Source organism: Schistocerca gregaria, chromosome 4, assembly GCF_023897955.1.
Source record: "Schistocerca gregaria isolate iqSchGreg1 chromosome 4, iqSchGreg1.2, whole genome shotgun sequence".
In the NCBI taxonomy this organism is placed as follows: Eukaryota; Metazoa; Arthropoda; class Insecta; order Orthoptera; family Acrididae; genus Schistocerca; species Schistocerca gregaria.
The window spans coordinates 419,616,613-419,857,206 of NC_064923.1; the positions used below are offsets into that span (position 1 = coordinate 419,616,613).

General features: G+C 39.2%; 1 protein-coding gene and 2 non-coding genes across 3 annotated transcripts; 1 reads left to right on the top strand and 2 right to left on the bottom strand.

Annotated features, from left to right (window-relative positions):
• Nucleotides 1-28,139: 28,139 nt before the first annotated feature.
• Nucleotides 28,140-28,214, bottom strand: Trnas-cga (transfer RNA serine (anticodon CGA)). The gene has a single exon. It is a non-coding gene; the product is annotated as a tRNA-Ser (tRNA).
• A 163-nt stretch (nucleotides 28,215-28,377) lies between these two features.
• Trnas-cga (transfer RNA serine (anticodon CGA)) lies at nucleotides 28,378-28,452 on the top strand. Its single transcript has one exon. It is a non-coding gene; the product is annotated as a tRNA-Ser (tRNA).
• Nucleotides 28,453-38,445: 9,993 nt separating this feature from the next.
• LOC126267035 (hexokinase type 2-like) lies at nucleotides 38,446-222,312 on the bottom strand. The gene is made up of 9 exons (XM_049971821.1): nucleotides 222,017-222,312; nucleotides 196,302-196,464; nucleotides 181,353-181,492; nucleotides 180,995-181,210; nucleotides 162,020-162,119; nucleotides 119,414-119,603; nucleotides 75,938-76,093; nucleotides 62,518-62,794; nucleotides 38,446-39,044 (listed from the first exon to the last, which is right to left on the bottom strand). Exons 1-9 carry the CDS (start codon nucleotides 222,038-222,040, stop codon nucleotides 38,967-38,969), a joined length of 1,344 nt encoding a protein of 447 aa, XP_049827778.1. The 5' UTR covers nucleotides 222,041-222,312; the 3' UTR covers nucleotides 38,446-38,966.
• Nucleotides 222,313-240,594: the final 18,282 nt, after the last annotated feature.

Consider the following 240,594-nt stretch of genomic DNA (forward strand, 5'->3'; position numbering starts at 1 on the left):
TTGATGACTGACTGATCTAGCCTTGTAAAGTTAGCAAACATGACCTTGCTTTGCTGGTACTGCAAATAGCACAAAGCAAAGAGAAACTACAGCCATTATTTTTCCTTAAGCTAGCATCCCTATTGTACAGATAAATGATGATGGCATTCTCTTGTGTAAAATTTTCAGTAGGTAAAATAGTCCCCCATTTGTATCTCTGCATGGGTACTACTCAGGAGGACATCCTCATCAGAAAAAATAAAACTGGGATTCTTGGACTGCAGTACATTAGATCCCTTAATCAGGTAGGTAGGCTAGGGGACTTAAAAAGGAAAATGGCTGGTATAATGTGTCAAAAGATTGTGCCATACAAAAGTGGTTTACTTGTCACCACTTACTTTTGCACAGTCATCAAAGAAACATAAATAAGTAAATGGATTCATGTAAAATATTGTTTGAATGGCTGTCTGAACATTCATATGTAGCTTTGCTGTAGAAAATCAGTATGAGGATGGCTGAGTGTTTAGAGCCATGGAATGAAGTAGAGAGAGTGTGGCAGCTACAGCTGATTCCAAAGATTGTCCATCAGCATCATGATGTGGCTATCCCTTACAATTTTGTTATTGTAGAATTTCAAAATTGTTAAAGGTTAATTAATGTAGAGGGATAGTCAGTCCCCTCTTGGCCATTAACATGGCTGATCGTCTTATTTGGAGGAACTTGGTCAGGAAATACTCATCTTGACGCAGTAAGTCTAACTGCATATAGAGATTGTGGTTAGCAAGTTGTGCGTGAGCATGCTTGATCGAAATTTTGATGGATTCCAAGAAAACAGGTTCCAGGTATTTGTTATCAGGGAAGTTAGTTTGTGAGTGGCTTTAGCATTCACTAGGGAGATCTATTTAAATGATAATGCTAGTAATTAAATTGAAGGAATGTGTTCACTTACTGAGCACCTATTGAATTTCATTTGCCGGAGTATGGGAATATATGTCTGTCTTTGTTGGATGAAGGTTCCAGTTGTTTGCTGTAAGTAAAGCTAGTTGAACTGTAGGCTCATTCTAAGGTACTAGAGTATGAGCTTTATTCTGTTAATCTTGTGGTAAATAGATTGTTCTTATGACAGTCCATAGTGAAAATGAGAGTCCATAATGAGAAGTAATCAGGAAACATTATTATATATTACTGTATAAAGCATTTTATATTTTTGAAGTTGAGATGTATCCTGGTCTATATAAAAGTTTCGCCCATGAAACTTTGGAACAATGTCATAAGATAATGTATGGCTATTTCGTAATTCAGAAATGCATTGTGTGACAAGTGACCGTAATTAAATTAGATTTCGTTTGAGGGTTCATCATCTGTCAATGTCTCTTTTATTCTTCTTCTTCTTCTTCTTCTTCTTTTTTCCAAAGATCTGTGATCTGTCAATGCTTGAAGAGACTGAGCTTTATACAACTGTTATTGAAAAGTGGTAGTGATACTTGGGTTGTTTTGTATAATTTTTTTGTATAATTTGATTCCGACAGCAGAGATTAGTTTTATTTGCTGGCACTATGGTAGATCTATGATAGAAATCATCTCAGAATAGGACAAAAGACTTGAGTTTACATAATTTATTTTAGAATTGCACTCAGCAGTTACAGATATTATATATCAGAAGTAGTGAGCTATGTTAATACCATAACACAACAAAGAAATTGTTTCCATTGAAAAGAGAGGCATATTAACATTTACTCAAGTAGCATAGTTTTGAACTATGTATGTTCTTCAACTTATCAATGAACGGTGAATGCTTATCATGGTTACTTTTGGTAATATTGACATTAACATTGGAGTATGGTACATCCTCTGACCACACTAAACCAAAACAGAATATAGAGATCTCACGCAATAGACAGGGCAGGCAGGCATGGTACAATGGGTTGGAGTTAGATATAATGGGACTTAGTGAAGTGCACTCGCAGGAAGAAAAGGACTTATTGTCAGGTGAATACAGGGTTCTAAATACAAAATCAAATATGGGTAATGCAGTAGTAGGTCTAATAAAAGAATAAAAATATGAATGTGTGTAAACTTTCTATGAACAGTATACTGAATACATTGTTCTAGCCATGATAGGCATGAAACGAGTACCAACCACAGTGATGCACAAGTTTATATGTCAACTAGCACTGCAGATGTTGAAGGGACTGAAAAAATGTACATTGACGGGAAGGAAGTTATTGAGATAATTATGAAGATGAAAATTTAATTGTAATGGGAAACTGGAATTTGTTAATGGGAAAGTGAAGAGGAGGAAATATAGCAGGAGAACATTGACTGGGAGAAGGGAATGAAAAAAGAAACCATCTGGCATAAGTTTGCACAGAACGTAATTTAACCATCACTGATGCTTGGTTTAATAATCATGAAGAAAGTTATATTTCTTGAAGAGATCTGGAGACTGGAAGGTTTTGAATGAGTTAAGACAGAGATTTAGAAACAAAATTTTAAACTGCAAAATATTTCCAGGGTAGGTGCAGTTTCTGCCCGAAATTTATTGATTATGAACTGCAGATTAAAATTAAAGAAACTGCAGAAAGGTAGGACATTAAGGAGATGAGAACTGGAAAAACTGAACATATCAGATGTTGTTGTGAGTTTGAAAGAGAGCATTCAGTAATGATGAAACAGGGCTGAGGAATGCAAGACAAATGGGTAGCCTTGAAAGATGAAATAGTGATTATAGCAGAAGAAAAACTCTAGTATAAATCCTTGCATAATAAAGGAGATATTGAATCTGATTGACAAAAGAAGAAAGTATACAAATTCAGAAAATGAAGCAAGCAAAAGGGAATACACACATCTAAAAAAGACACTGATAGTAAGCGTGCAAAATGACAAAACAAGTATGGATTGATGAGAACTGCAAGGATGTAGAAACATGCATAACTAGGTCAGAAATAGATGCTGCCTAAAAGAAATTGTAATGCCACCACTATTTTTGGGTGTTGCCAGAGAACCTAGCACTTCAACAGCAGTGAAAGGTAATTAATTTATGTGTCATTATGTCAACTGGAAAACCAGGGACTGCTCAGATAGAATGAGGTAAACTAGACTGAGTGCCACAATACTGCAACTGTAGCAGTGAAACAGGACTCCTGCAGGTTGAGGCAAGCTATTGACATGCCCAGGACACAGATTTGTTTTACCAAGCACAGCTGGAAGCAGTACCTCAGCACAACAAGTAGGCTGGGTGCTACTGTAAATAATCATTAATTTGAGCTCTGGGCACAGCAGTCCAGCATACACCGACAGAGATGGGAGGACCATGCCAGACAACTAAGTGCCACTGGAAATGCACAGCTACTATAAGTTGGGCTTTTACCACTGCACCACCTGCTAGGTCAAAGTCCCCTCCTCCCTTTGATTTGGTACAAGTAAACTGGCACTCTGTTACCTGGCCATATGCCACTGTGTAAGATAATGACATCAGCATTGAAGGGCTCATATGTCACAGTGTGCTAGCCACCAGTTCAATGCTGTTTGCACTGCCTTTCCATGTACTCAAAGGTACATGGTAACTAGTTGCACTGAGACAATATAAATGTAGACAAATGACTGTTCACATAATGTGTGTCCACAAGATCAGGTCTCCAAGGTGCTGGGGCCATGGGTAACACCTTTACGTGAAATAAGGCAACATTGGCATATAGCCTGGTTCCATTCCTTCAAATCCCCACCAACCTGAGCCTACCGCAGCACTCAGTCTTCACTAGGCAGCCATTTGCTATGAAGTTCTCCCTTGCTTCTCCTGCAAGTTGCATATTGCAGGCAGTGATCAGTTTTTTGAGTACCAAGGGCAGTAACCCCATTGGCATTCATCGTCAGTTATGCTAGGTCTATAGGTCACAGTGTATTGAAGTCAGAAATGTGCAAAAGTGAGTTAGAGGATTCAAGGATGATTGTATTGATGACCAGGTCAAACAGTGTTCTGATCAGTCTTTAGTTTTGGCTGAAACAATTGCAGAAGTGGAGAAAGAAATGCTTAAAGATCAGTATGTGACAGTTCACAAGCTACGTGAACAGATTCCTGAAGTCAGTAAGAGTGTGACATAAGATTTTGACCAAACATTTGCATTATCGCAAGGTATGTTAAGGTGGATTCCAAAAATGCTCACTGGAGACCATAAACGGCAATGTGTTGATGTGGCCGGTGGATTCCTGGAGTGCTACATAGAATAAGGTGAAGAATTTTTCAATTCAATTGTCACCGGTTGTGAAACATGGGTGCACTACATGACACCTGAAATGAAGGAAGCTGCAAAAGTTCATACAAACATTGTCTGCCAGCAATGTGATGGCCAGTGTGTTCTGGGACAAAAAAGGTGTATTGTTTTGCAAGTTTATGCCTACCAGCTCAACAATAAATGCTGTTCACTACTGTGAGACTTTAAAACAAGTGAATCATGCCATACAAAGTTGAAGGAAGGGAATGCTGACAAAGGGAGTGTGTTTTCATCATGACAATATTTGTGCCCATGCATCAGCCAATCTCTTAGCCTAGTTTAGGTGGAACATTCTCACCCATCCACCCCTACAGCCCAGACTTAGAGCATAGTGCTTTTCATCTGTTTCCAGAATTGAAGTCACACCTGACTGGAATGCATTTTCACAGTGATGACGAGTTGAAAAATGAGGTCGAGCGCTACATGTGCAACATGGTGGGAGATTTCTATGACAAGGATGCACAAAAAATGTCTCAGTACATGCAAATGTTCATCAGTTGCATGACTACATAGAAAAATAGCTGGAAGTCCAATTTTTGCATCAGTATAACATTCATTGCCAATAAATGTGTTTTCTATGTGAAAAAATATTGGAGACCTTATTTTATGAAATACCTTGTAAAATGTTTTAACTTGCTGATGTTGTCTGCTTGAGGTATCAACTGACTGTTACCATGGCCTCCATGAGCCACTGTGGCCCAACCCTGCACTAAAGTGATCTTACATCCCCAGACTACTTCAGCTGTGATCAGAAATAGGATTTTCAACCTCATCACTGCTTCCTCTGGTGTCAACAGCAGAATTTACATTGCCTACAACCAACATCCATGGATGGAGACTACTGAGGTGTTCCAGTTTTGTTGACATGTGGTGGGGTGAGTGCACTTTGTTTGTATTTTTGTTTGAGTGGGAATGTCAAGGAGAGTAAATAGGTTGTTTGTCAAGTATGTAATTTTATTAATTAGCTCAGTATGTAATGGGCAGTCATAGACAGTATTTTGTGCATGTAAAAATGTTTGTTTTCAGTATGTATTACCAAGAGCAATGGGCATGGCTCATACGCTATGAGTATGTAACAGTCTAACCATGTGTAGTGATTCAAGAGGTGACTGTGAGTGCTGTCAAGGAGTATTTGTTATTTTCAGTGTACAAATAATTAGGATCCATCATTCAGGGAGAGTAGTTAAGTTATATTAAGAGGTATTATGATAGTATTATGGACAATGTCCTCATAAATTGATTTTGTTTTGCTATTTTGCTGCATTTATTATATAGATTATCCTGATGCCTGAGAATTGTTGGAAATGTGTGGTAGTTTGTACCATTTGGAGTGGGCAATGGTGTGAAGCAAGGAATATGGCTTGCTATGAAAGCACTTAAATTTGTTGGAAGCACTGGGCTAGTAGTATGTTTAATTGCCCTTGTTACTAGTGTACTTGATAAATACAATTGTGTCAATGACAGTACTACGGGGAGTGGGGTTTTCAATACCACAGTGTGCTAACAGAGAGGAGGTATTGGAAATTGTGAAAGGCAAAGTAGATGAGCTATTAGTAGCCAGCATAAGATTGTCTAACCAGTTAGAAATTAGGGGCAGATAAGATGAAAAAGGAGTGGGGCAGCGATATTTGCAATAGAGTTACCTCAGAGTATGTAGAGGTGACGTGGAAAGGACTTGTGACTCATGAATTGAAAACAGGCCTCAGTAGAGAAGAGGAATAGGAAGATTTTGGAGAGGAAGGAAACAAGGGAAAGAGAGTTGGCAGAGAAAGAGAGTATTGAGAACAGATTAAAAGCTATTGAAGGGAATAGGCTTTTGACTAGTTTACCTGTTCCTTCTGTACACCCTACTGCCTTTAATACTGTAGGGTGGAGGCCAGAATTTGACTACTAATGGGATGGTCTCATTTGTGGAAATATTAAGATGTAGGGAATTAATGTAAAAGTGAAGGGGAGAAAGTCAGAAATATCAACTTCAATAAAATGTGGATTTGTGGAGTCTGAAGTAGCTGTAGTGTCAGATGGAGTGAGTGGGGGCTGTACCCAAGTGACTAAGAGTGCACTGCAGTATCTACAGTAATGGAAGATAATGGGTGTCATTTTGAGGCCATTGGTCCTGGACCAAATGCAAGGCAAAGTGCATGTGCCATTGATTTTTGGGTCTTGCTGAATGGAACTGCAGCTGACGATGTTATTTTAGATACTAAGGGAAATGCACAGGAAGATGTTGATGTTCATAATTACACTACAGATGACGTGAAAGAAATATTACAGGTACATAGACTTCCTCAGAAAAAGGGTGAACATAGGAAAAGGAAGAAGAGATATGGTCATAAGATAGATATGGTCATAAAGTTAGTGACCAGGCTGACAAGGCGGAATACATTGAGGAGTGTATGCCTGAGCTTCATAAGGTTGCAGTAGCACAGGTATTAGGTCACAGCCTTCAAGGCAAATTGCTTGATATATACCATGAACTATTTACAGTGCTGCTGCAGATTGATAAAGGTGACAAGTGTGAAGTAGGGTTTGAGGAAAACCTGAGAGTAAATTTTCTGTCTGAACATCATGCAAAAATTAACCTTCAGTGATGCACAGTGAAAATTATAGGGACAAAATTGCAGCTAGGGAAAAATGTCACCAGTGGATTGCTTTCACAAGGTTTGGGCATCTCATGAAAAAATCAATTAAACTGTGAACAAAGCCACAAAGGCTTAATCCATATGATATAGTGCCACTAAGCAACAAGAAATTGCTCAGGAGTTAGCAAGGATATGAGAAAGCCAGGCATTTTGAGAACTGAGTCCATAATCAGCACTACAATCAGAGAGACAAGTGGGGCTACCAGTCAATGTATTGTGAACAGTAGTATCATGTGCAGTTCATGTGTGATGATAGTTTTGGGAATATATTTACTAGGATAGCACAAGGGTGAGTGTTGTCACAGTGAAAGTTGCAAACAATGTTCCAAACAGACTAAAGAGTAAAAAATTAATGGAGTCAGACCATGTATTGATAAAGGTGATTTGTGAAGAATAATTTATCAAGAAAGACTTGTGCAATATTGTTCCTAGTTTATAAGTGAGAAGCAAAAGATAATTGCTGTGTGGATGAGCATCACAGAGAGAGTAGAGGTAAGAAATATGTTTCCTAATATATAAGATGAAGCAAAGCACAACTGCACAGGGCATGAGGCCTGTGGTTAAGCAACACAAGGAGAGATGCTGCATTGTTGTGACTGAGTAAGGAGGCAGTAGAAGTTGTAAGCTGTGCTGTAAAAAGTTTTCATGTGATGCAAGAGTGGAAAATGTAAAATACGAGTTATAAAGATCTACTTGTGATAATTGTGGAGAGTATATGAATGTAGAGCCTATGAGCTAAATTAGCAGAGTAAATTCACAGTCTCTGAAACGTGTGTTGAAAGCTGCCTGGTGCTTAGGGGAAAACTTGTAAAATATTGGACACTGTGTCCATGTATGTTGAGTTGTGTTGCAGACTGGCCTAAAGTAAAGACCTGGGGGATGGGTCTTCTGAAGAGGGAAGATAATGTAATGCCACCACTAGTTTTTGGACATTAGCACAGAAACTAGCAATTACGTACAGCAGTGGAAGGCAGCCAGAGGGTGCCTAAGTGCTGGCATCTTGATTGCAGCATTGGGCTGGGGGGAAAGGGGGGGGGGGGGGCAGGGCTGTTGAGACAGCACAAGTAGGCTGGCCTTGAGTATGAATTATAATTATCATTAATTTGAACACTGGGATTAGCAGCCCAACAGTGGCAACAGACATGGGGGCCATGCAGGAGGACCAGGTGTTATGGGTCAGCATGTAACTGCTACAAGTTCAGTCTTGCATCAGCACACCATCTGCAAGGGCCAAGTTCCCCTTCTTGGACATGGTACTAGTCTGCTAGTGGATTTCCATGTGGTCCACTTCAAGCAGCTGCTAGACTCCTGCCCTGGAAGGTAACAGCTCAAGACCTGGGTAATTCAGCTCCCCACCCTTCTGTGCCAGTACATGCACCTAGGTGCCAAATACCATCACTCACTGAGGCAAGTTCCACCATCAAAGACTGGCGTCCTCCACTCACCAGTTGCCAGGACCACTAGTTATGTACATGGGTTACTGTGTCTCAGTACATGGGTGACTGTGTCTCAGTAATGAGCCCACACACTGTTGCATAAGCTACTGGAGTCAACACTGTAGTGCACTTACATCAAAGTGTGGCAGCTGTCAGCTCACTGCCATCCACACTGTCTCTCCATTTGCTCAATGGGAGTGTGGTCACTGCTTCCACCGAGATGGTACCAGTGTAGATGAATGAAGGTTAATAAAATGTTTTAATTTTTTGATGTTGTCTGGATGAGCTAGCAGTGACCTGACCCCATCACCTCCAAGTGCTGCCATGATCTAACCCTGCATAGAAGTGATCCTACAACCCAGACTGCTTGTAAAATTAAATAAATATTTGGAGAAAAGAGAGACACCTCTATGAATATCAAGAGCTCAGATCATAAACCAGTACTAAAGACAAAGGGAAACTTGCAAGATGGAAAGAATATAAACAAAGGCTGTAGAACTGAAATTGGAGATACAGTATGATACTCAGAGAAGAATATGACAGGGCACCTAAAAATCTAACTCAAAACAAGACCCCTGTAGTATGAGTAGGTGAATTCCTTCAGAATCATTGAGACCCTTGGAAGAGCCAGCCATAACAAAACTATTTCATCTGATGGGCAAGATTTATGAGATGGGCAAACTACCCTCAGACTTCAAGAAGAATGTAATAATTCTAATTCCAAAGAAAGGTTGTGCTGACAGGCGTGAATATTAGTGAACCATCAATCTGTTTAATAAGTCCTGCTGGCAAAATACTGATTCAAATTATTTACAGAAAAATGGAAAGCTGCTAGAAGCTAGTTCCTGGGGATATCAGATTGCATTCTGGAGAAATGTATGGATATATGAGGCAATACTAACAATATAACATATTTTAGAAGATATATTAAGGAAAGGAAAACCTACATTTATAGCTTTTGTAGATTTGGAGAAAGGTTTTGACAACATCGACTGGAATAAAGTCTTTGAAATTCTGAAGAGAGCAGAGATAAAATACAGACAGTGAAAGGTTACTGTACAGAAACTGGGCAGTAGACATAAGAGCCATAGGGCAGGAAAGGAAGTATAATTAAAAGTTCAGGGATAAGAACAAAACCTTTTGGATTTGCCAGAGCAATGGAATTGGAAGCCAACTGAAATGGAATGGATAGTGACTTGAAGTGAGGTTATAAAATGAACACCCACAAAAGTAAAACATGGGTAATGGAATGTAGTTGAATTAAATTAGATAGAATATGGTACACTGAAAGTAGTAAATTAGTTTTGTTATTTGTGCAGCAAAATAACTGATGATGGCTGAATTAGAGAGAATGTAAAATGCAGACAGGCTATAGCACTAAAAGCAATTCTTAATAAGCGGAATTTGTTAGCACCTAATACAAATTTTGCATAAGACAACACACCACACAAATACCTTTACAATAGACTTATTGTAAAGGTATTTGTGTGGTGTGTTGTCTTATGCAAAAGAGAAATGTGGCCAATAAGCACTTCAGAAAAAAAGACATTCTACATCTCCGCAAGCCACCATGCCATGCAAGGCAGAGGGTACCCTATACCACTACTAGTCATTTCCTTTCCTATTGCACTTGCAAAAAGAGCAAGGAAAAAACAATTGTCTGTATGCCTCCATACAAGTCTTAATCTCTCTAATCTTATCTTCATGGTCCTTATGCAAAATGTATATTTTTGGCACTAAAATCGTTCTGCAGTCAGCCTCAGATGCCTGTTCTCTAAATTTTCTAAATAGTGCTCCTCTAAAAGAATATCACCTTCCTTCCAGTGATTCCCTCTTGAGTTTTGGAAGCATCTCCACAATACTGCTGCTAAAAATCTAGCAACTGCCTCTGAATTGCTTCAATGTCTTCCTTTAATTCGACCTGATGTGGATCCCAAACACATGACCAGCATTCAACAATGGATCCCACTAGTGTCCTATATACAGTCTCCTTTACAGATGAACCATACTTCCTAAAATTCTCCCAATAACCCAAAGTCTATCATTTGCCTTCCATACTACAATCCTTACATGTTCATTCCATTTCAAATTAGTTTGCAGCATTACACCTAGATATTTAATCAACATGGCTGTATCAACCACCATACTACTAATGCTGTACTCGAACATTATGGGTTTGTTGTTACATTTTTCTACATTTCAGAGGTAGCTGCCATTCATCACACCAAATAAAGATTTTCTCGAAGACATTTTGTATCATCCTACAGTCTCTCATCTTCAACATCTTTCTATACACACAGCATTACCAGCAAACAGCCATAGACATCTGTCAGATCATTTATGTATATAGAAAATAAAAGAAGCTTCTGAAACAGGCTAAAAAGAATGGGCAGATCACATTCCTAATGAAGAGATATAGAATCAAACTGAGGAGACAAGAAATTTGTGTTACAAATGGACTAAAAGAAAACATTGATTGATAAGACACTTCCTGAGGGATGAACGAATTGTCAATTTGGTAATGGAGGAAAGTGGTGGGGAGACGGGGGGATGGGTGGTAAAAATTGTAGAGAAAAACCAAGGGATGAATACAATAAGGAGGTTCAAATGGTTGTAGGTTGCAGTAGTTATTCAGAGATGAACATGCTTGCAGAGAATAGGGTAGTGTGGTGAGCTACATCAGGCTAGTCAAGATCACATCATCATAATCTCTCTCCCTCTCTCTTCCAAACCAAAAGCTCATGTCATGGAATTGGCACTAGAAATAAGAATAATCTCCATAAAGACTTAGTCACTTACTTTGGTCCAGAAAAATATCCATCAGTCTGGAACACCAATTTTCAATAACATCCCAGCTATTTAAAAGGAATCTAAAGTTTGACTGATGGCCACCTCCTTGTTCTCCATTGATAAATCTTGTAGGATAACTAACCACTGAATATGTTACTAATAGTATTACATAATATATGTGTTAAGTAAAATTTGATGTCTACAATCTTCAGTGCATTAATGAAATCAATGTAAATAAGAAAAGTCAACCAATTTTCTGTTTTATGGTGTGTGTCTACAACAGCCTGAAAATAATCAACAAACATTCATGTATTACACATTTACCTGATATGTGACAAGTTTGTTATTAACTCTTAAATGAAAATACAATGCCAGAAAAAGAACAGAACACCTGGAAAGACAATATCAGTTTTGATCCTATGATGGTATATGCCACCAGGGGGATAGTAGATGTAGTGATAATTGTTTCATCATTGTCTGCCAACAGATAGCAAAGTGATGCAGCTACCAGAGCGCCATTTGAGTCTACCATTTAGAGAATGCTCACAGACAGAAGGCTCAGTGTGGTGCAAACATGCAAATCAAGCAGGCAACCATGCCATGGAAATATACTTTTGCTTACTACAGCTAACTGAGTGGGTCTGAGAGGGGTCAAATTGTGGCCTTCTGAGTAAGAGAACGGTCCCTTCACAGAATTTCCTCACAAATTAAATGTGCATCAGTAGTACCATGATAATGGTATCAATAGTCATGTGAACATTCTCACAAACATAGTTGAGGTTCTGGATAGCCACACAGCACAGTCAACTACCAGGATTGTGAGGGTAGCAGTGGCAGATCATACAGCTTCCACAGCCCAGATTACAGGACTTACGAGCCCAGACATCTCAACATGAACTGTTGTGAACCAGTTATTAGCAGTGGGATTAAGTGCATGTACACCTCTAGCCCATCTTCCACACAAGCCACAACATCTATGTGTACAGCTTGACTGGTGCCACTACAGGATTACTTGGAAGATAGAATGGCACACCATGGTCTTCAGCAATGAAAGCGGATTTCCCTGCATGCAAGTGATGATAGGTTGCATGTATGACACAGACCTTGTGAGCACTGTCTCATAGAGTGCATTAATCCAAGGCACAATGGCCCTCATCCCCTCCCTGCCGCCGGCCGGTGTGGCCGAGCAGTTCTAGGCACTTCAGTATGGAACTGCGTGACCACTACAGTTGCAGGTTTGAATCCTGCCTTGGGCATGGATGTGTGTGATGTCCTTAGGTTAGTTAGGTTTAAGTAGTTCTAAGTTCTAGGGGACTGATGACCTCAGATGTTAAGTCCCGTAGTGCTCAGAGCCATTTGAACCAACCCTTCCTGCCCCCCTCCCAAGCTTTAGGGTCTGAGGTGTGATAAGCTACAACTCTTGTTCACGATTGGTGTTTTTGGAGGGGACACTAACTACTATTCAGAATGTGCAGAATGTTTTTAGAGCCATTCTTGTAACAGGAAGGTGATGTATTGTTCCCACAGGTTGGTGCTCACCCACACACTGCTTGTGAAACTCTACATGATATGCAAGACATGCAGGAACTTGCCTGGCCAGAATGATCTCCAATGGAGCACACATGGGATGTGATGGAGCAAGAAGTGACTCATGCAATTTGTCAACCAACAACTTTTACAGAGCTACATGAACAGGGTGAGCAGGTGTGGCATAATATATCCCAGGACAGGATTCGCTATAGATACAATTGAATGGGTACCAGATTCAGCACCTGCACTGACACATATGGAGGTTACACTATGTACTAGAATGGGTGTTTCAGCATGGATCAATACCTGGTACTTTGGAACTTCTTGTGCTACTGATCTGTAAATGTAATCATTTTGTGTACTCTATATGCACTGTTGCAACTAAAAATCTTGATTGAATTGGAAACCACTAAAAGGGTGTACTAATTTTTTACGATAGCAGTTTATGTTCCAGGTTGTTTTGCCTTATTCCACGTCCATGAGGATCACTTAATTTGAGATCTGTGAAATGAACATTGATATATATCTTTTCTTGTAAATATGTGTTACATATTCTTCTTCCATGACTTATTCTACACCATTGAGGACCTCCAAACTAAGTATCAATGGAATCAACAGTATATTCAATGTGTAATCAAAGGTCTTATAAAACCCACATGTTAAGAACTATCCTCTATATCCAGCCAGCACATTTTATTCCAGCTTGGGATATTATATCCCATCAAATGCAATCTCTCCTTCCAAATTAACCATATTAAATATCATCTGCACTGCATGATCTTTTATATGGACGTGACCACCAGCCATATGTACAACCATATGTTTGGCCATGCCTAAACTGTGATCAATGGCAAGTTTTACCATTCAGTGGTGTCAGAGAATGATGCTTGTGCCTTCTGATCCTTCCCACCATCCCTTGCCCTTTCCAAAAAAAATCAGCTTCTCTGGATGCTGCAGGTATTAAACTATCTCTCCAATACATCTTTCAGTCTGAACACAGGTCTGGTGTCAATAACTACTGTTCTATTCCTGACACCCATCTTGGCCCATTTTCCCACCCCATTGTCTGCCTCTTCCTCTCCACCGACTTATTATATCTCATAATTTAGCCACCTCACTTCTCTCACTTTAATGATTACTTGTCTGTACATAAACATCCATCTGCTAACCCCATCTATCAACATATGCAGTATGCTAATATTCTTTGCTGCACCAGGCTTGTTGTTTCTATTCAATTCACTGTTGGAATTACACATTTTTTGCCATTTTTGCTGCCAGCTGCTGCATGGCAGGTCCACTAGATGCATGGGATGCATGGGAAGTATTCATTGTGTTCTAGGGCCAGTAACATTAGCTACCAAACGTTAGCTTCCATAGCTGCTGTTGATTTTTCAGGATGCAGAAATTTCACTTAAGCTGGGTGTGATGGCATCTGCCTTTTCTGCTAATACTTACCATGGTAAGCCTGTCTGTGCCACAATGACAGCACAGATGTGGACTGAAGTTTATGAAGCTGTACCACATGTAAAGATTGGTGAGAAGTTCAGGGCATGCTAATGTACTCAAATATTTGAGGACTTGTGACAGAGAGTTGTCACCCACATTTTCATGCACAAAAAGTTTTTGTAATCGCAGCTCTGGTGACAGTGTGTAACATTGTAGAATGGCTTCTCATAGTGTAGTCTAACATTGTGTGATAAAGTTTCTTCCCTCCTAAGCCCAGATGTGAAACTACTATATTAAATTTATTGATGTTATTTGTTATTGAGTGGAACTGATAGTATCTTGAAAAGGGTTTATAAGATAAACATCAACAATCATAAAACAAGGTTAATGAAATGTACTCAAATTAAATCAGATCATGTTGAGTAAATTATATTAAGAGATGAGACACTGAAGTAGTAGTAGTAGTAGTAGTAGTAGTAATACTATATAGGTATTAAAATAGCTAACAATGGCAGTAACACGGAGGCAAACTAGGAATAGCATGAAAACTAGTTTTGAATAAATTTAAGTGTTAGGAAGTCTTTTATGAAGGTATTTACCTTGAGTGTAGCCAAGTCCAGAAGTTAAATGCAGATGAGAAACACTCAAGACAAGAACAGAACAAAAGTTTCGGAAATGTGGTGCTACAGAGCTGAAGTTTATATGGGTAGACTGGATCACTAATGAGGAGACAGTTAAATTGGTGAGAAAAGAAATTTATGATTCTGCTTGACTAAAAGATAGAATCAGTTGATAGTACACATTCTGAGTCATCAGGGAATTGTCTATTCTGTAATAGAGGGAAGTGGGGAGCGAGTGGGGAGGGAGTGGTGGCAAAAACTGCAGTGCTCCTTACCAGGAGGTTCAAATGGATATAGATTGCTATAGTTACACAGAGATAGGATACAGTAGTGTAGAAGCTGCATCAAACCAGTCTTCAGACTGAAGACCACAACAAAATACTGAAATTCGTATGACTCATCAAAGATGCCTGTTGTCATCACTCAACAAGAGTCCAGTTCCAGTAATGTCAGACTAGTTCAAATCTTTTCTGTTCATGAACCACTGTTAGTAATGGTGCATTCACCACCTGTCTTCCTTGGAGCTCCACATTAACCAAGGTTTGTGTGACAATTATAAGTTTGATTATTCCTGGTTTTGTCTACAAAGTAAGCTATTCCACTGTAGCATCTCAGTTCACCTTACATACTGTCATAGTGCATACTTAGTATCAGCCTGGCCATAAGGGGCCATGGGCAGCATCATGACAGTTATTCATAATATTACTATGACAAGGTCACATCACAGAAGCATGTGAACAACACACTAACTTATATGTAAGAGAAATACTGTTCCCTTAGCCGGACTGCCAATGTTGTTAGTATGCAACATGATACACATTATATGTGAACAAAAATCACCAGGCACATGACTACACCTGTTTCTCTCCAGAACACATTCATATTGTAGCAGGTTATCAATATTTCAATAGTAGGTATATAATTATATTTCACCATTTCAAATGTCCCTAAACATAGGACAGCATTTACTCGACCTTTAGATTAATGCTATGCTACCTTGAATTATCATCAAAAAGTATTTTAGAACTTCTGTGTAAGATGTATGTTAATTGGTTCATTCTCTTGGTTGTAATATTACTTTGATTCTGTTTTTATTCCTGTATTTCCAAATTTCACGCATAAATTTTGTTTTTTTAGTTATTTACAACCATAACATTATCCTAATGCTATCTTTTATTTCTCCAGTTGTCACAAACTTCCAATTTTTCAGTAAAAAGACTAGTGCTACTTCCAAGCAACACTGACTGTGCTGCTGACAAGTGACACCTTAAGTCATTTATAAAAGTCAAGAATAACAGAGAATAACAGTAGGCTACTCCATAACTGCACAATACATCAAAAAGATTCTTTTGCTTTCATAACACGTTTCTACCCTCTGCTGCCTGCTAATAATATACCACATAAATTAGTTGCAGGAAATTCCATAAATCTCATATAATTTCATAACCACAGATTACAGTTGCTCAAGTGAAAGCTTTTAGATAAACTTTTATTACTTTTACTTTATTACTAGATCTGTGTTGTTTACCAGCCATGACTGGACAGGCTACGTCAAGATTAATTACATATATACATTTTGAAAAATATTCACAAAATTAAGACATTTATACTTAATAGAAACAATATTTGTTTGTCCATTCACTTTGGTCACTATTAAAGAATTCACCAATGGAGTACAATGGGCGTTCTTTCAGGTCCTGTGCTACTCTCCTTCTGAATGATCCTAGCAGGCAGGGATTGAGCTTCTTGAGACAGTGAGTTGAACATCTTTTGGGCAACCACTGAGAAACTGTCTTTCGTTCCCGTTAGTCGACACCTGGGTATTTCGATGCTCCTATTGTTAGAGGTATTGTGATTGTGTATATCTTGCCTCATGCTGAAGACTCCTTGGTTTTCTTTCATGCTGATGAGACATGAAAACACATACTGGCTGAAGACTATCATAATTCCTAACTGCTTGAATATAGGCCTGCAGTGCTTCTGTCTTTTGCTTGATGTGATTTTTCTGAAAGCTTTATTCTGTAGAATTAGCACATCCTTACAACCTGCAGAATGTCCCCATAACAGTAGGCCATAATTGATGTGGCTATGGAATAGGGCATAATATACTGTTATGAGATATTGGTCACTCAATACCCCTTTTAACCTTCTCAGAAGGTATATTACACGGGAGAGCTTGTGTTCGTTCATTGTTAGTTTCCTGTCTATCGTGAAGCCCAACAGTTTGACAGCCTCCATACTATCATGGCATCCAATGTTGTTAAGGGTGCATATCAGATGATGTGTTTTTTCTTTATTCATTTCCATTTTATTTTTGATGAACCATTCTTTAATTTTTTGGAAGAGTACATCTGTTTCTTTGAGTGATTCTGCAGCAGTTCTTCCTTTTCCTTTGGCAAAAAGGGTGATGTCATCAGCAAACTGTAACATATTGTTGTTATAACACACGTCATTGACATAAATAAGGAACAGGAGAGCCCCTATCATGGACCCTTGGGGTACTCCATGTTCCAGCTTTTGTTCTTGTTATGTTGCTCCATGAATTGATACCACTTGTCTCTGGTTTTCCAGATAAGACTGAAAAGTTGCAAGAACAACACCTCCAACACCCTAACACTTCAATTTATTTTGCAGTATCTTGTGGGAAATGCAGTAAAATGCCTTGCTAAGATCACAGAGTGTCAGTGCCACACTTTCTCTGTCTTTGAATCCTTGCCTTATTTTTCTGGTTAAGTCCAGTGCTCCTGTAAACATTGACTTTCCCTTGCAAAAACTATGCTGTGTGTCCTGGAAGAGCCGAGTCACAGTAGTGTCAGGGATAAACTGCAATGATACTGACCACAGTGGGCAAGTAAGCTTATTGTTAACAATAAATAAGTCTTTGATTCAGCCTGCATGTGTTAGATAGTCTGATCAATTCTCTTTGCAAGGGTGCTAACTGCAATAGTGAGAAAATGTTATTCATTATTAACTCTGCAGTGATTAATGAGTAAAATTACCTATTTCCCCATAATGCTGATCCCACAACAATGAAGAAAAACACTGTGTATATTTCAAAGCATAGGGTGTCCAATGTTGTTGTTGTTGTTGTTGTGGTCTTCAGTCCTGAGAGTGGTTTGATGCAGTTCTCCATGCTACTCTATCCTGCGCAAGCCTCTTCATCTCCCAGTACCTACTGCAGCCTACATCCTTCTGAATCTGTTTAGTGTATTCATCTGTTGGTCTCCCTCTACGATTTTTACCCTCCATGCTGCCCTACAGTACTAAATTGGTGATCCCTTGATGCCTCAGAACATGTCCTACCAACTGCAGCCTACATCCTTCTGAATCTGTTTAGTGTATTCATCTGTTGGTCTCCCTCTACGATTTTTACCCTCCATGCTGCCCTACAGTACTAAATTGGTGATCCCTTGATGCCTCAGAACATGTCCTACCAACCGATCCCTTCTTCTAGTCAAGTTGTGCCACAAACTCCTCTTCTCCCCTATTCTATTCAATACCTCCTCATTAGTTTTGTGATCTACCCATCTAATCTTCAGCATTCTTCTGTAGCACCACATTTCGAAAGCTTCTATTCTCTTCTTGTCTAAACTATTTATCGTCCATGTTTCACTTCCATACATGGCTACACTCTATACAAATACTTTCAGAAACGACTTTCTGACACTTATCTCTATACTTGATGTTAACAAATTTCTCTTCTTCAGAAACACTTTCCTTGCCATTGCCAGCCTACATTTTATATCCTCTCTACTTCAACCATCATCAGTTATTTTGCTCCCCAAATAGCAAAACTCCTTTACTACTTTAAGTGTCTCATTTCCTAATCTAATTCCCGCAGCATCACCTGACTTAATTCGACTACATTCCATTATCCTCGATCTGCTTTTGTTGATGTTTATCTTATATCCTCCTTTCAAAACACTGTCCATTCTGTTTAACTGCTCTTCCAAGTCCTTTGTGTCTCTGACAGAATTACAATGTCATCGGTGAACCTCAAAGTTTTATTACTTCTCCATGGATTTTAACACCTACTCTGAACTTTTCTTTTGTTTCCTTTACTGCTTGCTCAATATAAGGATTGAATAACATCGGGGAGAGGCTACAACCTTGTCTCACCCTCTTCCCAACCACTGCTTCCCTTTCATGTCCCTCAACTCTTATAACTGCCATCTGGTTTTTGTACTAATTGTAAATAGCGTTTTTGCTCCCTGTATTTTACCCCTTCCACCTTCAGAATTTGAAAGAGAGTATTCCAGTCAACACTGACAAAACCTTTCTCTAAGTCTACAATTGCTAGAAACATAGGATTGCAATTGCCTTAATCTTTCTTCTAAGATAAGTCGTAGGGTCAGTATTGCTTAACATGTTCCAACATTTCTATGGAATCCAAACTAATCTTCCCCGAGGTTGGCTTCTACCAGTTCTGTCTGTAAAGAATTTGTGTTAGTATTTTGCAGCCGTGACATATTAAACTGATAGTTAGATAATTTTCACATCTGTCAACACCTGCTTTCTTTGGGATTGGAATTATTATATTCTTCTTGAAGTCTGAGGGAATTTCGCCTGTCTCATACATTTTGCTCACTATATGGCAGAGTTTTGTCAGGACTGGCTCTCCCAAGGCTATCAGTAGTTCTAATGGAATGTTGTCTACTCCTAGGACCTTGTTTCGACTTAGGTCTTTCAGTGCTCTGTCAAACTCTTCACGCAGTATCGTATCTCCCATTTCATCTTCATCTACATTCTCTTCCAATTCCACAATATTGTCCTCAAGAACATCACCCCTGTATAGACCCTCTATATACTCCTTCCACCTTTCTGCTTTCCCTTCTTTGCTTAGAACTGGATTTCCATCTGAGCTCTTGATATTCATGCAAGTGGTTCTCTTTTCTCCAAAGGTCTCTTTAATTTTCCTGTAGGCAGTATCTATCTTACCCCTCATGAGATAAGCCTCTACATCCTTCCATTTGTCCTCTAGCCCCTGCTTAGCCATTTTTCACTTCCTGCCAATCTCATTTTTGAGATGTTTGTATTCCTTTTTGTGTGCTTCACTTGCTGCATTTTTGTATTTTCTCCTTTCATCAAATAAATTCACTGTTACCCAAGGATTTCTACTAGCCCTCATCTTTTTACCTACTTGATCCTCTGCTGCCTTCACTATTTCATTCATCAAAGCTACCCATTCTTCTTCTTCTACAGAATTAGTGTCATCAATAAAGTTCATAGTTTTTATCTCTTCTAAAATTTAATTCTGTTCCCAAATTTCTCCTTGAATTTGCTCAGCTTTCTCACTTGCTGAATGTACAGACTGGATAGCATCGAGGTTATTCAATAACGTCTCACGCCCTTCTCAACTACAGGTTCCAATCTATGTCCTTCGGCTCTTGACTCTCTTAACTGCAGTCTGGTTTCTGCATTATCCCTGTTAGCTTTATGGTGTTAAAGAGTATATTTCAGTCAACATTGTCAAAAGTTCTGTCTAAATATATAGGGCGGTGCAAATAAAAGTAGCCCATGTAAGTGTAAAGGAAATCCAGTGAAATTACAGAAACAAAGGGCTGATATGGACTTACCATTTATTTACAATGAAAAATACAGTGAAAAATACATTTATAAAAAAATGTTGAAAGGCACCTCTTGCAACATCAATACACAGATGTGCACATCTAAGCATATTCAGATATATCCAGTGAAGTTCAGATATTGCTTGTGGGAACTTAATGACTGATTGTCTTTCAGTTCCTGTATTGTGTGTGGATTTTTTCATAGGCCTTGCTTTTCAAATGTCCCCACAGGAAAATATTCCATGTAGTTAGATCCAGAGAATGTGGTGGCCATACATGTTTGCTGAAAATCATTCCTCAGTGAAGACATCGTGGACTCTGTAATGTCCCCCATCCTTCTTTCTTCCATCTATTGTCCACATTGCCTAGTCCAAGTAATTAATAAGCAAAGTTTTTATGAAGATTTGAGAGGAGTGAAGATTACAATAAACTTTCAAGTTTACTTAGCTTGTCATGTTGAGATGGCTCCAGTTCTTCTTGTCTAGGAGTCTGTTTCTTGAAGCTGAAAATCTAACATCAGGTCCTCACAGTTGGTTTGAACTAAATAAATTGGGAAGATTGTTGTTCCAGAATTTTTTACATAAATAAATTGCCTCGCATTTTAGTATATCATACAATGTTTTGATTTTTCACATAACAAATCCTAAATTACATTGTTCCTAGCCAATATACAAAAATAACTCCTATCACATCAGAGACAAGCTTATGACTACTCACACTCTATGGAAATAACTTTACTCTAAAGGGTTTACAATTTTTCTTAACAAGTCAATTTGTACTAGTTTTTGTTACATTATTAATTCTATTATTATTTCATAAATGAATCCAGAGATAAACATAGGAGACAGTACAGGATTGCATAATAAATAATAGAAATTCTAAGTGTGCAAATAATTCATAATTTCAAATGTTTCTAATAATAATAATAATAATTTTTACTGTACATTCAGAACAAGTACTTATCGATTATACCATCAAAACTAAAATATTTTATAAAGTAATACCTTCTGATAAATTTAGCTTGAAATATAACATACTGTGTATAAAATTGTACCAAAGTTTTCAGAAAAGCAACTAAGATAATACCTATCCAAAACTAAAAAAATACTGGTATTGACAAGTACTGTTGAGTAAAAGTAATGATAGAGGAGGATGTCCTGTTACAACATCCCCCTCACATAATATGAAACAATGTGTTTACAATATTTTGTGACCTACTATGAAGTTTGCCAAATGGGATACAAAATGAAGCCCAAAGACAGAGTACAGCTTGTCAAAGTTAAATTCCAAAAATACAAGAAAATTTTAGGTCATATTGTAATGATTCACATTGAATGTTACTTAAGTTTCTTCTGCCTGGTCCATTGATGAATGAATGTGAATTTTTCATTCTTCACTAAATTTGTTCTCATTAATTGGCATCCGAACTACAAAACACGGGCAGACCCCACTGATCTCTTTGACTTCCAAAAGTAACCTCAAAACTGACTTGTTGCAGCATCACTTTATATAGAATTTTAACAATAGCTTCCAAAATTAAGCAATATTAATTTACAATTTTGATGTTACAATTAAAATTTACAAAACGTAAAGAAACTGATATTACAGCCAAATAAGGTATAAAATACAATATTGAATGACAATCTTTTATAGTAATATCTTTAGTTTTCCATAAGAAAATCATTCTGAACTTTAATTACAATAATGTCTTTCATATTATTTTAGTTACCTAATTAATTACAGTTTGGATTTGGTTACTAATATTCAATGGTAGTACAGAGCTTGTGCTTTATCCAATTACATGCATAAAATGCACAAATAAGGCCTCAAATTCTGGAAATTGGAAAACTGTGAGATGTAAACAACTGGAGAGTTAATTAGAAATGTAATTACAAAGAATATTAATTACAGAGGTAGAGATAAATATAAATAACAAATGAAAGTACATCTCTTGTTGATAACTTTTAAGCTGTTTCTCAAGATAGCAATGTCTTTTGTTAGTGGATTTTTACATTACCATTTTGTTAATTAGAAGCATTGATTTTTTCGTGCTAACATCTCTGCAGTCTCTAGTTATTTATTTCTAATGACTCATTACTTCAATTTCTTCATTAGTTACTTAATTTAGTATGTGTACATAATTTTATCAATGACAACAATCCAGCGATAATATGACAAAGCACATCCTTCCAGAACATTCCACATGTCTTCGCAATGAATATCAAGTTTTCTATCAAATAGGACAGAATGATATATATAAAGACACACATACAAGGCCTTAGGAAGCACTGAATTGTCTGTTAACTATCTGGATGCATATAAAAAGGGTGGTATCAGACATATGAATTTTGGGGAAGGCTGTATCATTATAATATGATCATCACTTCCCTATGAACATTAAATATAGGTTAGCTTACAAAAAACTGAAAAAGGTATAGAAGGAAAAAAATAGCACCTGACAAGTGTCAGATTACAACAGAGATAGATTTGTCTATAGTCACTATAAGTGTGAAACCTGAGTAGTGAGATGAAAATGTTAACATGTGGCAAAAATTTCCAAAATTACAGACAAAATTCAGGTGAAGTTCCCTAACATATCTAGTTTCATACAGAATGGTCTAATCTAGTATAAGGCTCCGTCAGCATTGCAATGAGTGTGGTTTAAGTGGCTGTTAATGTTATGTGAAAATGAATAATAAAATATTATAGAAAAATGTTACCATAATAGCCTAATGTAAATGAACATACAGTAATACCAAAATGAAACACTGTTACTACAAACATAGTAGATACCATGAATGTAAGCATATTAACCATCATAAAGTAGATTGAAGATGTATAGAAGTATCTGATACATATCATATTAATTGCAAGAATATTATACCAGTTTATAGGTCTCATTAACCAATATACTTAAAACTGAATGGTCTCTATGAGTGTGAGTAACAGGTTGTTAATTAAGAATGAAGTTATGCCAGAGACACTGCTTCAAATCAGAAACTTAAGAAGCAAGTACAATTTTAGTGCCATGTAGGTTTAGACTGATGTGTTACAGAACATAATTACAATGATCCCAAAACCAGAACCTTAACATATTGCAGAAAATATAAGAAAAATGTCTACTGTACAAGTCATGATCTATACATATATGAGGACATAGCATTCAAATGTTGAGATCTGTGGAACATTCTGTCCGGAGACAAATGACACACAGTCCAAACTACAACATTACAACACTTAACTATAGAAATAAGAGCAGAAGCAATGTAAAGTACTAGAAATACAAATTGCAAGTTTACATCTATAAAGTCACACCACCGAGAGAGGTGGCGCAGTGGTTACCTCACTGGACTCGCACTCAGGAGGACAACGGTTCAATCCCACATCCAGCCATCCTGATTTAGGTTTTCTGTGATTTCCATAAATTGATCCAGGCAAATGCCAGGATGGTTCCTTTGAAAAGGCACAGCTGACTTCCTTCTCCGTCCTTCCCTAATCCGATGAGACCGAAGACCTCGCTGTCTGGTCTCCTCCCCCAAAACAACCCAACCCAAAGTCACACCTTCATAATCATCAAAAGAGAAGAAAAAATTCAGAGCCTAAGTGTACGACAAATGAGCCGACTCAAAAAATCTCACTACTGACCAGAAGAATATATTCAATCACAAGTAGCAGTATAGCACAAAATCAATCAGCCACATAAACCACAGTATGTAAGGATATGTTGATTCATGAAAAGAGAAAATAATGAAGAAATATTAGATCCTATGCTTATGATGTGTGGACCATTCCATGAATCCAAACCACAGCAGAAATGTTTCAACACAATAAAATGAATAAAGTTCGTAATCATATATCAGTAAGTTCAAACATTTGTAAAGAATAATTAGAGGAAGCATCTAGCCTCAATCAATAGTTGCACACTCTCCTTGAGTACACACACACACACACACACACACACACACACACACACACACATATACACACATACACACAGTCACAGTGACTAGGAGTATCCAAAGATGCCACGTTATTACAGGAGGAGAAGGAAAGATAAGCCGGCTCCTAAAGAGGCATAAAATCGATTGGTCTTCACGGCTCCAGCAAAAATTCGAACACTTTTTAGGCCTGTGAAAGACAACGTAGGCCTCAGAATGTCAGGAGTATATAAAATACCATGTGGGTGGGGACAGTTCTATATCGGACAGACTGTGTGTACCATTGAACAGTGCTGTGTAGAACACGAGAGATGTTTTTGTCTACAGTACCCACAGAAATCAGTGATAGTAGAGCATCCAATAGAAAAGGTCATCGTATTGAATTTGGCAAGACATCTATTATCACATGGACTAACAGTTTTTGGGATAGCATAATAAAGGAGGCGATCAGAATAAACATTTGTAACAACATGCTTGATAAAGATGGTGGCCTGCAGCTAAGCACAGTGTGGGACCTGGCCATCAGAAGGTTTAAGTGGCCGCAGTGGCCGCACAATGCAAACATTACCAGATATGGTTCCGAAGTGGGTATCAGTGACATCACGGAAGGCAGTGCGGCTATATAAGGTCAGCAGCAGCAACCAGAAGACAGTCACCATTTGACAATGGCTGAAGAGTACCCAGCCGAAAGCTTGTGGATTTTAAACCACTTGACACAGCTGGAAGCCCGAGAAACCTTTATTAGTACATATCGCCATGAAATTAAGCACTCCTATATCCTGAAATATTGTCATATGTATTAAGTATGCTGTGCAATATCTCCCTCACGTCGCATGGCACATGTTTTGCCTATCTATATTGAAAAAAATAAGTATTCAGGGTTTACGTCAGAGTGGATTGAAAAGTGTCTGAGTAAAAGAAATTACGTAAGCAAGCAAGACAAGTTGGACTGCACTGATGCAGCATCCGACAAGTGCCTACAAAATGAGGTATGGGCCATAGGCCATGAAGTACTGACATAAGAATTCTGTGCTAAACACACATATGTGTTTGGTTTGCATATATGAAATTTCAAGATACTATTCCTAATATTTACAGTACACATGAATAAAACAAGTCTTCACTCAATTTACCACAACATCCATGACTGTACCCAAAAGAGCTCCTGATGGTTAAATTAAATCACTTTCTGCAGAGTACACAAGAATATTAACAACAGTTAATGCTAATGGCATTGTAAAATCAGAAATCTATCATTAGATATTTGATGACATTATCACATTTCAAAATTGTGAAATAATCTACCCATTTAGTAACATTACATATATGTATCAAAATCTAAAGCACAAACCTATTACATAACAGAATTATATAGCTTTATGAACTTGCAAATATTGTGTGGCCTAGACTTCAACTCAGTTAATAGACAAAACAGAACTTAAATCACATCATCTTACATACTACATTCCTGACAAACGAGAAAGAAAAAAAAAAAAAAAACAACTTATGGATCACATCTACAAGCTTTTAGTCCAGTGATATTGCACAATCCAAACATCTTCTTAGATTTAGGATACACAAGTTTGTATGCATTAGGTCCTATATAAATATTGAAGAATTTCTTTACCTCAGATGTCAACACTTAAGATTTCTCTTTGGCTTTCACCAACAAAATATCTCCCACCTCAAACATAGAAAATCTGCCTTCACCATCATGTCCTTGCTTTCTCCTATCGCCCTGCTTTTTCACCATCTCTGTGACACGCTCTTCTCTCTCTTGTGGTGAATGAATTTCACATGGTGGAAACTCAGCATTCTCAGAAATAAAGTTAGCTGGTCTGTGATTAAACATGATTTCAAATGGAGAAAAACCTATTGCAGAATGTTGTAAGCCGTTCATAATATCCTCAAAATCACTGACATAATCCATTCAACTGGTATGATTCTTACTACAATATGTTCTAAACAGTTTTCAATCTCTCTCACATATATCTTTCTGCAAGGTTACTTGATGGATGGTACACAGAGGTTAGAATATGCCTTATTTTTTCACAATCAACAAAGTCTTTCCAAGCTTGTGAAGTAAATTGAGAACTAGTGTCAGATAAAGTTGTATTAGGAATACCCACCTGATGAAAATTTCTTAAGAGGAAATAGTCTTGTGAACTTTGAAAATACATCAGCCACCACAAAAACATAACAAAATCCATTCAAAGACTAAGGCAAAGATCCATAGATGTCAACAGACATGAGGTCTAGGTTACTGTTAGGCAGTATGTTTTGCATTTGACCTCTATTTGTTTGGTTACTTACCTTCACTCTTTGACATCTGTTACAGATGGCACTCATCTTCTTGACTCCCCTTCTCATGTCATAAAAACAGATATTTTCCTGAAACTTTTGTGTACATTTGGTTGATCCTCAATGATCAACATATAAGTGATTAAAGTATCAATACATTGTTCTGGCCAACATAGTTTCCAATCATCTGAGTCAGTCTTATGTCTCCTGAATAAAATAGCCTTGTGTACCTTATAACATTGTTCAGTCTTTTCTCCTCCTTTCTTAACTAACATACTGTTAACCATTTTCCAATTTTGATCACGATTTTGATACCTGTGGATGTCTTTGTGCCAATTTTCAAGATCTCTTTTTCCTCTTTCACACCTGTCAAGTACATAATTTTAAACTCTTTCTCTCCTTCTCTGAAGTTATTAGATGATTCATTCCTAAAGGTAGCCTAGACAAAGCATCAACAACTACATTGCCTGTGCCCTTAATGTATCTGATTTCGTAACTGAACTGCTATAAAATCATGTCCCAATGAGTAATTCTGTTCTGGTACAGCTTGCACTCCTGAAGATAACATAACACTTTGTGATCAGTATAGATGATAACTTTGTGAGGTAATAAATAATTTTTAAACTTGTTAAATGCCCAGTGTACAGCTGAAAGTTCTTTCTCAGCTACAGTGTATGTCTTTTCATGCTTCTGCAATACTCTGCTAGCAAATGCAAGTGATCTATGTTCAATAACACCTTCAACTTCAACCCCCCGAAATAAATGAGCACACAACCCAACATCACTACTGTCTGTCATAATATAAAAAGGAAGAGATAAATCAGTCTGAGCAATATCTGACTTTGACCCAACTGCCCTTTGAACTCATTGATTCGTTAGTTACAAGCTACTGCAGAAAAAGTATCAGGCTCTGATGAGATATTATTTATAGAAAAAATTAATACTTTAATATTGTTGTTGTTAAAATATAAACAGCATAGAATTGTAATTGTAGGTGATATTAACATAGATATAAGGGCAAAGAGAGAAAAATGTAATTCATATGATTAACACTCTGAAGTCATTAAACTATTACTGTCTCAATGAAAAACCCACTAGACTGAAAACATGCCTTAATAACATAATTAGCAATGTACAAAGAGACTCCATACAATGTGATGTAATAGAATTAGGAATATCAGATCATGCAGGGCTATGGCTTCAAATAGAAAAGTTAGCCTTCAGTTCTACAGAGAGAGAAGTGACACATAGAATTCTAGGTGAATCCAATGTAAACAAAATGATAAACCAGTTAAAAGAAATGGATTGGACTCATGTAATGGATAACAAGAAAACGATTAATAAATGTTTTTCCATTTTCCTGACAGAGATCAAGCATATAGTAGAAAAGGTACCAGAGTAATATTACTCATAAGCAACAAAATACTAACAAATGGTACACCCCACAACTTAACAAACTCAGAATACTACTGATGACTATGAAAGACAAATCTCATAACAGTGATAGGGACAAGGAAAATTACACTAAAATGAGACACCTTTACAGATTAGAAATAAAAAATGCTAAGTGCTGTGCAAATGATGAATATATTTTAAATTTCCTGGCAGATTAAAACTGTGTGCCCGACCGAGACTCGAACTCGGGACCTTTGCCTTTCGCGGGCAAGTGCTCTACCAACTGAGCTACCGAAGCACGACTCACGCCCGGTACTCACAGCTTTACTTCTGCCAGTATCCGTCTCCTACCTTCCAAACTTTACAGAAGCTCTTCTGGTTTGCAGAAGAGCTTCTGTAAAGTTTGGAAGGTAGGAGACGGATACTGGCAGAAGTAAAGCTGTGAGTACCGGGCGTGAGTCGTGCTTCGGTAGCTCAGTTGGTAGAGCACTTGCCCGCGAAAGGCAAAGGTCCCGAGTTCGAGTCTCGGTCGGGCACACAGTTTTAATCTGCCAGGAAGTTTCATATCAGCGCACACTCCGCTGCAGAGTGAAAATCTCATTCTGGAATATATTTTAAATTCTAAAAATAATTGTAAAGCTGCCTGGACTGTCATTAAAAGGGAAATAAATAATACCAATAAAAAAAAAGAGTATCCCTATTGACTGAAATATTCTCAATGAATATTTTGTAAATAGCGTCACCACCCCACCCATCAATTCTGCCTCTGATGCAGAAGCATTGCTCACTTGTGCAAAACAGACAAGAAGTAAGAAGTTCACCTGTACCCGAATAACATTAAATGATATTCATAAGTCAATAAACAAATTAAGTAATTCCAAAACAGAAGATTATTATGGACTCAGTAATCCCATCATTAAACGTATAGCAAAAGAAATTGAAATGCCACTTCTCTCACTATCAAACAGAGTACTTGATGAAGGAATATTCCTCGACTGTCTTAAGCTCACAGTTACATTGCCTGTGTATAAAAAAGGTGAAAGAAACCTCCCAAATAACTACAGACTCATTTCAATAGTACCAATCATATCCAAGTTTGTAGAAAATTGTGTGCATAAGCAGATATACAGGTATTTTGAAACCAACAATATTTTAAATGAGCAACAGTTTGGCTTCAGGTCACACCTATCAACTGTAAAGCAGTAGAAGCTTTGGTAAGCAATGTTTATGAAGGGTATGAAAAAAGGGTATCAATGTCTGGAACACTTATTGACCTAAGTAAAGCTTTTGACTCGGTGTCACATGACATGCTCATCAAAAAGTTAAAATACTATGGCATTGAAGATGACACACTCCAACTATTCAGATCTTATCTAAGCAATAGGTTACAACTTGTATATGCAAATAGGCAGAGGTCAGAAATACTCCCTATAGAAAGAGAAATACCCCAAGGCTCTGTTCTTGGACCTTTTCTGTTCATTGTCTATGTTAATGACTTCTCAAAATACATACCATTTAAGAACATACTATATGCTGACGATATGACATTAATAAGTACAGGAGAGAACTTACTGGACAAAAATAGAGTAATGATGCAAATGGCTAATTACTGGTGGTTGGCTAACCAGCTGGGCATAAATCAAACAAAAACAGAAGAAATAATATTTAATCTCAAAGTAACTAAAAATGAAAACAAAACAGTGAAATTACTTGGGCTAATCATATACCAAAAGCTCTCATGGGAAGGACACACCAATTATCTACGTAGTAAACTAGCACGAGTACTTTTCTTATTGTATAAATTAAGAAACAGTGTGAGCAAGCAATTGCTACTCCACTCGTACTATGCTATTTTTCATTCCCAACTGTAATATGGAATATTGCTTTGGGGTAACTCCCCAGGGGCTGAATGTATTTTCAGATGGCAGAAGAAAGCAATCAGGTGCATGGAGGGGTTAGCACCCAGAGAGTCCTGCAGAAATTATTTTAAATCCCTTGGCGTAATGACAGTGCCAAGCATGTACATATATAACTGTCTAATATATGCCAGAGAAAATCTGAAAAAAATGAACATGAGATGTGATGTGCATGCACACAGTACAAGAAACAGTAACCTGCTGGACTTGCCTTCCACAAGACTTGCTGTAGTCCATAATAACTATAAGTATTTAAGCATAAAATTTTTCAATAAGTTACCATGCTCAGCTCGTACAGTACCACTAAATAAATATAAGAATACATTGCAAACCTGGCTAAAAAACAATGAATTCTGTACAACTGAAGAATTCTTAGAAACTAATCATCAAAATATATGTTTTACCTAAGTTATGAAGAAAATGTTTTGATATTATATAAGCTAGTTATTTACTGTGATTCTTTTCTTGTGTGTGTATTTAATTACTGTAAAACACATTGTTTTACATAATGCTGTAGAAAAGATCTTTAGTTCCTTTTCTCCCCTTTCTGTAACTTTTTGAATATCCTACTGAAAGTAAAACCCTCTGTAAACTTTGGCGAAGCCAATTGTATGAAAAATACTGAAAGGCTAATAAAAATATTCTATTCTATTACATTCTAAAGTATCCTGACATCCCTCATTTCAATCCCAAACAGTATTCTACTTCAAAAGTTCGCACAGGCATGAAGCATTCAAAGCTTGGCTGCTACAAAATTTTCTATAGAATCCAGTTAACCCAAAAAATGATTTAAGCTGTTTTTTGTTGCAAGTAGCAGGAAAATTAGCAATAGCATCAAGTTTGTCTTTATCATGTGCAATTCCATTCTCAGATATAACATGTCCCAAAAATTTACTTCTTCCACATCAGATTTACACTTAACTATAAAGTCATACCTCCTGATTCCAATTTTAAAAACACAGCTCTTAACAGATCCAAATGTTGTTCCCCAAGTCTTTTCAGTGGCCAAAGTGCCATCGACATGCAAAATTAATTTTGAACTCATTTCACTTCTCTAGACAGAATCCAAAGATCTTGTGAATTCAGTTACAGATACATTTAGCCCAAATTGCTCCCCACAGTATTGAAAACACTTACCTCCATACAAAAATTCAGTATACTCGCTACAATTAATTTCAAGTGGAATCTGGTGAAATCCAGTGGTCAAGTCCAAACTGCTCACGAATTTTGCATGATAAAATTTATGTAACAGCTCATCCATTTTCTCAGGATGGTTTAATTTGGTGACATTTTCATGGGTAGCAGCTCCCAACTCACTCAGTTTTTCTGCTATGGCCTTCTGTTCCACTCTGATGTCATCAACATTCTTTAATTGCTTCACTGACTCACCTACAAACTAATTTTCTAAAACAATAAATTTATTTTATAAAACACCAACTTTTTCATTCACACTTTTTAACCCCTCTGACAACCCATTTATTAACTCTGAAACTAATTACTAAGTTGACCTATCTGATCTTGTACCCTGTCCATTTTGCTATTGTTTTCAGTTTTCAAGTCATTTAATTGTCCTTGTAGTGAAGTTTGCTAATCATTTAGCCTTTTATTATTCACGTTAAATTTGCTATCATTATGTGTTCTTATTTTCTCTAGTTTTGCCAAAATTAACTGCAAAACATCAGTCTTTACTGTTTCTTTACTCTCTACGATTTTACTTGGCTCAAACATGTCCTGACTTTATCCTGCAGCTTCAATTTATACCTCACTTTTGCTTTTGATGCTATTCATTTTGTTAACATGCATACAAGTCCACAGATACATTAACTTCACAATTAGTTTGTACTCATCTTTCCTTTTTGATGTCCATGATTGTAGTTGTAAAGTCCTCCTCACTTTCATTATATCTGGTCCATCATTATTGGTAGTGCATCGTCACTGTTGGTATAAAGATACTTTGTTGGAGAGCCTTCTGTTTTTATCAAAAGTTTATTCATCCATAAATTTCAAAAATCAACAAGATAAAACAATTTCTACAATGGACAAACCTTCATTATTAGTCAAAGAACCCCAGACAAACCTCCACTTGTAACCTCCCTCCTCCATCCTTCTTCCATCTATTGTCCACATTAAACACTGCCCAGTCCAAGTAATCAATAAGCAGTCTTTTATGATGAGTTAAGAGGAGCGAAGACTAGTATAAACTTTCAAGTTTAGTTAGGTTCTTCTTGTCTAGCACTGATTCATGAAGCTGAAAATCTAACATCAGGTCCTCACAGTTGGTTTCAACTAAATAAACTGGAATATTGTTGTTGCAGAATTTTTTATGTAAATATATTTTCTGTTATTTTAGTATATAATACAGTTTTTTGATATTTCACATTAACAAAGCTGAAATTACATTTTTTGCATCTATTATACAAAAAGACATCCAATCACATCAGAAGCAAGCTTACAACTACTCACACTCTGTGCAAATAAGCGGAAATAACAAAATTCCAAAGCATTTACAATTTTTCTTAACAAATGAATTCCTACTAGATTTCATTATGTTATTAATTTCAATTATTATTTCACAAATGAATCCAGAAATAAACATTGTGTAATTAATAATAGAAATTTTAAGCGTGCAAATAATTAATAATCTTAAATGTTTCTAAAAAGATAATTTTACCTATACATTCAGAACTAGAACTTATCAATTATAACATCTAAACTAAACTATTTTATAAAGTAATTTCTTTTCATAAATTTTACCACGAAATATAACATACTGTGTATAAATATGATAGAATGAAACATTCCACGTGAGAAAAATACATACATAAAACAGATGCTGTGACTTACCAAACGAGAAAGCGCTGGTAGATACACACAACAAAAAACACACAAACACACACACAAATTTCAAGCTTCCGCAACCCAAGGTTGCTTCATCAGGAAAGAGGGAAGGAGAGGGAAAAACGAAAGGATGTGGGTTTTACGGGAGAGGGTAAGGAGTCATTCCAAACCCTGGAGCAGAAATACTTACCTTAGGGGAAAAAAGGACAGGTATACACTCGCACACACACACACACACACACACACACACACACACACACACACACACACACACACACACATACATCCGCACATATACAGACACAGGCAGACATATGTAAAGGCAAAGAGGTTGGGCAGAGTTGTTAGTTGAAGCGGAAGTACAGAGGCAAAGATGTTGTTGAATGACAAGTGATATACAAGGGGCGGCAACTTGAAATTAGTGGAGGTTGAGGACTGGTGGGTAACGGGAAGAGAGAATATATTGAAGGGCAAGTTCCCATTTCCAGAATTCCGATAGCTTGGTGCCAGTGGGGAGTATCCAGATAACCCGGACGGTGTAAAACTGTGCCAAGATGTGCTGGCCATCAACCAAGGCATGTTTAGCCACAGGGTGATCCTCATTACCAACAAACACTGTCTGCCTGTGTCCGTTCATGAGAATGGACAGTTTGTTGCTAGTCATTCCCACATAGAAGGCTTCACAGTGTAGGCAGGTCAGTTGGTAAATCACGTGGGTGCTTTCACACGTGGCTCTGCCTTTGATCATGTACACCTTCTGGGTTACAGGACTGGAGTAGGTGGTAGTGGGAGGGTGCACGGGACAGGTTTTACACCAGGGGTGGTTACAAGGGTAGGAGCCAGAGGGTAGGGAAGGTGGTTTGGGGATTTCATAGGGATGAACCAAGAGATTACGAAGGTTAGGTGGATGGCGGAAAGACAATCTTGGTGGAGTGGGGAGGATTTCATGAAGGATGGATCTCATTTCAGGGCAGTATTTGAGGAAGTTGTATCCCTGCTGGAGAGCCACATTCAGAGTCAGATCCAGTCCCAGAAAGTATCCTGTCACAAGTGGGGCACTTTTGGGGTTCTTCTGTGGGAGGTTCTGGGTTTGAGGGGATGAGAAGTGGCTCTGGTTATTTGCTTCTGTACCAGGTTGGGAGGGTAGTTGCGGGATGCGAAAGCTGTTTTCAGGTTATTGGTGTAATGGTTCAGGGATTCAGGACTGGAGCAGATTCGTTTACCACAAAGACCTAAGCTGTAGGGAAGGGACCACTTGATATGGAATGGGTGGCAGCTGTCATAATGGAGGTACTGTTGCTTGTTGGTGGGTTTGATGTGGACGGATGGAAATCAATGTTGAGGAAAGTGGCATGGGATTTGGAGTAGGACCAGGTGAATCTGATGGAACCAAAGGAGTTGAGGTTGAAGAGGAAATTCTGGAGTTCTTCTTCACTGTGAATCTAGATCATGAAGATGTCATCAATAAATCTGTACCAAACTTTGGGTTGGCAAGCTTGGGTAACCAAGAATCCTTCTTCTAAGTGACCCATAAATATGTTGGCATACGAGGGGGCCATCCTGGTACCCATGGCTGTTTCTTGTAATTGTTGATATGTCTGCCCTTCAAAAGGGAAGAAGTTGTGAGTTAGGGTGGAGCTGAGTCTGGTAATGCGGAAAGAGGTTTTAGGTAGGGTGGCAGATGATTGGCGTGAAAGGAAGTGCTCCATTGCAGTGAGGCCCTGGACATGTGGGATATTTTTGTATAAGGAAGTGGCATCAATGGTTACAAGGATGGTTTCCAAGGGTACCAGATTGGAAAAGGATTCCAGGCAATCGAGAAAATGGTTGGTGTCTTTGATGAAGGATGGTAGACTGCATGTAATGGGTTGAAGGTGTTGATCTATGTAGGCAGAGATACGTTCTGTGGGGGCTTGGTAACCAGCTACAATGGGGCAGCCAGGATGTTTGGGTTTGTGAATTTTAGGAAGTAGGTAGAAGGTAGGAGTGCGAGGTGTCGGTGGGGTCAGGAGTTTGATGGAGTCAGGTGAAAGGTTTTGTAGGGGGCCTAAGGTTCTGAGGATTCCTTGAAGCTCCGCCTTGACATCAGGAATGGGATTACCTTGGCAAACTTTGTATGTAGTGTTGTCTGAAAGCTGACACAGACCTTTAGCCACATACTACTGATTCACCCACGTGGAATGTTTCTTTCTGTTATATTCATATCATTAATTTGAACCCAACAATTACGTTTTTATTGTCACTATTACATTTTAGAATCTTTTCTGTCATCTTACTTTCTCTTTTTGTTTGTACAAGTAGTTTAACTTTGTATTCACCTTCTCTTTTTACCGTAATCTGCCATACAATTTTATTCTGCCTGTATATACTCAACACTACATACGAAGTTTGCCCTGAAATGAGATCCATCCTTCATGAAATCCGCCCCACTCCACCAAGAGTGTCTTTCCGCCATCCACCTAACCTTCGTAATCTCTTGGTTCATCCCTATGAAATCCCCAAACCACCTTCCCTACCCTCTAGCTCCTACCCTTGTAACTGCCCCTGGTGTAAAAACCTGTCCCATGCACCATCCCACCACCACTCCAGTCCTGTAACCCAGAAGGCATGGCCAGCAAATCTTGGCACAGTTTTACACCATCCGGGTTATCTGGATATTTCCCACTGACACCAAGCTATCAGAATTCCGGAGATGGGAACTTGCCCATCAATATATTCTCTCTTCTCGTTACCCACCAGTCCTCAACCTCCGCTAATTTCAAGTTGCCGCCCCTTGTACATCACTTGTCATTCAACAACATCTTTGCCTCTGTACTTCTGCCTCGACTAATGTCTCTGCCCAACATCTTTGCTCTTACATATGTCTACCTGTGCTTGTATATGTTCGAATGGATATGTGTGTATGTGCGAGGGTATACAGGTCCTTTTTCCCCCTAAAGTAAGTCTTTCTGCTCCAGGGTTTGGAATGACTCCTTACCCTCTCCCGTAAAACCCACATCCTTTCGTCTTTCCCTCTGCTTCCCTCTTTCCAGATGAAGCAACCTTGGGTCGAAAAAGCTTGAAATTTGTGTGTGTGTTTGTATGTTTTTTTTATTGTGTCTATCTACCAGTGCTTTCTTGTTTGGTAAGTCACTGAATCTGTTTTATATGTATATACTGTGTATAAAATTGTACGAAAGATTTCAGAAAAGCAACTGAGATAATACTGACCTGTCCGTTGAGGAAAAGTAATGCTACAGGAGGACATACCATTACAACTCATTCCAAGGATATCTTAGACTTATGGCATGTTGCCCCATCTTGTCAGAAGTAGTAGTGCTGTCTTTCATATTTAATGAGTTGAGCACAAAATGTATCTAAAATTTCCATGTATGGAACTATGTTGGAGGTAGTGTCAAAAAATATCAGTCCAGCGATGTGCGTTCCTGTTATACCACATCAGATGTGGTTTTTTATCATGGAATGGTTGCTGAAACACAGCGTTAGTTTTCCATTACCCAGTCCCTTGTGTTCCGTGAATCCACATGACCAGAAAGATGAAGCCATGCTTCATCACTCATGTAAAGTGTTTAACATACCATCGTTGATGTTATTCATAAGCCACATGCCGTAATTCACACATTTCTTCATCCTCCTACAAGTGGTACACAACTGTCACACAATATGGCTTCCAGTTACGACTTTTCAATATCTGCTGGCAACTCCTCCTGCTTAAGTGTGTCTGTTGGGCCAGTTTACATATATAGACTTCTTTGGCCTCTGAATAATTCTTTGATGAATGTCTGCAATAACTTCTAGTATGTGAACTAAAGGAATTCTTTGTCATTTTACATTTTGCACATATCTGTAGGTGCGCCAATTTCTATACAGTCCTTGTACTGGTCTCTTTGCTGGTTGTTCTTTATCCAGATACTTGAGCCCAAAAATTTCATCAACTTCCTTAATCAAACCTGTTTCCATACCTGCTTCTACAATTTCAAGTCTTTCGCTACTGAGAACATAATTTTGCAGACAGAAAAGAATAACATCTAACTTTACTGAAGAAATAAACTGAAATTCTGACAGAAGAATGCTAACAATCAATTATCACATAAAGCTGTCCAATATTGTAGCTATTTACTCCATTTAAGAAGTCAAAATATTGCATTTGCATTCAAAGGGGAGGTGGGTTACTTTCAACTGCACCACCCTGTACAAAAGCTATAAATGTTAAGTCTGTCTTCCTTCAGCCTATATACTAACCTAAGTTGTAGAGTCAGTATTGTCTTGCAGATTTCTACTTTTCTCCTGAACCCTAACTGTTCTTTCCTGAGGTTAGCTTCTACAAATTTTTCCATTCTTCTGTAAATAATTTGAATCATTATTGTGCAATCATGACTTATTAAACTGATATTTCAATAATATTCATACCTGTCTGCACCTGCCATCTTTGGAATGGAAACGGTTACATTCTTTGTGAAGTCTGAGGTAATTTTAGCTGTCTCACAAGTCTTACACACCAGTTGGAATAGTGGCTTTCCCAAGCATTTCAAAAATTTTAAGAATACCACCTTGTTTCAACTTACATCTTTGAGTGCTCTGTGAAATTTTTCTCACAATGCCATATTTCCTATCTCACCTTCATCTATTTTCTCCTTTATTTGTATAATACTGTTCCTACCTTCAAGTCTGATTCCCTTTGTACAAATTCTCTATATAACCCTACCACCTTTCAGCCTTCTCCTCTTTGCTTAATACTGGCTTACCATCTGAGCTCTTAATATTCAGAAAGGCACTTCTCTTTCCTTTGATGCCATCTATCTTTCCTGTAGTCCTACATCTATTCATCTACAGCCTTACATTTCTGATCTAATCATTCTTATTTTGCCATTTTGCACTTCCTGATGATCTTATTTTTTGGACATCTGTATTCTTCTTTCTGTGCTTCATGTAAGGCATTTTTATATTTTCTCTTTTCTTCAGTATATCTAGTTGAAAAATACTGGAAAACAAAAACATTGCAACAATTGCTGGAACAATACATCATGGTTGGGCCCATGATATGGCCTGTAAAACTATTTAATGTCAGTCTAAGGGCCATTATTCCATAAGGAATAGTGATACAGGCATTCTTGAGTGTTTGCTCACAAATCTATCTTCAGTGAAAGATAAGACGTGCATTTTTCTAGGCCTTAGCTTTCACTATTTTAACTCAACTTAACATCTATTTGACCACACTGACCATTCCATTCACTGTGTGAATTATATGCCACACACCCTGTAAGGATTCCTGGAAAGCACTACCTACAGTATGGCAGTACATTCAGTTATGATCTGTCATGTATAGCTTGTCTTGGAGTTGCAAGTGACAGTTCCTGTGGATATTAGCAAGTTATCATAATAATGTGATTTGCCTTGTTTAGTAATCCTACTGCAGGTACATGTGGAAGCACTGTCTATCTCTGGCGAGGGTAGCCACAGATATTGTTCACTGGTCACATGTAATTGCTTATCAGGCCAATGTAAAGTTGTGTTTGTATAGTGACTGCCATGTGTTTTGATTACGACATGACTAGAATGTTGGGCTTGTTATTTGCACTATATGAGCTGGTACACATTTCTGTATGAGAAAGAGAGAGTGGGGGGGAGGGGGGGGGGGAGGGGGGAGAGAGAGAGAGAGAGAGAGAGAGAGAGAGAGAGAGAGAGAGAGAGAGAGATCTCACGCATTGTGCTTGGAACATAAATGCAATGCACACACACAACTAAGTAGTCATAGTTGGAATTGTATCAATTTCAATCATGAACTATTATTGTTTGCTTTTTTGGACTAATTTATAATTTAATCTGTTGTAACATAATGTTAATTTTGTACTAAACTGGCCCTAAAGCGTCTATGTAGGAGTTCCTGACGTAAGTTCCAACAAGTATGCCAGCCACATATATAATCTGTTGCACCTGTGAGAATAAGCATATTTTTCTTATGATATGCCACTTAGCTGAACTGGTAAACCTGTTAAAGCACTCTCACACAGCAACGCAAAGAAACATCCATAATGAATGTACTTACAGGCAGTTTATGCAGTGAGTTTTCATTTTTCCTTTACATCCTTATCTAGATACAGATCTTTACACAAAGATACCGTTGAATTCAACATATTTCATTTGTTTAATACAAAGAGATGTGGTGGTCTCATTGTTTACAATATCTGCTGGTGAAAAACCCAGGCCACAAAACATTAAGGCAAATAATTTTTCTACAAGAGAAAAGACAGATTTAAGCTAATCTGCTAAAAACAAAGTGTTTAATTCTGACTGCTGTTAGTCTCCCCGACTGGCAACAGCAGCAACTAGAGCTGCTCCTCTTCCACTTCCATCTTCTGACAACATTAGCTTGAACTGTAATACAAATATTTTTTTTTTAAATTTGTATGTTCATTTTGAAGTAATAGTTACTAATAGTTTTGAAACACTAATTAAAACAGCAGTTACAGTATTAAGTGGTGAGCAAACATTTCCTTAATACTCCAATAACTACATCAACATTTATGTCAACACCGTGTAAACCACTTGGAAGTGCACAGCAGAGGGCATTTACTGATGTATCAGTTGTTATGACTTCTTCCCATTCCATACATGTATGGAGTGCAAGAAGAATGATTGTTTAAATGCCCCTGTGCACGCTGAAATTAGCTTGATCTTATCATCCCTACAGGAGCAATACGTATGGGATTGTAAAATATTCTTAGATTCACCATACTCTTAATTCAATGCTAGTTTTTAGAACTTTATAAGTACAGTTCCTCAGGATTGTTTGCATCTAACTTCAAGTGTCCATCAGTTCAGTTTCTTCAGCATCTCTGTGAGAGTCTCCCATGGGTCAAACAAACCTGTGATCATTTGTGCTGCCCTTCACTGTATATATTCGACATTCACTTTAAGTCCTATTTAGTACAAGTCCCAAACACTTGAGGAATATTCTAGGATGGGTCACATTAGTGTTTTGTATGCAATTTCCTTTGTAGACTGATTTCATTTCCTTAGTAGTCTATTTGATGAGGAATTGACAGAGTCCAGTTGTGACTTGCTGATGTTATAGTAATAGGAGACCACAGTTAACATTTTGGTAAAGTGCACAATTTTCCATTTCTCAACATTTATAGCAAGTTGCCAATTGTTGTCTCACTTAGAAATCTACATTCTTGCTCTTCAACAGTAGCATGGCTACTGGGGAAAAACACATGATTAATCTGATTTTACATCAAAGACCTTACATTTCTGATCACAGACACATAGAAACTCAACATGTGGTCTACACTCAAGCAGAGATTTTTTTTCTCAACTGAAAGAGGTATGCCAAAGCTATTTGGTAATAGTTTGCTACATTAAATGAGAACATTTTTGACAGCTTAAATGTCAGTTCCTCAAAAGTTAAGAATAATTAAACTGTTTGTCAGCATAGAATGAACTTTTTGCCAACAGCTCAGAGAAAAAAAAATTAAAAAGAATATTTAATGAGCAGATTCATTCAGTTTGAATATCTACTCTTTTGTAGGGCAGATCACAAGACTTAATGAGTAGATGAATTCATCCATAATGTATTTACAGGTCACAGAATGAATTTTTCACTCTGCAATGGAGTGTACACTGATTTGAAACTTGTTGCCACATTAATACTGCATACCATGCCTGGATTCAAACCCAGGACCTTTACCTTTCATGGAAAAGTGCTTTACGAAGTAAGTTACCCAAGCATGACTCACAACTCGTCCTCACAGCTTTACTACCGTCACATCCTTTCTTACAGGAATGCTAGTTCCACAAGGTATGCTACCTGTCATGGTAGCAATCTACAAAATTCCAAGATGAGCAATAGCTAATATGAGAGACAATGAATTTTATGCTATTTATAGCATCATACAACCAACAGAGCATATATGATTCTGGCTAGTGGTATACACCATAATGAAAGATAATGTATGGAATGTCTGTGCCTGTGGAACAAAATCTCCAAAAAGGATCTACCCAGAACCATGAATGAACGACAGCTTGGTATGAAAGTAGGGAGTATTTCTCCTCTGTTGATGTGCAAACTGGTTGTTAAGATTGATGAGGTTGAGTGTAGTAAGACTACTTTCATAGTGCACCTAATGGTGTCTATGAAATAAGTGTCATGTAATCTAATCTGTGTAGTGTTTCAGTCACTTTCAAATGTGTGATGTATAACTTGCCGCAAATCTTAAAGTGGACAAATAGTTTTTACGGCCTAAATGTCTTGTCATTTTTTGATGATGCATGAAGAACGTTGAAGCCATTTAATGCCCATGCTGAGATATTTTATGTATGGCTCTGAGGTCTGCCACCAAATCATGTTTTGTAAACCACACAAAATTTTTTAAGGATTCTACCCCTGTGAAATTGAGGAACTTGTTGGGTGATGACAAAGATGTTCTAGCCCTCAGGAATGAGATGCCTTGCGAATGTGGATTGACATATATTGGCCAAACAACTTGTACAGTATAAGATGTGTGTAATGTACGCTACCTCCATATACATCTGAGCCAAGTGGAAAAATATACAATAGCAGAGAATAGCCACAGTACATGACACCACACAATGTACAAGAGGACAAAGATTATACACTCAGTTTCATCTATGGGACCCATAGAATAAAGGAGACGGTACTATTATTGGTAATCTAATAATTTAATAATGGAGAATCCACCAAGCTACCATTTTCTGTTTGGCAGCAGCAGCACTGGTGACTTGGTGCATGCATGAAAGGTTACAGTTCATTTCCCAGCAGGGGCTCTGGACTTAATACTGATAATTTCAAGCAGTTGCTTTGAAGAAATATTGTGGGATTTGCAAAACATGATCTGGGACAGACCCAGAGCATTATAATGAAATCGGCTGTAAAAGCCTGAAGAGTCATGAGAAAATGTTTCTTTGGAGCCCAAGAAATAAAAATCTTCAGCTTGCTTATAGGACTGGAGTCCTTCTTGATATGTAAAAATAATGGGTGTAAGAAATTTTGCAATTCCTCAACACATTAATGGCAGAAGATATTTCATTGGACTATGTTTCCTTTATCAGAGCATCATGAAGGATTTCAGTTCCAAGCCAAGCTACTGCAAATACTGCTACAGGATGATGTCAAATATTTCTAGAACAAGGTGCAGGAAAGGTTTCCTTTTCTCCTTAAGCAGGCGCCAATGGCCTCTTCAGTATTAACATTGTACAGTAGGTATGTGAAGATGGAATTACACACTGACATTAGCATTTATGAAATAAGTGCACTTCTCATGTCAAGCCCAAAAGCTACTGAAAAAACAAATACGTGTGCCTTCAGAGTATTCTCACAGTCTGAAAGAATTATCCCAGACTGTAAAAGAGTACCTTTCAGTTATTTGATTGGCCAGTAAGTATTTTGCAGGCAATTCACTGTTCTAGAGGACTACTATTCTTCATGATGGCTGACATCCTTGAAGGATCTGTCAGGGAGGCTGACAAGATAAGCACTGAGGCTTCAGGAGAACATTGTTATGCTGCGTGCAAAATCAACATATATTCACCTCTTTACCCTTTAAATTTAACAGCCATATGTTTACCCAAACTTTTAAAATGCCATCTTACTGTTCTTTACAACATTCAACTTTAAAATTTATAATCTTTTGCATGTGTTTGAACAAATTCTATAGTACCTCAAAAACATGGTCTTGGAAGGGATTTAACATTTTTTTTAATGTGATAAAAGCCATCATTTATCCACTTTCTGTTTGACGTTGTGGATCAAAAAGAAGTCATAAGCAATTAATCAGCTGAATATGGCCAATGAAACGTTAATTCAGTCATGTGTCAAATAACGGATCGTTTGACAGTATGCGATAGTTGGCTATCATGATGAAGAAAGATGTAACATTCTCAGCTGTTTCTCATGATTCCATCAGTGACTTGTGGTAAGTATATTGTTCTGTACCATTCAGCGCTTAACTGTTCTTTGATACTCTGAAGCAATTATTGCAACGTGTCCAATGTAATGAAAGAAACAAATGATCATTTTCTTGGATGGGCTTCTAGGATGAACTACTTTTGTTGATTTTGGTTCATTTTGGAAAACCCAAACAATTGATTTTGGTTGACTTTCCCAACATTTATCAATGGTGGAAGTGTAGTCAACATGAAATTCTACAGACAAATAGTAAACAGTCTTTTATGAATATAAGTGATTACCAAAAGGTGAACAAAGTGATAGAGGCATCGTTTTGAGTTAGATCTTTAGAAAAAAAGCTGTATCTTTCAAGACCTGCTGTAAACAAACAACAGTATTAATTTCTGGGCTGCTATTGTGTTGCCAAAAACAAATGACATACTTTAAAATAATAATAATAATAATAATAAAACCCGTGGTGGCCCGTGAAAAGAATAAGCCTCCGGTATGTTCTGCCAGTCATAAAAGGCGACGAAAAGAACGAACCACTAATAGGGCTAACCCCCTTTTAGTGTGATTAGTTGGTTCAGGACAGAACTCAAGAAGCCTCGGACAAGCACCATCATGGTCGGGGCCGACGTTTGTACCCTATGCCCGCCCACAATGGTAACGACTCTGCTAGCCAACTGGAAAATGATTTTAATCTAAATAGAGGTGTTTTGCAGGACATGCTTCCTGCAGCCACCCTAGAAGGAAAACAAAGACAGAGGATGAGATGGTCAGATGAAGTTAATCGACACCTCATATTCTGTTATTACCAAGCAACAAACCTAGGAATCAACACAACTGGATCCAGATCACAAGTATACACAACATTTATTATCAGATACGCAGAATTAAAATTTTTAACAGAACAACGACTAGCTGATCAGATCCGTGTAATAATAAAAAATAACGGGATACCCCAGTCAGAATTAGAAAACATCAAACAACAAGTACAACAAATACTGGAACAAAATAATGTGCAATCAGAAGAAGAAAAAAATACAGTAATGGACTCAAACATCCCAGAGAAACCAAACAAAGAACAACACGCATCAAATAAACAATCAGAGGAAAACGAAATCTTAAGACAGCCACCAGAACAAGCACAAATAGAACTCGAAGTAACACACATGTTAGATATAGAAGAAAAATTTCAGCTGACATATATAGAATACAAAGACACAAATACAGACATTAGACCATTCTTGCATAGACCGCCAAATAACCCACAAGTCGAAACAACAATAAAAACTATCAACACAATCATACACAACAAAATAAATGAAAACACAACTATGGAAAAGTTACAACTACTGGTTTATATAGGAGCACTCACTACACTAAATATACACACTAGGCAGAGATCAGAACCAACCAACACACAGAAGAAACCCACAAAACCAGCATGGCAACACAGGCTATAGATCATAATAGAAAAACCGAGAAAAGACATTGGACAGCTAACACAATTTATAAGAAATGAAATGTCAGAAAAAAAAATGAAAAAGGTTAGGTAAAATCTCACAACAAGAAGCGATAGAGCAATTAGATGAAAAGAAGCAGAAATTACAAGCATTGGCCAAACGACTTAGAAGGTACAAAAAAAAGTGAAAATAGAAGGAAACAAAACCAAACATTCAACACAAACCAAAAGAAATTTTACTAGACAATAGATAACACGCACATTAAAATAGACAATCCACCAAACATAACAGACATGGAACACTTCTGGAGCAACATATGGTCAAACCCGGTACAACATAACAGTCCTGCACAGTGGATACAACCAGAAACAGATACATACAAGATGATACCACAAATGCCTGAAGTGATAATTTTGCAACATGAAGTCACCCAAGCAATTAATACTACCCATAATTGGAAAGCCCCTGAAAAAGATAAAATAGCAAATTTCTGGCTAAAGAAGTTCACCTCAACACATTCACATCTAACTAAATTATTTCACAGTTACATTGCAGACCCATACACATTTCCTGATACACTTACACATGGAATAACTTATCTGAAACCTAAAGATCAAGCAGACACAGCAAACCCAGCTAAATATCGCCCCATAACATGCCTACCAACAATAAACAAAATATTAATTTCAGTCATTACACAGAAATTAATGACACATACAACACAGAACAAAATTATAAATGAAGAACAAAAAGGCTGTTGCAAAGGAGCACGAGGATGTAAAAAGCAACTGATAATAAATGCAGAGGTGACATACCAAGCTAAAACTAAATGAAGGTTGCTACACTATGCATAGATTGATTACCAAAAAGCTTTTGATAGTGTACCCCACTCATGGTTACTACAAATATTGGAAATATACAAAGTAGATCCTAAATTGATATAGATCCTAAACATAGTAATGAAAAATTGGAAAACCACACTTAATATCCAAACAAATTCAAATAATATCACATCATAGCCAATACAGATTAAGTGTGGAATATACCAAGGAAACTCATTAAGTCCTTTCTGGTTCTGCCTTGCTCTGAACCCACTATCCAACATGCTAAATAATACAAATTATGGATACAATATTACTGGAACATACCCACACAAAATCACACATTTGCTATACATGGATGATCTAAAACTACTGGCAGCAACAAATCAACAACTCAACAACTCAACCAATTACTAAAGATAACAGAAGTATTCAGCAATGATATAAATATGGCTTTTGGAACAGACAAATGTAAGAAAACTAGCATAGTCAAGGGAAAACACACTAAACAGGAAGGTTACAAATTGAATAACCACAGCGACTGCATAGAAGTGATGGATAAAACAGATGCCTGTAAATATCTAGGATACAGACAAAAATAGGAATAGATAATACAAATATTAAAGAAGAACTAAAAGAAAAATATAGACAAAGACTAACAAAAATACTGAAAACAGAACTGACAGCAAGAAACAATACAAAAGCTATAAATATCTATGCTATACCAATATTGACCTACTCATTTGGAGTAGTGAAATGGTGTAACACAGACCTAGAAGCACTCAATACACTTACACAATCACAATGCCACAAATATAGAATACATCACATACATTCAGCAACAGAAAGATTTACATTAAGCAGAAAGGAAGGAGGAAGGGGATTTATCGACATAAAAACCCTACATTATGGACAGGTAGACAATTTAAGAAAATTCTTTCTAGAACAAGCAGAAACTAGCAAAATACACAAAGCAATCACTCATATAAATACATCGGCTACACCATAATTTCATAACCACTTCTAAAACCATTTAGATCACATAACATCAACAGATACAATGAAAGTAAATTGGAAAAAGAAAACACTACATGGCAAGCACCCATATCATCTAACACAGCCACACATCGATCAAGACGCATTCAACACATGGCTAACGAAAGGCAATATATATAGTGAGATGGAAGGATTCATGATTGCAATACAGGATCCACCAATAAACACCAGATATTACAGCAAGCATATTATTAAAGATCCCAATACCACAACAGATAAATTCAGACTTGGCAAACAACAAATACACTCCTGGAAATTGAAATAAGAACACCGTGAATTCGTTATCCCAGGAAGGGGAAACTTTATTGACACATTCCTGGGGTCAGATACATCACATGATCACACTGACAGAACCACAGGCACATAGACACAGGCAACAGAGCATGCACAATGTCGGCACTAGTACAGTGTATATCCACCTTTCGCAGCAATGCAGGCTGCTATTCTCCCATGGAGACGATCGTAGAGATGCTGGATGTAGTCCTGTGGAACGGCTTGCCATGCCATTTCCACCTGGCGCCTCGGTTGGACCAGCATTCGTGCTGGACGTGCAGACCGCGTGAGACGACGCTTAATCCAGTACCAAACATGCTCAATGTGGGACAGATCCAGACATCTTGCTGGCCAGGGTAGTTGACTTACACCTTCTAGAGCACGTTGGGTGGCATGGGATACATGCGGACGTGCATTGTCCTGTTGGAACAGTAAGTTCCCTTGCCGGTCTAGGAATGGTAGAACGATGGGTTCGATATCGGTTTGGATGTACCGTGCACTATTCAGTGTCCCCTCGATGATCACCAGAGGTGTACGGCCAGTGTAGGAGATCGCTCCCCACACCATGATGCCGGGTGTTGGCCCTGTGTGCCTCGGTCGTATGCAGTCCTGATTGTGGCGCTCACCTGCACGGCGCCAAACACGCATACGACCATCATTGGCACCAAGGCAGAAGCGACTCTCATCGCTGAAGACGACATGTCTCCATTCGTCCCTCCATTCACGCCTGTCGCGACACCACTGGAGGCGGGCTGCACGATGTTGGGGCATGAGCGGAAGACAGCCTAACGGTGTGCGGGACCGTAGCCCAGCTTCATGGAGACGGTTGCGAATGGTCCTCGCCGATACCCCAGGAGCAACAGTGTCCCTAATTTGCTGGGAAGTGGCGGTGTGGTCCCCTACGGCACTGCGTAGGATCCTACGGTCTTGGTGTGCATACGTGCGTCGCTGCGGTCCTGTCCCAGGTCGACAGGCACGTGCACCTTCCGCCGACCACTGGCGACAACATCGATGTACTGTGGAGACCTCACGCCCCACGTGTTGAGCAATTCGGCGGTACATCCACCCGGCCTCCCGCATGCCCACTATATGCCCTCGCTAAAAGTCCGTCAACTGCACATACGGTTCACGTCCACGCTGTCGCGGCATGCTACCAGTGTTAAAGACTGCGATGGAGCTCCGTATGCCATGGCAAACTGGCTGACAGTGACGGCGGCGGTGCACAAATGCTGCGCAGCTAGCACCATTGGACGGCCAACACCGCGGTTCATGGTGTGTCCGCTGTGCCGTGCGTGTGATCATTGCTTATACAGCCCTCTCGCAGTGTCCGGAGCAAGTATGGTGGGTCTGACACACCGGTGTCAATGTGTTCTTTTTTCCTTTTCCAGGAGTGTAGAAACAGTAGATCACATCACAAGCGGGTGTACAATACTGACAAATACAGATTACCCCAGGAGACATGACAATGTAGCAAGAATAATACATCAACAGCTTTCCTTACAATATAAACTTATAAAACAACACGTTCCCACATACAAGTATGCACCACAAAATGTACTGGAGAATGTTGAATACAAATTATACTGGAACAGAACCATTGTAACAGATAAAACAACACCACATAAGAAACCTGACATCATACTCACCAATAAAAAGAAGAAATTAACACAACTAATCGAAATATCCATACCCAATACAACAAATATACAAAAGAAAACAGGAGAAAAAATTGAAAAATACATCCAACTGTCTGAGGAAGTCAAGGACATGTGGCATCAGGATAAAGTTGACATTATACCAATTATACTATCAACTACAGGAATCATACCACACAATATCCACCAGTACATGAGTGCAATACAGCTACATCCAAACTTATATATACAACTACAGAAATCCGTAATTATTGATACATGTTCAATTACCTGAAAGTTCCTAAATGCAATATAACATATACCGTACAGTTAAAAGGAAGTCACGCTTGATCAAGGTCCACGTCACTTTCCATTTTTGACCAGACATAACGTCTGAGAAAAGAAAGAAATAATAATAATAGCTCCATCTAGTGGTCATTTGTAGATTAAAGGTTGTTCTTGTGTGAGGTCTATTGCAAATTCTAATGAAGGGAACCATTTTAGTGGGGCTGTTCATACTTATATTTACTGACTAATTTTCAGTGTCCATATACGAGGCGTGTTTTTTAAGTAAGTACCGTTTTGAAATTTAAAAAAAAGGATGTGCTAAGATATCTCAATAATTTTATTTTTACATGAAAGCCTGTACCTTAATCTACTTTTCTACATAATTTCTGTCAATATTGAGACACTTGTCAGGACGTTGTACCAGTTTTTCAATTCCCTCCTCATAGAAGTCTGCCGCCTGACTTGTTAACCACTGGATCACCTTTGTTTTAATTTCGTCATCATCTTGAAGACGCTGACTGCCCAGTTGTTTCTTCAAGTGCAGGAACAGATGGTAGTCACTGGGCGCAAGATCGGGGCTGTACAGAGGATGATCTAGAGTTTCCCATCAAAAAGATGTGATGAGATCTTTGGTCTGATTCATCACATGCGGACGGGCATTGTCTTGCTGCAAAATGATACTGTATTGATTGTCTCATTACGAGGCAGAAATTCCACAAGCAATACTCCTTTTCTGTCCCAAAAAAACGGTGCACATGTTTTTCCAGGCAGAGATTGTTTGCTGAAACTTCACTTTTCTGGGTGAATCTGAATGCCGCCATTCCATGGACAGTTGCTTTGATACTGGTGTGACGTAGGCCACCCACATTTAATCGCCAATAACAATTTGGCTTACGAAATCATCACCGTGGTTATGGTACCACCCAAGTAAAGTCAATGCACTGTCTAAACGTTTGGTTTTGTGCACATCTGTTGACATTTTTGGTAACCAACATGTGCACAATTTTCAGTAATTCAAGTGCCACCCATGTTTCATTGCCCATAACAATTTGGCTTACAAAATCATCACCATCGTTGTGGTACCACTCAAGTAAAGTCAATGCACTGTCTAAATGTTTGGTTTTGTGCACATCTGTCAACATTTTCGGTAACCAACGTGCGCATAATTTGTGGTAATTCAAGTGCTCGCTCACAATGCCGTACAAAACGCTATGAGAAACATTAGGAAAGTCATCCCGCAAGCAGGAAATTGTAAAGCGTCTATGTTCTCTCATCTTATTGTCCACTTCCTGCAACAAACTTTCATTGACGACTGAAGGATGCCGTTGTTCGTCATGCCCATTTGTGCAGCCATTTTACCATTCCATCACTCAATGTTTTCTCCATAAACTGCACAGATCTCACAATGAATATTGATCACTTTTAGGCCTTTAGCACTAAGAAATCTTATAACAGCCCACACTTCACAGTTGGCGGGACTCACAATTATCGGAGGCATCTTAAAACACTCAGTACACAATGTAAACAAGGAAGAATCAGACGCAATGTCGTCAGTGCATAGACAACCAATTGTAGGTACCCAGTGCTCATGCGCAGAAGACTGACCACAATGCTGCGGCTGCGGTATGGCTAAATGGTAATTACTTAAAAAACATGCCTCGTAGCAGCCCAGACTGAGTCGTTCACATCAATGTTTAAGAGGAGAAGTATAATTATATGGAGTATCAAGCAGAACTTTTGACTGTAGTTGGGCAGAGGCAGCATATTATCTTGGATGGGGTGTCTTCAACAGAAGCAGAAGCTGACTTCGGACATGCTTCAGGGAAGTGTGTTGGAACACTGGTTGTTCATGTTGTATAATTGTATTGATGACTTGGCATAAAATACTAGTAGTAACTTCAAACTTTTCTCAGATGATACAGTTATCTGTAATGAAGTACTGTCTGAAAAAAGATGCACAAATATCCAGCTAGATCTTGGTAAGATTTTAAGGTAGTCTGCACATGGGAACTTGCTTTAAATGTTCAGAAATGTAAAACTGTGCACTTAACAAGATGAAAAACATAGTATCCTATGACTACAATATCAAAGAGTCACAATAGGTATGCTTAGCTAATGTGTGCCTAGTTTACAATTTATTATCAGTTTCTTGAAGATGGATATCAAGAAACTTAAAGAAGAAAAAAGTCAACGGAACATGGCAAAACCGTACCATGAAATTACGAATATGTCAGAGAATTGGATGGAAGTGAAATACAAAAGACACAAACAAATAATATAAGATACAGAAAAAGGTGAATGAAACAAATGTAGTGGACGAAAATTACTTTCAAGCTGTTTCGACTACTGATTGTAGCAGTGTTGTTCACAGTTCGAGTGTACCATGTGGAAAACCAGACGACTTTGTGAATGAGGTAAAACATGGAATATTTCAGCAGCAGTTAAGTAAAAGATCATATGCAAAAGTGCTCACAAAAATTCTTCCAGTGTTAAGCTGTTCTACTGAGACAATATCAATGTGTGTTCACAAAAAAGACATAATAAGTGGTGCCAAACAAGACTTCGCTTACTGCAAAGGTAGGCAGAAAACACATAATCTCGCAACAGAAAGTACAGGTAAAAGTGAACTGAATGCCAACAGCCAAGGACGAGATATAGCCACTGAATTTTGCCATACAAGCAGTCAGAATTTCAATTTTAATTGTACCACAAAACCAGGAAAAATTCAGTGCTGCTATGTCAATGAGTCAAGAAAAAATTTCCTCACTGAGCAAAAAGGACTTCTCCATCTTCCTGGTGGGAAAAAATGATGTTGCTAGGAACAAAAAAAATGATCTCTTAATCTCACTAAAAAGAAAACTGTATGAGCTGAGAGGAACAAATGTTATTGTTTCTTCAGCGCCACACCGTTATGACTTGATAGAATGGTCATGAGTAAATAAAGAAATTGAAACTGCAAATAAAGAGATGTAAAATACTTGCAAGCAGTTTGAAAATGTAACATTTGTGAACATCAGCAATTTAGGAAAAAGATTTCACACAACACATGGTTCTCATCTAAATATACTTGGAAAAAATGTAATAGTAGCAAACACTTTAGAACTAGTAAATAAAATCTCAAATGTGCAGTGTGATGATAGAAAATTCATACCTATCATGGACAGGAAGTGTGTGTTACCTGGAGACTCAAATGTGAAATCTGCGGTCTGTGAAGCTACACTTCTCAAAGACAAATTTGAAGTTGTATTGATGCAAGTGAACATCCCGAATGTTAACAATTGACAGAAAGGCACAGCAGTTGTTGAACAACAAACACCAGAAATAAGTGAAACAGCAGCAGCAGCAGCAGCACCATTATCATCAGAAGCAGCAACAACAGTAACAGCAACAAGAACAGCAGCACCAGCAGCAGCAGCAGAACCAACAACAAGTGGAGCAGCAACACAGAAATGCTTAAGGAGGAGCCAAAGGAAAAAACATCTGTATCATTCAGTGATAATTTTTTTATGGTTTCAAGCCAAGAATAAAACAAAAATGTGAAAAACCAGCCCGATAACTCAGAGATCAGAGATAAGTCACAGCAATATCTTATTTTTAAACATTCAGGGCATTGAAAGTAAAGTTGAAATTCTGGAGGAGCCATTGCCACAGAATAAGTATTCTTTCTTATGTCTAACTGAACATTGACTTAAACCAGAACAAATACAACGCTATGTACCAGAAGCATATAAACATAGAAACAGTTTTGCAGATCTCAGTAACGTAATGGTGGTACCTTTATCTATGCGTCAAATGAAATAGAGTGTAGAGCACTAGATCTTAGTTGGGCACATGTAGAGAAACACTTTGAAATTACTGGGATCATATGTGATATAATGAAACTTATAATAGTATGTATCTACCATTCCCCTGAATCAGATGATAAAACTTTTTTAGATAATTTAGACTGTGTACTCTGCTACACAATGAAGTGGAAACAATATGTAACTGTAATTGGGGGAGACTTTAATTCAAGCTTTGATGTAACATATAACAATCCAGTGTAAATAAGTTACTGAAAATGCTAAGGCAACACAACTTCCATCATGTAAATTCAGAACCAACAAGACTAAAAGCATGCTTGGATAATGCTTTTGCCAACTGTGCTCATGATATGTACTCCACCAAGGTAAAGGAATTTGTTTTCTCAGACCACTCCATGTTATCAGTAGAGTTAAGACATTTTATAAAAGGGTTGAGAATAAGACTGCACAAAAGTTAACAAAATCTAATCCTTAATATTAACAAAACACAATCTCAGAAAACTAACACACCAGCTGAGCATAACTAACTGGGACAAATTATTTCAAAACTGTGATTTCAGTGCCCAAACAGTTTATGAAACATTCCACAATTACTTAATAGGTACTTTAAAAGCCCATCTTGTTCAAAAGAAATATCATAAAACAAGAAAGGGTAAATTGTGGTACACCAAAGAACTGGAGAATCTAAAAAATAAGCTACTGCTGTTGAAGCACATTGGCAAAGTAAATAATTCTAATGAAATTAAGGATCTCGTTAAAACCACTAAGAAACTGCATAAGAAAGAGTTACAATTGATGAAACAAAGATACAATACAAATTTTATAAGAAATAGTAAAAACCAATGCAAAAGAGCTTGGTCAGTAATTAATACTGTTAAAGGTGAAGTCAGAAACTTTTACAAGACGGTTCCGATAGGAAGCATTCTTCCTACACTCTATATGTGAATGTAACAGGAAGAAACCATGCTGCAATGTGCCATGCACTTCACAGTGGTTTGTAGGGTGTGGATGTACGTGTAAAGATAATGAAGACAAAATCAGACTAATTACAGCATGCACACAGGTTCTATATGTGACTGGAATGGGAAGAAATCCCTAAGACAGATGGTACCATGCTAAGTATCCTCTTAAATGCACTTCACAATGGTTTGTACAGTACAAGAGATTGTATACAGATCTAGACATAGGAACAAGGACATTATTTTAAGAAAGTTTAGCTTTTCTGGAGTCCCCGGGTGAGTGTATACAAAGGTACTGCCATGACATCCCCTGTGAAGGACAAGGCCACTTTGTATCCAGCGATAGTGCAATCTACTTCAAATTATTACTGTATGATTTTCATGGAAAATTTAAGTATTATTTTTGCTGTAAGGGACTGCCACCACTATGAGCAGATTTGGGACATGTAATGAAATGTAGGAAAACACAGTGTAGCAGGAATGTAGGCCCAAGGAGTCTATATAAGCCCCTACCCACATATTTGTCATGTCTCACTGCTCCACTGTCATTGCCCCACATCATTACCTACAAATGGGGTGAAAACAGAACACAACTGGAGCCTGTCACAATTGCAGATTACTTTACTAATAACTGAGAAATTACTTTTGCATTTGCATTCTGTACAAATCACAGTTTCCACAGTAGCTTGACAGCTGAGTGGCTAGAACAAAGGATGCTAAATTGCATTTTTAAGAGGGTGCACTCCACTCAAGGATATCATTTCATACCTTTTATCCTGATAGATCTATCCACTGAATCTATGTTGACTGCAACTCAATGAGATAATGCACTGTCAAAGGAGTAATAAGTCTCTCTTTTAGAATCACAGTGGTGAAATCACTCTTTTCAATAACATTTCTATTTGTAATTGGCAGCCTACAGCTCTTTGTGAAATTTTCCACTGGAGTATCATACGCAAAAGAATAAATCAGTTCACAAGTATATAATTTGCCATGTCAAAGAAATGAGTGTTTACACAGAATACCAACTTCTTGTCCTGGGACCAGGAAACAAGACCAGTGCTATGGTCTTCCACCGGTGGTTGGCAAGCAAAGTAGAATAAGCTGAGGGCAGCATCTACACATGGCTGCGCTACTATAGCAGTCCAGCTGTTCACTGGTGCAACAGTGGTGTTAACAGGTACCCAGTATCAGCATATGGTTAAGTGTCATGCAAACTGGTTTGTAAACACAAGGAGGCAAATAGTGTTTTGGACAATTACTTGAATTAATATCCTAGAAAAGATGACATTCCAGCCATCAGTGTAGTGACAAACATTGCTGTTGAACAATGAGTTGACCCACAATAAAAATAAATCTGGGAGTATAAAGTAGACATGATAGGCTCAACTTTCATTATATAATGACACACTAATGGCACCTGGAATCTAAGCAGCACAATCATCATATTGCCTGTTGTTGTTGTTGTTGTTGTGATCTTCAGTCCAGAGACTTGTTTGATGCAGCTCTCCATGCTACTCTATCCTGTGTAAGGTTCTTCATTTCCCAGTACCTAGTGCAACCTACATCCTTCTGAATCTATTTAGTGAATACATCTCTTGATCTCCCTCTACGATTTTTACCTTCCACACTGCCATCCAATACTAAATTGGTAATCCCTTGATGCCTCAGAATATGCCGTCCCACCGATCCCTTCTTCTAGTCAAGTTGTGCCACAAACTCCTCTTCTCCCCTATTCTATTCAATACCTCCTCATTAGTTATGTGATCTACCCATCTAATCTTCAAAATTCTTCTGTAGCACCACATTTCAAAAGCTTCTATTCTCTTCTTGTCTAAACTATTCATCATCCATGTTTCACTTCCATACATGGCTACACTCTATACAAATACTTCCAGAAACGACTTCCTGACACTTAAATCTATAGTCGATGTTAACAAATTTCTCTTCTTCAGAAACACTTTCCTTGCCATTGCCAGTCTACATTTTATATCCTCTCTTCTTCGACCATCATCAGTTATTTTGCTCCCCAAATAGCAAAACTCCTTTACTAGTTTAAGCATCTCATTTCCTAATCTAATTCCCACAGCATCACTCAATTTAATTCGACTACATTCCATTATTCTTGTTTTGCTTTTGTTGAGGTTCATCTTATATCCTCACTTCAAGACACTGTCCATTCCGTTCAATTGCTCTTCCAAGTCCTTTGCTGTCTCTGACAGAATTACAATGTCATCGGCAAACCTCAAAGTTTTTATTTCTTCTCCATGGATTTTAATACCTACTCCAAATTTTTCTTTTGTTTCCTTTACTGCTTGCTCAATATACAGATTGAATAACATCACAGATAGGCTACAATCCTGTCTCACTCCCTTCCCAACCACTGCTTCCCTTTCATTCCCCTTGACTCCCATCTGCCATCTGGTTTCTGTGTAAATTGTAAATAGCCTTTTGCTCCCTGTATTTTACCCCTGCCACCTTCAGAATTTGAAAGAGAGTATTCCAGTCAACATTGTCAAAAGCTTTCTCTAAGTCCGCAAATGCTAGAAACGTAGGTTTGCCTTTCCTTAATCTATTTTCTAAGATAAGTCATAGGGTCAATATTGCCTCATATGTTCCAATATTTCTATGGAATCCAAATTGATCGTCCCCGAGGTTGCCCTCTACCAGTTTTTCCATTTTTCTGTAAAGAATTTGCGTTAGTATTTGGCAGCCGTGACTTATTAAACTGATAGTTCGATAATTTTCATATCTGTCAACAGCTGCTTTCTTTGGGTTTGGAATTATTATATTCTTCTTGAAGTCTGAGGATATTTCACCTGTCTCATACATCTTGTTCACTAGATGATACAGTTTTGTTAGGCATGGCTCTCCCAAGGCTGTCAGTAGTTGTAATGTAATGTTGTCTACTCCCCAGGCTTTGTTCCGACTTAGGTCTTTCAGTGCTCTGTCAAACTCTTCACGCAGTATCATATCTCCTATTTCATCTTCATCTACATTCTCTTCCATTTCTATAATATTGTTCTCTAGAACATCACCCTTGTATAAGCCCTCTATATACTCCTTCCACCTTTCTGCTTTCCCCTCTTTGCTTAGAGCTGGGTTTCCATCTGAGCTCTTGATATTCATACAAGAAGATCTCTTTTCTCCATAGGTCCCTTTAATTTTCCTGTACGCAGCATCTGTCTTACCCCTAGTGATATGTGCCTCTACATCTTTACATTTCTCCTCTAGCCATCGCTGCTTAGCCATTTAACACTTCCTATCGATCTCATTTTTGAGACGTTTGTATTCCTTTTTGCCTGCTTCATTTACTGCGTTTTTATGTTTTCTCCTTTCATCAATTGAATTCAATATCTCTTCTGTTACTCAAGGATTTCTATTAGCCCTTGTCTTTTTACCTAATTGATCCTCTACTGCCTTCACTATTTCATCTCTCAAAGCTACCCATTCTTCTTCTTTCCCCCATTCTTATCAATTGTTCCCTAATGCTCTCCCTGAAGCTCTTTACAACCTCTGGTTCTTTCAGTTTATCCAGGTCCCATCTCCTTAAATTCCCACCTTTTTGCAGTTTCTTCAGTTTTAATCTACAGATCATAACCAATAGATTGTGGTCAGAGTCCACATCTGCCCCTGGAAATGTCTTACAATTTAAAACCTGGTTCCTGAATCTCTGTCTTACCACTATATGATCTATCTGACACCTTCTAGTATCTCCAGGGTTCTTCCATATATATAACCTTCTCTCATGATTCTTGAAACAATCGTTAGCTGTGATTAAGTTAAGCTCCGTGCAAAATTCTACCAGGCGGCTTCCTCTTTCATTTCTTCCCCCCAATCCATATTCACCTACTACATTTCCTTCTCTCCCTTTGCCTACTATCGAATTCCAGTCACCCGTGACTATTAGATTTTCAACTTCCTTCATTCATCATACATTTCATCAATCTCTTCAGCATCTGCGGAGCTAGTTGGCATATAAACTTGTAGTACTGTGGTAGGCATGGGCTTCATATCTATCTTGGCCACAATAATGCATTCATTATGTTGTTTGTAGTAGCTTACCCACATTCCTATTTTCCTATTCATTATTGAACCTTCTCCTGCATTTGATTTTGTATTCATAACCCTGTATTCACCTGACTAGAAGTCTTGTTCCTCCTTCCAGCGAACTTCACTAAGTCCCACTATATCTAACTTTAACCTATTCATTTCCCTTTTTAAATTTTCTAACCTACCTGCACAATTAAGGGATCTGACATTCCATGCTCTGATACATAGAACGCCAGTTTTCTTTCTCTTGATAACAACATCCTCCTGAGTAGTCCCCACCCGGAGATCCGAATTTGGGACTATTTTCCCTCCGGAATAATTTACCCAAGAGGATGCCATTATCATTTAACCATACAGTAAAGCTGCATGCCCTCAGGAAAAATTATGTCTGTATTTTCCTCTTGCTTTCAGCCGTTCGCAGTACCAGCACAGCAAGGCTGTTTTGGTTAGTGTTACAAGGCCAGGTCAGTCAATCATCCAGACTGTTGCTTTTGCAACTACTGAAAAGGCTGCTGCCCCTCTTCAGGAACCACACATTTGTCTGGCCTCTCTACAGATACCCCTCTGTTGTGGTTGCATCTACGGTACGGCTATCTTTATCGCTGAGGCACGCAAGCCTCCCCACCAACGGCAAGGTCCAGGGTTCATGGGAGGGTCATATTGCCTATGGTTGGAAAATTTCTGATCATTAAATTTTGTGTCAGTATTCCACTTCCTCATGGCCTTATAATACTATTATTGTCTTACATGATGACAGGTAATCACACCTCGCTGCATGAATGATATAGTGATTTCTGAAAAAAAAAAAAAAAAAAAAAAAAAAAAAAAAAAAAAAAAAAAACCATTGTTGAAAGTTCACAAAATTACACTAGCTTCTGCTCTTTTTTTAAACATTAGTCTAAAAGATAACATGTTTTATGAGTTAAAAAGTTTAATAAAATGAGAAATTAATTTGTGAATAGCTCAAAATTGCCAACTGAAGCCTTCTGTATTGTAATAATCACTTAATTTTCATTGAATTTCTTTGTCTGTAAAAGGACTTTCAAAATGGTGATTGCAACAAAACCAAAGAACATTGTTTTCATATTTGCAGATCTTTGTAATGTAAATAGGTATTCCTCCTTTTCCCATACATGATCAACAGAAATTCATATTTCAGTGGTTAAATGATGTTGAGAACAACATATTACAAGTATGGTAAATTATAGTACATTGTAGAATATAAATAATGGAAGGGGTAAATGTAACAACTCAACATACTGTTGAAAGACTGAGTGGATAATTAGCACATAAAAAATATTGATAACATTATTAGCTTTCAGATGGATCCTTCTTCAGATCTAACAGAATACACATAGACACAGATAAATACTACTGCTATCAGTCCAGATGACTTGCCCTTAAACTCTTCTACTGAAATATAGGCCATAACTTGGAAAACGCCACCCACCAAACCAATTTTGACTCTGTAATTCACAAGAGTAATTAATCTATCTCACTGTTAACCCGCTCGCAGTGCTGTTCAGTGGGACTGATAATAATGCCTCAAGTTAAAACAGCTTCAAAATGGGTATGGTCTATTGTTGAATGAATTCTTGTCAAGTCAGTAACAACACAGAAACCTTAATATCCATCAGTAATGTTTCCTGTTCCACTCACTACCACAACATGATGATCTTTTAACAAATTCTTTCACAAAGCTAATACGTGTAATACACTCACTTAGCTTGCTTAAGCTTGTGATCTGTCACTTATTATCTAATTCATTCTGCAGCAGCTGTTCCATATGTCTTTTATTGTTGCTATCTAACAACAGGGTTTCCTTCCTCTCACCTATTTTTAAAAAGCTTGAAGCTTAAAGAGAATCTTTTTTATCTCTATGCTCCTCCACACCTTAACCTTTAATCTCTCTAGTGCCACCCAGCATAGCCTTAAAGGCTCTAATTTTTCCTCCGGTTCTTTTATTTCATTGTCCAGTGCAAATATCATTATATAGCAGTACAATGGGAGAATCTCATATAGTTCACCATTTTTCATATAACTACATTCTCCCCAATGAAACTATTTACCATATCAATATAATAGAGGGAAACATTCCATGTGGGAAAAATATATCTAAAAACAAAGATGATGTGACTTACCAAACAAAAGTGCTGGCAGGTCGATAGATACACAAACAAACACAAACATACAGACAAAATTCTAGCTTTCGCAACCAATGGTTGCTTCTTCAGGAAAGATGGAAGGAGAGGGAAAGATGAAAAGATGTGGGTTTTAAGGGAGAGGGTAAGGAGTCAACCCAATCCCGGGAGCGGAAAGACTTACCTTAGGGGGAAAAAAGGACAGGTACACTCGCACACACACACATATCCATCTGCACATACACAGACACAAGCAGACATTTGTAAAGGCAAAGAGTTTGGGCAGAGATGTCAGTCAAGGCAGAAGCACAAAGGCAAAGATGTTGTTGAAACAGAGGTGAGGTATGAGCAGCGGCAACTTGAAATTAGCGGAGGTTGAGGCCTGGCGGATAACGAGAAGAGAGGATATACTGAAGGGCATTTACCATATCAACTGCATAGCATCACAGAGTCAGTTTTCCTTGTTATGGCTCATATATTTTATGTTCATGTTTTTTTATAAACAATAATAATAGCTGGCTCAATCAACACAATTAAGTTTTGCCTCTAAATATGTCTGCTTGTGTCTGTGTATGTGCGGATGGATATGTGTGTGTGTGTGTGCGAGTGTAAACCTGTCCTTTTTTTCCCCCTAAAGGAAGTCTTTCCGCTCCCGGGATTGGAATGACTCCTTACCCTCTCCCTTAAAACCCACATCCTTTCGTCTTTCCCTCTCCTTCCCTCTTTCCTGAAGAAGCAACCAACAGTTGCGAAAGCTAGTAACTCTGTGTGTGTGTTTGTGTCTTTTGTTCATTGTGCCTGTCTGCCGGCGCTTTCCCACTTGATAAGTCTTGGAATCTTTGTTTTTAATATATTTTTCCCATGTGGAAGTTTCTTTCTATTTTATTTACAATTAAGTTTTGATATATTTCAGATAAAAAAGGCACTAGTTACATGGGTGATTCATTCTTCAGCTTACAGTTTTCTTTTATCACGTGTCACAGTATTATGCTGGGAAGTGTTGGTGACTCATATGCTGCAAACCAGGACCTGTTAGGTTATTGTTCCACTGATCTCTGACAATTTGGAATCTATTTTGCTAACTTTATACACTAGTGCAAAGAGCCATGAATTATTATGGAGGTACAAGCATGGCTGATGTCACACTGCTAAACCTACTATTAACTCTTCACCCATAATCTATTTGAATGAGATTGTATTTTATAGTATTTTTGTCACTGATAACTGCGTGGAACCAGATCATGTCTATACAGGCTGATTCAGGAGGAAAGGCACATGCTTTGTTCTACTGGCATTAATAATATTTGCACTGGACAAGGAAATAAATGGATGGGAGAAAAAATTAGAGCCTTTAAGGCTTGGCTAAGTGTCACTAGAGAGAAAAAAAGAGTAAAGTTCAGAGTAGTATAGCGATAAATGATTTTTTTTTGGGGGGGGGGGGGGGGGGAGGGGGCTAAGAGGAAAGAAACTAATACAATCACCCCCTCAAAGTATGAATCTTTCCTTCTGACTCACCCTGTATTATCGAGTAAAGAGATTTCCTTCAGTGGCCTTGCTGTCTTCTCTTCTATACAATGAAAGTACCATTAATTTTCCATTTTCTAAAAAATAGTGTGAATGATGATTTGTGAAATACCATGGAAGCTTTAAATTGTACCACACTACACTGCAAGAAACTAAGTAATAATTATGAGTACCCCTTGTGTCACTCCCTGCCCAAGCCAGATGGGGCCAAACTCACCCATCATATTCCATATGCAGTAGGGTCACTTAAAAAACATGCTCCCCTGCTGAAAGTTGTTTGTAACCTGATAACAATTTTGTATTTAACAGAAAAAATCAGTGATATGGGCTACTAGCTATGGATCACACAACATAAACACATCACTAAATCTGATATGACATGTCTTATGATGAAGCATGACTTGTGAGTGAATTAAACTGAATTTTTCAGTTAATGGATACTTCTCACTGTATATACACACCTCAAAAGTGTTTTGCATCACCCCAGTTCCCAGAACTCCTGAAGATAGATGTTGACTGTGGATATTGTATCACAGACACTGTCCCTTTGAGTGTTCATAGATGTCACTAAACCCGCCACAAGATATAAACAACCATGCATGAGCAGCGCTTATTAGATGGAGGAGGTCTGACAGCCAATCAGTTCCAGTGATTCCACCAGGAAGAAGGTACACGGCTCGTATTGTCTGTACTTCAACCATGCCTAGACAGTCAGTATTGTGGATTGATTGTGTCTGCATTGTTACTTTGTGCCAGGGAGGGCTCTCAACAAGGGAAGTGTCCAGGGGTTTCGGAATGAACCAAAGCAATGTAGTTCGGACATGGAGGCCGCCAAAGGGCTGCTACTACAGTGGATGACCTCTACCTATGGATTATGGGCTCAGAGGAACCCTAACAGCAATGCCACCATGTTGAATAACACTTTTCGTGCAGCCACAGGACGTCATGTTATAACTCAAACTGTGCACAATAGACTGCATAATGCGCAACTTCGCTCCCGACATCCATGGCGAGGTCCACTGCAACCACGACACCATGCAGTGTAGTACAGATGGTCCCAACAATATGCCGAATGGACTTCTCAGTATTGGCATCACATTCTCTTCACTGATGAGTGTTGCATATGCCTGCAACTAGACAATCATTAGAGATGTGTTCAGAGGCAACCCGCTCAGGCTGAATACCTTAGACACACTTTCCAGAGAGGGCAGCAAGATGGAGGTTCCCTGCTGTTTTAAGGTGGCATTATGAGGGGCCAATGTATGCCGCTGGTGGTCATGGAAGGTGCCATAATGGCTGTACAATACGTGAATGCCATCCTCCGACTGATAGTACAACCATATCGGCAGCATATTGGCGAGGCATTAGTCTTCATGGACAACAATATGCGCTGCCATTGTGCACATCTTGTGAATGACTTCCTTCAGGATAATGACACTGCTCAACTAGAGTTGTCAACATGTTCTCCAGACATGAATTTATCAAACATGCCTGGGATAGGTTGAAAACAGCTCTATATGGACGATGTGACCCACCAACTGCTCCGAGGGATCTACGTCGAATCGCCATTGAGGAGTGGGACAATCTGGACCAAAAGTGTTTTGAACTTGTGGATAGTATGCCATGATGAATACAGGCATACATCAATGCAAGAGGATGTGCTACTGGGTGTTAGAGGTGTGTACAGAAATCTGGACCAGCACCTCTGAAGATCTCGGTTTATGGTGGTACAACATCCAATGTGTGGTTTTCATGAGCAATAAAACTGGCAGAAATGATGTTTATGTTGATTCTATTCCAATTTTCTGTACAGGTTCCAGAACTCTCTGAACCGAGGTGATGCAAAACTTTTTTTGGTGTGTGTGTGTGTGTGTGTGTGTGTGTGTGTGTGTATGTGTGTGTAAAATTGGCTGTACTTACTTTAATCCCTGGCTTCACTAATTGTGAAATTTTTCTCGTCATTAGATCTGCAAACCCAGGGTGAAATCGATAGAGTGAACCATCAATGCCAATAGTTGCTTGTTCAAAACCCATTTTATTAAGTAATGTAGCCATTGAAGCAGAGACCATGACACCAGCTCTTGTAGAAACAGCTTCACACATGTGTCTGATGTCTATAAAATCTTGTTCAGTTGCATGTGGAAGACCAAGCTCATTCATTATTCTCTTAACATTTGTGTAAGAACCTGGTTTATCACTGTAAAATATAAATAAAAAGTTTGATGTAATTTTCACAATTTCTAGCTTACAGCTATCAATACTGAACACTTCACTAAGTTGAAATATTAAAGCTATTAATTGTATCAAGAGAAGATGATATTTTTGTGCCCACTATTATAGATTCTTACAATAAGGTTAAAGTTAACACCAAAAATTTATATAGTCTTTTGAGTCTGTAAAAAATTCGTTTCATTTGAACTGAACAGACAGTGTAAAGAGCAAAATTGTAAATAAAATGATAAATCTGTCTACATTGCATGCAATAAGAAACAAACAAATCACAGGATGAAATAACTGCCATGTTTGAGATTAAAATAATTAAAACATCAAGAAAGCACTGATCACGAAAAGGAAGAAATTATATTGGAAAATAATGCCTCACAGAACCCTACCCTCGCCCTCAGTACAGGTGGAGTCTTTTTCATCCTTGATTCTGAGTTTTGTGATATAAGCAAAGAAAAATCTTCTGAAACCACTAATACCATTTATAAGATCAAAAGTTCATATAAAATTATGTTAAACAAAATGCATCATTCATGCAGAACTATTATTATATGTAATTAGGATGATTGTTGAAGTTTTAATAAGAAAAATATGTAAATTTATTTTTACTAAGTTTCACTAACTATGTATCAATTGACTAAAAAAATGTCTTTCACTATGATGTAAGTCATTTAAACCTCTGTGTCTCAAATGTAAGCTTTGTACCGCTTCTTGTTGGCCCTTGGTGAGAAGAGTGGTTGTATGATAGACTGTTGGAAAGACAGATGTAAAAAGTAGTAATGTTTATTTGTGGAGACGTTAATCTTGTGGAACCTAGCGTGAAACATATCTTGTGAATCAATTGCCTATGAATTTATGACTACAGAAATTTCAATGAGAAAACTGTTTTATGTGAATTTTAAAAATCACCGACTTAACAAACCTGGACATAGTATATTTCTTTGTACAGCCAAATCTGGAGAGCGAAGTCATAACCTGAAAAGAAGACAATGAGACCAACTTCAAGGCAATCAGCTAAGTATAAAACTGTATTTTAGTAAAGTGAACATGCCCTTCTGTGACACTTCATTGAGAATAATGACAGATGTCCATTCAGTGGAAGTGTCACTGTATAGAAGTTATTGAAGTGGTTGTTGTAGTAGACTGCCCTTCCTTTCATCTTTCCCAAACCTATACATCTCTCCCCTCAAAGGAAGAAACTATTAGTTCCAAAAGCTAGTAAATGTATGACTTTTACTTTTGTATGTGTCTATTGGCAATACAATACACTTCATATTATGAAAGTAAGTGCTGGCCAGCATTTTTCTCTTGTAATATATTACTTTATTTGATTAGTTTTTCTTTTGATATGTGTGATGGATTATATATGGTAGCTAGGTGCACAAGAAATTATGGGACAATGCAATGTGATCACTGAAAATTACTTCACAAAAAAGAGTCAATCTCAAGATCATACCATATTGTGAGAAGTTATTTATTATGAAATCTTGTTGTCATACAGGACAATCAGTTCAAACACATACAATTTCAAGTCAGTGAAACTGAACTAAATAACAAGCTAAAAAAGCGTGAAACTGTAAATTTGGAAAGACGCTCTTCCAAAATAGTGCCAGAACTTGTCAAAGGCAACTGTTATACCTTTTCCACACCTATCAGCCCTGTAACTCTCTTAGCTGTCACCTAGTAGCCTGCTGGATAGAAGATCTTTTATGGCGAGGTGCATATTAAAGTACTGCTGGAAAGGTTCTTCATAATTAACATGACATTCATGGTACACTGAAGTTGGTAAAAACATGGCAAAAGTTCACAGACCTTTAAGAAATAAGATGATGTTAGCAATCAATTAAAAGCAAAAAAAAAAATGTTGTTGGTATTCTGTCCTGGACATTCTATTGTTTCTTTTCAACCCATCAAACATAATAACAGCAGATCGTCTACTGCTAATGAAAATACAGCAACAGGAAATGGTATAGCTGCTAAGCTAGTTAATCACTGTTCACCATATTTTACAGTAACATCCCGTTTTTTAGTTTGATATTAAATCTGAAAACAAAAAATGGAGGAAACTATTTTTTTCAAATTTCAATGTGCCTCTGATACCCATCTGCTGGAGATCTTTTTGGTAGCAATTTACCACTGACATCAGTTTTGAATTTTGTGAGTAGTGTGGTACAACAGTGAAAAGTTAGACATGAGAGCTAACACACAAGGATACAGGATGTCTATGACGTACCATTTGTTGTCAGAGTCCCCTCAGTCACTACCAACTGTGACCTAAAGTCATATCTGATGGCTCCCCATGCCATGATGTCAGGAGTGACACTCCAAAACATTGAAAGAATGGAACCTCTTCCTAGGTCACTATCATACTCACCAGTGATGGTCATTTGGGGCAGTGCACAACGATCCTGTTCATCAGCAGTATGTGCTTCAAAGTCATGGCACCATCCCACACACAGCCATTTGTGGTGTGGTGTTAGTGGAAACCTACCAATGGGATATTAATTCCCTAGCCCAAATGCTGCTAGTCTCTGATCAATGGTGCAGGCTGACAGAATATTGCATGGTGGCTGTTATTCTCAAATGGCAGGCGCAGATTTAGAGAGGTTATGATGTGCTTGGTGCACTATACAGCAATCCTGCCTTATGGAAGTCAAGTGTGGGTGACTGTAACACTTGCAATGAGTAAGCCTGCCCCCTATATTCCCTTGCAGTCCTATATTGGGCCAATGTGATATCCAAATGTGTCAAATCTGGATACTGCACAACCTGACCAGCCAGCCAAATGGAGACTCACAATGAGGCCCTTTTCAATTTATGTTAGGTGCTGTTAATGCTGTCTCACATGAGTATGCACCATCTCAATGTCCTTCAAGTTGATCAATCAATAGCTGACATTGTTCATAAGTCTTATATGCTCTACTAGGCCTAGTAACAACGCAAACAACACTAACACACGCTGGTGGCCTTTCTACCAGCCACAGAGAATTGCAACTCTAATCACTTATATGCTTGCCGATGGTTTGTATGTATTCAAAGTTACATTGACACCCGATCATTCTTCTGGTACTTTTATTTACTGTCATGCATTGTATTTCAGTGCACTAGATATCTGAAATGAAAACTGAAGATCTGAGTAGGTACCAAAGACTTACCTTAGGGGATTGGAATGACTCCTTACCCTCTCCCTTAAAACCCACATCCTTTCGTCTTTCCCTCTATTTCCATCTTTCCTGATGAAGCAACCTTGGGTTGCAAAAGCTTGAAATTTGTGTGTGTGCGTTTGTGTGTTTTTTATTGTGTCTATCTACCAGCATTTTCTTGTTTGGTAAATCACAGGATCTTTGTTTCAAGATACTTATACTGCTACCAAACACCATTTTTTTTCATTCTTTTAATTTGTTGAAGTAGAATAGAATATTTTTATGTGCATTTCACTATGTTTCATACAATTGGCTTCATCAAAGTTTACAATGGTACCAAATTTTATACAGTAGACAGTTACTTATATAGAAAATAACACAGGAAATAACCAGCTAATTTAATTCAAACCCTTCATAGACATTATTCACCAAAGCTAATTTAAGAACTAAGAGATTTTGTTTATTATTCTGGAAAAACATGTATTACAATGATTAGTTTCAAAGTATTCTTCTATTGACCAGAATTCAATGAATTTCACCCAAGTTTTTAATAAGCTCTTATATTTATTTAATGGTACTGTACTAGATGAGTAAGGCAGCTTATTGAAAAATTATGTACTCAAGTAAGTATTTCTAGTTACTATGGGCTACAGAAAGTCTTAAGTAAGGAAGTCCAATAAGTGACTATTTCTGGTTTTGTGTACATGCACATCACATCTAATGTTGAATTTTTCCAGATTTTCTCTGGCATCTATCAAATAGTTATACTGAGACATTTAAATGGTTTCTGCAGTACTCTATGGCTGGTAATCCTACTAAACTCTAATTGTATCTTCTGCCATTTGAAAATACATTTAGCTCTTGGGGAATTGTCTGGAGCAATATCCCATACTGTAGAATTGTGAATTGTGGTTTATTAGTCTCATAACGTACATAATCTAAATCATTTGATTTAGGTACAAGAGACACGTCAAAATTTTGGTAAAGTTTTACCATATACATACAACACCTGATTTTAACAAATGGTACCATAACAAAAATACAATATAAAAATACACATACAATAAAAAACTAACAATTAATTACAACAACTGATTTTAATAAATGGTATCATAATAATAATACAATTTTGTTACACATACAATAAAAGACTAACAATTAATTACCCCTTGCTCAAATTATCATGTCATCCTCTATGAATTCTTCTACTGAATAGTAGCATTTATCCCACAGAATTTGCTGTAGCCTTATTTCTAGACGCTCTGGCTTCATATTAAATATATTTTTGCCCATTAGCTTGTTATATATTGTCATCCCCATATACTGTGAAGTTCATGCATATAATTTCAAATGGTTTGTGGGTAACATAAAATTATTTTTATTTGTTGTGTTGCATGTGTGGTTAAAATGATTTTCCTCAAATAATTTTTGTCAGCTGTGTACAAAGATTATAATTTCATAAATGTATATGGAGGGAACTGTTAGGATTTGCAGGTTCTGAAATAATGGGCGACAAGATTCTGTTAGCTGTGCACTACACATGTATCTTATAATTTTCTTTTGCAGTTTCAGTATTCGAGATACACTACTTGAATTTCCCCAAAAAATGATGCCATACCTAATGACAGATTCAAAATAACTATGATATGCTATTTTTCGTGTACTCATGTCAGTAGAGTTTGCTAGTCTTTGCACTGCAAATGCAAAGCTGCTTAGTTTATTTGACAGGAACTCAATATGTGTACTCCAGTTTAAGTTGTTGTCCACATTTAGTCCTAGGAATTTGACTGTGTTAACTTCTTCCATAGGATGATTGTGATGATGTATTTTAAGATCCACACATTTCAAATGTTTGGTTTTGAAATGTACCATACTGGTTTTTGCAATGTTCAGTTTCAAGCCATTTAACTGGAACCAGTTTTCTAGAGTACCCATTGTGCCCACAATGGAGCTCTGAATTTTTTCTGCATCATCTTCCATTAAAATAGAAGTGTCATCCACAAACAGAACTGACAGGGAATTTATATTTATGGGCAAGTCATTTACATAGAATAGGAACAGGATTGGCCCCAAAATGGAGCCTTGAGGCACACCTTGTGATACTGTACTCCATTTAGAATAATAATTCACTGCATTTGATGTGACACTTACCCTTTGCTTTCTGTTGTGCAAGTATGATGTGAGCCATTTCATTTCAGAGCTTTGTCCTTAATCCCATATTTGTTTAATTTGTAGATAAACAAGTCATGGTTCACCGAGTCAAATGCTTTTGAAAGATCGCAGAAGATACCTGCAACTTTACTCCTCTGATCCAATGATTTGCATATCTTCTCAATAAAGTTATTTACTGCATCCAGTGTGTTTTTTTCCTTGTTGGAATCCAAATTGGTTACTTAGAATAACATCATTTTTTACGATAAAATTTTTGATCTGATTTGCTGCTACTTTCTCTAACACTTTTGACAGGATTGGGAGAATAGAAATAGGGCAGTAGTTTCCCATATCTTCCCTTGATCCTTTCTTGAACAGAGGTCTCATTTCGGCATATTTTAACACATCAGGAAAGCACTCCTGTTCAAAAATTGGTTGATTATTTAAGCTAGTGGGGGAGCTATTATGTCATATACTGCTTTAATCAATTTACTTGGTGTCCCATCCCACCCAGCAGAATTTTTATTTTTTAATGACAATATAACATTTCACATCCTTTTTGACTTTTTTAAAATCTGTGAGATACTCAGCTTCTCAGTCTAGTCCAAAGGGATTTACTTTACTCTGATATCCTGCTACATCAACTTCTGACTTTGCTACATTTATGAAGAATTCATTTAAACACTCTGATATTTGAGCTGGGTTTACAACAACATTGTCATCTACTTTAATCTTAGTTATTTCATTACTACTGACTTTAAAGCCCGGTCCACACGCAACAATCTGTGTGCGCAGACATCGGCGCGGATGTCTGTACATGCAAAAGATCGCTGCAAATGTGGTGTGTTCACACGACACAAACCCCAATCTACTACTTGCCCACAATCTGCTGGTGTAGAAAAGAAATATCAGTGGCAAGCGACTACGCTCCCCGTAAACGACAAAAATTTAATTCAGTTATTTTGAAATATAGAAATGGAGGAAGTTCTGTTGTGATCTGTGTTTGCAACTTGTGTTGCAAAAAACAGTCAAACCAACCGCAGGAAACAGAGAAAGCAGTCAATATGGTGTAGACAGTGGCTGCTAAAGCAAAAGCAGTTTTCTCACGTACATTTACTGCGAGAGTTGCAGGGCGAACCTGTTTTGTTTTACATTACCTTGTGTTCCATTTCCTGGCACATTGACACTCCAATTTCATCTTCAATTGTACTCCTGCTTGGCATTTCTTGATAACTACGAAAGCCAAGCAGATCAAAATACCATAACATTGGCTGGTATGCTTGATCTACTCTTACACCAGATCTAGATTTCTGAACTTTGGATAACTCTTTTCGGTAACAGTTCGCTGACAGACTTAATTTACTTGACTTGCCTACATGAACTTATCCTTCAGGACAGCGTAAATAGCTTCACATGTGTTGGGTATTATTTTACTCAACACTTGTTTCGATACTGCAGTTGAAAATTCCAAATCCTTGTAGGTCCTTCCTGTTGCTAGGAATCTTAATGTTACCGCCAGCCGTTCATGAGGGGAAATTGCCCTTCTCATACAAGTATTTTTTCTCAAAATATGAGAGGTTACAAGCTTTAAGAGATAATTATAAGTTTTGACATCCATCCGCAAATAATTTCGCCAGTTCGCAACGAATTTTTTTTTATTTTTTATTACCGTTTCTCTGTTTGCCGAGGCATCAACTGCCCACAATTTTTCAATTAGAGCATTGTATACTACTGTCTTTTCATCTTGGTCACTATATTCTTTACTTTTAATCTTCCACAAACATGGGTGGTTTCTATATATTTCAATGAAATCACTTACAAACTCTCGAGAACACTGACTAGTATCAGCCATTTTAATGCCCTGTGCGCACAAATACAAACACTAGACTGAGTAAACAGCTGTTTCGTGCCATATTTGCGGTGATCTCCTGTCCACATGCTTCAACTTGTCTGCGCAGATGTGGTTTGAACTCACAGATTCGAGAGGTTTCGCTCGAACCTCCAACTCCAACTTCCAGGTTTGCACACACCTAAGGTTGGTGCAAATCTTCTGTCCACACGCAACGATCTGTCTGCACAGATGTGATGTGGGCAGACATTTGCGCAGACAGTTTGTTGCATGTGGATGGGCCTTAACACCTAACTCTGATTTGACAACAGACCACACTGACTTTGTCTTACTATTATTTTGTAAAATAAACTTATTGTTTGCCATATGTTTTGCTGCCTTTACAACTTTCTTGAATATGGCTTTATAATGTTTAACATACACAGCAAAATGTCTGTTTTTGTTATATTTCAGTTCATTATGTAGTTGCCTCTTCCTGGCACTAGAAATTTTTATACCCTGATTTATCCATTTAATTTTCCTAGTCGTTTTGTTACATGTGGCTTTAATTGGAAAAGTTTCATTAAATATTTCAAGAAAGCTACCAAGAAATTTGTTAAAGTTAGTACTACTTGAGATACAGTTGTCATAAGGCCATTCAACCTCTCTTAACTTATGCTAAATATAGTTAGGTTTTTTTCATTGAAGTTTCTTTTCATGTGGCTTTTGTTACATGAAATTTCTTTATAGCGTTTTGGTAGTTCAATGAATAATGCGGAGTGGTCAGATATTCCTAAATCTAAGCAAAATTTAGTAACATCTTCAAACACATAATTTGTTAAAATATTAGCAATATGCGCTGACTGTGCATTTATTCTAGGACATTGCATGAAGCCTGCTTTGAAGCCAAAGTTTTTTATTAAGTCATTGAATTTGGACACATCATTGTAGTCAGCTATGATATTAATATTGAAATCAGCAGCTATTATAATATTTTTCCTTTTTTTCTTTATTAAGATTTTCAAGAAGACACTTAAATTTGAGCAGGAAAGCTTCAATTGTAGTTTTGTCTGGAAGGAAACAAAATATGACTGGAGCACCAACTGTTTGCTCACATTGTTACTTAATATGTACAATAAAAAAAAGTACACAAGTTAGTTTGCTGCACAGATAATTTGTGTGTTCTCCCCAAGAAAGTTTGTGGCCTATGAACAGTCCAAGTAGTTTTAGTGTTTAATTTTCATTTTTGGTTACCTTCAGACAAAAATTATTTGTTCTGATTTTGTTTTGTTTGTGCACAGCTGATTAGCATGACACCAGAGATAGACATTTGCATCATTTCTCTGTTGTTAACTTCTATACTTTTGTTAATTCTCACTTGTGGTTATGAATATCATGTCATCAGCATGTATTATGTTCTTACACGGCATGTAATTTGAAAAGTCATTAATGTACAGAATAAATAGGAAAGGCCCAGGAACATAGGTTTGGGTTGGTGCTCTTTGTAGTTGAAATATTGCCAATCTATGCTTACTTGCACATACTAGGTGTAACCTATTACTTAAATAAGATTTGAATAAACTGAGATATCTACTTTCTGTGCCATAATATTCTAGCTTTTGATGATTATGTCATGTGACACAGAGTCAAATGCTTTGCTTAAATCAATAAGTGTTACAGACATGGATAGCCATTTTTCAAACCCTTCATAGACATTATTCACCAAAGCTTCAACTGTTTTTTCAGGTAGTAAATGAGATGTGAATATGAACTGTAGCTCATTTAAAATTTTGTAACTTTCAAAGTAGCTGTATATCTGTTTATGCATACAATTTTCTATCATCTTGGATATGATTAGCACTATTTAAATGAATCTGCAGTTATTTGGAAGATTTTTAGCACTTTTTTTAAGCATAGATACTGTGGGCTTAACACACTCTGAGAAAATTCCTTTTATGAATGTCATTTAAAGTGATATGGATCCACATAAATTTCTCGCTGGTTTATTTTGCATGAGTTAGCAGTGATTCTGTACCTAATGTACAATAATTGAGTGGAGTGGTAGTACTGGCAGTATTTACAAAATATTCATTGAGTGAATCACAGTCAATGGATGATGTTTTCTTTATTGGTATTATTAATTTCCCTTTTGATGACATTTCATGCTGCTTTGTAGTTAATTATGGTACTTAAAATGTACCCATCATTTGCACACACTTAGAAGATTTTATCTCAGATCTGTAGAGTATCTCATATTTATGTAATTTTCCTTGTTCCAATCACTTTTATGAGATTTGTCTTTTAGAATAATAGTAATATCCTGAGTTTGTTAAGTTGCAGAGTGTAGCTCTTGCTGGTATGATGTTGCTTACCTATGATATCAATACAATACCATTTGGTTTCACTGGGGCACATCTTTTCTATTATGCACTTAATCTCTGTCAGGAAAAAGCAAAAGCTTTTGTCACTACTTTTGTTATCATCCATTTATATGAGACCAATCCATTTCTTTAACTGGTCTATCATATTGTTTAAATGGTCTTCTCTTGGTAGTCTATATGTCATTTCTCTTCCTCCAGTATTGAGAGCTGAAGCCATAGCCCTGCAGGATCTGAAATTCCTAATTCTATAACATAACATACACCAGAGTGTGTATATTACTAATTATGTCACCAAGATATGAATTCAATATGATGGTCTTTTCATTGAGCCAATAATAGTTCAATGACTTCAAGAATTAGCCATATGAATCACATTTTTTGTTTTGTTTTTGTCCTTATGTCTGTGTTAATATCACCTACAGTTATAATTATTTTTTTCTGTAAATACTATTTGATCAGAGCCTGGAATTCAATAAACTGAGACTGTTACAATTTTTTGTGTGCACATTACCATATCAGCTACTTCAAATATGCCTTCAAGACTATTCTGCTAAGGTCTATGACTGAGTAATGTGAATCAAGATTGCTTTTGATGTAGTTAATACCCTTCTATGTGACATGCTTTTTCTGCAGTAGCTTTTCACTAGCAAATATCCAAGTAGAACACATAGGTCTATTTCAGATACACAAAACACTGCAATTAATTTTATCAAGTTGGTATTGCAGTCACTGACTTTACCTATAAAAGATTGTGCATTTATTTGAAGAAGGAGAATGCTATTACTAGCACAGAATACTGTTACTAGCACTGGGTCTGGCATGTTCACTTATTTCCAATGGATGATCTAAAGCAGCACAATTATCCGAATGAATTAGTCTGCTACAGTTTCCTCATCATGTAATTTCTATCCTTCCTTCCCTTGTGATGCTGTTTACCCTAAAAAATGCGATACATTAACATGAATGGAAAAACTGTCTTTTAAAATGAGACTGTTGCAGTTGTGCATTTCATTTACAATCCAGTTTATTACTAGACACACAAATTTCTTCCCATGGTAATTCAGATGCTCACCATGTTCAATATGCAGAGTTTTCTCTAGTTGACTAATATTTACCACATTGCATTTTGCATAAGTAGAACATAGTTTTTTATTTTAACATAGTGGTTCTTTTGTCTAAACTATCTGCATTATTTTCCACATATTTCAAGATGATAGTTATGTATGTTTTAAATAATTTGTCATTTTTAGTGGTACATCACTGTCTTACATCAAGTACTATAAAGTAGTGAACCCTGTTACACACCTGCCCCACCTCACCCCCACATCTCCACCCCCCCTGCCCCCCCTCACCCCCACATCTCGACCTCCCACCCCCATTTGACAATCTCCCTCTGATTAGATTCATATATGCTTCCTGTTTTTTGATATGAGTAGGCAGTAATGCACTCCTCTCCTGATTCCCAGTTCCTAACATTAATATACAGATTCACAACTGTTAGTACTCTTGAGCCTGTTCTACAGGACCATTCTTGCATATTATATGGTCAATCACATTTTATTTTAAAAATGTTAATGATTTGAGATAAATGCCTTCACATGAAAAAATTCTCTAGAATATGTGAACATAAGAGCTCAAAATACAGAGATAATCACTACTAACCACAGCCCTCAGTCTCAACATGAAATAACAGTCTTGTAAGAGCTTTTCATATAAATGATTAATGCTTTCTTCCCAATTAAAGTCTGAGTCAATATGGTTTCTCAGAAGCTTGATACTTTTACTTTCTACTCCACTGACAAAATTAAAAGAAGCTGTTGAATTTTGTTTGGATTTTGATGGACTTAATTGGTTGCAAACCAATTCAGTTCAGAATTAAGTGATCCCTGCATTACTTTATTATGAAGTGTGATGTTTTGTAAGGTATGCAAGGTCATATCATTAGTATAATGAAGACAACCCTGTCACAGTTGCTTTTTAGGTCATGAATAGCTGTTTGTTTCATAGTTGTGATGCTGAACTCATGGAAAAGAATTTGTGGAAGCTCGAAGCAAGAAGGGAGACAAGGAGTTCATAAGCTACCAGGGGTGTTTGGGTGGGAAGGGGAGCAGAGGGGGCAGTTAGGACGTTGGTCTGCAGATCAGATGTTCATAATGTGGAATACCAGATGCTGTTGTGACATGATAAAATTATCTTGTGAAAGGAACGGAGGTGGTTGAGTGTGCATGTGTTCAGAGCTAACTGGTGCCCAATGCCGAAGTTATCAGTGTAGGGTGGAGGGGAGGGGGGGGGGGGGGGGGGGGAATTGAATAGGGTCAATGATTGGGCAGGGTACTTACGCAGTACTACAATTGTGAAGGCTAGGATCTGAAGGAATTGGAAAAGGTGAATGAAAGGAGGGATGGTGACCATAGGTAAGGTAATGTTTCCTGGATGGTGTATGGAGAGCCAGATAGGTTTTCGGAAACAGCATTTGTAACTGATTTGGGCTAGGGAAAGAAACAAGGTTCTGAGTTGGCAGAGGTAGAAAGAAGAAAAGTACTTACTTGGTATTGTAGAAATCAAACAGGGGACGAGAGTACATCAAAAATAAAAAACAAACTAGTACGGTAAACAATTATTGAAAGAAATGATTGCTTTTTCAATAAATGTATAAGAGATTCAGACTGGTAATAAGGTGGAGAGAACAGTGAAGAAGGGTGAGTGAATGGATTTGCAGATGTGCAGTAAAGAAGACACATACAAGTTTTTAATCGTGTGTATGGATCTGAGAAGCTAGAGTTATCTGCAATACTTAAGGGTGTGTTGGACATTGTATAACCCCTGGAAAACAAAGTAAGACATTACAGATGAAAATAAATAGAAGAAAACTGTACAGAGGAAACAGCATAAAGGCCCAAAATTACTCACTGAACCTTACCTTAACCAGTTTCAGCCGCCCTCCAACTATAATCATCCCTCCTTTCCACCCCGCTACCCCCTAGTCGCATTTGAGAAATTCCTCACCTCCAACATGGCTTCATATTCCTCTTCATATCCCTTCCCTGTGAATAAAACATGACAGCCATGCAACAGCCAGCTAATTACTACCTAAAACCCAATCCTGACCTTAACATAATTCCTGCTGGCAAGAGCTCTCCCCATGTGATCATGAATCATACATGGCTGGGAGTCTCAGCCAGCACTCTGTCATCTCTGCTCACAAACCTTACTACAGTGATCTCATTGTAGAAGTCTAACATGATCTCTAACAATTACTCTAAACGTTAAGACCATCCCAGAATCTGTCATCTGGAACCATGAACCTTCTCATTCACATTGTTAGTGTGTCCTTTGCCTCATTTCATATGCCTGGAGGCTTTTATCCTGATAAGATATTTTGAACAAATTGAATGAATGAATGACTGATATGTCCTGAAAACTTCTCATTTTTTCTCAGTTGCTAATCAATTATGAAAGTAACATATGATGCATGAAATAACAACACTCAAAAATATTAATTTTTATATCAATTATAAAATTCTCTTTCATGTGCAAAAATATGGAAAATTTGCTTTTAATGGCACCTTGATGCAAGAAAAGAAACAATTTAAATTAAGAAAGACTATAAATACCTTTCTATTTCAGAGACGTATTTAGTGAAGAAACCCCCTCGCTTTAGAAATGCATCAGAACCTTTTCCACCCAGGATAGCATTCATTTTAAGAGCTTTCTCAGCTATCAGTCGAACTATTTCTCCCATATACATTCCTGATATCATCTTCTCATGCCTGTAACAAGTAAAACATATTGTTTGGGTTAAAACAACAATGAATATATGGTACAAAATAAAAGTTATGAGATATGATCATCAATAAGAACATGGTTCCCATTTCTCTACCAAGGAACATGAATGTCCATTGAAGTGAAGGATATATACTTATTTACAACTTACAGAACACATTTTACAGATATGGAGAAATAATTTAATTGACTCCTTGTGCAAATATCAGTGAAAACTGCGGGTTGAAGTGGATTTTGAAAAGAGCCAGTTATGATACACTGATAATTTGCAATAAGTGTTAGATACTACTCTGATGCTATTTTTAGTATAGAACAATAAAATGATGGTCACATGAATCAATTTCCTGTTGCTCTGGTTGGTGGGGTTGTCAGGATATGCTATGTCCCAAGAAAATACTTCCTTGAGATATTCAGCCTGAAGAAAACATAGGCCAGTAGTGACATTTTTACGCTATGTGAGAGCTGCATCTGTTACAGTATGTAAGATACATGGTGCAGACTATGTCCATATCATTGCTGAGCATGTACACCATGATATGTTCCCCAAAGAAATATATCATTTTCTAGAAGGACTATCACACAAGTCACAATGTGAGAATTATGCTACAATAGTTGGAGGAGTTTAATAATAAATACCAGTTAAAATTTTGACTTCCAAAATCAAAGTTGTCTTAATAGAAGAAGAAAAAATAAAGAAGCAAGAGAATGAAGAGGTATTGGGAAGAAAGAAGACATGCAAAACAAGCCATACATGGTCCAGAAGTGTCGTCAGAAGCAGAAGAAATACTAGTTAATATTTTGACTTCCAAATTCTCCAGATATCAGTAATGTCAAGAAACACTTGAAATATCAGTAAGAAGCAGCCATGAGCACACAAACTAATGTTCATAGTCTACTGAGACTTGAAACTCTGTAAATTTGACACCTAGTGTTGAATGAATTAAACTAAATAGAACCACTTGTAAAATCTATGGCATGATATATTACAAATGTACTCTCTGATAAAGTTAAACCAGCAAGCTCCCATCATCGTCATCACTACTCTGTCTTTCACAGGTGAAAATTGGTGACCCATCATACAATCCTCTTAACAATCTGTCTCCGTTTTTCCTGATCTTCTGCATCTTGGTGTACCTGACTTTGCCTTGGATGGAAATCTTTTCCAAGAGATCCTCCTGTTGTCAAATTATGAGACTAAAGAGCTACAAGATTCACTGGAAACATACTGGAGAACCTTTTGTCCACCCTGAGTTCTTGAAGGATTGATTTTTTGGCCCACTTGTCCATCCATGATATTCTCAGGAACCTCCTATTTGTCCACATCTCAAAAGCATAATTTCTTTTGTGATCCTCTTTAGTTACTATCCATGTCTCAGTGCTGTAAATGAAAACTGGAAACACTAGAGATTTCAGCACTTTCAATTTAATAAGTCTGGTTAGGGTTCGTTCTTTCCAAATCACTATCAGCTTTGATACAGCACTACCCAAAACAACCCTACATCTTATTTCCTGTACAGAGCCAGCATCTTTCTGAATCACTGAGCCCAGGTAGATAGAATGATCATCTGCTTCATACTCTGATAGTACATCAGTGGCTGGTAGTGACACCCCTTTGTCAGTTATCATGATTTTGGTCTTTTTCTTATTAACTGACAATCCAAGTTTTTTGCTTTCATAAGTTTATCCATAGTTTTTTCATTTCCACTTGTGATTCTGTGCACTGTGTGGTGTCACCAGCAAATCTTAAATGATTGATTCTTCATCCAACTCTGATCCCACCAGTCCAGCCATAAAGACCTTTTCTCGTAACATATTCTCCTTAGATGGTACATAGAACCGGGGGCATAATGAACCCCTATCTAACTCTTTTGCATGTTTCAAAAGGAATTGAAATAGTTTTATCTGCTTTGATCATTGCCTTACTATCAGGGTAGAGATTTCTGATAAGGATATTAAGATCATCAGGAACGCCCATTCCTGCTAGTACGTTCCACAGTTCCTTCCATCAGACACAGTCAAAAGCCTTGCTATAGTCCAAGAAACAAAGGACTGATGGGGGTATGGAATTATCTACATTTTTCAATTAGGTGTCTGACATTGAGAATATACTCTCATCTTCCTTTATGATGCACAAACCCAGCTTTCTTTGGTGGTATTTCTTTATGTAAGTATGTTCTCAGGTGTTCACGGATAACATTTAGAAGAATCTTGCTGGTATATGAAAATAATAAATGGTTCTATAGTTTTCACAACACTACGCATTTCCTTTCTTATTAAACAGAATCATTACTGACATGGTCCAGTCTTCTATACCTGTTCCATTATTCCATGTGCTGTTACATATTTCATGCACGATTTTCAAACCAAAATCTCCAGATGCCTTGATCATTTTGGCAGTAATAAGGTCAGTTCCAGGTGCTTTGTTATTTTTCAATGTAGCTATAGCTTTTTGGATTTCTTTCTTTTAAGATATTAAGTTCATTCTCTGATGGAACACTTACATGACCAATTTTTTATCAGCTACCATGTGAAGGTCAATAATTATTTAGGTTTTCAGTGTAGATTTAAATATTCACACCACAATAAATCATTCTTTTCAGTAGTTCTTACATAACTGGCTGTTAGCACTGATTACTGATTTATTTTAGATGAGGTAGTAATAAAATATTTGCTGTATAAGCTGTTCTTGATGCATTTGTTGCATTAATTCTCTACGAAAATCTAAGCATCCGATGATAGTCATCACTGTCTTTGACAGTCAGTTGGTTTATTGACAAAAGCATTGGTGCTTAGTGTTAAAAGCTCATATATTCTTAGAGAACTAATGTGACAATACACTGAGAACAGTTGGTACAAGAAGTCCATCATGAAAGACATGGAAATGTCAAAAGGCAAGAGTTAGCAGAAATGAATTCGATTATAAAAAGATCAGTACACAGAGTATATGAAAACTTCTATTGTGATACCTTAGCAAAAGATATTGAAGAGAACAATAAAACTTCTAGTCTTATATTAAAGTAACAAGTAGCTCTAAGGCTTCTGTCCAGTCACTTGCCTATCAGTCTGGTCTGTCAACATAAGACACCAAAAGAAAGGCTGCAGTTTTAAATTTCACATTTAAGAAATCATTTACACAGGAGAATCGTGCATACATACTGTAGTTCCACTGTCATAGAGACTCCAGTATGCAGGACACAGTAATAAACACCCCTGGTGTAGAGAAGCAGTTGACACAGTTGAAAACAAATAAGTCACCAAGCCACAGGTTCGGGTGGAATCCCAATTTGATTTAACAGAGAGTACTCTGTGACATTGCCCCTGAGCTTGCATTTATCATGGATCTCTTGCTCAAAGGGAAGTCCCATGTGACTGTAAAAAAGTGTAAGTGACTCCTTCATTTTATTTATATGTCACGTTCCATAGGACTAAATATAGGAGAAAGCCCCACAGGAATGGAACGTGTTAGTAGATGAAATTACAACATAAAAGTAATAACAGATAAAAACAAAATGTTTATGAACCCAAAAAAAGTCAATCCATAAGTTTAAACAATGGAAAATTCAGAATGGAATATAACAATATTAGAGAAGAAAAGTTGCTACTCACCATGCAGCAGAGATGCTGAGTCATGATAGGCACAACAAAAAGATTCACACAATTATAGCTTTCGGCCATTAAGGCCATAGTCAGCAATTGACACACACACACACACACACACACACACACACACACACACACACACACACACACTCATGCAAACGCAACTTGCACACACATCTGCAGCCTCAGGTAACTGAAACCACACTGCGAGCAGCAGCATCAGTGCATGATGGGAGTGGCGACTGGGTGAGAGTAAGGAGGAGGCTGGGGTGGGGAGGGGGAGGGATAGTTGGGTGGGGGTGGCGGGCAGTGGTGTGGCTGCTTGCAGTGTGGTTTCAGTTATCTGAGACTGCAGACATGGGTGCAAGTTACATTTGCATGAGTGTGTGTGTTTGTGTGTCTATTGCTGACAAAGGCCTTAATGGATGAAAGCTGTAATTGTGTGAATCTTTTTGTTGTGCCTATCGCGACTTAGCATCTCTGCTATATGGTGAGTAGAAGCTTTCCTTCTCTAATCCATAAGTTTAAGTAAACACAATCAACAATACAAGAAGAATCACCTTAATTATTCAAGGAATTCCTTGACAGAATAGAAGCAGTGACCCAAAACTCTTCAGTTTTGATTTGAAAGTCTGTGGATCAATGCTAAGATTTTTGAATTTGAGTGGTAGGTTATTGAAAATGGATGCAGTATTATACTGCACACTTTTCTCCACAGGTTTGATTTTTGCCGAGTATTAACTGAGTGAGAGCTGCTTATTCTTGGGAATAAGCTAATATTGTTAGCAAGAAATGACAGTAAGAAATATATATATTGAGAGGCCAATGTCAAAATACCCAGACCTGTGAACAGGGGTCAAAAAGAGGTTCGTGAACTTACACCACTTATTGCCTGAACTACCTGTTTCTGAGCCAAAAATATCCTTTTAGAGTGGGAAGAGTTACCCCAAAATATAATACCACATGACATAAGCGAATGGAAATAAGTAAAGTAGCCTAATTTTTGTGTCAAAAAATTGCAGCATTAAGTCTTTGGACAAGATCCTGAATGTGGGCTTTCCATGACAGCTTACTATCTATCTGAACACCTAGAAATTTGAACTGTTCAGTTTCACTATTTGTGTGTCCATTCTGTGAAATTAAAACATTGAGTTTTGTTGAATTGTGTGTTAGAAACTGTAAAAACTGAGTCTTACTGTGATTTAGCATTAGTTTATTTTCTACCAGCTATGACATTATGTCATGAACTGTACTATTTGAAACCAAGCCATCATTGCACACATCCTTTACTACTGTGTCATCAGCAAATAGAAATATTTTAAAGTTACTCATAACACTAGAGGGCATATGATTTATATAAATAAGGAACAGGAGTGGCCCAAACACTGATCCTTGGGGCACCCCCCACCTGACTGTACACCACTCATACCCCACATCATAGCCATTCTCAACATTGTGAATAATGACCTTTTGCTGTCTGTTGCTAAAGTAAGAGGTGAACCAATTGTGAGCTACTCCTCGCATTCCATAATTGTCCAACTTCTGGAGCAATATTTTGTGATCAACACAATCAGACACCCTAGTTAAATAAAAAAATATGCCTGTCATTCAAAACCTTTTGTTTAACCCATCCAGTACCTCACAGAGAAAAGAGAATATAGCATTTTCAGTTGTTAAACGACTTTTAAAGCCGAACTGTACATTTGATAGCAAATCATGTGATGTAAAATTATCCTTACATACACTGCCTTTTCAATAATTTTGGCAAACAAAGATGTAGAAATGTGTCTAAAATTATCTCCATTATCCCATTCTCCCTTTTTTTTTAAAGCGGCTTTACTACTGCGTGCTTTAATTATTCAGGAAACTGACCACTCCTAAACGAAAAATTACAAATATGGCTAAATACAGGGCTAATAACGTTTTTAAGCACCTTACAGTACTGTTCGTAATGGGCTACTGTAGCCTCATCATGACTACTTCTAACATTTTTATATAATTCCCACTTTGTTCTACATGATATTCTTATCCCACTAGTCAGCCACCCAGGCTGCCTACTACTTCTAGTACCCCGTTTAGAATGTTCTAATGGAAAGCAACTCTCAAAGAGTATAAGAAATGTGTTAAGGAAAGTATTATATTTATCATCTATGCTATCGGTACTATAAACATCCTGCCACTCTTCTTCCTTGACAAGGTTTAAAAACCTCTCTATTACTGTTGGATTAACTTTCTGAGATAGTTTGTAATTATATGTGACATTTGTTTGACTACAAAAGCCTTTTAGTGTTAAAATTTGTACATCGCGGCCTGAAACTCTATATTGCTGTTGGATTAACTTTCCTACATAGTTTGTAATTATATGTGAAATTTGTTTGACTACAAAAGCCTTTTAGTGTTAAAATTTGTGCATCATGGTCTCAAAGGCCCTTTTACTAACAGAATGGCCATCTAGTAATGAAGAATGAATAAAAATATGTTCTATGGCTGTGCTACTGTTCCCCTGCACCCTAGTTGGAGAAACACAATCTGCATCAGATCATATGAAATCAGGAGATCTACCAACATCCTTTCTCTTGCACCATCATATACAAAATTTATACTGAAGTCACCACATATAACTAATTTCTGGTACTTCCTACAAAGTGAATCAAGAACCCTCTCTAGCTTGAGCAGAAATGCCCTGTAGTCAGACTTATGGGAATTATAAACAACAACAATTAGAAGTTTAGTTTCAATAAATTCAAATGTGTTCTATGGCTGTGCTACTGTTCCCCTGCACCCTAGTTGGAGAAACACAATCTGCATCAGATCATATGAAATCAGGAGATCTACCAACATCCTTTTTCTTGCACCATCATATACAAAATTTATACTGAAGTCACCACATATAACTAATTTCTGGTACTTCCTACAAAGTGAATCAAGAACCCTCTCTATCTTGAGCAGAAATGCCCTGCAGTCAGACTTATGGGAATTATAAACAACAACAATTAGAAGTTTAGTTTCAATAAATTCAAATGCACCTGCACAACATTGAAATGCCTGTTCAGTGAAGTGCTGTGATACATGGAAAGAGTTAAAGAATGGACATACAAAATTACAGACCAATATCATTAACATCAGTTTTTGGTAGACTCCTTCAATGTCTCCTGAGTTTGAACGTAACACATTTTCTTGAGACAGAAAATATTCTGTCCACAAATCATCATGGATTTAGAAAGCATACATGCAAAACTCAATTTGCTCTTTTCTCAAATGATTTCTTGCAAATCGTGGGTGAAGGGCTACAGAGATTTTCCATATTTCCGGATTCCGGAAATCATTTGACACGATGCCATCCTGCAGACCATCAATGATCATCTGAGCTGGCCAGCAGATGTGTGAGTGGCCCAAAGACTTCTTAAGTAATACAACCAAGTACACTGTCCTGGACTGCAAATGCCCATTAAGCACAAGGATGTCTTCAGGAGTGCGCAGGCAAGTATGGTAGGGCCACTTTTGTTCTCTGTATAAATAAATAATCTGATGGATAGGGTGAGTAGCAACTGGTATTACAGGAAAGGAAGCCCCTGAGTCAACTACTGCCCAGAAATTTTAGCCATCAATGAGATTTCCTGACATCTTGGTGACTGCCATCTATAGAGAATTTTCATTTGTGGCAGGCTCACCTACATAAATGGTTGTCTTTCTTAGTTTACCTGAATTTGGCAGCTAGATGAGCAGCTGCTATCATGAGCAGCTGCTATCTCTGTAAGGCAGTGGGGAACAGCTATGGAGTGTTGGGTTAGTGACCTTGTCCAGGTTATGACCATGAGCTTCATGCCACAGGTTGCCACTAATCACCTGCAGTCAACTAGCATGAATAGAACTATTGTGATGGTTGACAACTGGGAGCATGGTAGCCGTCAAAAATTCACCTTCTCTCCTTGAAGTAGCATACAATGTGTTGGCCCCAGAATGAACTCAGTGTTCAAGGTCTAAAATTACACTCGTGTTCAGAAAAAACATAATCTTGAATGATTATATATATGACATTCATATTCACAGGACATGTACATTATGACATTCTGCAGAAATTATTAGCATTTGAACCATTTTGACCCACAGGTTCAAGGTCAACATCAATATCATGACACAGCACCACCTACTGGTAAAATGAGCCTACAGCTCTTGTTGTCACTATAAACTGGAGGTATATTAGTGTTGCTTGAGCAGACATGCAGGATGCGTCACAGATGTATGCACGTACTGTACCATCAGATCAGTAAGTTTGAAAGACACATTACTGGCATGAGAGAATGTGATGCATCCATCCACATTCTGTTCACATCAACAGCAATTACAAAAATACAGTACTGAGTGTTTACATATGTGAAACATAGATCTTTCTTTTATTTCTTTAGACAAATACTTACTATGTATGTTAACAGGTAGATACTCAAGCTCTATTGCGAAAAATTCTAAGTTTTCTCTTAATCTTTATTTAATCTTTCCAGTTTTTATAAGATAAAACACATCTATTATAAACCCAGCAATCCTGTGATTCTCTGCTTGTTAACATAATATATTATTAATCACAGTCCTTCTGTTTCACTTCCTTATCATCTATTCATTAGAGCTCTCTCATCAGAGATAATTCAAGCATTTTGTATTATTTTTACACATCACATCAGCTGTTAAACTATTCATTATCAATCTTTCACCAGAGATAACAATAGTCTTAGCTCCAGTGGCAAAACGAATGACTCACCAAACTGTTGCTTTTCCACTTGGATGTCAGCACATCCTATTCCACTTAAGGAATGATTTCCTTTCCCTTCCCCTTCCTTCTATTCATGTGACATACCTTACATGTATTTTAACATCAACAACTTGTCTGAATTGCAGAATGCATAGAGCTATTACTTTTTTTTATAATAGTCTCTTAAACCATTTTGTTACTGTAACTGCTGCAAGGTCAGGAAGGGGGTGTCTTACATACCACTAAAATACATTTTCAGTACTTATACTATTCATTTAAAATTCAGTTCCAATAAATTAAATATGATATTTATTGCACAGAAATGCTCTAGTACCTGCAAGGAATTTATTTAACAGTAATCTTATGTTCCGTTGCCAAGCCAATGATCCTGTTACAATGCTATCCTTCAGCCACAGCACATGAATATTATTACACAACAAAGAACATTCCTATCATAATATGACTACAAAACTTTTAAAATATCATCTGCTTCATATATCACTAAATGCATAATGAAGCTGATATGCCTCAAACAAATAATAAAATAACAAAAATATATAAATCTTAATAATCAGCTTATGAAGTAAATAAAAGTCTTTCAAGTTCTGATACTGATTTATACAAGGAATACCACAATACATGAAGTAATATACCCACCACTGGGTTTTGGACTGTAAATATATCTTAAATCTTTATTTTCCATTGATATGTTAAATAATACACTTTTTATTAGCCAACAATGAGCATCAGTGATTGTAGCATGCCTGTCATTACATTGAGTCTGCTATTCACAACTTCACTTTTCCAATAGACAATAGTTCACATAGTATATTAATACTTACATGCCCACAGCTTTAAGCTTCTTTTTCATGGTCATTAACCCTCAAGCAGGCATGCTGTTTCTCATAACACGGGCAGGGACACTTTGTACACATGTATAGGATAGCTTTCTGTATGTTATCAAGATAAGTTATGTACACTCCTGGAAATTGAAATAAGAACACCGTGAATTCATTGTCCCAGGAAGGGGAAACTTTATTGACACATTCCTGGGGTCAGATACATCACATGATCACACTGACAGAACCACAGGCACATAGACACAGGAAACAGAGCATGCACAATGTCGGCACTAGTACAGTGTATATCCACCTTTCGCAGCAATGCAGGCTGCTATTCTCCCATGGAGACGATCGTAGAGATACTGGATGTAGTCCTGTGGAACGGCTTGCCATGCCATTTCCACCTGGCGACTCAGTTGGACCAGCGTTCGTGCTGGACGTGCAGACCGCGTGAGACGACGCTTCACCCAGTCCCAAACATGCTCAATGGGGGACAGATCTGGAGATCTTGCTGGCCAGGGTAGTTGACTTACACCTTCTAGAGCACGTTGGGTGGCACGGGATACATGCGGACGTGCATTGTCCTGTTAGAACAGCAAGTTCCCTTGCCGGTCTAGGAATGGTAGAACGATGGGTTCGATGACGGTTTGGATGTACCGTGCACTATTCAGTGTCCCCTCGACGATCACTAGAGGTGTACGGCCAGTGTAGGAGATCGCTCCCCACACCATGATGCCGGGTGTTGGCCCTGTGTGCCTCGGTCGTATGCAGTCCTGATTTGGCGCTCACCTGCACGGCGCCAAACACGCATACGACTATCATTGGCACCAAGGCAGAAGCGACTCTCATCGCTGAAGACGACACGTCTGCATTCGTTCCTCCATTCACGCCTGTCGCGACACCACTGGAGGCGGGCAGCACGATGTTGGGGCGTGAGCGGAAGACGGCCTAACGGTGTGCGGGACCGTAGCCCAGCTTCATGGAGACGGTTGCGAATGGTCCTCGCCGATACCCCAGGAGCAACAGTGTCCCTAATTTGCTGGGAAGTGGCGGTGCGGTCCCCTACGGCACTGCGTAGGATCCTACGGTCTTGGCGTGCATCCGTGCGTCGCTGCGGTCCGGTCCCAGGTCGACGGGCACGTGCACCTTCCGCCGACCACTGGCGACAACATCGATGTACTGTGGAGACCTCACGCCCCACGTGTTGAGCAATTCGGCGGTACGTCCACCCGGCCTCCCGCATGCCCACTATACGCCCTCGCTCAAAGTCCGTCAACTGCACATATGGTTCACGTCCACGCTGTCGCGGCATGCTACCAGTGTTAAGGACTGCGATGGAGCTCCGTATGCCACGGCAAACTGGCTAACACTGACGGCGGCGGTGCACAAATGCTGCGCAGCTAGCGCCATTCGACGGCCAACACCGCGGTTCCTGGTGTGTCCGCTGTGCCGTGCGTGTGATCATTGCTTGTACAGCCCTCTCGCAGTGTCCGGAGCAAGTATGGCGGGTCTGACACACCGGTGTCAATGTGTTCTTTTTTCCATTTCCAGGAGTGTATTATCAAAATCTCAGTTTATTTAAACAACAAGAAAATAAACTTACATAATATGAGCTTAACCACTGACAATGAAATCACTTTTCACTATAAAACTGCTGTCAAGGGCAGGTGTTACAGAGACAGTAATGACCCACTCGAAGCATTAAGCAGCGCAGTTGTATCAGATCCTGGCCAGCTGCATACTGAACCACTAATTATCTCATAGACAATGACTCAATGTGGAATTATGTTCCTAGTTCATATATTTTTTTTTTTTTTTTTTTTTTTTTTTTTTTTTTTGCACATATTGTACTTGTTTTCTCGTCTAGCTCACTTTGTATTTTATATTACTGCTGCTCACTTCGACATATGACAACACCAGTTTATTGTTGTGTTACCTGAACCAATAGTGAAGGAATGGACATGGGTTTGCAGTTGTGAAACAACAATGGAACCACCCAAAATACTTTAAGTTTGATTAGCACACTTTATGCACAGGTGTGCCCACTCAAGGGTTAATGTTCAGACACTTACTATAACAAAACTTAAAGCCATTACAGAGATTAGATTAGATTAGATTAGATTAGATTACACACATGACTATATCTACTATTAAGCCTGCTTCTTTGATATGTGATTGCACGCTGTGTTCTAGTTTTGGGATTTCTGCATGTTATAACATTATGATATGTCAGCCTTTGTTTTGCATAAGAGAATATAATATCTTTCATCCCAATGCAGTTTTCATCTACATGACATTAGGTGCAAAATGACTGATAACCAAAAATTGTCATGAGGTCTTGTGTCCAATTTCTGGTGCCTTTGCCTCAATTTACTGGTTTTAGTGTATTTTTTGTAATATTTGAATAACGTATGGTTGCTATTATTAATGCAGTTTTCCAGGTTTGTGAATGCATTTGAAAAGTATGACTCAGTGCATCGAAACCACTCATGTAACTTTTTAAAAATTTCATTGTTTTGGTGACTGTGGTTTATGACAATTTGTGGTATCAAATAAATATTCTGAACTTCTTTCAGTCACATTCCTTTATGACAATTAGATCGAAACACAAAATATCTGAGATTTGGTTGCGAACACTATCAAATTTATGACTCGACAATTCCTCATTTGTTGCATCCTATCATTTATATCTTTGAACTCTTCTTGAAATTCGTTCTTGACCAAATCACATTGTTTAATTTTCTCCAATTGTGACTCCTTAAGTTAACTTCAATAAGGTTAACTTCAATAAGGTCACTTCTATATTAGAAATTTTATCTATTTTTGTAGCTACCTCCTCCCCTTGTCCTTTTAATTCCTGTCCTTCTGTTTTTACATTTAAGAAATCCACATTTAAGTTTTTTGTAAATTCCTTCCCTTGAGCCCTATTACCTGCCATTAATTCTTCTATCTTCCTAGTCGAAACAGGCTAACAACTTTAACATTAATAGGTACATCCTCATTCATATTTAACCAATGGCACTAGATTCAGATCTAACTACCCAAAGCCTGTGAAATGTGTGTTTACAACACTTCACAGAATGAACTAATAATAATAAAGAAACTTCAGGTTGCTTCCATTATCAGCTGCACCATCAGAACTGCCTCTCTGGTGCCTTTAGCTTTTCTAAAGCCAAACTGATTGTCAGCTATCACATCCTCAATTTTCTTTTCGATTATTGTCAGCTACTTAGATGCATGAGCTATTAAGCTGACTGTGCAATAATTCTTGCACTTCTCACCTCTTGCAATCTTCAGAATTGTGTGAATGATATTTTTCCCAAAGTCAGGCAGTATATCACCAGACGCATATAGTCTACGCATCAAGTTGACTAGTCATTTTGTTGCCACTTCCCCCCAGTGGTTTTAGAAATTCTGATGAAATCTTATCTATACCTTCTGCCTTACTTGATCTTAGATCTTCCAAAGCTCTTTTAAATTCTGATTTCCCTATTTTTTCTGTATCAACTCCTGTCTCTTCTTCTATCATGTCATTAGCCAATTCTCTCTAATAGAGGCCTTCAATGTACTCTTTCTAGCCATCAACTCTCTGCTCTGCATTTAACAGTGAAAGTCCCTGTTGTTACCACCCTCGTTTTTGATTTCAGTGAAGGTTGTTCTGACTTTTCTGTATTCTGAATCAGTTCTCCCAACATTCATTTCTTTTTAATTTCTTCATTCTTTTATGCAACAATTTTCCTTAGTTTCAAAGCATTTCATATTTATTTAATTCCTAAGTGACTTGTCTTTCTGCATTCCTGGATTTCCTAGAACATTTTTGTACTTTCTCCTTTCATTGATCAGCTGAAGTATTTTTCCTGTTACCCATGATTTCTTCACAGTTACCTTCTTTGTACCTATGTTTTTCATTAGAACTTTTGTTATTGCCCTTTTTAGAGATGTCCATTCCTCTTCAACTGAATTGCCTACTTAGCTATTCTTTATCACAATATATATAGACTTGAAGAACTTCAAGTGTATCACTTCATTTCCACCTCCATGTCCCACTTGTTTGTGTGTCAATTCTTCCTAGCTAGTCTCTTAAACTTCAGCCTACTCTTCATCACTACTAAATTATGATTTGCTGCTGGGTATGCCTTACAATCCAGCATCTGATTTTGGAATCTCTACCTGACCATGACATAATCTAAAATCTTCCCATATCTCCCACTCTTTTCCAAGTGTAACTCATCCTCCTGTGATTCTTGAACAGAATATTTGTTCTCACCAGCTGAAATTTATTGGAGAACTCAATTAGTCTTTGGCTCTGAGCACTATGGGACTTAACTCAGTTAGTCTTTCTCCTAACTGATTCTATCTACCAAGGCCATATTTTCAAGTAACCCTCTCTTCTTCTCCTTCCCCTACTACCACTACCACATCTGAGTTCCCAATGAGTATAGATTTTCATCTCCCTTTATGGACTGAACTACCCTTCAATATCCCCATGTACTCTCTCTACCTCTTCATCTTCTGTTTGCGATGTAGGCGTGTCTGACTTAAGTATATTTGTCAGTGTGGTTTGCTGTCAATTCTGAGGAGAACAACCCTATCACTCAATTGTTGACAGAAACTCACTCTCTGCCCTACATTCCTACTCATAATGAATCCTACACCTGCTTCAACATTTTCTGCTCCTGTTGATATTACCTTGTACTCATCTGACCAGAAATCCTTGTGATCTTTCCATTTCGCTTGACTGACACCAACTATGTCTAGATTCTCTCTTAGTATTTCCCTTTTCAGATTTTCTAGCTGTACTACCAAGTTCAAACTTCTGACATTCCATGCCCTGACTTGCAGAACATTATCCTTTCATTGGTTGTTTGATGGTCACCTCCCCCATGGCAGTCTCCTTCCAGAGATCTAAATGGGGGACTACTTGGGAATCTTTTGCCAATGGAGAGATCATCATGACACTTTTCAATTGCAAACCACACATCCAGTGAGATATATATTACGTGTCTTTAATGCACTGGTTTACATTACCTTCTGCATCCTCATTCCATTGATTATTGCTGATTCTTTTGCCTTTAGGTTCAATTTCCCACAGCCAGGGTAAGAGTGCCCTAAACCTCTGTCAGCACCTTTGCCTTCTTTTACAAGGCTGTTGGCTGAATGGGGATAACACCCTATGACAGAAGCTTTTTGGCCACCATTACTGATGATTTTATTCAAATTTTAAGTAGTTCCTGGGCTTGAATGGGGGACCAAGAATGTTTTGATTACTAATGAAGGATGTTGCCCCTAGATCAGATACACAGGGACTAAAAAGACAAGACTACATACAGCATCCACACAGGCTCTTCAAAAGACATTTTTCCTGCACTAGTATGTGAAAAGCATGAGGAGAAATTTTATCATGTTGCACCTCCTGCCACGTGCTTCATGATAGTTTGTAAGGTGTGTAAATAGATAAATAAACCTTCACCGGAGATGGATATCCATTGGCAATAAACTTAGCAAACCAATTCAGTTCTTTGATTTAATTCAAATGAAATCTTTTTTTGGCATTGGCTACACAGCAGAACAGACACTGGCATTAAACAAGTTATGATTTTTTACTGTAGAATTCTTACAAAAATTAAGTCTGCTTCTGCAGAAATGTTCTTACAAACCAATGTCAGTAATGTCAATTGTTGTTGTTGTTGTCTTCAGTCCTGAGACTGGTTTGATGCAGCTCTCCATGCTACTCTATCCTGTGCAAGCTGCTTCATCTCCCAGTACCTACTGCAACCTACATCCTTCTGAATCTGCTTAGTGTACTCATCTCTCGGTCTCCCTCTACGATTTTTACCCTCCACGCTGCCTTCCAATGCTAAATTTGTGATCCCTTGATGCCTCAAAACATGTCCTACCAACCGATCCCTTCTTCTAGTCAAGTTGTGCCACAAACTTCTCTTCTCCCCAATCCTATTCAATACCTCCTCATTAGTTACGTGATCTATCCACCTTATCTTCAGTATTCTTCTGTAGCACCACATTTCGAAAGCTTCTATTCTCTTCTTGTCCAAACTAGTTATCGTCCATGTTTCACTTCCATACATGGCTACACTCCAAACAAATACTTTCAGAAACGACTTCCTGATACATAAATCTATATTCGATGTTAACAAATTTCAGAAACGCTTTCCTTGCCATTGCCAGTCTACATTTTATATCCTCTCTACTTCGACCATCATCAGTTATTTTACTTCCTAAATAGCAAAACTCCTTTACTACTTTAAGTGTCTCATTTCCTAATCTAATTCCCTCAGCATCACCCGATTTAATTTGACTACATTCCATTATCCTCGTTTTGCTTTTGTTAATGTTCATCTTATATCCTCCTTTCAAGACACTGTCCATTCCATTCAACTGCTCTTCCAAGTCCTTTGCCGTCTCTGACAGAATTACAATGTCATCGGCGAACCTCAAAGTTTTTACTTCGTCTCCATGAATTTTAATACCTACTCCAAATTTTTCTTTTGTTTCCTTTACTGCTTGCTCAATATACAGATTGAATAACATCAGGGAGAGGCTACAACCCTGTCTCACTCCTTTCCCAACCACTGCTTCCCTTTCATGCCCCTCGGCTCTTATTACTGCCATCTGGTTTCTGTACAAATTATAAATAGCCTTTCGCTCCCTGTATTTTACCCCTGCCACCTTTAGAATTTGAAAAAGAGTATTCCAGTCAACATTGTCAAAAGCTTTCTCTAAGTCTACAAATGCTAGAAACGTAGGTTTGCCTTTTCTTAATCTTTCTTCTAAGATAAGTCGTAAGGTCAGTACTGCCTCACGTGTTCCAACATTTCGACGAAATCCAAACTGATCCTCCCCGAGGTCCGCATCTACCAGTTTTTCCATTCGTCTGTAAAGAATTCGCGTTAGTATTTTGCAGCCGTGGCTTATTAAACTGATAGTTCGGTAATTTTCACATCTGTCAGCACCTGCTTTCTTTGGGATTGGAATTATTATATTCTTCTTGAAGTCTGAGGGTATTTCGCCTGTCTCATACATCTTGCTCACCAGCTGGTAGAGTTTTGTCATGACTTGCTCTCCCAAGGCCGTCAGTAGTTCTAATGGAATGTTGTCTACTCCGGGGGCCTTGTTTCGACTCATGTCTTTCAGTGCTCTGTCAAACTCTTCACGCAGTATCTTATCTCCCATTACATCTTCATCTACATCCTCTTCTATTTCCATAATATTGTCCTCAAGTACATCACCCTTGTATAAACCTTCTATATACTCCTTCCACCTTTCTGCCTTCCCTTCTTTGCTTAGAACTGGGCTGCCATCTGAGCTCTTGATATTCATACACGTGGTTCTCTTCTCTCCAAAGGTCTCTTTAATTTTCCTGTAGGCAGTATCTATCTTACCCCTAGTGAGATAAGCTTCTACATCCTTACATTTGTCCTCTAGCCATCCCTGTTTAGCCATTTTGCACTTCCTGTCGATCTCATTTTTGAGACGTTTGTATTCCTTTTTGCCTGCTTCATTTACTGCATTTTTATATTTTCTCCTTTCATCAATTAAATTCAATATTTCTTCTGTTACCCAAGGATTTCTAGCAGCCCTCATCTTTGTACCTACTTTATCCTCTGCTGCCTTCACTACTACATCCCTCAGAGCTACCCATTCTTCTTCTACTGTATTTCTTTCCCCTATTCCTGTCAATTGTTCCCTTATGCTCTCTCTGAAACTCTGTACAACCTCTGGTTCTTTCAGTTTATCCAGGTCCCATCTCCTTAATTTCTCTGTAATTTTGACTGTAATGTCAATATCATGTATTTTTCTCAGCTCATGGAATACATGTTCCAGTAACCAGCCATAAATCTTTGCTTTAAAGAGTTTGAACAATTTGGATCAACCAGAATCAGGAATTTGTTAAAATGTTTTGGACTGATGATTTTGTGCGAGCTACCTGTCTTCAGTAGCACATACCACAATGTATCCAAGTTTATTTTGCATCTGATGTTGTTGAAGTGGATATTCTTTCTATTATCAAACTGATTCAATCTGCTCTGAAAATATAGTAGTGCAACATAAATTTAGAGATTATAATAGTAAGAGTTTTTAAGATGACAAAGAGAGGATGGCAGGATCCCTTGGGATCAGCTTTGCATATTATTCTTCCACATTTTTAGAATTTGGAAACATTGTCAGTGTGTCCTAAAGACAACAGAACCTAAGAAATGAGAGACTGAAAGAAAATTAGACAAGCCACCGTTAGATATTCATCAGTGGCTAGACCTGCCAGTTTCCATGCAAGATAGGACACTCATACTGTTTTCTGGCAAATATTGCTATTATGTTCCTCCACATCCAGTTTTGTGTCAAGATGTGTTATTGATTTGCTTTCTGTCTTCTTGGACAATCAAATGATTCAAATGACTCTGAGCACTATGGGACTTAACTTCTGAGGTCATCAGTCCCCTATAACTTAAAACTACTTAAACCTAACTAACATAAGGACATCACACAAATCCATGCCCGAGGCAGGATTTGAACCTGCGACCGTAGCGCTCGTGCGGTTCCAGACTGTAGCGCCTAGAACCACTCGGCCACCCCGGCTGGCTCCTGGACAATCCTAGTGGGAGACATTGTGTTTTTTCTTGAGAGTAAAGCAGTTTATTACATGCAAAGCAATTCAGTTCTGAGTTTGGAGTTTCCTAGATAGCATGATACAATGCTACAGTGTCATGTTGGACTTTATCAGTGTCATCTAAATAGTACAGGGTTATTCATTAATACCTCTGCAGTTTCTGAAGGTGAGTCCACAAAAATTGCTCCAAGACATACTGAAAATAGACACATGTAGCAATTCAAGCCCAAGACCAAAAACAGGAGTATCAATGAAATACAACACTTAGCACTGAAAGTACATTTATTGTGAGCACCAACTGTACAGCCAGAACAGAACAAAACTCCCAGATGGAAATAGAATATTTCAGAATATATATAAATATTACAATCATAAGAAATTTCTAAACCTTCTAGAACAATAAATTCTAAGTAATAAATAATGCTGAACGTTGGGTTTGATTTTGCAGTGTGCAGCACACCAGGCATAATGCTATGCCACACTGCATGCCCCAGTTTGTGACATTGGTCCCTCTCCTAGAGAAACAGTGACATGCTGTTTCAAAAGTTCTCAGTGATACCAACCCAGTACTTATCAATGGTCCTCTGAATGACAGTGCTGGTAGATCCTCACATTCTGGTCATATTGTCATATTCCCTTCACTATGATGAGCATCAGAGGCAGCCTCTTTCAGTAAAGCTCTGTGATCATTGAGTAGGTCTTCAGTATGCTTGAGCGAGAAGTCCCCATTGTTGATCTGCATCTCAGAATATAGCAGGCCTTCATATTGGTGACGTGGATGACATCTCTATATTCTTGTATTCCTGATGAAGGGTCTTAATCTTCACCTTAATTTGTAATATTTGGCTTGTGACAAAGGGTACAGTATGGCCCGAAGTAGCATTTTAGTAATCTTATTGATAATCTCACTTTCCACACAGGCACAAATATTCATAGGAAGTCTCCTAGGCTGTATCTCACTAATTGGTGCTTGGTGTTACAGTACTCTTGATCTTTCTCCTAGGCATACAGGGTCCGAATGCAAGGTAGCTGCCTTGCTTTTTCAGTCCTCATAATGAGGTGTTTTACCTAGTCAATCTGAGTACCATCTGGTTGATTTGGAAACCAATCGTCATTTTGGACTTGCGACTGTCAATCAGAAAGAACAGCATGACGTCTGTAGTGTCTCGCTTTGCTGTGTTGTGTGCGATTGACATAATGGACAGCATGGTGTCCTAGTCTCTCTGTTTGACATCATTGTTCATCAATAGCATATGTGCCAGCATTATGAAGGGCTTCTGTGAGGCCATTTGTCTGAGGATGGTAAGCAGTTGTCATCCAACGGGTGATGGCACAATAAGAAATTATCCTGATACTGTACTCCATGCATCGAGAGAAGAGCTCTGACAGCTGGCAGTTTATTCAACATGAATGGGCAGCGAGCCAGCGGTAGTGGAGAGCAGAGTAACAGACCTTCCTGTCCCACCCTTCAGCCTGCAGCAACAATCAGCTCCTTCAGAACCTAACAGTGCCACATCATTCATTGCAGCATTCCTGTCGGGTCAGCATCCTGCTGACCGACGTGTTCCCTGATGTAATATTTTTTCACATACGCTACCAATGTTTGTAACCTTACACAAACACACACATAAATATTTTCTTTAATCATGTTACAGCCATTTGACTGCAACAATTTTTATTATATTGTTATATGGTTCAGATTTCACTGTATTTCATACAAGTCTGATATCTTTTGACATACAAGTAAGTTACTGTACTTGAAGATGGCCTATGGCCAAACTCTGGATCATATAACAATAAAATAAAAATGATTACTGTAAAATGGTGGTAACATCATAAAAAAATTACCATGACTTTCCAGGCCAAAGTAAAAATTACACACAATCAGATTTTCAACATTAACAAGGTAAAGCAAATTGCAGAAATGTTATGTGGAAAACATCGAATGAGGATGTTACCTCTATTTTTCATGCAGGAGAACCGAAACCCCAAGATCATCATCATCTGATTGGTCATCTCTGGTCATGACCACATAGTCTTCCGTATCTTCACTGCTGTTGTCCTCATTGTCTGATAAAGAAATTACAATACTATGAACGGATTCTTCTCTTACATCTTCTTCTATGTTTGACCTTTTAATCTCTTTCCCCATGTGGTTCATGATATTCTTCCAATTTTCTGGCATTATTCGTGTGACAGCCTCATTTACCAGTCTCAGCCTCTCTGTGTCTCATGACGTAAAGTTTTTTTTTTTTTTTTTTCCCTCCACATCTGCTTTTATTTGAGCCCAGATGAGTTCAATTGTGTTGTAATGGCAGTGGTACAGTGGAAGATGTATAATTTTGTGGCCGTGGTTTTTTTGGTAATGTATCAGTCACATAATGCATCTTCTGCAGCTTGTATCATTGCACTAATTCCAGAAGTTCCACTTTCCACATATTCTCTTCAAAGCCTATTTTACTATCTTTCATCCAGCTGACTATTTCACCTCTCCTTGCAGCAGCTGTTGGTGCCTTATCTAATTGTACACAATGGTATGGCGCATTGTCCATTACAAAAAAATTTATTAGAACTGACATTTGGTAGCAAACGAGTAACAAACCAGTATTTGAATGTATCTGCATTCATTTCCTTGTGGTAGTTGACAGATTTTTTTGAATGAAATATCATCATAACAATGGGCACAAAACCATTCATAGAGCCAGCAAGAACTATAATTAGTCGTCCTCCTACCAGTTGGCACACTCATAGTTCTGTGGCGTATGTCGTCTGTCCATGCGATGGAATGTGGGTGATGTATTTGACCAATGTTTTGTCAATCCATATTACATTTTACAGGTTCACTCCTAGCAACTTGCGCAGGAACCAAAGTCTCCATGCTACAGTGCCTCCGCATTCCATTAATACCTTTTGTCCTCAGAACTTTTTCCAACGGAAGCCAATTTTTTTTTTTTTTTTTTCAGAACAATGGAGATGCTTGTCATTCTGCCTGTGAACAAACCACTGTCCGACAGTGATTCCATCAACATTTTAAGTGTCAGATACTCCTTCCTGCTGTAGTATGTGTATATGTGTAGCCTGATGGCACTTCCATCAAAGTTGTCTGTTTCAGTCACACGACACGATTTCTTCCTTGACTTTCCAGGCGCCACAATACCAGGGTTCACAGCTGAATTGGCAGCCTCTTTATCATTTGTGACACTCTTCACTGTTGCCATAGAGATGTTCAATGCTTCTGCCCCTCTGTCCACCACTTTACTCAATGATATCAAAGGCTCGCCATTGTCCCTTTCCCTTTAAAAGTAAACATGCAATCTGTATATAAATTTGTGTGCTTGGGATTTCAGCCTAGCTCCTTTCCCAAAAGCCCACTTCTCTGCACTACATGCAGCCATTTTCCACTTATACACACTTTTCCACTTATAAACGCTTTTCCACTTATACACATGGCAAGAAACTCACAGAGGTGGCAGAATGCACATGTATGCACCCAAACCTGAACATAACATGTGGCACAACTGACTGAAAGCAGTGGTCATCCAGCACTATGGCAACACTGGGGCATTGCCACAGTAACGCAAACAAAAGCTCATGATCTGATTGGCCATCATGGATGTGCACAGCATGTCTCCAAGGCTGCATCAACTGTCAGAGCTCTCCTCTTGCTGTATAGAGTATATTGTCAACTGAAAAGCTTTTGCACATTCAGAGATCACCACGTGTGATGATACGTGCTTCAAATTGGTGTCATTTGTGATGAAACTGGTAATTTCTCACGGTTTGGCAGTTGTCACAGCTATGGTGACAGTGTATCAGGTGTGGTATTTTACATTTATTTATTTATTATATTGTAGCCTGTTACCTGTAATTTAAACATAGGTAGCATTAATTTATTGACAAATTATTGCTATCAAAAGCAATTTTTTCTTTCCTACACATCGGCAACTAATTACAGTAGATATGGTAGTCAGTGCAGACTATTATTCATCAATTCCCATTTTCTGGCTTCAAAAACCTCCAAAAGAGGTTGATTCCAATTTGTGGATTGAAGTTGCTGCAGGCAGAATTGGTACCACATGCCTCAGACGTAATTTATACACTTGTTTCCATTGCTGGCATTCCTTACAGTGGCTTTCATTCTGTCTAACAGACTGTTAGAGGCCCCCACCAATGACACCCACTGTCTACACCAAATGATGTCGTGCTGTACACATACCCAAGTCCAAACTTGGAAGTAGGGACGTTCATCAAGTACAACACTTGGCACTGAAAGCACATTTATTATGAACATCAAGTTACAGCAATAACAGAACTGAACTGCTGATTTTACAGTGCTACAATTTACACAAACATTAACTATTTCAGAATACACAAATAATACAAACATAAGAAATTTCTACAATCTTCCAAAACTGATAAACATTAAATAACAAATGCTTATTGGTGGTTGTGTTTGAACTGGCAACCTGTAGTATGACAGCCAGCAATTCTGTTGGCTATGCCCCATTGCATACATCACAGCTTGTGGCAATGTCAGCATATAGAGCACCTCACAAAATTTATAAATCTGCCTAGACATACACAGTTTGTGACATAGCAAATTTCAATATAATGATTGATTGAATGCCTTTGTGTGTGCAGTAATTATTCTAATCTTACCTTCACGATCCCTACATGAGTTGTACATAGAGGACTGTAGTATATCCCTAGAGTTATCACTTGAAGCTTGTTCTTAAAACTTTGTTAATAGACTTTCTCGACGTAGTTTACATCTGTCTTCACGCATCTGTGAGCTCAGTTCCTTCACTATCTCTGTGACACTTCAACACTCTCCCATGGATTAAACATACCTATGATCATTTGTACTGACCTTCTCTGTATACATTCAACATCCCCTGTTAGTCCTATCTGGTACGGGCCCATACATTTGAACCATATTCTAGGATAGGTTGCATGAGTGATTTGCAAGCAATCTCTTTTGTAGACTGGTTCCATTTCTACAGTACTCTACAATAAGCTGAAGTCTACCACCTGATTTACTCATGGCAGAGCCTATGTGATCATTCCATTCCAAATCCCTACAAAGTGTTACACTCAGGTATTTGTATGAGTTGGCCAATTCCGACAGTGATTCATTGATATTATAGTATTCCAACAGTGATTCGTTGATATTATATTCATAGGATACTATGTTTTTTTTCATTTTGTGAAGTGCACAACTTTACATTTCTGAACATTGAGAACAAATTCCCAATCTTTCCAACACATTAAAATCTTATCAAGATCTGACTGAATATTAAGGCACCTTCTTTGAGGTAGTACTCCATTATAGATAACTGTATCATCTGCAAAAAGCCTGATGCTACAGTTAATATTGTCTGCAAGATCATTAATATACAACATGAATAGCAAGTGTCCCAATGCACTTCCCTGTGGTACACCCAAAGTTACTTCTACATCTGGCAATTACTCTTCATCCAAGGTAACATGCTGCATCCTCCTGGTTGTCGTTGTTGGTTGACTTGGTGGAGGGGACCAAACAGTGATATCATCAGTCCCATGGGATTAGGGAAGGATGGGGATAAAGTTGGCTGTGCCCTTTTAAAGGAACCATCCTGGCATTTGCCTGAAGCGATCTAGGGAAATCACAGAAAAGTAAGAATAAATCGCACAGAGTTAAGTCTGGTAATATCCAATTCAACACTCCGGCAGTTGATCATCATTCCATCATAACTATGTTGTGACACACCTGCCCTCTTGTGTTGCATTCTGCAACTATGACACAGTGCATACCATGAATCAAAACTTGGAAAGATGCTCTACCCACTCACATGGGTCATTTTTTTATATGTCTCATAGTTTTTGTGCATTCATCTTCTGAAAGACTGAAGGTACTTTTGATTAACCCTGTAGATAACTGGCTGAGATCCTATGTAACTGAACAAATCATTCATCAGAGCTATGAAAAACAATTATCCCAGAATCCAGTCCTATGGCACTCCTGTCTTTATTCTCTTCAGAGTGTCTATTTTAAAGTGACAATATGCATCCTGTTGCTTAAAAATGTTTCTATTACAACTAAGGATGAGTTATGAGCTACTATTTTATGTTTTCATGTGCAGTAAGTCCTTGATTAATGATTTCAAGGACAGCAATGTCAGTATTCTTTTCTTGTTGGAAAGCTAACTAACTGTCCACCTGATTAGCTGAGTGGTTACATGCGTGCCCCTCATGTAGCAGGCCTGGGTTCGATTCCTGGCTGGGTTGGAGATTTTCTCCGCTTGTGGACTGGGCATTGTGTTGTCCTCTTCATCATTTGATCCTCATCACCGGCTGGCAAGTCGCCCAATGTGGCATCAATTGATATAAGACTTGCACTCGGCAGCCGAACTCCCCTGAATGGCGCCTCCCGACCAACAGTGCCATATGCTCATTTCCATTGTTACCTAACAAGTGGAGATATGATCATGCTTTTCAAAACAGTTGCACAGTTTATGATGCATCAGAGACTTAGATATTGTACAAAACATTGAGACAATAGAAACAGGTTGTAATTATGTGGGAGGTGCCTGTCTCCTTCCTTAGCAGGTATGACTGTAGAAAATTTTCAATGACCCGGAGAAAATTCCAGTTTCTAAGCACTTATTAAATATGGCACAGAGTGGTTTACAAAAAGGTTGGTTATTTTTCCTTTTGTCTTCACAATTGGCCGTTACAAATGCAACACTAGGAAGATAGCAAATAATGAAATTTTTCTTATTGTGCACATACACTAAGGTGACAAAAGTCATGAGATATCTCCTAATAATGTGTCTGACCTTTTCCCTGGCATAGTGCAGCAACTCGATGTGACATGGGCCATTGGAAGTCCTTGTGGAAGTACTGAATCATGCTGCCTCTATACCCATCCATAATTGTGAAAGTGTTGTTGGTGCAGGATTTTGTGCATGAACTGACTTCAATTATGTCCCATAAATGTTTGATGGGATCCATGTTGGGCAGTCTGGTTGGCCATACCATTTGCTCAAATTGTCCAAAATGTTCTCAAACCATTCATGAACAATTGTGGCCTGGTGGCCTGAAGCATTGTCATCCAATAAAATTCCATCATTGAATGGCTGAATATGGTCTCTAAGTAGTTGACATAACCATTTTCAATCAATGATTGGTTCAGTTTGACCAGAGGATCCAGTCATTCCATGTAAACACAGCCCACATCGTTATGGACCCACCACTAGCTTGCACATTGCCTTGCTGTCAACCAGGGTCCATGGCTATGTGGAGTCTGCACCACACTCAAACCCTACCATCAGCTCTTACCAACTGTAATTGTGACTCATCTGACTAGGTCATGATATCCGGTCATCTATGGTCCAACTGATATGGCCATGAGCCCAGGAGAAGTGCTTCAGGTGGTATGCTATTGTCAAAGGCATGCTCATTGGTCATCTGCTGCCATAGCCCATTAATTTCAAATTTCACCTCACTGTCCTAATGCATATGTTCAGTGTATATTCCACACTAATATTTGTAGTTATTTCATGCAATGTTGCTTGTCTGTTAGTAGTGAAATTTCTATGCAAATGCCACTGCTCTCGGTCATTAAGTGAAGGCCATTTGGCCACTGCATTGCTGTGGTGAGAGGTAAATCACTGAAATTTGGTACTCTTGGTACAAACTAGAAACTGTGGATCTTAACATATTGATTCCCATAATGATTTCTAAAATGGAAAGCCCCATGCGTCTAGCTCCAACTACAATTCCGGATTCAGCAGCTGTTAATTCCTATGGTGCATCAATAATCACTTTGGAAACCTTTTCACATGAACCACCCAAATTCAAATCACAACTCTGCTAATGCACTGCACCTTTATACCTCATGTGTATGATACTACCACCATCTGTATATGCACATACAGCTATCCCGTGAATTTTGTGATCTCAGTGAAGGCATAAATATATGATTAAATTTATAGGAAACTTGAGAGTGTACACGTTGAAAAATTTAATACACAAGAGCTCTCCCTCTGGCACCAACAATTGCTCTAAAACATCAGGGCACTGAGTCAAATTCAGCTTTGATGACACATACAGGAATATCACCCCATACTGCTTCAACTCTATGAGAGCATTCATGAGTTGCGGTGTTTGGTGACTGATGGCAGACAATGACCAAATGTTTGGGGTTGGTGAGAGATCCGGAGAATGTGGTGCAGAGGGCGGCAGCTGAACACTTTCTATATGAGGTATGTATGACAACATAGGCTGCAACCAGTCTCGTGTAATGCTATTGAAAAGGTAATATAATAAAGATCTCAAAGGTAGGTCACGACAATTGTCCTTAACATGACAGAAATGTAATACCTGCTGTCCAAATAAGGAGTCTGTGTTCCCAGTGGTACCTCCTCTCATAAAGCCAACTGCTGTGCCCACACAGCAGTGAATGCAGTTTGGCATCATTCATTCTCCTCAGAGCCTCAAGACATGGATATGTCCATCACGATGCTGTATGCAGAACAGTGTGTCATATGAAAAGACTAGCTTAGTGCCCTCTGCCTCGCTCATGTAGACTGTATGGTCTGCACAGATTTTTGTTTTTTGTTTTCCTTTAATTGAATTTTTAAGTTGTTCACAAAATGCAATACCTTCTAAACTTTTCTCACAAAATGACATCATAGAAGCATGGTCTTTGCCAAACATACTTCTGACCAAAATAGCTGTTCTGGTATGTGGAGTCTAAGGTTTTCATTGATCATGTCTTTTGTGTTCTTGTGGTGGTATTTCCATAGAAACTTTATCCCCTAACACAGGTTGAAAAATTTAATACACAAGAGCTGCCCCCTCTGGCAGCTACAATTGCTCTAATACATCAGGGCACTGAGTCAAACTGAGAAGTGAAATACTAGTTTTCAGAGATTTACCTCTCAAATTTTTTGTAATATAACGAAATATTTCCTTATATCTTAATAACAAGGATTCCAAGACTTACCAAGCGGGAAAGCGCCGGTAGATAGGCACAATGAATGAAAAAAAAACACACAAACACACACACACAGTCATTAATTTGAAATATTTCCTTAAAAATTTTCATCACTCATTCCCCCCCCCCCCCCCCCCCCCCAAATGATTTCCAAAAATGCTGAAACACATTGTTTTTTTTATTTCTGACTGAGAAGTCAAATACCAATTTTCAGAGATCTAGCTCTAAAAATACTTTAGTAGTTCTTTAATAACAATTTATTTAAAAAAACTTTCACCCACTGTTTTACCCACATACAGGTCAAGTTTCAAAAAAATGCTGTAACACATATTTCTTCATTTCTCACCAAGAAACAAAATACCAATTTTCATAGGTTTAGCTTCGAAATTGCCTTAATAGCGACATGATTTCAAAAAATCTTTCATCCCCTATTTCACTCCTTAGGTGTGGAATTTCAAAAACTCCCTCCTGAAGTGATGCCAGAGTATAAGATCGAAATCCCAAGCAATGATAAATCAGAAAATGAGTCAGTCAATCAGGACATTGCCTTTTGCATATAGAGATGATGTGGTACCATTCCTATGTCAGTGATGTCATTTGGCATACCACTGTTGGCACACCTGTCTCTGTTGCCATATAAAATAGCCATAACAATTGTTGTTGTGCTGACAGTCAATAGTTGTCCAAATGTAGCAACACTGTATATGTGGATACTTGTTTTGTTGCAAACAAGTACATTTCTTGACTCAAGGTGTGTGACATGGCAATACAATGCTGCATAGTCGAGCAAACAGTATGTTTGTCTTATTGGGCTGTAGTTATGTGAGGTCATTGAGATTCTGCATGGTGTTGACTATGGCCCTCCTCAGCCAATTTCCACATGGCAGTCATAATGAGAAACTGCAGTCTTGATAGCCATATCCTGCCATTGTCAAATTCCAGCAAAAGCTGTTGTACTTTTCTCCTCCTTACATGAGGCATAACACACCTTCTCATAAATGAACAGAAATCAGATTCGATTACTGTATGAGAAACACACTACACAACCTTTCCTTGTATACAGAAACAGCTCCTAACTGCTTTGTGCAGTTGTGATGAAATGGTAATTATATGCATATCCAAGCACTTGGTCCTACTTTCAAACTGGTTGCATACTGCCTTCAGGATATTGTAATTTCAGGCGACCAGTAATGAATGCAATCAGATATCTATTAATAGTCCATGCTTTAGTAGTTGGAGAACACAGAAGCAACTTTTGTCATCAAGTGAGGTCACTGAGATTCTGCATGTCTTTGGGTAAGGCCCCCTGAACACACAGATGCCTTATGTGCATCTGTGGGTTTGATTATATCCCAGTGGGAACCATACTTCCTAAGGATCACTGACCAAGCAGATCAGTTGCACATGTCCCTTTTGGGTTATATTGGAGGTCAGCTCATTTATTGTATTCAGAAAGTGACCATTTACATCATAAGGTTCACACATTAGGTATTGCATGTAGGTATGAGTATGCTCTTGTATATGATAATACATGCTGTCTTACATCTGTTGGAGTACTTTAAATATACTGTTCATAAGCTTATCTTTTAGCTACCAGCTTTGATAGAAAGCAAAACAAACAAAGATCTCTCTTAGAAACTGGCATACGTAAAATAAGAATGTAATTGTTCTGTTAAATTAATTAAAATTAGAGATTAAGAAAGTGTCCACAGTAAGAAACTAAGAATTTACTATGATGCAAAATTTATAGTGTGTTACATTAATGCAAAACTAGTAGAATAAAGAGGTACAGAAAGATGAAAGCAGATAAATGAAATCATATATGTAGCAACCATATCAATGCATTATCTGCTTACTGGAACACGTGAAGTGGTAAGACTCCAGTCACTGCTACATTAAAAAGAGTGTTGCCACAAGAATAATCTGTATGATGTGTAAAACAGCTATGTAAATGTAAGTCACAACTAGAAACTCTTGTTTTGTTAAAAAAGCAGGACTCAACATTGGGTACTATGAAATGAGGGTCATCACAATGTCATTCAACAAAATTGTGGCTGGGAGCAGTGACATACTCCTGTTATCCAAGCTGTAGGGAGGCTGTTGTGTGTGAGAGATCTGGAAGCAACTACAGATCTAGCCATTTTATGAGCTCAGGAACAACCGCAATACCTTCACCGAGCTCTGCAAATCAACAGATGGCAGTGTGGAATTTTTGGCAAGTGGTGGCTAAGGGTTAAGAGAAGCTGAACACACTAAGCAAAAGAATGTCAAGGAACTGTAGCACACAACTTATACTTTAAAATGTGAGTACAGTACACTGCTACACAGAAATCAACAGACTGAAGCAACATCTACATCTGCATCTACACCTATACCTACATCTACGTGCATACCCCGAAAATCATCATATTGTGCATTGCAGAGAGTGCGTTGTACCACTACTAGTCATTTCCCTTTCTGCTCCACTCACAAGCAGAGTGAGGGAAAAACAACTGTCTATATGCTTCCATATGAGCCATAATTCCTCTTATCTTATGTTCATGGCCCTTAAGTGAAATGTATGCTGGTGGCAGTAGGAGCATTCAACAGTCACCTCCAATTTCTCTAAATTTGTATAAATTTTCTCAGTAGTGTTTCTTGAAAAGAACATCACCTTGCCTCCAGGGAGTTCCATTTTAATTTCCAGAGATCTCTGTAACACTTGCACATTGATCCAACCTACAGGTAACAAACCTACAGCCCCGTCTCTGAATTGTTCCAATGTCCTCCTTTATCTGGTGGGAATCCCAAATACTCAAGGAGTACTCAAGAATGGGTTTCACTAGTGTTCTATATGCAGTCTCCTTTACAGGTGAACCACACTTTCCCAAAACTCTCCCAAAAAATCAAACCTGATCATTCGCCTTCATTCACCTTCCCCACTACAATCTTCACATGCTTCTTCAATTTCTTATCACTTTGCAACATTACACTCAGATATTTAAACAAAATGACTGTGCAAAGCAAGATGCTGCTAATGCTGTATGCAAACTTTACAGAATTAAGTTAAATTTTTTCTACATTTAGAGGTATTTGCCGTTCATCAACCAATTTGAAATTTTGTCTAAGTCATCTTGTACTATCCTACAGTCTCTCAACAATGACATGCTGTTCTATTCCTGCTAAAACAAAATCAACAACTTGACAGAAAGCACAAAACAAATATACTCCTATAAGTGATATTTCCTCTTCAATCAGTGAAAAGTGTAACAAGGACACAATAAAAGCAAACAAAGACATTCAATGTGTGAAATATAATAGCATACTTCATTTTTGGTGTCCTAAAATTGATTCCTCAATGAAAGAAAACAACAAACTTGTGATAAACTGGAAGCATGGGCAGTGCTGTGCTCTAAATTTGACTGGACAAAGAACAGCAGTGACAGTGAGGGTAATGATGGCATATGAGATGCATCTGAAAAGTTTGGTGAATGTTCTCAGCAGAAAAAGGAAACAAGAGTTGCAAGCAAAATACATTTACTGGCTTTTAAAGTAATTGCAATTAGCTGCAACATGTATATGATGTTAGTTGTAAAGCTGTTGGAAACTATCAACAAACACTTCTCTTGTAATCACTTGAAATGCTGTGGTCATGTGTTCTTGGATATCTGCATCATATGCTACTGTTTGTGAGCAATAGTACTTATGCTCTCCTTACTTGTCTTCAACTATTTTGCTTTCATTCTCAATGACAGCTACCGATCATCTGCAAGTATAAGTCACACTCGTTCAATGTAGTCTGTGATTGTATCTGTTGACTCAAATGAGAATCGTCCTCAACACCATCATTTCTATCTCTTAGACTTTTAAACCATTCAAAAACATGATTGTTGCTCACTGCTTCAAGCCAGTGCACTTGCACTGACATTCTGAGTCTCTGTTGTTGTTTTTCCTAATTTGAACGAAATGTGTTGTTCCTTTTTGCAATGAGGCAAATGCGAGAAATGCTTGTGGATGATTGGCGGCTGTCTTTGAGAATGAGACCAGTAGAGTTAAATAAGCAAGACAGTGTAAGCACTATTGTTCACCAACATTCACAGGCATTATGGATAGCCAACAATGCATAACCATGGTGTTTTGAGTGATTTCACAAGAAGCATTTGCTGACAGTTTCCAAAAGCTAAATGACTGATGTCAGAAGTGTGTTATAGCTAATGATGATTACTCTGAAGGTCAGTAAAGGTATTTTGTATTATTTTCTGAGACTGTTCTCTGACTTGTCAGATGCACATTGTAATATCACTTGTTGTTGTTGTTGTGGTCTTCAGTCCTGAGACTGGTTTGATGCAGCTCTCCATGCTACTCTATCCTTTGCAAGCTTCTTCATCTCCCAGTACTTACTGCAACCTACATCCTTCCGAATCTGCTTAGTGTATTCATCTCTTGGTCTCCCTCTATGATTTTTACCCTCCACGCTGCCCTCCAATGCTAAATTTGTGATCCCTTGATGCCTCAAAAGATGTCCTACCAACCGGTCCCTTCTCTTTTTTTAAAAGGTATGCCACAAACTCCTCTTCGCCCCAATTCTATTCAATACCTCCTCATTAGTTATGTGATCTACCCATCTAATCTTCAGCATTCTTCTGTAGCACCACATTTCGAAAACTTCTATTCTCTTCTTGTCCAAACTATTTATCATCCATGTTTCACTTCCATACATGGCTACACTCCATACAAATTCTTTAAGAAACAACTTTCTGACACTTAAATCTATACTCAATGTTAACAAATTTCTCTTCTTCAGAAACGATTTCCTTGCCATTGCCAGTCTACATTTTATATCCTCTCTACTTCGACCATCATCAGTTATTTTACTCCCTAAATAGCAAAACTCCTTTACTACTTTAAGTGTCTCATTTCTTAATCTAATTCCCTCAGCATCACCAGATTTAATTTGACTACATTCCTTTATCCTCGTTTTGCTTTTGTTGATGTTCATCTTATATCCTCCTTTCAAGACACTATCCATTCCGTTCAACTGCTCTTCCAAGTCCTTTGCTGTCTCTGACAGAATTACAATGTCATCGGTGAACCTCAAAGTTTTTATTTCTTCACCATCAATTTTAATACCTACTTCAAATTTTTCTTTTGTTTCCTTTACTGATTGCTCAATATACAGATTGAATAACATCGGGGAGAGGCTACAACACTGTCTCACTCCCTTCCCAACCACTGCTTCCCTTTCATGCCCCTCGACTCTTATAATTGCCATCTGGTTTCTGTACAAATTGTAAATAGCCTTACGCTCCCTGTATTTCATCCCTGTCACCTTCAGAATTTGAAAGAGAGTATTCCAGTTAACATTGTCAAAAGCTTTCTCTAAGTCTACAAATGCTAGTAATGTAGGTTTGCCTTTTCTTAATCTTTCTTCTAAGATAAGTCATAAGGTTAGCATTGCCTCACGTGTTCCAACATTTGTGCATAATCCAAACTGATCTTCCCAAGTTCTGCTTCTACCAGTTTTTCCATTCGTCTGTAGATAATTCGCGTTAGTATTTTGCAGCTGTGACTTATTAAACTGATAGTTCGCTAATTTTCACATCTGTCAATACCTGCTTTCTTTGGAATTGGAATTACTATATTCTTCTTGAAGTCTGAGGGTATTTCGCCTGTCTCATACATCTTGCTCACCAGACGGTAGAGTTTTGTCAGGACTGGCTCTCCCAAGCCCGTCAGTAGTTCTAATGGAATGTTGTCTACTCCCGGGGCCTTGTTTCGACTCAGGTCTTTCATTGCTCTGTCAAACTCTTCACGCAGTATCTTATCTCCCATTTCGTCTTCATCTACATCCTCTTCCATTTCCATAATATTGTCCTCAAGTACATCGTCCTTGTATAAACCCTCTATATACTCCTTCCACCTTTCCGCCTTCCCTTCTTTGCTTAGAACTGGGTTTCCATCTGAGCTCTTGATATTCGTAGAAGTGGCTCTCTTTTCTCCAAAGGTCTCTTTAATTTTCCTGTAGGCAGTATCTATCTTACCCCTAGTGATATGTGCCTCTACATCCTTACATTTGTCCTCTAGCCATCCCTGCTTAGCCATTTTGCACTTCCTGTCGATCTCATTTTTGAGACGCTTGTATTCCTTGCTCATTTTTGAGACGCTTGTATTCCTTTTTGCCTGCTTCATTTACTGCATTTTTATATTTTCTCCTTTCATCAATTAAATTTAATATCTCTTCTGTTACCCAAGGATTTCTATTAGCCCTCCTCTTTTTACCTACTTGATCCTCTGCTGCCTTCACTACTTCATCCCTCAGAGCTACCCATTCTTCTTCTACTGTATTTCTTTCCTCCATTCCTGTCAATTGTTCCCTTATGCTTTCCCTGAAACTCTCTACAACCTCTGGTTCTTTCAGTTTATCCAGGTCCCATCTCCTTAAATTAGCACCTTTTTGTAGTTTCTTCAGTTTTAATCTACAGTTCATAACCAATAGATTGTGGTCAGAGTCCACATCTGCCCCTGGAAATGTCTTACAATTTAAAACCTGATTCCTAAATCTCTGTATTACCATTATATAATCTATCTGATACCTTTTAGTATCTCCAGGATTCTTCCATGTATATAACCTTCTTTTATGATTCTTGAAACATGTATTAGCTATGATTAAGTTATGCTCTGTGCAAAATTCTACCAGACGGCTTCCTCTTTCATTTCTTCCCCCCAATCCTTATTGACCTACTATGTTTACTTCTCTCCCATATCACTTATAGATGATAAAATAAAGAGGAAATGTTTCTATATGTATAAAGTTTGACCATCAAAAGGAAGAGGCAAAACAGTATCGCAGAAGGTGTGCAAAACTGCAGACTTGCAGTTAGTGAATGAAAAGTTCTCCAGAAATAAAAGGCATATACATAAGTTCTAATCCTGGTCACCAGAGAAGCAAACTCAGGAATAAAGTATTAGGCAGCAGTAATGATGTACAAAGCTGTATGTTTACACATAACAGACTCAACATAGAGGTGAAAAATGTATGACAGAAGATGCACAAGAAAGCAAGAAGGAAAATTACCAGAAGAAAAAAAAACTCTTGTGTTGGCTGATACTGAGGATTCTGGTCTTCCTAAATGAAAATGTAAATTATAGGTACGTATTCTATTGAAGGCACAAGTAGTCCTGCTGCTCCATTTTTTTGTGTTATCAAAAACATAATACAGCACTTTGTGCACATGGGCACAAAAGACTACATTTTTTTTTCAGTGCAAGAGCTAATGATATTTACTGCAAGAACAAGAAATTCACAGTAGGAAACCTAAAACCAGTGTGTCTAACTTACATCAAACAAATGTTGCTAAAAGATATTTTCTCCCAAGCTGGTCCTGCGACTATGCTGAAATCACAAAATTTAGTGCTGGTCTCGAGACAACCTGTGAAAGCCACACAAGAGTGGTATCCATCTTAATCATAAAGATAAGAGACAAGTAACTCTACACACATGTAATTACATTAAAAATAGTACTGTGGAATTTAGCTCAACCTTGATAATACCACTTCAGTAATAATAACCAACCTGGCAGGAAAATGGAGGAATGGGGCCGGCACACGGTATAGTGGGTTCCCATGTAATATAATATTGTGCATAGTAAAAGCCATATGCCAAATAATGTTGTCACCCTCATAATCCCCAAGTGAAGAAAGAGAATAGCTATGATTGTACACATTACCCACACAGTACAGTGCAGTTTCCCAAAAAACATCAGGAACAAGGAAGTACATTACCTCAAAAAGATAACCCCAAGTGCAAAGTATCACATTCTTGCATACCAATGTGCCATCTCTAAATATAAAGTTAATGAATTTTGTAACTGGCTGGAAAACTAAAACTGCAAAGTACTATTACTAAATGAGCACTGACTGAGACATGAAGAACTAAAATTAAGTGTTCCATATGGGAATGACTTGACAACTATCTACCACAGAACAATGGCAAAACATGTTGGTTTATCTGTCTATTTTAAAAATACTGTGAACTTAATTGATGAAGTTATGGATGTAATTGAAATGTGCCCAGAGACAAAATATGAAACTTCAGTTGGAATTATAACTGCTTCGATATACTGCCTCTTGAGTCACAACAAAGACTTGTTTCTGAGCCTGCTGAAGAAACAGATACTCTAGCTATTTAAACATATTGAGTACAGAATATTAATATTTGGTGACATCAATATAGCCATTAGTTTTAAGAATAGAAATGTTAACTTCTGATAAATACATTAATATCTTTTAATTTCTGTTGCATTAATGGAAAATCCACAAGGCAGACAGCATGCTTATATAACATTATGTGTAATTTTCATCTAAACAAAGTAGAATCTGACAAAGTCAGATTTTACAGTTCTGATCATGATGGACTATGGTTCAAATGTCTCTGAGCACTATGGGACTTAACATCTGAGGTCATCAGTCCCCTAGAACTTAGAACTACTTAAACCTTACTAACCTAAGGACATCACACACATCCATGCCCGAGGCAGGATTCAAACCTGCGACCATTGCAGTCAGGTGGTTCCAGACTGAAGTGCCTAGAAACGCTCAGCCACACCAGCTGGCGATGGACTATGGCTCAGATAAATTCGTAACAGTATTAAAGTGGAACCTGCACTGAACATAGAAGAACTACAAGACTGATTACTGACTCAAAGCTACGTCAGCTGAAAAATTAACTGAAGACAATAAACTGGGACAAAATAATAACCAAAGAAGATGTTAATGAATTGCCCAATTTTTAGACCTGAACCAAGCAAGCAGAGTCACTGAACTCAACCATGAAATACGGTACACCCCACATGTAAGTAAAATAAGAATCATGATGTACTGTATCAAAGCGAAGGTTACAAGGAAATATTTATGAATGTGATAAAGCTTTACACATATGAAACCAAAGTAGGAGTGCAAAACAAATTATACATACACTTATACTGAACTCAGCTTAGTGAATAAATGCAAAGCTGTGTGGGAAATTATCAGAAAAGAAATAAACTGAGATGACAAAGTACACTAGAAATTAATTCCACCAAAGATCCTAAATGTTTATTTAGTCAGTCATCACTCAGATGAGAACAATGTGGAGGATGTGGGTAAGGCAGAGGCACTATTGCCAGTAACAAACAATAAAGCAACACACAACTTTTGCTGAACTCGTTGCAGCAGAGAAGGTGGTCACTGAATCAGCAGCAAAATTCTAAAGCAGAGGATTAATATGGCCTCTCAAATTATATTATTAAATAAACAAACAAACAAATTGTAATCCTATTGAGTAAAATATTTAATAAAATCTTAAATGAAGGCAATTATGCAGAATGTCTAAAATACCTGTAATCAAACCAGTACTTAAGAAAGCACATGTAGCCTCTCAGGATAACTATTAACCTATATCATTTACATCTATACATTAAAAAAAATAGAATACTGCATGCAAAAACAGATGAGCCAATATTTGCAGTATAATGATATACTTAATATAGGTTCAGGTTCAGATTTTCAATAAGCAGTTAAGAATATGGCAGCAAAGATATACAACTGTTTCAAAAATAAAGAGATAATCTGCATAATACTGTTGGATCTAAGTAAAGCATTTGATATGGATTCCCACAATATTCTTCTCAGAAAACTCCACCTCTAAGGAGCAGCAGCAAAGGTCCTGTCCCTAATGCAGTCTTACTTGAACAATAGAAGACATTTAGTGAAAATAAATAGTCAAAAGACAGATTGTCTTCCAGTTACAAAAGGTATACCTCAGGGATCTGTTCTTGGATGTTTTTTGTTTATTATTTACATAAATAATTTGCTCACAGTTGTGACAGGTGATGCATTAAACAGCACTCATCACATGTCATACTAACTTCAGAAATGTCCAAACTAGTATGGTGGTAGTGACAGAGAGATTTAGTAATTGGTTTAAGGCAAATGTACTACTGAAGGTAGCCTAGGTCATGTCATCTATCTGCAATACACGTTGAGAAGCAGTGTCAGTAAAGAATTCCTGTTATGTGCATATTTCAGAGTCTTCCACTCCCACCCAAGGTATGCAATAATACCAAAGGATAATTTGTAGGCTCAAAATTAGTATTCAAATTGCAAAAGAAATTTATTAGGTGCATTCCAGGTCTTAACTCAGGCAAATCATGTAGAGATTATTTCAAACAACTTAAGATAATAACAGTACCGGCATTCCAGAAGTGTCCAATTCCACCCATCTGCTTTGACCCATAACATCGTAAGTATGGTGGAAATAGCCATTCTCAGTGTCTCCAATATGGCGCTTATGCTGTCATTACATACACATGGCAACAAACATGAAAATAAATATAAATAAGACAATAGCATATACCTCCAAAAATACAATCAAACTAATGGAACAACCATGGGAAATTGGGGATTTTAGGGGGGACAAGCTAATTATAACAGTAAAAAACACACCATGATCCCAAAATACACAAAATGATGAAAAAATAAATCCACAGGAATTGGATGATTCCCCTGACCTATATAGCTCAACCGCAACTGCCAATACCACAAAAACAACACCTACAACTACGAAAACAAAAAAACCAACACATACAACTACAAAAAATAAAACCAAAACCAATACACATCCAAAAACCCAAAAATCAAACGTCCCTACAGAAATTAAAACACTATCAATACACCATAAAAACACACAACATCACGACTCAGGAAGAGTAGACTAAAAAAAAAAAAAAAAAAACAGTTACTTAACACCAACAAATTCTGGCACGGCTGACTACATCGGCCACCCCAACCACCCACCCATGAGTCTAAAACAAGAAAAACTAACAAAGAAACTCCCAAACCAACCACAACAAAAATAAAAAAACATAGCACCGTTACATTCATCATTATATCCATACCTAACAACAAAAGCCACACAGCAAATTAAATGTCTTACCATACCACAAACAGCAAACCAGCTCAAATGCCCCCAGTAAAACACATTACATCAGCATGAGGCACCATCAAACAAAAGAAGACTTCTACAAACACAACCAACTCATAAACTTCACATGCTAATGGCATCACACATCATAACACCCTTACATCATGGGTCAAAGCAGACGCAGGAATTGGTCACTTCCATTGGCCTACAGTACCTAGGACTATCGATAATGGCCTCGTATTCATCAAAGAAAGCTTAAGTACTTATCACCTATGGAGGCAGGTCAATCTATGACTGTAACACAAGAAGTGGGCAGACATTTAACATTCCATATGCTACTTCAGTAAAGAGGTATAACAGCTATAAATGTTTTGGTAGTGTCTACTTCAACAGATTGCCTGAAAGTGCCTACATGTTGCCCATAAATAAATTTAAAACTAGCGTTTCAAAATGGATAAAAGTAAAGGATTTTACTGTGCTCAAAAGTTCCAGGAGTGTGTATTGAATGACAAACATTTCTTAGATAAGTGAACTATAAATGAGTCAAACTCACACACTCATGGTCACTGCCTCTGGCCCCTGTGACCCAACTGCAGACTGCAACAGCATCTGATGTGAGCAGCCATCTGGGGTGGATGGGAAAGTGTTGTGCTACCTGTGAGTCCATGCAGGGATTTGGTGGCTACAGGATAGGATTGTTAGGTGCAGAGTCAGGAGGCTGTGCAAGGAGAGGGGAGAATGGTGGGTGGAAAAGGGACAGGGGAGATGAAAGAAGTAGAGTAGAGGAAAAGACTATTGGAACAGAAGGCATGTGCAGTGCTGGAGTGAATAGGGGATAGGAAGGTGGAGGATGATACTAGCAAAGGTTGTGGCCAGGAAGGTTACAGGTATGACAGATATGTTGCAGGGAGAGTTCCCACCTGCATAATTTAGAAAATCTGGTGTTGGCAGTAAGGATCCAGATGGTGCAGGCTGTGAGGCACTTACTGAAGTGAAGTACATTGTGTTGGGCAGTGCATTCAGCAACTGGGTTGTCCAGCTGTCTCTTGACAGTGACAATTCTTTAGACAGATAACATGTTAGCTGTCATGCACATGTAGAAAGCAGCACAGTTGTTGCAGCTTAGTTTCTAGACCATATGGCTGCTTTCAGCAATGGTCCTGCCTTTGATGGGATAGGAGATGTTTGTTCTGGGACTGGAATAGATGGTGCATGGGGATGTGTGAAACAGGTCTTGCATCTAGATCTATTCTAGGGATATGAGCCATGAGGCAAGGGATTGGGAGCAGGGCTGGATAGGGATGGACAAGAATATTGTAAGGTTCAGTGGCCAACAGAATACCACTGTGGGATAGGTGAGGAGGATAGTGAGTAGGGTATTCTGCATTTCAGGGCATGATGAGAGGTAGTTAAAACCTTAACAGAGAATGCAATTCAGTTGCTCCAGTCGTGGGGGACACTAAGTCACAATAGGAGTGCTTCCCTATGGTCAGACAGTGGGTATGTGGGAGATGGAAGGTGACTAGAGAGACAAGGTATGGGAGACCTGTTTCTGAACAAAGTTGGTAGGGTAAGTTTGGTCTGTGAAGACACCTGTGAGACCCTTGGAATATTTCAAGAGGGACTGCTCATCACTACATATGTGACACAAGCATGGATCGCTAGGATGTATGGAAGAGACTTCTTGGTATGGAATGGGTGGCAGCTGTTGAAGTGGATGTATTGTTGGTGATTGGTATGTTTGATGTGAATGAAGGTACTGATCCTTGAGATGGAGATCAACATCAATGAAGATGACTTGTTTTATTGGGAAGACCAGCTGAAATGAATGAGGGAGAAAGTGTTAAGGCGCTGGAGGAATACAGGTAGGGTGTCCTCAACAATGGTCCAGATCATGCAGATGTCATCAATGAATTTGAACAATGTGAGGAGTTTGGGATTCTGGGTGGTTAAGAAGGATTCTTGTAGATGTCCCATGAATATGTTGGCATAGGATGTGGGTACTCATTGCTGTACTAATGGATCTGGTTGTAAGTGATGCCTTTCAAGGAGAAGTAATTGTGGGTGAGGATATAGTTGGTTGAGGTAACTGGGATGAAGCTGGTAGATCTGGAGTCAGTCAGGCATTGGGAAAGGTAGGTTCAATAGTGGCCAGGTCATGGGCATTAGGGATGTTGTGTAAGGGAAGTGTGACAACAACGTCAAGCAGAGCACTGGGTGGTAAAGGAACAGGAACTGTGGAAATTCAGTGGAGAAATTGGTTGGAGTCTTTTATTAGGAAGATATGTTACAGGTAATAGGCTGAAGGTGTTGGTCAATGAGAGCAGAGATTCTCTCAATGAGCACATAATAACCAGCCACAACAGAGCATCCTGGGTGGTTGAGTTCATGGACTCTAGGAAAGATGTAGAAAGTAGGACTGTGGGGAGTGTAAGGGGTGGGGAGAGAGGCAGATGCAGGGGAGAGTTTCTGGGGCCTAAGGATATGAGAAGAGACTGGAGATCCCACTTGATTTCTGGAATGGTGTCACTGTTTCAGAGTTCATTGGTGAACAAATCTGGTAGCTGGTGGAGTGATTTGGGGGCAGTGGGATTGATCACAGTTGAATTGAGGAGTGAACTGAGTCAGGCTGGGTTAAGTATTGATTTTAGATTGAATCTTATTGATAAGGTTGGTGGCAAGAATGTTTCCACATCAGGGACTGGGAGTAGGCGAAAAAGTCTGTAACAAATCCAGCATCATTAAATTTGAGAATGGGGTAAAAGGTGGGAATGAGGCTTTGGGAGAACAGGTTTATGACTGTGTCTGTGGTCTATATAGGTTCTGGACTTTGTATGGTGGTGGTAGAGGGCTTCTAAGGATGTAGTAAATTTAATAGGTCTGCAAGACAGCGTTTGTCAACTATGAGGGGGTGTGGGGAAGGTTTGCATGCACTTGTAGAGATGGTGGATAGTGGTAATCCTAGGTAGGAGTAGGAAGTGAACGGGCTGTAGAGATTTTTGAGGTGGGGATGTGCATGCTGCTCTGATGTTTTGAGGTTAAGGGTTCCAATTAGTGGCACAGGGTGTGAAAATTTGGGATTCATAAAAGGAGAATTTTATGGATGGAGAGGAGGTATTTCAAGGAGGTTTGAGCCTGACTTATATACCGGGTGATCAAAAAGTCAGTATAAATTTGAAAACTTAATGATCATGTGCTCAGCCGCCACTTTCGTCATGCTTGGCCTCCCAGGTCTCCAGACCTCAGTCCGTGCAATTATTGGCTATGCGGTTACCTGAAGTCAAAAGTATTGTGATCGACCGACATCTCTAGGGATGCTGAAAGACAACATCCAACACCAGTGCCTCACCATAACTCCTGACATGCTTTACAGTGCTGTTCACAACATTATTCCTTGACTACAGCTATTGTTGAGGAATGATGGTGGACATATTTAGTATTTCCTGTAAAGAACATCATCTTTGATTTGTCTTACTTTGTTATGCTAATTATTGCTATTCTGATCAGATGAAGCACCATCTGACGAACATTTTTTGAACTTTTTTTTTTTTTTTTTTTTTGTTCTAATAAAACCCCTTGTCAATCCAAGCATGTGTATCAATTTGTACCTCTCTATCTACATTATTCCGTGATTTATTCAGTTTTCAAATTTGTACTAACCTTTTGATCACCCGGTAATTCTGCAGGACTAAATTGCTGACAATTATGGACTGCTAACCCTCCCCCTCCCCACCTCATGCTACCTTACCCCAATCACCCAATCCAGACTGCTGCTCACATCAGATGCAGTCGCAATGTGCAGTCAGACCACAATAGTCAGAGACACTGGCCTTCAAGTGTGAGTTGTGCTTGTGTGAATGTATGTGTGCTTTTTATTTACAATAAAGGTCTTTTGGCTGAAAGATTAAGTGTTCATCAATCTTCTCAGTGTCACTTTCTGTGACTCAATGCCTCCTCTATGTGGTAAGTAGCAATCTATCATTTTAATCATATTGTTGTTATTCCATCCTGGACTTCCCATTGTTTGATTTTACCTAATGGCTTTCCTTCCATCCCACAAGCTAGTGCTGCTTTCCTACACTGCTGTTCTCTAAAGCATTACTTTGCTATGTGTCTGTCCTTTTCCTTTTCTTTCCTGCATTTTACTGTCACCTTCCAAACTGCACATGCTCTGGCTTCCAAGCCACACTGTAACAACGGTCTCATCTATGCACAACATGCAACTATGTGACCACTGTTGTTGCACTATCTCAACACCGATACAATTATTCCTAAACCTTCAGATGGTCTTAGCATAAAATTACCCTTCCCACCACGATGACCTCTATTTGTTCAAATTCTGTCAGTCTGTAGCCATCACCAAACAAATCCTGCAAAAATCATATAAATCAGGCCCAAACCTCCTAGCAATACCTCCTTTCTATCTGTAAAATTCTCCTTCTCTGCAATCCCAAATTTCTGCATTCCATCTCACTGACTGAGTCTCTTGCCCTCCAGGAACTACAGCAGTATGTATGATGTCACCTCAAAAAACTATCAAGCTGTTCACCTTCTACTACTGCCCTGTAGTGCCACTAACCACCACTTTTATAAGAGCCTCCAAACATCCCCTTCATCCCCTCAGAGTCAACAAATCCTGCCTCACAGACTTACTACATTTACATACCCCCAGAAACTCTATCCCACTATCATACAGAATCCAGAACCTAAACAGACCCAAAGCACTGTCATGAGCATATTCTCCAAGAGCCTCTATCCCACTGGGGCATCAGTCCTTCCCAAAATGTAATCATGCTGGACTTGTTAAAGACAATCTCTCCTTTTGCCCAGTCTACAGAGTGAAAACACTTTTTTTGCCACTAACCCTACCAATCAGACTCCATCCAAAATCAATAATGAACCCTGCCTGACTCAGTTCACTCTTCCATCCAATCATGATCCACACTAACTTTTCTCACTACAGCCCCTATATGCGAAAAGCATTTTATGGCATCACAGTGTTCTAGTTAACTCATTTGAATTAATAACATACAACACAACTATCTTAAAACACTGAGTAAACAGTTTTTTTCCGCAGTTCAGTTCGACAATCAGTTTACACTATCACACAGCAAGTGTCAGCATTACATGTACTAAATTTAATTGAGATCAACTCTGCCTTTGTGCCATGCTCACAACTTCTTAACTTTCCCTCATCAAAAAGCAAGTAGCTAGTTTGCATGCAGAAGTTATGAATTTATTGCATCCATAATTAACAACTGCTAGTGAATGTTAAACACATCTTGCTTATAAATGCATTTATGCCTCTTACTAGAAGCTAACGACAAACAAAATGCTTAGGAATATATAACGAACATTAAGGTTATGTTTAATGCTAATACTGTAATCACTGCTGTTTCAAATTGTTGATTCATTGATATTGCTGAGAATCTGTGTCTCATTTCAGGTTTATTAACTGAAGACATATGAAGGAAAACATTATTCTCAAATAAATAATCTATTTCCAGTTAATTTTATGGGATTAGAAACTCTTTGTGTGTGATTTCTCATGGATCATTTTAAAGGTAACTACTTACAGTTGTCTTCCAGGATTTATGGAATTGTCATCTACATCTTTGTCATATTCTGTTCTAATAAAATTAAGTTTTCCATCATCACCAAATGCTCCACTTTCTGTGTTGATGATTACGTATGGTTTGCTCCTGTCGCCATCAAACAGTTCTGCATTCTCAGTTTTTTCTACATAGCATGAATTTGTACCAGTTCCTACATTAAGTGAGAACATGTTTATTCAGAAATAAGAAATAAGAAGAAGTAGTGTCTCTTACATGCTAGATTTTAAGATGTACAATTAATAATCTGTGAGATTATCTTACATGCCCCACATCACTGAAAAATCTAGTTATGAAAGGCAAAGCTGTTACAGCACTGAACATTCATAAAAAAGTCTGCTTCACAGATCCAGCACATTCACCAACTAACATTCTAACTGAGGATTATTTTTTGCCAAATTCTGACTGACTGGACACAGATGTAATATGAAGGGAGTTAACTGCTAAATATCATTATGCAACTGTAATGAAAATCAACAAAATTAAATGAAAAATTTATCAACAAAATTGTTTTCTTGTTATAGATAACAAAATCATAAGAATAAAATATCTTTTAAAATTGAAGACAATCTGCCCCTAAACATACTTGGAGAAGATATTCAGTAACATAGCTCACATGTCTCCTGCTACCTCTCTCTCTCTCTCTCTCTCTCTCTCTCTCTCTCTCTCTCTCTGTGTGTGTGTGTGTGTGTGTGTGTGTGTGTGGAGGGAGAGGTGGGGGGAGGGAGGGATATAATGTTAAGTGCATCCATGCCACTTTGATAACTTCTTCTTAATCCCTGTGTTATGACAAACAGAGGACTTCACAAATCTAGGCTGAGTATGGATTTGGTTGGCTTAAGTTTCAGATGCTATAGTAGCACAATTCAGTTTGGTGGTGGAATGTTGCACGTTACGGAGAATGGAGATCTTGCCATAACTGCCTGGACTGCTATATGGTACGAAGCTTGACATAAAACCTTTCAATCCCAGGGTGTGCAATGTGCTGACACAGTGGATAGCTGCTGTGATGAAATCGTAATTTCTTGTGCAACCTCTGGATTGTCTAAGGCATCCCAATTGTATAATGCTTTTCCAAATGAAAGGGGCTCTGTATGAATATTTATATCTTGTATTGCTCAGGGGAGCATTATGGATCCCATTTAACACATAAAATATTCTCAAATGAATATATTCACTGCCTTGGGTCAATGACATCCAGCCAATGAAAAGGAGGAGGAAAGAAAGGAAAATCAGAACTTTACGTCCTACTGAGAACAAAATCATTATTGAGGTGGCATATTGTTAGATTGGAGAAGTGGAGTTGTCCTAGCATTCGTGTTAATTACTTGAGGAAACCACAGGAAATATACTGTATATCAGGATGTACAAACAGGCATTTGAGGTGCCATTCTCATGAATGTGAGTCCAGTATTACCACTGTTTCATGTTGCTCAGTACTAACTAAAAGATCATTCTTGTTAATTGAAATATAATGTGGTGTCTTTTGAATATGTTTCCTGTTTTTATATTCAAAAAGCCCTGAATTGCAAAGCAGCTTACAGGAGTAGTTTGAAAAGATCTCTTCTTTTAATATGCATAAAGTCTTAGCGAAGTAAAGCAGCTTAGAAATGGAATATTTCTTGTGAAAACATTTACTTCTTTGCAGCCACCCAATTACAAAAACTGTATGGGTAGACTGAGGCTAGTGGTCAACCACCATAGCAGTTCTGAAATGTACACTTAGTTCCATGTTCAGAAGATACAGATTTTACATCAGTTAGAAACTCTCAATAGCTTAACCCTGTGGTCTGTGGTGAACTAGCAGGAGAGGCTGTAAGGTAGGGGAGACTCTCATCATCTAGAGCAGCTTTAGGGGTAGGTAAAAGCTATCTTCACTTTTTCTAATACTAGAAGTAAAGCAGCAGTTGTTTGCAAATTGGTCTAGAGTGGAGTCATGAATTACAATATGTGTTGTTTATCAATGAGGCAACACCATCTTGTACCCTCTCCCCACCAAGATTGTTGTTTGTGTGTTAACTCATAAATTCTTTAGAACAGGTATGTCAGTCATTTTAAAATGGATGTCTTGCAGGTACAGGGGTCTTCCATGTCCTATTAATCTTAATTTCTCCACATTAGTAAGAAATCAGTTAATGAGCCACTTCCATATGCGTGCAAGGTAGTAGTGAGGTTGTTCTCTGTCTTCTGTTTTCTGTTAAGTTGGCAGGCCTATGGGGATTCATGATTTGAATAGGGAACTTGTTGATTCCCTTTTAGATAATTCAGTAGATTCTGCTGACAGGGCACTGCATCTCAGTCAGAATCAAGTCAGTATGGTTTTATGGTTTCAACTTGGTTTTCCAAAAGTCCTATCTTTTTTGAGTTTTGAGATTTAACCTTGTAAGTTGATTGTTTGAGACACACTTGTTGGATTTTCCATAGCTGGTGAAAAACCAGAAGGTCCCAAAATTCACAAAAAAAATGTAATGTCATGCAGATACCTAATGGGAATGCACATCCAGAAGTTGGAATATGAATGAGAAAAAGGAACTGTTGATGTGAGAAACATAATGAAGTGAATGGATAGAGTGCTTAAGAAAGCTGCTACATTTATACTCACCTTAAACACACCATTGTTACCAGAATAGGTCAAGGATAGTTTAATCTGTTTTAATGAGGGACTCTATATACCAAAGCCAATGGAATGTTTTAAGTGCCTATACTGTGGTTCATCATCATAAATTGCAAGGATCAGGAAACATGTGGCAAATGTGAAGAAGTTGCATGCAAACACTGTTTTAGGGCCCAAAAACTACTGAGGTTATCGACAAATGGACAAGTTAGCAGTAAGCTGGAAACAATCATGAAACTTCATATCAGCACACACTCTGCTGCAGAGTGAAAATCTCATTCTGGAAACAATCATGTCTTTCAGACAGGCAGCTATGGAAAATCCAACGCGTGTGCCTCAAGCAATAACTTGCCAATATCAATCTTGAAACACAAAAAAGACAAGACTTGGAAAACCAAGTTGAAACCATAAAACCATACTGACTTGATTCTGACTGAGATGCCACACTCTGCCAACAGAATCTACTGAAGTATCTAAAAGGGAATCAACAAGTTCCCTATTCAAATCATGAATCTCCATAGACCCACCAATTCAACAGAAAACAGAAGACAGAGAACAATTCCACTACTAAATTGCACCCATATGGGAGTGAATCGTTAATGGATTCCTTACTAATGTGGAGGAATTAAGAGAAATAGGACATGTAAGACCCTGTACTTGCAAGACATCCATTTCAAAATGACTAACATCCTGGTTTTAAAGGATTTATGATTTAATATACAAACAACAATCTTGGTAGGGAGAGGGCTTATGATGGTGTTGCTTGTTGATAAACAACACATACTGTAACACATGTCTCAACTCTAGACCAATTTGCAAACAACTGCTGCTTTACTTCTAGTATTAGATAAAAGTGAAGATAGCCTTTACCTGATCTAGATGATGAGAATCTCCACTACCTAATCACCTCCCCTGCTAGTTCATCCTCTGTGGGGATTTTAATACTGCAGTGCTCCATCAACCACATGGTTGAGCTATTAAGAGTCTCCAACTGATATAAAATCCATATCTTCTGAACATGAAACTGAGTGTACACATCAGAACTGCTATGGTGGTTGTCCACAAGACTCATTCTATCCTTATGCTGTCCAATCCTTGTACACACCAATAAGTGTGAAGTGACTGAAGCTGTACACTGAAGTACCACTTTTTGAGCACAGTCCACAAGACAGGTGCCAAAGTGGGTGTTCAACATATAAGCTGGGTGTTAGACAATCAATTGGTCTGATCTGAACATAATTAAAGCCAATTATAGATGGTTTGTTTCAGCCCTATGATACTCTATGAGACTGATGCATCTATGCCAAAATCTTCTAGACAGCTCCAAAAACTGTCTGCCCCTTGGTGTAATGAGAAGTGTTATTTGGCAATCAGGATCAGATGAACAACTGTGCAAGTTCCACACACAGGCCAGCTGATGAAAATCTTAGAGTCTTTTAGATGGCAAGAGCAAAATGCTGTCATGTATCTAAGGAGAATAGAAAGATATCAAAGGAGCAACTCCATCAATCATTACATCAATCCAATGAATGTGCGGAAAGCTGTTAGAAGGATTTTAGGGATAAGTGGTAGATACCCTAGTGATCCTTCATTGAAGAATGAGAGCCTGCTGATCAGCAAGAGAGACAATGTGCAAACCTTGGCAGAGCATTTTGCCCAAATCAACACTACTTCCAGCCATAATTTGTTTTCAGTCACTACCAGGTGACTACTGAAAGAGGCAGTTATGACTTTAATTTAATCAGTGGTGAAGTTTACATCTGCTCCTTATCTATGTGGGATATGGATTCAGCATTGTTTACAGCACTTGATATGGCTCCAGGTATGATAAAATCAAGTACAGCATGTTGTGAAATGTCACCAAGGAATACTTTTGAGAAAATCCTTATGAAACTTTTTAACTTAATATGGGAATAGAACAAATTCCATGACTCTTATAAGACTGCTGTTTTAATTGCCCTCTTGAGCCTGGGAAGGACAGTACATTCAAAAATAGTTATCAATGTATTGCCTTTGCAAACTATGTGGAGAAGGCTTTGGACCAGATGGTCAACTGCTACTGGTCTGCAAACATAATCCAGGCAGATCCTTAACCCACTTTCTCTGTGGGCTCTGTGTCTAACCCATCCCACTACTTGGACACACAATGTCTAATGATAGTTCTACTCAACGAACTTCTGGTGAATCAACTTTTTTATGGTCCATCCTCTCTCCACACTTTTTAGATATTGAGTTGAAGATGTTCTATCAGATCATATTATAAAATAGAATGGTGTCTTTTAAAGTGACATTTTATGCATGATACCATTTGGTTATTGATAGTGTTATACCAATGGGAAAGAGTCCTGTCCACTTTTCTTTATTTGTGGACAGCTTTCAGTTTTTAATTCGTCTTCCACTATTGCAGGAAGTACATGACAATTGCAGATAACAAAGGAATTTGGAGTGGAATGGGCACTAAATGATATTTTTAGACTACCACCCTTTTAATTTCCCTGAATTTAAACTGAAGGCCATCAATTTAAACTTGCGGTTTCTGGACCTCGTTTTCATTGAGAAGTTTACATGGTTGCCACACCTAAAGGAGTTGAAAACTCCTCCACTCAAAGCCCTTAATGTTCTAAAATGTATATCTTCTTCACAGTGGTCACCACAATCATAACTTTGTTGAATAAAGATAACATTTTTCAGCTTAGTCTGTGGTACTGATTAAAAACTTTCCTTAGTCACACAGATAGCCATTTTTGAGTGCTTGCATAAAAATGGCAGCAAACTCACCGGATGTTCCTGTGACAGTTTACAAACTAGAGCAGAATGGTACTATTTCTAATACAGTTTGTAAACCTCATGGATTGTAGCTTTGCTGCCATTTTTATGTGAACATTCAAAAGTGGATATATAGGCCAAAATAGATTGAGTGACTAAGAAGAGGTCTTAATAAATATTACAGCCTAAGTGAAAAAAATTACCTTCATTTTAAAAGGTATTTCACATAGAAAATGTGGAGCAGACAGAACTGCTGATTTCTGAATTATAAAGATTTTGTGCAATCCCTGTCTGATAAGAATATACTGGTTAATGATCAACTAGACTATCCAATCTGACAGTACTGGATACAGTCCACCATGAGGAAATTAAGTTTACTGCAGGGCCATTTAGAATGAGATCCATTTCCAGCCTTTTCACTAGAGCTGATGAGCCATCTCTTCACATCATGTGACAACTACTCATAGTGCAGCAGGCATACAAAATATATTCCGTACTTCAGATTCCTGCATACCGTACTATTGCTTGCTCAAGCATGGAGCTGCTTTTCAATAACCATAAGTAAACAACGAGTCTGATTGGGTACTGAGCAAAAAGCAGTCTTTTAGAAATAAGTGTGGCAGATTTCAGAGTTATATACCAAAGTTGAAATAAATCACCAACTTGGTTTCTTAGGAATTCCACAAGTGTTTTAGATTTTTATTAATTTTACAAAACAAAGCACTACAAATGTGATTTTTAGACATTTATTTAGTAATAAAAGGTGTACATGAAAAGAAAGTAGTGTCTGCTTATATTTATATGTTGGAAGCTCAGAACAAACTTGCAGGAAAGTGGCACTACCTATTGACTCTTCAAGAAGGCATGGAAGTCATTGTTTTCTCACAGTAGATGTTTGACTGTGGACAAAATCAAACAATAGTTTTTAAAATCAGTTCTTCTGCCAGTTGGAAAGTGTGTGCTGCAGTTACATTTGTGGCAGTAATCAACCACCTGAATCAAGTGTCGATGCAATGTGCTATCCCTGAATTACCAAAATCTTTGACTATTCAAACTAGTGTCACCATTGCTGTTTTGTTCTTTAGTCTTTATTCGGCACTTGACTTATGATTGTGTGTTGTGTACAATGTCCTCAACAAATATAGATTTTATATACAAAGTGGTATACAGGTCCTTAAACAACGATTGTATGACCTTTTCCCATTGTGCTGACTGCGGACTTCTTCGATACAACAGCAAACCTGTTTCTGCTTCTCTCATTTCACATTATACATGTGCCGTAGTACTAATGGACCACCACATGGTGTGTGATCCAGAAATGGCCATGAGTCTGCCGACACTCTCTTTCACTGACAAGCTGCTGGTCATTCAGATATCGACAGTTCTGAGTGCATTTCCATGTCTATGTGTTCCCATGCAGGCACAACATAACCTAACCAGCAGTACTGTCCATGAGCTGTGGCACACACAGACTGCACCATGCTGACATGTGCGACAGTTCCTGGACTTCATACTGCAGGTTAAACAACCACTGCCTTCAAAACAGTGCCCTACAACATTTGAATGAAACACATTTTCTACCAGCCTGACACAAGAGAAAGTACTCCCGCCTGACTTTCATGTCATTATGTTCCAGTGTCAACAACCTGCGACCGAGTTGATGCCGCCATGATGCCCATGCCTACCGCGTTTTCTTCCATGCCTCGTGCATCGTGTGGACAGATGCTTACTTATGCTGAATCACACAGATTGCATACCAGTTTCTGGGTACGCCCCTCAATCTTCCAGCGTTGATGCAGCAGCCACCTGTCAGGTGGTTTCCAAAGCTTCCACAGCTTCAAAAGGACAACCCTACAACATGGTTCGTTCTGGTGGATAAAAATCCTGAACACCAATGGTATGTTGCGAGATGATGCACACTTCATCTGTTTGATGAGCCATTTACACGACAAGCTGGATCTCGTCAGTGATCTATTGCTCATGCCACAGAGCCAGCACAAATATGCAACAGCAACAACATGCCTCATCAAGCACTTAATGGATCTCCATGTAGAAGCCATTCACTCTGTTATTCGTGAAGTGTCTTTATGGGACTGTAAGCCTTCTCACCTTTGGCACCACTTATGAGCTAAGGCAGCACATGCAAACTTCCCAACCTCGTACACTGGTTGTTGTGGCTTGCAAAATTTCTGTCAGATCTTGTTGGTTCACAAAAATACTGCCATGGAAAGAAAGTTGGACCTTGCAGACCAGGCATACAGCATCATTAAACACAGCTAGCTCATGTCTGCTGGTTTCTCGGGTATGCCAGGAATTGGTAGCAGTGCACCATCCCCAACTTCTGCGTTTCAGTGGCCGGCCAACAGGGGTTGAGCATGCACCACACCCCAGCAGATGATGGTGCCACCTAGTGCCCAAACCACTGTAGTTGCTGTCACTTCTAGCCAACTGGCCCACTTACCCCCCTCGCTGCAGTAGATTGCCTCACCCCCCTGCCACCAGCTCACTGGGACAAGTGCCACACACAGCATACCCAATATGTTGGTACCACATTAAGTTTGGGGATGCCACGTATTTTTGTCGCACAACCTGATACCACCCAAATGTGAAGCACAAGTCCAAATAGGCACCACGGCTCATACCAATACTTCAGGGTGCTGATCAAATCCCTGGCCGACTGCTCCACCTGCCCATCATGCCAGCAGACTATACATCTATGACAGGATCAGCACGCTCTGTTTCCTCATATAACGAGGTGCTGACACTAGTATCATTCCCAAGTTGAGCACTCCAGCTACACTCCTGCCATCTTCTATGCCACTCCCAGCAGCCAACAACTCCACAATTTGTGCCCATAGCATGGCCAAATTCAGCTGCATCTCTTGTCTGCCTTACACTGCACCTCAACATTCTGTGTTGCGGATTTCGACTGCCCCATTATCAACATGGATTTCCTATGCAATTTTGGGTTCTCACCGGACCTCAAAGCAGGAGCCCTCATGCATCATATTACTGGTAACCAGATATCAGGGGTCTTTGCAAGCATCCTACCGCCTCCTGCCACATACTGTGATGCCCTGTCTGCTGCTACAACTGAGTGTGTCTGCCTCACTGCAGAACTCACTGCTCCCTGGCCCACCTAACAACTCAGCACTACAAGACTAATGACCTTCCTGCCGAGAACATGTGCCTACAACAGCTGATCGCTGCTACATCAGCTGTCCAGACATGTGCACTCGAGGCAGCAGAGGCTGTAGCTGCATCGCAGGGACACGACGATGCTGATACTGCTATGGTGCAGATACCACAGACACCCTCACTGCGACACCTGCTCCCACAAGTCAGTGACATTCCAGCCTCTATTGCCACAAGTGTTCCTATGTCTGCCTCCACTGTTGCTGCTCAGGTAATCCCACTGGTGGTAGTCGCATTTACTGATGGTACCTGTCACTAACTGAACACCATGGAAGCCCCACCAGTATGCCATAAGGCTCAGTGCCTTAACACCACGAAATTGCAGCATCCAAGAACTGCTAGCAGTATTGTCTATGCGTTCAGCAGTAATTGGTCCTCACTGAGCCACTTAGTTCCTAAGAAGGATAGTTCATTTTGTTTGTGTGGTGACTACTGACAACTGAATGCCCAGACAATCTTGGACAACTATCTGACACCGCACATACAGGATTTGACCCAACAGTTCCACGGTGCTCCAGTCTTCAGTGTGGTAGACTGCCCGAAAGCATACCATGTATGACATCTCCAAGACTACAATAATCACCCCTTTCAGACTCTATGAGTACTGCTGCATGCTGTACAGCCTAAGAAATGCTGCAAAGACCTGGCAAAATTTTATTGATTTCACAGTACTGTTACGCATACCTAGATGATATTCTTATTTTCCAACTACATCCGAGGAGCATGGTCATCATATTTCAAGTTTTTAATATACTCGTTGAGAATGTGGTAGCAATCAATAATGATAAATCGGAGCTGTGAGATGCTAGTGTGACATTCCTAGGCTATACTCTCTCTGTGGAAGGGATCCATCCCATTTCCTACGCATGATAAACTTTTTTTGATGACCCATTCTTGCTCTGTCTAAGACTTACTGCCATTTCCTGAGCACAATAAACTTTTTTCGTTAACCCATCCTGTATGCTGCATCACTGCAAGCACTGTTGAGTGATGAACTTGTGAGAAAGAACACTTCTGGACTTCACAATGTTATGCGGTGTGACGACATGTGACATACATTCAATGCATTAACAATTGCACTCGTAAACACTGTCACTCTTGTGCACCTGATCTCTGATGCTCCGATATCAATCACGGCAGACACAAATGATGCAGCCATTAACGCTGTGCTTCTTCATCAGGTCAGGGGTTCTGTGCAACCACTTCATTTCTTCTCACGAAAGTTGTCTGCCTCCCAGCATAAATGGTCCACTTTTTATCAAGAACTTTTTGACATTTACGAAGCAGTTGGACATTTTCACGAGGACATCAAGGATAGGCCAGTGACTATATACACAGACCACAAGCTGCTGGCTGATGCAACGTGTATCCTCAAAACAGGGTTCCTGCCCCCACCTGCCCCCCCCCCCCCCCCAACTCTCCCGACACATCGACCTAATATGTCAATTCACCACTGATGTCTGTTATCTGTTACATATTGGGTGCAGAAAACTTCATTGATGACTACATGTCACGAGTTGGTATGATCTCATTCTCTTGGGACTTTGACAAACTAGCAGCCCAGCAACAGATGGATGATGACATACAGCAGTTATTACACAGTGAGTCTACCTCACTCTCAATCGAGCTGTGCTGAATTCTGGGTTCTTCCCTACCAGTGTTCTGTGAGATTTCCACAGGTAAGGCCTGACCCTTAGTTCCAGCTGTCTTGTGCCATAAGATTTTTGCTGCTAACCATGTCTTTGCACATCCTAGTATTTGGGGCACCACACACCAATAACAGAGAATTTCGTATGGACAGGGTTTAGGGAAAACTGCAAAACCTGATCCATTGCATGCGTACCCTGCCAATGCTCAAAGGTTGGTTCCCAAGCATACCCACCATTGAGGTTGTTTGACATTCCTAAAGACAGATTCTGTCATGTACATCTCGACCTGATCGGCAGCCTGATGCCCCCTTCAGAGGGTTTTCGATACATCCTGTCTATCATTGACCATGTTAGTCAGTGGGTCAAGGCCATTCTGATCATGGGCATAACAGCCAGCTCCGTCACTTGGGCCTTTACCGCTTCCTGAATCGTGCAGCTCAGCTGTCTGTCTTCAGTCACAATGATGGATCAGGAACGACAATTTGAAGCTGTTCTTTTTTCCATGCTGTGTGACCAGTGTGGTGCAAACAAAGTATGTACACAAGATACTACCACCCATAGAGCAACTGGCTCATCGAGTGCTGGCACAGCACTTTAAAAGCCATGCTGATGTGCCATGACATGTCTTGGTCAGAGGCTCTCTCCTGGGTCCTACTTGACATCTGTACAGCCTTCAAAGAGGATTTAAAGGCCTCCCTAACAGACTTTTCATATGGGAAACCTCTTATCCTTCTGGCACAGTTAGTTGAGCACTCTAACCCTCATGCACAGACTGAACTTCCAACATTAGTAGAATGCGTCTAAAACTTTGCCACAAAGGTATGCCGCCTGCCGCCAAGGGCACACATGGGCCCTTGTGCCTTCGTGCATACATGTTTGTGTTTATGTGATGTTGTGATGACATGGTGCGACCCGCACTACATCCCCCCACCACTCGGACGCACATAAACTACTATGCCGCTCAATGCAGGCTTTTGAAATACTGCACCATGGCAAAAGACAAACAGTGTCTGTCTCGCTGTCTCACATCTCAAACCATCTTGGCGGCTCAATGACGATGCAAACTTGGAAGACAATTCCCTGCCTGATCCCGCTTCCACATGGTCCCTCACTCCCAGTGCTCCTAATGTGGTGAGATCAGTTAAGAAAACTATTAAATTATGAGAAAGAAGTACCTGCTAGTATTTACATACAAGGAGCAAACCAACAACAAACATACATAAAAGTTTTACTTACTGAAGGTAAGTACCAGCGAGCACTTGTGCCCCACATAGACTTTTTTTTATAATTTGAAGATCAATTAGGTATTCTCCACATTTGTTTCCAACAACATTATGTTATAACTTATGTTGCTCTAGCGAATGAAGTCTTCCCCAAAGTTATTTTTCAGAGTGCACAGAAAGCTGTTATAATTTGCATTTCCAATATTTTAATAAGTCCAGTTTATGTGGAAACTATGCAGACTTGTGCAAATGCTTGATTCTCTCCTCAGCTTTGTCCCTTAGTATGTATGGTGACTTGTCAATGATCAGTGCTTTGCTATTATTAGCAAACAGTACTGTTTCCAACCAAATTACATTTTAATAAAAGCCACTGATGTATATCAGAAACACTCTTGGGCGCAGCACACTTTCTTGAGACACTCTTACATCATTGTATGCTGAATTGCAGAGGTGGTTTACAGCATGGTTAGGTTTTGTTTGGGATATACCTAACCACTTTACTCCATTTTTTATTAGGTATGATTGAAATAACCTATTTTTTATCATCCTTATTTGAAATACATCCATTTTATTTAGTAGTATTTTTCCATCTACTCTGTCCAAAGCTACTTTTTAAGATGAGGAAAGTATCACTTACATGTCTTTTGTCCAGTGCATCTAAGGCAACATTTGTGAATTGGGATATTGCTGATGTGTTTTTCCAGGTTTGATGCCAATCTGTTCTTTACATACAAGATCTTTCTACTTAAACCAGCCCATGAGTCTATTTTTCATTAGAATTTCCACTAACTTGGACAAGAATGTAAGTAATGATATGGATCCACAAATTTCTTACTCACATTTTTTTTATGAGGGAGCAGGATGTTTGCTTGTTGTAAGAAGTCTGGAAAGAAACCTTTGGTGAACAATTTCTATGTATTGTGCACAATGTGATCTTTTATGCTGCCTATACACATGTGACACTGCACACAGGCACTTCACCTTAATTTTCAAGATGTTTTTTTAATTTTAATTTTTTTTATTTTTTATTTTTATTTTTTTTTTTAATTTTTTTTAATGCACAGCATTGCTTATTTCTTCCACAGTGGTGAGTGGCAGTATCACTCAGTTTGGTTTGCTGTTGAGACCAAACTTCTGTTGTTGCTGGGAAGCTATGTTGCTGAAGTAGTCATATAAAAATGTGCTAGTTTATTTATATTCTATACCATGATACCATTACATAATTTGTACATTTACTTTTCTTCCTACTGTTTGGTTATGTTCCACGTTTTTTGTAGTTACATAAATTTGGTCCTTTATAGCAGCTGGTAATATTACTCTGTATATCTTTTGCATGTATATATTTATAACATATCATAAAAGAAGGTTGTATACACGGAAGAAGCCTGGAGATACTGACAGATTTCAGATAGATTATATAATGGTAAGACAGAAATTTAGGAACCAGGTTTTAAATTGTAAGACATTTCCAGGGGAAGATGTGGACTCTGACCACAATCTATTGGTTATGAACTGTAGATTAAAACTGAAGAACCTGCAAAAAAGAGGTAACTTAAGGAGATGGGACCTGGATAAACTGAAAGAACCAGTGGTTGTACAGAGTTTCAGGGAGAACATAAGGGAACAAATGGTAGCAATGGGGAAAAGAAATACAGCAGAAGAAGAATTGGTAGCTTTGAGGGATGAAGTAGTGAAGACAGCAGAGGATCAAGTAGGTAAAAAGACGAGAGCTAGTAGAAATCCTTGGGTAACAGAAGAAATATTGAATTTAATTGATGAAAGGAGAAAATATAAAAATGCAGTAAATGAAGCAGGCAAAAAGGAATACAAACGTCTCAAATATGAGATCAACAGGAAGTGCAAAATGGCTAAGCAGGCATGACTAGAGGACAAATGTAAGAATGTAAAGGCTTATCTCACTAGGGGTAAGATAGATACTGCCTACAGGAAAATTAAAGAGACGTTTGGAGAAAAAAGAACCACTTGTATGAATATCAAAAGCTCAGATGGAAACCCATTTCTAAGCAAAGAAGGGAAAGCAGAAAGGTGGAAGGAGTGTATAGAGGCTCTATACAGGGGTGATGACCTTGAGGACAATATTATGGAATTGGAAGAGAATGTAGATGAAGATGAAATGGGAGATACGATACTGCGTGAAGAGTTTGACAGAGCACTGAAAGACCTAAGGCGAAACAAGGCCCCGGGAGTAGACAACATTCCATTAGAACTACTGATGCGCTTGGGAGAGCCAGTCCTGACAAAACTCTACCATCTGGTGAGCAAGATGTATGAGACAGGTGAAATACCCTCAGACTTCAAGAAGAATATAATAATTCCAATCCCAAAGAAAGCAGGTGTTGAAAGATATGAAAATTACCGAACTATCAGTTTAATAAGTGCTGGCTGCAAAATACTAACATGAATTCTTTACAGGCGAATGGAAAAACTAGTAGAAGCCGACCTTGGGGAAGATCAGTTTGGATTCCGTAGAAATATTGGAACACGTGAGGCAATACTGACCCTACGGCTTATCTTAGAAGCTACATTAAGGAAAGGCAAACCTACATTTCTAGCATTTGTAGACTTAGAGAAAGCTTTTGACAATGTTGACTGGAATACTCTCTTTCAAATTCTGAAGGTGGCAGGGGTAAAATACAGGGAGCGAAAGGCGATTTACAGTTTGTATAGAAACCAAATGGCAGTTATAAGAGTTGAGGGACATGAAAGGGAAGCAGTGGTTTGGAAGGGAGTGAGACAGGGTTGTAGCCCCTCCTCAATGTTGTTCTATCTGTATATTGAGCAAGCAGTAAAGGAAACAAAAGAAAAATTTGGAGTAGGTATTAAAATGCATGGAGAAGAAATAAAAACTTTGAGGTTCGCTGATGACATTGTAATTCTATCAGAGACAGCAATGGACTCGGAAGAGCAATTGAACGGAATGGATAGTGTCTTGAAGGGAGGATATAAGATGAACATCAACAAAAGCAAAAAGAGGATAATGGAATGTAGTCGAATTAAGTTGGGTGATGTTGAGGGTATTAAATTAGGAAATGAGACACTTAAAGTAGTAAAGGAGTTTTGCTATTTACGGAGTAAAATAACTGATGATGGTCGAAGTAGAGAGGATATACAATGTAGACTGGCAATGGGAAGGAAAGCGTTTCTGAAGAAGAGAAATTTGTTAACATCGAGTATAGATTTAAGTGTCAGGAAGTCGTTTCTGAAAGTATTTGTATGGAGTGTAGCCATGTATGGAAGTGAAACATGGATGATGAATAGTTTAGACAAGAAGAGAATAGAAGCTTTCAAAATGTGGTGCTACAGAAGAATGCTGAAGATTAGATGGGTAGATCACATAACTAATGAGGAGGTATTGAACAGAATTGGAGAGAAGAGAAATTTGTGGCACAACTTGACTAGAAGAAGGGAACGGTTGGTACGGAATATTCTGAGGCATCAAGGGATCACCAACTGAGTATTGGAGGGCTGCATGGAGGGTAAAAATCGTAGAGGGAGACCAAGAGATGAATACACTAAGCAGATTCAGAAGGATGTGGGTTGCAGTACATACTGGGAGATGAAGAAACTTGCACAGGATAGTGTACCATGGAGAGCTGCATCAAACTAGTCTCACGACTCAAGACCACAACAACAACAACAACAACATATTTATAACACTTTCAGAAATTTCTTCTACAGTTTTTATTTTCTGTCTGTATTGACATGTCATTAGCTTATAAAACAGAATTATAATTTGTATTTAAGAACAAATCATAGTTCTCCACTTTTAAGAGTATTTCCTTTTCCTCAATGTTATGACAACTCTTTGGCTTCTCTCTGTCAGACTTGAGTTGCAACACTGTAAGGCACTATCCATAATTACATTATTTTTCATATTATATGATAGTAAGGAGTAGTTCACACATTCAGATGCTTTGGATAAGTCTCAGCTTTTTGCAGTTTGTCTAAAAAGGAACAAATTTTATTCAGGAATTCATTGAGGATATAAATTGTACTTTTGGCGTTTCAGAAGCCGAATTGGTTTTCTTAGATTACATTAAATTTTTGGCAGAATGTTTGAATTTTAATTGAAATTATCATTTCAGATATTTTAGAAAATACAGGAAGGAGGGAAATTGGAAGTTAATTTTCTTTACCTTCCTATGAGCCTTTTTCAGTGGATACCATTTCTGCATAGTTCAGAGAGTTGGGAAAGTGATCTTCTTCAAAAGATTAATTAATTATTTTGCACAGTGGGTGTGCTCTTATATTTGAAGCTGCTTTAATGACTTTAGCAAGTGTTCCACCCCATCCAACAGTTTTTTATAGTTTTAATTCTAGAGCATTTGAGCTTAACTCTGCAGCATACAGTACTGCCAATTCAGTTTTATTTCCGTAATTAAGTTATCACACCAAGTGCACAACAATGGAGCTAGATATGCTCCAATGACACTATCAGGCAACAAGTTGCACTATTGTGGCATTATAAGACTCTTCATAAGAGCCGTGACTGATCTATGAAATGGACAACTACACTGAGGTAGCACTGCGTACTGCATGTGCCCGGTGGTGTCAGTAAATGTTGCATAATCTCCCTGAATATTCTGAAGTCCAGAAACTATATTTTACAAAAACACTTCAAGTGAATGATTATTTACTTACTGAAGATTAGTATTATACTTCTGCTATTGTCTAGAAGGTTCGTACATAGAAAGGATTGACGCCAGACGAAACTGAATGCCTTCTTCTGGAATCATCTTATGAAGAGGATTATGCTGATTTCTTTGACAGCAATGATGAAGCAGAAATAGTCAAGGCTGAAGATTATTCCAGTGAGTCTGAGCAATTGGATGATGGAGGGAATGAAGTGGATGAATTACCAAGTGATGAGTGCCATTTTTATATTGGTAAGGACCAGGAAACATTATGGATAAATAATCCATTACTGGTGCCAAGTAAAACAAAACATAAGAATATAATCAAAGGTCTTACCTGGCCCAAAACACAATGCTTCAGGAACTAAAACTGAAATTGGAAGTTTTCTCAAATTTTTTGATCCTGAGATAATTGATTGTGTTGTTATGGACACCAATAGACATATAAATAACAAGTGATTGTCTATGAATTACACAAGGGACAGAGACTGCACAAATACTTCTGCTTCTGAAATAATGGCTCTCTTAGGAGCACTGTTTCTCACTACTGTAAGAGAAGGAGGACACACAAATGTATTAGACTTGTGGGCATCAAATGGCACAGGAAAAATTATTCTCAGGCCAGCATTTAGTTACAAGTACTTTCTGTTGTTGCTCTGATCACTAAGGTTTGATGATACTTCAATGAGAAAAGAGTGACTTGTAACTGACAAAATTGCTACCATCCATGATATCCACTCTGTATTTTTGAACAACTGCAGAAATAACTACAGTTCAGGAGAGTTCACAACCACAGATGAAATTCTCGTTGGTTTTCATGGATGTTGTTATTTAGTGCAGTACATGTCCAATAAGCCTTCAAGTATGGTTTGAAGTTGTATGCATTGTGTATAGCAAGACATTTTAAGCTTGTAACTTTGAAGTATACTGCGGCAAACAGAATCCTGGACCATTTCTTGTATCTAATCAGCCTATGGATATTTTGAAGATTAGGTGAACCAATCAAGGGCATTCACAGGAATGCAACTATGGACAACTATTGTAGTAGTTATCCTTTAGGACAGTATCTTCTAGAAAATGGGCTAACCTTCATAGGGAAACTGAAAGAGAACAAGAAGGAAATACCTCCAGAATTTTTGCTTAACAGGTCATGAGAAACTGGAAACTGTCTTTTTGGATTCCAAGATGATTTCTGTCTTGTTTCACGCAAAAATGAAAAGAAACAAGGCTGTGAATTTTCTGTCATCAATGCATAAAACTGATGAAACACACTTTTATTGGAATGTCAGTTGTAAATCTGGACTACCATGCAACCAAAGGTGGCATAAATGCTGTTAATTACATGCGTACATCCCACTCCGCTCAGAGGACAACAAGAAGATGGCACTTGGCCTTGTTTTTCTGATATCTGGATATCAATGGAATTAATTCCCAAGTGCTGTTCTTTGCAAATAATCCAGATAAAAGGTTCAGAAGAAGAACGTACCTCACAAACCTGCCCTTGGCTCTAATGGAGAGCCAGTTGAAAGAAAGGGCACAACTCTTTACTTTACCAGGGGACAGTCAAGGATTTCTGACATCCTATCGATCGATACCCATAAGTAATGAAGAGGTTGTTGAAAGGTGGGGAAGGTGCTGTCTTTGTGATGGTAAAAAAATAGTGGGGCTTGAAACAGTTGTACAAGATTTGTTTGCAAGCAACACAGCCACAATATTGTGACTTGTAATGAATGCAGAGCTTCTATATAGGAACAAAGTGTGTGATACTTGATGTGCGGCCGTGATATTTTTTTTCTTAATTGGATCTCCTGTTCTTTATTACGATTATACAGTATTTCCATTTCTCTTCACAATACATTTTTGTAAGACTTTCATAAAGGCCTATAATAACACTGAAATCTGTGGTTATAACAGTCTTACTTTAGCTCAAAACCTCTTCTATAAATTCTACCATAACAGTTAAAAAATTGTCAGTTAGGCAACACAGAGTGCCACACATGTCCTTGGCATAATTTTCTTCAGCACACCTGCTGCAGGGTTAAAGCTATATGTCTTATTTCAGATTTTTTGCACCGGTATTCCATAACACAAATCTGTGAGCTCCCTTCAGTCAGCAGTTTCACTTCTTGCTGATGTACTTTATTTCGTAGACACTCCATATTTTGGTGGAGAACTGAAAAACTTTGAGCACTGCTTACCTTGGGAGTTTCCTCCTTTCTGATGTCTTTGCTTTCAAATAAAAAATTCTTTCAGTCATGAAGAAGCTAAGTTTTTGTGTGCCCACTAAGCTACCCACTGCACTTTCGTTGGTTCCTCACCTGTTGTGCTTCTTGCTGCAGCTTCTGCTTCATTTGTAGTTCCCACTTCATATGTAGATGCATTTCCCTTATTCACTGGTCTGAATGCTATAGATTCACCTGCCATCACTGATAATGTATGATCCTGTTCTGGTAGACTTAAACTGTGTGATTTTCATTGTAGCTAGGAGAGCCTTCTCTTCCTTTTTTATCCAACTTTGTTCATTAGCTAGTAATGAGTTTGCTGCTGCTGATGTTAGTAATTAAATGGTTTTCAGATCTATGTTTGTCTCTTCTGTAACTGGATTCAGGGATTATTCACATATTTTGTAATTTTTATGCAATCCATGCTTTATGAAATTGAGGCATCACAGATGTTACAGCTATAAATATTGCATATGAAACATTGCTCTATATTTTTCTGCATTTCCTATTTTTTATTATTATCTCCACATTGTCACAAAAGTTTTCATGAGATTCATGATGTAACGACATGACCCGCATGTGCCTACAAGGATCCTTTCGAAGATTTCCCCACAGTGATGAGTCATGTTATAAAATACATAAAAGACCTTGAGATCCAGCTATAGCTATTGTTATTTGTGTTATTTTTTGCTGGAAAGCTGTGCTTAAATGATGATGTGTAGCAGTTTTGAAAAACAAAGATTCCAAGACTTACCAAGTGGGAAAGCGCCGGTAGATAGGCACAATAAATAAAACGCACAAAAAATAAAACGCAAATAAAATGCACAACCGATGGTTGCTTCTTCAGGAAAGGGGGAAGGAGAGGGAAAGACGAAAGGACGTGGGTTTTAAGGGAGAGGGTAAGGAGTCATTCCAATCCCGGGAGCGGAAAGATTTCCCTTAGGGGGAAAAAAGGATAGGTGTACACTCGCACACACACACATATCCATCCGCACATACACAGACACAGCAGACATATATATACACAGGGTGTTTCAAAAATGACCGGTATATTTGAAACGGCAATAAAAACTAAACGAGCAGTGACAGAAATACACCGTTTGTTGCAATATGTTTGGGACAACAGTACATTTTCAGGCGGACAAACTTTTGAAATTATAGTAGTTACAATTTTCAACCACAGATGGCGCTGCAAGTGATGTGAAAGATATAGAAGACAACGCAGTCTGTGGGTGCGCCATTCTGTATGTCGTCTTTCTGCTGTAAGTGTGTGCTGTTCACAACGTGCAAGTGTGCTGTGGACAACATGGTTTATTCCTAAGAACAGAGGATTTTTCTGGTGTTGGAATTCCACCGCCTAGAACACAGTGTTGTTGCAACAACACAAAGTTTTCAACGGAGGTTTAATGAAACCAAAGGACCGAAAAGCGATACCATAAAGGATCTGTTTGAAAAATTTCAACGGACTGGGAACTTGACGGATGAACGTGTTGGAAAGGTAGGGCGATCGCATACGGCAACCACAGAGGGCAATGCGCAGCTAGTGTTGCAGGTGATCCAACAGCGGCCTCGGGTTTCCGTTCGCCGTGTTGCAGCTGCAGTCCAAATGACGCCAACGTCCAGGTATCGTCTCATGCGCCAGAGTTTACACCTCTATCCATACAAAATTCAAACGCGGCAACCCCTCAGCGCCGCTACCATTACTACGCGAGAGACATTCGCTAACGATATAGTGCACAGGATTGATGATGGCGATATGCATGTGGGCAGCATTTGATTTACTGACAAAGCTTATTTTTACCTGGACGGCTTCGTCAATAAATAGAATTGGCGCATATGGGGAACCAAAAAGCTCCATGTTGCAGTCCCATCGTCCCTGCATCCTCAAAAAGTACTGGTCTGGGCCGCCATTTCTTCCAAAGGAATCATTGGCCCATTTTTCAGATCCGAAACGATTACTGCATCATGCTATCTGGACATTCTTCGTGAATTTGTGGCGGTACAAACTGCCTTAGACGACACTGCGAACACCTCGTGGTTTATGCAACATGGTGCCCGGCCACATCGCATGGCCGACGTCTTCAATTTCCTGAATGAATATTTCGATGATCGTGTGATTGCTTTGGGCTATCCGAAACATACAGGAGGCGGCGTGGATTGGCCTCCCTATTCGCCAGACATGAACCCCTGTGACTTCTTTCTGTGGGGACACATGAAAGACCAGGTGTACCGCCGCCAGAATCCAGAAACAATTGAACAGCTGAAGCAGTACATCTCATCTGCATGTGAAGCCATGACCGCCAGACACATTGTCAAAGGTTTCAGGTAATTTCATTCAGAGACTACGCGATATTAATGCTACGCATGGTGGATATGTGGAAAATATCATACTATAGAGTTTCCCAGACCGCAGCGCCATCTGTTGTTGACAATTGTAACTATTGTAATTTCGAAAGTTTGTCTGCCTGAAAATTACTGTTGTCCCAAGCATATTGCAACAAACGGTGTATTTCTATCGCTGCTCATTTAGTTTGTATTGCCGTTTCAAATATACCGGTCATTTTTGAAACACCCTAAACAAAGACTTACCAAGCGGGAAAGCGCCGGCAGACAGGCACAATGAACAAAACACACAAACACACACACAGAATTACTAGCTTTCGCAACCGATGGTTGCTTCTTCAGGAAGGAGAGGGAAAGACGAAAGGATGTGGGTCTTAAGGGATAGGGTAAGGAGTCATTCCAATCCCGGGAGCGGAAAGACTTCCCTTAGGGGGAAAAAAGGACAGGTGTACACTCGCACACACACACACATATCCATCCGCACATACACAGACACAAGCAGACATATTTAAAGGCAAAGAGTAAGGGCAGAGATGTCAGTCGAGCGGAAGTACAGAGGCAAAGAAGTTGTTGAAAGACAGGTGAGGTATGAGCGGCGGCAACTTGAAATTAGTGGAGGTTGAGGCCTGGCGGATATCGAGAAGAGAGGATATACTGAAGGGCGAGTTCCCATCTCCGGAGTTGGGATAGGTTGGTGTTGGTGGGAAGTATCCAGATAACTCGGATGGTGTAACACTGTGCCAAGATGTGCTGGCCATGCACCAAGGCATGTTTAGCCACAGGGTGATCCTTATTACCAACAAACACTGTCTGCCTGTGTCCATTCATGTGAATGGAGAGTTTGTTGTTGGTCATTCCCACATAGAAAGCTTCACAGTGTAGGCAGGTCAGTTGGTAAATCATGTGGGTGCTTTCACATGTGGCTCTGCCTTTGATCGTGTACACCTTCCGGGTTACAGGACTGGAGTAGGTGGTGGTGGGAGGGAGCATGGGACAGGTTTTACACCGGGGGCTGTTACAAGGGTTGGAGCCAGAGGGTAGGGAAAGTGGTATAGGGATTTCATAGGGGTGAACCAAGAGGTTACGAAGGTTAGGTGGACGGCAGAAAGACACTCTTGGTGGAATGGGGAGGATTTCATGAAGGATGGATCTCATTTTGGGGCAGGATTTTAGGAAGTTGTATCCCTGCTGGAGAGCCACATTCAGAGTCTGATCCAGTCCCGGGAAGTATCCTGTCACAAGTGGGGGACTTTTGGGGTTCTTCTGTGAGAGGTTCTGGGTTTGAGGGGATGAGGAAGTGGCTCTGGTTATTTGCTTCTGTACCAGGTTGGGAGGGTAGTTGCAGGATGCGAAAGCTGTTTTCAGGTTGTTGGTGTAATGGTTCAGGGATTCAGGACTGGAGCAAATTCGTCTGCCATGAAGGCCTAGGCTGTAGGGAAGGGACCACTTGATATGGAATGGGTGGCAGCTGTCATAATGGAGGTACTGTTGCTTGTTGGTGGGTTTGATGTCGACGGATGTGTGAAGCCGGCCATTGGACAGATGGAGGTCAACGTCAAGGAAAGTGGCATGGGATTTGGAGTAGGACCAGGTGAATCTGATGAAACCAAAGGAGTTGAGGTTGGGGAGGAAATTCTGGAGTTCTTCTTCACTGTGAGTCCAGATCATGAAGATGTCATCAATAAATCTGTTCCAAACTTTGGGTTGGCAGACTTGGGTAACCAAGAATGCTTCCTCTAAGCGACCCATAAATAGTTTGGCATACGAGGGGGCCATCCTGGTACCCATGGCTGTTCCCTTTAATTGTTGGTATGTCTGGCCTTCAAAAGTGAAGAAGTTGTGGGTCAGGATGAAGCTGACTAAGGTGATGAGGAAAGAGGGTTTAGGTAGGGTGGCTGGTGATCAGCATGAAAGGAAGTGCTCCATTGCAGCAAGGCCCTGGACATGCGGGATATTTGTGTATAGGGAAGTGGCATCAATGGTTACAAGGATGGTTTCTGTGGGTAACAGACTGGGTAAGGATTTCAGGCATTCGAGAAGTGGTTGGTTTCTTTGATGAAGGATAGGAGACTGCATGTAATGGGTTGAATGTGTTGATCTATGTAGGCAGAGATACGTTCTGTGGGGGCTTGGTAACCAGCTACAATGGGGCGGCCGGGATGTTTGGGTTTGTGAATTTTAGGAAGTAGGTAGAAGGTAGGAGTGCGAGGTGTCGGTGGGGTCAGGAGTTTGATGGAGTCAGGTGAAAGGTTTTGTAGGGGGCCTAAGGTTCTGAGGATTCCTTGAAGCTCGGCCTGGACATCAGGAATGGGATTACCTTGGCAAACTTTGTATGTAGAGTTGTCTGAAAGCTGACGCAGTGTTTCTGCCACATACTCCCGATGATCAAGTACCACGGTCGTGGAACCCTTGTCAGCCGGAAGAATGATGATGGATCGGTCAGCTTTCAGATCATGAATAGCCTGGGTTTCGGCTGTGGTGATGTTGGGAGTAGGATTAAGGTTTTTCAAGAAACATTGAGAGGCAAGGCTGGAAGTGAGAAATTCCTGGAACGTTTGGAGAGGGTGATTTTGAGGAAGAGGAGGTGGGTGCCACTGTGATGGAGGACAGAACTGTTCCAGGCAGGGTTCAATTTGGATGGTGTCTTGGGGAGCTCGATCTTTAAGAGTGGGATCAGGATTATTTTTCTTCGTGGTAAAGTGATATTTCCAGCAGAGACCACGAGTGTAGGACAGTAAATCTTTGACAAGGGCAGTTTGGTTGAATCTGGGAGTGGGGCTGAAGGTGAGGCCGTTGGATAGAACAGAGGTTTCGGATTGGGAGAGAGTTTTGGAGGAAAGGTTAACTACTGAATTGGGGTGTTGTGGTTCCAGATTTCGTTGACTAGAATTTTGAGGTGCTGGGGGGAGTGGAGCTGGAAGTGGGAGATTGAGTAGATGGGAGAGACTGGGTCTGTGTGCAATGAGAGGAAGTTGAGGTTTGTTGGAAAGGTTGTGGAAGGTGAGTGAGTTGCCTTTCTGGATGTGGGAAACCAGGAGAATGGATAGTTTTTTGAGGTGGAGGGTGGCATGCTGTTCTAATTTGCGGTTGGCCTGTAGGAGGATGCTATGAACAGCCGGTGTGGATGTGGGAGAGGAAAGATTGAGGACTTTGATTTGGGATAGGAGTTGAGGGGTGTGTTCATTGGCCGAGTCGATGTATAGGTGAAGGATTAGGCGGGTGAGGGCTATGGATTGTGCAGTTTGGAACTGGTATAAGGACTGTTGGAAAGAAGGATTGCAGCCAGAAATGGGAACTTTAAGTGTGAGGCCTTTGGGGGTAATGCCAAATGTCAGACAAACCTGAGTAAATAAAATATGGGAGTGTAATCTGGCTAGGGTGAAGGCATGTTTGCGGAGGGAATGTAAATAATATTTAATGGGGTCGTTGTAGGGATGTTGTGAGGTTGAAGGTGTGAAAAAAGTCGAAAAAGTGTTGGTTTGAGATGAACTATGTTGATTCTGTGCTGAACTTAGGTTGGTGAACAACAATGGGTGCAAAGGTTAGGTAGTTGTGTTGTCTCCAAAACACGTTAGAGGGTGGGGAAATTCAGGAAAATTTCGAAAAAACTGCGTGTAGATGTATTTAAAGGACTGGTTATGTAACGGCAGATATGAAAATGAGGCTAACAATTGTTTAATGAAGAGATAATAACGTTTAAACCTGTGGGAAGCTGCTAAAAAATGATCGGTTATGTGGGAAAAACGGGAATGGAAATAAAACGAAAGTTGTTGGAAATAGCTGAGATGATTGTTTGATGGGTGAAAGGAACTGAAGCTGTAAAATAGTATTCACGAGTTTACACGAAATGTTTGTAAACTTGGAACAGTGGATTTTATAGCAGCGGTAATGTTGAAAGCGTTAAAGTTTTTTGGTTATGGTTTGGAAGTAAATTACGTATTATTGAGTATAATTAGGCAGGATAAAATGTATGGAAAAAGGGAAGATGAAAACAAAGTGAAACTACTTGTACAAACAAAAAGGGAAAGTAAGATGATAGAAAAGATTTCGAAATGCAACAGAGACAATAACAAACATAATTGTTGAGTTCAAATTAATAATGCAAATGAAATAGAAATAAACTTCCACGTGTTGTTGCTGTGGTCTTCAGTCCTGAGACTGGTTTCATGCAGCTCTCCATGCTACTCTATCCTGTGCAAGTTGCTTCATCTCCCAGTACCTACTGCAACCTACATCCTTCTGAATCTGCTTAGTTATTCATCTCTTGGCCTCCCTCTACGATTTTTACCCTCCACGCTGCCCTCCAATATTAAATTGGTGATCCTTTGATGCCTCAAAACATGTCCTACCAACCGATCCCTTCTTCTTGTCAAGTTGTGCCACAAACTTCTCTTCTCCCCAATCCTATTCAGTACTTCCTCATTAGTTATGTGATCTACCCATCTAATCTTCAGCATTCTTCTGTAGCACCACATTTTGAAAGCTTCTATTCTCTTCTTGACCAAACTATTTATCGTCCATGTTTCACTTCCATACATGGCTACACTCCATACAAATACTTTCAGAAAAGACTTCCTGACACTTAAATCTATATTCGATGTTAACAAATTTCTCTTCTTCAGAAACGCTTTCCTTGCCATTACCAGTCTACATTTTATATCCTCTCTACTTTGACCATCATGAGTTATTTTGCTCCCCAAATAGCAAAACTCCTTTGCTACTTTAAGTGTCTCATTTCCTAATCTAATTCCCTCAGCATCACCCGACTTAATTCGACTACATTCCATTATCCTTGTTTTGTTTTTGTTGATGTTCATCTTATATACTCCTCTCAAGACATTATCCATTCCATTCAACTGCTCTTCCAAGTCCCTTGCTGTCTCTGATAGAATGACAATGTCATCGGCAAACCTCAAAGTTTTTATTCCTTCTCCATGGATTCTAATACCTATTCTGAAATTTTCTTTTGTTTCCTTTATTGCTTGCTCAATATACAGATTGAATAACATCAGGGAGAGGCTACAACCCTGTTTTACTCCCTTCCCAACCACTGCTTCCCTTTCATGTCCCTCGATTCTTATAACTGCCATCTGGTTTCTGTACAAATTTGAAATAGCCATTCGCTCCCTGTATTTTACCCCTGCCACCTTTAGAATTTGAAAGAGAGTATTCCAGTCAACATTGTCAAAATCTTTCTCTAAGTCTACAAATGCTAGAAATGTAGGTTTGCCTTTCCTTAATGTAGCTTCTAAGATAAGCCGTAGGGTCAGTATTGCCTCACGTGTTCCAGTATTTCTACGGAATCCAAACTGATCTTCCCCGAGGTCGGCTTCTACTAGTTTTTCCATTCATCTGTAAAGAATTCGCGTTAGTATTTTGCAGCTGTGACTTATTAAACTGATAGTTCGGTAATTTTCACATCTGTCAACACCTGCTTTCTTTGGGATTGGAATTATTATATTCTTCTTGAAGTCTGAGGGTATTTTACCTGTTTCATACATCCTGCTCACCAGATGGTAGAGTTTTGTCAGGACTGGCTCTCCCAAGGCATCAGTACTTCCAATGGAAAGTTGTCTACTCCGGGGGTCTTGTTTCAACTCAGGTCTTTCAGTGCTCTGTCAAACTCTTCACGCAGTATCTTATCTCCCATTTCATCTTCATCTGCATCCTCTTCCATTTCCATAATATTGTCCTCAAGTACGTCGCCCTTGTATCGATCCTCTATATACTCCTTCCACCTTTCTGCTTCCCCTTCTTTGCTTAGAACTGGGTTTCCATCTGAGCTCTTGATGTTCATACAAGTGGTTCTTTTTTCTCCAAAGGTCTCTTTAATTTTCCTGTAGGCAGTATCTATCTTACCCCTAGTGAGATAAGCCTTTACATTCTTACATTTGTCCTCTAGTCATACCTGCTTAGCCATTTTGCACTTCCTGTTGATCTAATATTTGAGACGTTTGTATTCCTTTTTGCCTGCTTCATTTACTGCATTTTTATATTTTCTCCTTTCATCAATTAAATTCAATATTTCTTCTGTTACCCAAGGATTTCTACTAGCTCTCGTCTTTTAACCTACTTGATCCTCTGCTGCCTTCACTACCTCATCCCTCAAAGCTACCCATTCTTCTTCTACTGTATTTATTTCCCCCATTCCTAACAATTGTTCCCCTATGCCCTCCCTGAAACTCTGTACAACCTCTGGTTCTTTCAGTTTATCCAGGTCCCATCTCCTTAAATTCCCACCTTTTTGCAGTTTCTTCAGTTTTAGTCTACAGGTCATAATCAATAGATTGTGGTCAGAGTCCACATCTGCCCCTGGAAATGTCTTACAATTTAAAACCTGGTTCCTAAATCTCTGCCTTACCATTATATAATCTATCTGACACCTTTTAGTATCTCCAGGGTTCTTCCATGTATAAAACCTTCTTTCATGATTCTTAAACCAAGTGTTACCTTTGACTAAGTTGTGCTCTGTGCAAAATTCTACCAGGCGGCTTCCTCTTTCATTTCTTAGCCCCAATCCATATCCACCTACTACGTTTCCTTCTCTCCCTTTTCCTACACTCGAATTCCAGTCACCCATGACTGTTAAATTTTCATCTCCATTCACTATCTGAATAATTTCTTTTATTTCATCATACATTTCTTCAATTTCTTTGTCATCTGCAGAGCTAGTTGGCATATAAACTTGTACTACTGTAGTAGGTGTGGGCTTCGTATCTATCCACTTGGGAAAAATATATAAAAAACAAAGATTCCAAGACTTACCAAGCGGGAAAGCACCAGTAGACAGGCACAATAAAATAACACACACAAAAAATTTCTAGCTTTCGCAACCAATGGTTGCTTCTTCAAGAAAGAGTGAAGGAGAGGGAAAGACGAAAGGATGTGGGTTATAAGGGAGAGGGTAAGGAGTCATTCCAATCCCGGGAGCGGAAAGACACTCACACACACAAACACACACACACACACACACACACACACACACACACACACATATCCATCCGCACATACACAGACACAAGCCCTTGCCTTTACAAATGTCTGCTTGTGTCTGTGTATGTGTTGATGGATATGTGTGTGTGTGCGAGTGTACACCTGTCCTTTTTTCCCTTTACGGTAAGTCTTTCCGCTCCCGGGATTGGAATGACTGAATGACTCCTTACCCTCTCCCTTAAAACCCACATCCTTTCATCTATCCCTCTCCTTCCCTCTTTCCTGAAGAAGCAACCGTTGTTTGCGAAAGCTAGAAATTTTGTGTGTGTGTTATTTTATTGAGCCTGTTACTGGCACTTTCCCACTTGGTAAGTCTTGGAAACTTTGTTTTTCATATATAATAGAAAGAAACTTCCACATGGGGAAAATATATTAAAAACAAAGATTCCAAGACTTACCAAGCGGGAAAGCACCGGTAGATAGGCACAATAAATAAAACACACAAACACACATACAGAATTTCTAGCTTTCGCAGCCGACGGTTGCTTCTTCAGGAAAGAGGGAAGGAGAGGGAAAGACGAAAGGATGTGGGTTTTAAGGGAGAGGGTAAGGAGTCATTCCAATCCCGGGAGTGGAAAGACTTACCCTTACCTTAGGGGAAAAAAAGGACAGGTGTACACTCGCACACACACACATATCCATCCGCACATACACAGACACAAGCCTTTGCCTTTACAAATGTCTGCTTGTGTCTGTGTATGTGTTGATGGATATGTGTGTGTGTGCGAGTGTACACCTGTCTGTTTTTCCCTTTACGGTAAGCCTTTCCGCTCCCGGGATTGGAATGACTGAATGACTCCTTACCCTCTACCTTAAAACCCACATCCTTTCATCTATCCCTCTCCTTCCCTCTTTCCTGAAGAAGCAACCGTTGGTTGCGAAAGCTAGAAATTTTGTGTGTGTGTTATTTTATTGAACCTGTTACTGGCACTTTCCCACTTGGTAAGTCTTGGAATCTTTGTTTTTCATATATAATAGAAAGAAACTTCCACATGGGAAAAATATATTAAAAACAAAGATTCCAAGACTTACCAAGCGGGAAAGCACCGGTAGATAGGCACAATAAATAAAACACACAAACACACACACAGAATTTCTAGCTTTCACAGCCGATGGTTGCTTCTTCAGGAAAGAGGGAAGGAGAGGGAAAGACAAAAGGATGTGGGTTTTAAGGGAGAGGGTAAGGAGTCATTCCAATCCTGGGAGCGGAAAGACTTACCCTTACCTTAGGGGGAAAAAAGGACAGGTGTACACTTGCACACACACACACACACACATATCCATCCGCACATACACAGACACAAGCAGACATTGTTGTGTCTGTGTATGTGCGGATGGATATGTGTGTGTGTGTGTGTGTGTGCAAGTGTACACCTGTCCTTTTTTCCCCCTAAGGTAAGGGTAAGTCTTTCCGCTCCCAGGATTGGAATGACTCCTTACCCTCTCCCTTAAAACCCACATCCTTTTGTCTTTCCCTCTCCTTCCCTCTTTCCTGAAGAAGCAACCATCGGCTGTGAAAGCTAGAAATTCTGTGTGTGTGTTTGTGTGTTTTATTTATTGTGCCTATCTACCGGTGCTTTCCCGCTTGGTAAGTCTTGGAATCTTTGTTTTTAATATATTTTTCCCATGTGGAAGTTTCTTATGCCCATGTGGAATGTTTCCATGAGAAAGTTCACTTATGTGTTCCCTCACAGTCTGTGTCTTCTAGTGGTCTTACAGTAAGTCTGCTTTTATTTTGGTGTATCATCATTTGCAGTTCCCTCTAATATTCATTTGTATCCTGGACTGAGATTTTATGTGATTCAAATTCCTTTCATTGTGGCATCATTATTTTGTATATTAACAGAAATTCCTCAACTGTGGCTGTCAAGTGTACAATAATCTCTCCCCTGTAATTCATACTTTCTGTCAATTTGATTTATTTACTGGCACTGTTGTTTGTAGGTTCTTATAATTCTCTTTCTTTTTTGTGAAATTCCCTGTCTGTTATCACAGGCACTTAAGTGTTTGAAGTTTCAAGTTTATGGCATGAGGAGGAGTATTTCAGATAACAGGCTCTTTGCCTGTTCTAATAAAAGTGTTATTTTCTCATGGATACTACTTTCATTAAATTTTATTAGGCTTTCTGCTGTTGTTTCAACCATTTCAACATTCCTTTGCACTGACACCACATTGCAATGTAATACACTTAAAATATACTGCTCAGTACTGACAATACATTAGAAGGTCCAGAAAGGTCATTTCTGCACATGTCGATATTCATTTGTCATTTATCACTTCATTGTTACTTCAGAGTCATTCCAAATATATTTTAATGTTAGTATGTCTTGTTTACTGCCCTGGTTTGGTTTAATTACATTGACAGCATTTCCCCCAAATGGATTCATGGTGAGGCAGACCTGTTAAAAATTCTTAGAATCTCTACATACAATCTCCCAATTAAATTTCATGTGCACCTATTCCACATCCCATGCTTCTTCCCTTGATGTTGACCTCATCCTCTCTGAGGGTTGGCTACACACTTCTATTCACATTAAACCTCCTAACAGTCAACAGCATTTACATTTTGACAGTTGCCATCCTTTCCATGTCAGACATTCCCTCCCACATGCCTTGGCATTCAAGGCAAATTTGTTTGTTAAGATCAAGACTATTTATAGCAGTACACCACCTTTTTCACCTCTCACTTCACAGGGCATAAATACCTCACCAGCATAGTTCCAATAGTTCCAAAGTGGATTCCCTGGGCCATCACATCCAATCCTAGGACTGCTGATTCCTCCAAAAAAGGACTTAGGAGTACACTTCTTGTCATTCAGTATTATCCTGATCTTGAACATATTAATCAGCTGCTTCAACAAGGCTATGATTTCCTAAAATCATGCCCTGAAATGAGGTTCATTCTGTCCAACATTTTGACCATCACACCTATAATAGCTGCTCATTGCCCTCCCAATCTCTACAATATTCTTGCCAGGTCTTATGCTCCTTCTGCACCTATTTCCCTACCCTATGACTTCTACCCCTATGACTTCTACCCCTATGACTATCCACACTGTAAGACTTGGCCTATGAACCCTCTTACCACCACCTATATCAGCCCTGTAATTGGCAAATGCATATCATATACCATCAAAGGGAGAGCTACCTGTGAAATGACACGTCATGTATCAGCTGTTATGTAAATACTTGTTTGGCCTTTTACTTTGGCATGACTACCACCAAGGTACCAGTTAAAATGAATGGGTATAGGCAAAGGGTGCATTGTGGCAGGCCACAATATCTTGCTGCAGAGCAAGCTTCACAATGTGACAGTGATTTCAGTGCCTTTTTCGCCACACATGCCATCTGGATTCTTCCCCCAGATGTCAGTTTCTCAAATTTCTGCAAGTGGGAACTAGTGTTACATGTCCTTGCTTCTTGCCATCCACCTGCCCTTCATTTATGTTAATTTTCTGGCCTCAGCATTTATTCTCAGTAACTACTCCTTTTTTCACTACCTTTTAGTTTTCGATATCTTTTTATGTGATCTGTCTGCTTCCTCCCCCCCACCCCCAAACCAATGGATTTAGCTTTCTGCTCTTATTAACTCATGCATGATGTTTTGTCATTTTGTCAGTTATCTGTCTAGTGTATTACCTATTACTGTATCTTATCGTCCACCTTTAAGCTCTCAGGTTTTCAAATCTCATACAATCAGTCTTTCCTTCTCATCCCATCTGATAAATCTCTCCTGTCCCTGGTAACTTTTCTAAAATCTCTCCATTTCCTAAACCAATCCTTTTCCTTCACCCATTGTCCCTCCACTTCAACCCTTCTGCCAGCAGGAGGAGCCATTGGCTCCAAAAGCTTGCAGAATCCAGTACTTTTACATGTGTGTTCTCCTGCCACCACTTGGTAAGTAGATTTTTTTCCATCCGATTATATTATATTTTAAAAAATTATTTTTTTTTCATTGATATATTACCTGTGCTGCCATCATTCCTTTTTATGCAATACTCTGTTATTCTTCGTTGTTATGTATCTTGTTCAATCTGTTGTCTTGTTCTGACTGTATGTGACAGTTTGCTCATTTATTTATCCATACCACCTGTATTAACCAACATTTTGCCCCTAAATTTTTTCTAGACTTCACTCACAATTCATTACACTGTAGAGCCTTCTCGCAATTATCATTTGATGATTTGTTTGCAAATTTGATAGGTATTTTCTTCCCCACCCTCCTCATAAATTCCCACCAAACAAACATCTGCCTTAGATGATCAACACCTGCAACCTATAGCAGATAGACTTCTCTCCTTTACTAAAGACACCAACCATTTCCCAGAGCATCTGAAATCTGTGCACATCCCACTCTCAACACACACCTTGCCTGCTACCACTGATGCCACGTCTCTCTATACAAATGCCTCCATGTAAATGGTCTGTCGGCTGCTTAGCATTTCCTCAATTTGCACCCAACTAATTCCAAACTTATGATGTCATTCCTGCTCACCTTAATCAACATTGTACTCACCCTGGGTACGGCCATGGGAACCAGGATGGCTTCTTCCTACGCCAACCTTTCCATGTGTTGCTTGGAGGGGCCTTTCCTGAGATCCGTAAGTCTTCAGACCCTGGTTTGGTTTACATACATTGATGACATCTTTACCATATGGACTTATGGTGAGGCTGACCTTCTAAAATTCCTGGAATCTCTGAATACCTTCTCCAAATTAAATTTCACATGGTCCTATTCCAAATCCCATCCCACTTTCTTTGTGTTAGTCTCATCCTCAATGAAAGCCAGCTACACATCACTTCTGTCCACATTAAACCTACCAACAAACAACAGTACTTACATTTCCATGTCAAACATTCCGTCCAATACAGCCCTGGCATTTGAGGCAAATTTATTTGTCCAGATACAGACTCTTTACAGAAGTACACTACCATTCTCACCTCAGCCTTCAGTGGACATAATTATGCCTCCAGCCTAGTTCAAAAGCAGATTTCCCATGCCATCACATCCAGTTCTAGTACTGCTGATTCCTCTAAAAAACAACTAGGAGCACACTTCTTGTCATTCAGTATTATCCTGGTATTGAACATATTAATCAGCTGCTTCAACAAGGCTATGACTTCCTAAAATCATGCCCTGAAATGAGGTCCATTCTGTCCAATATTTTGCCCACCATAACTAGAATAATTTTTTGTTGCTCTTCTAGTCTCCACAATATCCTTGTCATACCCTATGCTGCTTCTGCACTCATTCCTCTACCTCATGGCTTCTACCTCTGTGACCATCCCCACTGTAAGACTTGCCCTATGAACCCTCCTACCATCATCTGTACCACCCTCGTAACTGGCAAATCATATACTATCAAAAGAAGAGACACCTGTGAAATGATACAGTATGTCTCAACTGTTATGTAAACATTTGTATGGCCTTTTACATTGGAATGACTACCCCAAGTTATCAGCTAGGATGCATGGGCACAGGCAGAGGGTGTATATTGGCAACACACAATATCCTGTTGCAGAGCATGCTTTACAAAATGTCAGGGACTTCAGTGTTTGTTCACCATGAGTGCCATCTGGATTCTTCCCCCAGATGCCAATTCCTCAGAATCCTGCAGGTTGGAACTGGTGTTACATGTCTTTGGTGCTCGCCACTCTCATGGCCTTAATTTATGTCAGTATCTTTGGTCTCAGTATTTCTTCTCAGTACCTATTCCTTCCTTCACTGCCTTTTAGTTTTCTAAACCTTTTATTTTCTGACCTGCCTAATCCCCCCACCTCTACCACAAACAATGCATTCAGCTTTCTGCTCTTATTAACTCGCACATGATGTTTTGTCAGAAATCTATGTCTTGCGTATTATCCTGTCTTCCAACTTTAAGCTCTCAGATTTTCAAATCTCATCCAGTGCAATGTTTATACAAGTGCATCAGATGTGTTTAAGTGCCAAAGTTGGTTTTATAAGCTTAAATCAATCATTTTGATTTTTCCAACTGACATCAACAAGGAAGACTAACAACATTAGAGAATGACATGTTAAGGGTGGAAGTTGCAGCAAATTCATGTTGTCAAACCTATGCATCACATGCAATGTATTGCTTCAGAGGCACAATGGATAAGTTTCTTTTGATTGCTTGATCACTGGAGATGACAAATGAGTCTCCCTGTGATAGTCCAAGCTGCATAATGCAGTAGCTCTCTCCAAATGAATCCTTTGAACCACAGAAAAGCCAGGTTAACACCCCAGAAAAGCACATTTGTGTATTTGGTGGAGCATTTGTGGGGTCATTCATTTTAAAGTTCTGATACTTGGCCAAACTGTGAATGCTAACCTTTACTGTGAACAAGTGGATCAAGTAAATCAATCTTTAATTGATAAGTGCCCAGCAGTTATCAATGAAAAAAAAGTATCATTCTTTAACATGATAATGCAAGACTGCAATGAGTAGGTGGAACACTGGAAAAAAATAATGAATTGGAGTGAAAATTATTGGCTCAATGTACATGCCCAATACTGCACCATCGGATTTACATTTATTATGATCACTGCAACATTTTCTAAGTGATAAAAATTCAACAAGGAGAATGATGTCCAAAATGCCATCTCCAGATATTTTGCTCAAAAACCAATTTCTTTTTAACAAACCAGCATCAAAAGTTCCCACACTAGATCACAAAATATTGTTGATAAATAGGCTGACTACATCACTGATTAAAAAAATTGTTTAACAATTTATCAATTTGAATTTAATGTAAATAAACAACATTACTTTCCAACCTCTCTAACATTTACCTGATGCAGTAACAGTAAAATAACTCCATTCAAAAGGCATGTTTCTTGGTTCAAACATTAACAGGCAATGCTAGTAAATGCAACCGTGTACTGAATGTTAACATGAAGAAATGTAAATAAGTCCATAAACTGTGGCTCTGCATGAATGTTCTAATGTAGACAGTTCTATCAGGTGATGCCTTTACCTATAATGAAGTACTATCTGAAATATGTTGCCCCAGTGAGCAGTCAGATTCTGATGAGATTTCAAATTAGTGCCAAGTCTGAAAGCTTGCTTTAAATGTACAGAAATGTAAAACTGTGCAGTTTGAAAAATTCAGAAAAACTGTAGCCTATGACTGAACCATCAGTGGGTCACAACTGGAATAAATTGACTTATGAAATACCTGGATATACCCATTTGCAGGTATATAAAATGGAATGATTACATAGGCTCAGTCATAGATAAAGCAGGAGGCAGACTTTGGTTCATTGGGACATTGACAGGATATAAGGCAAATGCTGCCAGTTAACAAAGGATACTGCTCACAAAACGCTTGTGCATCATTTTGCAGAATATTGCTAAAATGTGTGGGAAATATACCAGAAAAAGACTAATAGCAAATATTGAACACTTTAAGAAAAAAGACAACACATATAGTCACAAGTTTGTTTGACTCACAGAGAAGTATCTTTGCACTATCCTTTATTTGTGCCTTCAGATTTGTGCTGTTCTGGTTGTATCAATATTTCCACATATTCATAAGAAGTATTTCACTTGCCTTGCTGGTTTCTATGAGATAGTTTACCATTCTCTTCAATCAGATAACTTTTTGCTACCAAACATGATCACCATGTTTGTGTCGGCTGACTTTGTGCCAACCTAGAACATTTACGCTCATTGCCGATCCTAGTTATGTGAAGGTATTGTGTGCTGTAACAATAATTGCCAATTGTGTTGATCCATGTGTGTTGTTGCACATAGTGATTGTTAATTTTCTTTACAAGATTGAGTGAAGAGGCTGTACCTGCTAAATCTAGTGATTCTCCATCAACTTTTGTGTCAATCTTTTGATACCTTAATCCATTATATTAAAAACAAAGATTCCAAGACTTACCAAGCGGGAAAGCGCCGGCAGACAGGCACATGAACAAAACACACAAACACACACACAGAATTACTAGCTTTCGCAACCGATGGTTGCTTCTTCAGGAAGGAGAGGGAAAGACGAAAGGATGTGGGTTTTAAGGGAGAGGGTAAGGAGTCATTCCAATCCCGGGAGCGGAAAGACTTCCCTTAGGGGAAAAAAAGGACAGGTGAACACTCGCACACACACACACACACACACATATCCATCCGCACATACACAGACACAAGCAGACATATTTAAAGGCTTTAAATATGTCTGCTTGTGTCTGTGTATGTGCGGATGGATATGTGTGTGTGTGTGTGTGTGTGTGTGTGTGTGTGTGTGTGTGTGTGTGTGTGTGTGCGAGTGTACACCTGTCCTATTTTTCCCCTAAGGGAAGTCTTTCCGCTCCCAGGATTGGAATGACTCCTTACCCTCTCCCTTAAAACCCACATCCTTTCGTCTTTCCCTCTCCTTCCTGAAGAAGCAACCATCGGTTGCGAAAGCTAGTAAATCTGTGTGTGTGTTTGTATGTTTTGTTCATGTGCCTGTCTGCAGGCACTTTCCCGCTTGGTAAGTCTTGGAATCTTTGTTTTTAATATATTTTTCCCATGTGGAAATATGTGTGTGTGTGTGTGTGTGTGTATATGTGCGGATGGATATGTGTGTGTGTGTATGTGTGTGTGTGTGTGTGTGCGAGAGTGTACACCTGTCCTTCCCTTAGGGGGGGGGGGGGGGGGGCCCTAAGGGAAGTCTTTCCGCTCCCGGGATTGGAATGATTCCTTACCCTCTCCCTTAAAACCCACATCCTTTCGTCTTTCCCTCTCCTTCCTGAAGAAGCAACCATTGGTTGCGAAAGCTAGTAATTCTGTGTGTGTGTTTGTGTGTTTTGTTCATTGTGCCCCGCGCTTTCCCGCTTGGTAAGTCTTGGAATCTTTGTTTTTAATATATATATATTTGCTTGCATTTAATCCCTTAGCATGAAACCTCGTGTTATCTCGGTTTTAATATTTTGACAGAAACTTAAAATCCTGAGTATACTAGGCAAATTAAGAACAGACCTTAAAAAAATAAAACCCTGCTTATATCCGTTTCTGCACTGATACGTGTTCAGCCACTAGAGAGCATCTGGTTCTACAGCTCTAGCCTGGCTGTCATGTTTTGGTTGAATTGGTTGCCGTTAGATACAATCATTACTGTGTGCAGATTTGGATTCTCAACAACAAAACATGCAGTTTCAGCCTCTTTCTTGTATTGTTATTAGACAATGCCTTCGACATTGCATTTAGTGGCTCAGAAAATAACAAAAAATGTGATGTTACTTCATTAGAGACTGAAAGTGACAACAGTTCTCATATGAGTGACAAGTGCTTGCCAGTGATACGAGATAAATATATCTGCTGTGCTCCAGCCAGCTCCCCAAGATTTATGCCCATGGAAACCAATGTTAAATATATGATTAGACTTTATAGCTACATAGAAGCTAAAAGAATGACTTCAAGTTTCAGGATTTTTAGTTAAAGTCCAGTGCACAATTATAATTGGGATTTTATCATTGTTGATCTCCAAAGTTTTGTAACTCATTACTTTCAGCTTTAAAAGCTATCTTTATATGTTTGTATCTAATGTTATTCATTATAGGATGTTTTTCATCAATAAAAAAATATTTTTTGAACATAATTCACAAAAATCATTATGTTAAGGAGTTAAACCTCACAAGTCATAAATCTGCACTTACTTACTATTTTTAAAGTTCACATTATGCCCACAGTGATGGGTGTGTGCGTTTGGGTGTCTGCATAGCTCAGGAGTGTGCATTTGAGTGTCTGCATAGTTGTATCTATGAACATGTATACTTCGGCCAGAGAAAGAGCAAGAGCTGAAAAGCTAGTGTAAATACTATTTTCTTTGCATGTTTCTTTGCGTGCCATATTAGTCAGCTATAAATGAGTGAAAAAATATCTTGTTGGAAATTGTTTACAACATTTGCTTGTCTTTTTCAAATCCTGGGTATGAATTCTATCTATAATGCACACTGTAGTGCTGCATCCATGTGGTGAAACCCAGTGAGTGGCACCCATTATCTATAAATTGGTATCCACATGGTACAGCCTCACTAGCTTTCATCACATGAGCACTTACCGAATGCAAACTGGCCCCACCACATAGCTAAGGGAATATGGCTGTTAGTTATATTGCAGCGCAATGCAAGGCCTATGGAAGAGCATCAAGCCTGCAGTACACTGTAACTTTCCACATCCATTTAATATCTGCATGACTGTGCAAGAAGTGCTAGTGACTGTGTCATTAGGGGAAGTACTGCTGATCATCTTCCATAACTTTCAATAAATTGTGCAAAATTTATTTGCCATCTCTTTTGCACACTACAGTCAAATGGACTCCTTGCAGTTAGGGCATGAGCTTCCAGTGTTGTAACATACAATGATGAGCCAAAACATTATAATCATTATCCACTCTGACAGTGAATGACACCTGGTGGTGTTGCAGGCATTTGACATGGTAAGAAAAGTATATAAAAGCAGCAAAGACGAATGAGTAATCATTCTAGCAGTGATACTTGCCACAGATGGGGAAATCCATGACAGAAGCAACTTTAACACAGAGCAGATTGTTACAGGAAATTGCTTGGGAATAAGCATTTAGGAAATGGCAAATGTAATTAATAATACTATGAAAAGAGTAGTTGCTACTCACCATATAGCAGAGATGCTGAGTTGCAGATAGGCACAACAAAAAGACTCACAAAATACGCTTCAGGCCAGTAAGGTACACACACACACACACACACACACACACACACACACACACACACACACACAAGCAAATGCAGCTCACACACATGACTGCAGTCTCTGGCAGCTGAAGCCACACTGCCAGAGACTGCAGTCATGTGTGTGTGAGTTGTGTCTGCACATGTCAGCATTTCCACTATATGGTGAGTAGCAACTATCCTTTTCATAATATGTTTATATTCCACCCTGGATTTTCCTTCTTCAACTGTGATTAACTGTTGACATGCTATTATGATAAGCATCTAAGGAACGGTGTTACTGGACAGTGAAACCATCAGCAGGTGACGAGGAATTGACATACAGACTGTGCAGGTAGCATGCTTTCCCATACGATGACAAAGTGAAATGTTGGTGGAGGTGCAAATGTTTCAGAACATACCACTCAATTAGCATTGTTGAATATGTTGCCCCAGTGGCATCATTAAATATGATTGAAGTGGGCACAGGACAATCAAGATTGAACTGAGAATGATTGCAAGCATGTCATATGGTCCGGTGTATTATGTTTCTTGCCACTCCAGGTTGATGGTTGCGTCCAAATATGTCAGTCAGGTAAATGGCTGCTTTATAACATACACTGAATCATGGCCACAGGCTGGTGGAGGTAGCCTTATGCTGTCAGGGACATTCACCTGGGCTACCGTGGGGAACGTGACAGGAATCGAAGGCACCATGACTGTTGCGGACTACGTGTATGTCATTGCAAAACCACTTGCATCCCTTCATGGTTGATTTCTGCCCTGACAATGATGGCATCTTCCAGCAAGTATTCCATGCTGCACAGCTAGAATGATGCCACAATGATTTGAGAGGCTTGATAGTGCACTCATTTCAGCAAACAAATTTGCATGGTCTGAACCTTATAGAACTCATATCGAGAGCTACTTCTGCACCCACAAACCAATTTCCTATAATTTACTGGAATTGTATGACTTGTGCAATGGTCATCTGGTGCCATTTACCTGCAGAAAATTACCAAGAACATCTAGAATCTATGTCATGCTCAGTTGTTGCTGTATTATGTTCCAAAGGAGGACCAACATAGTATTAAGCAGGTGGTCATTATGTTTTGTATTAATAGTGTATGTTAAAGAGAGATAACTGAAGAGAAAGAAATAATTTTAAAAGTGGCCAAGAATATTACTATGTTATTGTGCAGAGACTTTTGCTCTGATTAGTATAATTACGTATTAAGTAACAGAAACTTTAAGGATGCTAAGGCATAGGAAGTCAGAGTTGGCTGTTATATGTGTCAATATTGATAAAGGTAATGATGTTTTTTTGTACATTGTTGAGAATAAGACTAATATTTCGTGAATGAGATGTTGTCATCTATTGAGAAATAAAGAGGTTCTTTAATACTGTGAGAAAGGAAGAGGTTCATTAAGATTGTAAGAAAAGAAGTAACTATTATGGATGATAAAATATGAAGTGTGAATATCCTATAAGTTGCAAATGCTTGGTTTTGAGGCAATATATACTGATAAAATTCAGACAACCTCCTAGCCATGTCAAATGGTTTCAAATCCACAAGCTTTCGGCCACTTACTCCATGTCCAATGTCAAGTGGTGACTATCATATTGTTGCTGCTGTCATCCTTGTACAACAGCCCTACCATCTGTGGAGTCACTGATGTGCATACCAGTGCTGTATAGAAAGATTAACCAGCAGGCATAAGATCCATTCAATCTTCAGCTTCAATCAAAAATTCAACCACCCATTAGGACAGTGAAAGATGATGCAGACCTCATAACACCAGGTATATACAAAATACCACGTGGCTGTAAACAGTGTTGTGTTGGACAGACTGCACATATTGTTGAACAGCACTGAACAGAACTTGAAAGGTGTTTCAACTCATGGTGTTCTGAGAAATTAGTGATAGCAGAAGATGCTCTGGAAAAAAAAAACATTGAACTGCTTTTGGCAAAACATTTATTATATGGACAAATTGTTTTTGAGACAGCATTATAAAATTAGTGGTAAAGATAAAAATTTCTGAAAAAACCATGAATAAAGATGACGATTTGCAGTTAAGCACAGCTTGGGACCCAGCCTTTGTAAGTTGAAGGGGGACAGCAGTCTTGCAAACAAAACATTACCTTATATGGCGTTAGACTGGGAAACAGTGATGTCATAGGTAGTAACACCACTATATAAGGACAGCAGCAGAAACCAATCAACAATCACCACTTGACAATGGCAAAAGCTCATGGTTTTAAATGATTTTACAAAGCTGGAAGCCCAAGGGAATACTGTCATTTTGCAAGTTGTTTGGCTGAAACTGTATTATAATTTAGTTTCATCTGACTAAAAATGAAGTACAATAATTATCTATGTTTGTTTGCATTTTAGAACAAGTTGATCTGAAATGACAACCTATGTACAAAGTCATTGGGAGTGGGGACAATAGGTGATTATCTTCCCCAGTAAATTGTACAACAAGTCATAATGGAAAAGAAAGGACCCACATAAAAAGTTGCAAAACAGCATGCAATTAAAATGAGAACTTTGCTAAAAGAAAACAGAGTGTAAATAGTCCGAAACTTTATTTTATTTGTATTTGATAAGACAGTACTTCCAGCTGGGAAATGATATTTGTACTGACTCTTGGTTGTTATACACCCCCTTATATGCATAAAAATCGTAGTTTGTTTTCAATATGAATATAATAGAGGGAAACATTCCACGTGGGAAAAATATCTCTCAAAACAAAGATGATGTTACTTACCAAACAAAAGTGCTGGCAGGTCGATAGACACACAAACAAACACAAACATACACACAAAGTTCAAGCTTTTGCAACCAATGGTTGCTTCTTCAGGAAAGAGGGTAGGAGAGGGAAAGACAAAAGGATGTGGGTTTTAAGGGAGAGGGTAAGGAGTCATTCCAATCCCGGGAGTGGAAAGCTTGTTTGTTTGTGTGTCTATTGACCTGCCAGTGCTTTTGTTTGGTAAGTCACATCATCTTTGTTTTCAGATATATCTAGTTTGTTTTTAATTTGATAACTATCACATTTATTTGTAGTAATAAATATTGTAGTATGAATGTGATGTATATACAGTAACTGTGATAATGAATATTCAGTTTTTTTGATTTTACTAATGTCTATACCTAGTTTAAGATTCATCCATCCCACTGTGTACTGTATTAGAATTTGCATGTGCTCATCTATGTGACAGGCAGTGTGATGTCATAAGACTGACAGAGAGAAAAATTTTCCAAAATGAGGAGGGAGAACCAAGAGATAAAAAAACAATTACCAAGGAAGAAAGAAGAAGAAACACTATGACCAATTAAAATTGTGTTTCTTTTTTCATTAATTTATGTTTCCATACATTTTGATGTGATTGTTTAAATAGTCTTGATAAACAACCATAATAAACATTATTTGCAGGGTTACCTGTAACAGACTATTTACACAAATTTCACACTAATATTCCTTTATATGGGTGTTAGCAGCTGTATCTCAGTGTTGGCAAAATTTCACTTCTTAGTTGCAACAAAAATTAAGACCTTTGGGACAGCTACTTGATTTGGGTCTTTTGAATGTATAAATTGTTAACATTCAGTAATTGGGAAGCACATTATATGCAGCATCAGACCAGTCTAAGGACTGAAGACTCTCCCACCACCACAACAACAATAACAATGTTTTAAGTTAGTTACAACAGCAGACCTTATGTATCTACTGAAATATAGACTAAATGCAGTTGAGGTTTTGATTCATTACTCTGCAAGCAGAAATGCTGTTTAATAATACACAGTTTGGATTTTAAAGAAATCAATAAATATGGCTTCAACCCAAATGCCATCACACCACCCCATGCTGAGTAGGGTGCACTGAATTAAGCACAACTGATACCTGCAAAATCTATTCTTTTTCCCATTCCTAAGAAGTCATCACATATATATGTGAGAAATGAGCCATAATTGAACAACAAAACTGACTCTAATCATATGGGACAACTGCTTTACACGTCTGCTCATAGATCCTTCTTAAAGATTGAAGGGCTGGCATTCTTTAGATGGCCAATTGCTCCAGTGACCCTTAATAAATTAATACTTATTTTTGACCTTATTTAGTTTTTCCTTCTGACAAATACCACAGAACTGCATTACAAGGATACAGACTTATGGATTGTGGGAAAGCAAATAGGATGTATCAAAAATGTGATGTAATTCATTTCTTACCAATGATGAGTCCTATTTTTGTGTTGTGATCCTTCCATGCACATGACATCAGTGTACCTGTAGTGTCATTAAGAACTGCAGCAATGTTAATCTTCACATCCTACACATAAAAAGAATGTTGTCTAAGTACATTACAAATATCTTGTGATTCTTATACTCAGTGATGCAAGTTAAAAGAGTTATTGATCTTCCCAACATTCCACTCAAATATTTTGGAACTTAGGACAAAGCAATTGAAACTGATTATGGAAAACAGTATCAGCAAGTAAAATGTAGACTCTACATGTAAAACAAAGAAATGGCTTCTCTAAGTTTCATTCTAAGGCTGACAGATTTTCTTCATGTTATATAGAGTTGGCATTTACATTTTGAACCTTAAAACAATACTAAAACTGTAATCAAAAAGGTATGGTACTCTTTACCATTTCTTTGTGTGTGAAGGGATCTTGGTTTGTATGTTATAAAGTTTACATAATCTCCAACACCACACGATTCAATTTAATTATGGACCAATATCATGAAAGGCACACTGAAAGCATCCACATTTTCTTAGAAACTGCTTCATATAAAATTTTAACTATTATTATCTTCCACCAAGACTAGCATCCCATCAAGCAGTAACAACATTATTTATTTACTACCATCTTTAGATCTATTGTCTATCTTTATGTAATATGTCATGTTTACAAGATTTTTACAACTTGCTACAGGATGTAATAAATAAAAAAGTTATGATTCAGGATTTCTTAAGTAATAGAACCCAGTATGTTCTCCTCGATGGTGAGTGTTCATCGGAGGTGAGGGTATCATCTGGAGTGCCCCAGGGAAGTGTGGTAGGTCCGCTGTTGTTTTCTATCTACATAAATGATCTTTTGGATAGGGTGGATAGCAATGTGCAGCTGTTTGCTGATGATGCTGTGGTGTCATCGTTGAGTGACTGTAGGAGAATACAAGATGACTTGGACAGGATTCGTGATTGGTATAAAGAATGACAGCTAACTCTAAATATAGATAAATGTAAATTAATGCAGATGAATAGGAAAAAGAATCCTATAATGTTTGAATACTCCCTTAATAGTGTAGTGCTTGACACAGTCACGTTGATTAAATATTTGGGCACAACATTGCAGAGTGATATGAAGTGGTACAAGCATGTAATGGCAGATGTGGGGAAGGCGGATAGTCGTCTTCGGTTCATTGGTAGAATTTTGGGAAGATGTGGTTCACCTGTAAATGAGGCCGCTTATAAAACACTAATACGAACTATTCTTGAGTACTGCTCAAGCATTTGGGCTCACTATCAGGTCGGATTGAGGGAGGACATAGAAGCAATTCAGAGATGGGCTGCTAGATTTGTTACTGGTAGGTTTGAGTGTCATGTGAGTATTATGGAAATGCTTTAGGGACTTGGGTGGGAGTCTCTAGAGTAAATGAGGCATTCTTTTCATGAATTGCTTCTGAGGAAATTTAGAGAACCAGCATTTGAGGCTGACTGTAGTACTATTTTACTGCCGCCAACTTACATTTCGCAGAAAGGCCACAAAGATAAAATAAGAGAGATTAGGGGTCGTACAGAGGCATATAGGCAGTCATTTTTCCTTTGTTCTGTTTGGGAGTGGAACAGGGAGAGAAAATGCTAGTTGTGGTATGAGGTAGCCTCCACTACGCACCGTATGGTGGATTGCAGAGTACAGATGTAGATGTAGATGTAGTAATGGTAGCAATAAACTGATAGTAATGGAGTAATGATCATTCTGAAACAGAATGACAAATATTATTTGTTAGGAATAACATCAATATACTGTGTCAGTTCAATGACCAGTTTGATGCAACTCTCCTCACTAGTTGATCCTATGCAGGCCTCTTCATCTCTACGATTTCCTAATCCCCTCCCCCTCCCCCTCCCCACACACATGCCTCCAGTGCCAAAATGAAGATTTCTCTATGCCCCAGGATCTGTCCTGTCAGCTGATCCCTTCTATTAGTCAGGTTTTGCCATACATTTCTTTCTACCCAACTTGATTCAGTATTTTTTCATTGGTTATTGTATCTACTTACCTAATCTTCAAACATCATTCTGTAGCACCACATTATATTCCCCTATTCTCTTCTTGTATGAACTGTCATACAGTGTCACTTCAGTATAAGGCTAAACACATAATTTCCTTTGGAAAAGGCTTTCCAACATTAATTTGTGTTCTTAATTAACAAATCTCTCTTTTAAGAAATATTTTTCTTGCAGTGACATCTGCAGTTTGTATCATCTCTACTTATGTGATCTTTAGTTATTTTGCTACACAAATAGCAAAACTTATATATTACTTTCAGGGCCGGTCATGTAATTGTTGCTGACTGCAGATAAAGTTTGATCCTAGTTCAGAAAATGAATCCAGCTCACAAATTAAATATGCCGTATAACACAGATCACCTGGCAATGTTCACTCATGATATGAGTTAACATGAGGCATGCTTGGTAACACTGCATAATACAGCTAGCAACAAGATTGTCACTCTTCAACAGCAGATGTTTCTGCAGATCAGTGACTCACACTATTTATTATTGAAGGTTTTATGCTGTAAACATGGAGGAAAATAAGCAGAAGGAACATCCTAGACTTCAAGAAACTTCTCTATAGTTGAAAAAACATCAAAATAGTCAGATATGTGTAAAGTAAATGGCAAGAAACAATATAGTTTGCAGCACTTAAGGCTCTGTAACATAGGAGGCGTCCACCACATTGGCCCAGAATGCTAGGAAAACAGCATATGGCTTATTCAAGTGGTGTAGTTTCAAAAGATAGTTTTGTCATAGATATCCTTATAACAAATATTATAGAGAATACATCATTCAACAGATAATAATTCTCAGCCACGTAGCATTGTCCATTAAGTGCCATGGCTGTTCTGAAACCAAATACAAATGGTAGACGACAGTATTGTTACATCATAGTTTCAGAAGTATATTAAGCATGATAAAAACACACATATTACAGGTCAAAGGCCTTAATGGTCAAAAGCTTTATTTGTGACAGTCTTTTTGTTGTGCTTATCTGCAACTCAGCATCTCCGCTATATGGTGAGTAGCAACTTTTCTTTTCATAATATTGTTACAGTCCATCCTGGATTTGCCATTGTTTGACATATTACAGATCACTGACCATGGCTTAGACTGCTGTGGGAATGAAATTTGCATCATCAGCTTAAATAGAGCTGTCATTAATCCAATGGTGGGCTGGCCATCACATTAATTTACTGAGCATGGTAGTATACAGGAGGCAGTATACCCTTGTCTTCATCAGACCTTTGAACAGAGTTACACACCCAGGTATATGGGGACCAAAAACTTAATGAGAACTCAGATCCATGTTGCAGTTCAGCATTCTGTACATTAAGAAGCATTGCCAGAGGCAAAAGAAGTGATAAATGAAAAAATAAATAAATAAAATTAGTATCAAACCCCAGAATTTTAAAACCAAAGTCCAGCATTTAATCACCAAGCCACCAACAATACAGAGCTTCATCTAATAATTTGGCAACAAAAACAACTTTGCTAACTAACTGACATGTTGAAATGTAACTGCCAGATCAGGAAAACCATTCACTGCAGTATCTGATTCCAGATCTACATGTGAGTACATAATACACATTTCAATCGTGATATGCTGTACTCCTGTCTATGACAAAAACAGTCACAGAAACTGATTTGTGTGATAACTATGACAATGTGAGTACTCTTTACATCATATTTTTATTGTGTTTACTTGGATATTGTGTTCAGGTTTCTTGCTTTGATGCATATTACATGTTACTTAAGACAATGTAAAGTAATTTAGTAATTTATGTTTACGCCTACATAACTACTCTGCAATTCACATTTAAGAGTCTGGCAGGGGGTTAATTGAATCACTTTCATACTCATTCCGTACCATTCTACTCTCAAACAGCACTTCTGCATTTTGCAAATAATAAAACGATGAATGAGAGTAGCAGTCATGGAAAATTTTTACCATTTCTAAATAAATGGTTCCTCAGAGGTCACAACTTAGGTTCAGACAATACATACCGATGAAATCACATAAGTATGGTATAAAATTTTTCAATCTATGCTCCACTGAAGGATATACATGGCCTGCAAGGGTATATTCTGGATGAGATACCAATCGAAGAAAGAAATTTGGCATTTGCTAAAAATGTCTATATTGAACTTGCACTTTTGTATGAGCTATGAATTGGCAATCAAGTACCTTAAATTTAAAGTGCATGTTGTTGAAACAGTACGGTACAACAAAAAGTTTATGCCAAAATTTTTTAATGTTGTAAGCATGAAACAGAGATGAAATGCTAGCACGTGAAGATGACAATGGTACTGTGGTGCTAAAATGGAGGCACATTTGCAATGTTGGGATGTTGCCAACAAAACATGTACCTACTATGACATCAAGCTCAGATTCTATGCATCACAGTCATACTCTGAAACAGAAACCTTTGGCAATACTGGCATACAATAATTGAAAAACTGCCATTCACAGAAGTGATCAAATGAGGCCATACTCCACAATGAAAAGGTAGGGGATGAAGTGGTATTGGAAGTTAGCACAACATTTGCTTTTAGGAACAAGTATAGTAATTGCTCACATCATGTACCAGGGGACATAAATACAAAAATAGAAGTAAGAAAATTTTGGGAACATGTCATTGCCAAATAATTTTCCATGGAAAATGCTATGCCCAACAGTCATAAAAATAAAACAAGATATCCCCCCCCCCCCCCCCCATCACCATTTCGAGATTTGTAAGAACCAGCAGGTGAAGCCTATATGAAGGATGTGCACTGTATATTACCAGAAGAAAAGGCAAACTGCCAAATGTCAAGCAGCAAAGAAAAATGTGAAAAAAATCTTGACCTACAATTCAATTGTCCAAAATCACCTCAGATGTGTTTAGCATGTTTTAATGATTGCCATGCAACATAGTATGATGTAACATGTTATCCTAAATATAAATCAGTAAAACATACATTTTATGTGTATATTGTTTGTTTGTTTATGTTGTACATCCTATAGTTATGTTTTAGTGCTTATTCCACTAAAATTCTTTGAAAACTTCAACTGCAAATCCTATCAACTTGATCAAGAAGAGTTTCACCCTTATTTGAGTGATTTACTCATCACCTAAACATAGGTGGTATGGTAACAAACAAGTTAAAAATAAACAGTGTATGGGGAAGGCAGTAAAGCTGCCGAATTATGGATGCACTCTTAGTGACTATATGATAGCATGCCTTATGAATATAATTCAAGAATGTGAGAAACAACACCTTGCCATCTGGATGGACATACCCTAAACAAAAATGAAGGTGAAACAGATCCTAACATTTATAGATGGATGTTCCTCTTGGCAGTGACCTATACAATCTTGTTTAATGCACTTTTAAACAGAGCTGAAAGAATACTTGATCCACAGTTAGGAGAGATGGGGAAGAGTAGACCATGACTAGAACAAGTCATAAACTTAAAGCACATCTTTAGAAATTACCATAATCAAAAGCTTCAACTATGTGGTAGCATTTGCAGGTTTTAAAATGGCATACAATTCTATTGTTAGAAATATATTACTCAGCAGAGTCTGAACTAGATAATGAAACAGAAGAAATAATTAAAGCAGCTTTAACCAACACAATACCAAAAGTAAAATTTATATGAGTGCTGTCAAAAAATTTTGAAAAGCTCAGATTAAAGACAAGGAAATGGCTTTTCGCCCCTCCTTTTTACCATGCATTAGAGGAAGTGATTATAGAATGGACAAGGGCCAAAATACTAAGGGTATACGATTAGGGAGAAATTCAGACAAGAGCACGGTAGACTGTTTTAACATTTGCAAATGATGTGACAGTTATTACAGACTCAATTGAAAGTGCACAAGAACAAATGACTAAACTACAACATCAAGCAGTAAAAGTTGGATTAAAAATCTGATTTGAAAAACATCAATGCAACTCAAAAGCTTCAAATAAATAACAACAAAATATCTACGGTAGACTGTTCTGAGTATCTAGGAGAATGGATACTAAACAACATAGACTATAATACAGAAAATGAGAGGGACTTTCAAATAACAAGGAACACATATACTAAATAAACTCTTAAACATGGAACACTATGAAATAGTGGTCATACCCTAAATACTCTATGCAGACTAGAGAAGGAACAGCTTGCAAATTTAGAAAAAAAAGCTGAACAAAGAATCTCAAGAAAAATACTAGGACACAAAAGCAGCAGTGAATCAGAATAGATTAAGATTTAACACATAAATACCTATAACTGAAAACTGAAAAGCTAACAGAAACAATGAGAAAATGAGAAAAGAGAGATTAAAATTTTATGGACACACATGCAAGATGAACACTGTGAGAATAACTATTTTTTTCATTTACTAAACAATTACAAACCCAAAATCACCTGGGGGGGGGGGGGGAAGTAGGAAGAGATATCAAACACATGAGAACCGATGAAGACACAGTAAGAAACAGAACACTGTCTAAATAAATAAAAGAGAGAGCAGGCTTCCAGGACAGGAAAAAATCAAGAGCTGGAAGAATGTGGATGCAGTAAGAAAATAAACAACATTCTTGAAGAATGAAAGAAATGTGGGTCCAAAGAGAACTGCAGTTGAAAACAAAGAAGCAGAAATTATGTTGAAACTTCCTGGCAGATTAAAACTGTGTGTCAGAGTAGAACTTGAACCTAAGACCACTGTGGGCAGGTACTATGAGGACAGGCCATGACTGTGTGGGTAGCTCAGTTGGTTGAGTCCTAGACCAACACACAATTTTAATTTTCCAGAAAGTCTCATACAGTGCACACTCCACTGCAGAGTGAAAAGTTTCTACGGCCTTTTATAGTGTTGATCATGAAATCCTCTTAGCAAAGGCTGAATATTATGGTATAAGTGGCTCAGTTGGCTCATAGATTAAATCCTACCTAGCTGGAAGAAAGCAGAAGGTCATGTTGAACGACTCTGGGGGTACTCTGTGTCATCTAGCTGGGGCTCTATTGGCTGTGGTGTTCCCCAGGGCTCTGTACTTGACCCCCTTCTCTTCCTCATCTTTATCAATGACCTTCCCTTGCATACTAGCTTAAAAACTCACTTTACACTTTTTGCTGATGATACCTCTATCCTCATCAACAAAACTCCCAACCTCAATCTTGAGGAATTGGCCAATATTGTCTTTAGTGAAGTATGTAATTGGTTTGTAAATAATAGGTTATCAGTAAATGTTAAGAAGACTCAGTTTGTACATTTCCTAGTAAGGAAAAAAGTTGAGGATCGATTAAGTATTACATTGAATGGTAGTGAGTTACTACAAGTTGAGTCAACCAAGTTTCTGGGAGTACACATTGACAACAGTCTAAAATGGTCTGAACATATTTTGCACCTCCACAAAAAACTCAGCGCAGCAACATTCACTGTTCGTATTATTTCCACTGTATGTGACCAAGACACCACAAAAACTGCTTATTTTAGTTATTTCCATGCATTATTGCTGTATGACATAGTTTTCTGGGGTAATCAGCCACTATCCAAAAAAATATTCATTGCCCAAAAGAGAGTTATTAGGATAATGGGTGGAGTCCAGCTTAGACATTCTTGTAGGAACCTTTTCAGAAACTTAGGGATTCTGACAACTGCATGCCAATATATATATACTCCCTGTTATGTTTCATTGGTAAAAATAGATAATCGTACAAAACCAATGATTCATACCACACCCACAATACCAAAAGGAAGATGGACCTCCATTATGAATCAAAAAACCTTACTGTTGTACAAAAAGGAGTCCATTACATGAGTTGCAAGGTGTTCAATGCTCTCCCACCATCACTGAAATTACTTACCCACGAGCTTCCCAAATTTAAGGAACAAGTCAAACAGTATTTATTAGATAAATCCTTCTATTTGGTAGAAGAATATTTCAGTAGAGTTACCTGTAATTGATTTTTTTTTCATTTACTAATTTGATGTGCTGTTGTGCATTACGATACTCACTATCACTGTTAACATTGCTGTGTATTTCATTTAGCTATTAAGATCTACCATATTTTTTAATGTGATTTTTTTCAATACCTATTAATATGTATTTTGTCTTATACCAGATATCCTCTTGCAAGAGGTACTTTTATGTATTCCTTTTGTATTATTTGTAATAATTCTGACACATCCTACATCCATGTGAATGCCTTGCAGTATTGGATTTATGGGATATAAATAAATAAATAAATATGTTCTGGGAGCAATCCACCAGGATTTGGCTGAGCCATGTCTCTGTAATACCTTTTCTCTCTGGAGTGCTAGTCTTGCAAGTTTCAGAGGAGAACTTCTGTGAAGTTTGGAAGGTAGGAGATGAAGTACTGGCAGAAGTGAAGCCGTGTGGATGGGTTGTGAGTTGTACTACTCAGTTGTCAATTCTACTATGAAGCTCTTCAATGGTGTAGGAAGAGTTTAGGTTGCTCTTAAACTGAACTTTATTTGCAGTGCACCTTTCTAGGGCTACTGAAAAGTTACTGAAAATGTCTGTTCCTAAGTACTGTACTCCTTTCTGGACCAAAATGATTGACTTCAAATCTTTTGCATTTTCAATATACATTATTAATGGTATAGATGATTTAAAAATTGAGGAATCCATTAAGTCTACATATTTCCATTCATTAGTGGAGTCATTTTGGGGTAAAGTGAGTTGTATGAATTATATCTGATGTTAGTTCTAAAATAAACTGCGAAGAGAATTTTTAAAAAATTGGTTTTCTGATAAGAGCTTAAAAAGTCTCGTAGATATAGTAAAGTATTGGAATTTAAGACAGAATTTGGAGAGTTCAGTGTTCTCAAGTATTTGAACAGAAACTCTTAAAATTAAAGCTCTGGGTTGTTTTGAAATCAGTGCTGGCACTGTAATAGAACAATCAAATGGAACATTAAGTCATTTCACGCTATTGCAGTTAAATTAAATGTATGTCTTTGCCTTTTTTCCCCATCCTGCAGACCTTTCTCCAAATGATTTGTGAAATAAAATTAATGTAACGCAATGCCTCCTTGTCTAGGATTCAGAATGTGGCTTTTATTGTAGGGCAAAACTCTTTAACTACCTCCCATCTAGTACAAACAAAAAAAATCAGGAATCTCACTAAATCGAGGAGGAAATTAACAAAACACATTATTAACTGTTTCTGCAAATGATCTATATTCAAGAAGCAAATTACTGTCAGCTGATTGATAGGCATCAATTCTCATGACTCACAGGCCTACATCTATATAGGACACCCGAAATATACTTTGTTATGAGAAATATCATTGCAGTGTGTTAAACTGTGTAAAAAGTGCAGTGTGCAAAAATTAAGCTAGCAATACAAAGTAAACAGCAGTTATTTAATATAATGGAGAAAGCAGCAGCTGCTTTCACAGCAGCAGAACTACTGAATTCCTTGAGAGAACTACCAATGACTAAATTATTTCAGCTAGTGTGCAAGATATATGAGACAGGCAGAATATCCTCAAACTTCAGAAGGAATTTCAAAGATGGCAGGTGGTGACAGATGTGAATACTACTTAACCATCAGTTTAATAATTCTTGATTTCAAAATACTGGCACAAATTATTTACAGAAGAATAGAGAAACGTAAAAGCCAACTTCTAGGAACATCACTTTGTGTTCCAGAGAAATGTAAGTATATGCAAGGCTTATTGACCCTACGGCTTATCATAATACTTAGGTTTGAAGAAAGGCAATCATATGTTTATAGCATTTTCTAGTAGGGATAGTAAACAGCCAATGGTTTCAATGTTTATAAAAAGTCTCCTTCAGAAGGAAATATGGACAACTGGATATGACCAAATGAAAACCATGGCCCATATGTCGAAGTTTTGGACTTCATCATCAATGAATCAGTGCAAATATGATTGTCTGAGTCCCTTATTAATCGAGGCAGTGGTTTATGGCTAAATTCTGCATGGAATCCCATCATAGAAAAACTTTATGCTCTGCATAATCAGTGTCATTTGCCAAGCGAAAACAATTGATCTGATATCGATGAATCCAGCTTTCAGCACAGAAGTCATGTGGGGGTATGTGACACAGCTCACAGAGTTGCAGGCAAACAACACATGGGCAACCCCAACTGAACACTCCTCACATGTGCCAACAGGGTCATACATGAGCTCAGGGCCTTTCCTGTCAGTATTCAGATGAAGATGGCCAGAAGACTGCACTGAAACATCATGGCAGCAAGTTGCAGACATCTGGTATTCCCCCATTACCATGTGTATACATTATGGAAACCCTTTTGTTCTTTAAATTAAATGTAATAGGCAAGGACCAGAGACTACAAAAAAACTGTGATATACATGAGCACTTTACCAGACAAAACAGAAACTTACATATGACTCAAATCAGCACAGCACTGTGCCAAAAAGGTACTTTTCACATGAGAGTTAAGCTTTATAACAAACTTCCTGAAAACGTAAAAGCTATCACTGAGGTCAATACGCAGTAGTTAGCACACTGGACTCGCATTCGGGAGGACGACGGTTCAATCCCGTCTCCGGCCATCCTGATTTAGGTTTTCGGTGATTTCCCTAAATCGTTTCAGGCAAATGCTGGGATGGTTCCTTTGAAAGGGCACGGCTGATTTCCTTCCCAATCCTTCCCTAACCCGAGCTTGCGCTCCGTCTCTAATGACCTCGTTGTCGACGGGACGTTAAACGCTAACCACCACCACCACTGACGTCAATACATTTGGAAAATCTCTAAAGTCATATTTACAGCATCACTGCTTTTACTCCATTGAAGAATATTTAAATTTATGAAATGTGTTATATAAATACTTACTTACATGTAAAGTGTATTATTGTAAGCTTAAATATGTATGCCCTGAAATTACTTTCAGCCTGTATATTTATAACTTGACTTGTCCAATGTCTTATGCATAAGCTGCTATGTAGACAACAGGACCAATAAAATACAATCTACAATCCTTTTGAAATGTGATGACATAGATGAATGTTGATGATTAGATGTCTAAATCAAATAACAAATGAGGAGTTACTGAATCAAATTGTGGAAAAAATAAATATATGCCACAAACTGATAGAAGGTATCAAGAAATTGTCAATTTGGCAGTGGTGGGAAGTGGGAGGAGGGGACGTGAAATTGTAGAGGAAGACCAAGGCTTGAATACAGTATGCAGGTTCAAACGGATGTAGGTTGTGGTAATCACAAAGAATCAAGAGGCCTGCACAGGATACACTAGCATAGAGAGCCACATCAAACAAGTCCTTGGACTGAAGACCACAACAATAACAACAACAAATTTAGTTTATGCAAGCACAAATAGTTTACTGCCATTTAATAACAGTTAATTGTTAATTCAGTTTGTAATACCTAATTCACTCTGTTAATGTATTTCTTAGATTGTTTCACCCTGAAGTTCTTACTTTTAAATCTCTAAAGAATGCAATGAAAAAAATAAAAAAATTGAGTCAACCGATCATTGGGTGGATCATGACTACAGGGCCACATTTATGTACACACTATTTAAGCAGTAGCCTAAGGGCCTACACCACAAAGGGACACACACACTGAAAACTTAAAATAAAAAAAAAGTTTTTTTAAAAAAACGCATTCTGTGTTGCAGGCCCACTTTTAATTGTACAAGATTAGAGACATGTTTATTTTACAGCCTTATTTAGCTGAATTTTTTGGTGGACAGTATATGTGAAATAGATGTGCATTTACCTCTCAAACTCCACACACCCTAGCATGAAATACCCTGTGGTGCTCAGTCACACACATGGGACTTCAGTAGTCAAAATCACTAAGACTTTAAAAAGCATGCTTGATTAGGAGCTCGAAGTATATTCAGTGTTGTGGAAAGTAGATTTCTTCTGTACCTCATACCATCTAATATGAGATGCATAAATTTATTTACTTTGTTTATTTATTTATATTGTTTTAAAAGCCCTTAAGCTCTTCAATCAATGGAAAACCATTCACATAACTTGATTCATTAAGAAGCTATTGTAGACAAAGCAGAAGACAGCTTATCAACTCAAGATGTCATACTAATGTTAAGGTGACTATCATGAGCATTTCAGCTGGGTATTCTAAGGTCACTACTGAAAGTGACATTTTAAGAGAAATAAGCTATGAATACAGTATAGTTAGTTTTGTTAGTATCAAGTGAAAGTGCAAACCAATTAGCCAGTAAGATTATTCAAAACTTGCATTCATTTAAGTATTGTATAAGAATTAAATGTAAGTATAATATGTATTCATCCAACAAAGTTGTTTGAAGTAAAATATCATTTTTAAACTCAGTGGCATTAATAAAAATTTGACAGAATAAAACAATAAACCTAAAAATGCAGCATTATAGATTTTTAATCTGAAAATTGTTCTAAAATTCTATTTTTACAGGTTAGTTGTCACATTATTTTCACTGGTGAGGCCCACAACACACGTTCAGCTTAATGGTCCGTAGATCATAATACTGTCACAGCAGCAGGAAAGCTTCATTGCAGTTTAATGTATTATTTTATAAGAATAATCTACAACAGTGTCTTATCTTGGTAGTAACAATACACTTAGTAAAGCAAAACTTGGATTTGAGAAAGATTGCTATGTACAGATTCACCCGTCATTCCTGGATTGTCGCTCTCTTGGTAGATTATACAAGAATTAAATGTCTTAGCCAATGCATTTGATGGAGTAAATCACAATATTTTGATACAAAAACTAAGGCTTTATAGAATTAATGCTAATAAATATCTCACATTATATTTAACAAAAAGAGTGCAGTGTGTTCTACTCCATAATCCACTAACTGCTGACAGGGGACACTGTTCTGAGTGGTAGAGAATCATTAATGGAGCTCCACAATGTTCAATACTTGGTTCCCTGTTATTTCTCATACATGTTAATAATCTTTCATTAATGTACTTCTAGTGAATTAGTTCTTTCTTCAGATGATACAAGTATTATAATCTGTTCCAACAGACAAACAGCAACAGAGAAAGCTGTAAATACTGTAATGTGTTTAAAAGGATTGTTGACTGGCTTTCTGAAAATGGTCTCCCCCTTAATTTTAAAGGCACACAGTATCAAGGAGTACAACAGCAGCCATTAAATTAAACATTGAGCAGGAGTTAGTAAGCAAAGCAGAGTTCTTCAGAGATTTTGGTTGTACATAATAACAATCATGTACATCACAAAAAAAAAACACATTTTACATCTTAAACACAGTTCAGCCATGTTTGCACTTCACGTTATTGCAAGTCCTGCAGAGCGACTAAAAAGTATATTCACTAACATTGCTTATAGTTATTTAGAAATGTCATGTGGGATTGTTTTCTGAGCAACTCATCTTTAAGAACAAAATTCTTCATTTCACAAAATTGTGTCATCAAAATAATATGCTATGTTCATCCTTGATCATATTGTCGACAACTGTTTAAGGAGTTACATATTTTAACAGAAGTGTTACTGCAAACATTTTCTATCATGAAATTTGTTGTAAACAATCTATTAGAATTTCCAAATGTATAATAATATCCATAATTGCAATGTTAGAAGAAAAAGTGATCATCATTACACTTCCTTAAAACAGACTTTAGGTCAGAAAGGGATGAATAAAGCTGCTACCAAAATCTTCGATGTTCACTTAATGGTATTAAATGTCTGTCACAGAGCAAAGTTAACTCTGAATGTAAGTTGATATTGGCCCTTCTAGGCAGCTGTGGATGTATAATACTTCTGAACCAGGGAATAAAATGACCAACCCCCTCCCCCAAGAGTTTGAGGTAGGATGTCAAAAATTAAAAAAAAAAATCATGTTTTCAAAAATATATTCATTTTGTAGTGCTCATCTCTCGGTGGAGTTTGATACATAAAACATATGTATTCAGGGAAATTTAAGACATATTATTTAGTCTCAAGTGTCCCAAAGTGCGGTGCCACACCTCTTCACAGCATTCTTCTATCACACGTCACTGTATTTTGCTCTGTGGAATTCAAGCTATATGTTTTGTAATGGAAGCCATTGAATGTATATTCCAGGCACTGGAAATTAAAATGTCCTGTGGTGCCCGCTTCCAATCAGCTGACTTGACATCCTACCCTCCTTAAAAAATACTCACAATTAATACTGGATGGGATTACCTGTAACCGGGAGAAAAGGAACTCTTCAGAAAATCTGCACTTTTTATTGCCTACTAGCTAATGACTTTCTCTTTAGTGTGACATAAAATCAAATACAGGAAACATAAAACTAGTAAAGACAAGTGACAAGCGGGACAGTAGACATTTCTTCAATCCTTAGATTCCAGCAGTTTTTTTTCTCTCTAATCTTGCTACAGCTTTACACGGTGTGCTTTCCTTTCTGCAAAAGAATCTATTACCTCATCAAAGTTCGTCAAATGTTGTGCTACATGAAAAATCAGAATGTCATTGTATAATACTGAAAAATCTGTTAATACGAATAGTATCCAAGATTGGTGTGGTTTCTTGATCTGATTACACCTATTTTGTCACTGTCTGCTACATGAAGTCCAACCGGCCTTTCTGATATTGCAGCTATTGTAACACACACCAAATAAGCAAGACTGTCTTGGCACAAATGGTCATTTGTATCTACCTCATTTAGATAAAGCATACAACAGAATATAATTCACAAAGCACCCCTATTAAGCCTGTTACAAGCAAAAAGTTGTACATTAGGAAACAGTTTCACATTGCATTCATAAACTCTAAACTCTCAAGCATGAGACTGAAAAGTAGTAGTACGAAATTTTTAAACAAAGTTCTTCCATATAATTTCTGAGATGTCTGAGTTTCTCCTCTTTCCTCATTCTAACAAACAATCATGTCATAACTAATTTTTTAACTATTCCTGCCACTGTCAAAACAAAAAAGTTAACTTCACTAACTCTGTTGGAATTACCAGTTTAGTTATCCCAGATTTATTCTCTGTTTAGGCATTAGTAAGTGTTATTTATTCTCTGTTTAGGCATTAGTAAGTGTTCATACAATGCATTTTCCACACTATTCAAAGAATAAACCTTAAGCAGCTGCTAAGTGGGGACAGTACAACTGGCCCTTAGTACTGTAGCGATCTGGCAAAAATTGTCTGTCAAAATTTCATTTTCTTGGATACACTTAGAATATGTAACCTTTCTTACATGTTATTCCTGTTAGTCATTTATTTACACTCTGGTAGTTTCAATCTATGGATTTTGCTAACAATTATAACAGTGCTTATCATTCACACAACCAGTCAACCATACAAACAGACAGCAATTGGTATTCACCCATTCGGATTTATTCAGCTCAGCTCATTATAGCCCCATCCCCTTTGGACTGTGGGAAAGTTTTTTCTTTCTAGATGCAGTGGGGATTCCCCTGGCAGAGACATCATGTTCACCATACAGGGTGGTCCATTGATCATGACCAGGCCCAAATATCTCACGAAATAAGCATCAAATGAAAAAGCTACAAAGAACAAAAATTGTCTATCTTGAAGGGGGAGACCAGATGCCGCTATGGTTGGCCCGCTAGATGGTGTTGCCATAGGTCAAACAGATATCAACTGCGTTTTTTGAAATAAGAACCCCCATTTTTTATTACATATTCGTGTAGTATGTAAAGAAATATGAATGTTTTAGTTGGACCACTTTTTTCGCTTTGTGATAGATGGCACTGTAATAGTCACAAACTTATGGCTCACGATTTTAGATGAACATTGGTAACAGTTGGTTAAATTAAAATACAGAACGTAGGTATGTTTGAACATTTTATTTCAGTTGTTCGATACATGTACCTTTGTGAACTCATTATTTCTGAGAACGTATGATGTTACAGCTTGATTACCTGTAAATACCACATTAATGCAATAAATGCTCAAAATGATGTCCATCAACCTCAATGCATTTGAAAATACGTGTAACGACATTCCTCTCAACAGTGAGTAGTTCGCCTTCCGTAATGTCTGCACATGCATTGACAGTGCACTGATGCATGTTGTCAGGTATTGTTGGTGGATCACAATAGCAAATATCTTCAACTTTCCCACAGAAAGAAATCCTGGGACATCAGATCTGGTGAAAGTGCGGGCCATGGTATGGTGCTTAGATGAGCAATCCACCTGTCATGAAATATGCAATTCAATCCCATTTCAACCACACGTGAACTATGTGCCGGACATCCATCTTGTTGGAAGTACATCACCATTCTGTCATGCAGTGAAACATCTTGTAGTAACATCGGTAGAACATTTCGTAGCAAATCAGCATACATTGCACCATTTAGATTCCCATCGATAAAATGGGAGCCAATTATCCTTCCTCCTATAATGCCGCACCATATATTAACCCGCCAAGGTCACTGATGTTCCACTTGTTGCAGCCATCGTGGATTTTCCATTGCCCAGTAGTGCATATTATGCCAGTTTACGTTGCCATTGTTGTTGATGACGCGTCGTCACTAAATAGAACGCATGCAAAAAATCTGTCATCATCCTGTAATTTCTCGTGCCCAGTGACAGAACTGTACACAACATTTAAAGTCGCCACCATGCAATTCCTGGTGCATAGAAATATGGTACAGGTGCAATCGATGTTGATGTAGCATTCTCAACACCGACGTTTTTGAGATTCCTGATTCTCACACAATTTGTCTGCTACTGATGTGTGGATTAGCCATGACAGCACCTACTTGGACATCATCATTTGTTGCAGGTCGTGGTTGACATTTCATATGTGACTGAACACTTCCTGTTTCCTTAAATAACATAACTATCTGGGGAACGGTCCGGACACTTGGATGATGTCGTCCAGGATACCGAGCAGCATACATAGCATATGCCTGTTGGTCATTTTGATCACAATAGCCATACGTCAACACATAGCTCCAGTAGCTGAGTGGTCAGTGCGACAGACTGTCAATCCTAAGGGCCCGGGTTCGATTCCCGGCTGGGTCGGAGGTTTTCTCCGCTCAGGGACTGGGTGTTGTGTTGTCCTAACTATCATCATTTCATCCCCATCGATGCGCAAGTCGCCAAAGTGGCATCAAATCGAAAGACTTGCACCAGGCGAACGTTCTACCCAACGGGAGCCCCCCCCCCCCACCCACCCACAAATAAAAAAAAAAAAAAGAAAACACCCATGTATTGACCTTTTCCGCAGTTAGTAAATGGTCCATTTTAACACGGGTAATGTATCATGAAGCAAATACTGTCTGCACTGGTGGAATGTTACGTGATGCGACATACTTATACGTTTGTGACTATTGCAGCGCCATCTATCACAACGCGATAAAAGTGGCCCAACTAAAACATTAATATTTCTTTACGTACTACATGAATATGTAATAAAAAAATGGGGGTTTCTATTATTAAAAAAAACACACAGTTGATATCCGTTTGACCTATCGCAGCACCATCTAGTGGGCCAACCATAGTGCCATCTGGTTTCACCATTCAAGCTAGACGAGTTTTGTTCTTTGTAGTTTTTTCATTTGATGCTTATTTTGAGAGATATTGGGCCTGATCACTATCAATGGACCACCCTGTACATTCATTCAAAAATCAACTTATGATTCATTCAGAAATCAACTTAGAATGTGTTCCAAAATGTGTTTCAAAATCATATGAATAGCTGACAGGCCAATGTGTGCTGTATACTATGGACTTTGTGAAACAAGGTTTTTTTCTTCATGAATATGAATTTGGTGCCCCTGAAATTGCCGCCCAAGGCAGATACCCCCCCCCCCCCCCCCCCCAACCCACCCGCCCCTCTTCTTCTCCATTGATCTCGGCCTGCTTCTGGGTGATTCCTATTCCATAGATGAATATTTATTTAGAAACTAGTTCTTATCTAGTGCATAAGTGTTACACACTAACTTGTGCTATGAAGGTAAAGATTGCTTTCTGTTGTATGAAAAGCACTGTAAATGGTCAGCAAGCAGCCATGTTTAAATAATCATTATGTTAATACTCAGTAAGCTGACTAGTTCCACATAATGGAAAATCCATGATGAAATAATGACAATATTTTCTCTCCCTGCAATATACTCTATGTTCTCGGAATGCTCCTGGCCTCAACCTTGATTAGTCATTGTCCTTCGCCCACCATCCCATTTCCTGTTCCCACTCCAGCACTACTACTACTCCATCAAAGCATTCCACAGTCTTTTTTATTTCTTTCCTTTTCTGCCCCCCCCCCCCCCCCCCTCCCTCATCCCTCTGCCCCAACTACCCACTATCTAACCTCCCGACATCATCATCATTCCCCACCCTTATGCTGCTGTTCCTCCCCCTTCCTGCCCTAGCCTCCTCCTTACCCTCACCACCCAGACTGATTCTCCCATCATGCTCTGCTGTACAGTCTGACCTCAACAGCCACAGACAATTGTCATGTGTGTGTGAATTGAGTTTGCATGAATGTGTGTGTGAATGTTGTCTAATTCAGAAGAAAGTCTTTTAGCTGAAAGCTACCTGTGTAGTGATCTTTTTGAAGTGCCTGTCTGCAACTTAACATCTCCACCAATTGTCATAGTTCTACAGAATTAAGTTTTGTCACATGAAGTGACTTATGGAGCACTGAACTAAGTAAGTAGCCTTTACAAGGCCTCCCTGGTATTTGGAGAGAGACTGCTTATCATTACAGCTGCGATATCCATAAGTAACAAAACTGTAAAAGAGTGATGCTTTTTGGCATCTATAAAAGTGAAGACAATTTTGGGGAATGGATGGTTAAATGTGAACATGTTCTTAAGGCAGCATCAGGGAGGCGGAAGTTGATTCATGTAAGATGGTTAACTGAGGAGAAGGGAACCAAATAATACGAGTTTTAGAGATAGGGTTGATCTATAGGAGTGAGGACAGGTTCTCTAGAAGAATAAAATTTATTGTTAAGATTCTGATACTATATTACCGGTTTTTTGTCCAGTGCATCTCTCAGCAGCTGAACTACATCTTGTCCAATAACACCTGAGCAGTTGAAGCCTTTAGTCCACCTTTCAAGAATTCCTACAGATAGTCCTTTCTGCATTAATGGAAAGCTGAATGTAAATCCTAAAGGCAGCACTTCTGTGTGTAATTGATGCTCCTTAACAAATGCTACTAGACATTCAGCTATATGATCAAACAGCTGCAAGAAAACATAAGAATCAGTTTAAACATAACAGTAGAATTGTTTGGTAGTAGGCTATCGGAATCAAAATTTAACTACACTGCAGAATGTTCTGCTATAATCAAACTACTATATTATCAGTGATGCATTACCAACAAACCTGTGTTCCAGTTCCCACCATAATTTTTTGTGGTATTGCAAATATCTTGGCTTTCATGTCAAAGTGCTTCTCAGACAAGTGAATAACAAGAACACGAAAATTAGTACCTCCAAGATCAAGGGCAAGGAATTTTCCTCTTTCTGTATTGTAAAAGAATGAAAAGAAGAAAAGATCAATTTTGCTGGTTCTACATACCAAACCATCATACATAACAAGAAGTTATGTGTATTCTGAATTACAGTGATTATAATTTAGAAGCCCTCATCCAAATATAGTATTGCTTTCACGTGGCTTTAAATTTAATAGAAATTTAACTGTGTCCTATGTTGCATAAATTATAATATACATAATTTAGGAATGAAGGAAAACCCTAACCAAATACCAGAAGCATTGAGTTGGCAGGTCCATACAAAAGAGTAGGCACACACACACAAAAGAAAGAAAGCATGCTAGCTTTTGGAATAAATTTTTTGTCAAGTTCAAATACTCACACACACACACACACACACACACACACAGAGAGAGAGAGAGAGAGAGAGAGAGAGAGAGAGAGAGAGAGAGAGAGAGAGACTCTCAACATAGACCTGACTGGATGTACAATGCAAGCCTGGAAATGATTTACTCTGAAAGCTATGACATTTTGTTTTGTACATGCCTGTTGATGACAAGGCTTCTGCTATTCAGCGAGCAGTCTCCTTTGCTCCTACAGTTTTACATCAACAAATTATATGCTATGGCAATAGCTGTTGATTAATTTCGTGAATAAAAGTAAAATTTATGTTAGCAAATATAACAAATTAATTTCCTTGAAGTAAGCTACCCTGTTGCTTGCATAAAAAGCATTTTTTGTTTATATTAACATCAGTGGATGACCAGATACTGTCAGATTCAACTTAGTAGCTACTTTAAGAAACATGAAACAGTTTAGTTTCCAACTGAGTAAAAATACCATTGCAACTGTTCTAGACATTGTTGAGCAAACATTATAAGCTTTAGAAAATAAAAACATAATGACACTAACATTACATTTTCTAAGTATATAATTTCACTGTAACCCTTTTGGTACTTAACTATTTGTTTTACTTGAAAAAAATCTGCATTAATAACAGTACACAACCTGTTTCGGTCAGACATAGGCATTATCTTTCCTTAATACAAATTAGTATTGATGTCCTACAACGATCATACCTCAGCCTGCTCTTTTAAATTGATATCAATTATTAACTGCATTTTGTCATACATTGTAATACTGATACAACCTTACTTACCACACATCACAAAAATTCAAATCTTATTAAACATATCAGAAATTGTTTGACTCTCTTTTAATTTGTCATCATACAATGTACTCTGTTGTAATTAATAATACATTCAAAATCTCTTATATGTCTATTTTAGGATACAGAAATGTAATGTCTCAAATTTTAAATATTTTATAGATTCAAAAAGTAACTGGGGAAAATAATTCAAACATATCTACAAAAAAAAACTCTTTTCCCTGTAAAAATTCAAGGATGTGGTTGGAAGTGAAAAATTGGTGTGTGACATATTTGAGACATCTGTCACCCACACCTCTCATATAGCTCTCTCATACTGGAACATTGTTTTCATGTCAACAGCATTTTTTCAAAATACATATAGTGAGTCGGATACACAAAGCTATCATCCTCTTTATTGCACTAGTAATTGAGAAGCTATACATTTATGCCTCAGAACTATTCTGGTTCAACACTGCAGAATGTGATGCCAGAGAAGAAATCCTTCCCCAACTCTAAACTTAAGGTATGTTTTGATATTCTAAGGTTCAAGAAAGCCAAGAATGGCTACTTACAGAAAGTTAATGCTCTCCAAGATTTTAATAAATTACTAAAATCTGCATGGTTACTTAATGCTGATGGTACATTAGGAATAAAAAGTGTGACAATAAGAGGAAAATACTATCTGTGTATTTCTACTTTGCCTCTACATTCATCAGAGTTTTCCTTTGGCAAAAGTTGGAGCATTTCAAATGAAAAAAAATTAGGAATGGGAATCACCTATACCTGGTGTGTGACACACAAAAATACACCAAAGGACAGATATGTTACCAGATTTTGAGATACTGCTCCTTTTTCCATCATAAATAATTTAGAATGTACATCTCTGAGTCGTTATATGTTTCTATGCACTAAACACCAATGAGCTACTGGTTACTGGTTGCCTTTCCTCAGTTTTGTTTATTGTTCCCACACTTGAAATTCTCCTACTATAATCAACCTTTATATGTTATAAACACAATATACAAAACATGAGAGGGTACTGGAAGTTCTGAGACTAGCTCTGTTTATGAGAAAGTAATTTATGAATGTATGTTTACACACAATCAACTTCAAAATAGTCACCTTATACAGCAATACAGTGTTCCCAGAGTTTCTGCCATTGCTGAGATGTGCCCTGGATGTCTTCTTTTCGAAGAATGTCTAGCATATTCTGCAATTTGCACTGGATCTTTGCAGTGGTAGCATAACAGCAACATTTGATCTGGATATTTAGCTTTGGGATAATGTTGAAGTCTACATGACCTAAATCTGGTGAGCAGTGTGGGTGCAGAAGTTTCATAATCTTGTTTCTGGTGACAGAGTGCATTGTTGTCATGGAGTAACAAGTTTTTTGTGCACCACAAATCAGACTGCTTACACTGAATGTCCTCCCCCAGACGCCTTAAAACCTAGATGTAGAACAATGCTACAAGTGTTGAAAATGACAATGAGCAAGCATTTGTAGTTGCCTTACATTCTTCTGTAATGGAAATGGTTGGCTCTCCCGTTGTGAAGACTGTCGCTTTGTCTCAAGAGATATACCCATATTTCATCATCCACAATGAACCTTGAAATGAAGAATGGATCATCCACAGCATACTGCAATGGCTTTTGGCACACTTGGATGTGTTGTTCCTCCCATTCCTGGGGCCAAGCGTCGCAGAAACATGATGCATGTGGAAATCACTTAAGGATTGCCTGCAGTGTTCCATAGAATACACTACATTGACAACAACTTTGTGGATTGTTTGCTAACGATCATTCTCCATGAGTTACTGATTGGTTTCAATATTTTCTGGTGTTTTGTTTGTGGCAGGTCGTTGTGATCTCTCATCGCCTTCCAGTGATGTTGCACCACTCTTGAATTGCATGTGCCACTCAAAACATCTCACTTGAATTGTTGAGCAACACTGTAAATTTTTTCAAATTGTGTCAAGTCTCTCTGAGGTGCAATTCTCCAGTTCACATAAAATTTCACAGTCACTCATTATTTTAACTTGCTATTTATACAAATTGCAGGTTTGGTAACAAACACGGTCAGAATAGCCCCAGCTGCACAGCTCCTTATATAAACAGGACACTGTCTCTTGGCATACTGATTTGTGAATATAGGTGCTCCCAAATCCTATGTGTGCAGCCTAGCACTGTCATCTGTTGGCATGTTACATTGCTTCTCTTGACTTCTCAATACCCCCTTGCATAACTCTATCTCCTTGCTGGCAGCACTGCAGGAATAAGGAAGACCTTACTTCCTTCATGTCGTGCCTTTCCCAGCAGCACATACCACACATCCCTTTTCCCTGTCCTCCTCAAAATCTCTGCAAGAAGTGAGACAGAAGACATATGTTTTGTCTGCCAATGGTAATCAATTTAATGTTCATAGGCTCCCATGGCCACTGTAAATCTGAATACAATAATTCTGGGTATTAGGCAACATCATTATGAAATGCTAAAACAATTGAAATGCCAAAGTTTCCACTGACTTTGTGGTGGTCCTCTTCGAGATGATAAACCTGCCATGAAGTGGAATACTGCAAGGTTGTTCACAACATTGGTATTTTAACTGTTTTAGTGTTCCACACTGATTTCACCTAGTACCCAAAATGATTTTATTAAAAAGAGTTCTATTTCTTCTCACTCATTTTGAATGTGGTACTGAGCATGACTTCAGTGACACTAGAATATGATAAGGAACCCCATACAGTTCAGTGATTTGCAATCGATTAATGCAATCTGTTATGCAAATGGCAGCTTTATGATGATAATATATACAAGATTTTGTCCATTCATGATTGTGTGTTCATCTTCCGATGCAACACTGAAGAGCCAATGAAAGAGCCAATGAAATTGGTACACCTGTCCGGTGATCAGACAGTATGCTTACGTATTTGTCACCTGTCAGAGTCATATCTAAACATACCAGGGGTCCCGTATCATTTCAACTGTACATGCTCCACACCATTACAGAGCCTCCACCAGCTTGAACAGTCCCCTGCTGACATGCAGGGTCCATGGATTCATGAGGTTGTCTACATACCCATACGTGTCCATCTGCTCGATACAATTTGAAACGAGACTCATCCGACCAAGCAACATGTTTCCAGTCAACAACAGTCCAATGTCAGCGTTGATGGGTCCAAACAAGGAGCAAAGTTTTGTGTTGTGCACTCATCAAGGGTACACAAGTGAGCCTTGGGCTCTGAAAGCCCTTATCAATGTTTTGTTGAAAGATTCACTTGCTGACACTTGTTGATGGTCCAGCATTGAAATCTGCAGCAATTTGTGGAAGGGTTACAATTCTCTCACACTGAACAATTCTCTTCAGTCATTGTTGGTCCCATTCTTGCAGGATCGTTTTCTGGCCTCAGCGATGTCAGACATCTGATGTTTCACCAGATTCCTGATATTCACAGTACACTCATGAAATGGTCTTACAGGAAAATCCCCACTTCATCGCTACCTGGGAGATGCTCTGTCCCACCACTTATGGGCCAACTATAGCACCACGTTCAGACTCATTTAAATTTTGATAACCTGCCATTGTAGCAGCAGCAATCAATCTAACAACTGCACCACACACTTGTTGTCTTGTTATTTGTTATTTATTGAGCATCAATTTTATCATATGCAATGATATAGGAGTTGTCATGTTACATCATATGAGATTGTAATTATACAGTAAACTAATAACATAGGCCTAAGGTGGTAAAACATGTATAAATAATTATCTCGCACAGTGTATAGTAGAGAATAACAAAACAAACAATAATTAATTATTTATAGTGCATACTATTTTCATATATTTGTTTTTCATATATGACTTATCATTATCATTGACCACTATGAATAACAGAAAAAGCAATAATTAATTAATTATAGTGTGTACAGGCAGACTACTTTCATACATTTGTTCAAATATGAATTATCATTATCATTGACCACTATGTCACTATGTTCTGAAAATCCATGTACTCTGTAACTCTGTAAAAACATTCTCGTAATAACATTTTTAAGCTCATTTTTAAAAATGTAAAACTTTTCTTTTTGATGCTTAAGGGAAGAGCAATAAAAAGGATTTTGGGGTGATATATTGTATTTTTGTGATATTGGGCTGTTTTGTGTGTTTCTCTGGGGAAATAATTCTTGTGTCTTGTTGGGTAGTCATAGCACTCACTATTTAAAGAAGAAAATTGGAGGTGAGATTTGAAACAGCAGATACTTTCATAGATATAGAAAGATGGAAGCGACATTATTTGAAATTCTTTGAAAATTTCCCTTCAGGGCTCTCTTGGTGCAGCCCCTTTCATTATTCTTAATGCTCATTTTTTAACAATGAATGACCGGTTTGTCAGACTTGAATTACCCCAAAATAAGGCACCATAAGAGCATAATAACCACATATCACTGGTTTTTCACTGCAGCAGTTTTTCAGCATTCTGAGTATGTAGCAACACTTACTTAGCTTTTTATTGAGCATTTCAATATGTTTATCCCACTTTAGATACTCGTCTAGCCAGACACCTAAAATTTTTGTGTTTGAAGTTTGTAAAATCTTCTGTTCATAGAGTTTATATAGGCATTTTAATACACATGCCTATAACAGTTTTTTTGCCAATTCAGTGTGTTTACAATCTCCAACATTTCTGTGCCTGTAGCAGAAATATTCTCAAGTTATTAAATTTCTTTTCAAAGTCAATTTTAATTTCCTTTAACTCCTTAACACCTGAATAAATTTCTTCATGAAAAAATAAAATAAAGTCAAAAATTATGTCACTCTGTAAGTATCCAAAATGCTCAGGAAATGGCAGTACATGTCAGAAGTGTAGGTAACTTCATGTTGTAATCTTATCCTCCCTCACATCACCAGTATATTTTAAAATTTTGCAAAGCACCGAGTGCACTGATAGCACAAAGAGGCATTTAACCTAATGTGTAGAGGGTATGATCCAGGCCAAATGTGGATCTGTGACGTTTTGGTGTTTCTTTTTGTATCATGATTTGCAACCACTCATTCATGTTACTGTAAACATGTACCAGGATATTTTATTTCCATGTTCTTAATAACCAGTTGTTGCCCTACTTCTATATCCTCATGATGAGTATGCTGTGTACACTCCCATCCTCCAACAGCGTTGTTGTTCTTGTGGTCTTCAGTCCTGAGATTGGTTTGATGCAGCTCTCCATGCTACACTATCCTGTGCAAGCTTCTTCATCTCTCAGTACCTACTGAAACCTACATCCTTCTGAATCTGCTTGGTGTGTTCATCTCTTGGTCTCCCTCTATGATTTTTACCCTCCACGCTGCCCTCCAATACTAAATTGGGGACCCCTTGATACCTCAGAACATGTCCTGCCAACCAATCCCTTTTTCTAGTCAAGCTGTGCCACAAACTTCTCTTCTCCCCAATCCTATTCAACACCTCCTCATTAGTTATGTGATCTACCCATCTAATCTTCAGCATTCTTCTGTAGCACCACATTTCGAAAGCTTCTATTCTCTTCTTGTCTAAACTATTTATCATCCATGTTTCACTTCCATACATGGCTACACTCCATACAAATACTTTCAGAAACGACTTCCTGACACTTAAATCTATACTCAATGTTAACAAATTTCTCTTCTTCAGATACGCTTTCCTTGCCATTGCCAGTCTACATTTTATATCCTCTCTACTTCGACCATCATAAGTTATTTTGCTCCCCAAATAGCAAAACCCCTTTACTACTTTAAGTGTCTCATTTCCTAATCTAATACCCTCAGCATCACCCGACTTAATTCGACTACATTCCATTACCCTCATTTTGCTTTTGTTGATGTTCATCTTATATCCTCCTTTCAAGACACTATCCATTCCATTCAACTGCTCTTCCAAGACCTTTGCTGTCTCTGACAATGTCATCGGTGAACCTCAAAGTTTTTATTTCTTCTCCATGGATTTTAATACCTACTCCAAATTTTTCTTTTGTTTCCTTCACTTCTTGCTCAATATACAGATTGAATAACATTGAGGAGAGGCTACAACCCTGTCTCACTCCCTTCCCTACCACTGCTTCCCTTTCATGGCCCTCAACTCCTATAACTGTCATTTGGTTTCTATACAAATTGTAAATAGCCTTTTGCTCCCTATATTTTACCCCTGTCACCTTCAGAATTTGAAAGAGAGTATTTCAGTCAACATTGTCAAAAGCTTTCTCTAAGTCTAAAAATGCTAGAAACACTACACACGGCTGCATGCATACATTCCAGCACTCTGTTGCACCTTGTCTAATCATCAATGAGTGGCTTCAACTGCATATAGCATGTCTGAAGAAATCGTTGGGATCCTCTTCTTCATTGAACTGAGATCAGTCACAGTCACAGCTACAAACAGTGTAACAGGGTATTTATGTGTCATCTCCTGGAAGTGAATAATTTTTTTTGAGTAGTGTGCTTATTTTTCTATTGACAAACACATCACAAGACAAGTGACTGCAAAAGTTTTCTATCACTACTGCTTCATTAGTTATTGCCAGTTTGTTTCAAAGAAATATTGCTCTTTTTGTATATCTGTAAAATTGCTAAAGAAATTTTGATGATTAAAATCACACTAGGACTTAATCACCCCACCTCCCTCAGCTTGTTCAATCCAGATTCCTCTACAACTTTTTTGCCTCATCAGCACTCTTTATCACCCTCTAGAATAAAAAAAATTGGCCACGTGCAAGTGGCACTTGAGCAGTGAGGGTTCTGCACAAACTTAATTACGTTTGCAGACAATTCATCCATGCGGGGAATTAAGAACCTTGACCATTTTCTCCAACTATCGATATTGATACTAGCAAGATATTGGTCCCAGGGTACAAAATTTTGGAGACTGTTTCAATTTCAGTAATATAAATATGATGTAATACAATTCTGGAGGCAGGAGCCCATTATTATAGTAATCAGTAGTTCTCCATTCAGGCTGACTGGTTCACAACAGTAAAATTCAAACATCAGCAAGGAATGACATTATTACTCAAATGACATGTTTCAAAATTAATCCATTGTCAGATATCCAGGGTGATTATTGAACAGAGGTATGGAATTTCCAGTTTTATGTGAAACACATTTTTGTTACATTAGTCTACAAGTGTTTGTTTAAAATACAGCTTGAAAGTCATACCTATGTACAGTAATCGCTCCTGGACTAATTCCAAAACATGTCATGTGAGCAATAAAGTCATTTCTTGCCTGATGTTTGACTCTGCCACAGTGATCCAGTCAACCTGAATATAGAACTACTGATCATTTTAATTTCAAGTTTGATGTCAGATAACAAATGTCCTTTTTGTGATATATTTTCAAATTTACAGTATTCAGATTTTTTTTTCTTTGGTTGTACTGTACAACCTTCCTATTTGCCAAATTTCATTATTCTAGACCAATGGGAAGTCCCTATAGGTTTTGATGAGTGACTTTGCGAGTATCAAAATATATGACTTAAATGGCCACATCTTTTGACTCCATTGACATTGAAGCTCTAATTTTTTGTCTCACCAAAGGACCATAGACTTCAGCATGTGACATTAATTTCAATGTGATGCACCAACCCAATACTGAGGAAAAGGGGTAATAACAGACAGACAGACAACAGTCAGATAACAAATGACAACAATTTTTTTCGTATGATATAATTACAAATTTACAGTTTTACAGTTTTTGGTTGTACTGTGAAACTTACTTTTTGCCGGGTTTCATGATTCCAATGAGAAGTACCCTATGGGTTTTATGAGTGAGTTTGTGCAAGTATTAAAATGTGTGACAAAATGGCCATATCTTTTGATTCCATTGAATTAAAAGCTTCGATTTTTTACACCACCAAGAGTCCATAGACCTCAGTACGTGACATAAATTTCAACTTATATGTGAGCCTGTTCCTGAGGAATAGGGTTTTTAACATAAAACAACATAGCAATCAAGATTTCCATTTGTGGTGATTGAGGTATGGAATCTCTTATTTTTTATTAAAAAAAAAAAAGCAGAGAGAGAGGGAGATACTTTTGAAAACTATCCCTTGCACTTGCAAAACCACATATGCTAGTTTTAATACCACCATTCATATCTTGCAGGAAAGCTAGTTTGATTTTGGAGAAGACAGTCAGCTTTTCATTTCTTTCTAACCTGCTCTCAAGCTAACAACATCTATAATGATATCATTGTTCATTCATTTCTGATGAAGGTTTGCCTTCAGGAATATGGGACATCTCAGGTTATACAATGACAGGCTGCTTTCTGTAAACTGACAACTAGTTATGACTATGCTGTTCCCAGAATTGAGTTTGTGAGTAGGTTTCGCCGTAGGCAGCCCTATACAGAAATCAAACTGACCAGTTATTAAAATGTAGTACAGCAAAGTTATTCAGCATTGTATTATAAGCTTTGTCCATGTTTTAAAAATATGTGAAGAGAAATATGGGACTTCCAGAAAAAACAAATTGACTCATTGACTGGCTACAAAGGTACCTCAAGGAGGTGCTATCAGTTTCATATTACGTTTCAATATTTTGATTTAGATAGCACCAAAAGATGCAATGCCCTGACAATTTTTGTAATCCTTTAACAGCAGATTTTTGGCACAAGATACAACTTCTTCCCACTTTTTATCTATCAAAATTCTCTTTGATAGTGTGATTAAATGAGAATTTACAATTATATGAAACTGTAATTTTTCCTTCTTAGTTAAACTTCTACTGCTCACTTAAACTTTTACAGATAAACAAGCAGTATATGGGTTTAGTGTTGTAGGATTGCTGGATCCAATGATGTACAATATACCACATGTAATGAGCACTATTTTATTACTCAGAAGCACACATATACAGTTACATATATTCTCGATTCTTGGTGCAAGTGTGTACTGTTTCATGTGTGGCCACAGACTGGTCTCAAAGAGCTTGCCAAACCAAGATATTATGTGCGACTTGGTCAATAGTCGCCACATTAGCTCCCCCCCCCCCCCCCCCCCCCTTCCCCATAGAGCATGGAGTGTGGAGCACATAACAAATATTGGGGCATACATGTAAAGGAAACACCTGGGGGGGGGGGGGGAGAGGGTGTTTAAACTGAAACCATACCTTACATTACATTACATTAGTAACTGAAGTCTTTGAGTCAGCGAGGGGGGTGCATGGTCCTGCCTGACCAGATGAATCCTAGTAAAGCAGTCAAGGGATCTGGGAAGGGGACGGTGGGTTGTGAGGAGCTGTGGTAGTGGACCAACCTGAATGCCTGTTGCATTATGTAGGACTTTAACTGTTGATGGGTCAGTACCAACAGACAGGAGGACAGATTGGAGAAGGTGAATGTGGGTTAAATTGTCATTGGGTTAGCTGGCTTATTTGTAGAAGACACATCCATTATTTGGATGCATAACAAAAACCACTTAAGACCTGCAAATAACATCTGTGTTGACATTCACTACCACTTCCGTATACAGGTTGACAGAATCTCCACACGAGTCATCATTGACGACATCACACGTTCCAAGGCTGGCCTCTGATACATCACTAAATCCTACCAGGGGAGAGGTGGTGGTCTGCCTAGGGGGAGTCATCACACGCGTCACTCTGCAGGGGAATGTCACATGCACCTGAAGCACTGTCACATGACTGGGAGTGGGTAGCATCACACATGCGGGAATGGGCGTCATGCACCCATGGAGGCGGGTGTAGCAAGGGGGCGGGGCCCGACTGGGTGGAGTATTGGGCAGTTCTCCCAGAGACCACACTGGTTTGAGGCGGCAGACAGATACCGTATGAAGTGTGCCATTAATGAGCACTTCGAACGTGTTGGTACACTGCCTTATGGCTCTGTGCGGGCCTGAGTATGGAGGTCTGAGTGCCGGTCAGACGGTGTCATCGCACACCATGATGTGAGTGCACAATGCCGAGAACTTATGCAGAAATATGAGAGGAAGCAAGTGTGGTTGAGGAGGAGGCATGCAAATGTTAGTGATTAGTTCCTTAACATGCCTGACAAATGTCAAGTCACAGTTTTGACCTGGAGGAAGTGAAGGCTCGACTAGCTCTACTGGGAGTGTGAGGGTTTCTCCGTACAGTACTTCTGACAGGGACATGCCAAGGTTCTCTTTGTTCATGGCCCGAATGCCTAACATTATCCATGGTAAGGTGTCGGCCCACTCACCTCTGTGGCACATCAGGGAAGTTTTAAGCATTTGGTGCCAGAGTTCAACAAGCCCATGGATCTTGCGGTGGTATGCTGTAGTCCTAAATCGTTTCATCCCACACAGTTCGCAAAGCTTTCGGAAGAGGGTGGACTCAAACTGGCAGCTCTGGTCAGTGGTGATAGAAACTGGGCAGCCAAAGTGCAAGATCCACATTAATAAAATGGCTCAGGCCACTGCATCAGCTGTGATAGTAGTGAGAGGAATTACCTCTACCCAGAAGGTAAACCTGTCAATGGCAGACAGTATGTAATGGAAGGGGCTCGAGGGTGGCAAGGGCCTGATGATATCAATATGTATGTGCTGAAATCCTCGTTTTGCCACATTGAATGTACCCATGGCGGGCTCCGCATGACATCCTGCTTTTGCGTGCTGACAAGCCACATATGCTCATGCCCAACTGCGACATTGTTTTATCACCCGGGACAAACGAAACATTCAGATACCAGATATGTGGTGGCCTGTATACTACCATGTGCCATGTCGTGGATACTATTAAAAATGTCCCGGCGAAGAGGTGCAGAAATCACTGGACATATGCATCCTGTTGAAATGCCGCACCAGATGCGTGAAGAAAGCCCAGGAAGTATCCGTAACTGAAGTTCGAGTCTCGTTTTAATATCAGAGTGCAATGTGGTGAGTTTAATATCCTCTGTTTGCAATTTAGGGAGTTCACAAAGGTCCAGTTGTGAAGATAAAACTGACACATGAGATAGAAAATTGGCGACTATGTTGTTTGCCCCTCTGACATAATGTATTGTCGTTCATAAACTGACATATGAGGTCCATATGCTGAAAACATCTTGGGGATGAGTCCTTGCCTGGGTTATGGAAAGCGTATAGCAGTGGCTTGTGGTCGGTAAATATCATGGACTTTTATGTTGGGAAGCAGACAGATTGTGGGAGAAAAATCTGTACAGCTGTGGGGGGTGAAGGCACAATATCGCAGATCAGGTCCAGTTCATCATGGAGGTGACATAGTAAGCAAAGGAACTTCGAATTGCCATCAACGACACCCTGTAGCTGCAGGACGTGGTCAAACAAGGCAAACCATGTCCTTGCGAAGGGGTGATAACTTAGGCCAATGGATGGAGAAGTCTTGATATAACTGTTTGTCAGAAACTGTCATCCCCTGTCCATAGCTCTGCAGTGTAATTGGCTCAGGTGCAGTAGTGGTGCACCAGCTTCAGACACTGTCAGTTGCACACGGCACAGTAGGTGAGGCTGGCTCAGCATTGGTCGAGAGAAATCTACAAGTTGGGCATTCAACGGAGTAACGCCAACAGGCATAGAATGGAACAGCAGGGTAGAGTCGGCCGTAGTTGACGGATGTGTGGAGAACGACAGAGTACAGTTTCCAGGCCCCTCCCCTACAGGTGTAATAAAATTGTTAAATCCACCTAATGTTTGTGGAACACTCATGGCAGATGCAGCAGGGAATGGCGTATGCCATCGGAAACACTTGTCAAGCAGACGTTGGTAGTGTGTGTGTGGAGGGGGCTGGTGCAGAATCCATAGTTCTGGGATAAACATGAAATTTACTGTCTTGAGCATCTGGCTTGATTTGTACTGCCACTGATTCGGGCAGAAAGTTCACACTGGCACTTGGGAAACCCGTAAACATAATCACTGGGGTTTGAGCAGATTGTGTCGGCCATTGTTGAGCACTCAGAACACGTGGAAAGTTCATATTCAGTGTAAAATGCTTGCATTCAAAGTTTTGAGCATGAAAAACATTCTGTTGGTATGGTACACTGCCACATGACTGCTGATTCATGTACAGTAACAAAAAGTTATAGTTCATACCTGATGCTGGCATACATGGCTGTAAGAAAGTAGAAGCGCTGTCCTGTTGACTACAGCTAGTCAATGTGTTCGGGAACTGTGTCGAACTATTGTGAACACAAAGTGGATAATTAGAAAACCATGCCAAAGCATCCATTGGAAAACCTACTTGGCATGTGTATTGTGTAGTGGGCAGCAAGTGATACGTTGTGTACCGCCCAACGGTACGAGAGTTCATTGTAGCTCTTGTGAACAAAATTCGGGGTCACCAGTATGGGTTTAGTGTTGTACGATTGCTGGATCCAATGATGTACACTATACCACAATTTGGATGTGCCACTCATTTTTGATCCTGAATGATTATTAATATTTGTAAAAGAAATATAATTAGAGACTAATTGATACTCCTTGTGTATTTCAATCCTTTCATTGTTCTTAATAATATTGATGCTTTTTATGTACTGTTTAGTTGTTGGTGACACAGAGAGATATATGACCTTGAAATTTAAGATTTACCTGTAGGGATTTTTGTCATTGTAAATTTAGAATTTCATAATGCACACATTTATTAATATTGTGATTTTTCACATTAGTCGTCTTTAATCTGTTTAAATCTATAATTTATTTGCAGGATTTTGTGTTTGTACCTTAGCAGCAGTTTGATTTTCTTCCTTTTTAAAATTTGATACTGGTATTTTGTGAGCAAAGGAAAATGTTCAACCATGCTTAAAGTGAGGGCACATTTATTCCTTAAGGAATAAATCAGTTGATCACGCATAAGTACTGCTAGATTCTATTTTGTGTGAAAGTAAATGTATTTATAGATTTTATAATTTTGCTTCTTTCCCATTTTCTGTGGGACCATGCAATGCAATATGATACCCATATTATGTTTTTTGTGCCACTTTTCTTTCTTTTGTCTTTTGGACATTTTTAGCCTATTTCACACTGAAACTTTAGGAGTCTTTAAATTTCCAATGTAAAATATTTTTGTGCGCTGGAGACCTATTAGGTTTCAATATTCTTACATGTCAAGTTTGTGCAAGTTATGATCTCACTTTTTAAAAAAAAGTTTTTATCTTATTTTATCTCTGGTGAGTGGCATTTCATTTCTGGCAGAGCTTTGACTAACAATAATAAATTGTAGGTCAACTGTATTACACTTGGCTGGTAAGGGAGTAGTGTCATCTTAAAGCAGGACTGCACAAATCCTTGCACAGGAGTGATAGGGGTCAATGTGGACTGGAATGACAATGATCACCAGTGTGCCAGATGAAGATTATAAATATGTTCTAACATGCTATGATCTTTACCATGAATAAATGGCAGGGTGTACTATTAATTAATATTTATTTTGAATTAAAGAAAACAGCTCATGTCCAATTCTAAAATATAAGAATGATAATAATGAACCGTAAATTGTCATGTTCATTAGATGTGAAAGAGGAGAACTAAAATGGTGCTACTCAACTTGCAATTGATGTTGGCAGTGGTAAGTGCCTGTACTATCAGCATTTGTTAATGGAAGAGGCTCTGCAAATTTTTAACCATTTCCAGATCCATACTGTGATATTTATATAAAACAGTGAGCATTAGCTAGCTGATGTTTCTGAAAACTTGAATAAGCCTTGTGACATAGACATTTTATTTATAAAACCTACCTTTCCCATTTGGAAGATCCTGCACATATGTTATAAAACATTTTACAATTGAATTTGGATGTGTATCCTTCCCCAAACCAAGCTTTACATCCTCCAAAAAAGAAGACATAAGTTGATTAACTTGGACATCAGTGAGATGGAATTCCTTGCATAACTGCCTTACCTGTCAAAATAAACACTTATATTACAAACGATTAAAATATTATTTAAAATTAATGTACAATCCATTAACAGTCTGTAATTATGATTGGAATACTTAATATATTTGTTCTTGTAGTATTTTTCACAATTATATGCAACATTTCACTAAACAAAGCATACATCCAGGCAGAATAAAACCTTCTCTCAGATTGGTTTTCAGTATGAGCTGTGGAGAGCAGTGAAAATGAGCTTACTCCCTATACTTACAGCGCACTGGGATAAGAAATGGTACCAAGGGAGCAAGTTCCACCAGTATAATATACTACAATAACTATATTTTTGTTCTGTGCTTCTCTCAGGCATCTAAGAAAGTGGGTAACAACCGGGATAGTGAGCTTTCATTTAAAAGAATAAGCTTTATGCAGTGTCCATGACTGACCAGGTAATTTGTATGTACCAATCACCGAGTAGTTATGTGGATATTTTTTTTCTCAAAACTAAATCTAACACTAGCCAAGGTATCTTGCTCAAAAACAAACATAATAGTCTGTGGGGATCTCAGTATCAATACAATGAAGTCAGATTATGTCAGCCATGCCTATTTAAATTTTTTGTACAGTTATGGCATGACTTCACTTGTAAGCTGTGCCACTAGAGTAACAAAACAATCTTCTACATTCATAGACCATCTAGCAACAGACATAGAAACGAAAAAATGCTATATACATTTTCAAGATCTGGGCTTATCAGATCATTTGTGTCAGATATTAATAGTAAATTTTTGTGTAGAAAAGCACCCTAAATTAAAAGTATACAAATGGCTCTTCTCAAAGTCGAACCTGTATGAATTTACACTCCAGATACAATATGACGGAGGGGGGAGGAAGTCTATGCGGAAATGAATGTGAACAAAATGTTTAATAGTTTCATGTCAATTTTTAAACTAAAATTTGAGGAAGCATTCCACAAAACTTTGCATACCATTGTGGCTTCATAAAAAATCATTTTGGATAACCAGAGGCATCAAAAAATTCTCTGAAACTCTTAGGTACCTCGCTTCAATCAAAAATAGACAGACTGACCCAGATTTTTTGCAATTTTATAAGAACTACAAGAGAATCTGCAGAAAGGTACTACTACTAGCTGCTAAAAAAATCACAAACCATCAAATACTATTTTAGGCAGAAAACAAAAGCAAAGCAGCCTGGAATATTATCAATCAGGAAACAGCAAACATGGGGCAAAAACTTTTGAATTCACAAATTAAGAACAAAAATAGACAAATGGACCACCCAAAAGAAATAGCTTACTTTGTAAATGTGTACTTAAACAACATTGCTAAGAAATTACAACAGACACTTATGCCTTACCCACCCTCAACCATCCACCAAACTCAATGGCACTCTATGCGGCAAATGAGAAAGTGGCTGCACAAGTTATACATCAATTAAAAAATAAAAAATCAAGTTGTCTAGATGAAATCCCAGCTTGTGTCCTCAAAGAATGTGCAAATTCCATAAAAGTTCCATTAACAAAAATAATCAATGAATCATTCAAATCTGGCTGTTTTTTTGGAGCAGCTAAAACAAGTGAAAGTAATACCCATCCTTAAAAATAGTGATGCGGAAAATTTAGAAAACTACAGACCAATCTCCCTACAATCCACCATTTCCAAATTTATTGAAAAAGTAATGAAAAATAGGTTAATGAAGTACCTAAATAAGTTTAACCTTCTTTGCAAAGAACAACATGGTTTTCAGGCCCAAAAGAGGTACAGAATTGGCTATGGTACAGCTTACAAAGGTCATTCTTGAGGCACTGAACGAAGATGATCATGTAAATCGAATTATCATGGACTTATCAAAGGCATTTGATACAGTGGACCACATAATTGTATTATATAAATTAGAGTTAATAGGAATAAGAGATATGGTTAAGAAGTGGTTTAAGTCCTACCTAGAAAACCGGATGCAGCGTGTTGAGATTTCACATAATTCAGAAGGATTTCTAGTAAAACACTTATCAGATCCACAAAATATTAATATAGGCATCCTGCATGGTACTAATGAAAACTAATTGTATACTTCAGGTTGAACAACAGACACAATGATGATGTAAAGGAATGTGTGATGGATACAAAATTTTTGGGGTTGAAGATAGACTATCAGTTAAAATGGACAGAACAAGTAAAAGCTTTAACAAAGAGACTATCTACAGCATGTTAATCTCTATGAATAGTTGCGCCAGTATACAATATTTCATGCCTCAAAATGATGTACTATTGATACATACACTCAATCCTCAGTTATGGATTCATATTTTGGGGAACAAATGATGGGAATATTGTCTGTCTTCAAGAAGAGTTGTACAGATAATAATAAATAGCAGCAGTAGGGCCCATTGTAATGATTTATTCAAAAAACTAGAAACTCTGTCTCATGTGAATACATTTTCCAGACTGTAATGCATGTAAGGAAAAATATTCATCTGTATGCTACAAACCGCTCAACACACGAACATGAAACTAGATCCAGCCACAACTTATACCTATAGAGGAAAAACAACTCCAAAACATAGAACAGTGTGCTATATAATGGCCTAAAACTGTACAACAGACTGCCACAGAAAATAAAAGGTGTAAACGAACTTCAAATGTTTAGCCAAAAGCTAAAAACATATTTATTAAGCAAAAGCTGTTACAAGGTAAATGAGTATTCATAATAACTATAGATAGCTATTTAGTAGACACAAATACCACATAGGCCTATATAAAGGAACAGCATGTGGCATAATTATAAATATTGTAAGAAGGGGTATGTACAAATTGTAAGCATTGAATTGTGAACATCGTGAGAACCCATGTATCTTTTAGTTCATAAGACACAAGTGACGACATCCATACTATTTGTATTGTTATACAGATGAATAAACATACCAATCAATCAAACTGCTTCATTACTAATTCTAGAAAAAACTGAGCACAGAACACTAAAATAAAACATATTTAACAATGATTACAACAATAAGTTTGTGTACAGTATTCTTTGACTTCTAAAGCTAACAGTGTCTGTAGGCAGAACACTAGAGGCCCAAAGTCTTCCAGTGACAATGTACACACAACTCTGTAGTCAAACAACAAACTGCAAACACTGCACTCACTATAGAAAAAATTGCATGTAAAGACAATGGTGTACCATAAATATGGATCAGTTCCATGAATAATTAACACATACATGTTCAAAATACTGAAACAAGGTTGGCATATGACAGTAAGCAAAGGTGGTGTATTTTGGTTCATATTTAGAATCAAAATCAGAATTTTTATTGTCTCATAATATACAACGTCAAAACACAGATCTGATATAATGGGAACTTGTCAACATTACATTTACATTACAATTTGTATATACAATATTACAAAAACAATATATCAACACTCCAGTTCACTTGTATTACAAAGTAATATATAACAACAGCATTTACATAGTGAACATATTTTTACAATCATTTATTTGACACAAAACTGCTAAGCTTAATTTACAGGTGATGTTTCCTTGCTCAGACTTCCACATCAGCATCAATAAATTCTTCTACAGAGTAATAACACTAATAATTTGTGCACCTTTGGTTCCAGTTACCCTAGCTCCATGCAGTTATTTGTTTCTTTTTTAGCATGTTGTAGATAGTTCATGGTTTCTGCAGGTAGTATGAATTTCATTTATCTTAGAGTTTTTAGTTTTAAACTGTAGTAAATGTGTTTTTCCACTATTCAATTTTAACCCATTTAGTTGGAACCAGTTTCGTAAACTGTCTAGTGGATTTGTGACAGTTGAGGGAATTTGTTCAGGGTGATTGCTTTTGATGAGGGCAGACATATCATCAGTGAATAAAACTGAGCGTGAAATTATGTTTAGTGGCAGTCCATTAATGTAAAGTAAGAACAAAACTGGACACAGAATTGAGCATTCTGGAATGCTTTGTAAAATAATAATTCATTCAGAGAATATATTTCTCTTGCTTGATGATATTACTACTCCTTGTTTTCTCTGAACCACTCTAAAACACGATCTCCAATTCCGTATTTTTCCATTTTGTACAGGAGCAATTGATGGTTTACACAATCAAATGCTCTTGTGAGGTCACAGAACAATCCTGCAACTTTGTTGGAGTTGTCTAAGCAGAACAAGTTATTTTCACAAACTCATGTATGGTATCTATTGTGTTTTTGTCTGAAAGCCGTATTGATTATCTGACACTATGTTTGATTTTTCTATAATTTTTTGATTCGCGTTACTACCACGTTGTCAAATATTTTTGTGAACATTGAGATAATAGAGATTTGGCAGTAGTTCCCCATATCTTCTCTTGAGGTTCTTTTGAACAAATGTTTTACCCCTGCATACTTCAGGGTGTCTGGAAAGTGGCCTTCTTCGAGTGATTTATTGATTATTGAGCTGAGGGGGTGAGCTATTATCCTGGCAGCTGATTTAACTACTTTGGTGGGTATGCCATACCACTCTGGGGAACTTTTGTTTTTGAGCTGTTATATAGTGTTCTCTACATCTTTGGCTGGATTTTTTTTTAATTTGTTAAAGCATTCTTCTGCCTTCTGACCTAATTTTAGTTCTAACCCCCAGTTCTGTTTTTCTACATCTACATGACTACTCTGCAATTCACATTTAAGTGCTTGGCAGAGGGTTCATCGAACCACAATCATACTATTTCTCTACTATTCCACTCCCGAACAGCGAGCGGGAAAAATGAACACCTAAACCTTTCTGTTCGAGCTCTGATTTCTCTTATTTTATTTTCATGATCATTCCTACCTATGTAGGTTGGGCTCAACAAAATATTTTCGCATTCGGAAGAGAAAGGTGGTGACTGAAATTTCGTAAAAAGGTCTCGCCGCGACGAAAAACGTCTATGCTGTAATGACTTCCATCCCAACTCGTGTATCATATCTGCCACACTCTCTCCCCTATAACGCGATAATACAAAACGAGTTGCCCTTTTTTGCACCCTTTCGATGTCCTCCGTCAATCCCACCTGGTAAGGATCCCACACCGCGCAGCAATATTCTAACAGAGGACGAACGAGTGTAGTGTAAGCTGTCTCTTTAGTGGACTTGTTGCATCTTCTAAGTGTCCTGCCAATGAAACGCAACCTTTGGCTCGCCTTCCCGACAATATTATCTATGTGGTCCTTCCAACTGAAGTTGTTCGTAATTTTAACACCCAAGTACCTAGTTGAATTGACAGCCTTGAGAAGTGTACTATTTATCGAGTAATCGAATTCCAACGGATTTCTTTTGGAACTCATGTGGATCATCTCACACTTTTCGTTATTTAGCGTCAACTGCCACCTGACACACCATGCAGCAATCTTTTCTAAATCGCTTTGCAGCTGATACTGGTCTTCGGATGACCTTACTAGACGGTAAATTACAGCATCATCTGCGAACAGTCTAAGAGAACTGCTCATATTGTCACCCAGGTCATTTATATAGATCAGGAACAGTAGAGGTCCCAGGACGCTTCCCTGGGGAACACCTGATATCACTTCAGTTTTACTCGATGATTTGCCGTCTATTACTACGAACTGCGACCTTCCTGACAGGAAATCACGAATCCAGTCGCACAACTGAGACGATACCCCATAGCTCCGCAGCTTGATTAGAAGTCGCTTGTGAGGAACGGTGTCAAAAGCTTTCCGGAAATCTAGAAATACGGAATCAACTTGAGATCCCCTGTCGATAGCGGCCATTACTTCGTGCGAATAAAGAGCTAGCTGCGTTGCACAAGAGCGATGTTTTCTGAAGCCATGCTGATTACGTGTCAATAGATCGTTCCCTTCGAGGTGATTCATAATGTTTGAATACAGTATATGCTCCAAAACCCTACTGCAAACCGACGTCAATGATATAGGTCTGTAGTTAAATGGATTACTCCTACTACCCTTCTTGAACACTGGTGCGACCTGCGCAATTTTCCAATCTGTAGGTACAGATCTATCGGTGAGCGAGCGGTTGTATATGAGTGCTAAGTAGGGAGCTATAGTATCAGCGTAATCTGAAAGGAACCTAATCGGTATACAATCTGGACCTGAAGACTTGCCCGTATCAAGCGATTTGAGTTGCTTCGCAACCCCTAAGGTATCTACTTCTAAGAAACTCATGGTGGCAGATGTTCGTGTTTCAAATTCTGGAATATTCCATTCGTCTTCTCTGGTGAAGGAATATCGGAAAACTGCGTTCAATAACTCCGCTTTAGCGGCACAGTCGTCGATAACAGTACCATCGGCACTGCGCAGCGAAGGTATTGACTGCGTCTTGCCGCTTGTGTACTTTACATACGACCAGAATTTCTTCGGATTTTCTACCAAATTTCGAGACAATGTTTCGTTGTGGAACCTATTAAAGGCATCTCGCATCGAAGTACGTGCCAAATTTCGCGCGTCTGTAAATTTTAGCCCATCTTCGGGATTTCGCGTTCTTTTGAACTTCGCATGCTTTTTCCGTTGCCTCTGCAACAGCGTTCGGACCTTTTTTGTGTACCACGGGGGATCTGTTCCATCTCTTACCAATTTATGAGGTATGAATATCTCAATTGCTGTTGCTACTATATCTTTGAATTTGAGCCACATGTCGTCTACATTCGCATAGTCAGTTCGGAAGGAATGGAAATTGTCTTTTAGGAAGGCTTCTAGTGGCACTTTATCCGCTTTTTTAAATAAAATTATTTTGCGTTTGTTTCTGATGGATTTGGAAGAAATGGTATTGAGCCTAGCTACAATGACCTTGTGATCACTAATCCCTGTATCAGTCATGATGCTCTCTATCAGCTCTGGATTGTTTGTGGCCAAGAGGTCAAGTGTGTTTTCGCAACCATTTACAATTCGCGTGGGTTCGTGGACTAACTGCTCGAAATAATTTTCGGAGAATGCATTTAGGACAATCTCTGAAGACGTTTTCTGCCTACCACCGGTTTTGAACAAGTATTTTTGCCAACATACCGAGGGTAGGTTGAAGTCCCCACCAACTATAACCGTATGAGTGGGGTATTTATTTGTTACGAGACTCAAACTTTCTCTGAACTGTTCCACAACTGTATCATCGGAGTCTGGGGGTCGGTAGAAGGAGCCAATTATTAACTTAATTCGGCTGTTAAGTATAACCTCCACCCACACCAATTCGCACGGAGTATCTACTTCGACTTCACTACAAGATAAACCACTACTGACAGACACAAACACTCCACCACCAATTCTGCCTAATCTGTCTTTCCTGAACACCGTCTGAGACTTCGTAAAAATTTCTGCAGAACTTATTTCAGGCTTTAGCCAGCTTTCTGTACCTATAACGATATCAGCTTCTGTGCTTTCTATTAGCGCTTGAAGCTCAGGGACTTTTCCAGCGCAACTACAACAATTTACAACTATAATTCCGACTGTTCCTTGATCCAAGCACGTCCTGTAATTGCCAAGCACCCTTTGACATTGCAGCCCATCCCACACTTTCCCGAGGCCTTCTAACCTAAAAAACCGCCCAGTCCACGCCACACAGCCTCCGCTACCCGTGTAGCCGCCAGCTGAGTGTAGTGAACTCCTGACCTATTCAGCGGAACCCGAAACCCCACCACCCTATGGCGCAAGTCAAGGAATCTGCAGCCAATACGGTCGCAAAACCGTCTGAGCCTCTGATTCAGACCCTCCACCCGGCTCTGCACCAAAGGTCCGCAGTCGATTCTGTCAACGATGCTGCAGATGGTGAGCTCTGCCTTCATCTCGTAAGCAAGACCGGCAGCCTTCACCAAATCAGATAGCAGCTGGAATCCAGAGAGAATTTCCTCAGATCCAAAGCGACACACGTCATTAGTGCCGACATGTGCCACCACCTGCAGCTGGCTGCACCCTGTGCTCTTCATGGCATCCGGGAGGACCCTTTCCACATCAGGAATGACTCCTCCCGGAATGCACACGGAGTGCACACTGGATTTCTTCCCCTCCTTAGCCGCCGTATCCCTAAGGGGCCCCATAACGCGCCTAACATTGGAGCTCCCAACTACCAGTAAGCCCACCCTCTGCGATTGCCCGGACCTTGAAGGCTGAGAATGATCCTCTGAAACAGGGCAGGCAGCTGCATCTGGCTCAGCCAGAGACAGTGCCTGAAACCGGTTTGTCAGACGCACCGGGGAGGCTTTCTGATCAGCCTCCGGGGACGCCTTTCGCTGCCTGCCACGCTTTGGAACGACCTCCCAATCAACCACAGGCGAGGGCTCAGCCCCACTGCGGGCAGCAACCGGGGCAACCACAGCGGCAGACCGATATGGGGACAGACCGATCTGGGTGCCCATTGGCAACAGCCTCAAGCTGCGCGACCGAAGTCAGCGCTGATTGCAGCTGTGAGCGAAGGGATGCCAAGTCAGCCCTCATCCGAACACAGCAATCGCAGTCCCTGTCCATTCTAATCGATGTTCAACAACAGTTACCGAAACACGAGTCCGTGCCTAGATAACGCAAGCGGAACACGCAAAGAATGTATCAACTAACCTGTACAAATGCCTAACGACTGCGCTACAATCTGCTGAATTTACGATTACAGTAACTAAAACTCGAAATTGCACCTCCTATACGAAACTCACACGCAATTTAAATAAGAATCTACGAAGTAAACACTAAAGTGCGATGCTACAACTGTCAAATACTATAATACGCCCTAAATATATGAATTAAACAATGCAAGTACCCAAAAAACACGCAAAGAAATTAATTAAACTATCTAACAAATAGGTAAGCTAGGGTTATACGACTTGCTGCTGCAGCTGCTTACCCAACGGCAGCAGGGAGCACAATGACAGACCAGACTGCCTTTGAATTGTTTTCATGAGCCAAGATGTATTTATTATTCACCATTTCTTTTGCAGATGTCACTACCCTTTTAACTAAGCTTTTACACCATTTTACATAATTTATGAAAACAGGGTCATTGCTGTATTTCAACTCCTTGTGCAGTTGTCTTTACTTCCAACCAAATATTTTTATCCGAGCGCTGATCTAATTTAGCTTATTTGACACCTTCTAGAAATCTGTTAAATTGTACAGAGATTGGAATATCATCTTCAACTTGCCATTCCACCTCTTCTAATTTAGAGCAGAAGTGTTTTAAATTTTCAGCAGTAAATTGTCTTTTGCTACAAGTATTTTTAGTGCTTAGTTCATTCGCATTTGCTATTTTAATGAACAGAGCAGAGTGGTCTGAGAGTCCTAATTCCACACATAATTTCTTTGCATCATCAAATTTATAATTTGTTAAATTGTTATCAATACAGCTTCCTGTATTTTCATTTTCTGTTGTGACTTCCATGACGTTTACCTTGAAACCAAATGTTTGGATTAAGTAGTAATTGTTATCTTACATTCACATTGCACATTGTTCATGAATTGCTTAAGTTTCACAGAGAGTCTGCAAAGACAGTTGCCACTGCAGCTCACTTTAGAAGTGAAAGACTGACACACTGACATCTGTGAAGAATGTATGCAGCACTTTGAAGCAGAAGTTGATGGGTACTTCGCAAGACTCATTACAGTAGACAAAATTTGGGTGTGCTACCACCAGCTCAAAACAAAGAGAGCAAGCAGAGAGTGGCACCATTCCTCATCACCAAAACTCAAGAAGTTCTAGATGGAGCTATCTGCAGGAAAGGTTTTTCTGACTCTCTTTTGGGATGAGTGAGGAGTTGTCTTCCAATACAGTAAAGTCAGTTTCATTTAGCAGTAATATCAAAGTGATTTGGACTTTTGACTACAGGTGTAATTTTTCAACATGACAATGCTGGCGCCCTATTGCCTGTGCAACACTTGCAACAATCAATGACCTGCACTTTGATACTATGCCACATCTGCCATACTCACCAGACCTTGCAGTGAGTGATTACCACATGTCTGGACCACTCAAAGATGCAAATGGAGGAAAGAAGAAATTTCGTTCCAATGAAGAGGGGCAGCAGGCAGTGCACAAGTGGCTGTGCATACTCCCCCCCCCCCCTGCCCCCCCCTCCCCTGCCTCACTTTATGACAATGGAAACGTGTCACCAGGCCACAATTGTTCACATTGGTCTGAAGAACATTGTGGGCAATTCGATCGGAACAATGTGCTCAATCTCTCAATCTGATGACCCAACATGAATCCCATGGAAAACGTATGGGACATAATCAAGAAGACAGTTTGTGCACAAAATCTTGCACCAACAACACTTCCACAATTATGGACAGCTATAGAGGCAGTATGGCTCAATATTTCAGCAGGGAACTTCAAATGACTTGTTCAGCCCATGCCACATTGAGCTGCTGCTCTATGCTGGGCAAAAGAATGTCGAACACGATATTAGGAGGTATCCCATAACTTTTGTCACTTTAGTGTAATATAACAATTTCCCTTCGTACCTGAATGGTACCAGCACAGTAGCTCACCGCGTCCGCTCTAGGACCCCCCTGATATAAAAAATTTAGAAAAACTATATGAAGTTCTTATGACATAACTTGAAAGCTGTCATCTAACATCTGCACTGAAACACTGACAAAAAAAAAAAAAAAGATGACGAAGTAACAGATTGAAAGAAAGAGGACAAAAAAATGACAGTGTTCACCCTTTTCATGCTGTAGACCTGGGTTGGATTATTGTTGATGATAGTAATTAAAACAGTCACATCTGTCACTGAAGTGATGTCAGATTGGAAGATCTGCATCAAGCTGGGTTCTACATAAGCATTATTATTTGTTTATCTATAAAAATAAAAATAAAAATTTGTTGAATGAAATTTTCACTCTGCAGTGGAGTGTGCGCTGGTTTTGAAACTTCCTGGCAGATTAAAACTGTGTGCTGGACCAAGACTCAAGCTCAGTCCTGAGTTTGAGTCTCGGTCCAGCACACAGATTTAATCTGCCAGGAAGTTTTAAAAATTTGTTATTGCATAGATGTAGTGGATCATAATTAATAGCAAAAACTGTCACATGTGGAAGTATATGACAACAGAAACAAAAATGTTAAGAGTGAACGTGGGCCCACAAAGGAGATGTTTGCAAAATAATTGAGAGTTTTTGGTTACAAGCTACCACAGACTTCAGTATAAAATTTGTCCTAGTTAGCATAAATACGGGGGTATGCTGAAAGGTAATACCTCCGAATTTTTTAAAGTGAAAACTTATAAAGCTTTTTACATAAAACAAACTTTATTAACATTCTACATCTTTATATTTCATGTCTACATATTTATTTCTCAATATAGGCCCTAGTCATCCAGGCAACAAACACGTTACTCCTGACGAGGGGCAAGTTTGATAATATCGTCACTGCAGAAAGTTTTGACTTTGTTGACAGAACCACAACCTCACCTCTGCTTCCAACTCTTCATCACTATCAAAGTCAGGTCCCCGAAGGTTTTCTGCAAGTTCTGGAAACAGATGAAACTCGGATGGGAGCAAGGCAGGACTGTATGGAAGATGTTCGATAACAGTGAGCCCAATTTGTTGGATTCTTGCAGATGTTGAATTGCTCGTGTATGGTCCAGCATTTTCATGATGAACAAAATGGTGTTCCATGTGTGGACAAACTCTTCGAATCCGTAATTCATTTATCACATGCTGTTTCCCATGCCCTGACATAGTTATGTTACACACAGCCATGTTACACACTACAGTCTGGGGCCATCTAGTGGGAGATGGCTGCAAATATGTAGACATGAAGAATAAAGACGTAGAATGTTACTAACATTTGTTTTATTTAAAAACATTTAAGAATTTTCACATAAATTCAGAGACGGCACTTTTCAGCATGCCTTCTTATATTTGAAACGTAAACTTTTCGATTGGAGCACCATCGAACTGGGCTCACTCTGTGTAACATTGAGTGATGTGGTACATACATGATGGTGCACAGGCACATTTTGATTCGAATATAAGATGGCATCTGACATGCCAGTATGGTCCAAGACAGACAGGTCACACACGGCTTGTACCGTACCTTGGCTTGCATTGCCTGACTTCAATATTCTCAGATTTCTCCATTAGAGTCGTCTCAAAAATGAAATGTACAAAACTGGAGAAGAGAACTGTACAGTCTTATCGATTTATGCCAAGTTTCGAGGGTGTCTAAAATAATTTGTCACTTGCTGCAGAGACGAGTGTGGTATTGCCCCACAATGTGAGGACAACATGTGTAACACATGTTTGAGTATAAATTACAATATGTCATGTGCTAGAGCTGTGTTATATTACTTATTAAGGTAGTCTTAGTGTGAAATTTGAGCCCAATTTTACAGTGTCTTAACTTAAAAGTTTACATTTCAAATTCTTTTATACTAAGTAGGATGATATTCGATAGAGAAGTCAGTGGCGGCTCGTAAATACACACTTGCAGCATCCCACAAATGGCTTATGTGTGGATCCATGTATACTGTTAACATTTTTGCTTCTTTTATCATATACTTTCATCCGTGTCAGTTAGAAATTTTACACTAGGACGCCTCTGGTGCCCCTCTCAGCTTGGTGCCTCAAGGGGTCGCTTGACTTACTTGAGCCTTAAACTACATTGGCTACAGATAAATCAGTTACTATAATCTTTGTTTTGCATTCATTATTTGGGGTAAAGTTACATAGTGGGTCCCCCCTCCATTTTTGACAATTGACATACAATGTCTGTAAATAATATGCACAGAAATAATAGGTTCCTCACTCATATTAAACATAATTTCTTACCCCACACTTTTGTTTATAAATAAATTATTTCTTATACATAAAAATATGTTTAATATGAGCTAATTCTGACAACAACAAATTCTTTCGATTAGCAGAAGCCCTGCCACATGGAAAATAGAGTATTGCATCCACTACAAAAGAACCAAGATGTGAAATCTACATTTGTTGTACAATAAGGACACTGCCTATGATGAATATCTTGTCATGGGAGAAACTTAGGTAGTGAAAAATTCTGGTGAGTAAGGATGTCCAAATCAAAAGATTACCTGGTCCGCAGGCAACAAACCATGTTATGGGACATATATAAGTATAGTGACAAATTTTGGAGAGAAATATGTTGTGAACTGGAACTAACCTATAAAGTGGTGTAATGAAATGTGTTTCATATACCATGAAAAGTTTGGCAGATAGCAGATAACAGCAGAGACACACGGCCTACAGTATTCCTTCCAGTCAACTACATTTTCATTTCCAATTTTTAGTCATTCTTCTTCTGCTGCTGCTGCATATCCACTAATGGATGTTTGCAGTCACATCTGCTGTCTTCTGTTCCTCTTACAGTATTGATCAAGTCCCCCACATATTTTATTTCTGTTCATTGTCTGACATTGCTGAGCCATGACGTCGCCCTCCGACCGATTCCTCTCTTGCCTTCAATATTCCCCACGATTATCAGCTGAAAACGTGATACCTTTCATTTCGTATCACATGACCTATGTAAGCTGTTTTCTTATGTTTGATTGTGGTTACTGTTCTCAAGATCTCTTGGTATGTTTTCCTTGCTGTCCATGGATTTTTAAGGATTCTCCAATACAACCACATCTCGAATGCTTCCAACTTGTTATAGTGTTTACTTTCAGCGTCTAAATTTCCACACCATACAAAAGTAGTACTGACCACACATAGCTCTTTATAAATCTATTTCTGAGATTAAGATCAAAGACAGTGTTTGTAAAAACATTGTTAAATTTCATGAATGCACTATGGGCCTTCTCTATTCCACATCTGATTTTCATGTCAGATGAACAGTTTTCACGTAACCACATCCCTAAGTAGTTGAACCTATTCTCTCTTTCTATGGGTTGATTGTTATGCATTAGTTCTACATTTGATGTTTATTTGAATTGCGAGTGTCAATCATAAATTTTGTATTTTTGCTGTTGATGCTGAGACCCATATTCCTAGTGTCTTCTCCCACTGTTGTAAGAAGGTCTCCTAGGCCATTCATGTTATCAGCAATTAAGAATGTGTCATCTGCATATCTTATGTTGTTAATCCATACCCCACTTACTTTGACACCTATCTCATGGTCTTCAAGTGCCACCTGGAATACACGTTCTGAGTACAAATTAAAGAGCAGTGGTGAGAGCACACATCATTGTCTAACTCCTTTACAGACTCTTTGTGCTTCTGTCACTTGACTGTCAATTTTAACCTCAGCTGTTTGATTCCAATAAAGATTTTCTGCGCAGTGAATATCTTTTCCATCTATGTCAAGTTTATGTTGTTACACTCTGTCAAATAATTTTTCGTGATAGTTTCAACTTCACAAAAAATGGTTCAAATGGCTCTGAGCACTATGGGACTTAACATCTGAGGTCATCAGTCCCCTAGACTTAGAACTACTAAAACCTAAGGACATCACACACATCCATGCCCGAGGCAGGATTCGAACCTGCAACCGTAGCAGCAATGTGGTTCTAGACTGAAGCACCTAGAACCACTTGGCCACAGTAGCCGGCCTAATAGTTTCAACTGGCATTTGATCTGGACCAACTGGTGAAAGCAAAGTTGTGAGGAGGGGTCTTGAGTTGTGCTTGGGTAGCTCAGTTGGCAGTCGGCTTTCAGCCATGATACTGTGCGGACAGGCTTAGCATGCCGAGCAGCGCTCCACAGGTATTGTTTGTTTACCCGCTAGCATGTGGTTGCATTGTTGTATTACCTTATAGTATGGTACTGACACACTATGGCGTTCTCATGTCAACAAGCTGCAATCAAACTAATGTTCAATGCATCGTACACAAGACCGAAGGCGCATGAAACTGAATGGTTTCTTCGAGACATCATGCACTTAGAACCGCAAGAACTGATAGGCATTCATTTGTCTATTGTATCTAGCACAGTGTACCTCAAACTGATTGACGAAGCGGACTGCGACAGACTCCTCTAACGATCTGCAAATGGCTTTCACTTCTGCCATGCAGACGGTAATGTCAGTTTGGTAGCAGCTGACCATGCTGGTCTGGGGATGCGTACCATGCGCATCTTTGAACTACAGTTTGAAGTTCCCACCAACCTTGTCAATGATGCGCTGCAGCCATATGGAACAATTCTGAGCCACACAGAGGAGAAATGGAATACATTCGAAATGTACCCTGTCCTTAACAGGGTACGACAAATTCACATAGAACTTAAGAAGCATGTTCCAGCATATGTTTCCGTTGGCAGCTGTCACACAATTGTTATATATGATGGCCAACTGAGGATCTGCTCAGGCTGCGGCTAGGAGGGCCATGTTAGAACTAAGTGTCTGCACCACTGCTTTGTTCAGGTGTCCCGCAATGAACTTCCCCAATGATCCACGATGACCTCTCTCCCACTAACGTATGTGGAGGCACTATAACATGATTTGATGGATGATCAACACCTGCTACCACCTCAAGCCACTGTGAACTCTGTTGGAGAATCGGCACCGATCACGTCAATGACGACACCACCGCAGCCAAATGGTGCAGAGGTTCCTGCAGCTTCTGCCCACCGTGGTGTTGTGGGCACCCTGCCGACATCACTGTCAGGGTTTGATACAGGGGTTCCTGATGACCGAGACCATGTCGAGCCCTGCTCTCCAGTGGATGTCGAATCTCGAACCCGCAAGCAAAAATCACCCAAGAAAAACAAGAAGAGGCGATTGTCAGCTGAAGAATGGGACGGGGATGTGAGAATGGCAGAAGACATCAACTGCATTGACACGCCTACAGTTGCAACAGATTCCATCGGCCTCATTCACTAGAAGGCGCCCGACAATAAGGAACACATACTACATGTACATCTGCATCTACATTTATACTCCGCAACGGTGTGTGGTGGAGGGCAGTTTACATACCACTGTCATTACCTCCCTTTCCTGTTCCAGTCGCATATGGTTCGCGGGAAGAATGACTGTCTGACAGCCTCCGTGCACACTCTAATCTCTCTAATTTTACATTCGTGATCTCCATGGGAGGTATAAGTAGGGGGAAGCAATATATTCGATACCTCATCCAGAAACGCATCCTCTCTAAACCTGGCGAGCAAGCTACACCGCGATGCAGAGCGCCTCTCTTGCAGAGTCTGCCACTTGAGTTTGTTAAACATCTCCGTAACGCTATCACGGTTACCAAATAACCCTGTGACGAACGCGCCACTCTTCTTTGGATCTTCTCTATCTCCTCCGTCAACCCGATCTGGTACGGATCCCACACTGATGAACAATACTCAAGTGTAGGTCGAACGAGTGTTTTGTAAGCCACCTGCTTTGTTGATGGACTACATTTTCTAAGGACTCTCCCAATGAATCTCAACCTGGTACCCGCCTTACCAACAATTAATTTTATATGATCAATCCACTTCAAATCGTTCTGTACGCATACTCCCAGATACTTTACAGAAGTAACTGCTACCAGTGTTTGTTCTGCTATCATATAATCATACAATAAAGGATCCTTCTTTCTATGTATTCGCAAATACATTACATTTTTCTATGTTAAGGGTCAGTTGCCACTCCCTGCACCAAGTGGAGATCTTCCTGCATTTCGCTACAATTTTCTAATGCTGCAACTTCTCTGTATACAACAGCATCATCCGCGAAAAGCTGCATGGAACTTCTGACACTATCTACTAGGTCATTTATATATATTGTGAAAAGCAATGGTCCCATAACACTCCCCTGTGGCACGCCAGAGGTTACTTTAACGTCTGTAGACGTCTCTCCATTGGTAAACAACATGCTGTGTTCTGTTTGCTAAAAACTCTTCAATCCAGCCACACAGCTGGTCTAATATTCCGTAGGCTCTTGCTTTGTTTATCAGGCGACAGTGCGGAACTGTATCGAACGCCTTCCGAAGTCAAGAAAAATAGCATCTACCTGGGAGCCTGTATCTAATATTTTCTGGGTCTCATGAACAAATAAAGCGAGTTGGGTCTCACACGATCGCTGTTTCCGGAATCCATGTTGATTCCTACAGAGTAGAGTCTGGGTTTCCACAAACGACATGATACTCGAGCAAAAAACATGTTCTAAAATTCTACAACAGATCGACGTCAGAGATATAGGTCTATAGTTTTTCTAATCTGCTCGATGACCCTTCTTGAAGACTGGGACTACCTGTGCTCTTTTCCAATCATTTGGAACCTTCCATTCCTCTAGAGACTTGCGGTACACGGTTGTTAGAAGGGGGGCAAGTTCTTTCGCGTACTCTGTGTAGAATCGAATTGGTATCCCGACAGGTCCAGTGGACTTTCCTCTGTTGAGTGATTCCAGTTGCTTTTCTATTCCTTGGACACTTATTTCGATGTCAGCCATTTTTTCGTTTGTGCGAGGATTTATAGAAGGAACTACAGTGCGGTCTTCCTCTGTGAAACAGCTTTGGAAAAAGGTGTTTAGTATTTCAGCTTTACACGTGTCATCCTCTGTTTCAATGCCATCATCTTCCCGGAGTGTCTGGATATGCTGTTTCGAGCCACTTACTGATTTAACGTAAGACCAGAACTTCCTAGGATTTTCTGTCAAGTCGGTACATAGAATTTTACTTTCGAATTCACTGAACGCTTCATGCATAGCCCTCCTTATGCTAACTTTGACATCGTTTAGCTTCTGTTTGTCTGAGAGGTTTTGGAACTTGGAGTGACACTCTCTTTGCTTTCACAGTAGTTTCCTAACTTTGTTGTTGTACCACGGTGGGTTTTTCCCGTCCCCCACAATTTTACTCGGCACGTACCTGTCTAAAACGCATTTTACGATTGCCTTGAACTTTTTCCATAAACACTCAACATTGTCAGTGTCGGAACAGAAATTTTCGTTTTGATCTGTTAGGTAGTCTGAAATCTGCCTTCTATTACTCTTGTTAAACAGATAAACCTTCCTTCCTTTTTTTATATTCCTATTAACTTCCATATCCAGGGATGCTGCGACGGCCTTATGACCACTGATTCCCTGTTCTGCACATACAGAGCCGAAAAGTTCGGGTCTGTTTGTTATCAGTAGGTCCAAGATGTTATCTCCACGAGCCGATTCTCTGTTTAATTGCTCGAGGTAATTTTCGGATGCTCTGTCCCTACCACCCATCCTAAACATCTGAGTGTCCCAGTCTATATCTAGTAAATTGAAATCTCCACCTAAGACAATAACATGCTGAGAAAATTTATATGAAATGTATTCCAAATTTTCTCTCAGTTGTTCTGCCACTAATACTGCTGAGTCGGGAGGTCGGTACAAGGAGCCAATTATTAACCTAGCTCGGTTGTTGAGTGTAACCTCCACCCATAATAATTCACAGGAACTATCCACTTCTACTTCACTACAGGATAAACTACTACTAACAGCGACGAACACTCCATCACCGGTTGCATGCAATCTATCCTTTCTAAACACCGTCTGTACCTTTGTAAAAATTTCGGCAGAATTTATCTTTGGCTTCAGCCAGCTTTCTGTACCTATAACGATTTCAGCTTCGGTGCTTTCTATCAGCGGTTGAAGTTCCGGTACTTTACCAACGCAGCTTTGACAGTTTACAATTACAATACCGATTGCTGCTTGGTCCCCGAATGTCCTGACTTTGCCCCGCACCCGTTGAGGCTGTTGCCCTTTCAGTACTTGCCCGAGGCCATCTAACCTAAAAAAACCACCCAGTCCACGCCACACAACCCCTGCTACTTGTGTAGCCGCTTGCTGCATGTAGTGGACTCCTGACCTATCCAGGGGAACCCGAAACCCCACCACCCTGTGGCGCAAGTCGAGGAATCTGCAGCCCACACAGTCACAGAACCGTCTCAGCCTCTGATTCAGACCCTCCACTCGGCTCTGTACCAAAGATCCGCAGTCAGTCCTGTCGACGATGCTGCAGATGGTGAGCTCTGCTTTCATCCCGCTAGCGAGACTGGCAGTCTTCACCAAATAAGATAGCCGCGGGAAGCCAGAGAGGATTTCCTCCGATCCATAGCGACACACAGCATTGGTGCCGACATGAGGGACCACCTGCAGATGAGTGCACCCTGCACCCTTCATGGCATCCGGAAGGATTCTTTCCACATCTGGAATGACTCCCCCCCGGTACGCACACGGAGTGCACATTGGTTTTCTTCCCCTCTCTTGCTGCCATATCCCTAAGGGGCCCCATCACGCGCCTGATGTTGGAGCTTCCAACTACCAGCAAGCCCACCCTCTGCAACCGCCCGGATCTTGCATACTGAGAGGCAACCTCTGGACAGGACAAGCAGCCATGTCAGGCCGAAGATCAGTGTCAGCCTGAGACAGAGCCTGAAACCGGTTCGTCAGACAAACTGGAGAGGCCTTCCGTTCAGCCCTCCGGAATGTCTTTCGCCTCCTGCCACACCTTGAGACGACCTCCCACTCTACCACAGGTGAGGGATCAGCCTCAATGCGGGCAGTATCCCGGGCAACCACAGTCGTAGTCCGATCGGGGAATGCGTGGGTCGAGCTGGCCGTCCCCGACAAACCCCCATCCGGACCCCCACAGTGATGCCCATTGGCAACAGCCTCAAGCTGTGTGACCGAAGCCAACACTGCCTGAAGCTGGGAGCGAAGGGATGCCAACTCAGCCTGCATCCGAACACACAGTTGCAGTCCCTATCCATGCTAAAAACTGTTGTGCAAAGAACGTCTGAACTAATCTACAGAGAGCGCAAACAAATCGACACAAAATTTAATCGGTTATTAAAATACAAGATTGCCTTGTAAATGCAGTAATGCTGCTACTTGCGCCCTGCTGACACACTACTCGGCGGCGGAAGGAGACTACGCTATTTTACACTATTCAGGTACTAAAACGCAATGCTACAACTCTCAAATACTATAATACGCCCGAAATTTATGAATTAAACAATGCAAGTACCAAAAACACGCAAAGAAATTAATAATTAAACTATGTAACAAATGAGTGAGCTAGGAGTATACGACGTGCTGCTGCAGCTGCTTATCCAACGGCGGCAGGGAGCACACTCCTACATCTGGTGGCCCTGAAAACGAGGCGCATCGGGTCGACTCTCAAAATGTGGGCTCCTGTGAAAGTGGCCAACCACCACTGACCTCCCAATCCTCACTTGGTGATTGGACAAACGACAGGGAGGCCAATGATGCACAGCACACATCGATACCTCCTCCAGAGCCCACAGCAATGTTCGCCCCTGCCTCACAGGGGATCGTACGGCACAGTAATGCACGTCATGCAGCTGGATGGCTGTGTGGTGTACAAGCTCACCATGAGCTAGCACCAGCACACTGCCTCCACCACTTGATTTGTCTCAGTCATACCATGTGGGAACAGTCGATGTCAATGGTGTCCACTTCACTGTCAAGAGCCACATGTTACATGATCAGAGCGGCAGACTTGGACATTGCTCTTCTCCAGGAGGTCCGTCCTGAGCTGTGTCTAGACCTATATGGCTACACTACTTACAGCCTACCCTCTGGTGGTGGCGCAGAAGGAACGGCCATCGTTCTCTGAGATGGCATAGAAGCGATGGACGTGACACGGAGAAGGCATTGCTCTCACACTTGGCGCAGTCCATCTTGTTAACGTCTACACCCCCTCTGGTACTTCACACCGAGGTCTTCTATTCGAACGAGGGAGCCCCATTTTTGCAAAGAAATATGGACCATTACATAGTGGGTTTCCGGAGGACCAGATACCACATTACGTCCCATGCCCGGCTCTACAGGTGCTGGTATGTGACCTCGTGCTCCACGACACATGGCTGTTACATCATGGGAACCAGTGCTGATACACGCACTTTACTGCCCACTCTGCCAGTCGTCTGGACCTCTGGATAGCAACCTGTGATGCAGAACTCTGGCCGACGGCCTTCACAGGTCATCTTGCGTGTATCTGCACTATCACGTTACCCCAACAACTAACAAGACCTCACAGAGGCCCATGGATGCAGAACGTCACCCTCCTTCGCAAGGAGGCATGTCGGCAAGCAGTTACTGACAAGTGGCGTCGTCGTTTCAGGCGCCTGCCCATGTATGCTTCCACGTTGATGTGGTGACTGGGATGTGTCAAACCTGTACTCCGAAATACCCCGATGGCCTACGGGCTTGACAGAGCGAACTGGCAAAGGACAACATCGGAATTTTACTGTAGTGTTATGTGAGCTGGCGACGCAATAGCCGTCTCCCAACGTCAGATGTCCGTACAATGCATCAAATCTCATCTACTTCGCATCAGGGCAAAGCAGCTAGAAGGTGTCTGCATCTATGCGCCAGTGCAAGACTGCATCCCCAATGAAACGGCATCAGTCTATCACATTGTGCGCAAGAGGTGTCACCACAAACGTCAGCTCATTACGGCGCTAAACACAGAGGAGGGCGGCTGCGCAGTGACAAAAACGGACATAGCGTACATGTTCACCCAACACTATGAGTCCTTGTACATGGAAGATCTGCAAAACGTACATGATTATGACGTGCTGTCGCACGATTTTCCCGCCCGTAGGGACGTGGTACCAGATGATACTCTGCTCTTGCCCATTACATCCAATGAGTTGTCATAGGCCTTGGCACGTGGAGCACCAAACAAATCACCTGGGTTGGACGGGTTATCCCTGGAATTCTACCGCACTTTTTATGACCTTATGGGCGACAAGTGGCTCAAATGTTTCAAGAACTGTTCCGCCTTGATTTTACTGTCCCCATGGAATTCACAGATGGCCTCTTGAGCCAAGTACCGAAACTGAAAGGTGGTTGTAGGTGGCAGGACTTTCACCCACTCACACTCCTCAACAACGACTACAAGATCTTCGTCTGAATCCTCCGCGCGCGTCTCCACACCGCTATCCGAAAATTCATCCACACCGATCAGACATGTTTAGGTAGTATCAGCTACATTCATACAGCTTTAGGAGCATACCGCGACATAATTGCTTTGATGGCGGCCTGAAAAATATGAGGCACCCTTGTCACCATCGGTTTTGACCATGTATTTGACCGCAACTTCCTACGCACAGTTTTAGAACACATGGGCCTCTCTCTAGAGTCCGACTAGCCCATGGAGGGCGCTGGTCAACGGTCAACAATTACCAGTCTGATCACAATGTTGTTGGACAGTCAGTGTGACAAGGGTGCCCCTTGTGGGGTATATTATTTGTGGCAGCACTTGAACCAGCTTTAGAAGGTCTACAGTAGCGATTAACAGGTAAGTCCCTGCGGGACATGACCTTTCGTTGTGGTGCATTTGCCAATGATGTGGTGCTCCTGGCCAGATCAGAGGATGAAATGCATATGGCGCTACAGTGGATATGCCTGTACAGGGCACCCACTGGGAAAATCATCAACATGAAGAAGACAAAATACATGGATGTCGGAGGGGGGCTTTTGCATGCAATGGCGGTGTCTTTTGACAAGGTGCTCGTACTCAAATGTTTAGGAGTGCAGTTGTATAGCAATGTTCGCCGCTCGCTGGCAGCTACGTACTGCCAGCTCCTACACCAGACACGTGCTCTGATATGGGACAACAAATTGCGTCGCATAGATATGCTCCTCAGAACACGTTATGTCAACACCTATCTTGTCTCCAAACTGAACTATTTTGTGCATGTCCTTCCCTTGCCGGTTGCAATGGCCGACAGATTTCAAGCAGCCTATGGACATTTCGTGAGCGTCGGCCTTGTTTTTAAGGTCTGATACGCAATCCTGACACTGCCGCAGTGGGCGGGCAGTATCGGTTTAATTCATGTCTATAAACATGCGCAATTGCTTTACCTCAACACTACGCGTTGCACGTGGACCTCTGCTCACGCCACTCTGGTGTGCACCCTGATCACTGATGTGGCACCACACTCTCTGCATCCCCCGGTTTCTGTAGGACACATTTCACAGGCACTCGCCCACGTCAGAGAGCTCTTGATTGACCTCAGCTACGTACGGTCAGACCTTCCGATGACACGGATGCCCAGCACGAAAGACTATTATCACCTATATCAACAGCAGCAACATATCAATACGGTCGCACACAGACATCCTGAAGTTGCCTGGAACACATTGTGGTGAGTGGTACACATGCCTTTTCTACCTACGACGGTGTGTTAATTGTGGTACGTGGTTGTGAATGGGAAGTTCACTACTCCTCAGAGGCTACATTCCATTGATTTGACGGACGACCCCATGTGTTTGACATGCTCAGTCATTGACTCGGATGCATACCGCCTGACTTCTGTTGCGACGAGTGAGTGCTGGCTACTCATGCAGTGCATGCTGGCATTACCCTTGCAGCAATTGCCGGAGTCTATCTCCCCTGATGATATATTGCGCCCCGGCGGCGTATACTTTCCATCAACCAGGACGAACGCCGTTGACTGGATAAAAGGCACTGCCCTTTGCTACATATTTTCCGATGCTCACAAAGGCACACTCGACTTTTGGTCCCCACTGATGACGATACACAAAGCTTTCAGCTGCCACCCGAAGTACAGAACCTGTTTCGCAAATTATTTAGGTTCATTATTTGTGGATCCTCCTGCCCACTGGGGTGTTCCGGGTATGAGACACTGAAAATGAAGAAAAATCCTCGAGCATATTGATCCTCTATGGACAGAATAGGGAGGAACCCTTCCCAACAGACTAGAAGACGACTCGGACACTCGGCTATGGCAGTTGTAGGATTGTTTTTAATGAAACAAAAATAAATCCAAAAATACAATAAAAAATAAACAAATTATAAAAATTAAAAAAAAGAAGTTGGTAGAACACTCCGATGCAGAGTGAAAATTTCATTCTCCTTTCCTATCTTCTGCCGTCCCATTGCTCATCTGATTTCGATAAGTGTGATGGCAGGACCCGATAGACCCTAGTCAACTTTATTTTCTCGTACTTCATGTGTTTCATCTGCAGAAAAATTGTTAATATAATCCTCCCAGATAGTTTTCTTTTGCTCATTAGTGATTTCATATGAGATCAAATTCGTGCTAATCCAAAAATACACCCACGTAAAGTGATAGTCATTGTTAGCTACGAGCAAATCAAAAACCTGCCCTTATTAAGCTTTGTTTCTCATGGTTATTATTTCCTTTAACGAGGCATCACCTTATAAACTCATCATTCAAATGCTTTTTCGATACTAGCTGCATTAGTGATTAGCATCCATCATGTCAACCTTCCCTATTTCACGATGGAATCACTGGCTATGTAGCAATCTATGATTTATTTACGGCCTTTGATATTCTATAAAAATTCCAGATCGTTTTTCCAGCTCATTTAAACTCATAAGAAGAACTCACTCAACATTGCCACACGTTAAAAAAGGATCACAAACTATTGATTTGTCAACAGAAACTAAAGACAACACAAGTGTCGTTAGAGAAAGACAGCAAAAATCTAATGTTTATACGTCACGCCAGTATTCTCCAACTTATCACTTTTACAAATCGTTGATGATGATGACGACTGATGATGATTTGTGGGTTACGGCACCAAACATCGAGGTCGTAATCGCCCTTGCTTGAATTGAATACAGACGAGCTTGTTGAAAATTAGTACAAAATAACAACAGACTGTAAACCCTAAGTTGTATGCGCACACAAAATTGAAAACTGCTCTGTAGATACAGCATATCTTTACAGAATGAAATTATAAAACGAAAAAAATACACCTGCGCAGATGTATCTTGAGACATGTCATATCTTACGCTATGGCACAGGCATAGACAGTTTCAACCAAAATACATAATCTGGTATAGCTAAACCGCGAATACTACCTGAAAATTCAGCCTTTTAGGGGAAGCATATGAAATACGTTTTTAAACAGTGTCAGTTATTGTTAATCACTATATTCATGTTACTTAGTTGCTCAATTGCCGGAACGAGGGCATCATCATTTAAGCTCTCGCAGATGTTTTCGTCATCTACGTCGTTACAAATAGAAATTTGTATTCTAAATGAAAATATTAACTGTAATTACAACAAACTACTTCAGGTTTTCTTTTATCTTTTCGAAAATCGAGAACTATACACGGATAATCCGCAAGCCGTATATCTTTACACTTATGATCGAGAGCCTGCTGTAATAACTACTTTCGCTTCTGAGAACTAACGACCAGTTGTCAAAACTGAACAATGCTGAAATAAAATTTAGACACTTGGGAATGAAAAACAACATAAAATGAATTGTTTGAGCGTATACAGCATAGTAAAATCTGGTAGGAAACACTAGCATTTGAGGTCGCGCATAGCTGGTGCTAATGATACAAATAATAATAATAAAATACAATAATACTTCATATTATGCTGATCAAGGTAGACCGCTAATATATATAGTCAGAAATCTCTATTGAAATTTTATGGATCTCCACCCACAATTTGGCGCTCCTAAAATACAGGTCCCAGCTTCCTGATTCGCATATACGAGACAGCCGGGCAAACTTCAGTTCCGCATTTTGTAGAGCACAATTAGAAACATTAACACAAAAATATGTTACATAAGCATTGTATAGAAGCTTTTAAGGTATGCTCACATTACAGTTTCATTATTTAATGTTATTTGTACTTGTAAAGGCCAAAAACTGTGAGATCGCTAAAATCACACAAAAATATTTACATGGGAAATGCATACTTACCGGTTCGCTCGGCTGCGGAGGCATGGTTGAGCACTAAGACGTTGGTGTAGATATTTTGAATTCTCAGATTTCTCAAGGAAACAGACTTACACAACATTCCTTAACATAGTGCAACAAAGTAATATCTTCGGGGAAAAAATTTATGGGGGTAAGCGAAAAAGGAAACAGATCTCCGAAAATCGGCTGAATAAACATTTGCTGTAGTCTTAATACAGTCCTAATCATTCATGTGTATTCCCTGGAGCTCTGTTCAGTGTCTTGGAATACATATTCGCAATCAAGTTCAGTCAGAGATGCTACACAGCTTCTCATGTCCGTCTGTTGGATCGTCGTTAAAAATCACGTTATGAGTTACGAAATGGATAAATTTTGTTTTATGTTTCGTTACAGCTACATTAAGCAGTAAAACCAGTAAACGAAAATAGTTTATTGTATGCAAATTCATTACAACTTTCTGTCTTCAGGAAGGTAGCACCGAGCTAGAGAAAAATGGAGTACACCGTGACGGTGCCAACATGGCTGATCAGTAGCATCGATTCTGTATATATTATTGTAATTGAAGTTTTTTCTTAGCGTAATTTGTTTCCGTAAGTTGAATAGCAGAGGTTTTTTTTTTTTTTTTAAAAAAAAAGCTGTATGACTGTTGGTGTATTGAGTTTGTCTAAACTGACGTGAAATGTAGTTGTTTGATGGTTGCCACGAGAAATATTAAACTTGAATTGTTTCCCTGTTTTGATGAAGAGTAGATACTTGCTGCAGTTAAAAGCTTGCGTTTGACACAGAGCAAAACCGAACTGGATGAAATCTAAGCGCAGTTTGCGTTGCCAGTATACAGGGTGTCAAACCTGCCTGATTTCAAAGACCAGGAAAAAAAACACAGTAGATAGGACAATCAAAAATGCACCACATTGTAGAGTTTCTCAAAGAATTTATTTATTTATCATCAATACACCTTTACATGTGAACCATTTGTAGCATGAAGAATATCGAGTCTACATTCAGTTTCTTGCCAGATTCTATGTAACATTTCCTCTGTATTAATGCAATCGCATTAGTGATACAATGTCGCAACGTAGGAATATCGTCCACGTTGGTAGCATACACACAGTCCTTCACGAATCCTCACATGAAGAAATCAAGCAGCGTAATGTCGGGTGAACGCAGTCCTCCATGTCCGATTCAACGACTGGGAAATTTCCTATCCAAGAACTGGCAAACAGCCATTGACCAATGAGGCGGAGCTCCACCTTGTTGAAAAATAATGTTGGGTTGCAAGTCTTATATCTGAGGTTACACAAACTGCTCCATGTCCAGATACACTGACCCATTCACTGTTTGTTCCGCAAAGAAGAATGGTCCAACAATCCTGTCATGAATTTGCCCGCACCAGACGTTTAGTTTAGGGCGATCACGAACATGTTCGACAACGTGAGGATTTTGCGAACCCCAAATCGCTTGTTGATAGATGAAAGGTTACCTCATCTGAGAAAAACATCTTTCCAAGAAGCTGGCATCCACATCAATATGCTGCAACATATCCGCAGCAAATTGTTGTCAGTGTGGTTTGTCATTCGGCATCAGATGTTGCAGAATTTGCACTTCACAAGCACACATACGAAGACGCTGGTGAACTACACGATGCAATGTTGACCAAGGTACATCAAATTGCCTAGAATTGACTTACATGGGCTTCTGAGAAACGTTTGTCTGATATCCTCCCCAGTCTCTTCTGAAACTCCATAACGTGCACCTCCAAATGTGTCAGAACACTTCCTGTTTCCAGAAATTTGCGATATCATTCCTAAATTGTTTTCGCATCAGGTGGGTCACATTCATACACACGACGATAATTTCTTTGCTCAGTAATCGGCGATTTTGTTTCTGCAAAGCACACTACTGCTTGCGCGTGCTGCTGTAGAGTCTCCATTTTCATTTCATGCGGCCATGCTGCGCTCTGACGACAATACTAGGCACTTCTGATGCGGGAATATAAATTCTTTGAGATGCTCTACAATATGATGAATTTGTCATTGTCATATCTACTGTGTTTTTTTTTTTCCCCTGGGTCTTTGAAATTAGGGAGGTTTGCGTGGGATGCCCTGTACTTCTACACCAATACTTGTAAAAGCCACAGAAGACGTTCATTCTGATTGGGGCATAGTGGTTACTGCACAAAAAACTCTAGAAAAATTATAAATATTATATCGTGAACAATTGGCGAATGAAAATTCACGATGCAACCGATACTGTAGGCATATGTTACGAATGAATGCAAAAAAGCTGCATGGTTATGTGCATGTGCAAAAATTGGAGGGTCTTTGCACAGCCTGCAGGATATCTCGAGTGGCTTCATAATCGTGGATTAAGTTTCCTTGTCAAATTTGTTTTCACACTCGCAGTCCCGATTCCAAACCGCCGCTATAATAAAAATTGGAAAAGGCTAAGGAGTGTGTACTGCAAAAAGGTAAAACTCGATTTATTGGCTAGATGAGATATATGCTGACACTAACTTTTATTGGATAGGAAAGAGTAGAGGAATTTCTAAATAACATCTTGATCATTTGGATGCAGGTAAAATCACAACAATGCTATCTCAGGTTTATTCTGATTACACTCGGTTTTTAATGCTCTGTTTCAAACCCTAGTTGTAAATGTGCTAAAACAGTAAAAAAATCCCATTTTTGAACTTCCATGTCAATTTGTTGTTATGTGATGTCAAGTGTCATCTGACAAACTGATACTGGGCTTGAACTGTGAGAAATAAAAGCAGGTTGGATATACTTCAGGCGATCGCTGGCTGTCTTGCCATGGCGACCTGATCTTCAACTTCGCTCCTTAGCGCATCACGCATTGAGTTAGCCAAGCCATAGTCATGAGGTTTTCATAGAGATTAGCCGTTTTCATTGTAGACAATGTCTTGGTTACCATATGCCTAAGAATAAACTATTAGGTTACTGCATTCGTTCCTAGCGTTTTTTCATAAGTTTAATCAACACTACAGATAAACATAACAGAGACTTTAGTCAACAATAATAAATTCTCTTCATTATTTACAGTAGACTGCCAACGCTAGGGTAATTTTTACATTCTGCGACAGCAGACATCAGGAGGTTTTGAGGTGAAGAACTCGTCGAGACATGTTCGGAGCACATTTTCATCCGGAAAGGAAGGTCCATGAAGCTTATTCGATAGAGAGCAACAAAGGTGAAAATCTGAGGGGTGTGCGGAATTGACTTCCCAACCAAACTCCTATACAGTGTTTTTTGCAGTCTAGCAGAATGTGGCTAGACGTTATCGTAGAGTAGCATCACTTCATGCAATTTTTCTAATTGCGTCTGCAAGACGTCTCAGTTGTTGTCAGTAAATGTCAGCAGTGATGGTTTCTATTCACGCAAATTAAGTTGACACTCGGCATGGTGTCTGGTGGGAGCGGCCGTATATGGGAAATGCCTTTACGGTCACTACCAACAGCCACAACGCCGAGTGGGAACTTAGATAGCGCGATTATACACCTCGGAGAAGCAATTCATAGTATACCACACCGTCGCTGCTCCACCATATGCATAACATTATCCTTCATGGATGAGCGCGAGTCTTTGTATGGGGAGTTTCTGCCTTTTTACGGCTCAAACATTCCTTTCTCTCCCTTACGTTAGCATCTGCAAAATACTAACGCGAATTATTTACAGACGAATGGAAAAACTGGTAGAAGCCGACCTCGGGGAAGATCAGTTTGGATTCCGTAGAAACGTTGGAACACGTGGGGCAATACTGACCCTACGACTTATCTTAGAAGCTAGATTAAGGAAAGGCAAACCTAAGTTTCTAGCATTTGTAGACGTAGAGAAGGCTTTTGACAACATTGACTGAAATACTCTCTTTCAAATCCTGAAGGTGGCAGTGGTAAAATACAGGGAGCGAAAGACTATTTACAATTTATACAGAAACCACTTATAAGGATCGAGGGACATGAAAGGGAAGCAGCGGTTGGGAAGGGAGTGAGACGGGGTTGTAGCCTCTCTCCGATTCTATTCAATCTGTATATTGAGCAAGCAGTAAAGGAAACAAAAGAAAAGTTCGGAGTAGGTATTAAAATCCATGGAGAAGAAAGAAAAACTTTGAGGTTCGCCGATTACATTGTAATTCTGTCAGAGACAGCAAAGGACTTGGAAGAGCAGTTGAACGGAATGGACATTGTCTTGAAAGGAGGGTATAAGATGAACATCAACAAAAGCAAAATGAGGATAATGGAATGTAGTCGAATTAAGTCGGATGATGCTGAGGGAATTAGAGTAGGGAATGAGACACTTAAAGTAGTAGAGGAGTTTTGCTATTTGGGGAGCAAAATATCTGATGATGGTCGAAGTAGAGAGGATATAAAATGTAGACTGGCAATGGAAAAGAAAGTGTTTCTGAAGAAGAGAAATTTGTTAACATCGAGTATAGATTTTTGTGTCAGGAAGTCGCTTCTGAAAGTATTTGTATGGAGTGAAGCCATGTATGGAAGTGAAACATGGACGATAGATAGTTTGGACAAGAAGAGAATAGAAGCTTTCGAAATGTGGTGCTACAGAAGAGTGCTGAAGATTAGATGAGTAGATCACATAACTAATGAGGACGTATTGAATAGGATTGGGGAGAAGAGGAATTTGTGGCACAACCTGACTAGGAGAAGGGACCGGTTGGTAGGACATGTTCTGAGGCATCAAGGGATCACCAATTTAGTACTGAAGGGCAGCGTGGAGGGTAAAAATCGTAGAGGGAGACCAAGAGATGAATACACTAAGCAGATTCAGGAGGATGTAGGCTGCAGTAGGTACTGGGAGATGAAGAAGCTTGCACAGGATAGAGTAACATGGAGAGCTGCATCAAATCAGTCTCAGGACTGAAGACCACAACAACAACAACATGTCAGCATACTAAAGACACTATTTCTCGTCGCCAGTAAAGATACAGGATGAGAATGGTCGGTGTTTTTCATGAGCCAATTGATGATTTTTGGCTTAGAGCATGCGGTACCCAAATTTTTTGACTCTTCCTCATTATATGCAAATGTCACACGATGTTGGAATGATCATAATGCATCATATTTGCAAGTTATCAAGTACACTGACGTGGATCGTTGTGGATTAATGTGTTTAAACGATCTTCATCAAACCCTGAAGATCTTCTGGAATGTGGAGAGTCACTGATGTCAAAACAATCCTCCTTAAAATGATAAAACTGTTTTCTTGCCATATTCTGTTCAGTGACATTATCCCCATACAAGGCGCAAATGTTCCTGGCTGCTTTCCCTGCTGTTAACCCTCTACTGAACTCATTAAGAAAATATGTCTGAAATGTTCCGATTTCTCCACTTGACATTCCACTATATACCGTCCACAGCTTCACTCATTACCTTCACATAACAAAATGAAAATATGTGAACTCAAATATCAACAGTGAACTATAAATACAAAATGACAATCGATAAATAAACCCATAGTAATCGGAATACCAAAATGCAAAACAAAAACGCCATGAATTTATGCTCCAATTTAATAAGATGACTCCATTTGTTCTCAATGCTATGACAACATGAAATACAAGAAACAGCTGTTTAAGAAGGTTCGATTAACCAAGAAATAAGCTTTTGTAAAAAGTAACACAGGTTAACATAAAGATTATTTATAATACTCCCGGTTTTTTAATTTGAAAATATGGTAGTCCTATTTTATGCAATTCTTCAGGCTTCTCCCGCGATTTGTTGACGTATCTTTGTTGTAGGGTGTAATGCCGTACTAAAATTGTTTCGTTGCCCTCATCAGCAACTAATGAAGACGATGAGTCACGTCACCGAAATACAGACGACGATATCCAGCAGTACACAAGACAACTCAAGATTGTCATGTAAAACACTGAGGCGGCAAATGTATGGGATAGCGATGTGCATATATGATGGCGGTAGTATCGCGTGCGCAAGGTATAAAAGGGCAGAGCGTTTATGGAGCTGTCATTGGTACTCAGGTGATTCGTATGAAAAGGTTTCCGACGTGATTATTACAACACAACGCAAATTAACAGACGTTGAATACGGAATGCTAGTCGGGGCTAGACGCATGGGACAGAGCCAGTGTCAAGACTACACCGAGAATACCAAATTTCAGGCATTAGCTCTCACCACGGACACGCAGAGGCCGTCGACCTTCACTTAGCGACCGACAGCAGCACCGTTTGCGTAGAGTTACGAGTGCTAACAGGCAAACAACAATGCGTGAAATAACCGCAGACATCAATGTGAGACAGATAAGGAACGTATCCGTTAGGATGGCGTAGAGAAATGTGGCGTTAATGGGCCCTGGGAGCAGACGACCGACGCGAATGCCTTTGCTAACAGCACAACATCGTCCGCAGCTCCTCTCCCGGGCACATGACCGTATCGATTGGATCGTGGACGACAGGAAAAGCACGGCATGATCAGATGAGTCCTGATTTCAGCTGGTATGAGCTGGTGGTACGGTTCGTCTGTGGCGCACGAAGCCATGGATCCAAGTCGCCAACAAGGCACCGTGCAAGCCAGTGGTGGCTCCAAAATGGTGTGGACTGTGTTTTACATGATATGATCTGGGTTCTCTGGAGCAACTGAATGTATTGTTGACTGGAAATCGTCGTGTATAGTACACTACTGGCCATTAACATTGCTACACCACAAAGATAACGTGCTACAGAAGCGAAATTTAACCGGCAGGAAGAAGATGCTGTGATATTAAAATGATTAGCTTTTCAGACCATTCCCACAAGGTTGGCGCCGGTGGCGACACCTACAACGTGCTGACATGAGGAAAGTTTCCAACCGATTTCTCATACACAAACAGCAGTTGACCGGCGTTTCCTGGTGAAACGTTGTTGTGATGCCTCGTGTAAGGAGGAGAAATGCGTACCATCACGTTTCCGACTTGGATAAACGTTGGATTGTAGCCTATCGCGATTGCGGTTTATCGTATCGCGAAATTGTTGCTCGCGTTGGTCGAGATCCAATGACTGTTAGCAGAATATGGAATCGGTGGCTTCAGGAGGGTAATACGGAACGCCGTGTTGGATCCCAACGGCCTCGTGTCACTAGCAGTCGAGATGACAGGCATCTTATCCGCATGGCTGTGACGGATCGTGCAGCACCGTCTCGATCCCTGAGTCAGCAGATGGGGACGTTTGCAAGACAACAACCATCTGCACGAACAGTTCGACGATGTTCGCAGCAGCACGGACTATCAGCGCGGAGACCATGGCTACGGTAACCATTGACGCTGCATCAGAGACAGTAGCGCCTGCGATAGTGTACTCAACGACGAACCTGGGTACACGAATGGCAAAACGTCATTTTTTCTGATGAATCCAGGTTCTGTTTACAGCATCATGATGGTCGAATCCGTTTTTGGCGACATCGCAGTGAACGCACATTGGAAGCGTGTATTCGTCATCACCTGGCGTGATGGTATGGGGCGCCATTGGTTACAGGCTTGGTCACCTCCTGTTCGCATTGACGGCACTTTGAATAGTGGACGGTACATTTCAGATGTGCTCTACCCTTCATTCGATCCCTGCCAAACCCTACATTTCAGCAGGATAATGCACGACCGCATGTTGCAGGTCCTGTACGGGCCTTTCTGGATACAGAAAATGTTCGACTGCTGCCCTGGCCAGCACATTCTCCAGATCTCTCACCAACTGAAAACGTCTGGTCAATGGTAGCCGAGTCACTGGCTCGTCACAATACGCGAGTCACTACTCTTGATGAACTGTGGTATCGTGTTGAAGCTGCATGTGCACCTGTCCCTGTACACGCCATTCAAGCTCTGTTTGACGCAATACCCAGGCGGATCAAGGCCGTTATTACGGCCAGAGGTGATTGTTCTGGGTACTGATTTCTCAGGATCTATGCACCCAAATTGCGTGAAAATGTAATCACATGTCAGTTCTAGTATAATATATTTGTCCAATGAATACCCGTTTATCATCTGCATTTCTTCTTGGTGTAGCAATTTTAATTGCCAGTAGTGAATGGTTCGAATGGCTCTGAGCACTATGGGACTTAACTTCTGAGGTCATCAGTCCCCTAGAACTTAGAACTACTTAAACCTAACTAACCTAAGGACATCACACACATCCATGCCCGAGGCAGGATTCAAAGCTACGACCGTAGCGGTCGCGCGATTCCTGACTGTAGCGCCTAGAACTGCTCGGCCACCTCGGCCGGCGGCCAGTAGTGTATGAGCCTCGAAGGATGTTATAATTTGCCGGTTTTAGTTGTGCTATATGTTTCAAAAGTGTTTTAAAGTGAAGGCATATTCATTCCAGTGTGATTTTTTTTAGAAAGTACGAATTTCTTAGGCAATTTTGTGTATGACAAAAGACAGCAATTCCGCGTGGCATACTGTGCAGACTTGCGACTAAAAACTTGCTTACTTTAGACATTGATAAACTTAATAGTGTGGCGAGCATTTTCATTTAAGAACAATCAGTTCTTAGTAGCTGTTCAGATTTCGGGATATACGTTACCATAAACTTGCTAACGTGAATGAAATGTTCGTGCATGACTGTGTTAAGATTAGCACGGGCTTGGCAGTGAGCGTGTACATCATCAAGGTTCAGAATGTACCGAAGCTTTGCCAGTTTTTCCACCTTTCATTCAAAATTAATATCTTTTCCCAATTCTTGGAATAGTTACGTTGTATGCTACCCGGTGCGAGTTGCAGTACAGTAGGTTTCTGCTTGGCATTCCTACCGGCGATCTGCTGCAACGAGTTCACAGGTAGGTGTAGGTAAAGGACGAAAGGAACCGCAGGATGGCAATGCGCCATGTTACAGGGCCAGAATTGTTCGCATTTGGTGTGAAGAAGGTACTAGACCACTCGAGCGAATGATTTGGCTACCCAGATCACCCAATGTGAATCCCACCGAACATTTATGGGACATAATCGAGAGGTCAGTTAGTGCACAAAATCCTGCAGTGGCCGCACTTTCGCAATTCAAAAATGGTTCAAATGGCACTGAGCACTATGGGACTCAACTGCTGTGGTCACCAGTCCCCTAGGACTTAGAACTACTTAAACCTAACTAACCTAAGGACATCACACACATCCATGCTCGAGGCAGGATTCGAACCTGCGACCGTAGCAGTCGCACGGTTCCAGACTGCGCGCCTAGGACCGCGAGACCACCACGGCCGGCCTTTCGCAATTATGGACAGCTGTAGAGGCAACATGGCACAGTATTTCTGCAGGGGACTTCCAACAACTTGTTGAGTCTATGCCACGTCGAATTGTTGCACTACGCTGGGGGAAAGGAGGTCCGACACGATATTTGGAATTATCCTTTGACTTTTGTCATTTATGGGTATTATGTTTCATTTTTGGAGGGTCTGAAGCAGAAGTCGATCAAAATCACCAAGACTTCCAAACGAAGTGTTCTTTCACTGGAGCAATGCACAAGCACTTGCCACAAGTGAACCTGGGACCTAACTTGCGCTGACTTCCTCGATGTAGCTCATGTGATTCTTCGGTAACTAGACAGTTTGGCTTGGTGAGAAGAAATTTTCGTCTGATGAAAAAGTAATCACTTCCATAACAGAATCTTTTGTAGAATTCGACTGAACCTTCTTTCCTAGATGCAACGGAAGGAAAGATAGTAAGGAGCGCATGAATAGCGGCCATAGGAGACCATACGGCGAAATTTGAAAAGAAATTGTTTTAACAGGCTTGTCAAAGTACCCTTGTGACTTATATACTATACGCCTACTCGTAGGGGCATATATTTGTGTTACTTTTAGTAGAGCAGATAACGTTTGATTACACTTAGCCACACATGTCGATAAGTGGCAAGCGAGGATGTGCCAGCAAGCACTGCACATTTCAACAAAAGTGCCTTCCAGTTTTGAGCACATAATGCTTTGCGCCATATAACAATTATAGATTTAGCTGCTTTTGAGGTCTTAAAGAACTGTTGTATCGTTAATATATTTCTCCGTGAACTGAAAGAAGAGTAAAGGAGCAGCTGCACTGTACACCTTTGTCTTAATATCATAATTTTATCTATGTTCTTAGAATACCTTTTATTGACTTGTTACGATGAAAAACATGGACTGAAAAAACACACTGGTTAAAATGCACACTGTTTCCTGTTAATGGGCACATCCGATACATGAGATCTTCAATGAGAGTAGTACCCAGCACTCATCTCTCTCTCTCTCTCGTTCTCTCTCTCTTCCTCTCCCCTCCCCCCTCCCATTTCCTCTCCCTCTTTGCGTGGCAGCAAAATACATTCATAGTCATTCATACAGTCTATTATTATCCAAACCAAATAACATTTCCATCAGGATACAAGCATTCGAATTCCGATTAATGAGTAAGCTGTGATACAAAATTACATAATCACCTAAATTCGTCCTGTTCACTCAGAACCAGGGAATTGCACACTGAATTGAAATGACAGACAATTTGAAATCTACTTCAGGTACCAGAACTGACAGTGGTATTGTCTAAATGCCCAAAACGGGTTTGATAAAAAAATGAAATGATTATATTGCATTTTTGACCGGAATACCCCATCCGGGGTATTCGGCCGCCTGGTGCAGATCTTTTGATTGCCAAGGACGAAATGATGAGACAACACAACATCAATTCCCCGAGCAGATTAAATTTCCAACCCGACCGGGAATCGAACCTAGACCCCCTGCATGGCATTAGCCACACTGACCACTGAGCTACCGAGATGTTAATAGTTAATAGGGTGTTAATAGTAACACGAGAAACTCGTTTCAAGATCTAAATAATAAAATGTAGAAGCACAAATACTAGACAATTCTAGTATTAAAAACCAAATTTCAGTTCCAAAATGATTAACATCTTGCGACTAAGGTCGTGTTGATACTAGTCATAATGAATTGTTAGTCAAACACCGTGAATTTAAACGACTGAAAATTTTACATCATCTTCAATTACCAGAATTGACTAAGACAAGAAACTCATCTAAACCCGTAAATAATAAAATTTAAATAACAGAAAATTTTAAATCAACCTCAGTCACCAAAACTGACTGAATCAAGAAACTCATCTAAACCAGTAAACAATAAAGCATAGAAACACCATTGTTAAATAACTTCAGTATTAAAAAAAAGTGATTTCAATCACCAAAATAATTAACACCTTGCTTCCAAAGTGGCATTAGTAGTATCGATAATGAATTATCAAACTGCGAATTTAAATGACTGAAATTTTTAAATCAACTTCAGATGCCAATATCGATTTAGATAAGAAACTATCACTTAAAGCAGTAAATAATAAGATATAGAAACACCAACTTCAGTATTGAAAATATATTTCAGTTTCCAAAATAATTAACCTTGGGAGTGACAAATATTACATCCATATGGCGATAACAGCAAGACCAAAAACCCTCCCTTTAAACAACAGTAGTTAATCACAAGAAAATTTGAACACTCAACGAACAAGAGGTTTAAAAATGGTAAAAGAAACTTGTAATTGGTCAGACAACCATCCACAAGCTGTGGCCAACACTTCGACAGCAGAATGATGCACCGATACTGCCCCACGATTAGAAAGGTCAGACACGTGCAGAGCACATCTACAACGCACTAAGGTTGGATATTAATGACCAATAATGTCCAGGATACTATCGTAAATTACACTGATACAATTCCACGCGAGAACAAGTTATCACATTAGCTGTTTTAAGATATAGAACAAAATCAACATCCCCGGGAATGAAACGCACACAAGCGTCAGTAACGGCAGCTGTATTACACGAAGTAGTCGATAGGTTCTAGGCACTACAGTCTGGAACCGCGCGACCGCTACGATCGCAGGTTCGAATCCGGCCTCGCGCATGGATGTGTGTGATGTCCTTAGGTCAGTTAGGTTTAAGTAGTTATAAGTTCTAGGGGACTGATGACCTCAGAAGTTAAGTCGCATAGTGCTCAGAGCCATTTGAACCATTTCTGTATTACACGGAACCACAACAGAGCTATTACAGCCATAAGACGAACATACACACATCAAAAAAGTTTTGCATCACCTCGGTTCCGAGAGCATCATAACTTGTACAGAAAATTGTAATAGAGATCAACATAAACATCATTTCCGCCTTGTTTATTGCTCATAAAAACCACAAATTGCTTGTTATACCACCATACAGCGACACCTTCAGAGGTGGTGGTCCAGACTGCTGTACGCACCGGTACCTCTAATACCCAATAGCACGTCCTCTTGCACTGATGAATTCCAGTATTAGCCGTTGTATACTATCCACAGGTTCATGAAGGCACTGTCGGTCCAGACTATCCCACTCCTCAACGGCGATTCGGTGTATATAGCTCAGAGTGGCTGGTGGATCACGTCGTTCATAAAGAGCCCTTTTCAATCTATCCGAGGCATGTTCGATAGGGTTTATGTCTGGAGAACATGCTGGCCACTCTAGTCGAGCGACGTCGTTATCCTGAAGAAAGTCATTCACAAAATGTACGCAATGGGGGCGCAAACTGTTGTCTATGAAGATGAATGCCTCGCCAGTATGCTGCCGATATGGTTGCACTGTCGGTCGGAGGATAGCATTCACGTATCGTACAGCCATTACGGTGCCTTCCATTACCACCAGCGGCTTACGTCGGCCCCCATAATGCCACCCCAAAACAGCAGGGAATCTCCACCTTTCTGCACTCGCTGGGCAGTGTGTCTAAGGCGTTCAGCCTGACCGGGTTGCCTCCAAACACGTCTCCAACGATTTTCTGGTTGAAGGCACATGCGACACTCATCGGTGAAGAGGACGTGATACCAATCCTGAGCGATCCATTCGGCATGTCGTTGGGCCCATCTGCGCCGCGCTGCATGGAGTAGTGGTTGCAGAGATGGATCTCGCCATGGACGTCGGGAATGAAGTTGCACCATCATGCCGCCTACTGCGCACAGTTTGAGTCGTAACACGACGGCCTGTTGCTGCACGAAAAGCATTATTCAACATGGTGGCGTTGTGTCAGGTTTCTTCCGAGCCATAATCCGTAGGTAGTGGTCATCCACTGCAGTAGTAGCCCTTGGGCGGTCTGAGCGAGGCATATCATCGACAGTTCCTGTCTCTCTGTATCTCCTCTATGTCCGAACAACATCGCTTTGGTTCACTCCGAGACGCTTGGACACTTCCCGTATTGAGAGCCCTTCCTGGCACAAAGTAACAAAGCGGACGCGATCGAACAGCAGTATTGGTTGAACTGCAGACAACACGAGCCGTGTACCTTCCTGGTGGAATGACTGGAACTGATCGGCTGTCGGACCCCCTCCGTCTAATAGGCGCTGGTCATGCATTGTTGTTTACATCTTTGGGCGGGTTTAGTGACATCTCTGAACAGTCAAAGGGACTTTGTCTGTGATACAATATAAACAGGAGTTCTGGGAACCGGGGTGGCGTAAAACTTTTTTCGATGTGTGTATAAGCGCATGAGATGCAAGAGAAGCTAACGAATCGCCCACAACAAAACGATCCTCGTTAACTGCAGAGTAGTCCAACTAAACGGTACAGCGGTTATCCAATTAACGTTTGTGTGCAGCCAGTCTTGGCCGAAATAAAGCTGGTGTTAAATACGAATAACTCATCCAAATGATATTAAGTAACATGAAAGTAATATTACACTTGATTTAACGATATTACATAAATCAGTGTAGTTTACCTTTGCGTGTTATAATTCGATTAATCACAGGTAAATGGTCCAAACCGATACAGACCATCCAGATATTTACATCAACTTACTGTCACTGGGGCTTTTAAGGAATCAATGGAGATTTAAATCTGGCTCTTGCTGCACCATGTAATCGTAAGTTACGTTCAAGTCTTTGTCAACAAAATATATCAAGATCATTTTAGGCTCTATGTGAATGGCAAGCAAGATACCAAATATTCATACTAACGGCCCTCTATTGCATCGCCAGAACACTTACACTCACGCGCAAAATTCACTGTGGTACACTGAACAAAACTCGGTCCGCAGGAATCCCAACATAACTTTCTTAGTTGCACTTAGTTGGCAGAACTAGCGCCCATAAAATGCAGGGGAGACGAAATACTCTCCGTCTAGCAGATCACTCTAACCTTCCTGCTGAAATCACTGGGACTCGCGACGCGTGCTCTCCATGTGCCTCGGCCCACTGAAGAAAGACTCAAGAGCTGCTCGCAAAACAGCCTTCCCATCACAGAGCTCCCAGAAGAAGACGAGGCCTGCTGCTGAATGGTGTCCATTTCCAGCCAAACTCGCCAGCTCCGGGCCTCCTCCCTGCTGCTCGAAAAGGCTGACAAACAGCGCTGCAGACTCACCAAAGTGTACAACGGAGATACACCACAAAGCGGAATCGATACACCACCGGCGACCGACAAAGCTTATTCTCCACCACAGAAAAGCGAAAGGGCCCCCTTTTCCTAGGACTAGGTGAGGAAGAGAGCTACCACCCTTCTCTTTTATCCTTCGACACATGTACTCCTGAGGTCTTCCGCAGCCAAATATTCCGTACCAACGGACTGACCAGATTAAAGACCTTTAAAATTTCACAGGGACACTCAAAGTGAGGTGACCGTTTATTTGTGCACGTTTCCAGTTGTCACTAGTACCCTCCAGTGTTACCTTTTTCAGGAAGATGATCGTTAATCGACCACAGACTGGCCAATGGGGAGTTCAGGGGATAACTAAGCATCAAGGAAGTTGGAGCAGCTTTACTTGCTTCATGACTAGCGGTATTGAGAGCCAAACTTAACCAGGGTAGTGACACACTTCCACTGAAAATTCTGGTGGAAGACAATAAGAGCGGATTTGAGGTTCCAATTGACCCTTTCTGCAAATGAGGGTTGCGAATAGTATGGTATAGTGATAGTATGACATACCGCATTCTCAGAACACAACTTCTTAAACTGTCGCGACACAAACGTTTGGGCGTCATCACTTGCAAGTGGTCTCGGAGGACCAAAGATAGAAAATATGTCAGATAAACGATGAATAGTTAAACTGGCCACAACGACGCGACTGGCAACAAGCCATACAAAACGCGAGAAAGCATCAACAACGACCGAGAAATAACGGTTGTCATTTCATAATGTTCCCGTCACCGGCCTGAATTCTTCCGACGATACAACTGCCATCTGTCCAATGGAGCATAAATGTGATTATCTGAAAAGACCACCTGTTGCCACTCACTGGACGTCCAGTTGCGGTATCAGCGTGTAAATTCCAACCTTTGTCGCCGATGAACAGCTGTTAGCATGGACGCATGGACTAAGGCTGTTGATAAAATATCGCTAAATCGATACTTTTTCCAGAAAACGTCGATATATATCACCGAAGTATTTTCCCCTATTTATCGATGTCAATATTTTTTTCACAAATTTCGGAAAATATTTGAAGTTGTTCTCTTGAAACTGTAGTAGGACATAATTTTACTTACATTGTGTGGATGAGTCTTCCCACTTTTTGAGCTTTCATCACGTCCAATCTTTCTCTTTGACATGTAAAGCAAGTATACAGGGTATTACAAAAAAGTAGGGCCAAACTTTCAGGAAACATTCCTCTCACACACAAAGAAAGAAAATATGTTATGTGGACATGTGTCCAGAAACGCTTACTTTCCTTGTTAGAGCTCATTTTATTACCTCTCTTCAAATCACATTAATCATGGAATGGAAATACACAGCAACAGAACGTACCAGCTTGACTTCAAACACTTTGTTACAGCAAATGTTCAAAATGTCCTCCGTTAGCGAGGATACATTCATCCACCCTCCGTCGCATGGAATCCCTGATGCGCTGATGCAGCCCTGGAGAATGGCGTATTGTATCACAACCGTCCAAAATACGAGCACGAAGAGTCTCTACATTTGGTACCGCGGTTGCGTAGACAAGAGATTTCAAATGCCCCCATAAATTAAAGTCAAGAGGGTTGTGGTCAGGAGAGCGTGGAGGCCATGGAATTGGTCCGCCTCTACCAATCCATCGGTCACCGAATCTGTTGAGAAGCGTACGAACACTTCGACTGAAATGTGCAGGAGCTCCATCGTGCATGAGCCACATGTTGTGTCGTTTGTAAAGGCACATGTTCTAGCAGCACAGGTGGAGTATCCCGTATGAAATCATGACAACGTGCTCCATTGAGCGTAGGTGGAAGAACATGGGGCCCAATCAAGACATCACCAACAATGCCTGGCTTACCGTTCACAGAAAATCTGTGTAGAGCAATGAGTCGCATGCCAACACAAGCACCGAAGTCAACATTACCTTCCTTCAATTTGACCAACTGGCGGTGAATCGAGGAAGTACAGTACATATTGACGAAACTAAAATGAGCTCTAACATGGAAATTAAGCGTTTCCGGATATATGTCCACATAATATGTTTTCTTTATTTCTGTGTGAGGAATGTTTCCTGAAAGTTTGGCCGTACCTTTTTGTAACACCCTGTATATGTGGCGACAAAAGAACTCCGATTGCACTAGGGTGGTTGGGTGGGGGGGGGGGGGAGATAGAGGTGTGAATGGAATAACAAGATTTCCTATGTGAAGAAACAGCACACCACACTTTCTTAAAAAAACAACTGTTGAAAATGATGAACAAAGATCTGAATGACAAGATTGGTCGTTGCAGTGCGCGGAGACTTGTGAGGGGAAGTGCTGACGTAATCGGCGCTCGGCGATGCCAAGAGAAAATTGAATGTTTAGCTTCACCACGCAATATTAACACGACGTCTGCTAGGTCGATGGAGTTTGTAGAAATTCAAAAAGCAGAGAAGTCGTCATGAAGTGTTCCGGACAAATCCGATATGTGACGAAATCGAACGGTGGACCCATCAAACATATTTTATTGTGCCACTTACATGTAGTTACCATTTTAGCAAAGTGGTTATCGCTAAGCATGAGGTCTAGTGGCTAGTGTTGCTACCTCTGGATCACGGGGTTCCAGGTTCGATTCCCGGGCAGGTTGGGGATTTATCTCTGCCCGGGAACCGGGTGTTTGAGTTGTCCTCATCATTTCATCATAATCCTCATCATTCGTGACAGTGGCTAGATTGCACTGTGAAAGAAAAATTGGACTGTGAAAAAATTGGGGCTTTGTAGGGGCGTTGATGACCGCGCAGTTGAGCCCCCCACAAACCTAACATCATCGCCAAGCGTGAACGTGCAACGTTTTCATTTCCATTCTTGCTCTAAGGGGGACAGGCAGGCTACTAGCTTGTTGATTTACAGGATACCTAATAATAAGTCAGTATTTAAATATACAGTTCTAAAACGTGCAGTATATTGACTTTGTGCACCCACTATTTTTGTAGATAGTGTCGGAAGTTCTATGCGGCTTTTCGCGGATGATGTTGTAGAATACAGAGAAGTTGCAGCATTAGAAAATTGTAGCGAAATGCAGGATGATCTGCAGCGGATAGGCACTTGGTGCAGGGAGTGGCAACTGACCCTTGACACAGACAAATGTAATGTATTTGCGAATACATAGAAAGAAGGATCCTTTATTGTATGATTATGTGATAGTGGAACAAACACTGGTAGCAGTTACTTCTGTAAAATATCTGGGAGTATGCGTGCGGAACGATTTGAAGTGGAATGATCATATAAAATTAATTTTTGGTAAGGCGGGTACCAGGCTGAGATTCATTGGGAGAGTCCTTAGAAAATGTAGTCCACCAACAAAGGAGGTGGCTTACAAAACACTCGTTCGACCTATACTTGAGTATTGCTCATCAGTATGGGATCCGTACCAGATCGGTTTGACGGAGGAGATAGAGAAGATCCAAAGAAGAGCGGAGCGTTTCGTCACATGGTTATTTGGTAACCGCGATAGCGTTACGGAGATGTTAGCGAACTCAAGTGGCAGACTGCAAGAGAGGCGTTCTCCATCGCGGCGTAGCTTGCTCGCCAGGTTTAGAGAGGATGCGTTTCTGGATGAGGTGTCGAATATATTGCTTCCCCTAATTATACCTCCCGAGGAGATCACGAATGTAAAGTTAGAGAGATTCGAGCGCTCACGGAGGCTTTCAGACAGTCGTTCTTCCCGCGAACCATACGCGACTGGAACAGAAAAGGGAGGTAATGACAGTGGCACGTAAATTGCCTTCCGCCACAAGCCGTGCGTGGCTTGCGTAGTATAAAAGTAGATGTATTTTTGTAGGCAGGTACATCGATAAGTATCAGCCGATATATCGATACTTTTATCGACAATTGAGATCAGAAAATGATATTCATTTTAAATATCGATATATGGGATTCCCGATATTTTTAAAAATATCAACAGACCTAATATGAACAACGCGCCTGCTGCAGAGGCCCATACGCAGCAGCGTTCGCTGAACGGTCGCTGAGGAGAAAGTGTTGGTAGCCCCTTGGTTGATCTGGGCGGTCAGTTGTTCAACAGTTGCACATCTGTTCGCCCGTACAAATCTCTGCAGTCGTCTCATCGCGCGCTAGTTTTAGATAGCGCCGTTTCGCCAAACACGGCATACTTTAATTGCGGCGGCGTGCAGAGAATCTACAAACATAGCCGTTTCGTAAATACTT

Excerpts from the sequence above, each read along its gene's own strand:
- LOC126267035 (XM_049971821.1), bottom strand. The coding sequence starts at position 222,040 with ATGCCTCCGCAGCCGAGCGAACCG. Across the intron at positions 196,465-222,016 it reads CTCCGCAGCCGAGCGAACCG|GTAAGGCAGTTATGCAAGGA; the intron begins GTAAGTATGCAT and ends TTATTTTGACAG. Across the intron at positions 181,211-181,352 it reads TGGTGGGAACTGGAACACAG|CTGTTTGATCATATAGCTGA; the intron begins GTTTGTTGGTAA and ends GTTTTCTTGCAG.